General features: G+C 39.4%; 2 protein-coding genes across 3 annotated transcripts; one reads left to right on the top strand and one right to left on the bottom strand.

The window, feature by feature from the left end:
• Nucleotides 1-3,587: 3,587 nt before the first annotated feature.
• Nucleotides 3,588-157,530, bottom strand: DENND1B (DENN domain containing 1B). Of its 2 annotated transcripts, XM_053950416.1 has the most exons (23): nt 156,677-157,530; nt 153,785-153,849; nt 116,279-116,322; nt 100,973-101,022; nt 92,844-92,963; nt 83,658-83,727; nt 81,742-81,822; nt 79,103-79,162; nt 77,247-77,300; nt 74,126-74,236; nt 60,938-61,038; nt 55,393-55,438; nt 53,779-53,880; nt 45,479-45,604; nt 37,457-37,558; nt 33,559-33,649; nt 29,565-29,605; nt 28,695-28,763; nt 26,451-26,507; nt 25,544-25,654; nt 13,406-13,485; nt 12,149-12,362; nt 3,588-10,922 (listed from the first exon to the last, which is right to left on the bottom strand). In XM_053950416.1, the coding sequence occupies exons 1-23, from the start codon at nt 156,691-156,693 to the stop codon at nt 10,371-10,373; spliced, it is 2,364 nt and encodes a 787-aa protein (XP_053806391.1). In that variant the 5' UTR covers nt 156,694-157,530; the 3' UTR covers nt 3,588-10,370. The 2 variants fall into 2 exon arrangements, with proteins under 2 accessions (XP_053806391.1, XP_053806392.1); XM_053950417.1 differs by lacking the exon at nt 79,103-79,162 and having other exon boundaries at nt 156,677-157,528.
• Nucleotides 157,531-208,691: 51,161 nt separating this feature from the next.
• LHX9 (LIM homeobox 9) lies at nt 208,692-220,392 on the top strand. Its single transcript, XM_053951028.1, is given in 8 exon segments — nt 208,692-208,920; nt 209,944-209,978; nt 209,980-210,013; nt 210,109-210,227; nt 211,923-212,125; nt 212,887-213,242; nt 218,779-218,981; nt 220,135-220,392. Coding segments are annotated over 8 exon segments (1,437 nt in total).
• Nucleotides 220,393-243,793: the final 23,401 nt, after the last annotated feature.

The following is a 243,793-nucleotide window of genomic DNA, read 5'->3' as shown; positions in this document are numbered from 1 at the left end:
CTCACCATTTTAACATTTTCGAAATCGTTAAATAAGCATGTCGCCTAGTCTCAGAGCAGACCAAATGTCAGATGTTTATATGTATTATTCAGCTGAACATTTTAAGTACATAATCCTTCTCATTGCTAAACAGGTGGTACTATATTAACAGGTTATTTTATCAAAAGGAACAGTGAACAGAACACTGCTGACTCCATACAGTGGTGTATTATTGAATGTGGAGCCAGTGCAAGGATGGAACTGAGCTGAGGTCTGTAAGCAGGACAGAACTTTCTGTTGCAACTACAATTTGTAAAGCACATTTCAAGGCAGAGTACCACAATTTAGTTATTCACAGGATTACACAGAGCTGGAAAACAAACTTTTGTAGGGAAGTGATTGTATAAGCTGTATATGACAGAGCACATCTCTGCTGTGGCTCATCCAGGAAACTGAGTCGTTTAGGACTTAATTGTTAAGTCCTAACACATAACAGACCTAATAGGAAAAGCTGCCTTGCAACCAAATCTAGTAGATTCGTTGTAGGCCACAATGTATCTTTCTTTTTCAGTGGTGGGGGCTTGTTGCTGCTTTCTTCCCAATCTTTCAGTGACAATTATTTGAGAGAAGAAGTGGACCCAAAAATAAAAAAACAGTGGAGCAGTACACCATCAGAATCCCAGCCCTTGGACTTTCAGAAGGAATGTGAAACAGGCAGTCACAGAAAGGAAGTAATATACAGCCCATAGCATATTCCAAATGTGCTTCCCAAACTTTGCTTTTAGAACTAGTACTTGTTTATGTTTCATACATAATTTCCAACGGGATTGACTGCCTCTGGGCTTTTGAAGTGCAAGAAGCTGTTAGCATTTTTTTCTGACTGGTGAAAATCCGCAGACAGACTCTACTCTGCTTTATCTGAACACCAGCAAACCCACAACAACACTCCGGGCATTGCTTAGGTTTTTGTTGTTGTTGTTGTTGTTACTGCTTGTCACATCAAATAAAAATCTAAATCCCTGAATTTGATAAAGTTATTTTTCGTTTGTGAACATGAGGTTAACATGCAGTGAGTTCTGGAATGAAAATGAAATGCTTTGCCCATCATTCAGGATTGGCTGCAGCTGGACTGTGCGAAAGTAGAATGAGTTGCAAAAACAATTTTCATCCGCTTTTGAAGCACAACAAGACATTACTAATGAATAGCAGAGTTTCTGATTTCTCCTTCTAAATAATTCCCCAGTAAACTGGTGCTTTGAGCTGCATTTTTCCCTCAAATGACACGACTTCTAATACACCAGCCAGCTTTCATACCCAGGGAGGTACCACGTGGCTGGTACCAAACCCCTCTGAGTTGTTCACAGACACTTGGTATTGTATCAACAGGAAGAGTCCTGCTGCACCATCTGTGTAAAATCTGCCAACTTAACTTAGACTGCCTTTTCTTATTACCTACTCTTTTTCAGTCCTTTCTCATTCCTGGGCTTGAAAGAACTTGACTCAAACATCCACAGAAGGCAAGTTGCAACCATATTCTCAAATGCCCTGAGATAAAAACTAAGGAAAGCAGGTGAACTTTACCTGAAAGACTTCATAGCTTCCCGCTCCTTCAGCAAAGATTCCTTTTATAATGTCTTCAATTGACTCATAATCTGGACCTACGACAAAGAGTTCATTTTCATAGCTATCATTTTAACAGGTGAAAAAGTTCGTTTTCACAGCTATCATTTTAACAGGTGAATTTTAACACATCCACTGGTAAATCAAAGGAATGACTACAAGATGTGCTATGCTTAATCTAGCAGTGAGGATCGCTTTGCTACCACACTTCACAGCTGGTATCACTCTGCTGGCTGCAGTAAGCTAGCACAGATCTAACAGCAAGTGTTAAAATCACACCCTCATTGTTTTGTATCAAGATAATTTGTAGTTTTCTCATCAGTTGTGGATTTACTATACAAATATTGAAACCATAGTGTCTATGGTTTGTCTGCATAAGGTATCAAAATGCTTTTAATATAGAAGAGTGAGTAACAGATTACACTGCATAGCCATTCAATGGAAAATTCTAGCTGAATTAGAGTCATACACCTGCAACTACATTAAAAAGCCTCTGTGAGAAGCTTCCCCCATGTCTGATGGAGGCAATGCCAGCTGGCTCCAGGACGGATCCATGGCTGGCCAAGGCTGAGCTGACCAGCCACAGTGGCAGCACTTCTGGGATAACACAAGGGGGGAAATACCCTGTGTCATAGCAGCTGAGGGAGAGGAGAGAGAAAAGAGAAAGCAGCTCTGCAGACACTGAGGTCAGTGAGGAGGGAGGGGCAGGAGCTGCTCCAAAAGGTGCTCCAGGTGCCAGAGTTACTCCAGGAGGTGCTCCAGGAGGTGCTGGAGTAGATACTCCCCTGCAGCCCAGGGAGGTCCCTGGGGAGCAGAGATCCACCCACAGTCCATGGAGGAATTCCTCCATGCTGGAGCAAGAGAAGAGTCAGGAGCCCTCCCCCTGAGAAGGATGGAGCATCAGAGACCAGCCAGGCTCACCTCACCCCTTACACATCCTTTTGTGTACACCTCACCCCTTACACGTCCTTTTGTGTACACCTCACCCCTTACACATCCTTTTGTGTACACCTCACCCCTTACACGTCCTTTTGTGTACACCTCACCCCTTACACGTCCTTTTGTGTACACCTCACCCCTTACACATCCCTTTGTGTACACCTCACCCCTTACACGTCCTTTTGTGTACACCTCACCCCTTACACATCCTTTTGTGTACACCTCACCTCTTACACATCCTTTTGCCCCCATAAGTCACGGATAAAACCTACCTTTGTTTTACTCCCCACCTCCCCCACAAAGCCAAGAGGTGCTTTCTGCAGCAGCAGGGAGGGGGATGAAGGCAGGTCACCAGCTGTGCCCGTGGGTCACAGCCCAGCCAGGCCCAGGGGAGCAGGGCAGGAAGAGCAGGGGCTGTGCAGGTTTGTAAAAAGGGGAGGCCCCAGCGCCTCCCAGCAGCACAGTGTGACCCCTCATCAGATCCCACCACAGCTATGACAGGAGGTTGGGCACCCATCCTCCTCACCAACAGGATCCCCAAGAGCTCTCTGATAATACTTGGCTGAGCAGTACAAAAATACTCGGTGAGATCACAATTATTATTATTTTCTTTAAAATCTAATGTGAAAGGTTCAAACCATAGCATCCATCAATTATTACTGTACCTTCTTCTTGCTTGTTTCTCCTTAATATATTGCTTTCTTAATCTATGAAAAAATATAATATACCTACTTTTTGGCAGTAATTTGAAGATCTAGAGCCTGAGAAAAGCTGTTTAACAAAAAGGAATGACTACCTAAGTTTTTTAAAAGATCCAAATTACCACTGAAATTTCAAAGGACATCAACATTTAACATTTGCACTAATCAATTCATTATTGCATTCAAGGAAACACATTCTGCTTTCTCTATATTTGAGAAAATGAAATGTTCTTTCAATGGAGAAAAACTTCCAAAATAATACAGGGTCATTTCAATCTTTATGCCTGATAAACATGAAAACGCTGCTCAGATCAACCCATCAAACAAGAACCCGCATCACCCAAGAAATTTAGATATTGTTAAATTTTATTTTATAGTACAGTGTTGGGCACTTTATGGTCACGTGGAATTCACCAAAAACTTCTACTGATGTCACAAACTTTGGAAGGAAAAGAAAAAACAAACCACACCACACATCACAGCTCACTTAATACATCTAGACAGTGCACTACTAACAGTAGTCTAAGGTCAGAATTACAGTTCTCAAGATGACTTTGAACAGTAGTCAAGAAGGTGCAAAAGCATGGAGTAAATTTGGCTCTAGTTTTGTTAAAATGTCAGTAACTAAATTTTTAAAACTGTAAGGACAATGCTGGTTGTTTGGTGTGTGAGTTTTTTTAATCTCAAAATTATCAATAAAATCTCAATGTATCCTGTACTTTATGCCTCTCTTTTAAGGATTAAAGGCTCACAATAAGGGACATTATTGGGAATGGTTTTCAAGGGTCACAAAAGAAAAGTTATAAAAAAATAATTTAGAAGCATCAAGATACATGATGTTGCTTTGTTCCACGTCGAGGCATTTCTCATATCTGGCAGAGATGTAAAATTAACAAACACAAACTGACAGTTTGCCAAACATCTAAGCATTTTAAATTTCTCTTCCTCCTCAAAAATCATGAAGTAACAGATGTTATGTGCTTGTGTGCAAGCTGCACCAAGATTAGCTCTTCCACAGTGCTTTATTGCCTCATTCAAGTATATTAATTTAAAGAAGGTCTCAAGGAAAAACCAAAGGTTAGAAGAAAATGTACATCAATATACAAAGAAATTAATTTACAAAAACTTAAAAGGATACTGGCAACATTAGTAGATGCTTTAAGTAATGACTTTTGATAATTATGGATGTCACAAACTAAATTCTTGTGGTCACTGTTATGAACCCTCACCTCACTGCTGGTCCTGAAAAGCAGTATTTACACCTCAGCTTTTTACCCATGATTAACAAATGATCAAAGCATAAACTCAATATCATAAATTCTAACAGCTATCCTTCAATTTAACCAGGTTTTATTTTTAAGAGTTACCTGGAACTACCGGTACATGAACATTGTCTTAGGCCTTTTTATTTCTACAGAATGTGACATCCATAATCACTCCCAGTCACTAGAAATATACATTTGCCTCATTAGAATAGATTTCTTCATGTTTTTATCATACAACCATATTTCAAAGTTACATGTAATTTTACACATTTCTAAAAAATACAATTTCACGGATCCGCTTGAAAGCAGATGTGCTGTACTAAATTACTTTGAAATAAGGGGTAATATTGCACAAAATTCACTGAAGATTTGAAAGTCAACACTTCCCCCCCTTCCAACCAAGTTGCTCCCTTATTTTAAACAGAAAGAATGTTAATTCACACAGAATCATAATAAATGTCAACATACTTGAACTCAACTTATTTTCCAAATACTAATACTGTTACTGGATTCTAAATACAAGTGTTGTTAGTATTGAGCTATGTAATAGTACAATTTAATTGAGTACCCTTCACTACAGTACACCTTGGAGTAGCTTCCAACTGTGTTACCTGCTTCATACCCCAACCCAGCAGAGGATGGCAATGGCAATGGCCAACTACATGGGTTGTGGATGTCCCTCTAGACTGAGGTGGCTGTGGACTCACCAGGAAACTCTACAAGAATAAGTGGAGCAGCTTTCAGAAAGACCTGTCAAGTACTTTCAACTGGCCACTGACTGAAACTGTGGAACAGATATTGCAAAACGGATCAAGGGCGGTTTTGTACAAACCAACCGTATCACCCCTTTCCATTCCTTTATTTTCAACACCCTGAGGAACATGAATTCTAGGCCAGCTGTGGTCCATGCTCCTGGGGTGAAGATGAGGACATGTTCTGGTCAGCTCAGATTCTGCTAACAAGCAAACAACACCCGGCAGAGGCAGACATGCCTAATAGCAGCAAGAAGTTACTGAAGACAAGTCACATCACCATTCATACTGGTTTTGCTGGTGCAATTATTTCTACATTCATTCTTCAAAGATTTACTGCAATACCATGGGAACAGACAGCCTTCACCATCCTGAGCTTTGCAATACAGAAGCTGTTTAAGTTTATTAGCCGCATTTGTTTATTTTTTGTTTATTATTGAAATTTTAGGCTGTTGGGAATACACTGGCTGGAGTCTCACAGCACCTGGACTAGAGGCTGGTGCCAAGGGAGGAGATGCTAACTCCTTGGAAATAAAGCTCCTCTGGAGCTCTCCCTGGAGCCAGGGAGGTCCATGGTTAGGGGTTCTTCCTGCAGGACAGGGTACAGTCAGGATTACACAGGGGGCATCTGCAAAAGGGCCTCATGCTGGCACTTGATTATTGCATGAAATGTTTCTTTGATTACTTACATGCATAGAAAAGGTATTTTAGATGCTCCTAGCAATTCTATTATACAGCTGCACCAACAAAACATTGTTCTGTAGAACTGAGTATCATTGACTGTAGGTGAATAAGGAGAAGCTGTTTTAAACACCTGGGTTAACTGTTCTTTTGCCTAGACTTTACATTGCTTACAAGAACACGAGGTTGTAAACTAGCTCATCCTAAAACCTGAGAAGACATCTAAAACAGAATTTTAAAGTCTAAAACAGTCTTCTAATAGATTGGGTGGGATTTTCAGAAGCACTCAGCACTTGTCTAAAACTCTGCCTGAAGTCTGTGTTACAATGCCTGAGAGGGAACTTCAGCCAGTGTTGAGAGTTTCTGATGATCCCACCCCAACAGCAGCAGCACCACTGAAATGCTAAATGACAAGGAAAGGTTCAGTCAACAACTTCTATGACAACTTCTACAACTACATTTTTTCTTCAGAACAAGTCTATTTTTCAGAACTACATGATGCCCAAAAATGTGAGATGGAAGAGCAAACCACTGCCTATTCTACACAGACTGCCCTCTGCATGCATAGAGGGTGGGTAGGGATCACCTCTGCATCCACAGCCCTTCCCTGGTATCTGCAGTTTTCCTCACTACATCTCTACACACGAATGGGAAGGCTTTGACTGGGACAACGTATTTATTATCCATTCTGCAAATCCCACAGGGAGTTAACTCCACAGGCAATATTACTTTTACCTACATGACTGAGCTGGAACCACTGTAACCGAGCTAGAACTGAAATCTGGATTTCTTCAAAGTTACTATCTCTCCTGTGGACTTCAGGCTCTGCTTCACCACACTGCACTGGAACAACCCAGGAATCCCTTTGTCCTTCCACTGCCCTTACTTTTTCCTCCCAAACCAGATGAGTGATATGGCTCATTTTAGGCAGACATCTATGCAAAATAAACTCAAAATTATTAATTTCAAGTCCTGGTTTGACTTTCTACATTGGAAATTTGTTCCTATGTGTAAGTAACAGACCACAAAGCTTAATCAAATAACCTGGTATCTCCCTTAAACAGGAGAAACGGGGAGATTTTTGAGATCCTGAAGAAAAGAGATGTCTCTGAAGAAGACCACAGGAGCTCTGACTGAGAAGAATTCAGTTCTCACCAGTAGCTGGTGATCAGTGTTGATGATTTTCAAAGACACTAGAAGGATTTCCACAACTAAAAAGCATACAAGTATAAAACTTGCAAAGTACTGGACCTGGAAAATTTATCTTAATATAGAACCCACTGTGGTACTAAAAATACTGCATATGTAGCCAATAAACAGTTTCATATTATCACAAGGACAGAGAACAAGAGTGTTGAACCAGAAATATCAGTTTGGACTCTTATCTATTTGGTAATTGGCAATTCTATTCAAATAAGGCACAAATATTAGCCTTTTTAAAAGATCACTGATAGTAAGTGGAAAAGATTCTGTATATTACAGAGTAAAAAATGTACCTACAGTTAAAATCAACACACATATAAGACCAAGCTATTTCTGAACCCATACAAGGTTCAAAACCAAAAGAGACATACTATTTAATGACTGTAAACAAACTATGAACTTTGTAAATAGTAAGGAAACAATGCAGCATAAGCACAGAAACATTTTGACTGAAATTAAAATTCTAAGTTGAATGTTATGATGTTTTAATTAATCTGTTTACTTCTTTTCAGCCTGCATTTTCACTCCATGAAGCAGTGAGTTACTACTACAATGCCTCAATTTTGAAAGATTCCACTATCAAACTTTCAAATTTATGATTCTTATAAAAATTTATGAATACTAGCAGTCTCACATGGCTTCCATATTTATTCCACAAAGCTGAGAACGGAACAACCTATGTGATTATTTGTTCGGTATCTAACCCTCATGTAAAGCCAGTAAGATTTATGAAAGAAGATTCTGAAAACCATTTTCTGGCAGTATTCCTGGACTTAGGTGTTTGATGGTTTTGAAAGTAATAATGGCCATAATTTCTGGTTTTCTTCTATTTTCCTCCTTAAAACATTGATACTGTTTACTTTCTTTAATAAATGAAGGAAACAAAGCAACTTAGATTGAACCATGGATAGAAACATCACGTGAGATGCAGAGGAAAGGAAAAGTTGAACCTTGAAATTCTCATCACAAAATGCAAGGAGATGAATGAAGGAGTGAGAAGTGCTACAAGAACAAAAACCTGTGTATTGCCTATTGCAGCACTATGCTTGGGCAATGCTTAGTACCAACAAGGGAAAATGCCCTCAAGACATTAATGCCAGCTTTAAACAAGGAACCATCAGGCTGCTCTGGAGCTTTGTCATCTGAACAGCAGATGAGCCACTTGGCCTGACCCACTTGGAAAGCTGAGAGTGAAGATTTAAATTATTTTTATAATACTTTAAATTTCTAATAGTGCAAAATATTTTGCCAAGTAACATTTTTTGTTTTTACAAAAGTTCACAATGTATCATGTTGATGCACAAGAGGAAACCAAAGGATAAACAAGTAGTTTGGAGTACAGAGTTCTGGATGTACAACTGCTAACTCTGGAACACTGAGATTCTCCAGCAATGCAGATGCCCTCCAAAATGTTCATGCTTGATCAGACACAGATATTTCTTCAAGATTTTCACTTTTACTATGTTTTAGCTTTGTTGCACTGATTAAAAAATTAATTCTGGAGGCTCATCCTCAGTGGTAAGTACTGGCCCAGCCCTTCTCATTCTGGAACAAGATGAAATTTTGCACTAACCCCAGGTCTCACTCTACTGAGCCTCTCTGGTGAGGTTCCGAACAGTGCCTCTGCCATGACATGGAGCAATTCCCTTAGGCCAGCTGCCTTGTAAGAAGGCAGCCAAAAAAGCCCTTTCCATTTGTGTCAGCTAGAAGGAAAATGAATTAATAAATCTCAGTGAGGCAACTGATATGAAACTCTGTTACAAACTGCTATTAAGGTACTAAAGCACAATCTGATCCAAACACCCAGCCCAGGAACGTGCTCACTCAGACCTAGGCTGAGATTAACAGGAATCATTCATGACAAAGAGGGAAAGAAAAAAGGTTTCATGACTTAGAAGAGCAGCAGAACATTCTTCTCAGGCAGACTTCCTTTTATACCCATGTGCTATTTCTACCAACTTTACCACAAATACCCCTCAAAGCTGACAATTCCAATCTGCTGAAACTGATTAACTGTCTCTTCTGTCTAAGCTGTTAGGAGACAAGGTATGTAAGGTGAGGTGGAAAAAGAAAAGATGAAGAAAATTTTAAAAATTAAAGAGCTGCTCCACAGAGCATCAAAAATGTTCAGACTTTAAATACCCAAATACTTGTCAGGAACACTGCCAGAAGGAAGGAAAATGCTTGTTCTAAATACATTATACATCAGGACCATTTATTTTCCTTCACTGAATTTATAAAGAAGATTTTGTTTGTTCAACTTGGCAAATGAGAGTTAGATATATGCAGTCTCAAACTGAATCTATAAATTTAGCTTTCTAGTGTTACAAATCAGGCACAAATTAGTTTTCCAACTATTAAAATGCCGAAAATAAAAAAAATAATAGAAGTCTATCAATTCCACTTACCCTTTCCTTTCTGAGAATTTTTTGGTGATTTAGTCTACCTAGGGAAACTGATAATGTGTCTTTAAAGTGTCTTAGTTGTAAACAGAAGTCAATAAATGTCACATTATAATTCAGCACTTCATGTACTTTAATAGAAGAGAGAAAACCACTTGCTACCTTTTTGAAGTCTGGAAGACAGAGCCACAGTTTTAGTTTGGAGTAAGTTCCAAGTTATAGTCATAAGAAATTCCTTAATCTATAGAAAGTCTCCTTTCCTCCCCCTGCCTTTGCTGAAGCAAATTCCTGCCATGGAAAATCATTATTGCTGTTTTGTAGATTTGCATTTATCTTCTAAGACAGTTAAACCCCTTCTCAAAAGATTAAGGCAATTATTATTCATTACAAATATTAACATTTGTACATTTCAGACAAATCAGATTGCTTGGTTCATTTCATGCTAATGGGATTAACATAGTACCTTCAAAACCTGGCTACCTTTAGGTGACACCCTTGCTGCTCAGAGGAAGCAAAAGCTAGGAAGCACCATACACTTGCTGTATTTTTAACACAAAGACTAACTAGTACCTGATTTCAGAGTGCATTCATACATTTAGTTCCAGTTTGTGGACCCAACTACAGCCAACAAATGAACCGAGTAAACGTAGAAGCGAATGTCCAATGGCAGAAAATGCATACTCAACTGAAGAGAATTATTTTTGTAACTGAAGATCTCTTATTCCTTTTCTTTTTTTTTGGTTATCATCCTATATGGAGTTACATGGAGTCCTGAGTAGTCTTCCTTTAACATCTGATGGGAGTCAAGTTTCTCTTTTCATACTTTTCTTACGTTTTATTTCCACTGCTACTGCTGGATAAGCTATCCTTTGAAATATTTAAACCATAGTGAAAAGCAGAATTCAGTTTACATAATGACACCACTTCTTGAAGAAGTCCACCTTCTTCTGGAGTTTCATCTCCTTCCTTCCCACCTTTCTCCCAAGGGACCAGAATGGATGGCTGTTGAGCAAGACCTGCTGGGAGCTGATCTTCTGAGGTATTACTTAGTGTTTCATTAGGCTTTGCATACTGACAGGAAGAAAAGCCTGCTTTGAAACTTTCTAGGGAAGTAAACTGGGCACTTGGTCGTACTGAAGATAGGGATGTCAAACTAGTGGTGTCCATCTTGCCAGTAGTAAAGGTTTTGCCACTCTTTTCTTCTTCCATCCTTGAGAGAGATTCTCTCTGGCCAGCAGAAGAAACTTGCTTCCTTGGCGACGGGGGGAGCTGCTTCCCATGGAGAACACTGTCATCCTGGCCGAGGTTCCACTCTGCCTGGTCATTAGCACTGCTGCAGAGCAGGGTAAGGTTGCTCTCACTAGGTGCATTTGACTTGTTCTGAAAAAAAAAAACCAAAAACACGTGTTCATAGTTAATGTCACAAGAAACATCTCTACACTGGTATTTTTGAAACACAAGTATGGGAAAGGATTTTGTATGTTCCTAAATCATGGATTCCCTTTGGGGCTCAGTGTTACAGAATCCCAGACACAATGCAAGGCCAAGTGTTTTTACATTTCCTCAGAGAACACTGTCTCAGCCTAAGGACTGCCTCTGGTACCACAAAGAGGAAGGATTTCTGTCTCCTCTGTCCATTCAGTCTTGGCACAAGCAGTTTTGACAGTGAACAAAGACACAGTTTTCTCGTTTGTACCCATAATATGAGAGGGAGGGGAACTAAAACTAAAACCAGATGGCATTTCCTCTTTGCTTCAGTAATTAATTATACCAATTTTCAATATTAAAGTTCTTTGGTCAAACAAAACTGGGCATTTTATTAATCTAACCCCTGTGTGACCCTCATAATATAAAATTTTACAAGCTTTATAAATATTTGCATCAGTATGCACTGCACCAGTAACAAATCTTCTACTATAGGATCCCTTTCAGCAAAAAATAAGTGTTGGACAGCTGACATGTGCTGGAATTCAAAAACACTAAGTTTTTTTGGCTAATACCACAGCACTGACTTGGTGAAAGTTTTAAAACGGTAGGCAAGCAGTGTGTTTACACTAAAAGACCAGTGCAACTCTACCTAAAATAGGAACAAGGAGCCCTCTTAGAAAACTCTGGAGTACTATTCTAGCAGTGTTTCAGGTGCAATTACCACCTGGATTCCATGACTTAAATCAAGAAGGAAATATCATCGTATCACTATGACTAGTCTAAGTCTACAAGGTGAAAAATGCCTTTTAAACCGCATTAAAAAATCCTAAACCAGCTCAAGGCATATCAGATTTAACAGAAAAAAAATATTATATAATATAATATTAAACTATTTGATTAAGTAAATTATTATACTGTTCACAGCTCTCTATGTGGTTACTGCTTTAGGGGAAAAATACTGTTCCAAGATGACTTAGTAACCTGACAATTTCTTGGCTGGTAAAAAACCATCATGCAGTGGCCAGCATGAGTGTACTGTTATATAGCCCCAGGAAGACACATCAGCAATTCTAAGGACTGTGCTGCAGTGTCTGAGCTGCATGTTGTTCATTCCACAAGAGCAGGATTCCACTGTAAATGGACTTGGGTTGGTTTTCAAATGAAAGCAGAAGACTAACCGCAGTCTTGTAATCAATGTCATCCATTGATCTGAAGAAATCCAGGCTCTTTGCTCCTGAGAGTTTTCCTTGATCTGAACTGTGTGTGCTCAGCGTGTCCAGAATCTCTCCAAGCAAGTCCATTTCTCCTTGATGCTGAGTTATTCCAGTTTCACCAGAACCATCACTATCATAAAAGTAAGCAGAAGCTTCTTCGCTGTCTTCTGATGATAACCTGAAAACAAAACTTTTCCATCAGATAGGAACAAAAAAGCCATTTTATTATAGCCACTTCTAAAAGGACATAGGGAGAATTCATTTCAAGAGCTTTGAATGGGAACTGGGAACATAAACCTGGAATATCTTTTTACTCGAGAATTTTCCTGAACACAGAGATATGGTGTCGATGGAGATGTAGTTACCACCATTAGCTGCCTCCTGGCCTAGCCTGACATTTTGTTCTAGTGGCAAGACTGCTACTGCAACTCTTCTCCATCACATGGGCAGATTTACTGAAGTACTGGCTATCTGCAAGGACAACTGGTGCTTTTGTCTGTTACTTCCTCTCTTGCTCATTGCAACATCCTTACCTCAGACCCCCATTCTACCATGGTCTTCTTCTACCTCTATCAATATTGCTACAAAGGCTGTTTACCACGGCTCACTGTTTTTGTTACATCCTTTTAACGCTTCACTAGCTTTGTCTTCCCTACTATATCACAGCCTAAGCTGCCTGATTTTGCTGTCAATGTCCTTTCTGGTTTATATCCAGATGTTCATTATCAAAAATCAACTCCTCAATTCAGAAAATGCCTCAATGCAGCTTAAGCCTCAACTGACACTTTTCCTTTAGTTCTCATATAGGAAGACCTCGATATAAAAGCTCCAAGACATTATTTGTCTTTCAGACCCTTCAAAAAATGTCCCATTGTCATGGCCACAACACAAGCCTTAAAGAATAGATTAGCTGAGGTCACTGCCCACCATGTTGATGAATATTTTGCTGTTTCTTTGTGTATGTAGTCTTTTTATCTGGAGGCTGTGAAGACTGAGGATTATGTCAAGCTATTCTAGACACTATAAATAATGAAAAGATATAATAGCCTGTCCCTCTTTTAAAGCAGACTTAAATCCTAAACTACTTGACATCATCTAGATCCAGAATTGAGCTAGCAGCCTGGACAGGAGAAAAATGTGTCACTTGAACTCCACTTTGCTGAATAACACTTGGTACCCTCTCTCCTCTACATACATAACCCAGCCAAACAGGTTTCTTACTTGCTTGTTCTCTCAATTTCATCATCGTCATCTTCATCCACGGCAACATCCTGGTTACTGAGCCGCTGGTTGAAACGAGTCTGGAGGAAGGACAATTACCATTATAATTTTGTTTATTTTTTTTTCTATTTCATCATTACTTATTCGGAGACCAGCTGCCACTTCACTCATTAGGGCTTCTGAGCACTTCATGAGACAAACCCCATATTGATAAAGGCTTGTAAAGGTTGTTCCAAGTCCTCAAGCATCACCAATTAAAGAGAACCATTTCTCTTCATGGCCTATGGAGGGCTTCCTTATTTATGCAAAGCCTGGTGTGCCTTATTATTTATGCAAAGCATTGATTAGCAGAAGCCTGGATATTGGAGGAAAAGCATCACTCAAGTCTACCAGCTACCCTTTCTTGAAAGCACATTACAAAAAGCATCGTGGTTTAGTACTTTTGGTATTTGCCAAGCTTTGGTTCATGTGGTCTATTGAGCATGAAGAAAAATTGACTTTTGAAGGAGAAAATACAAAGGAAGTTGGGAGTCTCTTTATAAAGCTAAGTTTTGGTTATGGTGCTGCACAGGACTACAGAGTAAATAATATGCAGATCATGAACTTTGCACTAAGAATGCTTTTGTGCAGGATAATTTACTGTGGATTACAATTAATTCCAACCCAGGGCACACTCAGAGCACCTCAAGAGGACTATGCATGCAGGAGCTGGTGTGCTGTAAATTCACACATTTCTGTACAGAATACTCACCTATTACATCACTTTATTATTCAGCAAACAAATATAGGCTAAAAAATGCCACAATAATTGGAAAAAATTCTCTATCCTGACCAGAACATTTAAATCAGGAATTTTATTCACTTGTACTTCGCACATGACTGTCTTCAGGTCTGTGCATTTCTCATACTTGTTTTGTATCAAAAACTTTTTGTATAGGAAGCTTAACTATACTGGCAATCAATGCACTGAAGATACTGTGAACCCTGCATAGCCACTAATAATTTAAAGACATATGGATGGAATTTGTACAGAGGGAAAACAGCGTAAGCTAATTTTGAGGAAAATCATACGCAAGTAAGAAGTGCTACTGCCCACATCTCATCATGCAGTTCACCAAATGCCTAAACCTGCAATCAGCCACTGATGGGGAAGAAATATGGCCTTAAGGTCAGACTACAAGAAGCTTGAAAATCTCGTACTGTGAGGATTTCAGTACGTTACCTATTACAGATGTTGTCAGTGTTCTACAAATACCAGGACACTCTCTGTAACTCCCCACCCTCCCCATTATTTACAGGAATGTCTCAGTATTCACTCTTTAGAGACTGAGACATTTTTTCTTGCTCAACAAGAGAGAATTTAATTAAAGCAGCAAGTTTTGATAACACTTTCCACAGTTCTTTGCCCTCAAAGAGGAAACATATGGTTCTTTATGTGTTAAACCAAGTTAATAGTTGACAGAAAATGAGAGAATTATTAGAGTATTACAACCCATCAAACAACCCTAAGATTCATTTTGAGCAAAACATATAGGACGGAATACAGAGAAACAAACTATTTCTAAGTTTTTCATATTTTTGTGAGTTCATTGTGTCATTCTCACCCCTGTTGCAATCAATCATTCTCCTGCTTGTAAGGGAAGTGAATCACTGTTAACTGATACTGGTGACTGGTTATCTTACTGATCCCTGTCACAAGCACAGTCACTGGTTTTGGTTTAAAAGTTGCAGCTTTAAGTATTTACCTTCACTGGGAAAATGAAAATACTTTGTTTTGATAACACTGGAAATTAAGCACTTCCCTGAGAATATTCTGACATGACATTCATTGTAATTCAAGCTCTAACCTGGAACTGGCTCCTGGAGGGCAAAATCTTTTTTGCCTCTCTCATTTTCTTTAAACTTGCACCAAAATTGTGCAAGAAGTTGCCATCACATTTACTCCTACTAACATATATGAGACTTTGCAGGGAAGAAGATTCTTTAAAATGTTGAGAAGTTGCAGAAAATGAAATGGAAAGTGACACTTGTTCATCTGTAGAGGAATTAACTCTGCCAATGGAATAAAATTCTACAAGGTAACACTTGCTGATTTGTTGAAATAATAAATAATATTTCAAAGAGGATAGATATCAAGCTTCAAGAAAAAAAGGGGAAAAAAGGAAGAAAAGTTGTGCCTTTGAGAAACAGGAGCTGAATAAAATTAAGTAGAATCAGCAAACGCCACAGGCATTGCAGTGGCCCCTCAGAACATCTATGAACAGTAATATGCAAGTGTGTTAGTGAAAGCACAAATAATCATACAAAGGAATGTAACAGACAAGTTGGTAAATCTAAACCCCCCCTCCAAAACAAGAACTCCTAGCTCCTGATGGTCAAATTCTTTGGAAAAAAAAAAAAAAACTGTTACCAATTTAAATTATTAGGGGTATATTATAAAATTATACAGGGAGACTTTCAACAACTAAACCAAATAAAATGGGATTTACATACAAAGAAAAAGATATGGGGGAGGGAAGGAAAGGAAAGTATCTGGCTGTACATAACAACCTTCTCCAGCATTTACAGCTCTGTGAGCTAACCACAGAGACAACAAGCAACACATGTTTTTGAATAGGTGACTTTCCTTTAGGAGCTGTAATAAAAATGACTGCAAGGGAGGGGTATGTCCAGACTACTTTGCAAAGAAAGAAAAAGAAAGAAAGAAACCCTTAATAAATTTCAAAAGGAGAGCCATAAAACTTTTTCAATGCTCCACTAGGCAAAGTGACAGAGTATGTGCACCTGCAAAAGCTGTCAGAGTCATTTAAGAAGTTCTTCCATTACTGACGTACCCTGCTGTTTGCAGTTATTTAAGCTTTTAATTTCTGTCTTTTCTGCATTTTGAAGTGTGTAACCTTTTTTATACCCCTTTATGAAAAAAGGACAGACTTCTGCTTCCTTCCTGATTAGCATTCTAATAACAACCAGACCATTTAAATTTATTACCACAAGAAATGATATGGCAACAGTCCTTTCTTGCTACACTAGAACTTTATAAAGTCTTAATAGACTGCTGTCATGTTTATTTCTATAAAATAAAGGAACAAACTTCTTTAAAGTACCTGGTTGTTTTGCTTCTTCCAAACAGTTCTGCTTAGATATTAAATCTATTACTTAACGTATTTACTTTGTATCAAAACAAGAACTGGGATTCAACTTTTGATGTTTCAAATTTCTCTCATCTTCCTGCACATGGCATCTCTCACCTCTCATTTTGCTTGGAATGTAAGAGCTGAGCACACTTAAACACGAGCTCGTGTTCTCCACAAGCTGCTGTGAGGCTATATATCCTTTTTGTATTCACCATACCCATCCTCTCTGGCTGCTGCCCTGCTTCAAAATCTACTTCTACAAGTAGTCTGCAGCCTATACAGTCCTGAAACAATGCCGATAACTGAAATAAGGAAAAGGAGCTGACAGTAAAAAACACAATAGAACCAAATAAAGGCAGAGTGAGTCCTTAAACTGTTCTCTTCTGCTTGCTGGTAGCCTCAAAAAATGTACTACTTTGGAATAAAAATGCCAAACCCCATGAATGCTAAAGGATTTAAATGTAAGATGGTTATATTCTTGATTGGGCATGAAAGTCAATCTTTGAAATGTCAGCTTTTTATATAATGCTAGACCTTTCAGATGTTCAGCTTTTGGTAATGAGTGTGTATTGATTGATACTAAGGCAGGAAGTTTAACAAGGCTGCTGCTATTAATTACACTCAAAGTGGAAAACAAATAATCTTTTGATAAATGGCAGCACGGATGTAATTTCACATTTACTGGCTACTCAATACATCAACACATCTAAATTTTCAAAAAAAAGAAAAATATGTACCATGGTTTAAATCTGTGAAGTAGTGCTTCCTTTTTCTTAAAAATTTAGAGATTATTCATACAGCATGAGAAAAAAAAAAAAAAAGAATACAACCCCACTGTTATTTATGATTCAGTATTTTATTTTACCCATCCTCCTCTACAACCAAATCACAGAAATAATTATGGCTCCATCCAGTAGGGAAGCAAGAGATCTCTCCATCAGACTTTCTAGTAAAGCACAACTTGTCGCCTTCCTTTCCGGTTAAACACTGTGACCTAAAGCCATGACTCACAGGAAGGTACTCATTACACTCCCTGAGAGCTGAGACTGATGAAAGAAGAGGGAAAGCAGAGACAGAAAAGTAGTACAGATTCTAATCAAGAACGCTCTGATATCAAAAAACTGTCCTGGATATACATTAAATAGATACTACCAGAAATATGGGTATGGGCACAGTGCTCTGAAATGCCAAGTACACATTAATGCCACAGAGATCTCCAGTGACTATTGTACAGTTATAGGAAACCCTAATACCTACACTGAGGTAGGATTTATTATAAGTACAGATGATAAATTTCTTGAGATACTTAGTCACGCATAGCACATGTAATTACTTTTGTTCTGAATTACTCTGGTGAAAAATGAACAAGCTTCAACTCCCTACCATTTATACATGCTAGACTCCTGAACACAGGTATCATTTGAGAATTGTGTAATGCTGCTTTTTCTTTTTAACAATTAATCATGCTTCCGCAAATATTTTTTCAAGAATAGTTGTGTTTTGCTCCAGAACAACAAGCAACCTTCCAGTTTCCCTGAGGAATCACAGACCCTTTTTTCCTCAGGAACCCTGAGCCCCCACACTGCCCAGAGTGAGGCACCACCTCCCCAGAGCCAGACCCGCTTTTCTCAATGGCACCGAGGCTGTTCTCAGCAAAGCCTCCCGTTTTCAGCTGATGATGCACCGTGGCACCGTGCCACACACCATTCTAGCTGCAAGGAGTGCACCATCCAAAGGCAGCCTGGCTCCACTTTAATTGGCAACAAGCAGAAGTGTTAGTCTTTTAAAATAGGACGTGGAGAGCTGTGGTGCCATTTGCAACAACTAAAGCCAGCAGCTCATTTTTTGCACATGATTTTAAGAATCAGATTCACCAGGCAGAATTTGCAGTTACAAGAACAGAGAAATATATCACTTATTTTGCCTTTTCTGATGGTGATTAATGTCCTAATGTACACTCAATGATTAGATGGAAGGAAAATGATAGAATGGAAGGCTGAGAGGGTCACAGTGGACAGAAGAGCAGGAAGATAAGGGAGAATGTGTGTCAGAAAAGAAAAACTAATCAGTGTCCAAAGCCACACGGATGTTTACATGAACAAAACTGGAAAAGGGCACATGGATTTGAGGCAACAAATCTGGAAGAGACCTGGAATTAACTCAGGTGCACAACCAGGACAGTTGCAAATCCAGTTTATTTGGCTGAAATGTGCTATTTGATACAATTCCTAAGCAGATAAAAGAGAGACTACTGGTTAAATTGATATTTTGGGTAAAATGTGCATCATATCCTTACATCAGCAGACCTGTCTCATGGTACAATCACTGCTGACCATGTGTGACTTTCTCAGAGGAAAACCTATCAAAAATACCTAAGTTAAAATGTGCAATGTGGATGTGACTGTAAACACAAACACCCTACACCTCCAGACCTCAGCAGCACCAGACCATTTCCATCAGACCAATGGACTGTGGAAGATCCTATTTGAGGGAAGTGCCATAGGAAGCTTGAAAACAGACTAATCATATTTGCAAGGAAAAAAAGACTGTGCCTTGGAAATATTGACTCCATGCACATTTCTATGCTGTCTAGGGATTCCAAACAGAAGAATTACCAAGGAGGAGTCCTTATTCCTGTCTGACACCAGTAGGATTCTTCTGCTCAACAAAAAAGGTCTTTCTCTGCAAGGTGCTGTGGAATTTGGCTGGCACTTGGAGTTGGATGTTACTAATTTCAGGTATTTTAGGGCCCAAATTAGACAATTAGAAGCAAGACAGAGGCATTATCAGGATGCAGTTGAGATTCTAGATGGGCTGAGCTGCCTTTCAGTCATGCCCCTCTCTCCATTTACTGCAGAAAGAGCCTAAGGCAGCACTGCTGCTAACTGCAGCATTTCAGCAGTAGCTAAAATTAGACAGACTGAATCTGGACTCTCACATTCAGAGACGCTGAGATCCCTGCAGGAAAGGATTTGCCTGTTTCTTCTCTTTCTCCCTCCTTTTCCCTCCAGACAAACTTTTTTCATTAATTGAACTTCTTTACTCTTTTTTTTTTTTTTTTTTTTTTTTTTATTCTTAGGTACAGGAATATAGAGATGAAGAAGACATTAGGGAACACAGAGTACTAGAGCTGAAGTTTTAGATGTAAAGTGATGCTCTTGAAACCTTCAAGCCAGAAGGCAAAAGCAACACGGAAGTTGAGATGCAGGCTCCAACCGTTGTCTGACGGCTCTCCCGGCTCCCTGATTTAGTGGAGCAAAACTATGACTCGTGGAAGACAGAAGATACACAGCAAAAGAAAGTAAAAGATACCACTGCTACATTAAGATGTCAATAAATTCTCCTGATGAAAAAATTAATCTGGTTATTTTAATTAAATACTGAAGACAGAAAGGTTCACCCAGTTTGAAGATACTCTGCAAGACAGTGTTTTTCTCTGAGAGCCTTCAGAGAAAGGAAACAGTGCTAGACATACCAGTAAGGTTCATTTGTTTGCAGAAGAAAGACCATCTGAAAGGCTGCATTTCTATTTATTATAAAACTTAAAGAGGGGGGCTACAGTGGCCAGAAAAAGCATCTGCAAACTTTTTGCTTGTGAATTTTTCTTTTGGTAGTATAAATCAGAGGTAGATATGCTGATGACTTTGCCCTGAAAAACCAAGCATTCCACAGGGTAACAAAGAATTCCAGAGCCACTTCCTGACCATTACCCCATCTATTTTTTTTTTAATTAAATTGGAATCGGGGTAATTAGTGAAGAGATTTCCCAAGTGATTTTTATAGCAAAACTCCAAGACAAGCAGCCACAAGGCTGACAGTGGTTTATGGGTGCAGAACAAACAGGACAGCTCTGGTGAGGACAGTCACTGCCACTGTTAGTGAGAAGCAGGCACAAGTTTCAGCAATCTTGTAATTATACCTCTGCTTGGGAGCTTCTATTCCCTATTCCTGAAAATAGTATCATGCATGATGCACAAAAGCATCTAAACGATTAATTTGCATAAAATCCATGAACAATTTCACTTAACATAAATAAAGAAAGTACCCCTTGATTTGTAAGAGGTCTTCATTGCACCAGGCAAGGCTTGCACAGGCAAAGATCCCCGTGTGCTCTGCCACTTTGGAAAGGAACAGGAGCCACGAGAGGGCACTCTCGTAATCTGCAATTTGAATTTTGGCTGCCTAGCTTTTTCGTTTTTAATTATAAGGAAATCTGTTTTGCAGAATGAAGAGATCTTACTTGACACAACAAGACAAAAGATTTTTCTCCAAATTAAAGGAAGCTAATGATATCTACAATATTTTCACATTACATCACATTACCTAAAGAAACAATTTACTGATCAACCGATGCTTACTTCATAACTATATTTTACAGAAGCATAATGTGATTTACATTAAAAACTAGCTCTGTTTATGACATCTTTCAATTTATAATATTTCAGTCAAAGAGGGTAGAAGAAACCTCCAGTGTTATATGCGGTTGAAGTCATAGATGTGATCTCAAGCACATTGTCTGAATACAAATACAGCTAAATGCGCTTAATCAGATTTATGTTTCTGAAATAATTGTAAGGCTGACTGTGGTTATTTTTTCTAAAAGACATTCAGTCATCTTATACAGAATATGTATATTCAGCACTGCATTATCACAATCTCCTCTCCTATTTTCCAGGAAAAAGAAGAAAGTCTTCAGAATAGCCCTCTCTTCAGAATAGCAGCTCTCATCACCTTTTTCAGGTTAGGAGAGTAATCAGTTACTAGAAGTCCTTTGTAGCTAATGATTATGTCGTTTATTTTACTGGCCATTGTAGGGATATTGATAAATGGGGCACTCCTGAAGGTAAGGTTATTCTGAACACATCTTCCTGCCTGACACTTGCTGTGTTTGTTGAACAGATGCCAAGCACACCTACTGCACGCTGAATTATATATTGTATAGTCTCTAGGACATACTTCAATAAAAGTGAGTAAGCTCCATTTGCAATATGCTTAAAAAAAAAAAAAGAAAGAAAGAAAGAAAGAAAGAAAGAAAGAATATTTAAAAACTCTCTTCTGTTTGAGAACACCAAGAAAAAAGTTTAGTCTAACTTGATTTTTATTAAAAGTGTTTAAAAAACCTTCTTAGACACTGCATTTGGATTCTGCAAAGTCATGGTGAGTCGTTCACTTGGTATCTTCAATATAGGAACATTTAAAGCAGTGCTGAGACACAGTGATTGGTAAATCCACCCTTAGAATCCACATGCTTATTTCCATGACACATGGAAAGTAGCAGGTGCCTAAAGGTACAGCTAGAACATACATTTTCTGAGAGACAAGGGGCATTGCTAATTTACTAACTGCAAAGGGAACTGGCAGATCTTATTTGGTATTCTGCTAATCTTCCAGAGTGTTTTATTTGCCATGAAATACATTATGACTGTGGAGATCCTGACATGGCCCATTTTCAGTAAGCTACCCCAACACCTGATATAACAGTAAAATTACAAAGATCATATTAATGAAATCAAAGAGATCTTCCTGGCATTCAAAGCAGGATAATAATAAACATGCTCTCTTTTAAATTATATATTAATTTGGAACAATTTTACAAATCTCCTACTGCATTTAGGTCCCTATGTACCCAGAAATCTGTATTACCTGGGAACATATAATGGCACAGAATTAAAACAGCTTATGCAAAAACTGAATGCTCCATAGTCTAAAACATGCCCTCCTGTACTTTGCTCAACAGTTAAAGGAACTCAGTGGTATCACTCACAAGATACTGCAAACAGAGCCTAAGCAATTGCATGCTTGCATTAACTTTTATTTCACAAATTTTAGCAGGTGATTTCTTGTATCTTCTATATTCCTAATTAACGCAAGAGATGAAACATATCCGAGACACATCATTAGCTCTAGGCATGAAACAGTTAACAGCAGTGCACATGCCAAGGTTTTAATAAGGCTTAACAATAAAAAGCTTCAATCCTCCACTTTCACTAGATTTTGTTGTTGTGGTTTTCCCTTGCTTAGGGCAATCCATCTGTTAATGTTGACTTGCAATATAGCTAAGCTCACACATGTCTGAAGAGCCTAGAACAGCGAACCTGAGCAGGAGCAAGCTCAGATGAATATTGCAGAGAGGGAACGGCGCGTTTGGGCACAGATTAATTGTGCGCACACGCACAAACCAGTGCACTCCCCTTAGCTCCATCTTTTAGGAAACACTTTCAAAATGCAAATTATAGGAAGGCAAGCCGAGCGCTTCAGTTTGCAATAACACATTTAATTATTTATCCTCTGGTTAGGTTTTGACAGCAATTTTAGATGCTATATTTTTTTTTTTAATTTATTGCTGATTTTTCTTAAGCCTATTGCCAATCTGGAAAAGAAAAAATACAATAAAGCCACTATGACAGCAGTGATAAAGCTTAGTAAATATTCATTGTTAAAAATGGCTCTGCACTGTGACCAGTGCTGGTATTCTCCCTGGGCCAAACTGGCTGTATTTTCGATAAAACCAGAGAAGTATCCTTTCCCTTGAGCCCTGTTAGGCTGAGGCTGCAGTTGGAACTGTCATCCTCACACAAAAGCAAAGGGGCTGGGTTTTACAAACGCAAAGCCTAATTGGGAGATCTTCATGGTTGTACCCTTGACATTTATTAAAGCCTCATCAACAAAACAGGAAATAACCGTACTAATTAGCAGACCCATATACAAACTCCTGTTTGTTGGGGTAAAAGCAGATTCACTTCCTATTGTAAAGGAAACATCCTCTCAGACCCCCAAATCCTGTCATGAACGAATTTTTAAAATTGTTTTTCTCAGTAAAGCAAACATTCATATCTTACAGAACTTTTCAAAGTATGTTTTACAGCAGCTCAGGTAACTCTTAGTATTTAACTGTTTCCAAGAAGTGGAGAAGGAAAAGCTCAATGCATACTTCTGATATAATATAAAATATGACACCACATTCTTTGTATTTACAATTTCTAAATATTTCGGTATGGAAGTAATAAAGTGCAGAGGTGCCTCTGTTTTGGAAGCAGGATGACCATTAAAAGCAATTGCTCTCTCTTGTTCATTTTTTATCTAGGTTTGGGGTGAGTATTACAGTACACCAACATAACAACTTAATCAGTATCTGCTCCTTACTTTAAATGTGTATCAAATTGCCCGAACTCCACATTAGCATTAGCCTTATACTGATACAGCCACTACAGAAGATAATTTTAGAGATCTGGGTGAAGAGTTTCACATGCAGGATAAAGACTATCAGAAAAACAATTAAATCTGACAACAGCACCCTGAATTTCACTTCTTTTAAACAGCCGACTCAGTACCCAATCAAATATAGTCTCTCTCATACACATGCATTGTGAGTACAAATATATATTCTTATTTGGATGTAAACTTTAAAATCACCACTTATTAATAAAGATTTTATGTTATTGAAACACCAAGACCAAAAATAAAAACAAGACTAGCAATAGCAGACTTATTTTTCAGAAGTCCTTTGGTTTGTTTGCTTTTGAGGAGAAGGAAAAAGAGAACTGCATAAGTGAGCAGTGGAGTTCTTGGAGGGCAATCCTCATGTGCCCCTTCCTGCCCACTGGGTTCATGCGACATTTGGGACAAGAGCTGGGGAAAAGACACCTTTGGTTTGGAGCAGGGCAAAACTGTGAGGCTCTCAGTTCCCAGCTTTGTTGGTAAACTCACCCCAGACAAACACATGTGCATACACATCCATTCACACACGTGTGTATGGATGCATGGAAACAAAGCCAGGCACACATCTGCACTCCTGCCTTGTTTGCAAAGCTAAAGGAACACTGGTAGAAACAGCAATGATTACAGGATTTAGCACTGTACAGCTGGACAAACACAAAACCACAGAAAAGTTCAATTGTTCTGTCTGAACAAATGCCTTCAAAAGAAATCTTTAATAGTACCAAGGTGAATTATATTCCTTTGTATCCCTAGACTCCTGTACATAACAATAGGCAGCACTACCATATCAGTGAGGCAGAAAGTCTTTGTATTATTTATAACCCTATTAAAAATAATGACTTAATACTAATGTACAATTTCACCATCATTTAGCAATCATCTGCATTAGTTCTATGTTGTATTTCAGAAACTTTGTATTTAGTACTGATAAAAACTAATTCAAAATCAAATTGATTAAATAGACAACCCAGATTTTTATTATTGCGGTACCTAGAGCAAAAATTAAATGTTGCTAGATCAGTTGGATTGAATTTATATACTTAATTCTCATATAAGGAAGATACAGGCATTAAAAATCCACATATTAAAAACATGCAATAACAATATAATGTAAAAATTAATATCTATACATTAAAAATATATACATATGCAGGTAAATATTTGCAGGGAAAAAACAGTGTTAGAAAAACTACTTTGTTTATATTTTTGAAATAAAACTGTCAAAATAAATCTGAAAACATTAAAACACTTGCCAAAGTTGAGACACTACACCTGTTACTTCAAATCTAGATTAGAAAGGATTAGAGAACAAAAGCCAAGACATTGGCACTGCATGAACTAGCTGATTTATTAACAAAATAATAAATCACAACTATCTGAGCAAGGTTAAAGACCATATGACTGCCAAAACAATTTATTAGAAACACACAATTAATATACCTTAAAATAAATGAGATAGCTTAATACAGATCTATGAATAAACCAGACTGTATTTTTGTGAGAAGCCTTTCTCAAAAACAGTATTTAAGAATTAGATCTCAGATCTATACTTACAGATCTCCTGTTCTTTCCCCTCTCAACAGGGATTAAATACAAATAGCTTTTTTTTTTTTTCCTCCACACAAACAGTGTAGCAGTATTCCTATAAACACAGCCTTTTAATCACACTGTCCAAACACAGACAGGAAAATCATCTTGGAAACAGATTCACAGGCACACTACTGTAAGCAGCAAAAATTTTTCCCTATATGTATGTGAATGCAAACAGAAGTTTCAGGTGTCTTACCTGTGCCAGCCTTCGTTTCTCTGAGCTTGTTCTTTTGTCATAATGTGATGTGTAGACAGGAACAGTCTGTACTGCACCAGCACTACACGTTCCATACTCTTCCTCACTCTCCTATGCAACAAAACAGATTTAAATTCCTTTATTTATAATCATTATCTGCAAATATATCCTCCATATTATGCATGCAGAATGCATTCAAAATTATCTTGCCACAATCTATTACTGTCATGAAAATACCATCTGTAGTAAGAAAATAAAATTTAACTTTTCAAAATGCAGGATTACCAACATGGTCATCTAAAAGTTGAATTATTCAACTTTTGATATTTTTCTTAAAATAGCATAATAGGTATCCAAAAAATGATTCCTTCTCTGTACAGAAAAATCTTACATGGAAGCAAAATTTCAAATGGGAAAAGCAGCTGCAAAATGCCTAAACCATCTACTCTGATAGTTTGTGAGGTTGCTTTTGCAAAATGAAACTGTTCATTCATCTTGAAACGCTGCTATTGTTCATATATCTTATGGAACTAAAACTGGACAACTGCACCTCCCGAAATACAGTGTACTGCAAGACTCTCCCTTCTCAAATTCTCAGCTTGAAGCAAAGGCTTTGATTGTGATATCAAAGCAATCAACTTTATGAAAACATACATCCTCTTAATGTATCTTTGAAGACCTCTGTTGTTCTATGATAAAATATGCAAACAATAAAGAGATTATTCAGTGGATGCATAGAATGACAGATAGTTGCCAGAGGGCTCGTTATGAAAAATGTATTGTTGAACAAAGGGCTAAGCATATTTCAAAAGTCATTAAAAACACAAATCTCATGTGATTTGTAAAGTATAAGCTCCAAACTGATACAGGAAGCAGGGTAAGGAAGTAAATAAAGTGTACTACATACCTTGTGTTTTAACTTACTCTTCACTTCTTTTATTCCTTGCCTCGCCTGGTTTTTTGCCTGGAGAAATAAAAGGACTTAAATTGCTCTGCAAGACACTGGCTGTGGTCACAGAACATGTCTTATGATGCCATACTTATTTTGCCTTTTTTTTAGACACCTGGTGATATAGAAACGGGCAATAATATTTATCACAAATTTCAAACACACTGCCACTGTACTTTTTATATTCATGCTTCCCCCAAAAATTTAAGGATTTTTTTTTCAGTACATCCATGCCAGTGCTGTGAAAACATATGTACTCAAAAATTCTCCATTATTACTAGGAACAGACTAAGAATGGTCATATACATAACTCCTTTATTTGAAATGCTCCCTTCAATTTGAAAGGGTATTTTAGCAATAAAGCACAGTTTATAAAAGTTTCAATAAAGTTGAAAAATGTTAAGATTTTTAAGATGACTGCTCTAGTGTTCCAGTTGGGCAACTTGCAGGGCAACATCAACCTTAAGAGAAATGAAGTGATTTCAGATGCAGATGGAGATTTTGCCCAGTGTTGCTGAACAGCACAGTGCTGCTATTTAGGGGAGAATTCTGTATGCATTAAAAGAGGCAGACAAGAATCACTGTTGCATAGAAAACAGCCAAGATTATTCTTCAATACAGAAAGGAATTATCAATATGGAATACCATGTTGTCAGGCTAAAAAAAATGAGAGAGAGAGAGAGAGAGAGAGAGAAGGGGAGAGAAGGAAGCAAAATAAAAGATGGGGGTATAACACCCAAAAACCCTAACAGAAAAAAAGTTCTCTTTCCTACAAAAATATGGAAAAAACAACAAAAGTTTTCAAGGTTGTATTGAAAATGGGAATTTTAAAATACATTGAAGGGCATAAATATATAAAAGCCACCTATTTTTCTGTGGCTTTTTGTACATGGAAATTCCGAAAAAAAAAATTCTTGAATCAAGCGGTCATAAGAGTCCTTTTGATCCTTAAATCATACATCCATAAGCTCAGTAAGAGCACAATGGGGTGCCATGTACCAGATGTAACCTGAAAGCCACTTTAAACTTCCCAGATCCTGCTCACAGCATTTGGATGAATTTTGGAGTGCTTTGTTCTAACTCTGAGGGATGGTACCAATGGCATTACTCAAAGCTCCCAATCAGTTATGTGGTAATTAGGAAATGCATATTTCAGTCCTCTGGCAGAAGGCTCCATAAGGGACAACAATGTAAGAAATTAAATGGGGTAGAAATATGGATACCATATACATAAAGATCCTCAGAAATTTACTGTAGTTTCCTGGCATATACAGAAGTTCACTTTGAAGAACCTTTACTATCCAGGGCATAATTATCAAACCTGAAGGCTGAACCACAGTCTAAGATAGTGCAAATGAAGGAGTATAATTTGCAGATGAACCATTTTTTAAATTATAAATGAGTCCATGAATATGAAGTATATTTAATTTATTTACCTGTTTCTTTCCACGACTGCTGTATTTTTCAAGTGATGTAAAATTAAAAATTCTGTTTGAAAACTTTACTTAAAAATACTCTGGTACACACTGATTTACTGATTTATTCAGGACTATTTATAATGCATCCAGCTAGTGAAACATTTGGAAAAGCAAAAATGAAGTCAAAAATCTTTTCCTATGTATTATAAAAGCAACTTTAAAACACTTCTCAGTTCTTTTTTTTTTATTGCTGTTTTACCATACTGCATAATACAGTATAATCTCACATGTATCATGGGGTAGGCAGTCTTTGAAAAACAAGATCTTTTAAGATGAGAAGCATAAGCATTAAACCCAGTTAAACATGAGTATTCCACTATCATTTTTAAAAAGAAGCAGATGATTTGCTGCACACATTACAGATGCTTTACTACATCTCAATAGTGCAGCACTTACTGCCAAAGTGAAATTAGAGCTGTGTATCAAACACTTAAATGATATTCAAATAAGCTTCTAGTGTGTATGAGGACTGAAAGAAAACCAGCTCACTGATGCTTTGATAAAGTCTATTTTTATGTACAAGCTATCTAGAAGGCTCTGAATCAACTCTAAATCCTAGTGCTAGATGAGAAAACAAATGAAGCTCAACACTTTCTACAGGCTGAAGTACTTTTTTGTGATTTATTTATAAAATGCTTAGGTTTTTCAGCATTCAGGGAGAACGAGAGGTTGTCAGAAATTGCAGTATTTTTATGTATTATTTATTTGAAATAGATGATCTTACAAATTTATATGCTGTTTTCACAGCCGGAGTGGCTTTGGTCATTGCTGTGTTGATCAGCGCACTGCCTTTCTGAAATACACAGAAAATGCATTTTAGTAACATTTTAACACAAAGCAAACCTTAAGACAACAGCAAGGAAAATTAAACAGTGTCCTGTGAAGAAGTAACAACCTTCCTTTGAAATGGGTAAGAGCAAGCACAGCTGTGTTTCCTCCCCAGCCTGCTGTCTGCAGCTACACAAGGGTTACAGTACGTCATTCCACAGCTGACACATTTATCAAGGCACTCCAACAGAATGATGGATTTTCGGTCTTCATTCACTGTTACCATTTCAAAATCAATTCAGAAGTTAGCCTATTTTTCATGTGTTCCTATCATATTTATTATGCAACTAAAAAAACTTTGACCTGACAGGAAGAACTATCTCATTTACTCAAACAAGAATTCTCTTAATCTAAAATAATGTATTTTATTAATGCTGCAGAACAACAAGGTGATACCAAGGGTCTTCGGCTAGTCAAATTGCACAAATCCATATTAACTAAATTGCTATTTACTAGAAGGGATAAGCTTCACATCAAATTGTCACACCTAATTCAGAGTCATGGAATGCAGCATGATACAGAAAGCAATGACTATATAGACATAAAAACCTCATGCATTTTGGCATTTGTTTTGTGTATGGGAATTTTTAAAAATTCTTCAATAAAAAAACCTCAAATTTTTTGCAAATACTAGAGATTTGGTATTTCGTACAGAATGTACTTATTTCTTTCTCACAGATGAACAAACTTTTACCATTACACAGAAGTAAGGAAAAGACCTAAAAAGGACAAGATAGCCAGTATAATTCCTTAACCAAGTTTATACCTTCACTGTGTGCATCCACTGCTGATAAGATCTTGAATTTCCTGAAAGAGAAATGTCAAATTAACACAATCAAACATACATTCAGCATTTTAAATGTTGCAACCCTCTTCATTATCGGAATAAAAAATGTACTTAGAGGATTACTTATTCAATTAATTCTTTCCAGATAGACAAGGAATGTAAAGATAAGGGTATGTGTACACTAAGAAAGAAACCCAGGAATCTCTTATTGCTTGTTTTCTGTTTCCTTTGTAAAAGCTTCTGTTTTCTCCACACAAAGTTTTTTATTTCAATTAAGGTAAAAGAGAAATTAAAACGATGATAAGGTAACATGCTTTTAGAAAGTATAAAAAGAAAAACACTAACTCAAATGAAAGAATAGTGTATTAATGATCCCTCTGGGCAAACTTTCAAACACAACTATTACATGGACTGCAGAAGGTACCATACCAAGGAAAAAGAACAAGAGAAAAGTCTACATGTCACAAGTTATGTCACAACTGTATATTCCTGTGCAGAAAAAATCCTTTTAAATTATTAACTGTATCTACCTTCTTTAAGAAAGAAAAACCTCTAAAGGCAAGTGAGAGTTACTGACTTCTATAGGACCATCGAGGACTAAACTGGCCACAAAGGAGCATGTTAAATTCTACTTGATGAAGAAGTCAATACCATTTCCCAAAGGTGCTTCAGCTGAACAACAAAGAACAGGTCCATGATCCCTGAGAAAGTTTTAAAGTACATCAGTCACTCCAATACTCCAGTACTGTGAGCTGCTACTGACCCCATACATGACATTCACTTTGAGAAGAACCCTCCAGTTTCAAACAGAGTTTGACCACGTTGAAAGGATCACACTGATGTAACCTTACAGACTTTTAACAGCTCACAAAACTCCTCAAGTGTTACAATAATCCACTAACTAAGGCATGGCTAGAATTATTCCAATGGTTAATGAAAGCCAAAACACACTCCTAAAACATTTCTGAGAACTAACTGGATCATTGGAAAAGGTATTCCAGTTTTCAAGGTGAGGTGAAGAAACATGAACTCTTTAGGCTCATATCAGGTACTTTAACCCATTCCACTCAATTTTTACAAGCAATTTTGAGACAGCCAGACTCTCAGGAATGATGGCACAAGTGAAGGAAGTGCTTGCTTAGAGAGGAGACACCCTCATGATCATTTTGATTCCATTAAGAACAGCAAAGAGCAACCTAAAGCAGAAACAACTCATTTTTTGCTTCTTTGATCGGGGTTCCCTAGAACTGTCAGGGAAGGAAGCACATAAATTACATGTATAAGGTGAAATCTAACCACTGCTGGGGTGTTAAGGATATTGCATGAACCATTAAAGCTTTCTTTAACATGGTATTTCACTGCTTCAATTCCTGTCAACAATGTTCATGTATCACCTTTCTTGAGGTGTCCTTAACAGTGACTCTTTCCACAGCTGAGCTTTCTCTGTCACAACCTGATTTAAACAATTAATAGAAACAATAAATGGCATCACAGCAAATGACCAAGTTTAATGTTCATCTAGTTATGCAGTGACACTTCAGGGATGACAATCAGAAAACAGATAAATACTCATCTACAGACAGTCATGCTACCATTGCATGCCCTCAGCTAGAGCTGAATCTCCTGAAACCCTAGCAAAAATCTGATTCCTTAAAACAAATTATCATTACAAGGGAGTTTCAAAAGTTTTTGTTTTTTCAGTTTTCCTTCTATTAGCACCAGTGATATTAGACCAAAAAAAAAAAAAATTTCCAGCTGTAAGTAAAATTAATGTAATTAAAAATTAATTAACATATTCTACAAGAAATCTGAGTGCTAAACCAATCCATCACTATATTCTTGTATTGAAAAGCACTTGAGAACTAATAATATTAATAATAAATAATAATAATAGAAAAAATGCAATAGAAAATAAAATTTCAATTATAAAGTGCAAACTATAATGAAGATGTCTCACAAATTTATTTTCAGATGTAGATACACAAGTTTTGACCTTTTTTTAAAGAAAATATTTTTAAAAAGAGAAATTTAAGTTTTATTCTTCAATTTTCTTTTCTGGTTTAGTTAGACTTGCATATGTGCACAAATGCAAATTTAGAAAGAGTTTCCTTAAAGAAACACTTTCCATTTGAATTTGATTTGGTAGTTTTTAAATTATACTGTCTGCACTAAGAATGTGTTCACCTGTCCTTTAAACAGCTTGGAGCTAACAGTAACTTTCCGTGACTTTTCTGAAATCTGGGTTTCACCTGTTTTTTTTCAAACCCTGGGCTTCCTGCTGAAGCTGACGGGAGTTAAGTCCGCAAAGAGATCATAGTTCTACCCCATTAGCGTCACAAAATGTCACCTTCAATTGCACACATATTGTTAGCCCTGCACTTCATAACAATAATGAGACAGCAGTTATGTAAATACTGAGTATGTGCCCTAAGCAATTTGTCCACAGCCTGGCACTATCAGCTTGTCTGACTTGAAAAGCACACAGGCAGTGCAAGGCAGCCCAGCGCCGCCAGCAGAGCTGAGCGGTCCCTCCTGAGCAGAGCCAGGTGAGACACAGTTCACAGCCTGCCGGAGCACAGCCAAGAAACAAGCTTTATCTAACTTCTACTGCAGTTTTATTGCAGCCTCCTGACCCCTAACTGCAGTCAGCAAACGAGCTCTGAATACTGACATCACCTATCTGAATAATGGATGCTCAAAGTCTCAAATCTGCTTACAGAGCGGTGTAACTTACCCTAAAATGGCAGGGAAGAAGTAAATCTCTGTAAAACTAACCACAATTTGATCAAGAAACAAAACACCAAATTATGTGCTAGATCCTAGCACAAGACACAGAAGGCAGTGAAAATCTTGAACAAAAGAAATTATGCACTTTGAGTATAAAAAAGGGGGTTTCTTATGAGGTGCAGATGGCTCTGCAGCACTTGATAATTTCTCTGCAGGGGCCAAATCCTCTTCTCAATGTGTCCCATTCAAGGACAGTCTTACAAAGGAAGTCCATCCAAAGCTGTCATCTGCACCTCAGTGGAGCTGCTCAAATCACATAACCTCCATCTACTGAGGAAGCTTCTACACAACTTTCAAGATTGACCATAAAGTAGCATTTGTACAGTCATGCATATATTGATCCCACCTTTGATACCATCTCTTGCACCTGGGCTGGTTTTGGCTACAGTAAAGTGAGCAGCTGTGTGGTGCTGGGTTTAAAACGTACCTAAATTAACAATACACCTGTCCTAAATGTTAGGAATAAAAACAGGAAACCACTCCATAATCCTGTACAAATCAGCACTGGATTCAGGATGCACTCTTCCATATGGGTTAGCTGATGTGGAAAGCATTGTAACAATTGTCAGTGAACACAACTGAGGCAAATTACATGAGTAATAACATTTTTGTTTACAAATATGATAAATCTCCATGTCCCTTCTGAGATCATATTTAAAAGTAAAAAAAAACTTTTGCTTTTTTTAGAGTAACACATTTGTTGGAGAAAGCAGATTTCTCTTAACATTCAGGACAGCACCGTGATTTCTACACTGCAGGAATAAGTAGATGTGAAAAGAAAATGAAGCGTTTATGGAAAACATAATTATCTAGAAGTTAAGCAGCACAAATGTCAAAATGATTTTGAAAATACAATTTCCACAGAATGCATAATATCTATAAATAAACACATAAAAATGTAAACACTATAGTGATATCTCATCCTATACTGAAGTGTAAGTATTACTTTACAGGATTAAACACACATATCTAATATCACATATTTGATACACTGATGTAACTAGATACGTAATAGTGTGTATCCCAGCAGTGATTTGTTAAAGGCTAAAACCTTTCCAAGAATGAAGGGAAACAATACAACAGTAAAAAGATCAACGATGTCTAAAACTTACAAAACATCATGAGGACATCATGTCAAACAGTTCCCAAAGAAGTGTCAATAAGTACTCCCAAATTAATTCCATACCTCCACAAAAGCCTCCTGCTGTGATTTCTTCTTCAAAAACATCAGAGAATCCTCTTCCTGCATTTAATTTTGATAGCCGACCATCAATAAACTGGAGGTAAAAAAAAAGGGTCACACATACTTTGTTGTCTCTTCTATTGCTTAACGGTGTTAGCGTTTTAAATGTGTCCATTATAATAGAATCTGTATGTTCAAGACCATATATGTCTCAAGGATAACACACTGCTCTCAGACTTTACAGCTTTACACAAGAGCAGGTGTAACTATAAGCAGCAGGAATATAGAGTATAGATCAAGAAAATGATTTCTATTTTCTGTATTTTTCTAATGGCGAGAAAAGAATTTATTTCCTTACTTAATAGTAACTCTGGATTTGTTATCATAACCATATAAAGGTCACCAAGCCATTCCCTGGTGTCCTGCTGTGAAATCATGGATCTTTTTAAGCACTAACTTTTATTTAGGTGCATCTATGGATGCATACTGCAACAGCTATCCTTATGTAGAGGTTACAGCTGCAAGACCACATGAATTTGCAGCTACAAATAAGTGTACATACATAAATGAAATGATCCAAATGTGTCAGAAAAAGTCAAAAATAGAAAATTAATTATTGAACCACTCAGAAGGGATGAATACATTAATTTCAAGAATTATCAGGCTTCAAGGAAGTGGAACAAGCACATTCCTATAGATTTAAAATTCTTTCAAGAAGCAAGCCCTCCCTTTTTGTTTTGGAAAGGCTAATTCAAATCTGACAGATAAAGTGAGAAAGCAATTTTCCAATTACACACTACATCTTCTAGCAAGAATTATGAGTTATTCACTGGTACTAAACAGTACATAGGAATGAACCAGAATTAATTATTTGGCTGCATCATTTTTTACAACTGATTATCCAAACAGTGTCAATGACAATCTGATGCTTGCCAATGAACAGACTAGTGACATGAAAAAACAACTTTCTCAGAGTACAAAAATTCCAGAAGAAGAATAAGGTAAGCAAGAAGATATTTCTCTCTTCCTTGTCTAAATTCCTTCTTATTTTTTTCATTTTACTTCAAGTTGGCCTTTTTCCAAACAGGCTGGTTCATGGTCAGACCACTGTGGGATCACTGGATTATTTCACAGTAAGAAAAAGAGATAAGAGCACCTTTAGCTACTGCTGTGAAAAAAAACCCCAAAAACAACAACCTCCACTCCATCCCTTCCTTTGAACTGTAACACATTATCTCTTTGGGGAAAATTATGAATTCATTCCATACTATAAACTAGCATAAGATTTATGGACATACTCATCATCTGGTAAAATCCTATCAACAGAAGGCTGAGACACTGACTGAATAAGAGAGGATCACACCAATTGAGTATTTAATGTAAATACTGACAAAGAGAACTGTTAGCAAAAAGATACTGGAGACATTATTTAAAAGAAATGATAAGTGTTAGTAGTGGTGGTAGTAGTAGTTGTTACTTTTGAGTAATTTACTGTTAATGGTTGCACTTAAACTGCTACATGAAAAGAACAGCATGTGGAATTACATATAAAATTTATGGGTTTTCTCTTTCCATTTTTCAAACCCATCCCTTTCAATTCCATAGACTGAAAAATCTGGGCCTGCTCTTCCAAGAAATGTATTCACTTTGAGATCCAAAGAGCCCTTGGGCAACTACCTCTTTCAATGAAAAACTAGCAATTCCAGTGTTACCCTTGGATTTTATGGTGACTGAAGACATTATCCTCAACTGATTTTGAGTTCTAAAACCAAAACAGAGACTACATACACTTCAGAATATCCAAGCAATTTTATCAAATTTTAAAACTAGAAGTTTTTTAGAAGCAAACATCATAAATGTGATTTCCACAAAATAACAGCTCATATCTCACAAGAAGAGACCTCAGCTCATAAAGATGGTAAATGAAATTTGAATTACTAACAATTTTCAAAGGCTTCTGATTCCTGAATTCATTATTTTTCTAAGCAACACTTTCTAAAACGTTAGGGAAAAAATCCCAATAAACGCTGCAGATTACCTTGCTGATACAAGTACACTATTAAAGGAGATAGTCTGGCATTAGGCTAGTTCTAAGAAGGAATTAATATTTTCCCTGGACACTCATGAGAACTATTTGACACATTAGATGCAATTATTAATTACTTATGTTTGCAGCTTGATATAAAGGTTAGTTACTTTCCATGATACCCTAATTAAAGGGACAAAGGAGGGATTTCATAGACCAGCACAAATAAAGTTCTCTTGTCAATTATGGCAAAATGGGTGTATTTAAAGTACCAATTTTCTGCTTGGTCTAGGTTTAAGGCTGCCCCTAAGAAATATGTTCTGTTTAAAAGACTTTCAGAGCAGAATAAAATACAGTTTGGTCTCTTTGAATACAAACCACTTTGAAAACAGCTCATTTGTCAGTGGGAAAAACTGGAGAAGATGCAGCTGGGCTGAGGATTAACTGAATAAGTAGGAGTAACCTTTACAACAAGAACCAGAGGAATAAAAAGAAAAAAAACTACTACTACTATTAAACCACACACATCATCAAAACTGTTACTATTTCCTAATCCTCTATTATTTCCTTCAATTGAAATAAAACTAAAACAAGCTATAAACAAATTGTAAACTGATTCTGTTTAATTGAACACATTAAAGTGTAATGGGTAAGTAGTGAGCCAGCCCATTCATGGCAGCTGAAGGTTTTGTTTCAGTACTGCCAGTGTGACAACATTTTAGAAACATTGCTTGTAAGCAGCTTTTTATTAAGAAAATTTCATGCTACCTTATTGCACAGAGATATGCAAAATGTAAACCACACTTCATTTAGCTACTTCTTCCCATTTCAATCCAATCAACCAAACTTCAAAAGGTTTCAGATTTCTTACAGCTTACTTTATATAACCAGAGTAAAATTGAAGGAGCCCTATTTTGTGATCATATTTTCATAGGACTTCTATAAAATACCATCCTCGCACAAATCTCTACAATAGACAGTAACCTCTGACTAACACCAAATGCTTTTTAAAAATTAGAAGAGTCTACATATAATAGATTTCCCTAATCTATCATGGTTGTATATCTTCAAAGAAGTCCCCCTGGTTATTTAAACATGAACTCTTGTGTATCAATCATTTTGGGCAGTTGCAGGCAAATATGTATTTTCATGAATCTTCTGGTTTCATTCGCGTTTTCCTTGATTTTCATAAAAATCTAATGATAATTTTAACACCCTTTTCATGCAATGGGGTCAAGTGATGAAAAGAGAGAAGAGTTACAGAACAAAATCAAAGGACAAAATCCATTTCAAAGACTGTAATCAAACTATAACTGAGCTGTGCCCAGATATTCAACAATTGGTCCTCTATTAATTCAAATTCTGCATTAAGAATCAGCTAGAATACTGTTCAGGCCACCCCTATAGCTCGGGTCTGTGACATTCTCTGTGTGCATGCTTCAAAAAGCCTAGCAAACAAACCTGCAGTTGTAGGATGAATCCAGTTTTTAAATAAACACCAGTGAATTCCAATTTAAGTTAAGCACTCTGCTGTTTAGGCTCTTTGGGCATGAGCCAAGAGAGCTGAAAATGAAGTTCAACCATCAAGCTGGGAGATCCCTGATTTTTCTTGTTTAGTTGGATTGCTGACTGGCTCTGAAGAGATGCTGCACTGGCTCTGCACCCTGGGGTTATTTTTTTGTTCAGTTTCACCACCACTCCTTTGAACTATAACTGCAATATAAAAATACAACAAATCTGGGATGACTGTACCCAAAGCACTTGTATTTAGATTTCATCCCAGACTTTTGTAGGCTGACAGAAAGGAAAATGTATTTAAACACAGATATGTTTTAACAGAAAATCCTTAAATATGGGCCATTTACACTTTTATACCTGTTTAAACAGTTGCAGATTAACAGCTGTTTCCAGGAACTGCTTAGTTGTACTGGAACGATGCTTCACAAAACTATTCTCACAGAACGTAATAGGCTCTCCCTAAAAAAATGAAACAGGAAAAGTTGGGATGGTGAGCATACATATATACTGTAATTCAGTAATAAAATATGTGTCTGCATCAAATTAATTTTATATTTATTCTAGCAAGACATGAGAAGATTGAGAAATATATTGCTGATTTAACAGGAAATTATTGAAACACACATCTATTTTATTTTTACATAAAGGCTACAAACTGAAACATGGTTATGAAAGAGGTTTGAACATTAACATCTAAACAATAAAACATATTTTATCACATGGGAAAAGTGCAGAACCCTTGGATGATGAAAGAAGATAAACAATATTCATTGCGAAGTCAGAGCTTGTTGCAAAAAACTGTTCCTGAAAACAACACTCATTGAAAAAAAGAGATGTTTATAAGTATCTTTATAAACAATCAAATTCTTTCCTCTGTTATTCCCTAATTTAATTTAAAATTTGCTGTCTTCAGTGTGCACAGACCACTGGATGTTCCTGAGGAGCATTTCTCCAATTTTGTTATTCTTGTCCATACTCTGGGATAAATACTTGAAGCTGTCTGGCATAACTGGACAAGTAATTATGAAGTTTGTATGGCAATGAAGGTACACAATCAGATTTCACTGTAAAGCTGAAAGGCCTCTCACCCAAGTTTACAAACCCAAAATGATTACCAGGTTAGCAACAATTACCAAAGACCTCAAAGATACAAAACTTGGAATGCCACAACATGCCCCACCGAAATCTACCATTTGAAATTTTACCACCCAGAAGCTACATCTCCAGTGCAGTCCCACAACAGAATAAAAGATACCTCAGCGACTCAAAAGAAGAAAGATCAAAGGCAGCTGCTACACTGATCTTCACAACAGCTCCAGCCACTTTAAAGACAAATTTATTAATGGCCATGATCACCCCAGCTTTGTGCTCCTAGCCCTGTTTAACTCCAACGGCACATGGCACTTCAGCATTTGCCCATCATTCCAGCTGACTGCAGGGAGGTGCTTCCAGAGTGTCACCAAGCACTTTCTCCAGGAGACTTACTTGAGTTTGCTGGAGCAGCTGTAAATCATTTTCAACTGTTCCTTACACCTTACACCTTTTTTTTAAATGGTTCAAGTGTGACCTAAGGGAATGTTGCAGTAAAAACACTGTGATGTCATTTTAAAATCTGTTCTTATAGTATCAAAACCTTTCCTCTTTCCAAGTCTTTATTTTCTTTACAACTCAGCAAAGTATTTAAGTACAACAAATCTTGCATCCTTAGTTCTTTATGGAAGCTCTGATTTTAGAAAAGTTCTCTCACTGGAAGAACTAGAGCCTTAGATTTGCACAATCCTTGCCCTATCCCAGGGTAGTTGGAGTGCTCTGGAACACAAACCCAGCTCAGTACAATACACAGCACTGTGTCCATCAAATCTCCAGAAGCACTCAAGTTATTCCCCCCTACCCATCCCACAATAACTGGTGAACATTTCAGGACATGCCTGAAATACAGCCTGAAATATTCATGGCACTTTAAATGGCACTGCCTTCCTGACCCATTTTGCATTAGCTGTTCTTGAGCTCCTAAAGACTCTTGTCTTAAGAAGATGACCCCAAGCTACTTAGCAAATCAAAGTGCATCAAAACAAATGGAACAGTCTCCAGTGAGACATGGTGGTATAAGACATAGTGCTCCTGAGGGCAGACTCTCTTCTCAGTTCTGTTACTCTTCCAAGAAATTTCAAGGCAGCAAATTAAAAGAACTCCCTATATATACACATATACATACACACACATATATATAATATTTATTTAATTATTTGGTTTTGGTTTTACACAAAGAAAGCACTTCTGGAAATACAGATGCTTTGTAGGAGTGCAGCTCTAACTAGATGATGGCTCATGACATACTAGGAAACATTAAATTTAGGAATAAAGAGAGAAAATATTTTCAAAATAAACTATTTAATAAAATAAAACCTAAAACCTAAGCTATGCTTCCCTGTGCCAGTCTCCCAGTTCTCTTGGGATAGATGAAAAAGAAGAGGTTATCTCCCTACAGGAGAGAAAACAGGCATGTTTGCCCTTTCACACCAGCCAGGGAAAAGAGAGCAGCCAGCCAGTTCTCCTGATGGCACTTCTCGTGGTGGAGCCTTCTAAGAGAACACCAGGAAATGATAGTTCAACACTCTTTTTTAGTGCATGGCTGTAATATTTTCCCAAATACTTTCCTTTAATCACTGAATGTTTCAGATACCTAGTAAGAATGCATGCACTAGTGCATCTGTTCCCTTATCAGCACAGTTCAAACACAAAAAAACCAAAGCTATTTCTTTGCTGAAAATTTATTTAATTCTATAAGGAGTTCACATCCAAAGGTCATAGATATTATTTCAACCTGCTGACTGTGAGACTGATTTAAAAATTTGAGTAGGCTTAAAGCTCCTACCTGTTCAGCACATGAAAATGAGAAACACTGTTGAAACCTGCAGAAATTCCACATGGAAGCTTTCTCAGGGTATCTGTAGTAACTTTAATGAAATTGCATTAAATAACACAATTAACTCCTAGTTCTTTTATTTGTTCAAGGTTCTCACCAACAAAATTGTTTTCCAAATCTTTAAGATTATTACTGCAAACACAAAGCCTTTTGAAGTGCTATTTAACAAGTGAATTATCAAATCACTATAAACAAAACTAGCTCTCAGTGTTTTCATACGTAAAGCCTGTAACATTCTTTTTTCAGCAAATACAGCTGACTACCTCTAGAAACTGAGTTTTGGAGGAATGTTGCACTGATATTTAACTGCTCAGCCATCAACTGGCCCCTGTTGTATTGATCCACAATGTACTTTGAAAACAAGTTCGATCTACACCCAGTGGGGACTCTGTACTGAAAAGTAGACAGCTAATACTCACACCAAACAATCTATGCCCAAACATGATATCTGTCCTTCTAACAACAGTTGCTATAGAATTTTCTTCCCCTTTCATAGCTTGCCACACACAGCAGGAATTTCTTAGTCTAAGCTACGTTCACATTTTAAGCAAGTTATTTATACAGACCTCAATGGAACATGAAAACTGAGCTAAACCAGTGTGATCATTGGAAAAGGAATGAAAACCCCTAGATCAGAAGGTGTGTTTGTGCTTTCTAAATCTAGAGATATTTAACTTGAACAAGAGGTAAAAATACTTTTTTATTGCAGAAAACATTGCCTCACTCTAGCATGATTCATACCAACTATTAGTTCTATTGCAACAATTAATATAGTTTCCTTTTGATATTAAAATTCCTCTCAAAAATTTCTGTCATGACATTAAGAGATAAAAGCCAAGGGGTAACTGAGCATGTCCTGTGATTCTTCTCAGGAAGGTACCATTTACAAACAAATTTTTTCCAAAATATGTAAATTTCTTGCAATCAGCAAAAAAACCCAACAAGATTCAGATATACTGATATTTCTTACAGTTAAATTATACCTAAAACCTACTCCTATTAACACAGTATCTACATTCAAAAAAGGAGCAATAACAGTCCTTCACACCAAAAACCAGTATGGTTTTCAGTATGTAAAATAGAATTCTTAGGGAAATCAAATAAATAGTCATAACAGGTATTACAAAGGGTGGTTCTGCCATTTCATTACTGTTTCTGTACGCTGCTGTACTTTTTATACCTAACTCTTGGGGGAAAGGTAAACAAGTCAATGCCTACTTCAAGATATAGCTGTCATTTTGAAACTCAGTTAGAATCATTTACTATCTCCTCATCCTCAAATAATTCAGGTGCATTCTGAATCTCAATTTTTTTCCAATATAAATTTTATTTATTTTTTTATATTATTCTGATTCATTGTACATTGAATACAACATCTGTTGGACAGCTGATGTCACTGCATGTCAGTACTGGCCCAAAGCATCCAGGGTAACAGTTGATTAAAGAGAGGTCTGACAGGTTGTGCCATCTTCACCACGAAGGTTATTCTGCCCCCCGCCCGAACTCCTACTGCTGAGCATTCCAGAGCAAGCCAGCAGCCTTTGCTCTTCATTTCATTTCTGATGAGTGATGTTACAGCCATTACAACTTGAAACAAAGCTGTTCTGAGTTTATTTCTTTTAACATTGAGAACTTCAAGGCCTTTATCCCCAAAAGAGCAGAAATTATTCTCTATCATAGTAAATATTGTTATATTCAGTATTTTTCAACTCCTTCTCCGTTCTCTTATCTACCGCTCCCTCTCCAGACATAGACTGGGACAGACAATAGAATTCTTTTTAAGAATTCATTACGTCACATATTATTTTATTAGCTGACCATACTGCATATGATTTATGAAAAACATGTCTTTGCCCTCATCTGCCCATGTACACGCAGGAAGAAGGTGTAAAGTAAAATTGCTGGGAAAAACAGAGCGTCACACATACGCTGATAACAAAATGACACAAACGCAAACTTCACAACTGCCCTATTTGTGTCTATGCCCCACCTATGCCTTCAATTCTGAAACATGGAACATGCCCTGTTATCCAGGAGAAATCCCCAAAAGCTGGACTTCACAAAAAAAATTAGGAGCACCACAAGGTTCAAGGCCAAGTTGTGAGCATCCAAAGTAAACAATGTCTCAAAATGGACTGCAGTCCTCTATGTGAAGGAGACCATATACAAAACCATTATAATTCACCATTCCACTGATAAGACTTTTTTCTGGATTATTTTTAGGTCATTTATCAAATGACACAGAGGAAATTTTTTCAGTCATCCGCACATATCATTGTGGATTCCTTCTGGATTAAACTAAAGCAGAGTTCCAGCTAGTCATGGGTATCCAGCATTCAACACCAGCCTAGCATCAGAACCCCAGTTCAGAAATGCACACTGTGTGAATGTCAGGTCCTTAGCACTTGCTGGGCTGCTCTGCTCTACATACCCACTCCTATTATACAATATTTGCTAATGTAAAGTGTAGCATATTAAAAAGTACTTTTAACAGTTACATCAATGTGACAGGCTAATTTAGTAATGATTAAATCAGAAAAAACAGCTATTTCTTCTTTTCTTTTACTGGATTGTTTCATTATCATTTAATATGTACAAAAATACTATAAACTTTCTCTATTACATGTCATGTTTCCTTTCTGTATTGGAGTAGTCAGATTTTCCATATGGTCCTTTGGAGGCCCACGAACTCTCTGCAAGACCCCTGAAGATTCCCATTTTGCCTTTCACCAATCATTTTTTCCAATAATTGCTAGACGTTTGTCCAAGACATATTGCTATACCAGGGAGAATCTGTCCTGTGCTGCAAACAAACAGTTGCACAGAATGAGTGTTCAGTGTGATGAACAGCGTTTGGAGTGAAGTGTTGGATGAGTACAGACACTATTAAAGCTGTTCTTTACTCAAAGTGAATATTAATGACAGTTGTTTCATGTTTCAAGATGAAATCATACAGGACGAACTGTTGCAAGGAAAATAGTTCACTTGGACTATTTTTCAACTTTCAACCAATTGATAACTGTCCAAATACATTATTTTATTTTTCACCAGGAGGTTTGTGATCCTCAGAACAGTACCCCAAAACACCTCAGCTCTTGATTTTGAAAATACAAGTTTATTTATAGCAAAAGTATTTCAAATCTATATGGAAAATATTTTCATTTAAGTATTACCCCTACAAACTTTCTACACAAATACTAATTGAGTTCCTGAAAGAATGTAAATTAAGCTGTAGCTGTGCTTGAAATTACGTTATTAGACCTGGCACCACAGACTCCAAAACAGAGGGAAGTATTTTTTTGCGATAGCAGTTATCAAACTTTGAGACTTTTGACAAATATTCCTAATACAGCCAAGTGTGATTTGATTTTTTCAGCTTTCCAATTCACAAAGGAAAAGGCAAATGCAGAGTGAGTTGAATAATCATGTGAAAATCTTCTTAATTTCTACTAATCCAGAGCGAATTAATTTTTTCTTTCACAACAAAAATTCCATGAAATACTGAATTAGTTAAGATTATTAGTTAAGCTGTGAACACAGCTCAAAATAACAGTTACAAGAGGGTTTTATTTATTTTTAAATATGCTTTGTCTTTGGACAACTTGATATCAATCCAAGATATGCTAGTATTTGCCAGCAGACTTCTGCCCGCTAAGATATTCTGAAATAACTTGTCTTTAAAAAAAATAATCAGGCCACAATGGTTTCATAAATATCTTCTTCTATATGCAATCAGTGGAACCAAAACCAGACAAATCTGCAAAAGAAAATAATGCAGAAAGAAAGGCTTCAAAGGTCATTTTGACAAATGTTTGCCAGTTGAAATGATGCACAGTGCACTGTTTCCAATACAGTGCAAATGGAGATCTCAGACATGCCAACAGCTAAACTGAAATTAAATGGGAATCAGTTAAAAGGAGAGCTCATTTCAAAAGAGATGCTAGCCAGGATGCTAAAGAACTTGCACACTCAGTTCCACAGTTACCAAAACAAAGGACTGACAGAAGCTTATTTCTGGTCAGAATAGAGCTAAGGACATCAAGCAGACTGACATCCTTCTGTTTGCACATATCTGAAGTGTCCAAAAGACTCTTTTTGACTTAACAGCTCTTACTGCAAGCTGCCATGAATTGGCATGGACTAGTGTCCTCACCTTTAGACTAAGGAATGAATTACATTCAGGTGATGGCACTATGGAATAAAGGATAACTATCTGATTTGTTTCATTGAAACAAGCAGCGTGTTGAAATCCAGTGATTTCTAAAACAGGTGGCAGCCCTTTCTGTATGGAATGCAAGTGGGATTTCCATATTGTAAGAGAACTGCTAAACACCAGCAGGTGAACTAAAGCTGCACATAACTGCATGTCTGCACGGGTTACCTGCCCTCTCACAACAGTGGCTCTCAGTGGCACTGGCAGCTGCTCTGCAAAATGCCCACGGCACAAAAGACTACATGGAAGAGAACCACTTGGGGAGAAGGAAGACCCAAGGGCCAAACTGTATTTTAAAGTTCCCTCCAGTAAAGCCCTTTTCTGGAATTAATAACTATCCTATCCATTCCCATCAAGGAATACCATAGCTCCTTAGAGAGCTCTTCTCACCCCCCAAACAAACATCCACCCATATTCTACACACCTACCAGTTTTACTAACTTGATGTGAGGATGATTTTCTCCTGTCAAATCTGAATTTATCTGAGTCCATCAGACAAACCAAACATCTGATCCTTGGAAATCAATCGATTCACCCAATGTCATCTCAGTGCATTTGATCAAGCCAACTACTACCAGTAGTTTGCAAGAAAAATAATCTGGATTAATGGATGAAATTAATCTCTAAGTTTTTTCTAATAAATTATTTTATCTCCAATTCAGTATGTGCCACCCTCATTATTTAGACACTATGAAAGCTCATAAAACATTAATCAACATAATATCAGCAAAATATGAAAAATACAAATTCTGAGGTTCTGATGAGATGAAATGGGTTTTCATTTCTCCTGTCTTCCAAGTGTAATCAAAATAAATGTATAATAGGAGAGATGCATGTTTGACTCATATCTGGCTTCTGTGAGGAAAGAAACTTTGCCCTCCAATACAGCAGAACCTCTGGAAAAACTATTAAGTCTGAAAGGCACAGCCCCTTCAGTTCTTCACCACATTAAACCACGTGAGCTGTGTGTGAGCAGCTTAGCTAATAAAATCTGATTTTATTAGAATCAGATAAAAAAGAATAAAACTGATACAAATAAGAAAATAGCTGACTTTGGATGAGTATTTTTCAATTCAATTCACTGTCGAGAGATGGTAGTATCTTCCAATTCCTTAGCACAGAATAAGATTCGAAACAGACTATTCCAGACCAGAATAAAACATTTCACATTTTCCTTGAAAGAATGAGACCATGCTCCTATAAATTCAGGGAAAAAAAAGCAAGAGGGAAGCCATCTTACTGGTTTGTATCTCAGTGCATCTCTGTAGGAACCGAAGAGTGCTGCCTGTGCCCGAAGGAAGGCCTTGGCCACTCCGTCGCCCGTAGCTGTCGACTGCTTTTTCAGTTTATTTTTCAAGGCCGAGACCTGCGTGACAGAGTGGAACAGTTAAATTAACACCTCAGAAATTGGTACAGAGAGGTATGAACCCAATCAGCAGGCAAACCATAGTGTCTATAGGTCAGCCAAAAATTCATCCTCCTCCTTGATAGCTTATCTTTTTAACTGCAAGGAGCACCTGCTGGTCTGTTAATTGAAATGAAGGCAGGGGATGATGGTAGAGTGCTAATGCAGATTGGTTTATGCTCTCTTTTTTTTTCCCAAGGCCTCTTGACATAAATAAGCTTAATTATTTTACAGTAAAATGCATGTGAGTCACTTTATTGCAGATTTTTGTTCCAGCATAAGATGTATTTACTTGCTTGAATGTAGACAGTTGGATCTGTTTTATTTAAGCTATGAAGGTTTATTTTTAAGGACTCTTAATGGTCACTTACTAGTCAGTGCCAAGGAATATCTCTTATTTTAGGTCAAATTCCTATCTGATATCATTTCCCATGCAACATGGGAGTACCTGCTACCACAGTCAAATAGTTGAGAAAAGATTTTTGTAAATTCAGTTTAACACTGCCAAAATTGTCCTTGAAGATAAATGTGAAGGAAAGAAAAAAAAAAAAAAAACAAACAGTAATTAGGAAGTGTCTGCAGTTTAGAAGAAAAAAAAACCCATTCTGATTATAGTGCTTGACTTTTTAAAGGAGGTTTGTCTTTTTACTTGGCAAATAGCTGTTCTGGATAGACAGAATTAGAGAAAAAGAAAAAAAGAAAGTGGCAAAGTTTTAATTTAAGTAACTGTTACTTCAACATACTTTGGAGGAAAATCATAAAATTCTGGAATTATTACAAGATATGTGGAATTAAACCCAGATATAGTCTATACTCTCCTAATTTCCATCATGAGGGACACCTGGAAAATAAGTCAACTCTATTTACATAGAATACGCATTTCTACATCCCTTTGTATTGCAACATACCCAACAGAGCATTATTTAAGTTCCTAAATAAAGTAACATTCTGAGTTACTCTTTAAAAGGAATATTATAAATACAAACTTATCACCAAAATAGCTTTCATTCTTTTGGAAATATATGCAAGAATGAGTATCTTTTTGTTTCTTTATGCAAGCAGCCCTGACTGCTCTTGTAGATGATGATTGTAATTGAAGTGTCAACCTAATTAACAACTAAACTTTGAATAATGCTAATGAGAACTGAACATGGCATCAGAGAAAAGACCAGCTCTACAGGTGATAAACCTTCACAGTAGTGACATTTTCCAGTGTAAAGTCACAGTTACTGTGATCTGATCAAAGAGAGAGACCCCCATTGGGTCCAATTATAACTATAGTTTGGAAAAAAAATTATTGAGTTATGATGTTCATAATCTATGCAGAAAGGCCTTTACAGTATAGGTCTTTTTCCCATAGCTGTGATCTTTTCAATTTATATCCAAGCTCCACAGATCTAGATAAAAGTTTAGAGCCTGATTCGTTTAGCCCATGGAAAGCACACACCAAGGCTCATTTGCGTTCTTGCCTTACACCTCAAAAGGAAAAAAAAAAGTACAAGTCCAACTACAAAAACCAGTTAAGAAGTTCGAGGTTGAAAAAATAAATGCATGGCTTGGTTTTGTGGTTTGATTTTTTTTCTTTTGTTCTGTATTGTATGATTGTTTTACAGTTGTAAAGAATAAGATTTTGTTGTGGGGAAAATAAATGCATGCAAAGAAGACCTGCCCACAGACAGTAGCACAGTCTGACTAAAATAAAAGCAATAACATTAATTCAACAAGAACTGTCACCATTAAAATTTTGTCTCTGTCAAGACAGGCAAAGCATCTTCTAAATGTAAGGGAGGGAAAAGGTAGAAAAGTCTCTACATTCTTTTATAACTACATTCTTCTAAATTATACCTTATGATTTTGGGGAAATTATGGCAGATGGTAAGACAGGTTAAGAGAGGAGAGGGGATAAAGACAATGCAGAGCCAAGGGAACACATGACCAAATGGAGAACATGAATGAAAAAGGTATTTTCTAATTTTCTCAGTTCTGGCAGACCCTAAGCACCCTATTGTAAACTTGATTAACAGGATGCTTTAGGCAAAAAATATGTTTAAAAAACAGTAGAAAACAACCAATCTCCTGCTCTGCTGCCATACTGGTGTGTTATTAGCTCAGCAATATTAAGACCCTCAATGGGTTGGCAGTTTGGAGGCAGGGGCTCTGGACAGACACACATCTTTGCGTGCTGTCCTGGAGGGAGTTTGAGCCTCAGAAAGGCAATGCCAGAGTTCAAAGTAAGCTCCTCCAGCTCCTGCTTCTCTCAGGGGGCAATGCTTAAAGGCAAGAAAAGTTCCATCAGATTATTCTGCAGAAGAACCAGGGGCTGCTCTTAAGAAGAAGCCTGCAGAGATCATGTGAGCCTGTGAGGCACAGCCCTGATGTGCCTGCTGTCCCCAGCAGGACCCTGGCTGCAGCACATCTGAAGAGCCCTTGTGTGACATTCACATTCTCTGGACAGAGAGACATAATTTCATCTCTCAGGAGAAGCACAGAGAGAAGAAGAGATAACTTTATCTCTGCTCCTTTGTTTTCCCCATGTGGAATGTGGTGTGGAGATTGTTTACCTGAAGTGATTGCTTGGTTGGATTCTAGTGAAGGGTGTTTGGGTTCAGTGACCAATGGGATCCAGCTGTGGCTCGGGCTCTCAGCAGAGAGTCATGAGTTAGTTAGTTGATAGGTAAGTAAGAAGTTAAGTATGTGGAATAGTATAGTATCTCTTTAAATAGTATATTAATGTAATATAGTATAGTTTTAATAAAGCTATCCTTCAGCCTTCTGATCTGGAGCCAGACATCAGCATTTCTTCCCATTGGGGGTGCCTTTTTTACTATACCCTTGGGACCTGCTTGGCTTCCTCCAAGCTGAGGCCAGTGAACATGCAAGCAGAGGACAGTGCTTAGTCAGGGCTAAGCCACACTTGGATAGGCTGATATCAAATTCTTCCAGTTCCACATCTGAATCAAAGACAGACTGATAATGCAGTTATTATAGCCAGGACAGCAGACATAGGTAAGAGACAGGGGTCACTGAACTCCTTGTAAGGACCTGGTATGCAGCAGGATTGTGATTGCTTAGGTCTATGCACCTCAAACCAAGGAAATGTGAGACCCCTTTGAGTGACATCATTAATTGCACTCAAAATTATTTTAGAATTACATGATTCTGACACCAAGCAAAAAAAATAGCAAGCAGCATCTGTATAAAAATCTTTTCCTCATATATATTTTATATAACGCATTTTTTATATTTTAATCCATCTACCTAACTATGATTAAGAATGCCAAACTTTTTTTCTGTGTATCTCTCCTGCAGAAATAGCCTTTTACAAAGTTTAAAAATAAAGAACTGCAAGCAACAAACTGCAGGGGTTAGAATGCTGTTAAAATTTATTTCTGAAAGACACCAGTGATCCACTGCAGAAATTGTATTATTAATTTACACTAGAAGCAAACTGTTTTTATCTTCTCCTAGCAACTGGTTCTCATAGGAAGGTGACTTCATTGGACTGCTAAACACTGCCAGTGAAGAGCAATCAGAACTTCAGGAAGGTTTAAAACAATACAATAGTTTTTCAAAGATACAAATGAGACTGATGTGTAATTAAGCATATCTAAAATGCAGAAACATACTGTGTTGGTCATTGAAACAAAAAGTATCATTTATTTCAATGGTTACCCATACATCCTTTCTAGGTCTCCTAATATCTAAATATCTGATAGACAAAAAACATGACTAATATCTCTTCAATATCCCTGTGAATAGAAGAATCACATATAAACACATATAGAAGAATTATGTTTGTTGTCTGAGAAATACAGAACCACACACTCGAGCTCCAAATGACTATTAGATCTCTGAAAAAATAAATCCAGTTATTTCTCTGGTATTAGCAACACTTTTTATGTTTTAAACTACTTTTTGCTGTTCTCTGTCAGATGATACCACTATAAAAGTAAGTAGAAGGTCACTCTCAAAAACAAGAACGTAAGACAAGATCACAGAGAAAAGGAACAAAACAAAAACCTCAAAACAAACCAGAGTCTGATATTTAAATCACTATTTCTAGTAAAGGGCTTCTATAGATTTTATTATTATCTACATGCAGAGGATTAGGCCTCAGGGAGACCTCCAGTATTTAATCAAAATTTTGTCATTTAGACAAAAAACAACTACTTAAATGCAAATGTTTTCAAAACTTGTACTTTTCAATCTCATATTCTAGCTTCTAAAACTAGGTTTTAGAAGGTTCAACAGAATCTCAACTCTAAGTACTTATTCACAATAAACAGTCGCTTCATAATACTGCTGACTGCTCTGAGTTTCTAAAATATATTAGTAATATTTTTGGCTATTTTCTGATGGAAAAAACCATCATAAATTATGCTATTTATATTTTGCAAAAAAAATTTAATTGCACTATTATACATTGACTTTAATTTCTTTATAATACTATTAATCACCATATTTTACAAAATAATTTGCACTCCCAGTAATCACTGCATAAAGTAACCAATTTTCTACATGAATTACAGCCTACTTCTCAAATGCTACTTTTAGAACAGTAATATTCATATGCCAAATTTATGTTGTTAAAATCCTCTGACTTTAGGAATTTCAAAACTAAAGTTCTAAAGTCCAGTTTAGATTCTGTACCGCATCACAGTGTATAGGTACCAGGCAGTACAAACACTACACATCTTTCAACAGTTCTGTAGCTTTTGCAGTTGACAATATTTAACAACCACAGAAGAAGCTAAAAGACTATAAAGTCTGTTGTTTTCCGAAGATCATATTTATAAAGGTTCTGCTCAATCTATGATTTCAAGTCATTAAGACTTGGTTGCTAGAAGTGATGCTGTCAATTCTGCAAGCTGTTTGGGAAAGTGTTCACATCTGAGCAAAGGAGAAGTCTTTATGTCAGAGTTAAGTGCAAGCAGGTATTGCAGGGTCAGGCCCAAAATGTATAAATTTCAATCTATGGTCACAAATGTTCTTCTAATGCCTTATATTATTAAAGTGGTGATCTCAGTATTATTATATTAGGAAATTTACTCCCAGAGAAGTAGCTCCTTACTTTTTTTTTTTTTAATTAAAAAATAATAGACAAATTCACAGTGAAATGATGAAATTTAAAAACAAGCTTTCTTGTCAGAGGAGTGAAAAAAGAGGGGCTTTCCCCCTTCCAAGAAAACAAAGGATTCCTGAAAGTCTTGCCCTGATTTATTCTTCCAATTTTAAATACCTTAGGAGTAGCGGAACTGCTACTGGCATGGTAGTATTTCTAACAGTCAATAAATCTAAAATATTATGTGTGAATATTGGAATGAAGCCATTAAGAAGATTACAGCATGCAACGCAGCAGAGGGTCCTCATGAAAAAAGGACTGGTAATTCAGGACAACTGTGACCACTGACCTTTGAACAGTCAAGACCACTGGTCAGTCTGACAGAATAATAGAGTTCACATGCATGGAAAGTCATCTAGCCTGTACCTATAATTTAAATGCTTAAGTGAATGATTTAAAAATGCCTTTAAATCTCAGTTAATTTATTATACAGTTTATTAGACAACGCCGTAGAATAATGTTTCTTTCAATCTTAAATTTATCCAGAAAAAATCCACGATCAGAGCGTATATACATGGGTAAACCATTAAATACCTATGCTGTGAGGACATCATCAGGCTTATTGATCAAGAAAATAATTACTCTGTTCCCTCTGGACACAAGAAACAATTTTAGAAAACTTGGAAAATACTGCATTTCTTTTGTTAGGCTGTTAACCAACCTGGAATCAATTTTTGAAAGGGACAGTAAGACTACAACTTCTTTGATATTTTCAGTTCTTCATTCTATTTTAATGCCTTTCAGAGGTACTCATTATATTTTTTCATCAGAAGTTTTACTACTTTTGTATGTATGCTTATGAGGTTTTTCTATACAAGTTAAAATGCTTCACACATGTATCTTTGACATTCCCTTTAATGTTTTAAGCCTGACTCACCATTTTGACTCTACACTCCTGTGTCTTATACTTTTCCCCAAGATGTCAGCAGCTGCACTGCCCCTCATGAATGCAAAAGGAGGACAAACATTCTGTAACCTTATGAACCAAACACAGCCCTGTGCCTTTTGTTTCCAGGTTTTCCAACTACTATTGTATATGCATTCCACCAAATGTTTAATTAAAGTGCCTTACAGATTGAAGTAAGAGATAGGATTATTCAAATTAAAAGCTTCAGTATAAAATCCTCAAGTTCTGCAAGTATATTTTGCACAGAACACTGGTTTTTTGGTTTTATATTAAATATGGAAAAATATTGTAAGTCTAGCCTGTAGCCTGTACACTTGGATAACCTACATTAAGATTTGCAGTAATACCATGCATATATTCTGGGAGAAAATACACTTCTAGAAGTAGGAAGATCTGTATCCCTATTTCCTTCATGCTAGCCTGCTTGTTTAGAGATCATTTTGATAAGCACCTGTAAAACACATGACAAGTGCCTCTTATTGCACAGAGATCCATTTTGGCTGTTCAAAGGACCTCCAGCTGTAACTCCAGTATCTCATGGAATATGATGCCTAATTCTCAATTCTACATCCAGCTATTATTTGGCATGCAGGCCTTCATGACATTATAACATTAACCCTATTCACTCACTGGAAGTCCAGTTAACGCTCCTGACACACCAGGAAATGACTCTTTCTTTACTTCTTATACTCTCAAATGACAGAGTACAGTCAAAGTTACTGTATATATCTTTGTGCATGTATCTGTGCATATGTAAATCACAAAACATCACAAAAATATACCAGTTTAAGTATAGATACACGAATGTAAACCACAGAACATCACAATAGTTTTTATAGTCTTTTACATTTCTGAACTACAGTTGATACTGAGTCCAAAGACTGACCAGATGATCTATAAAAATGTTTAGACTTATTTTTAGATCATTAAAATCAAAGGGCAGTGTCACGAATACTATCATCAAGAGTTTGACTTCTATTGTACTAAATATATACAAATTATCAACAGTAACATAAGATACAGTATGCCACCATAGAATATTACTTTGATTACGACAGGGGTATTTTATGATTTACAATTTCAGAAAATGTAACTCTTTGATTTCATTTTTTGATATAAAATTCTTTGTCTTGACAACTATTTGTGACAGCTTGTGCATCTTTAATTGAATAATGAAAACAGTGGTTTCACAATTATATTCTTTTAGAGCTCTACTGGGAAAAACAAGATAAGTGAATTTTGTGACTGTTTAAAATGATATACAGAGTATGTTCTCCTATAGGCAATAAAAAAAGAAAAAAAGGCAAAAAAAAGCGGGGGGGCACCCTCTGCAAGATCAAAGTCCAGAAAGAACTGGCACTTAATTTATCATCCTTTACAGACAAAAGACAGCTTTCGTCATTTCAAAAGGATCAGATGTCTTTTATGACAAACTGGGTTTGCAGTTTAATTTACAAATAGAATTCTAAGTAAGCAGTCTTTGCTCTGCCAAAGCAAATGACAAACAGTATAGGTTTTCATTCACACAGCCCTCAGCAGGATAGAAGAGATTAAAATAAAACTGAAATAATTTAGAGAAAACAAATAAATGTTTCACAAAGTTGAAGAAGATCAAAGCCTGAATTTTCTGACCCCAACTGTACAAGCATTTCTTATTATATTGACCAGTGCCATCAGATCATTAATTAAAAGGAAAGCGCCGGCAGGTGGCAGGGAAGCAGAAGCCGATAATTGGCCCCCTTCTTCTTTTTGCCTTCAAAAACTCTCTCGTTCTTTTGCAAGACATGCCACTAGGCAGACAGAAATGCCTACTTTGTAATATAATGATTAAGATGAGATGAAGAGACTCTTGCGTTTAAAGCAGCTCTGCCTAATGAATGCAGCTAGCTTTATAATTATGATCCTACTTTTACAATAAGGAATATGATGTTCCATTCAACGTCTCCTCAGCTGTCAAAAAGGTAAAAATCTCAAATATAGGGGTCTGCACTAGGTGCTTTTCACCCCCTTATTCCTTTTACAGCAGTTAGCAAAACGAGGGAAAAATAATTATGAGTAATTCAAGCACCTATATAAGACAGAAAGAATGAAATGTCTAAGACTCACCACTTCACCGGGTAGGTTGCTCAGGTCATTAAAAGGGGTTTCTAGAGTGTTTGTGTCAACATTTAGCAAAACCACATCCTCCAGTGATCTATTTTTTACTCTCTGTTAGGAAGAAAAAAAATTGGAAAAACAATTTACTACGGTGTCTTCCTGAAGTACATTTTTCTTATACTGTGCTAAATTACAAATGATGATTTTATACAAAGGACAGTAATGGCAAAAAGCAGCTGGAGCTTGAGATGTAGGATTTGTGAATTAGATACAGCATTCAGAGTAGCTTTTAACAATACTTTGTATTCTTCAAACACTAAAGTTATATTAATAATCTCTGAAAGGAATTCCTGAAAACTGAGATTTATACAGAATGCAGTGATATACTGGATAAATATATATTGGATAAATATATATTGGAACTACACATACCTTGTTCATTCTCTCATATTTGTGACAATCAAATAGCATGTTAATCATATAATCAGATGAAAACCAGAAAAAAGTACAATTATTTGCAGGTTTATGTAAGCACCAAGCATGTGATGCCTTCTATTACCACAGAAGAATGGATAAAATGCTTTTTCATCAGTGTACTTGTCTAGCAGCTAAGAATTAAACAATTTGTTCCTTTCAGGAAAAAGGGATAGAACTCTTTTCTGTATGATCCTACAATAATACATAACAATGCAGTGCAGAAAATAATTCCTGAAGGAACTGACTTCTTTTTTCAGGGCAGATCTTTCAGGTCCATTATTTCCTTACTGAATAAGAAAAAGCATCCTAATCAAGATATTATGACTGATGCATGCAGGTCATAATGATTTGGGAGCACAGAAGGCTGTGCCTGGAGTTGAGAAGCATAGATTATGGAGAAGGCCTTTTTTTGGAAAAACAAAAGTGCTGGTGGCTCAGGGAAGAACCCACCCCATCACCTTAGCAGATGTGAATTGATCCTTGGAAACTGCTTTAGCAGAAGTGCAAATCAAATAATGTTCCCAAATCAATTATCTATTCTGCATGATAATCAGATGGCACATGTAGGCTTCACAGCAAAATCAAATGGTTATGGAAGACTATTTCTTACCCAGCTATTATGTACCAGTCAGGTGAGTTCTACTGTGTTGCTTTATGTTCAAATCTGTAAAAGCTACCTCTTGTTTTTTGGCAAAAATACTAATTTCTAAATTAGTAGTTAGAAATGTTATGGGATGGAGGTTAGATTCAAATTTTCAGAGGGACAAGTGCAGAAATTATCTGGGAAATCACAATAATGACAAAATCTGAGTGACAGTGACTCCAAAATAAATTTTACCTGTTCCTGAAAAACAAATTTTTATTCATTACTGGGAAAACCTGTTGCTAAAGTACTAAAAGGCAGGAAAATAGCTACCACTGAAATTTTAGTAAAACAGAGAAAATCATGATGTAGAGCTACATGTCTTCATAAAACACTTCAAAAGTAAGATTTCAATGAGAGACATTTTTTACTTAGTAAAGCATATGAAGCTTAAATTTTGTAATTCTGCATGCTTTTTTTCTAAAGCAGTTCCATAAAGATTTTTTATGGCACACACACACCTCATGCACCTCCCAGTACACTAAAGAGTACAGTAAACTTACCTCTATCAAGCTTAAGTGGACACCAATTAGATAAGGCATCGGTGCACTGAAGAAAAGGAGTGGAAAACATCAAGTTTTAAGTACAATGCTGATAGAGTATTTTAAATCTTGGCACATAAGACCCTAGTAGACAGTCACTGTTCAATACAGTATTAAATGAACACAGTTGCTGCAGGAATGTTTACTAGACAAGGAAAATTTTGTTTTACTCTGCAGTAAACATGATGACAAAACAAAGAATGGTGCTGTAAACTATGAGGCATGAGCAAGGAGGCACCACAGCTTTTCATCCAGACCTAGTTCCAATAATGACCACACTGAGCTAAGCCAGCAGATGTTCCCCAAGTGGGCTGGTTTTAAAACACCAACTGGAGGACATGGTCCCACTTACCATCACCACAGTGCAATACAAACATCATTACCAACAGTTTTGGTTCTGAAACCCTCCCCTGGCAAGTCTTTAGAAGCTGTATAATATCCTATTTAACTCAAGATAATAAACTCCTTTCCAATTTCCATAAGACAAGGAACTATTCTCTCCAAATAGAACAAATATCCACACAAAGCCGCTGCAGTAAGACCTCCTGCAGTATGCAAGCAAGAAACTGAACTAGGCTGATTTATCATGGTTTCCTACAATCTTCTGTTCTAGCAATATCTGACCAAGAATATACTCAGTGTCCAGCACTGCATGAAAAAACCTCCAACAGTCACCATGAGACTTTTGGGTACTGTGAGATTACTGACAATATTCACTCCGGAGAAGTGAGCAACTGACAGGCTGGTTTAGGCAATTCAATGGGAAATGAATCACTAACAGACCACAGAGGAAAAAAAAACAAAATAAAAATAATCCCTGAAAAATAATGGAGGGCAAGATGACATACAAAGGTACACAACTCACACACAGTAATTTCTCTCATGGCAATAATTTGATCACAGTGGCACTGACTGATTGGTGACTGACTTCCCAAGGATGGGGCAAGGTTTCACTGCATCAGTTCATGTGGTCTCATCCATTTGGTCCCACCTCTGGGACCACAAAAAGCAATTCTCACCTGCCTACAGCTAGAGCCCATTTTAGAAAAATCTGTACACCCTATGGATTAGCCAATTGCTCTCATTAACAATGTCCCACAGGAGAGGATCAATGCAAAAAAATATCCAATCAAAAACCAACAAACAAAACCAAAAACCCAGCCTGAGGCCCAAACAAGACTTCATGGTGTCTATGACATCAAAATATAGGTTTGCTGGAATTGAAAAATGTCATGGCTTAAGGTTCCTAGGCAATGGGGCTTCCAAAAAGGAAAAGAAGCCTCTATTTTTCCACACATCTTTTTCTTAGCCCAATACTGACAAAATTTAGCACTTCCTGATGACTTCATCCAGGCTAATCCTTATATCTTTGTGAACTAAACACAAATTAAATGGAGTTGTAAATGAGTGTCACTCCAGAGCAGACATCCATATATATTCAGAGAGGATTTAAACAGCTTTAAACCACTCTATAGTTTAAAGAATGCTTTGTACTATGTAACATATTTAACTAAGCCAATTAGAATGATTATGGCTGACACGTAACTGAGAATTCTGCTGCAGAATATGCAGCAAAACAGATCCTCAGGCTCCTCATATCAGGATATCTCAGTGTTGCAAATAATGTGAACAGGCAAAACTAGAGTGTAAACAAGTGCTATGTCATGTATGGATTTTATGCACACTTGTTTTCTCATACATCAACACTGTGCCAGTAGCTTCACCACGCCTGTGCTGACTTAAGATAGCTGATGATTTGCTCCATTAATAAATCTGCTATTAAAAAGGGAAGCATGTAGCTCTTTTCTCTACAGAACAAAGCAACAGCTACACCATTTCAATTTTGAAGTTAACAGAATAAAGGTACAAAGCACATCTTGAAAATGGATGAAATAAAAACTGCAGGCATGGAAAGTCAATTTAATTGTTTTCAGCAAAAAGTAATTTTATTACTGCTGGATTCTGAAGTCTTAACAGCAGAGGACTGTAATATGCACATGAAATTGCTTACTATGATACTACTGGGAGCTGCTATAGAGTTTTTCTCTTGCTTATACACGTTATCACCAAAAATATCAATCAGTAGTATCACTGCCCAAAATAATTACTATGTTATGTAAAACATCCAAGTTAATTGGAAAATAATTGCCCCATTCTCATGAAAACAGGCATATGTATATCCTAATTCAGAAGAGACCAAATCTCATAAAGACCTATTGCAAGAGTAACTTGAATTTTCTGATTGCATTACATTCTCAACAGAGCACCAATATAACAGATGCTTTATCATCAACAGACAAAACTGGCATATTCTAATATCGGTGATTTCGTTTGCCAAGATATTAGACCAAAATTTCATGAAATTAGCTTTCTTCTTCACAAAAATTAATTTTATTCAAATATAATTACTGTAGCAATGTTCAAACTTAATTTTTTAAAGAGTTTTCTTGAAAACCAACCACCCACTCCACTGAGTGCAACAGTCTCCTTTTACTTACTTAAATGCAGAAAAGAAATCAATTTTTATAACATAATTTAAAACCCAATTTTTTATTAACTGTGCCACTGATTTTTTGCTGCAGCTACAATGAATATTACTTCCTCAGCCTATATTTTGCTATCTTCTAGAAAAAGAAATTTCTTACATCTCCTTTTTTGGATGGTCACTGTAATTCTCCCACTGGAGCTCCCATAATGGCAGCCAAGGCCGAGTTAAGCTGCATGGGGGTAAAGCAGCCCTGCTGAAATCCATAAACAGACACCCTGTCCTCACCCTGGAGCTCGGCACTCACAGCCTGGCCAGTCCTGAGGGTGGTGCAGTCCACACTGACCCTCTGCTCTGGGCTACTCCAGCATCATCTGTTACATTAGGTCTAAATCCAGCCTGTAAATCAGGCAGCAGGATAAAAATTAACAGATTTTGTTTAATTAAAAAGGCAAGTGGAAGTATTGAAATAATTTTAATATGGCCTTGTTTTGCTCAAAGATACAGTCTTCTTTTTTCTTGCTTACAAAATGTACCAGCTAGGCACTTTATGATCAAATTCTAACCCCAAAGAATTGTATCCTTTATCTTTATGATATTATGAAGATTCTTAGTCCAACTAGCAGAAAAAAAAAAAGTGTATTTCTCTCAAAATATGCTATATGATCATTGTGCAAAAAAAAAGTTACAGAATCGGGCTTATCTTTAAATTGATATATTTAAATGTATTTTATCTTTGTTTAAAAAAGCCTTACTACCACAGAATGAACAAATTACTACTTCATATATTTGAATGCCATTTCAGAACAACACTAAGAAAATGAGAGTTCATAGAAGACATTCCAAGAAGCCCAAGGGAAACAGTGACAATGAAATTTCTAGGTATGAAAATGCATGTTGAGCTAAAATGGCACTTTTATAAAATGAACTCTGCTTATCAAAATGACATAAAAAACAAAAGTATGCAAAAAAAATGTTTGCATTCTTTTATTAATTTTAAATTGGCATGATCCTGTTGGACTGCAAACTAGGTCAGGCCTACTACAAACTTTGGCCTCAAGAATTCATCAAGGCTCTTTAACCTGATATATACCTATGAGGAGAACATTTATTTACTGTTAATAAACCAGAACATGAGGAAAGCTAAGTCATTTATATGTTTTTATTACACTTTTCCAACCTGTCTCACAAAAGAACCATTCAGATGAACAGAAAGAGAAATGTAAATGTACAAAAATCTCAGTCAAAAGGTCTGAATTACAGTTACTGTGATAAATCCATTAGTTGTGCATTTCTTTTCATGAACTTTGCTTCCTTTTGAACATCTCTAAAACAGGAGAACTTTTTTCTCCACTCTATTGTACTACTGTGAAAAAGAATAAAGGATACAAATGAATTTTACAAGTTTAAGAAACTCCATGCTTCTTTTTAATGAGTAAAAAAAATTCTCAGGTCATGCCACAGTGACCTAGAATCCCAACTATTATCATCATCACATGGAGCTGTGTACAGCATCTAACATTGTTATTTCTGGAAACATTATCTGGACTTAGAAGGGGAAATTTTAAAAAATCTTCTCATATTCAAGATGCACTCTACAGGGTACAGCTTGCATAAAGATGTTCATCTGCCTTCTGAGAACAGCATTTTTGGATGATCTGAAAAATTACAAAGGTTCTGGCTGGAAGCTCAAGTAGTACAAAAACTAAAACACACCCAAGTTCTACCCCATTTTGGTGCATTTTATCAAAGGCAGGAGGAGAAACAATTAGGACCGTTTCTTTAAAAGAAAACTATCATTAAAGAAGAAAGACTTAGCTGTACTTATAAGTAAAAGGAGGAGTTGGAGAAGAAAATTTGGGGTCATTTTTAAAACAAAATACACATGAATTGTAAGAATTTCCACAGAAAAAGTATATACCATGGACAAATATTGTGAATTTCAGGAAAAACTACAAAAGACACTTAAGGAAACATAGCGAGAATTTGTTTGAAAACAAAATTTCAGTAGACTGGATGGAGTTCAGTAGAACACCAACACATTCATAGGTTTGAGGGGGGAAAAACCCAAACCAAAACCAACAACAAAAAGCCCAGCAAACATTTAAGCATAATTCATTTCTATGAAGAAAACACAGACTTCGCTCAGTAAGTATCTGGCTGGGTCTCAGTTTTTATATATAATAATAATAATTGACAATCTCTAAAACAGCTTGAAATGGTTCATTTTTCCATAACAGACCCAGAGGGTCTAGGTAAAGTGAAAATCTCCAGGGATGGATATTCTTGCTTAAATGGAAAATGGAAACTCTCATTTGTTATCTCTGCCACTATTCTGAATAAAAGCAAGAAATTGTGAAACAGGCATGTGGAAACACCATCCCCTTGAAGGATCATAAGTGAATCAAAAAGTGATTCTTGTTCAACTTAAAAATATGCCAAAACCACAAAGTCTGTCATGTGAAGAGAAACCCATCAGGAGAAGCAGAATGCTTATTACAAAAATTTTGGAGTCCCAAAAGGAGTTTTTAAGCTGTTTTGGGAAGGCGTTGGCTAGAATCCTGAGCCTGGCTGAGTTAAAGCACAAATAGTAAATCACTGATGAATACTAACATCTGATTCTGGAAACAATGATCAGGGTTTTTTTGAATGCTTCTATAAGTATAACGTGTTTCAACTTAAAAGCTAAATAGAAGAAAACTGTAACATGTTTGCATTTAAATTATTGAATGAATTCTCTAAACAATAAAACAGAAACAGTTCTTAAAACAGGATTCTAAATGCTGCACTAATCGCAATCAGCACTGTAATTCAAGATACTAATTCAAACACCATATCAAGGCATGCTGGAATATCCCTAGCCAAGTCATCATTTAAGCACTGGCCTAAGTGCCTAAGTGCTTTCAGAAACTGGATCCCGAAAGTTTAGTCACACTAAACAATCGGTGTTTTCATCAGTTACTCAGAATTCTAAGACAGGTAAGAATCTCAGAAATGGGGGTAACAGGTTAGCTATCTTACCAGCAGTAGTCCAGAAGATGTGGAGGAAGCACTGGGATGTAAATATGTTGCCAATACATTGGATATAACAATGCAGCTGACGCATGAACACAAGCAGTTAACTAAAAATAAAAATATACACACAGAATTGGCAACAAAAAAAAAACATGAATAAAAAGAAAATACAAAATCTTAAATTAACTTTAGACATGCAAGAATCTTAAACTCCCCAAATCACCTATTATATAATTTTGTAAATTACTCAGAATTGCCAAAACACATCCACAAAGAACTCTAATGTATATGTACAAGCACAACATCTGCAAGAAGTCAGGCTAACAAGTTAGCCCTCCCTGCTCATCTATTCCCTTGGAAAAAAGGAAATAATCATGAATTACTTGATGCAGTCGTGGTCAAACATGAGTACTGCCATGAACACATAGGACTCAAGTGCACCCCAGTTTCACTTGGCTCCACTGAGTGCAAAACACTCAGGGGAGTTTTCTGGTCCCAGTTTCTGCTATTTTTAACTGGAATTGATCTGAAGCTGCATGAAGCCACAGAACAGCATTAAACTCAGAAGCAGGATTAACTCCTGTTTGTGTCACTATCTTGATTTCCAAACTATCTCAAAAAAAAAAAAATCTGAAGTGAATATTCCCTGTAACAGCAAAGGAACTTAATTACAATTTCCCAAAACTCCCTTCCCAAAGCAGAGACTTCCAAGCCTGGCACAAGGATCATGGAAAATGAAGGACCCCTTGACCAAGAAAGGAAGTGCTACAAACTGCTTACCACTCAAAATGGGTATCTCTGGTTTTCTAAAACAAACACAAAACCACCACAACCACCACTTTACCCCCAAAACAAAGAAACAAGTATGGAATTCATTAGAAATGGGGCCAAGTTCATTCCACAAGTGAACAAAATAATCTTGCAATATGTAAAGAATTCAAATTTGACCTATCTTTGCTATAAGGAAGTCTCTCAAATTTCTTTATTTTATTATCCATGCATAGAGCTATACCAGAATGAGAAAAAATCCAGACTGTTCAAAACAAGGTAACCTATATCCATCCTATGTAGCACTACAAACCTCATAGAAAAAGGGAAAATTTTTTTAAGAGAATGCCCCGGAACGTAGAAGTTACCAAGCTGACGGAATAGAAGAGGCTGTCTTGATGTTTTATATCACAACAATATTACTACCCGAGTTTAACTTGATAATAGCAGTGTTCATTAGACATGAACGTTCACAGTAACAAAACAAAGAGCAAAAAATAAAATGTAAATCCTGCCCATACAGCAAGTGCTAAAACATTATGGATTTTACAGGGTAAAAAAACAACCCTTTTTGTGGAACAGATCAGCATTTAAAGTGTTCATGTCCTGGCTGTCTTGGACATTTAGACTTGTAAATAAAAAATTACACTACAATTTTGTACACGTATTTTTTACACTAAAAATGAAAAAGAAAGCCGTTATAAAGACCATTGCAGCAGAAATCACAGACAATTACAATTTGTGCAGCCTAGTTTGCTCAGCCCTCAGATTAATATAACACGATTAAATATGGAAAAGAAGAGGGCCTGAAAGCTCCTGAGGGATATCATTAGGGCAAATTGCCAAAGAATGAAACATGAGCCAGTCAGGAGAGTCTGGAAGCTGCAGTGGTACCAAGGGACTTGAATATTCGACAGTTGGAGCTTCAGTAATGTGTGAACTGCAGGTTAAGGTATCAGGAGACTCTGCTCACTGACACACAGAATGTCACTATTGACCAGCGAGCTGCCCGAGCCTGACAGCTACACAGCAGAAAGCCAAGGATATCATAATTCCCTATTTAAACTCTTCCTTGCAGATTAACATCTCCTTTCTTAGCTTTACACCACACTTCCGCAATTACTCTCAGTTTGGACTTATCATAATGGGTATTTTAATAATTATTAGGTTGCTACTATGAATTGATTTGGGGGAAGAAATAAATGAGTACCTTCTCCCTCTTCTACACAGTGGGATTTATGAGGTTTATTTCCATATTATCTCTCTGTGTAGTTGAACTAACACTACTGACAGCACAGTCCAGCTTAGCATCGTGTTTTTTGCTCTTTCACTCAGAAAGGATATGGCATTGTTAATTATTATGTCCACATACTTTTGTACACAGTATATAAATTTGAAACCACAACAAGCTATAGAAAAATCAGCATTTCATGTATCTCAATCAGAGGCTGAACTAAAGATGAGCATACAGTTATATAGGATATCCCCTGATGTATACAGCCGCCTCCTCCTCCTCTTAATAGGCATCCTTAAATTATGAATTAAGATGACTATACTATTTGCATGAAGAAATTCCCCTATCTTATGCATGTCTGTTATATTTTAATTCTCACTTTAACAAAGGAAGTATGCAATTCCTTAAAAATATCTGAAGTTTTATTAACTCATTTTATAATCTGCATTTTAGTGTGGCACTTCCACTAGCATCTATTTACCATTTATAATTTTTTAATCTACTAAATTTTATTATTTCTAGCATGAAATACAAAGATTTGATTACTTACACATCAAGCTTTTGTTGTACTGTTCCTCACTTTTCTATTTAATAACATCTTACTGTAAGATCTTATTTAAACATTTCCGTATGCCGTGAATATGATTTATAGATTCCTGTTTACAGCCTGTAATACAAGCAGCTATAGGATTCTGCTGCTCTTCAAACTGTGCCATATTTTATTATTCTGCCAACTCTGCCTTTAAGCAAATACTGATAAGATAATTATGGATTTCATACTAAAATTTGCATACTTGGTGTAAAAAAAAAAAAACTCTTTTTTACGTTTTTTGCTGTTTCAATGGTGACTGCATTTCTCAAATGCATTAGTTATTTAAAATAACCTTCCTCTTTAACTGACACATCCACTCCAAGGAACAGAATGGGAACTGCTGTGAAGCCTGAACAATGCTGCACGTCTTAAGGATCCAGGCATTCCGAAAAGCCGGGTACTGGGCAGAACTCGACCACACAAAGGTGACACCGGATTTGGGGGTGTCCAGCAGCATCTGTGCATGGGAGCAGAGCCGGCAGGCACCTGCCAAAGGCTGCAGGGGACATCCTCAAACAGAGCACCCAGCACAAGCCCCCGAGCAAAGAAATGAGAGTCTGTTGCTTGACCACGTGGGAATATTTTCTGCAGAAAACAGTCCTTACACTATTCAGGTACAAAGACATCTCTCTGGAGTCTGTCAATTGACTGCTATCTATTCCAAAAGGAATTATCAAGATCTACCTTGAAAAGATATGTCACAGATCATAAAATAGGTACACATTCTCCTAAATTATCTTGAAGTTGTCTTCAGTAGACATTCTCCCAAGCCATCTTGAAGTTGTCCTCAAGACTGTGTCCAACCCTACCTATTTTTCCACTGACAACTGGATATAAACACCAACTGTGAACTGTGATTCCTTTTAGAGGTAGGTTTTATATGAAAGGCAAAAGCCTCTGTCCAATAAAATCTGCTGTATGTTTATGTATGTGCACAGATGTATCATTGCACAACTCTGCAGTTTGATGAAAAATCTTCAAGTATAGCAGGTGAGTGCTACAGAACCCTAATTTCTGCAAATCTCGTAATTTATTATCTGGTTTGAGGCAAAAAATTACGTCAAGACATCCTCATGTAGTTCATTTCACTACAAAATATCTACTAGAGTTGTGTTTCTATCCATAAAAAAATGGGCAGACAGTTTTTAAGTAAAGTTTTTGTCAGCTGAAACTCATTTCCCAACACTCAACGGAACTTCCAATACTTTTGCTTCCATCAATTTTGATATTTAGACTGTTTTTCTCCATTTTAAAGAATGTCTTTTAATTAAACAACTTTTCTTTTCAAAAATAAATCTAATTATCTTTTTAAAATTTGTTTAAATAATGTGGTTTAATTACATGAACAGCATGAGTCAAAATATTTGAATTAGTTAGAAGCAAAATTTTCATGTTCAACCCTTTAACAAATAAACACATCTAATTTGAAATCTCTAACATTTGCACTGGGCATAAGAAGCTTTATGTCTTATTCCATCAGTAATAGGCCTATTAATAGTATTGAGTCCAACTGAAAGTTTCAGTCTGTTTCTGATCTTTCCTGATAAGATGCTGCAGCCAGAATCAACATGTGAGTTTTCATATACTGCAAGGAAAGTAACTGGTGTTTTCTCCAGAGTACTCCAGTGATTCTGGTAAAATAATTTTTATCTTTGCCCCTGCAAAAAAAAAAAAAAAAATTCTGAAACTACAAGCCCACTGAAAATACAGTCTCTCCAAATAATGGGAGACCACATTACAGAGTTTGTTAACAAAATTCATTATTGGGCAACAGAAAATTGATTACTACCAAATCTCAATAAGACTGAATTAATGCCCAAATTCTAGAGAATGGTGAGTTACTTTCTACCTTGTGGCAATAAGCAGACAGTTGGGACGGCTGTTGTTCAAAATCTATGCAGTAATGAACATGAACAGCCCGGAGAAGTTTTAGTTCAAGACCAAAAGCAGGTTTACCTGCTCCTGGAACACAAAGAGTGCAGCTCCTCCCCTCCCTCATGTGGATGCAGTAATTCTGATGTGTGTATCTGCTCACTTCTACCAATGAATATTTCTGCTCTGTATTTCAAAGGGACTAGCCCCGTTTTTGTTGATCTTTTTTTCTTTTTCCTCATTTCAGATCTTGCTAAAACACTGCGACATATATGGAGCTACACTACTTCAGCTGAAACATTTTCTGCAGACTCACAGATAGTGCTTGTTTGTTACCTATTATTCACATAATTTCAATGAGCAACATAAAAATACCTGTATCCTGCACAAAAAGTACCTGGCAGTTTCCTTCTATCGATACAAATCGCTTTCTTCAAAGCCTTTTCCGTGATCAAAGGTAAAAAGAGAGGAAGAGCATAGGTTGCAAGATTTGCACACATTGCAATGCACAAACAAGAAAGACAGAAACTGATTAGCAGAATCTTGTCAGAATGCCAAAAACAGCAATAGAAGTTAAACAAATGCTAAAGTAAAATTAACCTGTGATTCTATAGAACCTTTCAAAATCTACTGTAAGCAACTAAAGAACTACTGTGATAAAAGCATTTCCTGAAAAATCGTCAAACACTGTCAATCTCTGTCAACACCATGTCCAGAAATGGGTACTGGTGTGCTCTCTCCCTCCTCCCTCACAGTCCCAATGGGCCAAAGAACTGCTTCCCTCCCACTGCCTTGACCACACATATGTTGAAAGATGCCCAAGATTCTGTTTAGTTTCCTTATCTCATCCACTCATTAATACCTATAGCAACCAACTCTAGGGGATGGGTCACTGTTTTACCACAATTACAGCAGTCACCATCAGCCAGGACCAACTCTTGTGGCTCCTTCCCCAGCAGTCCCAGTTCACAAGAATTACTGAGAAACACTGCTTCCTGAAAGGGGAACAGTTGCACAGGTGAAAGGAAGCCTCTCCTCTACATCATTACAACTCATAAATTAAACCAACTTTATCTTAGAGGGGCAAACACATCTAAATCCTGTTTGATTGAGAATGAGATCAGGCCCCAAACTCATAACAGATGCTTAGCATTTGTGGAGACCTTCCTTTCCATCCACTTCTTGAATGGGGGAGCAAGGCAGGGGAATACTGCTGGGGTATAAAAGTGGGAAGAGAGCTCTTACTTTTGCCAGTTTACAAGAGAGCATAAATCTATTCCCAGCTCTAAAGATTAAAGAGTCAGACTAAATTATAAACTTAGCTCATTATGCCAGCACTGGCAAGAAATCAGTGAGGAAAAAAAAAATTAGCAACAAAAGAAAACAGAATATATTGTCCAAGCCATGATATACAAAGCCACTTCCATGCAAGTCTTTAATTTAGCTTCTGGCTAATCACTTTCCATCTGCCATCCCCATAATCTTTAGGAAGAAAAAGAGGGAGGACCTTAAATGAGCCATAATGCATTTTCCTCCTGTTGGCAAGATGAAAACCCATCTCTCCTCTCTCACAGAAGGAAAAGAGAAAGGGAAATATATTTCCAATTCAGAGATGAAAATTTCAACTTTTTCCCTTCTAAAAATTAAAGATATAAAGGAAAACACTTATATAAAAAAATTTATTTTCTCCAGGAATTGCTGTTGGGTTTTTTTTAGGAATATTCACTTCCTTTTATTATTCTTTCTGGGGGAAGGAAAGGGAAGAAATGAGTGTTACTCATGATTTTGACAGCACTTCATATACAATCAATTTCATTCTTTTCTTGCAGTTCTTGATTCACAAAGCAGCATTATGGCATCATTCTTGTGCACTAGCTTGGAAGAGAAAAGAGAAGACTGCAGACACGGCTTGTTCCTTGCCCATGGCTCCAGGAGTGACATGCTGCCCAATAATGGAAGCTGAGCAGAAAATAGAATTGAAGTGGTAGTAGACAGGTGAGTGCTCAACAAGGAATACCACTGACATACTGTGCCTACACCAGGGACCTACAGGCACTTATACAGATAATCAGAGGTATCTATATAACAAAGTAGGTGTGGGTGCAGAGAAAAAAACATGTGACTTCATTCAGTTACTCACTATTTTTATACCACAAAGGTTTTTTGTATTTTTCATAGGTTGAAAATGAAACTCTTGGAAGTTAATCATCAGGTTTTATTCCTAACACACTAGAGACTGGGTTAATAGCATGTCTCTTATGATACTCATTTATCCTATAATAAACTAACTATGCTGCTTTACATCATCTGCTCAAAAATTGCCGTTTCGTCACATTTCTTCATTTCATCTCTTACTTTGTACATCTCTTACATTGTATTTTCTTGATTTGTTTATTCTCATTTTGACATTCATTTATTGCCTAACTTCTTTATCTGTTCCTCACTCACAAAACCACAGAACACCAAAAATATATACATCTTTGTGTCTCTTTTCCTGACCATCTCCTTGATGGCTGCTTTCCTTCTTCCTTTATTTTAAGACCCATCTCCATGGAGGAAGAGCTACCATCCCATAAAATGAGGGGGTTCTGCAAATGTTTCTCACCTCTGAAAGGAGAGCTTCCAGGAAAATCACTTTTACTAACACTTTCTCCTCTAAAGGAACTCCATGGCATGTTCTTCTGCCATACACTAATTAAGAAGCAGCAGGGACAAACTTCCTTGTGAATATCTTACTTAAGACAACTGACTGTAGCAAGAGTAGAGATAACCACCAATGATGCTATAGCTCATCTTATCATTGATGAAATGAGGAAAAAGAGTGATAAAGCAGTAGCAAGTATGAAAAGGGGAAATCTTGCCATACCAGCACACCAGAACAAGGGCTGGTATTACACTTATTCACCCTTCAGCAACTCCTCCTCATTGCTTTTGCTTCACACGACCACCAAATGACTTCAGTGGTACTTTCTGTAGGGGGTGAAACAGTTCTGCTCACTAAAATAAGGACTCTTTCCCTTTCAGTTCCCCTTCAGCCCAGCCACAAAGGACTCAGTTCCTAAAGGCTTCTCTCAGAGTCCCACAGCAGTGCCCACACTGGCTCAACACAGCATTTAGTTCCCTCAGTTTCTACTGAATTGCCAAAAGTCATACCAAAAAGAAACAACTTTGCCCCTGATTGACTCAGTCTTGGAGCTTTCTTTTTTCCTGCAAGTGTTAGTAAGGAAAAAATTAAATTCTGGAGCTAATTTGTAGGTCTGTTTGCCTACATGCCTCTTCTTTTTACAGTGTGGATTTTTGAGGTTTGGGATTTTAATTTTTTTTTTATAACACACAGTAATGGAGTTCTTCATGTTTTACATAGATGGCAGGTAATAGCAATTTCCAACTATTTCCTGGCTTTTTCCCTCCTGCAATAAAAGATTTTTTTTTAACCACATATTTCATTTTCTTTTCACAAATTCTTTAAGCAATTATTTCTCCTAATACTATCCAGTGGCAATGAGAAAGCTATTCTAAACTTCAAGACTGAGACAGCTTTCCAGATCGTCTGTATATTCTAACCCTACTTTATTCCATAATAACATCCTGTAGCCTCATTGCTGGAAATGTGCTCCCTACAGGTGTCCCAATGGGAACTGCACCTACAACAGTTTAACCCCCCACCCAGTTATCTTAGACTGCCTACACATGAACTATAAAAAAAAAAAATTAAATGCAATTTATCATTTACTTCCAGACCAAATGGCCCATCTCAGGTTATATTCCAAATTAATTCTAATTATGCTTCTGGGAGCACAGTGAGTATCAGCAGAATATCCATTCTGCCTTGCAAGTTAATGATAAATTCCCATCCATTTCTTGACTTTTAAGAACTAAATTTAGCCCTTGAACACTTCCAGGTCACATGAATTTGAGATATGAATTAAATTTTAAATCTGCAATACTTTTTCCTGAGCAACTGCGGACAGTGTGACAAGAGCTGAACAAGACTAATGAGAAAAGAGACTAAAGCCAACAGTCCAATTCACTGAGGGCATCTGGGGCAACTGTAGAAAGCTCTCTTCCCATGGAAGCAATAGTAAAAGTGATTCCACAAATGTATGTGTGTAAATTTATATTCAGTGCTCCTTCACCACCAAACAAATAAATCTGTATCACTTGTTGATATTTATGTCTGTTTTTGTAGGGCTACCAAAGAAACCCAGAGCCAGCGCCAAGCAGAACTTGTAAGCACCGTGCTCTGAGACACGTCAGGCTTGTATTTCCCAAAACAAATACTGGTCAAAGCAGAGATAACATTTAGACATTTGCTTTAAAGTGTAGCATCCTTCCACCTGCCAGTGCCGGCCGCAGAAGATCCAATCTAGTTAGCATATTCCTGACAGGCTGATGAGAAAGCTCCTGTCAGACACTGGCCAGCCGGGTGCTGGAGACGGAGCGCACAGCCCCAGCTGACTAGTTAGGGAGAGACTGCAGAGGTACAATTACAGAGGCATATGACAAGCTTTCATGCTTGAGTGACTTGAGAACCGATGACATGGCTTTAAACAGCAATCCTTCCTACCTCCGGTCACAAAACAGCAATAAGTCAACTGATGCACTGTTGTAAAATCATGATTTATTCCTTTGCTTTGAATACATGAGAGTGTGGTATGATGTTCTGGTAGACTACCACAGCAGGTGCACTTGGGGCCAAAACATCTAGGGCCTGCCTCCAGCATGCATAAAATCAATGCTGTAGCTCTGCCTTCCTGGAAAAGCCAATCCCAGCACTTTAATAATTTATAGAAAGACTGAATTAAAAAACTATTTGTACTGAAACTCATACAGCTCCATGTAACTAATAAGAATACATGCAGATGCAGTGACGTGTGAGGAAACAGTGCTGTGAAGGAACATACAGCCTGACATTTAGGAAAGGTCTTCCTTTTGCTGCTGAAGTGAAATAACTAACAGCCACCTCTGTGAGCAGATCAATCCCTTTGTTTCATTCATCCTTTCGCTTAATCCAAAGCCACATAATTTGTTACTCTTTCATAGTTTACTGTTCAAAAGCCAGAAATGGTAATTTTTGCTACAAACAGATCTTACAGAGCATAATCCTCAGGCTAGCTGAATCCATCTCACTCTAACACTAAGCCTGAAGCAAGCTGTGAGGTTGGTGATAATCACATTATTAAAGTGGTTGGAAAGTCTAGCTAATAAAAGAATCAACAGTTAGGGCAAATAATGACCCGGAAGCCACAACAGAATGGAGTGGTGGAAAGTTTCTACTTGTATCTTGGTAGTAATTGGAAGGACTAGCAGACAAATATCTACACCAAAGAAAATTTTAAAGGGGATAAACCCACAGAAAATCAATTTAAAGGGAGATGCAAAGAAAACACAACTGCAGTATTCTGAAGATGTACATAAAACAAAGCCTGCTTGGCTGAAATGAAATATAAGCTGAAACACTCTAAAGATGGTTCTTTTTTTTCTGCTTTTAGGGTTTCTTTTAATTCAAAAACTCTACTCAGCAATTTAAAATAGGCAACCTTATTTTCTTCTGTTTTTTTTCCTCTACAGTAAACCCTTTTAATACAGCATCACAATTTGTCCCCTTTATTTCCATACTAGGACTGATCCTTTACTTGAATACAATGGCAGTATGAAATTAATAGGGTAGACAAAGAATACCTGAACGTAAGTAAGTGCAGTTTTCCATTCCTGGCCCCCACAAGAAGGGTGAGGAGAAAGTGAGCAAGGCCTTGAATTATGCCTTTTGTTATCAGTCACTGCCCCGAGATAGTGAACCGAAACAGAGCTGATAACTTGAAGGTGACATCACAATCCAGTCTCCATGAACTGACATAAACACTTGATATTCAGTTAACCCCAAAGATAAGACACAACTCCCTTAACAAAAAGTTGTGTTTGACTGCACTTTTTTGAACAAATAATTTTTTCTAGTATCAAGCTGTAATTTAGGAATATCAAAACAGGAACTTTGCAACTGAAAGTACCAGTCTGCTGTGTTTTGTATGCAACAGCAAAACAGCACAAAGCTTGCAAAGGCTGATGCCCAAATACACTCCATTTGCTTACTGTACTAGATCAAGCAATCCCCATGTTAAAGAAGAAATAGCTTTTGCCAAAAACACATTTAATCATTCTTGGCATTTCAATTAAATTCTTACAGGCAATACTGGAAAGTGTTTCATTAACTTTTTAAACTATATTGCTCTGTAAAGAAGCAAGCCATGCATCACCCCTGTTCTGCTTATGAAAGAGATGAGCAGGCAGCACTTCTGTGAACTGAAGCTCTTAAGAAGTCAGGTATACTCTTCTGTTTTATCAGAACTCACTAGTGCAAGTGAAAATTAACCAATCCCGTATCAAAAGCAGATCCAACATGATGTGGCAGTAATTCTGTTCAGCTATGAGTTAAATAATGCTGGTAGACTGAAAAAGCAACCAGAAAAAAAGTGAAGCTGATGTGCTGTCTCGTTTTGGATTTGACCTGCAATCTACTATTTGCATTCACAGCTTAGGGACACTCTCCAGGACATCCAAACACCACTACAAATGTCTGGAAAGTTACATAAATTATTTTCAAGTGAAGACACCAACAAGATGGCTTTTAATTCATTAGGAGGTTAGGAATCAACAGCCAAAGGTAAATAAGTGGAAGTTTCTCACCACCAGAATACTCTATCTGCTGTTGTGTAATGACTTCCAAAGAGAAATCTGATCATTTAAATAAGCTGGTCTAGATCAGCACAGTCTAACTCTGGTACTTCCTCTTCTCTTGTCACATCACAGCAATAGAGACCAGCTGAGATGTTCAGCCTAACAAAAACAAGTCCTAAGCAGATCCAAATGTAGACAGAGTACAATTCTAAATCGTGTCAAGCAGATGGACACGTGCTCACCTGCAGAATGAATCTTCCACGGGCTCAGAGCTGCCATCAGGATTCCTATATCCTCTCTACTGGAGCAGTAAAACAGGGCTGACTGGGGCATCATTGGAGCTGAGGTTTTTTAATGGTGTATTTCTTCTTATTTCCCCCTTTTTTTTTTTTTCCCCTTTAAATATAGCAAGCTGTGTTTCAGACTAGCAAAGTGAAAAAAATTCTGATTCCACAGTTTTGCTACATCATATGAGCTTCTGCTAAGGCAGGTTCTTTGAAAGGGCTTTCCCTCCAAAATCCATATGCCCATTCAGGTCTTATTACTATGCTGTGATGCACAATTCTTTCCCTATCCATTTCAGGAAGGGGAGGGGAGCATGGAGAGAAGGAAAAAAACCCTGTAATAAAATATGGAGATTTCCTAAAATATGGAGGTTTCCTAAAAAAAAGTAACATCTTTGGTGGTTAAAAAGTCTATCATAGACTAGTAATGTGAAGATTATCTAAATAAATTTAGTATTTATTTTGCTGGTTTTTAGTTGTTCACGTGGCCTCTGCTTAAACGACCCCATGTTTGCTTCACTCCAGTTCCCAGGACTGACTTAGCTCCACACCCTGCACAGCACTGGGCAAGTGCTGCCTTTGTGCACTGCCCTAACTGCAGTTAGGGACCCAACACCATGCTGTTTAAAAAAATAATAAGGCAATTAAATTATTGCTACTGCACTGAGGACTGTAAAACCTGTCAGCCTTTTACAGCAATTCTGAATCTTCTCTATCTTCAATTCACTTTTGACTCAAAAAAAAAAAAAAAGGAAAGGATTTTTATCCATTTTTATAATCAAAGAATTCTCACTCCTTACAGCACCTGCAAGTCTTTGAAAACAGTATTTTTTAGTACTATATCCAACCTTGTACCCATGTGTTCATTTATTTGGTAGTGCAATTAGCAGTGCTCAGAAATACAGAATTGATTTTCCACCACAGAGAGCATATTAAACAATATGTTCTATGCAGTGTTCTTCAAAAAATTTAGGTAACTGTGCTTAATAGGCTAAAGACTCTGCCTAAAGTATAAGAATTATACTCTGTGATTAAAATTTGGTTATGGAGTTTCTTGTACTGATGAAAAACTGACTTGGGAATATTTTCAAAATACAGGGGATTTTAAGAATCTGTAAGATTCTGTAAAGAGTAAAATAAAATGGCATCTGAGTATTTAGGTATACTTTCCAAACAAAATGCAACATTCTTTTATTAAGCAGCCTAAGCAGGCATAAGGAGGGAAAAGAAACATTTCAATGTGGACAGTAGCTGAAAACCTTTAATTAAAAAACTGCTATTTTGAGTTGTACATTACTGACAGTCTGAAGAGCTGCTCCAAATCAGAGATATTACAGTGTGCACTCCCAAACCACTCTAACAAAGATGAATCTACCTATTACCAGGTTAGGATAGCAGCTATTATTAGGGACCCTTGATTTCTTTCAAGTAGCTCCAATGGAATAAGCCACAAGTGAATAATAAAGATCTTATAATAGCTCTTAAGAATTCTTTTTAGGTTAGAAGGCACAGAAATGAACTCGGGAGAGTTAAAGAACTCTCATCTCCTGATAAGAAAAATAATTAACCTGACTTAATGTATCGGAGTAGGTCTTACATAAATCAGACTTTTGTACTTCAAGAGCCAGACTAAAACCATATATTAGAAGAGTATGTAGATATTGTCTTATAAGTACACATGGAACATATCTAAAACCACAGAGGTCTGCAGGTCATTTTGTGAAATGTTCAATATATCCTACTTAAAAGGAGATGTGTGAAGTACTTACAGTGCTTAGTTTGCTGGAGGTAATAATGATTCGTCTCTCATGCAACATACTGGCATAAAGTTGCAGCATGTTGTTCACATCCACAGCAACAAAATATTCAGTGAGGTTTCTCTGTTTGAATGAAAAAAAAAGTTAACAATATAGCAACAGTAGTAGCTAAGTGGAACATTTGATACGTATTACTTGTGAACATTTTTGTCTAATTAGTAGGTGGGGAAAAAAAACCAACCCAAAACTATTAAAGAAATCCCTTTGCACCAAAATTCGTGCACTTTAAAAATAGTTAATTGGGTTTTAAAGCAAATGAAAAGTTAACTGTGGCGTAAGTTATTAATATTTTGCTCATTTCATTTTCATTATGCTTGTGACTTAGATTTACCCTTTCAAATTTTCAAATTCAAAAGAAAATGAGATTGGGTATTATATCAATATATGCTTTTAAGGTGACCATTACTTCCAACCCAGGAAGAGATCTTCTACCACGGTGATAACTGTTCTGTCCCAGCTACAGTCATAAAACTGCTCATTTTCCAGGGTCTCCTAAAGTCCATTTATTCCATTTCAAGTACAGCAAAACAGCTTGTTGAACAATACCAAGCTTTTGCTTGAGCTGTGTGTGCCAGGACATCAACATTCTGCAGAACTGGTGGAAGGTACTGGGTTCTTCCTGCAGCACCCTTTTCACCCCTGGTAAGAATCCCACTGTGGGGTTTAATCTGAAGCAAAGTCACCAACACTTTCCATTAATAGTTCACACATCAGAAAAGTGGGGGAAAAAGAGAAAAAGTGTGGGGGGATCTCTGTGTTCCAGCTGAATGTAACAATTATTTCTGCAGGGCACAGCACCAGAGACAGACAAGTTCTGAATAAGCTAAAATAGCTACCAGCAATATTGCCTAGGAAACAGCAAACTTCTGTAAACATTGGAGAACATGTATGAAAATATACTAATACAGCCCTCAATATGCAAAATATTGAATTTCACACATTGATTATCATATCTGCAACCAGAACTGCTATTCATCTCTTCTCAGGTCAACACTGTTACTGAATGGTCACGTAGGAAGTCTATCAAGGATAGGCCCTAGCAGAAGGACAGACATCAACAGTGGAATTGTACACTAACATTCTATTCTGGATGTACACACAGCAGGAAGGTCACCCAGCCCTGAAAAAACAGCCAGGGCAAGTAGGAAGAGCTTCAGAGTGGGGTGACTTCCTTTTTGGATATATTGCAACATTAAAGCAAAAATAAAATTGAAAAGACAAACAAAGATCCAGTGGTCAATCTACTTTCATTCAAATTCATAAACCCATTATTAATTTCAAGACATGGAGTATTAGAGTTTTTCTTGGTCCATGCTGCATAGAATTTTGGAATAGATAAAAACCAGAGATTTAGGGCTACAAACACTCAGTTTTAGGAAAAAAACATCTGGTCTTTCAAATGTTACTTTTAAGGGGTTGTCAGAGGCTGATGCACCATGAGAATCTGTCCAATTTACCTCGGACACCCTCTAACACTGAAGTTGATAATGGTGTGCTGATTCTGTGTTGAAAAAGCTGTGTTAAAAAACAGTTCACAATCTTTTATAGACCAATTTCTTTTTGGGAGATAGTCACAGTTATTTCTTTGTTATAGTTTAAAAGCTACTGCCCCTGAAATACATGAACTTTACAACAAAAGGTAAAAAAATTCATTTTATTGCTAATTTACTGTAATTACCTCATCTCTTCACTCCTTGCATTTTCTAACTCTCCATTAGTACCTTACTATTTTGATTCATACTGAAGGATGAGACTTTTATTAGTGGAGTAAAAAATAATTATAGAAAGGCACCTTAAAATTATTTTACCTTTCTCAAACCAGAAAAATAAATCTACATTGGCATTGTTGCAAGATCCTCCATCAGCCACATGCCCAGCTAGATGCTTTCCCATATTTTCTTCAATTTAAGCCCAAAACACACCTTCTAGCCTCCAAAACTATATTAGAACACCAAGTCATAAGTTAAGGGATTCCTTAAAAACAGAGGCATTCAAAAGATAAGGTAAAACAAATGAAGATATACATTTAAAAACTAAGCCCTGTCCTGCCCAATGAGTGCTAGCAACAAGTGTCCTCTCTTTTATCCCTCCATCCAGCAACTTCCCCTGGTTTCTTGAGCTGCAACATGGTCCATGTCACCTCCTTAGGGTCCTTCCCACCAGCACAGATGTACCCTCAGGCCTCCTCTCTGCTACCAACACCCTCCTCTGGTGTTTCCCAGCTCTGGGTCCTTCCCTGGCACATCCCACCCTGCATCCCTCCGTACTGAGGGGGGCCAGGAGCAGCTCCCTGCTGCCCCAACACCATCATCCACCAGAAACCAGCTCTGGGGCACTGCATGATTTTGGGAACCCCCACAGCTTAACTTCCAGAAGGAAGTCACTGGTTGAAAGTGTAAAAACACACACCTATACAGCCATGCACAACTCCAGATTTAGAGGCTGGAGAAGGAAGAAAGGACCCTTCAAAGCTCTTTTATGAGATGCTATCTAGCCAAACATGTCACAGAGAACGTGAGCTGAGATTTCCGATTTGCAATTTACCCACAGCACCATCCAGGATTTAGCATCTACAGAATGCAAGTCTTCATAAAGCAAATAAAAACTACAACCAAAAAGGCCCAAACCCTCTGTTCTTGGTGTTTGGTTAGCATACAAGTGTAGGCAGGTACAGCATGTTTTCAAAAAGCCTGAAACAATGCCTTCTTGCACAAAAAAAATGACTGCATATCTTGATGGGTGAATTTGCAGCTGAGCAATGCAGTGTTTAAAGGGGAAGTATTCAAATAAAACACAAGGTGATGAAGGAGAATATATTTTATTTAAGTAATCCTAGTAAATGCAAAGAAGCCAAGTAACTACAAGAAAAGGGTGGATATAGCAGTGGTCAGAAATGCTCTGTTAATGCTTTAAAATGGGTTAATGAATGCAACAGTAACTACCAACTAAAGGTTGCAATAACAGACATCAATCATTTCTAAAAACAGTCTCAGAACAAAAAAAATCTCCTCTTCACAAAAGCAAAAGTTCAGCCTAGCCCAAAATGAGGTTAAATAAGAAATGGAATACTTACACTTTCAGGGATAGTTGGCAATCCAGTTATATCAGGAGTAATGAAATACGAGTGCTAGCGAATGGGAAAAAATAATTGATAATTTATGCACACAGGAAAAAAAAATCTTTTCGTAAAAACCCATTTAGGATTTCCAACCCCATTTGTGTTTAAGCGAATAGCCATTTTTCTAATAACATTCTTACTGCTGCTAGACAAAGAATTAAGCAGATCACGACACAAAATGACAAGCTCTGGTTCTGCACAGCACAAAACCAAGGGAACAAAATGCTGGGCTGTAGTTTTGAAATAACACTGAAATTAAGCCAGCTTTAAATGTTGTCATGAGCCTGAGAGAAGCATTGATTAAATTAAGCATTGAATTAAAAATTGCAACCAAAAAATGCTAAAAGATAAAATGTAAATTTAGAATGGAAAAGAAAAACCACTCACATGAGAAAAATATTTAGAACAGAAATATTATTACTTTATATAAATTCTCTTTCCAAACATCTTTGAACCAAAAAATGTGGTAACAGAAATGCAAGATCTGAAGCCTGAGATCCTGCAATCATTTATGAAATACATTAACAATTTTATGCATCTTAGTTTGAGGCCATCTAGGATGTAAATATAAAATGGGTTAAACTAAAACCAGATGTAATGTAAATTAACTCTCGTTAATCCAACTCTCCTATTAGTTATCAGACATGGATTTAGCTCAGTAATTTTGAAGGCATTTTTGCATGTTAGTCTAAATTTTGAAGAAGAAAAAAAAATGACTGCATGTTATGTAAATAAGACAATTACTGATTTTTAGCTTTTGGTTTTTTACAGTATTTTGTTGGTTTTTCAGACTTTTTGTTTTTACAGTACATTTTTACAATTGTAATTAGCAACACAAAGACATAGCTTTCATAGTTCTCAAGTCAAACTTGAAAAATATATACCAAAACTAAGACTATAAGACTTAAATGTGTCTTGCATTCAAGAAAAAAAAATTAATACTATTAAGGCTGTGTAGGAGACTTATTAAAACAGCTTGATGCATTTAATAGAAAATTTTCCCCACAAATTAGGTCATTGGCAATAGTTAAAATTTAAGGAAAATATTGGCTTAAAAAAGGCATCCCATAAACATCATACCATTTGCACAATAAATATCACAGGTATTGTTTCCCATCAACACAGGAAAAAAAATATTTTTTTCTCTGCTCAAGAAGAGGAAAATATTCAGATTAAATTCAGATAGAATGCCTGCATTCTTCAGAAGTATATTGAGAAAAGAAAATTATTCCCTATATGTAATAAGGTCACAGAATATTTATCAAAAGATTTCTCAGTAATGAAGTTATTAACTTAGAGAAGTAATTATTTCTAATTAACAAAGTAATAATATTTCACTCATTAAACAGAAAAGGAAGCCAGATCTATGAGAAGCAAAAGCTATTACTGCAGTCATTAAGAGTCATAAAGCAGCAAAAATACTGTGGTATGGAGTCCTTGCACATCTTTGTGAACTCCCTTCGAAGATAAATGACCTTGGAAGAGATACTAAACTAATGGTTGCTGTCCTGTATAAGGTTTTCTTTAAAAAGGACACTGGAAAATGCAAGTTTTGCTCATCAGATCAAGGGTTTGATTTTTGTAGCAGTTTTTACCAAAGGATTATGATGCACACACACATATAGCTCTGAAGCTGGATTTAAACAGAAAAGGTATGTTAATATTAGATGGGTCATTTAGGCCAAAGACAGCAGCAGAATTCCCCAAAGGACAGGTATAAATAAGCCTCAAATCAACAGAGATGTCCTATAGCAAGTGATTATTTCTTTAATTATTATAGGTTTTAGATAGTCAGTGCCTTTTAAACTCACCGATACAAGACAAGGCTGTTTTTTCAAAACTTGCTCACTTGCAAAAATCATCTCTTGGTTCTTATGCAAGATGAGAAAAAGATTGAATAGTTGACTTTTGAGTTTTCCAACAAGAAAGGCCAAAGCTGCCTCTACTGCTTGTAATAATTCATATTTAAAATACTGGCTGAAAGTAAGTTTTATTCCTTTTATTCCTCCCCCATTTGAATTCAGACTTATCCAGCCTTCCCAATAACAACAACATTTTTTAAAAATTAAAACAAACAAAAAAAAAGTGACCTAAATTATTTTTAAGCTTCATAGAAGAAATGACCACGTCATAGATTTCAGCTGCAGAGTATTTGTTACTGGGACCAACAGAGAGTACAACTTGGTCTCTAACTGGGCAAGGGCATTTTGACCAAAGATTGCTGGGAAACACCACATTTCCAGATACTGGATGTAATTTATGCACAGTTATGCACACGCAATCCTAAGGACCACTGTGGTCTGCCACCCAAACCCTGCTGCAGTATCCATGAGCCTTTACCCTGCAGCACATTTGAGTGAATGAAATCTGAACCAGACTGATCCTGGCACAAGGAAAAGCCATCTCAGGATGCCATTTCTACAATTATTTTTAGACTCTAATTTCATTTTAAGTCTATGACTACTGATGGTTCCAGTCTAGCTTTTTTTACCGTATCTGAGGACCAAGAAAGAAACATCAAGACAAAAGACTAGAACTGCAAGTGGCAATAAATATTTCCCTGCTCCCTGCAGCAGTACAAAAACAGAGGTGTCTTTAGATCCAACAAGCATTGGGATTCCAACTGAACCATTCCTCCCTGCTTTGCCCTATCTGAGCCCACAATATTTGCTCTACTGTCCCAGCAGCCAAGCATTTGGCAAGAGGTTTGCATTTCAATAGCCACTGTTCAGCAAGAAAGATTAGAAAACTCTTTGATATAACTGGGAACAAGGCATAATTGAGAAAAAACAATTCCAAAGTCAGACAACATTGAAAGAAAACCAACAAATATCGACTTTATAGCAAGCAATCTGTCGTTTCAGTGTAGCCAGCTGTATTCACCAAGACAGCCATGTCCACATTCCCCACAACATTTATTTTGAGGTGAGCAAGTTATGGACAAGATGAACTTGGTGAGAAATACAAGGAAAAATATATTTAAAACTTTTTTATGTCCCTCTGAACCACAGGAGTTTTGAAGGACATTTTATAAAGCATTTTAGAGTTGCCAAATTTTAACTGGTTTAATACTACAATTAATGATAGCAAAATATTATTTGAGATACAGAAGTATTTTTGGTAAAGGTGCTAGGAACTGAAACATTACACTGCCAACAGAAAAAAAAAAACCCATATCAACAGAAACACTTCCAACTGCAGACTCAAATCCAGTTCATTCTTTTGGTGAAAAACAACACACAAGACTGGAAGGACTTTCAAATAGAGTCAATTAGCACTGTACAAGGTGGGAAAATATTAGGTCTCTATAGCCTAAAGAAAACACAAGGAATCCAAAATATGAAAAATTAAAATAAAATAAAGGTAGCATTATGTTAAACAGCAGGGATCAGTAACTTCTGGAACAGAAGTGGTAGACTCCATTTTTCCTGCCCTCATAATAGGGCCAAATGCTCTTCTAGAATCTGTGCTTACTTCAACTGAAGTACAGGGCTTATTTCTAAGATACATGAGCTAAAAGTCACAAGAAACCACACAAATCAGGTCAAGATAAATAATATAACGATATTTCAGTATGTGTGGAAGCGAAACCTTTATAAAATCATTACTTCCTGTGTCCTGCAACATGCGATGGCTCAACCAAGACCCAGCTATTTGCAGTAACTGTACAGATGCTCTGAACATGCAAATGGCTCGGAGACAGCAGAGGTTCTGTGCTGGCTTTATATTTCACACAAGCTCTACAAATGTATTTAAACATGCACCCACAAGCTAATTCTGGCTAAAACTTCAGGAACCCTAACAATGACATACCCACTTTTTGATGTTTCTGCAGCAACACCATTCTGCCCCACTATCACCATCCTGCCCCACATCACAAAAAGTTGAAGTACAAAAGCAAAGGAGGCCTGGACACGTTATTTCACCGAGATGTGCTTCAAGTTCCACATAACAGAGTGTACTTCTACTGCTCTACCTACAGCATTTTTGTATGATTAAGCAAAACTACGAAAAAAAGGAAGAAAGATAGGAAAGCAGCCAGCTTTCACAGACTTTTGACCAATCCTGAAACTGTACCTACTCAGACATAAGAGGCAATAAAACTGAGTTAGTGTCTCCTGATGCACAGCAGGAGAAACCAAAATTGTCTACATGAAACAGCTGGAAACACAAAAAAGTAGTTCTAGCACTGTCAGATCCAACTGCAGTTTACTTTCTCATCCATAGAGCAAAATTCAAATTTCTTCTTCTCTATGACTATGACTTTTAGAAAACAACATGAGACAGACACAGACTCTACCCTGCACAGAGGGAAAAAAGGAGGTTGTCCAAGCCAATTAATGATGGGAAGCAACACAAATTTACTCTTTCAAAGGGTTGAGGTTTCTTTTTCTTTCAACTTTACCTACTATTTCATAGTCAGTAGGAGCAAAACAGAAAAAATACTTACCACACTTAAACTGACTAAAGCGTTCGCCTTTGGCACAGGATGGCTATACAATGATTTCAACAAATCATTTGAGTCATTCTCCTATAGGGAATACATTTTAAAGTTAATTAATTATCATATAAAAACTAAATACTATTTGCTACACATCAAACTACATATTGACAAAGAGATAAAAATATTTAATAACCAAAAGAATTGTAATACATAGTGAAGTATTTAAATATTAAGTATAAAGTTCAGGGCAGGTTTGTATCTCATAAAATGATTGTATCTGCAAGTTAAGCCCATCTCTTACATGTTTCCCCACTCACTCCTTAAAGGACTTACATCATTTGCAACTGAAAACTGGGATACCATGTCAAGCTGGTCTGTACATCCTGGACATCATCTTCCTCAAACTTTTAGCCATGATAAAGGTTTCTTTAAAATTTTATTCAATATGCCTCATCAAAACACATAAAACAGTCAGTAAGGTTTGCTAAAATGTACTTGCAGCTACCTGGTTTAACTGGTATCTGTCACTTTGGTCTCTAGGAGGGACATTTACTTGGGAAAGAAAAGTGATTGGCGCTTTTCGTGGTTTGAGGTTTTCATTCAGTTTAGGGGTTTTGTTCATGGAGATTAAATTCTTTATGTAAAAGAATTTACTTCTTCAAAGTAAAACGAAAAGTATCAGAGACAAGCCAGGGCCAGCTTTTAAACATATTATTTTGAGTTTACAGGAAGCTTCTGCCTCTCCCTGTTAGAAGAGGTTGCTACTGGATCTCATACCAGTGAGCAAGGCTCTGGGTCTAGCTCTTGATGAACAGTGCCTGGGCCAGGAGGGAGCAGCGTCCTCCCACAGCCTCCTCAGCAACAGGTACGGCTCCAGGCAGTGGAACAAACTGCTTCCATGCACTGCTACAACTCTCTGACCCACCAAAGCAGTTGCCTCAGCACATAAGACAACAAATCCTGCTACCTCAATTGCCCGAAGTAATAACTGCAGTGCCAGCACTGGTGATCAAGACCCCTAGCCCCTTCTCTCAAATACAACCTTAATAACAGTTTTTTCTACTATAGTTAAATAGGGACCAAAACCAAGGTCTAATTAGAGCATTTGTAAGACTTATATACATTCCACTTCATTGAATCACACAGCTAATACCAAACTTTCCTATTTATCTTTTTACATACAATATCATCATTCTCTATAGTCCATTTACTATAATGCATAATTATTGCTTATTCTGTACTTCATATCTTTTTGAAATGTCAGCTTTTCCAGTCTACAGCATATGGCTAAATATTGATGTTTTTTTTTAAATTGAAATCTAATACACTAATATAAAGCAGAAAGGTATAGCTTTAATGTTGTCAGTAAAGACAGATGCCAGTAGGTCCTTTGCTGTGTAGTCTTGGAATACATCTAATTGCTTATGAATATGCAAACTAAACTATCATGATTCTTCACCAAATGCTGCAAGTAATTTTGTCTAGCTACTTGAGATGTCAGAATTACAAGAGGTAGTTTTTAGTTAATCTGAAGGGTGAAACAGTACATCATATTTTATACAGTTCTGAACAAAGTGTTTGCAGCTGATAATCAGATAGTTCCAGAGAGCTGCAGTTTACAATCAGTACGTCACGCAGCTCTCCAGTGATGTGACACTGCTCACACTTCACACAGGACCTGTTTATGCTGAGACTGACACATTATAAAGGTATATTTTCAGCAGCTTTTTTAGAATAATGTGGGATTCGAGTGACTGTGGAAGCTGCATGTTCAAATTCATTGAATTTCAGTAAGAGGAATAAAACTTGCTTCTAAAACCTTAAACTTTTAAACCGTATAGAATCCCTTTACAGTATTTGAAATGGTGACTAATATTCCAAGGAAAATATTTTACACAAAGAACTAGACTATGTAAAATTACCTGTTCTTTAGCCAAATAATCTGCCAGGGTATTTAGGAGCTTGTAGTATACCTCAAACCATGGTAGGTAACTAAAACAGGAAGAAAAAAGTGTTTTAATAAAATACCAATGTATTTTTCCAGTGCTTATAAAATACTATGATGATTGCTCTGACTTGCACATTTTCATAACATCTCTACACACAAATAAAAAGCATATCAAAATTTTCCCCAGAAATTTAATGGCACATCACTGATAGACAGTATAGATAGATAGTTTTTTTATGCTGGAGACTTGCATGAAGTTCCATTAAGCACAGAATAACTCATAATACTTAGACTTCTTAGTATTTTCAAGGCACCAAAAAAACATTTGAAACATTTTCTAATCTCATTCCCACTATCATTAATTTTTTACTGATTTCAGTAGTTACTTGCAATTTTGAAATTCTACATCTTTCTACACCCAATGGGCTGACAGGCCTGCTGCTTGGAGAATGAAAACCAACTTTGTTTGTGCAGACCAAGTACCCCCTGTTTGACAAGCGGTGCAATGCTGTGCAATAGCAGAGATGTCACATTATATGTAAGGACATAGGTCTCCCTATAAAGTCATTTCTATAGATAAAATTAACTTCCAAAAATAAAACTGTTCTCCAATATTGCAAACACAAACACACTAATACATCTATATTTAAAAGACTTTTAAGACAAGTCTGCAGCCCGTGAGCACAATACTGTCACTGAGTTAAACAGAATCCAAGACAAATAAGACATAACTGAAGAGCACAAGAAAAGAAACTCCAGCACAGTGGTATTAGTTCCAATTTGCCTTCTGTTTCCAGAGGTTCTCTTTAACAGTGATATCATCAGTGACCACAACTTACAGAACTTTCAACCATCACTATTTAAGCTATTAAGTCTGATAAACTAAATAATCACAATATAAATTATGCCTTATTTACAAGTTACACATCTTCTCATGTCTTTTAGAATTTTATCACAAACATTACTGAAGAGGTAATAGGTATAGTTAATATTAGTTGTGAGAGATCAGAAGGGGGAGCTGGAAAGGAAATAGTGCCTGAAAGGTTTTCAGAACATTTCATACCCATATATAACACTCCTACAGACTTCATTCTTCAGTGCAGTGTAAATCCACAGACATGCATTTCTTAAAGGCTTTAGTGCACACTGAGGACAGACCTTACATTTCAAATGTATATATTCCAGGAAATATGCTAACTGCAACTGCAAAAACCCGGTATGCAGAACCAAAATGTTTTCCCTGATAGGAAAAGAAAAGCTGTCAGGGGAAACCCTGGCTGGTAGAGAAGCCAAGTACTGCTTTGTGCAGTGAGTCCAGTGCAGGGTTATGTTTTCTTTGTAACACCACTGTTCTCAGTATGCAGCTGGCAAGGCTTTAGAAACAGATCCTGATTCTTAGGAAAAAGCACAGCAAAAATCTAAGCACAGTTACAGTTAATGCATTTTTTAGCAATCTTTGCTGTCTTTAGAAATGCTTAACTACTGACTCCTAAAAAAACCAAAACCTACTCCCCCCCAAAAAACCACAAAAAACACCTCCAAAAAACCACAAAAAAAACCCACAAAAATCCATCATGAATTTGCTCTTGCCAAGCAAAAGAGACAGAGGCAATGATTTAATGATTTCCTTTAAATCCACCATATTAATGTCTTTATCACACTTTACCATACATTGTGCTATTAATCAAAACAACATCAACCTCTTAATGCTCACAGACATTTTTAATGCTTGGTATTGATGACAGTGGTTAAGGTGTGACATTATTACATTTGTTTTTCAATATTTTCTTAATACAATCATAAAAGTTACTTTAGTGCACCTTTGTAAGGCCACTCACTGCTTACAGGTGTGAACATTCCATGCCTTTGTAAAACACCCACCATATCAGCACCTAAAACATCTGATCTTTGAGCATTCTTTCACCTAGGACTCCTGTTCTATTGTCTTCTCAAATCATGCTAACCTGGTTTTACACATCACTGAAACACAGCAGAGAGAAGCAAACAGAATTAATTGTTCGCTGCAGTGTTCAGAGTATCTGTAAATGTCAGAGCTGTGGAACAGCTTCACAACCCAGAATTACAGCAGGGACTGGAATACTGTCCTAGCATTTTGTCAAAGTCAAGGTACAAGGTGGGTATAAATCACAAAGTATTTTTATAACACTGCACACACAAATGGGTAAGACTACCTAAAGGCTTTCCAGTTTCTTGCTATCACCTCTGTGTTAACAGAATACATGACCCCAGCACATTTTGCTGTAGAATACTCTCAAATCTCATCTGATCATCTATTTTTGATAATGAACATTTATGAACAGCATTCTATAAAAATAAATTCTATTTCAATAAAATATTAATCATACTTCTTTTCTATATGCATGATCTCAGCTCCCCTATTACTGAGAAAAGAAAAAGTAAATTCAATTTTTAAGCATTTAAAAAGGTCAAATTAATTATTTGAAATTAATGAACCCTAACAGAAAGCCAAGGGAGATTTTTACTTCATACAGCAAGGCATGCTGACCAGAGTCAGCATAGAACACAGCAACTTGCATAGAAACTTCTTCCCTTAGCAACATCAGGTTGATGATAGACTTCCATGTCTTTGTGCAACAAAACCACTGAGGAAAACATCCTACTTGACCATAGTTCATGAAAGTCAGTTTCCTTTATGAACTGAAAGAATAGTAAAAGAATTGCTTTAAGCCTTATAACCACAGACACAAGGTTAATATCATTTCAATGTGCCTCTGAAACCTAAAAAATTAAGGAAATCAAAACAACTACTCCATGACATTATATGGCATGAAACCAAAGAACCTGCCAGAACCTGTCCTCTGCTTCTTTTCTACATCATCTTCAGTTCTTCAACAGCACGGCCTAATTGCAAAGGCTTTTGTCAATATTTCTAATTATAATGTGCTTCAACAAAATATTACAAAGGTCTACTGGAAAACAACAAACTTCCCTTTCTATTTTTCTTTTATGTATTAGCTAACTGTAATTCACTTCCCATAATAAAGACTCGTTATACCTGTTTTTTCATCAACAGTAAAGAGTGCATTTGCATGTGTGCATATACAATGCATCTCTGCATTCAGAGTAAGCACAGGTGTGTTTGTTCATGATGAAGACACCAGCAGGTGGTTTTTTAGATTCTAGTACAAGCTAGATTTAGATTACAAGATAAATTTAGATTTTAGTACAAGCCCTTGGCAATTTGTTAAATCCTCAAGGCTGTCAAGCAACACTTTTGTCCTCTTCCATCATAGGCTAATTTTGGAAGCATGTTTGTTAATAATCCTACAAATTGATTTGGACCACTCTAGTAAACAGATTGATTTGTAGAGAAACACTGGCTGCTATAGGCTTTACATCTTTATCCAGTATATCATACTGGACAAAGAATTGTAGATGGAATCACAGACTCCTGTTGGTTGGAAAAGACCTGTAAAAGCATTGAGTCCAACCATCAACTCAGCATTGCCAAATCTACCACCAAACCACATCCCAACCACCACATCTACCTGTCTTTTAAATCCCTCCAGGGCTGGTGAATCCACTACCTCCCTGGGAAGCCTGTTCCAGTGCTCAATAGTCCTTTTTGTGAAGAAACTTTTCCTAATATCCAATCTAAACCTCCAGTGGTGCAACTTGAGGCCATTTCCTCTTGTCCCATCACGCATTACCCAGGAGAGACCCCACACCCACCTGCTACCTCCTCTTTTCAGGTGGTTCAAAGAGCAGTAAGGTCACCCCTGAGCCTCCTTTTCTCCAGGATAAACACCCCCAGCTCTCCCAGCTGCTCCTGATCAGGCCTGTGCTCCAGACCCTTCAGCAGCTCTCTTACCCTTCTCTGGACCTTTTCCAGCATCTCAATGCCCTTCCTGAAGTGAGTGGCCCAAACCAAAGACAGAGTTCAAGGAGCTGCCTCAGCAGTGCCGAGTACAGGGGGACAATCCCTTCTCTGGTCCTGCTGGCCACGCTATTCCTGATCCAGGTCAGGATGCCCTTGGCCTCCTTGGCCACCTGTGCCCAGTTGGCTCTTGTTCAGCCACTGTCAACCAGCACTCCCAAGCCCTTTTCCATCATGCAGCTTTCCAGCCACTCTGCTCCAGCCTGGAATGCTGCATGGGGCTGTTGTGATGCATGGACAGTAGCAGGCACTTGTCCTTGTTGGTTTGTTCGCATTTGTTTGTATGGCAGCTAAACTCCAGAAGCATTTCAGGTCAAAGGATCTTCTTACCTTGTCCTGTTAACAAATCCTGCAAAATTATTTAATCTTTCCTAGCACTGTAGAACTAGTCTATGTACTGAAAATTCACCAAGCACACAAATGTGCATCAACATCTACTAGTTGGGTAGCTATTTTTTTCCATACAGCACAGAAATGCACTGTCTGAAACACGTAGTTTTTAACTGGCTGAATTTGACAGAGGAGACCTGTAATATATTATTCCTCCTAATTCAGAACTGGCACACTAATATGTACACTAATATGTACCTTACACACTAATGTGTACCTTAATGTGTTAAGGTACACACTAATATGTACCCTAACAACAGATAAAATCAAAATTAAAGTCCATTACCAGAAAAACCTCACCACTGTACCTGTAATCATAAAATTATTTATGAGCAGTCAGTACATTTCATAATTAATTAGCTGTCTTATAAAAATGTCTAAAGGTTATCAATGAAGTCCCTTTGCAGTATAGAAAGTAGAGGAAAATCAGGGGTTAAATGTTTTATTTTAATGTATTTGGAACTCTAAATTAATTTCAGTCCTTAAACTATGAAACCACTACTGGTTTCTTATTTATTTTTCTTTAATTGCAGCCACTGTCCTTGCATTCCTCAAGTCACAATCAATAACGGTTTGAAAAACAAACATGTAAGACAAACATAGGGAAACATCCAAAAACATACAATTTCTCTTAAATATTTCTTCCATAATCATGAGATACATAAAAACAGAGAAAAAAAAATATATATATATGTATATATATATATATATATTCCCTGATGGAGAATACAGGGGTCTTTATTTAAAAGTACAGCCCCTGTCTGTCAGAAAAGCAAGAGACCAAGATCGTTCATGGTTAATTAAAAACATACTTAGCATTTTCTCTTAATCCAAATGAGCCACAAGGCAGGAGCTCAGACTTTTATTCAAAGTCACGCACAACCCTTGTTGCCGTAAGTACACTTCCACCTCACCGGTGCTTCTGCTACAGCTCTGATAAAACTTTACATTCACAAGTCAAAGGTTAAACAAAGGAGAGGAAATGTTTTCTGTCAAATAGTCAGGTAACCACTAACAGTCCTGAACTATCAGCAGGAATCTAACTTCTAGTAATCAAATAAAACTAAGGAAACTGCCTTTCCGTAGCTAAATGTCTAATGTCTAGGGGCTACTTTTCTGTCTGGAAAATTGACACAAAATGTGTAAAATTGAAACATTCTGCTTCTAAGGGATTTGCCTAAAGGAAGAGTGAAAAAGTTTCAAGCGTGGTCTGAACTGAAGAACTACAAAGCCTTACCACATAAACCTGTCTTCCTTATTAGAGCATTTCATTTGGAAACGTAGGTGACAATTTTACAGTCATAAAATTAATGAAATCTAAGACTGAGCATTTTAATGATGCATTTTGTGTTCCTCTGCATACCTAAGGTCAACCTCAGAGTCCATCAAGAGTTTCAAATTATTTGTACTTTGTACTAAAACCATGCAGGTAATTCAAAATCAATTTCGTGTAAACCCAGAAACCACAGCAAGCAGCAGTGATACTTAGAAACAAAACCCAGAAGAACTAAGTCTACTATTATCGAAAAGCAGGCATTCACATTTCTACTGTGCCACTTCAAACCTCAACTAGCAAAACTATTACCCAAAAATAGGGAAAGTAAAACTAGGAGAAAAGATCCAGTAGAGAATATGAGCTCAGCAAGGTATTTTACAATATGCCTATTGTGTACCCCTTGTCATACAGGGCTGCATTAGCTCAACACTTTGTGGAGAGGGAGGAGGTGACACAGCAGGATTCACACCGAGAGCTTCACGAAGCAGCCATGTAGCTTAATGAAAAGCACTAAATTAAATAAAACCTGCAAAGGAATCACACAGCATTTCTAGAGAATAATCCAAGAGTTATTTTCTCATCTTATTATGGTTTAGCACTGAATTTGGCAACTGGAGTCAAGCTCTGCTCATTCATTCTAGACAATATAATGTCACAATTAAGTTCTTCATACAAAAATGCCTAAGAAAGCTACCTTGGGAAATTTTTATTTCGTTTTATAAATATAGTATTTGAACAATACATTCTGATTTGGAAGAAAATCCTATCTATACAATTCATATAAATGTTTATATAAAACACAAAAAAACTCCATAAAACTTATGGAATAATTTTGTATGTACAGTTTCAAACTATCCAGTTTAAAGCAGGACCATGTGGCTGCAAATTCAGAGATAATTTCCTTTAATTAGTGTTTCAGATGGAGAATGAATTATAGACCAAAGTCCCATAAACCACAAGACTTTAATCTTACATGCAGCTTTGAGTTGCTAGTGCAAAACTTGAGGACAAGCAGCCTTTACTTCAGCATTCAATTAAGAATCCCATTCAGCAGTTGAAATTCTATCTCTTTAGAAGCCCTGGCATAGGTTAGCACATGGCTTGGTACTATGCACAAAGGACACGGACAAGGGAAAAGCTGGGTCCTGTTCCCCACTCATCAGCCTACCCAAATTTCTACACTATCTGCTTCCAACCACTTTGACTGGCTTGTTCCTGATCGTCTTTAGAGATTTTTAGTTACATTTCAGTTATTTATGACAAATTGAACTAAGTTTTCTGTATTTAACTATCTCTAATTGTCTTTGTCAAAGCCTCAGTCAGTAATCTTATTATAGTCCTCTTGTCCAAGGGGATACATCCATGAGCACAGGAGAAGGCAGTTTGACGTGGCATTTCTGTACATCTGCACCCGTGTGTTTATATACAAGTCTGTGGCTGTTGTGCACTCACCTGTGATGAACAAGTGGTGTGAATTGCCCATACATCAGCCATCATGTGTATACATGTGATATACATGTGATATAGGGACAAAAGCGAGGTTGAACATGCATACAGACCCTTTATATGACAGCATTCTTTTTTTATTATTATTTGGGTTAATTTAAGAACAATAAGCACATGCAAATGAGAGACAGATAAAATGCCCAGTGAAATCTACTTGGTCACTTCAATGCATCTTGGGATTCAGAGGAGAAACCAGACTGGCTACTAGAACATGAGATGGAAATAGTGATGCATTCCTTCCATCTGAGCTAAACACAACACAACACACAGACACATTCTGGAGATAAGCAGAGTACCCAGCCACGAATACAGTGCTATGAAGCTAGTGCTGTTATGCATTCAGCTGTGCATTGTAAATTTGAAACTGTCACAATAAAAGCAATAAAGGCAATGCTTTGGATACGGTTCAGTGAAAAATTATAGCTTGCCACTTTTCATTTTCGTACTTATTTCTACCAAGTAACAGACCATTGACTAATCTCTAGCTGATGCACGTCCGTGGGGAAATGCTGAAAGAAATACCCAGTTTACACCAGCTGAGAATTTACATCCTTTCCTTTGCAGCACTCCATACAGTACTTAAATGTACTTGAGTGTGCATAACTGATTAAATGTTGTTACAGCCACACAAACAATGCAAAAAATTTTGTTTCTAGCTTGATGAGGGAAGAAAAGATTAACTCAGAGAAAATAGCTAAAAGCATACACATACATTTTCACTCTGGGTTTTAATGAGTTATATAAAAAAAAGGTATCACAGAGAAAACTGTTAAATATTATATTCCAAAAGTCTAAGACTTAAATCCTTCTGAAGTATTACTAGTAGGCATATTTCAAAGATCCCAGAAAGCAAATTAATTTCCAGAATAAAATATTTCCCTTTTGCTACTTTCATTATATGGTAGTATTTTTTTTTCTGCAATATTTAGACCAAACATTTATTTTTAAATTACTTGCCAAAATCATTCAGTATACTGGCTCTCAATATTAGCTTGGCATCTGTTTAGAAGTTCATTAAAATCTTGATGTGCACTTTCCAATAATTTTAAGCACGACTCTACAAGTCTCTATATTGGCTAGTCCTTTTTCCCCTCAGTGTTCATTTACTGATAATCCTTTTATAAGCTGATGTTGGGCTTTCCTCCCTAACTCACATGGCCTTATGACACCCTCCACAACTACCTGATTTCCATGTTGCCCAAAAACCTGACAACCTGCTTTTATCCATATTCTTCCTACCCTACTCTCCAAAATTCTCTCTTTCCCCTTTGCTGCCAATGCATTTGGCTCCTCCTCTCTTGTGTTTGTCCAGATTTTCACTTTAAAAGCAATTTAAATTCAATTTTGTTCTTCCTATTTGCTGCTGAACTGCATATCCCATTTCCTCTATTGGGCATGCTGGCTGCTAGGTTCTTAATTGAAGTTGCAAATTTTGATGAGATCACTCTGACTTTAATTTAATTAAAATGGTTTTAGGACAGCTAAACAATTGAGGGTTTTTGTTACCAAAACAATTATCTTAAGAGAGAAGAAAGAAAAAGCAGAGGGAGAAACAAAGTATTTCTTTGGAGTCATTCTCCCCAACATCAGTATCTCCTCTGCAACAAAACAGCATGCTCTTGTGAATTCTCTAGATCTATTGTTTCTTATACTAGATATAGTCTGGGCAAAGAACTTGGAAGAGACACCCAAAAATCCCCTTTCCAAGGACAGGAATACAGAATAATGCACTTTACTGTTGAATTGACAGAGTGCTTGTCAAAGATCTGATTAGAAAGTAAAAATATCTACGTAACAGTCCAAGCCTCTAAGGCTGCAATGTATTGTTCTCTGCCTTTAAGCAGAGATTTCATGTTATTTAAATAAAATTATTTAGCTTCACAGAAGAATAACATCATATGGGGTTTGGGGGCACTTTTTATGTGAAAGCGATGGGAACGCTGCCATAGAAAAGCAATACACTGAAAGCAAAGTTAAATACATTAGTAGAGAATTTGTAAAAGATAATTTTTTTCTTGTATTTTCCTGTATATTCACTCATTGACTCAATTTTTATTGTACCACCTTACCTTAGAATACAGAGGCAGACCTTGCCTCCTGACGTCAAACGGCAGAATCCAAACCTTTGCTTACTTTCAATGTCAGTGAGCACAAAGGTGAAATGCTGTCCTACTTGGTTTTGGGACACCCTGAAAAAAACAGATACAGACATTAAATCACATAAAACATGAGCATTTAAGTCATTGGTCTCAAGTATTTTCATGCTCAATCCTCACTATAATCCTCAATACAATTCTATTATCTGCTGGTCTTTTCCAGTTCTTACACAATCTTCTACAGCAGAATACCTAAGAACCTGCTAATAATGGTTAACACCTGCCATTTCTGGTTCAATCTTAGATGACCACACTGAAAATTAACTCCTAGAGAAGCTAAAAATCATCACAGACACCAGTCTACCAGTCAGAGAGCACTTTTTTTTTTTTATTTATCCCTTGTAATATGGGGGCAGGGGGGTTGTTGAGGTTTTACTGGTTGGTTTGGGTTTTTTTAAATCTCCATCAAAATAAAATATAGAAAATCTACCCCCTAGGGAAAAAAGAAAGTAGCAGTTGATTAAAGGGCAAGAGAAGCTGCATAGGACACAGGGATTTTTACTGTTTAACATGTGCATGACAAAGGTTTAAAGATTAGAGGCAGTGTCTCCCACTCTTCTCAGTTTAGTTTAGCCCCTCGTGAGCATAAAGTGACTAGGATGAACCAAAAGTCTGTGCTGAGCATACAACATCAGAAGATACACTTAGTCCAATATAATCACCCATAAATAATGGACTTTTTTCCATTAGGAAATTAATCTCAAATCATTAAAACAAGCACTTTCCTCAGCTGCCTTCAACAGCCTGGAACAATCTAGTGCTCTCTTTAAGCACTGTCAGTACTCAGTTGTGCTCAGTCCCTCCCTGCTCAGGCTCTGGGGAGCTGGGATGCTGCGCTGGCACCACAGAGCCATCAATAACCAGGCCCCACTGCTCCCCTGCCACCCCTGCGGTTTGCTCTGCCACATCTCTGCACTTTGCTCCTTCCTGCAGAGAGCAGACTGCCGTGGAATGTGCCCTGTGGTCTGAGCACGCCTGTGCACCCTGGGGCTCCCACAGAAACCTGCAGCAGCCGCGCAGTCGGAGCACTGGAAACGCTCTGAGCAGTGGCCTCGGCTGCCTCTGCTCCCACCCTCTCTCTGCTCGGCCCTGTCCCACTCTGAGCCTTGGAGCTTCCAGCAGCCAGGCCAGGCTTCTCACACCACAAAACCCCTGCCAGGGCTAGGCTGGATGCTCTGTGCACAACCATACTAACCCAAATTGGTCTTAATGTACTGTGTACACCTATGTCAGGCAAAATGTCTGTACAGAGGGCCACTTATTTTAAAATGAGATTTAAATTCTGATATTTTCTATTAAAAATACCCCAGCCAAGTTATGAGTTCAGTGGGAAGCATTTCTGATGCCATCTCACCATCTCCATAGCACAATCTTCCCTTTGCTTCTTTAAGAGAGACAACTCCACGTTTTGACAGTGTAAGAGTGGCCCAGCTTGAAACTGCTTCCCAAAGAGATGAGAGCAGCAAGTCCCAGATTTTTAATATGAGAAACACTCCAAGGCTAAAAACTGAGTTTCCACAAGAACCCAAAAGTTTGCATTTGGTCCCATTTGCTTCAAAAGAACAGCTAACAGAAGCCAGTGACCGACCATCCATCTGGACTACATTTTCTGTTCAGTTTAAAATACTGAATTAATTCTGGGTTTCTAATTTGAGAGCTACACTTAAGATGTGGGGGCAGCAAGGATGCCTGTTTTTCTACTCCTCTTCAGCAGAATTAAAACTGACTATCTGTAAGCCTTACCATGAAAAACAAATGGTAACTGGGGTTTTCAATCGATAGATGACCACAATGTATAAACCAGATTCATAAAACATTCCACAAGTGCTAGCACTACAGTTTTAACACATATATAGCATGTTCCATCATGCAAACAAACACTGGCCAAGTGACTTGGGGTCTGTGCCTCTCTGTTTCACTGCAGCACATTCAGGCTGTTCAGAAATCAAGTTGCCCCTCCAGAAACAGGCAGCAGCTCCTGGCCCTGCTACCTGGACCACAACATTGATGCCTCTCAAGTTTTTCTTAGCATAAAAACCTGCACAGATAAAATGAAATTATCATATACCAGAATTCCCTCAACAAAATGTTATCCAGACTTTTTATTGGAGCACAAGATAAAGTAGCCTAGCTGCAAAACCCTTCTGCAGAATGCTGGTCTAGTTGGCTGTTTGAAGAGAGCATGATGTGCTCACTTGCAAGGGGAGAGCAGGCACAAATCGTTCCCAACCAGTGCTGACATTCTCCTCACTCATTCCTCTGCCTTGCCTTTGACTTACTTTCAACTCTTGCCCTGCATGCTTACTTTTAATGTTAGTTCAATAATAATAAATCACTAATAATGAAGAATGTGTGTAAATACTTATTAACCCTGCAGACTACAATGGACTCTTTCAACATTATTACAGTTCACTATAGAAATAAAAATAGGTTTTAAATTTTTCTATGTGCCTACACAATGCAGAAAAGGCTCTTTAGTACCCATGGAGTAGGTAAAAAGTCATTTTAAAGATTTTTGTTTACACTACAGCCATTGCTTAGGTCTCATTTTAAGGGAGCCTTGAGAGAGTTAATTAAGGCAGGAATTGAATCTCTCCTTTAAACAAAAAACAGCATATCTAATCATTAAATTTATCCTTTGCTCTCCATAAAAACTGCTCTTTTTCCAAATTATTTTGTTTAGGATAGAGCAGATATTTGAAATTATTTTTTCTTCAAATTTTAGAAAGTTTTGAAGAGTTTAAAAAAATTTAAAACCTTATACATGGGAATAGATACTTCTATTCTTTTAAAATTAAGTCTTAATGTTATTGTTACTTATAAAATATCATGTGCATGTCCTTGACCAATATAACTAATATACACAGTTCTGACTGAAGCTTTCGTGGCTGCTACTTAAATACCTGAAAGTTTCACATTTTTACAACTCCCAAACTGATAGGAAAAACCAAACCCCCTAGTCACCAGTCAGTCACCCTAATTTCCCAAATCAAAGAACAGAATAGAAACTGTTTCAAGCAGGAATTTGAAAACCAGATGTTAAGGTGGTGGTACAAGCTGATGGAGAGATTGGGGAGACAGTAACACTAGTTTGGGCATTCTCCTTCAGCTAATTGCTATACCCTAATCTAAGCTTCAGGGACTATTTTCTTCACTTCCAGGCCCATTCCAGGATCCACAAGTCCACAGCTCAGGTTCCCTGTGTGGAGAGCTCCTCTGTTCCAACCAAGGTATCTGATTAGAGCTCTGCCTCCCAGAAAACCCCAACCCTTTAAAATTCAGAAAAAAAAAAAAAAAAAAAAAAAAAAAAAAACAGGAGAAAAACTGCCAAAGATATGAAAATGGACAATGCCACCACCAAGTAAGAAAATTCCCACAAATAAAAAGCACAGTTAGCTTATTAATGGGGTTATGTTTTCAAAACAACAGAAGCATTAAAAGAAACCACAACTACTGAGTAAAGACTCTCACTGGGAGTATTTAAGTTGCAACAGAAGCCTGTCTAGAAGCTCAGGGCCCTGACCATCACACCTGGCCAAGGGTCTATGGGAGCACACGGCGGCTCCCTCCGCATTCCGGGTTTCCTCTCAGACAGGTGCACTTCTGCACACACACTGAATCAAACAACCCCTGTGTGAAACCAGTAGTTACACTCCTCACAGCACACACTTGTACTTACACTTATCTCTCACACACGCATTCACTATTACACAAACATGGGCCATAATACAGTGAGACACAAGATGCAAAGAATTCAGTTGTGTGTAACTGCTGCTACATTTCTGAGTTTGGAAACTCCCTTGCAAACTGACTGCAGTCCCTGAAGGGTACAGGAAATGCTACAGTTTATTTATTTTCACCCATATTACTTGAAATACTTTCTTGGTTATTTACTTTTCATTCCCAACTATTTACTCTGAAGGCAGAATTTTTGTGTAAGGTATCTTATAACTGCCTTTCACAAGATCTGCAAATCCAATGATTTCAAGGCATGGTTTTGCACTTCGCTTGATCATAGCTGTGTTTCTGCACAGACTTGTACCACAAATATCAACAGAAACAGCATTAGCCAGGAACAGGAGAGTGACAGTGATGTCATTCCTGCTATCAATACTCACTCACCCTAACAGATTAGGAGTTAAATAACCTGCACAGTAATTCCCATACTTGAGTGACATTCTGCTGCTAAGGAGAAATCCTGTACAGCAGCAGCACCATTGCTTATCCTCCAAAATCCAGCGCTTCCCAGTGACTGGGTGAGCACCGTGGGGAAATTAATGCGGTACACATCGTTGTCTCCATGCTGATCCTACAGGCAGCTCCCAAAAGAGTATCTAAAAGAGGCTTGTGTGCTTCACGTTCAGCAGGAGAAATGCATCCTGAAAGGGAAAAGACTGAGGAATGAAAGGAGTAAGGGAAGTACTTATGGTGGAGAGAAATGGCAGCGGCTCAAAGCACAGATAAAAATGAGGGGTCAAGCAGTGACGTAGCACAACTTCAGACTGAACCTTAAATGGCTCCAAAAGGAACAAGAGAAGTTGCATCCTCACTAGTCATCACCCAGCTACGTAACTGATGGATGTGGAGATTGGGGTACGGACTCTGCAAAGTTGCACCTCAGCTCTGGGTTGAGAAGGAAAATACAAAAGACTGCTGGAGAAAGAAAAGTGAAGCAAACCATGCACAGAGGATTCAAGCAACAAGAAAGAACAAAATGGTTTTGTCTGAAGCATTAATATTACTTTAGCAAACATTAAAAGGAAGTTAAAATCTCTGTCCTCAAATGTTAAATCCTCCTAGACCATACAAAAAGAAACAAATGGAGTACCAAAGAAAAAGGTCTTCCTTTGTAAATACATACATGCAAACTGCTAGAATATTATACAATTTTGCCATTATTAAATAGAAAATAATTTATTCACAAAAAGAGACATGGGTACTTGAAGCAAATGCCCAAGAACTTCTATGATGAAATTAATTTCTTAATCCCTTTAAAATAAAATGTAAGCCACAACTACAAGTAATGGAATTATGTGTTTGTTTTCAATTAAAAAATATATATAAAGCTCAAAGTTTAAGTAATGGTCAAAGAATTTTTTTACACCATTGTGCCTCTTTTAGTTTGACTTTCAGTTTCAATTTAATGGGAGTTTCCTCTAGAATTTTAATTACCATTCACAGTATGTACTTTTGATAATTAGCGTGAGTAGTGTACAGTTATTTCTAACATCTGCATAAAGTATGCCCGGTGAGATGATGCAAGCACCATCAAACAGTGAGAACTAAATCTGGATCTCTATGACCATTGCAGGATAGTGGATAAATGAAAATCAAATAGATGATCTCATTTCTTTCTTTTTTCACTTCCTTAAGTAATTAATATGGGTGACTTGAAAGAAAATGGGTGACAGTGATCTTACTACTGGTACTTTAACTTTCCTTTCTGCATAATTTGAAGAACATAGATTTCCTTCTTTATTTAGTCTTATTTAGCTAGATAACAGAATTAACATTCCATTATCTGTAACTCTGCTGTGTAGTAGAAATCCAGAAGCAATCTATAGAATATTCACATCTTTTGTTTTAAGTCTCTTGGTATCTTTTAGGTATCAGAATCAGTGGAAGTTACTACTTTTGTACTAGTAATTTCTAGCTCTTAATAGGCTCAGACATTGCTTGAAGTATTTTATATACATAAATATAAATAAAATACATATATGTCTATAAATATACATGTATTACAGGTTGAGAAGCTATGCTCTCTGCAGCACAATACACTCAATGAATGAAACAGCTATTTTCTATTTCAGTTCAAATGTTTCTGTACAGAAATTGGCATTGAAACTGCCTGTTAAATACTTAGTAGTATTAGATGTAGCATCTATCTTAGGAGTATTAGGTGTACCATCTATCATGATCCTATATACAAGAGGAAACATATATATATGTATATATATTCATCAGACAAGGGAAAGCACGTTTATGGCTAGACAAATACTAAAATGATTGTAATATCTTAAATCTCCAGTGGAAAAAAGGAACTTCAGCAGTGTTTTTCTCAATCCTTTTCTTTATCACTCCAAATGTCAAAAAAAAAATCATTAAACTGAGAAACCAGAAGACAACTAGTTTAGTTTAAAACAATTGGTAAGGTGTGTCCACAATATAGAAAATGCTTGTGCTGAGTAGAAAAAAAACACATCATGCAGCCAGTAAGTTGTCCACACAAACTCCAGTGACAGTCCCCACTTTCCTGAATGAGCTTCCAGCATATCTGTGCTTTGCTCCACAACAGATCTGCCCCCCCAGCCATGCTGCTACACTCCCATGATGCTGCCTTGCCTTTGGTTCCCCCTGCAATCGCTCAGAACTCGGCTCCAGCTCCGCAGGCAGCTGCCAGTGCGGCACCCGTTCCAAAGCCACCACGGCACTGCCTGAGCAGCCTGCAGGCCAGACTGAGCAGCCTCATTCCTCCCCGCAGAACCCCAGCTTCCAGGAACCCCCACTCCTGGCCAGCTGACAGGTTTTATGGAATTTGTAGAAATTTTGCACTTTGAGAACACTGCTTTATAGTCAAGCATGAGGCCAACAGTCAAAAAGTGTCTCTGGGGAGAGGGCACAGAGATGTTAATAAACAAACAACAAACTTTCTTTCACTTCTTCCTTTTTGTCCCTTTTTCTTTGCTTTTTACCCCTACAGATAATCAGCTAAAATACCTACTTAGCTATGCTAGAAATTCAAGTATTCCCACAGTTTATTAAGTTCATTCTCTTCATATAAGCAGCTAAGTGCCTTCTGAATGAAATAGTTAAGACAACTTATTTGAAAATAATTATTCACTGCCACTAAATTATCTTCTTGCCACTGGATGGCAGCAACAGAACCTCACCTTTTTCTGGTATCCTTATATTTTATTTCCATTTTTCATCTTCATTACCAATTTTAAACAGAATTCTGTACATATCTTAAGCACATTAAAGACTTTAATGCTTTAAAGCCAACCACTGACAACCATATTAGTTAAGTCATTAAAACAGCTTAAAGGACAGTGAGCTTAACCAGTTCAAAACCCACATAACTTAATTAAATTCAGCTATAAAAGACTAAATAACCCTAGTTTACTTCAGGGGAGTTGTGTTTATAATGATCTTTATTTTGCCAGTGCATTTTGCTGCAAAGACACTCTCCTCTCTCCACACACCAGCTTTTCCTCCACTGACAGCAGCTTCTTGCATCTGATAGATGCTTCTCATCTCCAACTCACCATCTACAACTGATGCCCATGTTGTTCTGAAATTGGCTCAGCCTGCACATTACCTGGGTGTATCTTTCATTAATTATGCAAATCAAGCTTTTAATTCAATCTTTGCCAATTCAGACAATACGGGTTTCCCAAACTGAGTGAGTTCAATCTATTAAATAAATTGCCGTTAATCAAGTTGACAAGCCCAAATAAATATTTTCATTAATAAAAACATTTTATATGAACAATGTAAATGACTGGCAGCATTATATGGAAGCCAGACTATAACTGATACCAGAAAGGTAAGGACTAATTAATTATAAATAATGGTCTGGATTCTTCTCTGAGAAAAATCAATTGCATATTCAGCTACTTCCATGTAATTAAAGTCTTAATTTCTTTGAACTCAAACAACACATTTTCTGTACTGCTCAGTGAGTTTTTATATCCTGGTGCACTGTAACATTTTTAATGAAGCTCGCTGCTTAAAGGAAACTGTGTTATATCCTTATACTAACACAGATGGTGCTCACAATTACAGTGTACAAAACTGGGAGCTGGAATGTAGCTCTACCTGTACAGAGATATTCTTAAAATTCTGTAAGGATTACATTTTGCTGTGATAGTTTCCTACTAGTGACTTCATACTTACTTGAACAAAGGGTACGTTTTCTCATCTGCAGGTGCAAGTTTAGGGAATACATTACATTTGCCTTTTCTTTAAATCCTTGCTTGTAATTATGCTAAAAATAATTTTCTATTAAATATTTTTAAATAAATGATAACTGTAGCACATACCTTTCAACGTCAAAAGGAAAGCAGAACTTTGGAACGCTGTTCAGCACTTCCTGAAAACACAAGCAAAAGAAATGAAGTTAGGGGTTTTTTGAAAAGGCTTTTGCAAGGTTTGCTTTCAAAAAAATGGCCAAAAATACTCATAACAAATAATAAGTTCAAGGAATATATGATTACAAAAAATACAGCACACGTTCCTGGACTGAAATAATTGATTATTAAAAAGGAATTAGGTTTGTGCTTTGGCAGATTGCAAAGACAATGCCATAGAAGCCCCAGGAGGGAAAGGCCTGGCCTGAAGGGTATTAACACCCTTCACATCCCCGCTGGGATTCCCTTCAACAAGGCCATATGGATTTTACAAGAAGCACCACACCATATGGGTAAGCCACGTCTGCTGCTACTTGTACCACAGACTAGCCACAGGGACTTCTGACAGATCCTGGCTCAAAAATACAAATGTTGTTTCAATTAAAATGCAGGCAGAGAAAAGGGAATGAAGTTGGCAGCAGAATGAATTACAGAGAGGTATAACAACTCTATACATGTTCCATAGTCAAATGCTGAAAGTGATGGAAATCACCTACTGGTCCAAAGCTGAAATTTATATGATTAACCCTTTGGGTCTCACAAGCAAGCTTTGCTATCAATAAAGGAAAGGGCTGGGGGGGAGTAAAATCCACCAGATCTACATTCATACCACAGTATGAAAGGATAATGTCTCTCTTTCGTGCAGAATTTTATTTAAGAAGCTGTTTAGTGGCAAATAAAATGTGTTAATTAAAATATAAAAATGCTCTCAAACTAGTCAACGTTTTTCTTAAAAAAAAAAAAAAAACAAAACAGTGAATTACCAGATGATTTAGCAGCAAATATTAAACAACAACTTTACAAGATCCTAGAAAATAGGTTTTATTTCCTTGCTTCCAACTGGGAAAACAAACCCCCTGTGAAATGCTTCAGCAGGAAGAGACAGTTGACATCCATGCAGTTGGTCAAAGCTGCAGAATTCCTTTTTTGTAGCAGCCAACAGACCTGTATTTCTTTATAAAAAAGCTGGCCTCCAGGGTTTATTTTCAGAAAAGAGCACATTGATTACAAATTTCCAGGGCTGCACATGAGGGTCTAAGAAGCTGATTTAAGGTGTTAGCACTGCAGCCTGAACACCCTGTTTACTGCATGTTGGACAGTCAACTCCCATTAGGGGAAATTGTGTGTTTGAATTCCTACACACTACAATGATTACTTACTTCAAACATTCACCAGACCCAGTGGATAGTGTAAAATATAAAGAGCCCACACATGTTAATCAGCAAGAGAGGAACAGTTCAGGAAAAAGACACCTGTGACCTCAACATGCATACGTTAGCTGCAACATTTTAAGGTATATGATGTGCCTCAGTAAATCTTCATGTGATACTAAATCAGGAAGTCAATGTTTTTAGAATTTCCAAGTTATACAAAAGATTTCAAGAAATCTTTAGAACTTTTACTTGGTTAGCACAGTGTATTAAAGCCACATATGTGTTTTGGGAAAGGTTATTAACTCCATCAAAAAACAACAGCAGTACATAGAATACTGTTCAAAAGGAACTGCTCAACCACCATCCTACCTGCTCTGAGTACCCACTGCCAAAGAGTGAGAAGCAAAATATAAACAGGGCAGGTAAGCATTTGATTTCTGCAGTCAGGAACAAGCACACACAATACCAGTAGTAACAATAATATACTCTAACAAAAGAGAGCAAGCGGAACAGGCTAATCAAAACTTCTAACTCAGAAATTTCCTAAACATTTCCAAATAGTCTCTCACTTCAGGCTCATAAGACTTGTTTTTCCTGCTCCAAATAAATAGTATTTTATTCTTTTTCTAAATCTGTGCCTATTCTCACACTATAGGAAGTAATTTTTCTCCTCACTAACAAGGATTTTAATTGCTGCCTGGTGAGCTTAGCACCGACTCAGAATTGGGTATGGAAATGTATTCATTTATGTTCCCCATTGTATTCTCTCAGAATAAATTATCACGAGAGGCAAAGAAAACAAAAACAAAAAAACCAAAGGTATTAGCTCAATATTTTGACTAAACAACCTGAAAATTACGGGTGTGTTTTGCAGCGCTGCCCGGGCCCAGCGACAGGCCAGGGCTCCCCCGGTGCCGGCCGGCCCTCCCCAGGCAGCCACGCGCGCACAACTTCTGCGGAGCCTCCGCTCGCTTCCCAACTGGCAGGAGCATCCCTCGGGGGACAAGCCTTTAAACCTCTGCACTCTTTAAAATTCAACCAGCCAGCAGGTCTATAGACTGGTGTATAAACAGTATAGACACACACACACACAAAAAAAAAAAAAAAATCCTCTCTCAGTTTATGTCAGTGACAAAGAAGCTCAGCAGTTGACTGCTTCTCCCCTGACAGTGTAAGCCGGGTTTACACAGATCAATAGATGGAAGTCCTACCTAGCTTCCAGGGCTCCATTTTCTCCCTTAATTACAGGTGCTATTCAGATTTTTAAAAGAGAAGAAAACAAGATGCCCCCAAGATGCTTCTAGATGAATTTAAAATGCAAATGATATTAAATAGACATTCACATTTGTGTACATATTTGTGTACAATTACAGCTGGTACTTGCAGCAAACTCTCTATTGGATAAAACCAGAGCTCTGTCTCCTAACGGGTCATCATTTTCAAGGCTCCCTAACCAACTAGGACTTCCTCCTGAGTTGGTATTTACACTCTCAAAAAAAGAATAACATTATTTGTTGTCTTTTATATTCACAGCTTGATAAAATTAGGTATTTATTTCTGAAGGGAAAAGGTTGTACAGGTCTTCAGACAGCAAAATAGTTCAATTCACATGTCCCAAGATTATTTCCTCTTCTGGCTCTTCACAGTATTAGTGCTTTCAGAAATGGTCCTTGTGTCATGAACAAGGTATATACAGCGGGAAGATGATAATGATGTAAAAGAAAAAAAAACCCACACAAGTAAAGGATTATCTATTTGCTTTTAAACACTGACTAAACATCTACAGGTGCATACAAAATTGTGTTTAATTGCTGAATTAAAGGATAACTATCTCATTCCTCATGCAAACTCAAAGAGAAAGAAGAAAATCATATAATATCATGTGAACAGTGACATGCTGCTTCTCTTGAAAAAAGCTTAAACAAAGACAGAAATGGTATTTATAAAGATGTTTCCCTTATACCTACAGCACAGCAGCAGAACCCTGCACTCTCACAGGCTCATGGTGCAATGGTTTACTAATTCACTCTCATTAGTTGCACTATCCAACTCCAGCCTGGCCTGGTCATGCTCACTGGCTCTACAATGGGAGGATATTACAGAAGCCTGAAAGGTAAGAATTATTTAGTGTTCCTTGCTCGTTTTGGTACCCGCTCAGCTAATTCCGTGTATCACCATTTTCTAAAGCAATGTAAACAGTGGTAGAAAATGCTTCTGAATTCATACATGCCAGCTTTGGGGGAAAAAAGGTCCTGATAACTTCATAGTCGGGAAAGAAACACTGTCAGTAATTAACTGACCAGTTAAGGCAGTTTCACCTTCGGATATTTCAGATTTTCCTCTAGGTCTAAAGACAAATTATGAAGAATTCCCTGACACTGTTTTACATAAAAATTAATGCCTATTAGCAATTGCTAATTGACTTGTTAGTCATATCCACGGGGCAGTCCCACAAAAGTCCTGTGGGCCTCTCACCATTTCATTTGCAGTGTGACACCACAGGATGGGTGTAACACAACTGTGTGACGTGGGACTCTCAGTGAGTGTGGGTGGCAAAACACAGAGCTGTAGATGTGCCCTCTAAGCTCCACCTGCTGCAACACTTCTATTCACAGAAGATAGATAAGAAAATTTGTGCAATCACAGCTCCCTAAAAATAGACCTGGTCTTTCCAGCTAACAATTTTCAGACTAACTTGCAGATAGTGCTGTGGTTTTTGACAGCTCTTTCTATGTCAATACAGCTGCCACATAACACTTCAAACATCCCTGACAAACATGCAAAGAGGAAGGAGATTCTGGACGACGTAGCCGAAGTTGTCACTAATGGATTCAAGCAAGATTAAAATTCCACTAAACTGAGCTACGTGTACATTCCTACAACCACAGATTGTTTTGACCCACAGAACAAATTCCATTCCACTGCTGAGAACTGTTTTTGATCCTCATTTAGTTGGCTAACATGTAAAACCACAACTGGAAAGGCCCTACAGCCTAATGACTGACATTCAGAGGAACTGGGTTGCTCATAACACTTAAGGACAGAGCCCTTTAGAATACTTGCTCTCTAAAAGGTGTTTGCACCTCTCAAAATCTTATTCAGAGAAACATTCATTGTCTAAAATGATAAAGGAGCTGAATACCTGCAAAGGAGGATGAGATCACTTACAGAATTTCAGCTAGATATAATTTCTCTTGTTCCTGCTTCCTGTCTCCTCCACCTGGCCACCATTCAGTTACATGCCTCAGGAAAAGAAGCCAGACAGGCAGCTGAAGATTTTTAGTATCTTCATCTGGTGACTTTGTGCTCTACACAGCAACAAGGGTACAGGTAAGGGCACAGACAGATGAGGCAGCAGGACAGGAATACTTTAGACAACAAGGTAATGGGATGAGCTAGAGATCTTAGAGAAGCAAAATCACATCAACAAGTAACTCTCGTAGAGGTGGCAGTGGAGGCCCGAAGGTCAGCTGTACCTGTGACTGAACTTGGAGCTGATTGCTGCAGCATCACTTAGAACCAACAGCATGTTAAATACACACAAAAGGAATGATAAAAGCCTTAAGGATGGGAAGAGTGAAGGACCAGAGTGTGGTGTACTCCAGCTGGAGATATGCTACAGGATGCTCTTGCCCTGTAGAGCAGGCTAAGGCTGCTGTCCCAGGCAGCACACTTTTTACTGCTCTCACAGCAGCTTTCAAAGGCACTTTAGCTAATCCTACATGATTAATCTCATTGTCCTACAAGACTGAGGCATAAGACTTTCTAAACTACCACAGAGCAAGTTTTAAAATTCAGAAATTTTACTAAATGATAAATTCTTGGAGTCTCTATTTGTCTATTTGCTCCTGCATCTCATCACATAAGCAGACAAAAATAGAGAGTTGTGTCCAGCACAGCATAGAGGGAATCAATTAAAATAACAAGCTCAATTCCAAATAGCAGAATAAAACCAACATGAGGCTCAGCACAGGTTAATTTTCCTGCTTAAACAAAAAACCCTTCAAATTTCCTGGAACTCATAATAAAAACATAAAAATTGACAATGGTCTTCTTTCCAAAGAAAGTTCCCCTTAGAATAAGTTTAGATTCAAATGTTACCATCTACCTCTACTACTGGCAAGGCAAACAAAAACAAGAAAAATGTTACTTCACCACACATCTCTAGCATGCATGTAATATTAGTATTCCATGTAGCAAAAAATAGTTTTTCCACAGTTCCCTGGCTCATGTCAGGGAGATCATCATTCCCTAAGCAGTATCAGAGAGTTGGAAAATACTGGAAATATGTCCTTCCATCTCCACTCTTGAGATTACTATGTGAGCAATATTTAACTTTTAAGGTGGTAGATTATTTACTACCTTTAAGAAAATTAATTGCATTTTGTAGGAAAAAAAAAAAAAGGAAAAAAAGGCACCAGTGTATGGCACACAATCTGGGAGCTCAACAGAGAAGTTCTCTTAACTAGAGTTACAGAAGACATCATTCTCTAAATCCAAATATGTAAGTCTCTGAAGGTCAGGTTAAAATCCCCGAGTCATCCACCACAGCTAAGGGGGCAGCAATATTTGTTTCACTCAAGACCTCTTCAGATCCCCCCTTGCTTACAACAGCAGTTAAGATGCAACTCTGGCAGCAGCGCTGAGAACCACCTGCACATCCTGTTCAGATGCTGTTTCACCACTGGTGAAAAAATAATTACTGTCAGAGAAATTGCAAATTGAAAAGTGGTTCATAATTATTTGTCTTACCTGTTATTTTTTTTCTCATTCCACCTTTGAATATTCTGACAACAAGGGACAGAACTGAGCATATTTGCAATAAACCCAACTCTACCTATTCAATATATTGCTTTAAAGTGAATATTGCAGTCTCAGAAATGTCTGCAAAACAGTATCAAAGAATATCACAACTAGTGTGTAGTTGGCACTCTGGTCAAAAGGCTCCTATTTGCAAAATTTCCTCTCAGCCACGAAGAAAGGCTATTTATAAAAAGAAAATGAACTATAAAAGAACACTACAGATAAGGACTGTCTGCATTTGCATGAAAATGAAATATACTGAAAAAATCATAACATTTCAAGCATGACAAACTCTACTCTGGATGCAACTTGATACATTTCAAATTGATTTTAATTCCAAGCATATTTTTTTCCAAATATATTCCAAATGTTTTTTTTTTCCTCACTAAGTACTGTATTAATTACTTAAAAGACAAGTCCAGAAACAGAGTAGGATGCCATTCCTTGTCTACAAAGCTTTTAGTGAACAACTCTCCTGCCCAGCAAATACCCAGTACTGGTGCACACAGAGAGGTCAGCACCAGCTCTGCAGACTACTCCTCCTCAGGCTGGGTATGAAACTCTTGTAAGCACCAGGTGATGCTCTTCCAGAATCACAACTTCCCACTGGTTATTTCATAAAATGACTGCACAGCGTAGGCCATGAAGAAATCCTGATTTCACTGGCAATTCAGAAACTCAGAAGTAGTCAGAAATTTGAACATCACGTAAATTAAGGAACAACTTGAGTGCCACACTGAGAGAAAGCATCTGTAGCAGAGAATGATTTATGCAGATAAACAAGGTGAGGCAGTCCAAAAGCCAAACCCTTGTCTGGGCTCATCCATGCCTAAAGGTCCTGTGAGACAATGCCAGCTCCCATGGCTGCGTCAGCAGCAGGGGAAGTCAGGAAACCACACACCACCTTGGACAGGGTACTGAAACTGATGACATGTGGGGGCTGACTTTCTTGAGCTACAAGAATCTACAGCCAAAAGAAAAGGAACTGAGAAAGGAAATCAGCTTCTAAGGAACCTGCGAGAATTATAATTCTTTAAATAAAATTATTTGTGCTATTGTTGTAAAGGAAACGCTTATTTCTTCTTTTACACTCAGCAGAGCTTACATTCTAAGCTTCATCATAATGCAGGTCAGTAAGAATTGCTTACAGTAATAGTTTTTCAGTACTAAATTGAGATATTATCAAGTGTGTTGAAAAACGGAAGGAAAATGAAACAACTCCAGACCAAAGAGCAAAGAGGGAAAGGGAAGAAGCAAACAAATATAAATTTAAGAAGTTAACCTGCCCCTAGTGTTACTCAATACAGACAGATGACTATCCCAAAAAATAAAGTCCAGTAGACATAAAACTGGGTGTCTTTTTCCCTAGAAGATACACAATGTACATTCACTTTACCTATAGTTGACCTGTCCAGACATTCTGGCTCCCTGCTCAAAGCCTCTGGCAGCTTTGTTGCCAGCAATTACTCTGCAACAATTGCAGGCTGGTGGTGCTGCACATGAGCATCAGTCAGCCACCTCAGCACTCTGTCAATCAGCTTAGCTTCAACCTCTGACACAGCATAAGCCACCTCTGAACAGCTAAGACAAGACGGAGGCAGCTTTCACCAGCAAGCCAGGCACCACAAGCAGCTACAGCCAAGAAGATTTTCAGCTCCCTCACTTTGATCAGAAGAATGAAACTGCCCATGCTCAGGGGAGACACTCATAAATCTAAACTAGCATTCACAACACTTACTGAAAAATTAGCAGAAATCCTGTTCCTACAGTAGGAATTCTCTATCAATTGAAAGAAGTCTTCCCTCTTCCAAAATTTAGTCTAAAATTCAAGAATAGGTGCACTGAGTGTTCATTGGCCCGGTAAATTTTCTCGAATCATTGTCATTAGTGCCTAGTGAAGGATAAAGGGCAGAAATAAGCATGCACTGTAGTTTCAGAGACAGATAATTTCTCACACGTGGATCTTTCATTACCAAGTGTACAGTTATTAATGACTGCACACAGAAACAGACACACAAAAGCCAGAAACTCAACACCTCTGCTTAGGGGAGAAGCATATGGAGTCTACCAGCCAGGTAGTTCACAATGCCTTGAAAACTTAATACAGAAGTAATGAGCACCAGAAATAGTTATATTCTGACAGATTAACATATTTCCCTTCCTGATCACCTGCCTGGAACTGCTTCACCTTCCCTTATTCCTGGTCCAAGATCCCAAACCAAGTAGTCTGGATCCTTCCAGCTGCAGCCCACTAATCACCCTTGCATTCTTCATGCTGCTCCTGTTCCTGATTTTAGTCCCATCAAGTCTTGTTCTTTGCCCGGTTCCTTGATTTCATCACATGTGGATTATGCACTTTGATCCCAAACCATTTCCCTAACGTATGCAATATGTAAAAGAGTATTCTATTTAACAAAATATCAGCAAATTATTTGAAGTGACACTTCAAATACCTGTAGCAGTAACAGTGAACCAATGTACCTCAAATGCTCTCCCAGTTCTGCAGAAAATTATCATCAAGAAAGGCAGAAGAAGAGCCAAGAACCAAACAAAGGGTTCAGGAATATTACATCCAGTACTTAATATAAAAGGATAGGATATTCCTAAAAGTGCAGCAGAGTAAGCCTGAGACACAAAACCAATGCTGAAAGTAAGAGAGGCAACAAATTGAAGACTGAAATGGAATGAGGGTATTAAGGAAGCAGATGAGAAAGTATAAGGTATCCCAGAATAAGCAATTAGGGGATACTCAACTGGAATATTCTGAGGGCAGCTGAGGTCAATCAACAACAACATCACACGTGACAATTTGTCAGTCTTTCTGGAAGATGTTCCAAATGATTGTCATCACTACTTCAGTCATCATTTTATTTTTTCTTCTTTGGTTTGGCACATCACCGTAGGCTGGAATCTGATTTGGCTTTGAAATTAGCCAAATCAGTAACAGTTATTTTCAATAGGCTGATAGAGAATATCTGAAGGACAGTCAAATACTAATTCTGTACTTATTAGAGCAAACAGAGAAAAAACTACTTCTACAAAATGTAGTCCCCCAATATCACAGCTGTATGATTTTAAAAAATGGCTAACATATGCAGACAGTCTATTAAAATGCACATAATTTATTTGACTCAAAATGAAAACATATCTAACAAGTAATTCCATTCATCTGGCCCTTTTTCACCCAGCCTTAAGATATACAAATGTGTGCCTTTTCACCAGAACACAGCAGCTGGGAATGAAAAGAAAAGCATTCAAATGATCATTTTCACATCATATTCCATCGTCTTTTCACCAGCTTCTCCCCAGTCTTTCTTTGAGTTCCATTCTGTTACAAGAGAGCTGCTTTTTAGATCAATTCATATTTCCATAATCCACACTGCTGTTTCTCTCTCTCCTCCCCAGGGTGGACTAACCCCTGCATCCAGAACTATGGCTTACAACTGTCATTAAGACCTGTAACAATAACAAGATAACAAAAGAGCTGGTAGAGATGAGGTTAGCCAGTACCATATGCTGATCAAGTTCAACATTTTTAACTTAAAAGCTCTATAAAACAAAACTCCCACAATTCTGAGAACAAGCATACTTCATGTTGCCACCTGTCCTCAAAATTTCAAGGAAATACTAAGATTTTTGTATTGGCATTTTATAATAAAAAAAAATAAAAAATAAAAGTCTCAAGGATTTATTCTGTCTCTGTTGGGATGAATTAAAAGGTTGAGAAAGCATCTTGGAATATTCACATCTTGAATGATGTAAGGGTCTTGGTGATTCTGGGTGTTCCCAGCACGTCTTCATGGCCAGTTGTTCCACAGAATATTTATCAGGACTGAACAGATCTTTTCTGTTCACACAGGGCAGTTAGCAACTATAAATACACCTCTGAATGTTTTCCTGCTGATCATCCATCAGATGGGATTTGCATAGACAAAAAGCATTGCTGCCTTACACACAGTACTTTTCAATAAAAACAGCATCTTCCAAATGCAAAGTCTCATAAAAATCACTTTATCTTAACCAGATAAAGTTACCTTGCAATGTAGAAAATTGCCACATTGCCATCATCTCAGCAGGGCTAATTGCTTTCCACAAAGATTCAAGTTTGAAAATATCCCTTAACTAAATATAGTGTGCAACATTTAGACAAAAACACTGCTGAAAGTTAGTAATCTCATTAGATTGATTCCTCCTTTCTCATACCAATGCACCCAAATATCAATCATACTTATTAATAAACAGACAACAAAATCACCAAACCCTTTTTAAGATTTCCTGATAAAAACAATCCTACAAAGCAAGCCCCTATCTAGTTAGCATAAACATTTGAAACATGTATTTAATGCCTCATCAGAACACAAGAACAAAGCCATCTCATGCAGAAACCTGGTGAGATGCATCCCCTAACAGCACGCCTGCAGCCTTGGAGGGAGTGTAAACAGCCTCATACCTCCTGGGCTCCTGCTGCTCTCTTAAGAGAGCACAGAGGAACACAACATCTCACTGCTGGCTTCCACACATTCATTTAACCCAGAGAACAGATTTTAGCTTCCTTCTTGAGAATATTGGAAAAAAAAACAAACAAACAAACAAACAAAAAAACAACTTGTGGTATTATTTAAATCTGTAAAAAAAGAATATAATCTCTTTCATGGTGACCTCATTTATGTATTTGCTGCAACTATCCATTCAATCAAATATTCCATCCTGAAAGAAACCGAGCCTTTTGTCTCCAATCAGATGCTCATTTAAGCCAGGCTTAATTTTCAGTACTTGAAACATACATGGAAAGTCAAGTGTGTGATTGGTGCTTTGCTGCGGGAAGACCAACACATTGGTACTTCTGAGGACTTATCCTTTAAACAACTGCATATGCACCTGTACATCTTTATGTATACAAATATTTTCACATGAACCAGGTAGATTTACATATACAGTGTCAGACTTTAGTTTGGGCCACTGCAGGATACAAAGCTCACAATTCAGTGGTGACTTCTGCATCATGTGATACAGTAAAACTAAAACCCAGATGTTATGTAAAATATGAGGTAATAATATAAAGACATTGCCCTAACTTCAGAGAAAACAGCAGAGATTCCTCACATGGGCTGCATTATCCCTTACTCATTACTTATCTGCAGGTTTGGGTGACATGGGAAAGCAGATTTAGACTCCTTGTCTTAGAAAGCAAGAGAAGATAGGATGAAATCTGCAACTCAACCAACAGTCTAATGCAGAGTCTGAATTCCTTCTTAACCCACATCTTCAGTTAACAACCCCTTGTTATATTTATTACAAAAGCGGCTTCTGGTAAGACCATCTCCTGATATTAGCTATTTGTGTCACCTTCCTGGTGAGATGTTTTTCACTAACAGAGAAGTTGCAGGCTGAAATTAGAAAATATTATGCGATTAGAAGGGCAAAGAATGAGAACTATTCAATGGACGCCACATACTACAGGTAGAAATCACTTTGGGTCAATAGGCAGTCAGATTAAAAAGCTACTGCATTCTTACAGAGCTAAAATTAATACCCAACATACCTGCAACGAGTAAATTGATAAGAAATGTTGGACCTCACACGCCCCAAAGGTTAAGGCAACACAGAAAGCAGCGCCGCCTCTTGCAGGCACCACCTGCTGCTGGTGCTATCGGCACCGTACTCTCCTCCTTCCTTGTGCTAACACCACTCTTTTCCCAGGAATGTTTCAACTCAGTGAAGCTGGTGGGAGTGTCAGTGTTTTTATTTGCAGAACAGACATGAACAGGGCCATAGTGGAGACATCTGGACACATGTGTCATCAATAGGGTTTTGCTACTGACTGCACTGCCACAAGCAGACAAGCCAGTGCCAGCAGATCGCAGCTCTGCCGGGTGACATTAACTTCTGCAGAAATGGGTTTCTTCTTCAACACTCAGCAAGTACTTCAGTTTGGAAGCCAAGGTGTTGTTTCATTTGGGCAGCTTTTCGAAAGCCCTTAAAAAAATACTTTCTTCTTAAAAACAAGTGGATTTTTTTTCCAGGTATCATAGCAATAATATTTTTTCTTCAGACTTCCACTTAAAAATGGGTTTGTAAGGCTGAAATGAAACTCTAGTTTAACCAGTCTGAATAAACAAAATAGCAATTTCAAGATTAGAAACATACTGATCTTGTATCATGGGAAATTTTGCATAAAGGGGATATTTGAACAATACAAGACAGTATTTGGACATACCACAAGCCTCTAGGAATATACATTCGAAACACATTTTAAAGAAAACAAATAGCCCATTAAATGGCTACAACTCATTCTTTCTCCAAATTTGAGTGTTGGAGGATAATCACAGAAGACCTCTATGCTCAAATCAGAAATCTTCACATTTTTTCTACAGTGCTGAGATTATTCACAACTTTTTCCACACTGTCAAACTCATTTTTGTATCAGTAATGCCAGTACAACAGTAACTTGTAACTCTAAGATGTCTCAAACAGATTAGTTCTTCTGGCTCTTGAGGCACTTTTTAATAAATACTTTCTTTGAAATGGTAGTGTGGCTCTTTGTACTTTGAATTCTAACCAGCATGAGCTCATTTTTTCATTGATAGTTTTGAGAGTTACTAAAAATGGAACTACTCCCACCTCAAAAAATAAAATAAAATGAAATTTAAAAAAAAAAGGCAAAAACATTTTCTGAAACACTCCTGGCAAAAGAGAAGTATTTTTCATTTCCTGCCTTGAAGCCTTTTTCCTTCCCCACTCTATGTTTTTCTCTTTTCCTTCTCTTTTCTTATTCTGGCATTTGAGGAGTTACCAGAGAGAAAATAAGTGGTTCCCCTGCAGCCTTGGCAGATAAGGAAATCAACAGTGAATCTTGCAAATTCTTTTGTGATACCAAAACCATGCCTTAATATTTCCTTTACTTGACAGACTGCAAGTAAGTAATTATGACATAGCTCTGGTCTTGTCTTCCTCCTGATCAACTCTAGTTTCTACATCCCATCCACAAGAGATCAGATGTTTAGCAAAACATGAATTTGGAAAGGCAACATTTAAGAAAAAATACACCAAAATAATATTGACCAGCATCAAAGAAAATGGTAGGGCAGAAGAAAAACAAGATTAGAGATGAGTAAGCACTGGGAAGTTCAGACATACTTAGAGAAGAAATGTGAGAAAGAGAAAGAAAATGTCAAAATGGCTTAGACAAGTTTTCTTTGCATTATGAAAGCAACAAAAAGGTGACATGATAAACTGTAGAAAAATTCAGGAAGAGAGGAAAATATTTTGCCCACTGTTATCACATCACTGTGCAAACAGACAGCCCTTCAATTTTAGGAAAGATGATTCTTTGGGATACATCCAAAAACTAACTCACACATTTTACATTTAAAATAGAAATGACTGAAAAACAGAGCAGAGAATATTCTTCTTCTTTTCTTTTTTTTTTTTTTTCTTCTTTTCTTTAACATTCTCCCCACAAACTTTCATGGAAATTAGCCCTGATAGTTTTAGTGTGTTTTTGATTTTTAAAGAAATTAAATCTGGTGGATACTCAGGTCTCCAGTCTTAACCTACCCAGTTCAACATGCACACACACGTGCAGAGAAGGCTTCTGCTGATTTCACTTCATGACTTGGCTCAGGGGTTTGCTTCAGAAGCTGCTATATATTCTGTTTAAATCCAGTGGTTCTAATAGGAAAATTGCCCTTGCAAGGAGAAGAATTAAAATACCCTGTTTTCCAGGAACACAAGCAATTTACCTGAAATGCCAGAGACCCCACACAACTGAGACACAATGTGTGTGCAGGCACAGGTTTTTCAGAGCCCAAAGGCAGAGTGCTGCCTGAGGCCTCTGGTGTTTATAGATTAGGTATGTCTATAGCATCTTTGTATGATTCCCCTCCAGTCTTTAGTGGGCTTCATCTTCTAATCATTTTTCTACACCAGCTGTTCTTTGAATAACCTTCGACTTGCTGAATAAGCTCCCATTTTTCTTCATACATAAGTTCTCTTTTTTATTTTTTTCAGATCAAGTCTTTCTTGGGGAAAAAGAACAAAACAAACTAGAAAAAAAGAATTTAAATGACAATGAAGATGATCATCCTGCAGCCAGGATAATTATCAAAACTTGCTGAATGCCTAGCTGAGAACATGTAACAGCACACTTTGCTCATTTGTCACTGTTTTACAGGCTGCACATTTCTGACTTATGCTATTCTTTAACCACACATCCTACTTTCTATGTTTGCATATTTATTTCTTTCATCATGAATCATCTTATAGCTGTCTGTATAGAATCTTGTACTATTGATTAAAAAAATAAAAAAAACCAACAATTTATCAATATCTTCTGTACAGCAACACTTCTAGATCATCCACTGTGGTGATATTACAAATGAAGAATATGTTTGCCTCAATAATAGTATAAAAACAAGAGGCAAAGAAGCCATTGAGAGAGAGATATTTATTCTATTTAGTTGCATTATGTATTTTCTTCTATGAAAATAAAAATATTTCCATGCAAGAAACTCTTGTACAAGTTGCTGAAATAAAAAAATTTAGTAACTTCATTAAATTTTAATATTAATAACTTTAATAAAATAGTCATGGGGCAAAAAAAACCCAACACACTAATTAAAAGCTTGCTGTCATTACAAACAGTGAAATAATCCATCAGTCCTGTATGTATAAACTTTCCTTTGAGGATTAATTATAGATAGAACATAGGATTTTCACGCTTTCAGAATCAGTAACTTTAGATGAGTCTCTTATAAGTGTCTGAGGATTTTTTTTTTCCCCCAAGCAAGTAACTAGGGTATCTCTAAAATATTATTAAATAACTATCTAAAATCTTGCATTGAAAAGGATTAAAGGAATGGAATGCACACGTTCTGACATTAAGAGGACATACATGGGTAGCTCTTCAACTTTTTTGATCTGGTGGGGTTTTTTTTATAACATCCATGTTTTGCAAAGTTTTATTGATAATTTTTTCCACATTTTCATTCCCAAAACAGATAAAAACCCAACATGTCCAACAGGATCACCTGATAAAATACTCTATATCAAAAATAAGGGGATACATTGAACTAGCACAACATTCCATGCTCTACAACTGCTATCGTGTATTCCTGTCACAGAGGCAATCTAATCACCAAGCCACCAGTTGGGTGAAGACTTCCACCCTGCTATCATTAGCATCTGCCTCTCCACAGCTGAATAGAAGAGCTTTTTTATTATTATTCTAACATAAAAAAAAGTTCAATCTCATGTTTCCAACCTGGTCTCCAAAGTCCTCTGGGAACTTCCACAGTACCACTGGATCTGTAAATAATTGACAGACAGCATTAATCAGAGGCAAAGGAACAGAGTATTACAGTCAGAGTACATTAATATTAAAGAGAGGGTCAGCTTAGCGTCACGCTTTGAGGCAAGTGCAAAAATATATCTAAAAACTAAGGAAGATACTGGATTATTAAAAAGACTTATTTCATATTTATGAAACTGTATGTTTATTGTTTTACATATGGCAGCAGGTTATAATGTACCAAACTCTTTTCATATTCAATTCTTTATTCCTGGAATACCTCGTTCTTTAAGCACATTTAATTTTCACTTTTTAAATCAATAAAAAAATAAAGAGATAGAAAACCTCTTCTCATCCAAGGGAAAAAGAACAGAAAATTATAAGGGGAAGAAAAGGCCTTTATGAAAGCACAGAAAAACATCCTTTGTGGTTTTAAAGATAGTACCAATGTAACCAGCATTCTCAAGGAAGAGTTTAGACAAGCTAGCATGTTTCAGTATTTACTGTTCAGAGCCATTTAAAACCAGCATTTCAATACCTCTTGTAAACAGCTAATTATAAAAACAATCAGTTATTTAGGCTACATATTAGTCTCCACTTAATATTGTTTTGAAAACCTCTATCACAACAATTGGAATCATAACCTTTCAACAAAAGCACAAATTATGATCTTCATCCTGCCTCCCCCCAAAGTTTTTAATCTTGTTTGATACAAACCCTTCCGGAGGTGCTACTGTTACACGGCCACAAACACCCACAAAGCCTCACAGGCTTCTAAACAACAGGTCAGCAGCAGTGTTTGTCCACCTGCTAGACATGCAATTATGTACCTTCCTGCAAGGGAGACCCAGGGCAGTGCCGGAGCCCAGACCAGCAGCAGAGCTCTCGAATTCCTGCTCGAGCCCCAGCCGCGGTCAGGCAGATCCTCCGGCCGCTGACCACGCGGCCAGCAGCAGCTTGGGGTGCCCGAGGGCAGGAAAACAAAGGAGAAGTGCAACAGTAAGTGCCAGGACACTGCCTGATGGGAACTGCCACCTCATGTCTGCCTCAGGAGCTGCTGGACCCAGTCTTCCAAGGGAAGAATGTCTGGGAAACTCTTCAGATTTCCACTTCTGACACTAATACCATCACTGCGTGGTAACTCAGAAAAGTCCTTCTCATTGCTAGGTTTGACATCAGAACCACAGGGTTTTTCCACTTTTGGCAAAGTACAGAGGTTTCTACTCTTCTTCGGGTTCTGTATGTTTGCTGGTGCAAATTGGAGATTTAATGAGAAGGGAAGTGCCGCTGCTGGTGGTGTCATTCCCAGCTGCTGATCTCAAATCCTACTGCTCAGCACGGAGGCGTCGCACGTGTACATTTGCCGCTGGCCCAGCCACCAGGCGCTGGAGACAAAAGTCAGCATTCTCCCTTCACCCCAGGCCAGAGCTTAAGCCAACAGTAGAACATACATTTCAAACGTGTTACAAAATTCAACTTGTCAATCAACTCAATGCAACTTAGACCTAATCTCCATCCAAATTCAATCTGAGATTTTCAATAAAAATTGAGGCAATTGTTGGACAAGCTTGATTTTTCTCCTAAGAACACCCAGAAAGGGTTCTGCAGCTATTATTTAATAAAATATGTGTATTTTGCACAAGGAATCTTCCTCCATTGCTATGGGGAGCAAGAACTTTTGAAGGCAGATACAAAACAAGAGATAAGATGCTAATTTTGTAAGAATATAAGAGCAAATAAATACATGTACTTACAACAGAGACCTTTTTTTCCTGATTTATTCCGTACATATTTAAATTGCAAACAACTCTCTATAATGACCAGATACAAGAGCAGTTTGACTATCCCGTAAAGGAACTGTTCTTTTTATTCCAAATTAGTATTATGAAAAAAAAAGCAATTACATATCAACAATGATCCCTGATAAAGCCAAGGAGCAGCAAGCACGGTAACATATCAAATACTTGTTAAATAATCCATAAATTACTTGCTCAAAAGCACTGAAAACTTGCAGAATCCAAAAAATACTTTAACAGAGCTTGTAAATCTAATGTCATATGTCCACAAACATTTCAAGCATAAATTTCTCTTTGAAAGAGCAATCCCTCTGCACTCCCAGTACCAGGTACTTGGTGAAGCTGTAGCACTGTCTGTCTCCTGCTGGTGCAGACTGTGACAGCTACACGGAGCCAGATGAGGGAACTGGCCGAGATCAAACCAAGTGTCTGAAACTTTTCAGGGCAGTGTTAACTAGATCAGTTCCCCAAAACCATTGGGTTTGCAATAGAAAAAAAAGGAAGAAAAACTGGGGAATAGGGAGTTGTGGTGAGAAAAAAGCAGGACTGCTTCATGCGGCAGCACTCCCAGCATCAAGCATTTGCTACAGCTCGCGCAGTACAAGCTGGTTAGCAGCTGCCTCTAGTTCCGTTTCTTATCACCTATTTCTTGTTCACAAATTCCCTAGTTTTGCAGTACCATTTATAGCTGCTTCTAGTGCAAAACCCAAGCACTGTGGCCCGTGAGGAGGTGAGGGGACCGCTCTGCAGTGAGGCCAGGCTGCCGGAGCATCGCCAGCCAGGAGCTTAGCAACATCACCTCTTCCCAGCAGTGAAGCCAGGCAGATGATTCTGGCAGATGTGAAGTACAGTCACATGAGAAACATTTCGTATAGTGAATGCTTTAGCAACACAGTAACAAAATCACTGAGGTTTCTGAAATCAGACAGAAATGTAATTTCTTTTGTTTACTGTTGTTAATGCAAATATAACTGCCAGGCTTCAAAATAGGAAGCGGATCGCAATAGCAAAACCTCCGGGTGTTATTTTAAAAGGTCACAGTCATGAGCAAAATAACTTTGGGTTTGGGGTCAAAACATGGGTAAAATTTACACTTCAATGAGGGGCCAACAGAGCTAACAGCATTTCACAGGGCCACCCTTTATCTACAGGCAACATGATCAACAACTCCAGTAAGTTCTTTTGGTGCCCTGATATCACAACAGACAGTAAAACCCTAAAACTTTAATTTAGTGTCCTGCTCATCTTGCTGTCTTCACTTCATACTAAGGCTCTCTCATACTACTCCAGCCTCACTTGAAATGGTAAAAACAAATCTAAAGTAAATTCCAGTTTGCTCAACTATAGGTATAACAACATTTATTTTCCTATCATGAAAGGATATTTACATCATGAGAGGATAACTAAACTCATGTCATCTAAACAGGAAGAACAACGCTTTTAATACTCCTTCATGAAAACAAAAAACAGCCAACATTAAAAAAAAAATATTCCTAACTCAATCCAAGAAAAACATTCGGTGCTGCACTCAGCAAAAATTACAGGCCTTCAAGACTTGTCCAACTGCTTTGAGCTAGGTTTTGCAGCTGTTTTTACTGGCTTTTAACTGGTTATTTCAGTAGGTACTTGCCATACATTTATTAAGTAAGAAAATCTGATGTGACTTGTGCTTCAAAAAGTCTTTACTCTCTGAAACCAAACCCTAACACCTATAAAAAGCCTCAGGATTTTATTATAATTATCCAAGTCTGGGATTGGAGTTTTTTTCAAAAGATTATGTTGGTTTCTGCTTTTGGAGCTAAGCTCAGGAAGCATCTGACACATCTTTGGGACAACTTCTCAAAAGGGCTGCAGAGGAAGAAACAAAAGATTTCCTTAGATTGATTTAGGTTGATTTAGAAATAAAAAGAGAGAGTATAATCCGATTCTGTAACTGTATGCACTCTATCTTCAGGTTTACAAAGACTGAATTTTCTTTTCCCTGCGGATTACTTTCCAGATATTCTGTCTGATCTGGCCATGTTAGGTCAATTTTATGCTGATTTTATGGGTGAGAGGATGAGAACTGCTCAGAAATAGCTGTTGTTATAGTCAGCTGAGGAGCCACTGAATTTCTCCTTGTTCACTTTTTCTAAGAGACTTTTCAGGACAAATGGTTTGCACCAATTCTAAGTAAATGTAGTAGTAAAAGGAAATAAAATAGTTTGTGTGGTACATGTATAAATACCGTTGCATGTGTAAATAGATATTTTCATGTCCAAACAGCACTTTTTCTATGCCTACCACATCCCAGACATAAATTTCAGCACCTGCCAGTAACACTTGAAAATTCCTTTGCTAAATATCCTACAGCATTGGAAAGGATATCTCCCTTGGTAGGAGCTAGATGAGAGACAATCATGGAAAGGTTTGCTGAGGAACAAAAGAGTGCAGTACAGTTACAAAGAGAAAAGCAAGTCACATGCAATGCTTAAAAAAAATAGTATTCAATGTGTAATCTAGAACTGCTCCAGAAGATAAATGCAGGCAACTGTGACACCCACTAAGACAAGAGGAAAACATATGCAGATCCTCAAGGTAATTTCTCTCCAAAAAATCTATTCCTGTAGAGACAAGGTCATAAAGCATGTCATCTATATTTTCAGGAAAACAACTTCTAACACAGTTTAACTTCTGCAACAAATCAAAGAAAATACAAAGGTACTATTTATTATGACAGAATGGATTTCTCAGTGCTACAGAGAAGCAGTACACTCTAAACTACAAAAAAAAAAAAGAGAAAGCCTTCTAGCTTGTAACTTTCCCAAAAACTGACAAGTTAAATACACTCTAAAAATACTCTTCATAATCCTCAAACTTGCAGATTACAAATGCCACACAAAAATACAATAGGATAAGGTAATTAGCACACATTCAATTTGGTAATGGAACAGAAATTACAAACACATGCTGAGAAACATCATCTTGGGAAATTGTCTTGGATAGAAACAGAAAATATTTCAGACAGGAAAATACAGGTACAGTAAAATGAAACAGATTCATTAACTAGTCCAATATTCTGGAGAGAGGAGGAATCTTCATCCCTGATGGTTGTACTGAGCAGAACAGACAAAAAGACTGCCAAGCAGAGTTGGTCATGCTTGGGACGGAAGAATGGACTAGATAATTGCTCAGTACTCCTCCAGTTATATTTTCTCTGATGCTGTACAGATTTTCATTGGAAAAAAGCTGTCAGTGCAGAAGGGAAAGAAGAGACTGGGGCCAGGAATTAAGGGGGTGGGAAAGAAATATAATGAGGAAAAGGAAGGTAGCAACGCAAAACTTATTGCAGACTGTTCCTCTTTCTTGTCTGGAAAAAACAAGTGCCACATTTTTTGTATAAATCTGAAATTATCTATCATTATCTCAGGGAACAGCTTTATAAACACACATTTAAGCAATAAGCAGAATGAATTTTGTTAGACTAAGTAGTTTTCAGTAATAAGAAATTAGTTCTCTAAGTTTATGATACTGCTATTGTTCAAAAACAAAGGTCTCTTACATACTTAAAATAATTTTCCAGAAACACTCAACAGTAATTCTAGTGATGCTTTCCTATCAACATAGTATTTAATACTCAACCAAATCACTACAACAGTGATTCAGAAACAAAATAAGAGATGAGCCATAACATGCAACCCAAGGATTTTTACAGATGAAATCATCTGATGAAAAAAGCAGCATTCGCATAAAAAAATAACTTCTTGCAAAAAAAGATTTCTGTATATCACATATTAAAATTCGCCTGTTCACAGTTTCATACATGAAGTGCCAAAAACTGAGTAGAATGGGAGGCCCTGCTGCCAGAAGGGGCAGTGGTTTTCAGCTCCCTGGTTTGCGGGATCAAAGTGAAGCACCAGCCAGGAGCAGGAGGAAGAAGAGCAGGATGCCATGGAAAAGGGGAGAAGAAGGGAGTTACAGTATTTTCCAAGCATCAGAAATCAAAAGAAAGAACAAGAGCAAAATCCATTGAAGCAATTTGATTTTAAAAAACTAAAACTAAGGAACAGTCACTAACTTCTTGGGCACCTAAAACCTGTCAGATTAAAGATAATATGGAAATTAAGGTGCCACTACAGAAAATAACTAAAAGTACACTTTTATACAAATCATGTAGCAAAAGAAAATGTATTTACAAAGCTGCATCAAATCTTAACAATCCAGAACCTTCAACTCTTTTACTCACACTACTCACAAGTGAGCCTTCCTTAACTATTTCCACAATTTCAAACAGTTCCAACTTCAGCAAACAGCAAAGGAACAAGACAAAAATGTCAACATCACTGACAACATCAGTTACAGAAAAATATTAACAAGTTCCAGTAATTTTATTTGCCAATTTTTCCTGCTATATATTAATACACTGAGATTCTTCAGGGTCTCTAGGTGAGACTTGCCTTTCAGAATAAGCCACAGCATGACCACAGCACAGCAGCCCAGTGTCTCCTGTCCCTTCTCCCTCACCCACACCAGTGGCCTTTGCCTTGTCTTCAACTGACTGTAAAGCTTATGCCTCATTTTGAAAAATAATTTAGGCATTGAAGGTACCCATCTCACACTGGCATCAAAAGTGATATTTGGAGTGTGTGACTTTTGACATTTTTCCTTCCAACTTTTCTCACAGAAAGTAAATTGTGAACTAAATGACAACAGAGTCAACAAACACATGCTAAATACTGACCTTTGGGAAATGGAAAATGGAAAATAAAAGTTTCTAGCCTCAGTTACAATCACTGTAGCTGTTATCTGTATGTCTTTTTGATTGCACATTGCCAGTCAGAAATGTGATTTTTGTATCAGGCTCAGAAACATAATTACAAAGACCTTAATGGCAAGATGAAAACCTCTTCCTTCCATGAGGAATCTTTTCCTAAGGAACTGTTTTTAACTGTAGTAATAACATCTGCAATTGAAGTAATTTCTGTAGGATGTATGCTTGAAAAATGCTCCCAGTCACAAGTAGCACAAATTACTCATGGACTTACCAATTGGCTCAGAATTTAATTACATCTTCCTATAAACACATAATGCTTAGCAAATGACTTCAAGATCCCAGTGCTCACATCATGTTTGTGGAAATCCAGAATTTTGTTTCTAATACAGATGATAAAAAAGGTACAATCTTCTTCTGTAAGAGTCACCCAGCCCTGAACAAAAACCACACACACCATGTTCTCTACTCCCCACACAAACTACTTGCATTTGAAGTCAGTGGGTCCAGCTCAGCCAGCTCCATCCCATCACTGCAATTCCACAGCTTTTAAGTGCTGGTCATTGCTGCCCCACCGAGGTATCAACAGCTCACCATCCAGACTGAAGTGTGAGAATCTGACACACCAACGTCGCACTGCAAAGCCGCACACAAGATTTGCTGATTGTACAGTTTATCACAGAATTATTTTCAAATATTTCTACTTTTAAACTGATGTGACAAAGGTCCCTCAAGGTTTTCAGAAAGCAAATACTGACCTCCCAAATAATCACATGCAAGGTTCAGCAAAGTACATTGTAGAGAAGCAGGACTGTGTTAGATTTTGGACCTGAAACGTCCTCCAATCTTTCAGATTTCCCTGTCTGTAAGGCACTTGAACTAGGAAATAAGTACTTCTTCCCCTTTTACAGGCAGAGAGATGGTTAAAAGTTCTAGCCACAACGTGACATCTCCTTCAGAGTTGCAGGTCAATCCCTTTTGGCCCAAGAATTTGTCCCACTGAAGGACAGAGTAGTAAGTCATACCAGCTTACTACAGACAGAAAGGAAGGATCCTTTTGGCTGCAATGCTATTAGCCATGCTTCAAGCTAAAACCTTAATCAGGGTGAGAGTTCATTGCACAGATAGTGCTGAGATAAAATGAGTATGTTCAGCCTTTATTTGGTCACTTCACTAAATAAGCAGGGGTTTCTTTTACCTGGTAAATCTTTAGAATGACTTTGTAAAGTATGGAAACAACTGTATACCTTTAGAAGCTGTGTTAGTCTTAATTTTCCTACTTCTAAGTTGTAATCATGAGTGAATCATAAGAACAAGTACCTAAGAACTAAGGCAGCAGAAGAAGAAGCAAGTGGGCACCACGTATGTCTCCAGTCATTCCTAATGTTTACGGAGGGTTTACAAAAAAAAAAAAAAAAAAAAACCAACAACAAAAAAAAACCACTTTTGCTGTCCCTGGGTCTCTTGTTCAAAGAAATTTAAAGGAGACAGGCAGTGCTGTGATCTACTGAAATGACCAATAACTGAATAGAGTAAGACTAAGAGCATTCACCTTCACAAGCACACACAAATCTTACACCCTCCCTGTAAGAATGAAAAAGTAACTTACCACACTCCCTTGCAAACAGACATTATGCAGGGGTTTCTTCATTTTAAATGAAGATATAGGACTTAAAGTTCTTAAAAACTATTGTGGGCTACATGAAATTTTCCTATATTAGGAAATATGCAATATTGATTTTAAGAAAGATCTAGAAAAGTTCAAGTACATTATTACCAAGCAATATGCACCAAGTAAATTAGGAAGAAGCAAAACTCCTGCCCTGCCAAGTACACTAGGGATGGACCATCACTTGTTCTTTCATGTCAGTGATGTCTGATCAGAGAGAACCATTTTATCTCACAGACTGCACTGTTATATTTGCTTTGTGGAGCCCACATACGCTGCATATAGAAAAATAAAAAAGCTATTCACATATGACAAAAGCTACATCTCGCTACATTATGAATAGCTGAGTTACTGCTTCCTGACTTACTCCAAGAAAAACAAATTTGGTATCAGCTTGGACATGAAACCAGGGATATATGTGACCCTGTAAAGCAAACTGATTGATTGCAGAAAATACAGAGTGATATCCAAGCCATTTTTGACAGACATGTTCCAAAAATAATAGAAAATTAGATCTTACATTAAAGTTAACATGCCTTAAAAATAAATTAAAGCAATAAAAAAATTAAACCAAAAGCTTAATCCTTCTGCAAGTTTTTTTCTCTAAGCAGAAGTTAGTCCAGTCTTTAGCTACTTGAAGAAAAAAAATGAGTGTTGCAGGGGAACTCCCTCTTGGCCAAAGATGATACAATGACTATCCATTTACATCACTTCTTGCCTGAACAGTGCAACAACATTCCTTCCACTTTCCACTGGTGAGGACCACATCCTGGGCACAGCCCAGCTGCTGGTACTTGACGGCACAACTTTCCACTAAATTATACCCCGTGCCTTAAATACTGACTAGCACAAGCAGTAAAATGTGATTACTCAATAATTAACAGGTAAGTAACTACCTATTACTCAACAACTTTCAGGGAGAAATTACCTAAAGGCCAAAGCAATAGTGGAAAACATAGTATCTTAAAAGAGCAATCCCACTGCCACTGTCTTTACAACCAAGGACAGCTACACGGAGAAGGGGTTAGAGTCTCTCTTCATTGTTCTATTCTAGATGATTTATGACGTTTTATTTAACTAATAAACTTAAAATAAATTAACTACTGTATCATATATTCACCCCATCTCTATGATTATGCTGTGAGACTAGACTAGGAACTGTGCAATGATATTCTGCTTATGTGTGAGAAAGAATGAACATAATAGTACATTATGAATGTATAGTTTCAAATTCTTTATCCTTTTTTCATTCTCCCATTATAAATAGCATTTTCTACATGAAATTCAAACCTTTCACATTTTGCTTACTGGCTGTGGTAGGAAGGTATGGAAGTAGAACAGCACTGGTAACCAGGACCTGGCCTGGAAGATTCCTACTCCTCTCAACATCTCCAGCACTACAGCTGAAACATATCCACCTTCAAAAGCTGTAATTATATAAACTAACATTTCATAATTTTATATACGCAAATTAAAACAATCACACAAAGCTTAGTTACACAAAGCTCCAAAATCCTAACAACCATGTTGGTTAGCCATAGCATACATACAGTTTGCTATATATGTAAACAGTTCACAGACTTTCATTTTAAAATATGTATTTTCTAGCACATTCTGATTCAGTGTGCATTTTAATCTTTGTTGTTCATGACAGATTAAGCCAGAACAAAGATGAAGGAGCACAGATCAATAAGCACAAATCTTTTTTTGCCTTTCCTTTCCATCTTAACCCCAAATCTATTTTAATATCATCAGGGGGAAAAATAAAACTCATCAGTCACCTGATGGAGTAATTCAAAACTTAACCAAACAGGGCTAATGGGTGAGAATTGAAATGAAAACACCTTGACAAAGAAAGCAATTTCTTTTCTTCGCACTCTTCAGAAGCTGTGGGTGATCGCTGTAATCGAACCATCAACGGTGAGGGGCCATCTGTCCCAAGAGCCCTCCACGTGAGCAAGAATCAGCAACAAAATATTTTAGAGGCTGGCCCACATGCATTGAGCCCTGGTATGTCTATGGCAGGCAGCGTGCAGCTGAAAATCAGTGTTTTGACATTTTTCCCATACCAATCCTTAAAAGTCAACACTAAACTTTTGATAAGAACAAAACACAAAGAGCAGGTTAAGAGAGGTTGCTTACAGAAAGATCAGTGTTACACCAACAGCTGAGATCCTCTCTGTCATGAAGCACTCATGCTTCAGTGCTCAAGAGCCATGCTCAGAAAAAAGGCTACAGAAAACAACCTTTGCACTTGCATTTATGTTATGAGTCCCCTCTAGAACTAGTTTTTGCAGCTAATGAAAATATACCAGTCCCTTACCAAACCACCCTCACAAAATCACCAAACTTTGAGCTTCTTCCGCAGACCATAAACAAAACATTAGGAAAGGGTGTCCCAGACATTTCCAAGGCAGCAACCACACACAATGCATGCTGAGACCCAGGGGCTCAGCCAGGGGCACCGTGGCTTTGGCACCTGACTTCCCAGGGAATATAGATCAGATCACTTCTGATCCCCCCCAAAACATCCCAGAACTCCAGAATAGACCACATGTCACACTCCTCCCAGAGATGTTCCCAAACTGGGCACTTTTCCCTTACTAAGCCTTTTTAAAGGGAACACTGCACATGGCAGAAGGCTAATGCAGTTTATTTCCTTGGCATTTTCTAACTGAAAAACATACTGATCTTTTAGTAAAATAAACTCTAACATAGCTGCAACTCTCTGCACCCTTCTCTCCATCTGTTTCAAAACTCTGAAGAGTCACAAAGTGGATAGAGAGGGCAGAAAATTTTTTGTTGCTGTTGTTACTGAGCTGCATTAACAATATTGGTCTTCTCTGCTTCAGCAGAGGTTGAACACAGACCCAGCCAGCAGTACAGCACACGGGGAATTAGAAGAAGCACACTGCTTTTTCAGTCCTGCCAGTTACCTGTTGCCTGACCTGAAGTCAATCATTTAAGGTTCCCAAACATCATGAGGTCTTGGGAAAAAAATGGTTTTTTAATTCAGAAGAAAGAGCATTTAAAAAGGGACATTTCCATGGCGGCGGGCAAGTTTAGTTATTTTAAAGCACAAGCCACACAAACACATAAAACAAGTAAAGGCAAGTCAAAGGGTTTTCTCACAGGTATTTACAGTTACTAAGGTCAAAATTTCCAATTATGTGTTGGAGAGGGGTCAGCAAAACCAGAGATGTAAACAGCAACCTGAAATACATGAAGATGCTGTACCAGAATGGTCTTGTGTCCTGCAGCCTTTGAGGCATGAGATCTGGGTTCTAAGTTAATAATCCCAAAGCACATGCAACAACTGGGAAACTCTCCAAGATGGTTCTTGGTATCACATAATTTAGTGAATAAACAGAATATTATTTATTCAGAATAGCAAAGCAGCAGGGTGATGTAGATGCATGACTTTAATTTACATCCCATTATAAAGTAAGGTGATGTGGTTTAAGTGCAATGCTGTTTTATCTTACAAAACCTCAATGTCTGATGCCAGCTTTGTCCAGTGAAATCTCAAATAAATCACGCACAACATAGTGAAAATTAATTTAATAGTGTGATAATAGCAGACAATATATTTCACTCTAATAGAAAAAGCTAAAGTTCAAAACAACACGCTGCACTCGCATGGCCCATGAGGGGTCAGAACTCAACACATCCTTTGTAAATTGAGCCTTTCCAGAAGGCAAGGTCAGAAGCTGCCTTCTCCCATTTCAGCAGTCTGCATTCAAACTAGCTGTTTGAAAAGTACAAGAACTTTTTTGTCAGAAGCAGTTCCTTCAACAAAGGCACCCTGCAAGGTAACATGGCTCCACTGGTGGGTGGGAGCCCAGCCCAGGCCAGCTGCTTTGCTGGTTGGAAAGCCAGGACACACCAGTCAAGAAGGGCAGCTCCAGATGGGCCATCACCCCCTCACAGAGGCAAAGCAGCAGCCCAGGGAGTGCTTCCCACCATGCAGAGTAGAAAGGAAAAAGAAAACAGACTGTACACACTTCGGAGAACAGTGAGGTGGTTGAAGATGGAAAGATTAAGAACTACAGGAAGGGAGCATTGCAGAATGATGGGCCATCCATATGTTTGAACTGAACATTTCTGTCTCTTAAGTAATGAAGGTCTTCATTTTACTTTCCTAAAAGCATTACAGCAGAAAGAAGTGAGATGAGGCCAGGGAAAGCATGTATGCACCACACAGCAGTCCAAAAATTAGGAGGGTGAAAAATGATATTATTATTATTGATGTGAAAGAACAAGAAAACACTTACTAATAAATCAACAACAGCATAAATTAAGGTTGTCTCATCTGAAAATATCAATTTCCCAAATAAATCTGGTGCTAATGTTTCTGAATGCACATATAAACCTGCACAACACTAACAGCTGTCTACACACAGAATGGACAAAGAGCTAAGATATACGGCACTACATGTAACATTACGTACTCTATTATGTTAATCTATATGAAAATGTTCATTAAAAGTCCTCCTCTCAACCACTGCCCTTCTCTCGCTGCCCAATTTCTCCATGTTCAGTTGCATGGAAGGACTTGATGCTATTGGAAGGGCTGTAATATTCCGGCTTCCATTCTCTATGTACTTCAGCTTCTTCCTTGACACAGCTGATTAAACAAACCTCAGATTTCCTACAAGCCCCACATCACTAATCACTTCTAGTCATTTCACACCCATGCTCTGTCCTCCTGCACATTCTCCATCTCCACCAGTAAGACAGTGCTGCTGCCATGGCTGCAGGTTCACCACTGGAAGGCTTAAGAGGAGAGCTCAATGGATCTGTACAGTTTGATAACAACTTGGTAATCACACAGAGCTTTTCTCTTTATTCTTTGTTTTGTTTCTGAAAATGAAAGACATTCACCTCTGGGAGCACAGCTGAGCTCTATGAATGTATGTAAGAACCTAGACCAGTACAGTGTACACTTGGAATCAATGCTAAAAGCAAAATCATTTCTGATCTAAGGAAATTAGAGTCATGATTGGATGAGCCTAAGAAAACAGTACCATTGTCTCATTGATCATTTAACAGGATAGCAAAAAAGGCTAAGAACACTAAGAATTAATCACAGGTGTCAACCAATCTTCATTAGAGATGCAAAAGAATTCTTGGAAAAAACATTAAAATGTTTTCAGACAAAATACACAATGCTGCAACAAAAGACAATCACTACCCAAGCACATATAGTTCCCACTAAGAACAATTCAATATGCAGCTAGAGAAATCAGAAGTTACTTTGCTTTAAAACAATTAATTTCATTTTTTATTAATAAAGACTATTCATAATCACTCATGCTGAAAATTTCATAATCACTGGGATAGATTGCACTTGTAAATTATGTCTGCATAAAATAAGGTATCTCCTTAGAGCACCTTTTTAATTCATTGTTTTTAAAATTAGTAAAAAAAGGCCACAGGATACAAAAATATTGCTGCACTTTTCAAGTACAAAGACAGAGATTCTCTCTCAAGCATGCCTCAGATAACTCCTCTCCTATCTTGAGTCTTCCATCACACTGATAAACAAAATTCCTGAACTTTCCAGAGCAGGGAAAATCCACTTATTTCTGAAAATACTAAAAATAGACTTCAAGAATCATGGATGTGCATGCAAATATCACATCTCAATTTTAACCAAGTGACTTATTATTGCTTAAATTCTTCATTCCTATCAAGCCCACAGAGGATTAGGCAAATTCCATAGAATAACATTCTGCCTAAAACTGTAAAGTGTATCTGCTTTCTTCAGGGCAAATACTGTTTAATGTATTTAGCAATGGTTTAGATGAGGGGATCAGGTCCACATTCAGTAAGTTGGAAGATGAAACCTAGTTGGGCTGGAGTCTCGGGCAGGAGTGCTGATCTGCTGGAGGGCAGGAAGTCCCTGCAGAGGGATCTGGGAAGGCTGCACTGATGGGCTGAGGCCAACAGTATGGGGTTCAATTAGAGCAAAGTGCCAGGTGAGGCACTTTGGCCACAATAACCCCATGCAATGCCACAGCCTGGGGCAGAGTGGCTGGAAAGCTGCATGATAGAAAAGGGCATGGGAGTGCTGGTTGACAGTGGCTGAACAAGAGCCAACTGGGCACAGGTGGCCAAGGAGGCCAAGGGCATCCTGGCCTGGATCAGGAATAGCGTGGCCAGCAGGACCAGAGAAGGGATTGTCCCCCTGTACTCGGCACTGCTGAGGCAGCTCCTTGAACTCTGTCTTTGGTTTGGGCCACTCACTTCAGGAAGGGCATTGAGATGCTGGAAAAGGTCCAGAGAAGGGTAAGAGAGCTGCTGAAGGGTCTGGAGCACAGGCCTGATCAGGAGCAGCTGGGAGAGCTGGGGGTGTTTATCCTGGAGAAAAGGAGGCTCAGGGGTGACCTTACTGCTCTTTGCAACCACCTGAAAAGAGGAGGTAGCAGGTGGGTGTGGGGCTCTCTCCTGGGTAATGAGTGATGGGACAAGAGGAAATGGCCTCAAGTTGCACCACTGGAGGTTTAGATTGGATATTAGGAAAAGTTTCTTCACAAAAAGGACTATTGAGCACTGGAACAGGCTTCCCAGGGAGGTAGTGGATTCACCAGCCCTGGAGGGATTTAAAAGACAGGTAGATGTGGTGGTTGGGATGTGGTTTGGTGGTAGATTTGGCAATGCTGAGTTGATGGTTGGACTCAATGCTTTTACTGGTCTTTTCCAACCAACAGGAGTCTGTGATTCCATCTACAATTCTTTGTCCAGTATGATATACTGGATAAAGATGTAAAGCCTATAGCAGCCAGTGTTTCTCTACAAATCAATCTGTTTATTAGAGTGGCCCAAATCAATTTGTAGGATTATTAACAAACGTGCTTCCAAAATTAGCCTATGATGGAAGAGGACAAAAGTGTTGCTTGACAGCCTTGAGGATTTAACAAATTGCCAAGGGCTTGTACTAAAATCTAAATTTATCTTGTAATCTAAATCTAGCTTGTACTAGAATCTAAAAAACCACCTGCTGGTGTCTTCATCATGAACAAACACACCTGTGCTTACTCTGAATGCAGAGATGCATTGTATATGCACACATGCAAATGCACTCTTTACTGTTGATGAAAAAACAGGTATAACGAGTCTTTATTATGGGAAGTGAATTACAGTTAGCTAATACATAAAAGAAAAATAGAAAGGGAAGTTTGTTGCTTTCCAGCAGACCTTTGTAATATTTTGTTGAAGCACATTATAATTAGAAATATTGACAAAAGCCTTTGCAATTAGGCCGTGCTGTTGAAGAACTGAAGATGATGTAGAAAAGAAGCAGAGGACAGGTCCTGGCAGGTTCTTTGGTTTCATGCCATATAATGTCATGGAGTAGTTGTTTTGATTTCCTTAATTTTTTAGGTTTCAGAGGCACATTGAAATGATATTAACCTTGTGTCTGTGGTTATAAGGCACAATTCTTTTACTATTCTTTCAGCTCATAAAGGAAACTGACTTTCATGAACTATGGTCAAGTAGGATGTTTTCCTCAGTGGTTTTGTTGCACAAAGACATGGAAGTCTATCATCAACCTGATGTTGCTAAGGGAAGAAGTTTCTATGCAAGTTGCTATGTTCTATGCTGACTCTGGTCAGCATGCCTTGCTGTATGAAGTAAAAATCTCCCTTGGCTTTCTGTTAGGGTTCATTAATTTCAAATAATTAATTTGAGCTTTTTAAATGCTCAAAAATTGCATTTTGTTTTTCTCTTCTCAGTAATAGGGAACACAAGTCTGATGAGGAGCAGCTGAGGGAATTGGGGGTGTTTAATCTGGAGAAAAGTACACTCAGGGGAGACCTTAGAGATCTCTAGAACTGCCTGAAAGGAGGGTGAAACAGTAAGGGGTCTGTCTCTCCTTCCAGGTGACAAGAGATAGGACAAAGGGAAACGGCCTCAAGTTGTACCAAGCAAGGTTTGGATTGGCTATTAGGAAAAAAATTATTCATAGAAAAAGTTGTCAAGCACTGGAACAGGCTGCCCAGTGAAGTGAGGAGGTCACCATCCCTAAGAGGTATTCAAAGACACGTAGATGTGCTTTGGAACATGGTGTAGTGGTGGAGGAGGCAGTGCTGGGTTAAGGGTTGGACTCAGTGATCATAAAGGGCCATCAAAGAGGAGGTTTAGATTCCTTTTCAAGATTGCAGAAGAAACAATTATGGGGGAAAAAAAAATCTCTATTTCTTATTTTACAAACTTTGATAGAAAGGTGCCTACTCTAAAATACATCAATATTTTAACTTCTGGTGATTCCCCAAGGGCAAAAATGTCAGTCATTTAGCTTGAGAACACCATTTGATTCCATCAAATCTAGAAAACCTGAAAGTTTGCAATTCATAAAGTGACAAAACTAACCTATTAGGAGCAAGGCAAAAAGACTATAAAGGGCTCCTCATTTTACTTTCACTTAATAGCTACAGAAATCACCTGTTCATGTAATTCCAGCAACAGCCACAATCCTAAGACTTTCATTGATTATTTATATGATAAACAACCCTGCATATTTAACAAGATCTCCACTAAAATGCTGTATTTTCAAATCAGTGAACCCAATAGAGTTCCTAGGGAATGCAAGAAAAATGAAGTCTTTTTTCTTTTTTTTCATTTGCAGATGTGTCAGATCATGGAAGTTTACTTAGAACCACCTTTCTAAGGAGTTTACCCCTAAAATATTTAAAAATAAGAAAGATGGATGTCTGTGAAACAAAAGATTAAACTCAGCCAAAGGTCAGAGGATGCACAATGTTTGAGGCTGTGCTATTTCCAAGCACAAATAAAATCAAGCCTGTACCAAAATCTATTTCCCTGGGTGCTGAGAGGCCCTGCCACTGACTTGCTGAGGAACACTGCTGGTTCCTGATCACTTCTCTTAATGCAAGTGGCCTAAAGCTGTCCAGGTCATAAGCAAGTGTTTGAAGATGTGACATGTGAAGAGGGTCAACAACAAAGCCTAGCTTTAATCCCTTTGTGTGAAGCAGGAAGAGGAATTTACCTCATATACACAATACATCTATGTCCAGTGAAGTATAAAACTTCCAGAGGTGCACAAGCAAGGCATTATATCTTCTTTGCTTTTTTGCATGCTGGGAGAGGCCGGGAGGGAGGTGAGCAGTGCTTCTCATGGGCTGGATGTAGTGAAGCACAAGGAATGGTTGTATGCCAAGCAGGGAGCTTTAGTGCAGCAAGTGTATTTAATCACTGTTGGTATCTTCTCCCAGCCTGAGCCAAGAGTAGCACAACCCATTGGTCCAAACGGGTGGACCTGAGAATATGGGAAGCTTAACTACTAGTGAGCATAACTTCCATCATTTCTAATTGGATTGTGACTAAATTCCCAGCACTGATAATACCAAAATGAGATCAGAGGGGAAAGCCTCCATATTCCCTTTGCACAAAGATCGGAAACAGCTCTCCCCTGCTGTTGTACAATAGCACTGACCACCCAAAGATCCATGGCTTTAGCTAAAAGAGACCCATCTCACTGCCTGTTGAACACGTGTGAGCGTGTGATTACTGTGATGCTTCTTTACAAATTTCAAAAAACAGCCCAGAAAGTGCTAAGAGTTAGAAGGCCAAATACTAAATTATGTTAATCTACACAAAAGAAAATTAGAATAAAAAATTGTAATAAAAGGACCTGATATGGGCTGAGGAGGAAGAGAGCAGAGTGTCTGTGCTTTTCAGGACTGCTGAAAGATTGGATTTTGTTTTGGGGAATCTCTTTATCAAGCATTTAAGAGAGAGCTATGTGAGCTCCAAAGTCCATGTTGTAGCAATGCACAACTAAGCCAGAGCACATCTTCAGACTTCCTTGCAGCCCATCAGAACTCCTGTAACCATTCCTGACACTCATTTGCTTGACCCATTTCTGATAAACAAAGAATAGAGTACTTGAAGTATTTTTCCCCCTTGTTCGTCCCATTCTTCGCTGGTCTCTTGTTTTGTAGTCAGAGGTTAAACTGCTGACCTCTCACCTTCAAGGCAAGTTTTTCCCCCCTTCCATAAAAGGTTTTTCACAGTGTGCAGCATTCGGATTAGCCCCTATCCCCCTGAACAAAAGCTATGCCTTTGTACCACTGGTTTGGGCATGGAGTCCGTACATCAGAGGAAGCTGCTCCTACTTACCATTCACAATAACTATATTGTGAGGCCCCTCTAACGCCTCGTCTCTCAGTGTCTAGACTTTCACCCAACCAGCCAGCAAAAAGAAAATCCTGTAAGGCACTCAACTGAAAATTAACTATGGTATCCTGTTGTGAACCTGATGAAGACGTTATTTGAACATACGGTAAAACTTTCCATTGTTTAACATAAAGATAAGAGAAAAACTTTTAAAGCCCTGAGGTTTAAATAGTCATAGGGATCAATTAACTCATGGGTCAGTAAATGCATTTTATAAGCAAGCAGCCATTGCTTATGTGTGTCTTTAAAATAATACACAGATTATTAAATTATACCCAAGCACGCAGCATTCTGGATATTTGCAGAGCCTAATTTTATACTCACTGTGAATACACTAAAGCAGAACTCAAGACATACAAAAAGAATTGTATTTTCCAAAATTAATTGAAAGCATGGAGTCACTACTGCCCACTGACCCAGTTATCTTCTGCAAATAAAATAAAAGAAGTATGGCAACAGAAGTATTTTATGCCCTGCTGTATGAAACAAGACCCGTAATGAAAACTGTGAGCAAGACAGGGTATCTATAAAGTTAGAGCACAAACAAACCATTGGATTTTCCAGGGAAAAAAAAAAAAAGAAAAAAAACCCAAAACAAACAAACAAAAAAACCACATTGCAGTGACCTGTAATTTGTTTCTTTGCAACACCTGCATTGCTGTAGCATGAATAATCCAGTAGCACGACCATTTACTGAAGTAACATTAATAAAAATCTCTTCTTTCATCTTGAGAAAAAAAAAACAAAACAAGTAGGCCAGAGAAAAAGTCTAGATCTGAGCAATATTTTAATGTTTGAATAAACATATGATATATACTCTGAAAAGAATTTATTATTGCAGAAAAACTGATGTTTACATCTTCTTGGAATTCTTATGGCTTCTTTTGAGTGTGTATTTGCAAAGAATTCCCTGGGCTTTGCTAGCAGAATAAGGCACAGCTGAGGAAATGCATCTCTCTCATCAATTTCCCCAATCTGTTTTGAAAAGAGAGCCAGAGTGTCTCAAAATAAGAGGCAAACAAATTGCTGTCTGGCATAGGTTGATTGATTGGGGGAACATGAGGGGGGTGTGCTAGGTTTTTGGGGGGGATTGTTTGTTTTTTTTTTTAAGTGTGTTTTGTGCTGAAACAAGAAAGTGTGAAATCATCCTTGTCATAACAGGAAAAAAAAAAAAAAAAACAACAACGTTTATCCTTTACGAGCACCCCACAGTGCCTGGTCATGGCAGCAGCATGCGGAAATCAATGGGATTTGGGAATCTGGACACAAATGCAACAATCCAGGAAGGGCCTAACAACAACCTCAGCTCTCTCAACAGGCAAACAAGGTTGGATTCGCAAAGGAAGCAGAAATCAGAAGATATGAACCTTCTCTGTCTTCAGGAGTGTCAGACATCAGGCACAAGCCAGCATCTCCCTCTGCCACATAGGTCAGTCATGCTTAGGAATTATTTTAACATTCCTTGTAATGCCCTTTAAAAAAAAAGCCCATACAGGATAGCTGTCAAACCTAGACACTGCTGGGTATTAATCTCTTTAGCTATAAAAGTACTTAAATCAACTACTGCTGTTTTACACTCTATGATCTTTCCCAAGACTGCCTGGCCTGCTTCCCAAGGAGAGATGTATTGCACACTGCCTGCAACACCTGCTGCACTGCCACTGGAGCACAAGCACCCTCAGCCTTGCACTGAACTACCGCTGTTGGAGATACCATGTGTAAATCCCATCCCATTACCACCAATCTCCGGAAGTGATACTGAAAACACAGCAATACAAGCATTTACTGTACTTAAATTGGAAAGGATTGCCTTCTGCGCCACTGAGCAGATACGCTTCTGCTCCAGGTCCACTGCAATCTGCCTTCTCACACACAAGGTCTGCTTGGGGTGAGTCAGCACTCTCCAAAGCTGACCAGTGATACACGGGAACCTAAGTCAGCCCCCAAAAACAGCACAGCTGCCACACAAGAGAAACAATAGAGGATCTAATACTGTAATTCTGTTCATGGTACCAAAGAACTTGCTTATGCAGGTCAGCCATTGACTGAGAATTATTCAACAAGAAGCATGTTTTCACACATATGTAGGCCTGTCAGAGAGCATACACATGAACTGATTTCAGAAAGACAAAATTCCTGGGAAGTAACAAATACAGAGCATTAACTCAAGAACATGATAATTGAAATTGATTGTCTTAGAGTTATTAATTTTAGCTCTATACCAGGTTACTGACAGGATAAAAATATTAACATGGGAGACTTAAAAATCAGAACACTTCAAAATTCTACCTATAGCTTCTGTAGAAATCCACAGCACAACACCACCTTAGACCACCCTCTCCTCAAAACCCAAAAAAGACTGAGAGAAGAATATAAAATAATATAACCTAGGTGTGGAAAAGCATCTACTCATGGGCAGGTTCAATAAATTACACGTTCAGGTGAGAGACACAACTGAGGTGGGGGATAAAACATCACCTGTGGAACAAGTGAAGAAAAGGAAATAAATAATTCCTATTTCTTGGGCCTTCTTGGGATTAAATCCCAAAAAATATAATCCCAGGGAATCAACAGTAGCATATTTAAAAGAAGAAGGAACCTGCTCACAAAATCTGTACCACAGCTACCAACAAGACAGCTCAAGGTTGTTGCCAAGGCCAAGGGTATAAAGAGAGCTCAAGCCCCAGTGTGCTTGCACAAGATGGGCCCACATTTCACTCTGAGAGAAAATGTCTGTTTTCAGCAGCTTCCAAACCCAGGGTGACCATGGGTACCATGCAGGAGCAACGATGGTGACATCCATCAAGGCGGATTTTGGGCAGTGACACACAGCATGCTGTGCCTACACCCAGCACCACCAGCTGCTGCACTCAGGCAGAGGAATGAACTCCTGCAAAACCTCCTTCCCATTTTCCCTCTCTGCCTTGAAGGCCAGAATCTGCGTTCTGACACATTTTCCACTTTTCTTTCAGTTATAAATACAAAATGTAGTCCCACTAGGGACACAAATGGATGGAGCAGGTGATAGGGGCAGCCCTCCAGGCCCTTCCCTAGCCAGACTAATCCCCCTTCAGTCACAATGAGGAAGGACAGAACATTTTCACACATGCAAAAGGGAGACTTGATGCTTTTGGAGATCACTAAAAATGGGTAACGGTTTAGTTTGGGCTACAAGCAGGAAAGAGCTTCACACAGTGCATATTTTAGACCGAGGGGTCAGGTGTTTTGTTCCAAGCAGGCAGACTTATTTCCACAGACCGCACACTGAGCTCCTTGCAGCAACATCAGACCTATTTTAAGCTGTCAGATCTGGAAAGAAGAGTTAAGCATGTCTCAGAAGACATTTCCTGAATATTTCAGTCAGCTTCAGGTTGTGCTGGCCAATACCACCAAGGCACTGAATTGCAACACCTGCTGTGATTAACTTCAGCTGTTTTTATTAACCAGTGTTTTACCAGCTATGTGAAAGGGAACGTGCCTTCACATAGGGATCATGTATGCATTAAACATCAAGAAGTGCACAGATAACTCATCTGCAGTGAATAAAATTCCAGAATCTTTACTTGCCCTGACAATGAGAAGCAACATCTTTCTTTTGCACAAAACTTCTGCAAGTCAAATTTTTAATACAGAAGTCTAATTTAAGAATACATTTCTGTTGTTTTTCAAATTACAGAGCATCTCCTTAACAAACTGCCTCAGTCACAATTCCCCCCACATACACACTTGCACCCAAAATTCAACTCAAAAACAAGAAGACAGAAAAACTGAGAACCGACTGCACTGCGGAAAGGGGCTGCTTCATTAAGCTACTAAGGAAGATACTGAAATCTCATTTCTGATGTGCCACGAAAAATGTCTTTTACAGACAGTTATAAACCAAACACACACAACACATATTAAGAACCACCCTGCACAGATGACTTGGTTTACCTTTGTCTTCATCTATGTGCTCTTGTTTACCATCTTGTCCTTTCTTACACTTAGTGTTTCTCATTCCTCACCTTCAAGGATATAGTAAAATTAACATCTAACAATTATGCAATACGCACTATTCTAAAAGCAGCTAATGAAGAAAAGTAAACTACACACAAATGTACATCTAAACTCACTCTTAACACCAGGAGACACACAAATAATTACTTGTCTACCATCAATTTGGACTCAAGTAATTTTAATCTCAATTATTCCGTTACTAAAACTCCTTCAAAAGATGGGAGTTATAGACCTACTTACAAATGAGTACGATTTTAAGCCATGGTACAGCATATGACTCACTTCAAGCACCACAAAGCCCAGCAGCTAAGTTTAAGACAAAGGTTACTGATTATAATCCTCCAGTTACACTTGTAAATTGCTTAAGAGAATTCTGATTACAAACTGTTCATTTTTCCCCCCAAAAAAGGTTCTAATAAAGGGTAAGTGAATACATCACTTCTTTGTTTTGCTTTTGGAATGAGAATATATAGATTGTTAGTTTGTTTGTAAAAAAAAACCCAAAAACAAACTTCAGTGTTTGTTTTTCCTTTGCTAAATATACAGGAAAGCTTTGGCAACAAAAAGAAACCTCGGAACAGATTCATCTATTCATAAATTTCACAGCAGATTCATTCCTTTTTTATAGTTCCTTAAAATACTAATCTGTTTTCAAATCTGCTTCTACAGAAAGTAATACCAATCTGCTATTAACAGAAACAATTATCAGATGCCCTGAAATGCAAAAAGTTCATTAAAAATGTGACAGAATTTTCAGCCTGAACTGAAGCAGACTCACAGTCCACTTCACTACTCTCTGCATATTGCTTTTATTGAGTAAAAAGAAAGAAGTCAAACGAAGTCTCTTATCTTAAAAGTAACACATCTGTGCGGTACCTTGAACTCCAAGAACAGAGTTCAGCAAGATCCTCCCCTCTAAAAACAAAGACATGAGAAGTGATGCAACACAGAAGCAAAGTCCTAATCTGCTTCCTCCCTGAAATCAGTCCTTGGTCACTGGATTTTGTTTGCATGTCTCCTTGCTGCTCTCCAGGGAGCCCTGCACCCAGTGACAGGCACAGACACCCGCCAGCTCTGCTGGGCCAGCTCTCTCAGGCAGGGCAAGTTTTAGAGAAGCAAAGCAACACTGGGACTGTCCTACTCCAGGCACAAGAAAAGCTAGCACTTTGGAAAATTATGTAATTTCTCTATAATGTAATTATATCCTGAATTCTAGCATATATATGTCCTCTTCTTTGGGGCAGTTTCAGGACTGCTCATCAGCTCACTTTTACTTCAATTCCACCAACACAGCTTCTGGGCAGCAGTAATTGAGAGAGCTTTTACTTTCTCCCTCCTGCCTGTGGAAAAATAGGTTGCAGAACAACCTGACAGCAACCTTTCCAACTACCATCAAAGTACTACCAAGAAATGCACTCTGCTAAGTATTAGTCATTCCCTTAAAGCTTGAAGCACCTACTTCCTGCAAAATGCTATTCAGAGACCTGTGGTTTTTCGCAGAACTTGCCTAATGGACACTTATTAGCAGTAAAGTTCCTTGATGTGGCCCACAGTAAAGCATCACCCAAGCTTTCAGCAACATGATCCAGGCTTTTGACACTTCCCTTCACAGTGACTGGGGCTTCCACTTCCTACTAAAGCAGAGGATGTGTTTTACCTTTGTGGAACCATTTTTTCCCCATTTGGCTGAACAAGGCAAAACCCAACAAGGTTTAAGGATGATGTATGGCCTTTAAAATGTTGGGAGTGTTTTCATCCTTTTCCCTTAGCACTGCTAAGTCCAATAAAAATATAAAACTCACACATGCAAAGGAGGAAGCAAAAACAATAACAGGACACTCCAAAGAAGAAGGAAGAAAATATCAGAGCTCTGAAGCTCTGTAAACGTATTCCAGAGCTGAAAGATTTTGCAACCTATTAATAACCACTGACCTATCTAGCCACTAGTTAGGAAGATATTTCATCTATTGTTTATAAAGTGCTTTTCTTTGTTGACTTAGCACTATTCAAGACCAGACTTGGCTGGTATCCTGTACAACACTGTGTTTTGGACTATCTTATCTTTAGTGTATGTGATCAGTTTTCTAAGCACAGATAGTTCTAGAGGGGAGGACTGCAGTACATTGTACATAAAGCAGATTTTAACTCCACATCTGTGCATTCTATCAATGCCCATAACTCCTAACATAGCTACATAGGAAAGAGAATTCTTTTTTCACTACTCACACATTTTATCTGACAACAACTAAAAATTTTATTAGAATGTTTTAAGAATTTCAGATTAGAGGAGTCAATTAGCAGATCTCAACAAAACACCATTTTCCAATGCTGCTCTGTAGTAAACACTTTCTTAAGAAGAACCTAATGAAGCTGAAAGCATTGATTTCAAATTCATCTCTCTTGGCCATTGGTGTTCAAAGAAGACCTGGACAAAAACTGCCTAACCCTGTATTTTTGCAATATTCCAGTACATCTAATTAATACCCTGTGAAGTTAAATAAAAGCCTCCATAAATGTTGGTGAACATGCATGAACATGACATGGTAATTAAACTTTAGAACAATTGATATATATTTCAAATTTGGTTTCTTTGGTTTTCAAAACATACTATTTTCTTGTAATGGATCAGCATTTCTCTCTGAAAAGAACATTCATTTAAGGTAACATACACTATAATTTCTTTTTTGTTTACAAACATGACAGAACTTCTAACATTCCTATTAAATATATTAATTGAATATATACTGCTATGATTTAAAAAGAAAATAAATAGATTCTGGAACATTGATTAATAGAAAGGCACTTTCTCAGTTTCTGTAACACTTAACTTTCAACATTTACCTCAAATTAAGCAATCTGTATCTGTTTCATGATTTGCATTGTGTTCAATGCATAAGCACAAAGCTGCTATACTAACTGCTCTGCTAAGTAACATATACTGTTCCACATATCCAAAGCAACATTAACTAAATACAGGTCTTAAAACAAAACAAAACAAAGAAAGAAAAGACCAAACTCACTTTGATCTCTCTGCATACAAAGCGCTTCCAAACATCACATTGTTTGCAAATATTGTTTATGCTGTTCTGGCACTTTCTGTCCTAGCAAGACTTTTTGTCTTGCTCCCTGAAAGATGAGTATTTCAAGATGTGCTGACAATTAAAACATACTGGTCATGCTTAGATTAATAATTTCTAGTGCTAAAATACACAGAAGCAGAATTCCAGTAGCAGAAGTCCCCCAGTAGTACATGCCAGTATCAAGTTTTCTTGCTATATTAAGATAGAAGGAGGAATGTACATGCTGAGACACAAAACAAACAATGCTCTTTTATCAGATCATAAAATCCCATTATGTTCCTAAGACATAATGTGAGAAATTCTGATTTGGGTCCATACAGAGCCCAGGTATGTTCTCAGCAGAAATCTGGAACTGCATCTACTGTATTTACACAGATTGGCTCTAAATCCATTCTACAGTTACAGCTGTAATGAAAACCTCTGCAACTGTCCCAAGTTGAATTAATTCCAGGCTCTTTTACTAAAGTCATTAATGATAATGTTAACTGCTGAATGCATAGATCATTCTGCAATCCTAGGCCACCTCTTCCTTACGAAGTGACTGAATACACATTACAATTTTTCTAGTCAGCACTTCTCTCTCCTTTTAGATGGGTTGTTGAATATTTTAGAAATTGGAGAGCATATGAAGTTCAGCCACTGTTCACCAGAAAGCTAGAATTTCTACTGAGTACTCTCCTTTTGCAGAGAGCATCTCATAACAAGATATCCTTATTTTCATACAGATTACCACAAAGAGTATTTTCCAGTTTATGAATGTCCAGCAGCCACAGAAAGCATCTCTTAACCAAAACACCAAGATATGAGAAGCCACACAGATGGGTTCTCTTACAGCAAATGTTGCTACCACAAAGCTTTCTGGGAAATGCAGAGAACATCAGGGTTTCAAAGCTGAGACATGCAAACCCACATCAGGAGGGTCAGGCAAACCTATAGATTGAACTGAAATAATTTCAGGCTGGAAGCAAAGTATTTTTCTCTTTTTAGAGCTCCAAAGCACACTGCAGTTTCAGATCTTTCTCATCTATTTAAACTGCACAAAGCAGATCACATATTAGCAGACCAAGTTCATGCTCCCCAGCAATTACAGAGCAAGTGCTTGGGATCTGCCCATCCTCATGGAGTTACTGGCTTCAAGAGCTCTGCTGACCACAACCAACACAATTCGCTACCTTTTTATTTCCAAAATTCATCCTACCTCCACTGAAAATTCTGGTAGTTAGTTTATTTTTATTATTATTTGATCTGGTTTACCCTGTCCTTCATCACTTTCCCCAATACCAGGAGCTGAGATGGTTTCTGCTTTGTTCACTGCTGAAAGCACAATGCAAATTCCCTCCAAGGACTGCAAGACCTGACAAGTATTCTCAATGACAGTTTGCTGTATCTGTCAGTGTCCAGTAACATCACACAAAATTGTTTATTTAAAAAGAAGAGAAACACCATCACTACCTGCCACACAGTTTAAGACAGACTTTAGTTTATTAATGTTTTTATAGCCAGTGAAAAATGTTTTCACCCAGGCACTTGAGGGGTGGTCATCTCGAGTTTTTTTTTTGGTCAAGCAGTGTCGTAGTATTGATTTCTAACATCACAATCAGAATGCAAAAGAACATATCTTTCAAATCATTCTTTGTATAACACAGCATATTATATCAAGGCAAGAAAAAAAAAGTTTTTTATAAATTCCTTACTTATTAATTACACATTCTAGTTCTGACTATTTTTTTTCTTTCCTGACACTTGTAAAAGCATTTTGAGACTAGAATTAGTAAGGTGCTAGAGGGCTCCAAACCCAAGTTAAAGCAGATGGAAACACATACTTACATTGCATGCAACATGTAAACCCAATAACTAAAATGGGTTTACTCAGATGCATCAATTAAAAATGCCTGATTGAAACTGAAACTGAATGTTCAGAACCTCACCTAACTCAGTTTCGGTATCTGGAAGCTTTACTTGTCCTGGCACAGAACCACTGACATCACAGCCTCCTCTGATGTGACAGCAAAAGTTCATCAGCTGCTAGGAAATTGAAGTTCTTGTTAAGCTGGCAGTATTCTTAGAGGGAAAAGTTACCTAGAGGATGAATACTAGCAAGAGTCTTTCCTGGACACAAAATTTATCAGAATTTCCTCTGCTGTGTCACAATACTGTTAACTATTTTCAGTTCTATGAATTACTGCATCATACCAATTTAGTGCAATTGTAGTCTTTAGACAGAATTTTGTTTACGCAAAATGAAAAGTTAATCTATCTGCAATGCTTCAAAGTGCCCACAGGTGACAGGGATCTAACTTTGAGTATGTGGGTTTTTTCTTAGGAGCCTTCTTTTTTGTTGTGAACAGAAAAACTGGGAAAAATCACCATAGCTGTCAAACCCATTTCTTCAAAAACAGGACAAGAGTTTAACAAAACCCAAACAGATTCCAACACAAAGCCAACAGGAAGATAGTAGGACAGAGTAAGGGCATACCTAGTTGTGTTTAGCTTCCTGAACTGGCAATACATTTACTTGAACAAACCTGAAATACTTGAAATCAACACTAAGAGATCAATCAACAGCCAATGCTACATTGAATGGCATGAAAATCCCATCAGTTCCTCCCTATGTGACCTGCAGAGTGAACTTTTCCTGTCAGCTCCAGAGGCAGCCCCAGCAGCTGGATTGTGAGCATGCCCACAGAGCCAGCCTGCCAGGTGCCACCAGAAGCAGGAAGGATGCTTCCCTCACATGCTTTTAGCAGTGCCACTGTTTGAAGTGAAACACAAACAGCAGACACAGCTTAGGAGCCAAATGACCTCCAGAAGATGGGAACAGCATCCTGCCAGCAAGAGTAAGTTACAGTAACTGTTTCCCTCTTGGTTTCACTCCATTATTTCAAACTCATGATAGACTTCCAGATTTTTAGTTAAGTTTGCCATTACCACACACCCTTGTCCTTTACCTTTATGCTGCTACTTTTTCTTATGTTGCATTTAAGCAGAACACAAACACATTCAATGTAGCACAAACCACTCTTATTGTACTGCATCTTAACCTAAGGACATAAAAAGTATCACTGTTCTGTAATAACTCAGTTTCATTTGTGGAAACAACTGCCTTAAAATGTTAAGCTTTTCTTTGTAACTTCTGAAGGAAATAATGCTGTGCCTATAATCATTATCAGCATGGTTTCTCTGTGTCAAGTGCATCTCAATACAGTTAAATTCATTATTAACATCCAGTATTCAACTACTAATACAGCAGATTTTTTGCATTTAACTAGTCCTTTGACACAGCAAAAGAACTGCCTCCTCCCAAAAGCAAACATTTCACCCCATCCACACAATGGCAATACAACAATATTTATATGCGCTCTAATACAGGTTCAAGTGGCATAACAAATAAAACCCTTGATATTGAACAGCATCTAAAGTCAGATGAACAGGAAGTATTTGTGTCATTCTATGATTCTGAGTTTAAGGAACAATGCAGTGTTAAACCACTTATGGCAAAATACCTTGGTTATGACGATTATGCCTCTATGATGATCAAACTTGCTGTTAACTAAGAAAGTTTTAAAAATATGTCCCAGAGAAGCCCTAACCAATATGCTCTTTTCAGACACAAGTTTTTACTTTTAGCTAGGCTTTAATCTACATCTGAATACCCATTTAAATGCCTAAAGAAACCAGATTCAGGAAACATAATCTAAGGGCGTTGTTCGAACGTTGTTTCTAATTAAGGATTTAACACTTGGACAAAACCTTCCAAACAAGGATTGAGAATTTTGCAAAAGAACACAGTATGACTGTAAACTGCTGCCTTGGCTTTCCCAGTGCAGGAAGTGCAGGTACCACACCCAAAATCTTGTTCAGGCCTTTTTTCTTAACTTCTGCTTTTTCTCTTCTTTTTTCCATATAAAGTTCAATAGTAAGTTTTAAAATTTTCTCCTAAACCAGATTCACCAGATATAAAAAGTCTTTGTTCGCCCAAATTATTCAATTCTAAGCACAAAGCTACAGTCCTCCAAAATACATGGGAAAATATTAAAGGGGGATATCAGAAGTTATGTTTTCAGCATTTTATTAGTTTATCTGTCAGTCACATAGAATCTTCCATCCTAAGTATTTGCCTGTAAATATCATGTTTTTACCAGGATCTTGGAGTTATCACATATCAGCCTGACTTGAAAAAAATAGATTCTTAATATATTAGTTGCAAAGCAATGTTATGCTCAAATTGCTCTTACTATGTTACTTTAAGGAATAAAAATAGCACTTAACTTGGCTTCAGGGGTTTTTAAGCCCTTCACGAACACTTACATAACTCTTCCCTTTGTAGCCCTGATCATGTTTTATTTTATTTATAAACAGAAGTATCTGTTTCAACAGTTAGATGATAAGCATGTGCATCTACATGTATCTGCCATTCTCCAGATAATATCATCAGTGGCAAAGGAAAAAGAATTTTAAAACTATTTTTGTTAAACAGACAGGAAACCCTACACTTCAGCCTCTTCAAATTAGTGGTAGACAGAGAAGTGTCTTACAGCTTTGCAAAAACAGCATTTCAAACCTTAGAAGTTCAACCAGTTTTCAACGTTTTTTCCAGCAGTTTTAAAATCCTTCATACATTTAAAAAAAAAATTAAAAAGTCATTACACTATATATGAAGAGAGCAAGCAGCATAAAATATCCCATTGAAGAAAGATAAATCTCTGTGTACGATGGGCTGGCTGTTCAGTGTGTGGGAGGGCTGAAGCATGCTGACATTAGCTTAGGAAAATATGCAAACTCTTAACACTTCTGAATGCAAGCAATTTAAAAGCCCACAAACTATCCCCCAGGCAGCCATCTCAAATAGTGAAGTACTAAAACGAAACTAAAATTAAATTTGAAAAAAGCACAAGAACGTCAACTTTCATACTGATTTACTACATTACACACATTGCTGTTTTCAACTTATATTTAGTTATTCTAATACTAGTTTGCTCATTCTACATTCTTTTATACCAGCTTAGTATTTGTATTCCTTAACTCATCAAGTTTTTCCCTTTTAATTTTGCTGCCCAAAACCCGATCACACTGCTGAAAGTGGCATATGGCATTACATGAAAAACTGACACAGCCAGGCAAGTGCCTGCAGGGGAATAATTCATCTCTACCAGCACTGATAGCACAGTGCCTGCCCCCACATTACTGCAGCTGGAATCTCTGCAGTAGAGCAGAGTCTGCCACTCCTTCCAGGACTGTCCTCTGGCTGCTGGGGAGCAGGGTCGGCCCTCCCCACTGAGGTCTCTTCACCCTGGTAAAGAATGCAGGCGAGATAGGAGAAAGGGCTTCCTTGACCTATTTCTTCAGCAGCTCTCAGCCCTTCCCCTCCTACACACACATATCTGCACCCACCTCCAAATTACACACACATCCAAGAATCTCTGGAGGTTGATGGAAAAAAAAAGATCTGTAGGAAATGAGACACTGAAAAGTAGCGACATTTTCCTCCACATTTTTGCATCTGCAGAGAAGCTGAAAATTGTAGAGACTACACTGCATTTCTCAGTCTCTGGAGAACAGAAGGGAAAGGTAAAAAGCATCAAAATGCCAATCTTAATATAAAGATGCAAAATCATTCTTGTTTTAATTGGTTTTTTGTTCATAATTTTCCAACACCCACTCTGTGATAGTGACAGTCCAAACACACAGAAGACATTGTTCATACCCTCAGGGGCTTCCCAATTAAATGCCAAAAATTTGAACACAATGAAATTACTCATTTAGCTACAAGTGGAGGGTTTCAAGATTATAATTTATGAAGGATTTACAGCTAAGCTTGGTGTTCGTACACTAGAGAACTTCAGCCAAACTCTGGCTTATATTCCTTGGTTTTGTCTAAAGGACACAAGTGATGCTCTACCTGCTTTTCTTATACTACCCGCTTTTGTCTTCAAAGCACTTACACAACCCTCAATGAAAGACTGATATTTTCTTCTCCTCATCAATCAATCCTATAGAGAAACCAGACTAGATTAAATGTCCTTTTTAGCTTCAAAATTTCAACTGAAAAGCAAGAAACCACTACAGGGAAGTAGCACTAACCTAAATAGCATACGAGTTAATGAGTTGAGGCAGGGGAGCAGATGTTAAGCTCAATAAAACTTCTGAAGAATATAAAAAGAAAGCTGCATCTAAGCTAAGACTATAAGAAGATACCCAATGCTGTCAAATGACATTTTACCAATTGAAAAATTCTAATATGTTAATATGTTAATTTAATTCTAATACTGTTAACAGTATTTGAGACTAAAAATATACACATAAATGAGACACTTTAAGAAAACTTATCTAGTTCATAGCATAATCTCCATAATCACCTGAAGAACAGAGCATGCTTTAAAAAGTAGAGAAACCTAACTTCCTGTGGGCCAGTACTTATTTAGTACCCTTCCAGCTAAAACCAACAGGGAAAAAGCAGTATATAAACACTGCATCAAAAGTTATTACTGCTCTTAAAAAAGAAATCCTGCAGACTTCATGTGTTACCACTGATAGAATTATCTTTTTCATCAGGTTCAAGAGATGCTGTACAAAAAAATGTAGAGCAGAGGAAAGAAGTTATCTTGATCAGCGTGTTACACCCAGTGAGTGGCTCAGAGTATGTGGTTAACAAACAACTCTCTAGAGTGAAGAAAAAACAGAAAAAGAAAAAGTGGTGCTTGCTCTGTCCACAACCCTACAGGCAGCTTTGGAAGACTCTAAATCAAAACCTTACCAAAGCAAGACAGGTGACTCTTGGACAAAACTACCAACTGCATTAAACTTGGTTTTGGAATTGGGACCTTTCTAGATTTAAATATTTTGTTAGAGAGCAATCAAACCTCATAGAAAGAATTTTGCATTTCTAAACTAATTCCTGGACTTAATGCATACAGTTTTTAACTCTACCAACACACAATTAAACTGGATTTGTGGCTTTTTCTTGAAAATTTAATGAATATAAGGCCCTTTAAAGAAGAATAATTTGGAGATCACACATCACTAAGATTTATTATCATTCTGGCAGAAGCAAAATAAACTACAGGAGTTATTAATGCAATTCAACACAACCTATTTAACACCTTCTCTGGAAATTGTATTATCTAGTCCTAGAGCTATATAAGACTTGTTAGCATTTAAAAAAGAAAGAGACAAAGCAACCAAATTTCAAGGGTGTTCCAACGATTATTCTTAGATTGGACAAAAAATGAACTGGTACTTTAAAAGGGTTTTCAAGTAAAACTTCAACAGTCAGGATTGCTTTAGACCCAAACCACAATTCAGTGGTTGACTTTTCTGGAGTTACCTGCAGCCTCCAAGGTGCCTTTCTGTTGTTTTTTTAATGTGCTATAATCAAAGAAAAAGAAGGTGTAGCAAACAGCACCCTCTTAACCACACTGAAACCAATCTGAGTCATCTTCTCGGGAAACTGTGGACAGAAATGCTGAAGACTTTATGTTCACAGAAGCTGTGCACATTGCTCTTCTACTGCTGGCTGCTGTGTCTGCACTCCCTTTTGCATCTGCAACCCAGTTTTAATAGAACCAATGCACAGGATATAGAATTCATAGACTGGGTAAAATTTTCAGCTTCATCTCTGCCCATTTAACTCAAACCCACAGTTCAGACTTAGAGGTGTGTATGCACAACCTGTACATGCTTGTGTACTCATAGATACACAGCTAAATATACACTCCTCACAGAGATTACAATGGCACTATTAATTTGGACATGTCCTGTGGAAAACTTCAGAAACATCAACATTCGAGAAACTCAATTTACTTTTCATGATAGAAGGATGGCAAAAAAAAAACCCTGCAGACAGCCTTGTTCAGTCAATTCCTAGGCTCCAACCCATCTTCCAGTGCCAGCTCCAGTGTAATTTTCAAGTGACAAAAGACTGCCAGGAGAAGAGTAAAGTTGCCGTAGGTGCAGCTGTTGAGCAATACCTTACGTAAGACTGCGCACTTAGGACAACTGAACCACTGCTTTACTCTTGATACCTAGTAAGGGTGACTCAGCCCAAAGTGCAAAAAACTTCTCACCCTAAAGATAAAGAGCAATTCTTATCCTTAAAATAACACAGTAGTTTTGATAATATCTGTTATCAAGCTGCCCTATGGGTCAGTAAGTGAAAATTTAATACAGAAGGCCCGCTGCTGGTATTAAATTGAGCACACATTTTTGCTGTTTCTTGTTCACTGTTCATTAAGGAATAACACAGAAAAGAATTACAAAAATATGCAACTGCCTGGAAGGCAGTGTAAAACTTTTTTTCTGTAAGGTGCTACTCACATTGCAAGCCAAATTCACAATTAACAAATACCAGGCTGTTAGAATAGCTTAGCACTTCTGTCCCAGTCACTTAGCAAACTCTGCTGAACAGAGGCTAATTCATCTCAAAGTCTTGCGAGAAATGGGTTATGAATTTTCCTAAGTAAAAGCTGTCACATCAACTAGTTACTAATTGATGTTTACTACCCTCAGCACTGCAAAGGACTCAAAGTTATGATCTGGGCTACAATCCCATGTTGGTCTTAAGGGTTTTGTCTCCTCTTTGGAGATTTACTCTGAAAATACAGTAAGCATATATCCTAAACTGTTGAAGGAATTATGAGAATATTTAGGAAGAGAGTATCCTTTTTTTCCTCTCCTGTCTGAGGAAAGGGGTGGAAGATCACTGTTCTAGCAATGCTACTATGCATTCCTGTTGTTTAAAACAGAGTAACAAATATTCATGTAAACTACTCTTAAATCACAAAAAACCCAGAAACCATGTATCCAGTGGGAAACAAAATTTTGATCCACCTATAAATAAATACATGCTAGCACAACTGAGCCTGTAACCAATTCAAGAGCTACCTACCAAACATGAAATGATAAATTCATACTAACTTACATGAAATCTCTTTGGTTTCTACTCAATGTAAACACCTATGTTGAAGATAATTAGTGGAATAATTGAAGAACAAACTTCTTAACATAAATAAGAAACTGTATGCTGCTGAATTTCATGTATGTATGATCCTTTACAGCTGGAACAGTCCTAGGACAATGTAATGTCTGAAAAACTGACATTACTTGAGGAGAGCTATGTTGCATTTAAGAAGTTACGAAAAAAAACTTTTCCAAAAGTTTTAAACTATTTTAACAGCAAAATTCTCAATCATGTCAGATTGTTACAGGTATTTAGCATCCTCATAAAAACACCTTAGAAAGAGCTCCATGTGCAGTAAGGCCACCTCCATTTTGATATGTTAGAATAGTTATACATTGGCACAGGAAATTAAAATACAGGAGAACACAGACTACAGCAAAGCTTGAAAAGAAAAAGCTTAGAGATACACAGGTCACATTAAGGTCTTCCTCTCTCCTAAGTCAGCTTCTCCTGCTGCTCACTCATGCAGGGAGATCATAATTTTGCGGCTGTGATATTTCCACGGCAACACTGGTGACAGTGATGTCACAAATTCAGTCCTGACATAGCTTCAGGATCGAGTACAGGGAGCAGATGGGATGCGAGGGAGAAAGCCCCTATTTAAACACAAATCTCTTTCATAAGAAAGAAAGAGGCATGAGCAAAGAACCAGGTGAATGGATCACGTTTTCAAGTATGATATATTCAAAAGATTATCCTAGCATGAAAATCTATTTAAAGGCAAGACCTACAATACAGGGTAACTGTCAAATTTGTTAGGCCTTATAATAAACCAACCTTGAAAGCTCCCTGTTTTGCATGACAAGCCCTGTGCTTCATTTCTAAAGTGGCAGTGAAGACAATACACTTTTGTCCCTTGTGAATTTCCTTTAGATAACTTTAACATTCAGATATATTAATTTGATACATCACTGTGCTCATAATACCATATGTAAATACAATGTCAAGCCCTCACTGGAGTTTGTTATCTGAATTAGATATGATATGAAAGATATTAAAACAAATCCCAGATGGGTCACCAAGTACAACAGGATGGTAACTGGAATATTCAGCCAGCACTTTTAGATTGGCAAAAGGGGACTGTATTTTTGTCTTGATCTGTTGATGCATGCAGGAATCAACACAAGCTCCAGGCCAGCTGAAGACCCCTAAGCTCCTCACCAGTTACACACTGCAGACTCCAAAAAATCACTGGTATCAAACCGCCTTCCTATCTTTGGCCACCCCATGAACCAAGAGCAACTGTGCCCACAGAGTGCAGAAGTGATTGTGACAAAAAGGGGAATAGCAGAGAATGCAATATTTTCACAAACACAGTCCCCACATTAACTCATGTCACAGTGTGAGGAGATACACAGATTTCTTAAAGATGCTCCTCTCCACAGAGGACAAGTGATAAACTGCAAAACTACCAACCAAGAGAGGCAAGGGAAGTGCCTATGACCAAAATTCAGGTGTAGGCAGAGATTCACAGAGCTGCACGCAAGGAGAAGCGGTTTCTTATGGCAGCAGTGGCAGAAAGATGCACAAGAAAAATGAGAAGTCAAACAGAAGATAAAAGGAATTAAAAGGATATAGATCCATGTTTTGATCACAGAAGGAAAAAGCCCACAGTTTTCAAGCTGAAGACCTGGAAGGATTGCCAACAGTCTAGCTCTCAGGGGGCAAAAGGAAAAAAGGGAATAAAATTTGTAGCCTGAAGCTGGGCCTAAGCCAAGATGTGAACAGGCCCCCAGGAAGGGATATTGGGTGGGGGCAGAGACTAAAAGCACAATGCAAGGAGGAACAGATCAAAAATCAAGTAGCTAAGCAGGGTTCCCAGACATCATCTACGAAATCACTAAGGCAAAAACTGCAAAAGGGAGATAAAACCAGGCAGAGTGCCATGTGATACAAGCCACAACAATGATCATAGTGAGGAAAGTCCACCTGATTTGCCAAACTATGACAATACTGACAGCAAATCAAAAAAGCAGGCGATAAACTGGAGGATGCCGGCTGGTAACAAAAATAAATAAAAGACCTGAAGACCTACAATTGTTTAGCTTCAACAAAAATGGGCTTTTTTTCCAAACACATTAGGCACATTCCTACGACTCACACTAACAGAAATGCTGTCTGAAATATATAAAAAAAAAAAGGAATAGTTTGGGGCTATAAACTTCTACAGGCCTCTTACTTGTTAAAGTAGTAAACTCTGGAAATAGTATCCTTTAGCACAGTAGGATAAGAAATATAGTCTATTTTAAGATGTAGTTTATTGTTTTTACAGTTGTGATTAAGACACAGCTGTCACAGACTAACATGACTACAATACAACCCCGACAAGACTCCTCCTCTCCCTTTGCTTTTGTAAGGCCAACAACCTCGGATGAGAACATAAACCAAGTTCCCCCAGTGGACTTTCAAGAGGTCACTTTAATTTCAATACTGGAAAGCCCATCTTCTTTTTACCCAAGAGGAAAAAAAAGCCTCTCTCAGACAACTCTTGCACTACTACATCTCTTTTACCTCATGTTTATAAAGATGTGAAAGTGACGGCTGATACAAGCTCAAGGCAGCTCCCATTGCTGTTTGTATGGTGCAGCAAACCAAGGCAGCTGCCAAACATGAGCTACAAAGAAAGTCTCTTCCTATTGTTTTTCAGAAAATAACTTACTTTCTCTCTATCACACTGATCAAAATTTACATTCCCCTGATAGACAGAAGTCAACTGTTCTTCTAAAATGAAATCTTACCAAAAAAATCAACATTTTAAGAGTAGAAAATACATTTCAAGTCCAAGTTTTGCAAATATATCATGGAGAACAAAAATATTTTTACAACAGCTAAAATCAAAACATAACAAACCCCCACAACAACTACAAAGTAATAGATTTTAGAAAGCAATAAAATAATCATAGGCACATTCTAACACAATCTCAGTCCAAAAGCAATTCAAAGTATAAAATAACACTAGATTGGGATGCCAATTATTTTTTTTCCAGCTCCCATTTCTCTACATAAATATCATAGGCAAAGTGTATTACCTTCATTTTCTGAAGCTTGACATTTTACTTTCAGTACCAAATCAAAGGTACGTTCTGGATTTTCCCTGGAAGGAACAAACACAACCAATTACCACATACATATTTCAGATCTTATTTCTACTGTTATATCCTTTCCATTCTTTTTGCAGAATAATAAATAAAATTAAAATATCATTAAAACAAAATTAGTACTCAGATTGGTTCTAAGGAAGAACCAAAAAGTCACACTTCCCTATATGGCCTTAAGAAAGGAATAAGAAAGATAAAAAAGCTAAACTGTGCGAATTATTTACATTATATTGTCACTGCCTTACATATCAAATAGCTTTTAAGTCACTCCACCATACCTCATCTAACAGTTGAGAAAAAAGAGCTATTAAGCTCCTTATCAATCAATCAATCTGCAACATTACAGGCAGCCTTTTCTACAGCTATGTCTTGTTTCTACTAAGTAGGAATAGCCCATCATTAGACTTCCATTTTAATTCTCTGAGTTTAGCCACTATCCTTTAAAAGCACCTGATTACCACCCCAAGGCCGAGAATCGTTTGGCTTCCTCTTTCACCAGATATTGATCGCCAGCTGGGACTCTAAAGGCTGAACCTCAGGCGTGATTCACTGCGAGAGCCAACACGAGTGCCCTAACTGGGGAGGGACACAAGCCCGAGTCAGCCAGGAAGGCAGAGCCTCCCTATCTGCAGTAGCCATCAAGGGCAGCTGCGTGTGACGGCCGGCGCCTCTTCCACCTGATGATAATAACAAACTGCATGTGCCAACAGCAATTAACACTCAACCTAATCCCAAACTACATATTCATTGGAACAGGTCTAAATGCCATTACCATGCCATCCAACCCTCTCTGCCTACCAAGCACACTGCTATTTATATTAAAACAAGCGGTATAACCGCACCCATATCAATTATCTATTCAACCACATAAAAGGCTCACACTAGAACTCCTATCTTGTGTAACACTCCCACTGAAATCAGCTGGAGATTTAGGCATAGAAAAAAAAAAAAAAGAAAAAAAAAAAAGAAAAAAAAAAAGAAAAAACCACAAGACTTGGTTCCAGGTCTCTAGAATGCTTCGCATAAAGCAAATTAAAGCATTGTTGTTTCTTTAAATTAAGTATTGAATGAAATCCAAAGGCTGAGCCAGGAAAAAAATCAGCTGTCACAAATTAATTGATTCAGTTAAAGCTTTCACTGACCTCAGCACCATCATCCACTGAGATACGCAATTATAGCCTAATTCAGATTGTAAAGACATAACCTGCCCATATCAGACTCTTTCCCTGCATTTTAAAGCATTTTGTTGGGGAAATCCTGTATCTACTCATCCTGTGTATAGAAGATGAAATTCTGGTTTGAGTTATATCAGCATAAATCCAGGACATTGGAGGTTTACTCTGGTGTTAAAAACAGTCCATTTTTCCTCTGGCTGGTAAGCAGGTTCAGAATGAAACTGATAAGGCTTGCTTGATTGAGTCACCTAGAAAACTGAACCACAAAAATACTTCATTTAAAAGAAATGACATCTCCCCATGACATTGCTCTAACTTAGGCCTTGGCTTTATCCTGTCAGGTTGAGTTTTTTTAATGTGAATCAGTTCGCGTTGCAATCACCAAGTGAGTGCTTCTAACTCAACTCCTAGATGAGTTACACTCAAAAAAGGCCTTTGAAGTAATACTGCCTTCTGTCTTTCACTGTAGTACTCAAAAACTGCTTTTGCAGGAAAATGCTTCTAAGTTTACTCTTCACATCCCACTACGCTCAGAAGAAGTGTCAAAAAAGTGTCAAACTAATGTGAGAATTGTGGGCCTGTCTCGTCTCTCGTTTCCCTGCCAGCTCCGCGGTGCCAGCCTGCTCAGTGCGTATAGACACGGAGCTGTTTGTCAATTGCCGAAACCCGTGTGTAACATCTTGTCACTTTCAGTGTCACCAGAGCAGGCGGCCGCTGCCGGAGGGCAGCCTGGACAGCAGTGCTCCCAAAGCACCCAAAGAACCTCTTCTGCACCTGCCATGCCGTAAATGACAGAAGGGTGGTCTGCAACCACCATGGCCATAAGCTGGAACACAAGGAGTTTCACCTGGCCGTGAGGAAGTACTTCTTTACACTGAGGGCGGCAGTGAACAGGCTGCCCAAGGACGGTCGTGCAATCTTCCCCTGAAGACGTTCCAAACCCACCTGGAAGTGTTCCTGTGTCACCTGCTCTACATGACCCTGCCTTGGCAAGGCGAGAGGACGGGATGATCTGCAGAGCTCCCTCCCAACCCTGGCAATTCTGCGATCTCCTAAAGGGATGCCTGTAACAGCCTCGGCCCGCGGCGGGCAGGGGCACTGCGGGCAGCTCTGCTGGGCCCCGCGGCCTCAGGACCGCGCTGCCACCCCCGCACAGGCCCTGTTCACCGGGCACAGCCCGACCGGCGCCGGGGCCTCTGCCCGGCCGGGCCGCGCCGAGCGCGCCCCCCGCGCCGCTGCGGACGGGCGATGCCGGGGCCGCCGCGGGGCCGGGAGGCGGCGGGGGCCGGGGGAGCGGCCGGCGGGGCTGCGGCCGCCTCCTTCTCCTCCTCCCCGCCGCCGCGGGCCGGGTCGGGGGGCGCCGCCGCTCCCCCCGCGCCGCGGGTCCCGCCTCGCCCCGGCTCCGGCCCCGCCGCCTCCCGCCCGCCCTTCCCGCTGTCACTCAGCGGCCGCGGCGGACGCGCCCGGCCCCTCGCACGCTCCCGCCGGGTGGGCTCCCCCTCCTCCCGTCCCCGCCCGCCGCACGCCGGGCCCGCCGGACCGGGGCTGCCACGGGGCCTGCTCGCCGCCTGTCCGCCGCGGGGGTTCGGCTCGGCCCGGCCCGCCGCGCCCCACGGCTCCGCCGCGGCCCCGCGCACACAGCACTCACTTGAACCTGCTGTCCATGGTCACATCGCGGGCCCCGGCGGCGGCCCCGGCGCCCCCAGGGACAAGCGCCCCGCCCGGCAGGGGCGAAGGGGCAGCGCCGGCCGCGGAGCGCTGGGCGGCGGGGGCGGCTCAGCGCCGCGGCGGGCGGCGGCCCATGGCTGCTCCGCTCCGCTCCCCCGGCTCGGGCCGCGACTGCGGCGGAGCGGCGGCACCGCCTCCTCCCCCGTCTCTCAGTTCCTGTTGCAGCCGCTCCGGCACCTTCTGGGAACCAGGAAGCTCCGCGGCGGCCCGGGGAGCCGCCGGGGCTGGTGTCACCTGAGGCCGGCGGGGGAGGGCGGGCAGCCCGTGCCCTCCGCGGCAGGTGCGCTGCGAAGCCTGCCCGAGGCGCGGCACGTGGGCCAGGGCAGCGCGTAGGGACCGTCATGTGTCACCTCACCGGCACCTTCACCCGCTGCTAAAGCCGCTCGGAGATGGGTCCGGCTCGTGTGTGCACTGACACATCGTAGCAGCCCTCTCACGTTCTTTATGCACAGCAGGAAAGGGGAGCTTTTTGTACTAAAGGTCATAAATGTTAATTTAACCTGCTGTAATCTGCTTAGCTTTTTGTTTTATCGAGTGCTAAACAAACACTATCCCAAACTGCTGAAGAGCTGGTGCAGCAGGGACGGCTGGAGCAAACCCACCCCACCGTCCTGTAAACACGCATAAAAAGCTTTCAATCTTCGAGTGCTTCCCTCGAGTTTGGAAAGGAAATAAAAATAACACCGTCCTTGAGAGGCTTCCAAGTCTCATTCATCTAAGAGGCACTGAGCAGCCAAATTCCCACCTACACCAAGTTTCCCTCACCAACATAGTAACACTGCAATGAAAAAGAGCATAAAATAGATTCTGTGGTACTGGGCCAAAGAAAAAACGTCATTCTTTTCACTCTTCCTCCAGAAGCTAATCATCGTATCAACAGTTGAAAAGATGAAAAAAAAATTCAAGCCAATTATATATTAAACACATAAAACAGCATTAGTGCATTACTAGGGCTGAAAAATCAAATATTCAAAAGTCAGGAAATTACAAATATTAACTTCTCCAAACCAATATTGTTTTGGCTTCATTGCACATCCTATACAGCTCACAGTACATAGATTAAATAATAATAAACTGTATAGATGTGCAACAAAAAGAACTGAATGTTGTAGCAGTAACCTCAGCTCGGGGATTTTCTTGGGTTTCAAGTATTTGCTTTCCCAAGCCTCATTCTGTGGTAATTTTTGGCTATGTTTTAGCAGCCAGTATTTGCAACTCCCACTGAAGTAAATGAAATTACTTGGGGCTTTGTATCCTTAGCATATAACAACACACTACATGTAGTTCAGGAAAACTTTTTTTTAGGAAAAAAATAGTTAAATGTGGATTTTTTTTGTGTACCATGAGGGGTCCTCACAGCAGGCAGCGTTAATTCACCCACTGTTAAATTGAACTTCTCTGGTGGGATCAGTTTGGACTAAAGAGCCAGGAGAGAAGGGAGCAATGCCCATGTCTGCTCTAGCAAGGGGATGGGAAGAGCAAGGCTTCCAGCACCCAGGGATGTTACAGAACCAAAAGGAGAAGAAGCACACAGGGAAGGATGTGCGGCACAACCACAGTCATGTCTGTGCCTCTGTCTTTCTGCCTGCCTCCCTTCTACCCTCCATCTCTCCCCCCAGACCTACTGCAAAGCACACAGAATTTGAAAGTCTCTTCTGCAAAAAAAAAAAAAAAAAATGGCCAAAACTTTAACAAGATTGAATTTGGATCAGATAATTATCCAAATATTGAGACATTTTACTTGTGGAAAATTTCCATTTGAGGTGTACAAGAAAGAAGAGAAACAACAAAAAAAAAAACCCAACACCCCACCCCCCCCAAGAAAAACCCCGGGATTTCAGTAAATCTGTATTTTGAATTACAGTAAATATTTTATCAGTCTAGTGTGTGTTTATTTCTCTCTTCTCTTAAGCTGCTGATGCTTGCCACTTTTGCAGACAGAGGAGTAGTCTGGCGGTTTGTCAAGCTGATCTACCATGCAATTCCAGCCGCTCCTGGACTGGGGTCTGTCTTGGCAGATAGGACCATTGGGTCCCTTAGATTTCATTTTATCATAATTGGAGAAAAAATAGGTAGGGTTTCTTTCCCAAAGTAAATACATGCCTTGTCGCTGGAGTAACTGACTGCATGCAGTGACTAAACCTTGCCTGCCTGGAAGAGCAGGAAGAGTAGAGAAAGTTCAAGTTTAAAATAGAAGGCATAGGAGAGAACACCCTGTTGAGATGAGGCTCACATCTCTCAGAGCTATTATTTCAGACTCTGTGAAAGCTTAAGCAGACATCTCTGCCCAGGTTACACTTAGTTCATATTTTCAAGACTGTTTTGCAACCACAGCATCTTCTTATGAAAGATGATATTTTGGGAAAGTTATTGGTGTTCAAAACCACCTCTTGCCACTGCCTTGGTTTCAACTTTTTCTTGGAGGAGAGTCAAGGAAGAAGGAAAAACTGAAAGCAAAACCTCTAGATATGCAGAAAATTGATTAATTTAGTATGTTCTGGAGCTGTTAGTGTAGTTTACTTTACTCTGGTTTTCCATTCTAAATTAGAGCCATGGAGCAACTGATACTTGGACTTTTCAAAATCAGCTGTTCTACATGTAAGCCAAAAGACACAAAGCCTTTCTCTTTATGTTTTGCATAACATGAAAATGGCTGACCTCGACCTAAGTTGTGTCTAAAAGATTAGCATAGGAACTGATAGAAGAGGATTTGCTGGAGGTGGGGTAGATGAACATTTAGGAGCAACTGAAAAACAGGTAACTTAGAGATGAAGAGTCCTACTCAATCTTCCATTGTAGTTTACCAGTGGTGAATATTCATTAGTCATCTTTTTACCAGTCTAATAACGTAAAGGAGCTTTAAAACTGATGCAGATACTTACACAATTCAGCTCCTACGTACTGGCAGTAAAAGGGGTCTCATATAAATTGAATTGGACCTGCAAGCCTTAATTTTCTCCCAGATTTATTAATGCTTTGGAGTAAGAGGTTGAAAAAATATCCAAAAGTCTACTTCGTCTGAATCGGACAAGAGGAGAATGGAAGTGCCATCGGGGCAGCTCCATCTCAAGGATCATGGAATGGCCTACATTGGAAGGAACCTTGAAGATCATATAGATCCAAGTTCCCTGTCTTGGCAGGGACACCTTCCCCTTGACCAGGTTTGCTCAGAGCCCCATCCAACCTCACCTTGAAAACTTCCAGGGATGAGGGCATGCACAACTTCTCTGGGCAACCTGTGCCAGTGTCTCACCACCCTCAGAGCAAACAATTTATTTGTAATACTTAATCTAAACCTACTATCTTTCATTTTGAAGCCATTCCCCCTTGCCCTGTCATTACACGCTCTTGTAAAATGTCCCTGTCCATGTTTTTGTAGGCTCCCTTCAGGTACTGGAAAGCTGCAATTAGGTCACCCCAAAGCCTTCTCTTCTCCAGGCTGGACAAACCCAATTCTCTCAGCCTTTGCTTATAGGACGAATGCTCCATCCCTCTGATCATCTGGGTGGCCCCTTCTGGACTCCAGCAGCACCTTGCACTTGGCCTTACTAAACCTCATGGGATTCCCAAACCTCATGAGATTTGTTATCAGTCAAAAAAACTACAGAGCATAGTTTGTAGTTTACAACCAAGCTCAATATGGACACAACAGGAGATGTAGATGAAAAACACCAAGCAAAATGCCAAAACAAGCATCACATCCTTTCTGTTAGCAATCTGCCATTCTCTGCCAAATCAAAACCATGTGGATTTGGGTCTATAAAAGTGGTGCAAAGCAGGGTTAAGATCTCCAAAAGGGAGATGAGAAACAGACAAAAAATTGCCACACATCTTGTCACTTGGAAATGGTAGAGCAAGGAAGAGAAGTTCCAGAAGAAGCCAATTACTTTTTTTAAGTTGTTACCACTACATTCACACATATAGTGATTTTCTTTTAGTACAGAAGGCATAAAAGGGACAGAGGGAAGGCAAAAGCACAAATCCTCTGAAGACAAAAGTTATTCTGTTCAGTTTTTAGCATGGGGGAATTTGAATCCTCCTAATGCAAACTGCAAGCACCCATGCTTTCTGCAGGGAGATTCACAGGAAGTACCCTGCAGAATTTACCCTACACACAAATGCCACCCTGTGAAATGACAGGGTTTAGGGATCACTGACTGAATCCAACTCTGTACAGATCCAAATCTCCCACCCCAATTAACTCCAGCAAGGCTTTGAGAGGTAGAAAACACTCATCATCACCATAAGCTGGAGCAGACATATTGCGAATTAAGTAATCTTAAATATCACAGAATTCCTCACTTGCCAGGTACAATTCATTCAATAGTAAAGCATACTCCTAATAAAGTGATCTTTCTCTTAAGTGCTTCTGAAACCCATAAAGGGATTTCCTTCAGAACATTGTTAGCAGAGCTTGCTGAAAGACATGTTCTCCTCTGGGAACACCAACGGGTTTGTCAAAAATGGCAAAATCAAAACCTGTAAGTTTCCCACTCTATGGCCATAATAAATATTTTTTAGAATACTTTGCTATAATCTGTAGTTTATACCTTGTACCAAGAATTCTCCACTCACCCCTGAGTGTACTTGGGTCTGTTTTAGTCCTTGTTCCTTCAAATAAGTTACAGTAGGTTTATGTTATCTCAGATGCTATCAGAACATCTCCTAACAACATAATCACCTTGTCACACCTCACAGACTTGAAAAGCATCTCTTACAATGAGAGCTTACGCTCAGCCCCATTTTAATGGGGTTGGAGGTTTGGGGGTTCTATCACTTTGTTTGAATCTTACATACACCCATTCCCAGTTGTAAATGAGTGACTAGATCATTTCCCTTATGCAAAGCTTTCCAAACTACCAAATTCACAAACATCTATTTCCCTGTTAAACTTAGCCATAATACTGTCATGAGACAATACTTAAAGACAAAATAAACACCACATACCTACATCATGTGATTTCATCATTCAGTTTCTTTAAAGATGCTCTCTTTCAAGATTTGAAATAGGTCTCTTTCAAGAAGCCTGTAGAGTTTATTAACTAAATACTATATGTATATTTATATTATTTATATATTAATACTAAATAAATAAACTTTAGTTTATTAACTAAATATATATAGAATATACATGTCTACAAGTATTCCACATTTTCATTGACTCCTTGCATGATCATACAAACATCTTTTTTAACCTTTCAATGTTATTTATCCAAAAATGCACTCAAACCCCAAAAGGGCTCTAAGTTTTCCTGCTTAAGAGCAGATGATGATTTAAGGTGGACATGACCAAAAATGATACCTTGCCATGGCTGGGTAAGGACTTTCATGTGATGCTTGTGCTAGGTTGTCATTAAGGTTCAGGGATGCTGCATTCCAGCAGCTGTCACTGTCATTGCAAGGGCTAACCTGCCCAAACTCACACACCCAGGTAAACACACTCATTAATTAATCAGTGGACTCCCAGGCAGAGATCATTGCTTGGATGGAAATGAGGATTCCCTGGCTTTCTAATCAATGTGTCCTCCCAACAAGACTGAGATAGCACATCTTCATAATCAGGTCAGCTTTAATTACAAGTTTAACAAGGGAGATGGGGGAACGTTTATGAACATAACTTCAAACTACAGAGCTTTGAGAGATAAGACACTCAAAAACGTAAATGTTTATGATACAGCTGTATTAGCTCAGCATTTGGTTTACTGGTAGTATTTGCAGATCTTTGCAGTCTGATCCATAATACCTTTTGTTTGTTCGATAGATTTGCATCATAATCTACAGAAGACTTGAAGTATGCATTTAGTAAATATTTGAAAGCCTTTGTAAAGTTTAACCAGACATTTGCTTTACCTATGCAGTCTGGATGCTTTATCAATTGTTTTGATGCAAATTAATTTAGAAATTAAACATAAGTAGTATTTCTATGCATATTAACTTCAATTCATAGACGATTTAGAAAATTTGGGTGGATTCCTATTTTCTGTTTCTAATTTATTTCTAATTCAGAAGTGACAGCTGGCAGAATCTAACAGTAGAATAAGCCACCTTTCAGGTCTGCTGCCCAAATCTAGCCTTCAGCCAGCAAATATCAAGCACTTTCCAGTGGATGCTGATTATTCATAGGAGTGTTGGAAAACAAGGGGTGGTCTTTGCCCAGTTCCAGTTTAGATGCGAGTCAGACACCTTGCAGCTGGCCTCCCTGTTAGGAACTTCAGAGAAACTAAAGATGGAAAAAAGAAAGAAGCTGTTCTTTCCTTTGCATAGAAAAAAAAAAAAAAAAACCAAAAAAACTCCAAGAAAGTTTCAAGCAACATTTCTGGCAATATTAAGGGAATATACCAAATTCTTTCCCACACTTAGTGATTATTGTGGAGATTTTTTCAGCCCAGCAGACAGTTTGCTTATGGAATAATTTTTTAGTGAAGCAGCAGGGTCAGGCAGCATCTTTCAATATGCATGGATTCAGGAGAAGGAAATCACTCATTCAAGTCATTTGCAAGTAAAAGTTTCTTACCAGATTGAACGCTTTCTTGCTGAATAAATTCAGTTCTTCTCTTTAGGCAAGAATATACTCCTCATGCTTCTCAAATGTATATTTTAAATGCTGCAGGTTGCAGGCTACCTGATTAATATGGTACTCATTAAAACTATGATGGAGCTTTTTTAAAAAGGTCTTTTCAAAGCAGTATGAAACTGATTTTTGTTATCTGACATAAAAATGTCATATTCTTGTAATCTTCTGAATGTGGACTTATTGTGGTAAGGCCAAATGTACACAAAATTAGGAACTGAACTTTATTAAAATGAAGATATGTTAAAAGTCTCTAGGCTGCTTTAGAAACTGTGTGTTGTGTCTACCAAAAAATTTCAAGCAGTAAATCAAGGAATACTAAATATTAAAAGAACAGTTTCCAGCTATTCACTTGCCATGGATTAAGGCCCTATTTATGCACTGGCATACATATAAAAGAGTATATACTGAAAGAAGTTTTATATGAAAATTAGTTATAAAAAAGCCAGTCTCTCAGCTCTACAAACAGTATTTAATTTACAAATAGCCAATAGAGACAGTGTATTTTTATATTTACTTGTATTAAAAGATTAAAAATCACTGTATGGTTTCCTCTATCAAAAGATCCTTCCAGAATATCCCTGACCCTCTTCTAATGTTGTGGCTGACATAATAGGGAGTCCCCAGTGCCAAGTTCCTTGGCCAGTGATTTGTCCTCATGTTTTGTTGAGGGTGCTTTGCTCATAATTAATTCCATAAGGTAATTTAGCAATGTCAACCTTTCTTCTTAGGAATAAGTAAATTCCCTCTAACAATTTTTTTTTTCTGTAAAGGAAAAACTATACCCCTGTGTAGTGTATGAATCCTCATGTAGGTATATGGCAGGTATTTAAGGAAGACTTCCTACACTGCTGTTTGTTTTAACACTTTGTTATGCAACTGGATCACAGGTAAATCACTGAAATATCAAATACATCTTCTGCAGGTTTCTTCTTGCAAATGTGTAAGGACAACAGACCCAGTTCCCATTGTGCTAAATAGCTACAAATACTTCAGGCAGGTGGATTATCCCTGTATGCATTTGCCATTTTTGATTCACCACTGCATCAGATACCAAAGACAAAAAGCGGGATGGGAAGGTTCTCAGCACAACAGATGGGAGTGTAGTCCCAGTAATTAACTAATACCATAAACTTCCATATTTAGCAGTGTGCTTGCTGAAGGAATTCTTGAGTTTAATAGCTAGGTAAAATGAGAGCAGAAGAAGGAAGTGACATCTCCAGAAGAGCAAGGCCAGTGGGCTGTCCGTGGGACAGTACAGCCCCAGTGCATTAACACAGCTGATGGCTTTATTTACTGGAGTTAGTCCTGCTGCCCACCCTAACCACTGGAGCTGTCCAGTTTAAGAGCAGAAGAGTGGTAGGAACACCATACTGTTTGCATTTGAGAGGTTGTGCCTGAGAGAGTTCAGAAAGATGACAGCAGAGAGCCTGTGGAGCCACATCACTGTTTTATTTCAGGGCTTTGCTCCTCAGTGGTGATGAAGGGAACAGGGCTTGTAGCAGTTCTCAAATGTTGCTGTACATCTGCCACAGAATCAGGCCATTTTGTTGTCAGAGTCCCAGGCAAACACAAAAATTAAATCGTATTGATATGACTTATTTTGCACAGAATTTTCCATCTGTTGCTCTTCTCAACAGTTCCATTAGAAAGTTGTATTGCTTCATATTCTATTATTAACAGATGTTGGAGCAGAGTAATGTGTACGTGTGCCTGAGAATTAGAAGTGTTGCTAAGTACAAACCTCTGTCCTCAGACTTGGATTTTAACACCACACCAAAGCACCTTGCTGCCATGTGAAATCCCACTAGTGGGATGGTCCCCTCCCCTCTGGTTCCTGCTCAGAGCAGGCTGCTTGGGGCCTTATGCAGGTTGGCTTGGAGCATCTCCAAGGGTGGGGGACACTGCAGCCCCCCTGGGCATCTTACTCACTCCAGTGTTTGACCACCCTCTCAGCAAAAAAGAAAATTACTGTCCCAAGTCAAAATTTCTCATATTTCAACACATCTTTTCTGCCTCTGTCCACCTCTGGGAAAAGTTGGGCTCCATCTTCTCCTCACCCCCCTCAGTAGCTGCATACACCAGGGGGGTTCTCCCTGGAGCCACTTCTTAGGGCTGAACAAGCACAACTCTCTCAGAAACTCCAGCCACACAATATCCTGGCAGCCTGCCCCTGGCCCTGCATTAGTGTTCCATTTTCTTGTGATGGGGAGCCCGAAATGGGGCAGAGTAAACAAACAGAGGGACTAATGCCTCCCCTTCAGAGGCTGCCTGGCCTTCTGCTCACAGAGCTTGGAGTGCTGTCAGCCTCCTTTTGCTACAAGAGCATGTTGCTGACTCACAGTCAGCTCCTTGTCCACCAGGTCCCCCAGGTTTTATTCTGCAGTACTGATTTCTGCACAGCAAATCCTCAGCCTGTAGTGCATCAGGGCCCTGATTCAACTCCCCCTGCCAGGATTTTATTTGTTCAGGAGTTTATTTGACTGAGTTCAAGGTCAGCCTTTTTGCTGATCTGAGCTATTTGTTGGGAATAAAGCTAGAGGCAACCTCAGCAAAGGCCTGCCTGCCTCTCCATCCCTTGGGAGCTGCTTTCAAGCTGAGGCTCTTGCACTTGGCCTCTGCCTGAGCGACACTGCAGCTGTGCTGCAGCTGTGTCAGTGCCCAGGCTCCTACCTCCCTGATCCTGACCTGCTGGCTTGATTTCCTGGCTTGACCTTGAACCTGCCTCATCACAACAGACTTGCTGTGTGGTCACTGGACCCAGGCTGACTCTGGCCACTCTTTCCAGACATATAAGCACAAGGCCTTTTATACCCTTTACATCATTTGCTAATTTCAACTCAGCTTGAGCACTGGGTTTTGCAGCTCTTTCTCTGCATGCTCAAGAAGTGTCTTTGTATACCTTCTGGGCTGCCACCTCCGCTTCCTCCTTCAGTGTGCTCCCTGTGTGCATCTGAGCTGGGTCAGGAGTCCCCTCTCCACCCATGCTTTTCCACTGTTACTCTTGATTTACTTTCCATGTATTGCAATAGACTGCTCTTATGCCCTAAGGAGGTTGTCCTTGAAGACTGACTCGCTCTCCTGGGCCCTTATTCCTCCAAGTCTGCCTTACATGGGAATTTGCCAAGTCTCATGGTCATTGCAGCCAACCTTCACCCTTTCAACCAGGTCTTCCTTCTTGTGTGTAATGGGTCCAGCAATCAGTTCAGTCATCACCTCCTACAACAAAATGTCCTCAGTAGGCTTCAAAAGCCTCCTGGATTAGTTGTGCATGATCCTGTCACCATTCTAGTGGAGAGGGCATTTGAAATTCTCTATGAATGCCAGGGCCTGTGATAAAGAAGCACTCAAAACAGGATGAAACAAAAATTCATCTTCATGCCCACAACATGTTTAGACTGCAAATATCCCTGCACACACATGTGATACCAAAGAGAAACCTCATCATGCACACTGCAGCATGAGTGGGAAATGCAGCTTAGAGCTGTGGTGAACTGCAGTCAGCCAGACAATGGGGATGGACATGATGGGACTGAGCCTAAGGCCTCAGGACCAAGCAAGAGGGCTTCACCTTAAGTCCTGATTTTGGTGTTGACCCTAAAGAAGGAGAGGATCACTGCATCCTTATCACCTCCACTTCCTGAAGTAGTTAATCTCTGCATGTTTCTATCCAAACAGCATCAGAAGTAGCACATGAGATCTGATGGACTATATTGAAATACGATAGTCTTGAAATCCTCATTTCCAAGGATCAATTTTTTTATTTCTCTTGCAATCTCCAGAGAAAACAAAGCTAAAATTCTTAATTCAAGGGCTTTTTACACATTAAAATGCAATTGCACTCTATAAACTAGTCCAAGGACATGCTCTTTCTGCTCTGTTATCTCCTCGGTTTCTTTGATGCCAATTGTTAAATGTGGTATTTGTATACAGGTATCTATGGCAAGGCATCACTGACATGAAGTTCAAAAAGCATTATGAAAGCTGTTATCTATCATTCATGGTTTGCTCATCACACCTAGTATTGCTTAATTACGCTCAATTTATATATATAAACAGGGCCGGGCCTGTTCTACAGGGTACAAACCAGGCAATCTGAAATATGCCAAGTGAAAGCATTTCAAAGATCATAAAAAATATTCCTGACACCCGCATTTACACTTTCAAGTACATTCATTGCTGTCACAATCAACTGCAATTGTTTGTTCCACTTTTTCTGAAATATTCTGGACATTTTTTTCCCCTCACATGATGTATAGTAAACTTGGCAAGTGGGGAGACACGGGGAATAGTTTTACAGAACAAAATGTCATTTTTCTTTTTCACAGAACATATGTCAGGCACCAGCAGACTCAGGAGATGTAATCCATATGAGAGTTCCTCTAATGTGTTACAAAATACAGTAAGAATCTTGCAAAAGGAGTTTCTTTCTTCAGTGTATACGCCTGGGATGACAATGAGCTATAATCAAGCATTTAGTACACTTAAATTTAAAAAGAAAAAAAAAAAAGAGATAAGAAAAAACTCCTTTCCACACTAAAACTATAGGGTATTTCCAGGCATTAGTTAAGTAAATAAAACTTGTTTTGAACTGAAGAACCTCCTTAAAAGACTTCAAGTTTAGCCTGGAGACATGATATACTGTGGTTCTGATGTTATGCAACTTATTTTCACTTTTGGAATCTACAGACTGAATGAAAATCACATACAGTACGGAGTGTGTTCTCAGTCTTCTCACATCATAGAGGTTGTTTTTGTGATGGATACAGTAGGGGATTCTTGAAATAGTCTAACTGCAGTGCCCATGCACTTACCCAAATGCTTGCAATTGCCATTGCTGTTTTCCTGAGACTGCCTCTCTTAAATGTTATCACTGAAAAATTTAAATTTTTCATCATGCAGTCATCAACTTGTAACAGCAGTAACCCAGAGAAGTAATAACATACTGTGTTTTATTGCAAGATGATTTCTGGCCTGCTGAGGAAGTCAACCAATATTTTCAACAAATCTGGGCATTACCCATGACATAAATCTTCTTTCATCACACATATGGCAGAGAAGCAGTCATCCACTGCCAGCAAAGATGTTTGTCTTACCTGTTTTGGTGTGGACTCATTCAGAAACAAAGAGAGCAACCTCACTGCACTTCGCAAACCAAACACTTGCAGGCTTTCACTCCCTGCAACAGAAGAATCAGCTCAAACCACCTTTAATGCAAGCAACAAACCAGCATCCCTCCAGTCCATCTGCTGTATGCAGCTACACAGGAGATCTGCATCACTCAATTACTGAAGTATGGCAGTTCTGCTTCTATAGCTACTCTTTTGCTAAACTCATCCTGCACCTTAAAACCAAGCACTAACCCCAGGTGCATTAACTAAGGACAGGCAAGGGATCCCTCTTTCCTGGTGACTGTTCACAGTTATGCATCTAAGAGAAAGCATTTCTAGAGCCAGACCATGAAAATGTCTGCCAGCAGAGAATGCTCTTCTTGATAGCATAAAATTGAAATCTACAATTTCTCAGAGCTTTAGAAGAAGCTGTATTGAAAACATCTGTCCTGCAGCTGGACTGCAAGGCAAATAGGATCCTAAACAAGCACTGGTAGACCTGTGACCTGCAAGGCCACTGTGCTGCCTTGCTTCCTTTGCTGTCTTCTCCTTCTAACACAGGGGATTTACCTCTGCAGAACCATAAAGGAGCTAACTAACAGGTGCCTGAGAAAGAGACAAAGGGGCCTAAAGGATGAGTACCAGTGGTGGAAAATTTCTTAAAGGCCTCTGACAAAAGAGGTTGTACATTCTTGTTTCCATATGAAGCAGGATGCTTTTCTGTGACAAGCAGCAGCAATGCCGTTTCCTACTTCTGCTTCAACAGAAGTACTTCTTCAAAAATATCTTCAATGTGTTGTGATTAACTTACCTTAAAATGGTTTTCTCTGTCCTTAGCTCTTTAGATTTTACTGCCTATTCATCTGTGTCTATAAAATAGTTACAATTTGTAATTTTTTTTTGTCTACAATGTTAATAAATTATATTGAGAATGTTAATTAGAATTCTATATTTTCTTAATATTCTCTGCAACCACTTTTGGAGTAAGACATTTATATTACTAAATGGTTTTGAAATTTTCAAATTTTCATGTCCAAAAAAGGAATTGTGATCTGATTGTATTCAGTTCAACCTTGTCTATTCTAGTTTCCCAAATATCATCAAAATAATTTTCTTTGGACTACTTTTTTCTACCACATTATGTTTTCAAGTTTCTTCTTTTTGCAGGGAGTTAATTTTCTTCAATGTCCAGCACTATTTTTGCTATTTCTTAGCAGCTCTGCTGCCACTTGTTTATGAGCTCCATCATCTGTGCTCTTGCCATCAACTCTCTCCATGTTGGACTGAGGCACGCATCATCCCTTGAGCACTGGGATAAAGTCATGTTTTCCCATTAAAAAAAAAAAAAAAATCAAGTTTTCAAAACCTTTCATTCACTAGCTTGTATATAAACTCAAATTTGAGAATAATTGATCTTGAAATGTCTGGCTGAATATACAGCCTGCCTGAAACAAGAGCAGGAGAGCTCCCTCTGTCCACTCCCATAGTTTGTGTGAATCCATGTGGATCCAGCAGGAGACTGATTCAGTGTGTCAGGGGTAGGGGATGGAGGGAGACCTGCACATCCACCCAGACAGAAACACAGGGTCCTCTGCTGTGGCTGAGAGCATTTTCCGGGAAAGAGAGAGAGGAGTGTGACGATGTTAAACCAAACAAGAGAGGAGAACACAAAGATCTCTTTGTCAGGTTTCCAAGACACAGTTGCCTTCATCCTTTCTTGGTGTGCAGAATGCTTCCCCTGGCCTCCTAATGAAGCTGCCAAACACCGCCCTCTTAATATTTCATGCATCATTTCACTGCATAGACCTTTCTGTCCTTGGCATTTGTCCTGTATCAGTTTTTATCCGCTGTATCCTTACAGTCCTGGGGAGTAACTTCACCCATGAGGCTGCTGGTACAGAATGCAGTGCTGCCTCTCCCAGTGAATCCAGGAAGGTTTTACCCAGGGGCTCAGGCTGTAAGAATGAATATGATCTTTTCCATGGGTGCAGCGGCCTGACCAGATTCTCTCAGCAGGGAACTGCAGCCCATAGAGGATCATTACCAGTTTGTTTTCCAAGCGTTAGCATTAAAAAAAAAAAAAAAAAAACCCCAAAAAAAACAGAACCTGAGAATTCAACTGATAAGCTTAGCAACCCCCTAATCAGCTGCTTGTATCAGAATTATAGAGAGCAATCCAAGCCATGAGGTGGTACAGGTGCCAGCGTTTCCGCCCGTCGCGCCTTCCGGCGCAGCCACAGGAAGCGCTCTGGGCTCGCTCAGATGCGCTCTGTCACCAAATGAGTCACTGTGGTCTTTGCCTGTCTGCCAGTGCAAGTTCAGGCCGAGGGGGTTCTCTTCATTTTCACCTTGCAAATGTACGGAAAGCTCAGCGTTATGTTGGAAATAAGCTTTCATTTTTCAGAGCAGCTTCACGTATCTTAAAATCCACTTAAAACCAAAATAACAGACTGTAATTAAAGGCAGGGAGTAGACATGTTGAAGGAGACAGATCAAGCCCCATATCATTCATACCAGCCCATCTTCACAAAAGTCAGGTAATTTATGCCAGCTGATATTTTGGCCTTGCATTTTAAGCTTCCAATAAGAAATTAGGAAAACAATACTGAGAGCAATCGAGAGAGTTATAAAAAAGATTTGAAATTCTTATTTTAAGATTTAATTTCTTGATTTTTTGTATAAAACCCAAATGTTTACTAATCAGGTCAAGGCATGTGTCTATTCAGGAGCCATCTCAGTATTGTTGAGGAATTTGGCAACATTCTCAGATCGACTTTCTTTTGTAGCACTTATTGCCAAAATGCTTTGTCATTTTCCAAGAAATGTATATTTCTTGGATTCGTTGTCCCAGCTGGTTTATTGATTCCATGGTTCTCCTTTCCAAACCACTGTTCCAGCTCATTGATAATTCTATCCAGTGCTGGTTACACAAAATGTTGTTGAAAGTCCTCTGTACTTTGAAAAGCCATGTGTTGACCAGTATTTTTAGTTAACAGATATACTCAGCCAAGATGACAATCTCCAAATTTTCTACTTCAGTGTGTTTTTTCCGCAGAAGGCAATGAGCTGTTTGCTGCCATAAACTCTTCTGTTTTGCCCATAGTTATGGCCACAATCCATGCTCTAAATCACTGTCTACATTATTTTAACATAAATCCTCTTTCAAATACCCTTCTAATTCAATGGCATGCTGTAAATCAAATGCACACTATTATAACTGCCTTGAGACTCTACTGGAGCTCTTCAAATATACTCTTTAAAAGCACTGACTTTATGGCAAGCTTCAGGGTAAATTTACGGCATGATACACAAAGACTTAGTCACAGGATCAAATTCTGCATGCAGAGAAGCTTAATGGCTTTGTCTTCTCAAACACACAGGTGGTTCACTTTAGAAATATATATAGTCCCACTGAAGTTAATAGAATTATGTGTATGCTTAAGGTTAAGTATATGCATAAGTATTTTCAGGAATATTTCCAGTATTCCCAATTATCTAGATAGCTGCATATTTAAAATCTTACCTTTGTAATCTGCCATATATTTTTCTTTCGAAGCATTTCATGTGCTTTGGTGGTGACTGGCAGATTTTGTGGTTAGCAAAACTTGACAAAAAAAGAATCCACTAGCTCAGATCATCGAGAGCTTAGCTACATTGATCACACTTACTCTAAGAAATGGACCTGGGTGACAGCAGTCCCACGTGAACAGTCCCAGGCTCAGTTTAGCACTATCTCAGTTTGCTGTTGCACTTTAGGACACAGAGGTACATTACAGGTTCGCAGCTCTTTCTTAAGCCAAATCAAATACAGGCAAAGGCTATACCCTGCCTTTCTGCCCCTCCCTCCCCATCAAAAAAAAAAAAAAATCAACACACAACCCCCCCCAACCCCACAACAAAATATAAAAAACCCTCAATGTGACCTCCATCCTTCTCTTTTTGTCCCCATTGACAAGAGAAGGCTACTTTTGCCAGGCAGCCTTGGAGTGATGCTTCTTTCTCCGCTTCATATACGTGCCTGAGGCTTTAAACCCTGTCTACCCAGCTGATTAGAAGGGATATCAGGCTGACAGCCACGATGATGAAGACCAGGAACAGCATGAGTAATAGTCCTCATGGTTTGATATAAACTAATATATCAGATTACCTATTTTCCAAGAGATTTCTACTGCTGCACAGCAAATCCACTTTGAAACTGCAGCTGGTCTCTGGGCACACGATCACATGAGCAAGCCAGGACGAGTCCTGAACAACTGTGGTGAGGAACAAACAGTTCACACTTCAAAGCACAACTTTCTGATCATTTTGTCAGGAATAATAGGCTCTGTAATAGACAGGACATACTGAAAAGGCTAAAAAAGTTAAACTGACTAGTATTTCTATAGCAGTTTTGCTGTAGAATAATCCAAGAGAAAATGTCTCAATGTACTTGCTTTCCAAAGGGGTCCCAAAGGAGGAGTCCAGATTGCAATTCATGTCTAGATTGTCTGATTTATGAAGATCCTCATCTGCCAAATTCAGCAGCCTGCAGAAATTAATCCCAACAAGCTAGCATTATGAGAAAGCTAAATGTAATTCTCTATCTCCTGGGCAGAGAACTAAAAACTGGAAGATGAAATAACCTATTGAATAGCACTGAGCAAGACACTTGCAACCTCAGACCACAGCAATGACATTGCTACCTCAGTATCTCAGATCAAACACTGTCTTGGTCTGTTGCTTATTTCTAAAACATATTTTTTTTTCCAGTTTAACAGATCTTAAGGAACAAACCAACCTTCTACAATCTCCTAGCTGTTTACTGGGCTTTTTAAAAAAGGCAGTAAAATAGTCATTGTAAAATAGTTAATTATCACATAAATATTTACTCATTTTAAGGACACCTCAGATGATAGCAGGCTGGAGGACGGATGTAACCACTTCACTTGCAGAGCAAAGCTTCTGCACATGCATAACCACTCTGCACTCAGTGAGTCTATACACACAAGCTTACAAAGTCCTGGACCTGTGGCAATCTGTTTTAACTTCTCAATAGATGTTTAACATCCAAATTTATATTTGTATGAAGCTTCAATGTAGTTGAAAATGGATGCCTGCCCTTACTATCTTGTGTAATACAAGAAATTTGAACAGAAAAATTAAGAGAAACTTGCTAATATTTGACTGAAGACATTATACAGGCATTCAAAACCAAGGGACCCTCACCCTCATCCCAGTACAGGTACCTGTAGCTAGCATTAAAAAACAAAAGGTGTGTAAGAAACCTACTACAGGGAGGTAGAATTATTTCTCAGTGATGTAATAAACTGTCATGAGATAAGCAAGGCCAGGATAGTTAAAGATATAAAGCTTTTCAAAATGTGGAAGAAGCATGAGAAGAGGTTCTGCTAAGAACACTTCAATAACCTACTACTGAAACCCACTCATATTAGGAAGCTGAACACTAACAAGAAATCTATAATGAGCAATTTTAATTTTGCTCACATGAACCAGTGTTTTCTACTAATGATGTGAAAAAGTTATTCCTTACCGTGGCAGCCGGCAGATTTCTTTATGAAATAATTATCAAATTAACAATCAAGGTTACATTAGACTTTTAGAAATCACACTATAAGAGTGCAAAATAAATTTGAATTAAGTTATCGTAACTTGCTCAAGTTTAGTTAAATGGAAAAAGAAACAAATTTTGGTCTCTAACTATGACTTTTATTTCATAAGAGCAAATTTTAAGGAAGGGAAACTAAGTGAAAAAATTTCCTGAATTCATCCAGAATATTAACACTAGAGTCTTGGAATTTTCTTAAACAAAATTTGCTAAAACTATCTGGAATTGATAAGTGAGGAAACTGTAGGAAAAGGACTTCATAAGTAGCCACAGGATAACCAGTTCCAAAGGCATTTTAGGAGTAAGAGCAGAAGCTGATACAAACTGGAAAAGCCAACATGCAATAGAGGAAACAAGAGATTCTCATGCCAGATGAGATTTCCAGTAGAAAGAAGCAAGTGGTTCATCTAGCTTGGGAAAATCAAAGCTGGGAGGGCACCTGATCCAATTTCCCAACTATCCTTGAAGCTGCTGCTACCAAAAGTTTTTAGCTTAAGTTATAATAGCAACAGTTCAAGGAACTGGGCTAAAATAAAGTAGTCTTCATGGAGATTTACAGAGGAAATATGATTTCTTTTCAGAGAAGTGAATTATAAAAGGATAATGACAGTGCAGCTTCTTGGGTCAGGGCAGAAAACAGCAACTGAAAAGGTCACTCCAAACCTACAGCCTGTGCTCCTATCTTTAGCCTAGAGCTTTGCCCTATTCTAAACACCCTAATAAGTAAATGCAATTTATTGTGCTTTATCAAGTTGTACAAGATATCTTCAGGGAAAACAATAACCCAGCTCTGCTGCATGTTTTTCTCAGAGTCAGGGACTGGAGCCATGGCATTTGGATGAAAAAATCTTTATTCTTGCCCAGTTTTCTTCTGTGGAGCCAAAGTGTCTGATTCTGCTGGCATCCAGTTTCAGTTCTGATTTCAGTCCCGTGAACCTGGTAACTCTGGACTGTGATCTTTTACACCACAAAATTTCTCACTGTCTTTGTAGCCAAGTTTATCATCATCATTTCTCACAATAAAGCAATGCTGCTGACTGTTTCAGATCATTTCTCACTGTAGTTTCTGGCCTTTCTATTCTGAAGTTCACAGAACTGACATGTAAACTGGTTTTCTCCTTTACTCCTCTCTTTCCCCAGTTGCAAAATATTACTCTAAAGATCACGTCATCTGTTCAAGTCGTCTTTGCTTTTGGCAAGTAATGCTTCAATATCCATTTCCTGATCCTATTCCTAAACGATCATAAATAGAAAAACGTGAATATAAATATGCCAGTATGAAGTCAATGCCAAATGACTCCTATGTCCCCAGTGTCCTATATAATACCAATATAATCTATATTTCAAATCCTGCAAAAGGTTTTTGCATTTGCATTGTCACCACAGGCTCCATGAAGCTGAAACTGGAGTGCCTTTGGTTCTATAGCCCATCCAATGGAAAGAGTGCACCTTTAGATTTTTAAACAGAAAACCAGAAAGACCACATTTTCTACATGGCCTCAAGCTGCAACATAGGCAAACCTAAACTTCACATGGGTAAGCATGTCTTATCCCATGGTCTAACAGGAAAACAAGGGACAAGCTCTCTTCTGACTTTGGGAAAAGAGTAGTGGTTTGCAAGAACATCAAGGTTTATAATGATTAATTCTGAGATGCAGACTTCTGCATTATGTGATAACTACATGCTCTTAATATTTCTCTTTAAGTCTTGATCTTTCACTTTTAAAGTATGCCTGGCTGAGAGAGCACCTCCTTTTGTTATGGGCCAGGGAAAACAGATTGCAACATTTGCCTTCTCCTAAGTTCAAAGGAGAACTTAGGAGTTCTCCTAAGGGGGAAGCATCTTAGGAAGAACTTAGGAGTTCTTCCTAAGGGGGAAGCATCGACCTAGTGTATGGTGCTTGATATTTTTCTAAGTTACCAGAAAACAAAATAAAAACCTGCACCAGCAAATTGCTCTTAAGTCATAAGGGTTGAAGGTATGAACAGCCTGATGGGTTAACAGCCGTCCCTACTTTTTATGGTAAAAGACCTTAATGGCATTCAGCACATTTTTCCACTGATTTTAATGATGCCAGGATTTCATCTTTCATTCTCAAGGATTTTCATTACACCAATGCATATATTACAGTCCACAATCCCTATGGGCTGCTGATGTAAGGAGTCTCATCTCAGTCTGGAAAAAGGGTGATTTTTGATGAGTCCTTGTATGCTCTCCGTTGCCCATCCAGCTTGTGCTCGCACCCACATCCTGGGCAGACACCACAGAGCCAAGGGACAGGGAAATTACACCTTTCCCAGTAGTAAATGAACATGTTCATCTGGAAGAACCTTTAAAAAGGGAGCTTTTTAAAGAGAAGGTAGTTTTCTGCCAATTCAGTGCTCTGAACAAGCCTCACAGATGGTGAGACAATTTCCAGAGCTGGCAAAAGAGGAAGAGCAGGATCACCTCTGGCCAGTGGCCACTCCAGCAGCTCCACCTCTGAGGTGAGGGAGAGTTTTCCAGAGGAGCTAGAAGGGACCATAACTCAGCTACTGAGAAGTTCAGGCTCAAGAGAAATGGCCCAATAGATGGAGATTTCTTTAGAAAACATATAAATTATAATTTTCTGATGCAACAGCTGAACTTCTGTTTCAGGAGCACCTTATTTTGTGTTCCACTAGACTGTTTATTTAGGGATTAAGAGTCCATTTGGCATGCTTACTTTGAGGAGGTGCTACAGCCTTCATTCTCATTTCAGCGTCTCAGACCTTTGCTTCCTCCACACAGACACTGAATTAGTTTCCCAAGCAGGACATGCAAGCACAGGGAGGGCATCTGCTTGCAAGCAAGCAGGAACACACTAAGGAGAGGGATCAGATACTGGCACAAACATTCCCTTTCAGACCTGTACCAGGTCACTGCAGTCTCCCCCAGGCCACACATGGCTTTCTGGAAGCATCAGCCCCTCGGTCAATGAAAAGGGCCATTTGTTCCCAGTACCAGAGAGCTGCTACAGCACAGCACTGGCGCTCAGGGGAGGCACAGAGCAGATGCTCGGGGTCGCTGCTTGGTGACCTGGGCTCTGGCATTGCTCGCTGCAGCTGTTCTGTTCTGTACACATTCAATACACTTAAAACCTGTGCTCATGTCCCTGCCCGGCTGCCCAGCACACTAAAGCCAGAACAAGAAATGTATTGAAGTGAACAGAGCAGAAGTTAAGTCTGAAAGGAAGGTGGCCCCATTTCCTCCATCACACAAAGCAGCTCCAGATGAGTTTTTCTTACTCACCTGAGCCAGAGGCAGCCCTCACGACCAGAGCCACCACCACTGAGGTTTTGCACTCCCAGTGCCTTCAGAAGCAATATAGCTTCAGCAGTTGCTTCCCTAATGTCTTTTCTTCCCCTCACTAACATGAGTGTTACATGAGGCCATCTTACATCCCAGCACCAGGATCCTATTTCTGCCTCTGAGGTATGTTCACTTGATTTGGCATCCCTTCACCTGTACTAAAACCAAACATGTGCTAATGCTACAGGCTGACCACAGCTTTGCTGTTCTGCACACACACAGTTACCTGTGCTGAGTGTCCACATTAGCCTCCTGAGTCTGGACTAATGCACAAGGAAGAGCCCTAGTCCCAGCTACCAGGGAGGATACTGTGGACCCATGCCAGGTTCAGTTAAATCCCCAGCAGCAGAGCAATCCATACTTTCCAAATGAAGAAGGACAAGTTTAGCAGATGCCAAAGCAAGGCAGAAAATAACTATTTCATGAGAGGTTTTGAAGTTCCCCATTTCTTTTTGTTCCGCTGCAGAAACGTCACAGTGGGTTTCCTGCATCCCAGATGACTGACCAAACAGCTCAGGATCACAGAGCTACCCTGAGGGCAGTTTCTGGATTGTCACCAGGTACCAGAAAACTGTCATGTCAGGCTGTGTGTGACTTTGGATCCCTGGGTCCTGAATGCAAGTGCTGGACTAATCATCCACTTCTGTTTACTGAGGCTATTGACAAAGGACACTCAATGCCATTTAACTTGCATGGTAAACATAAGTGGTTCTGTAAAGTGGGATTTTTAATTTGACTTGTAAAATGAGATTTTTCAGAAAACTCTGTGGCTGAGTTGCTCACTTGAATAAGACTTTCAACATAAATTCTTAATTCAGAGAAGTTTGAGGTTCCCATTCAATTTTCTAATCACGGTCTGAGTGCACCAACAGGCTGTGCAGCCATTTCCCCCAGCTCTGCTGCTCAAAGCTGCTTGTGGTATAGTGTAGCTGTTCCTTCTGGGATTGAGCTTGCATGAAAAAGCGTTGTAAGAAACCCCACTCCTTCACTTGGGGAGTATTATTTTATGGGTTTTTTAGAGTAAAAGTTTTCTGCTAAAAATCTTTGTCATGAGAGTGACTATAAAAATAAAGTTCAGTTTCCAAAATTCTAATAGTCTGTCAAGTATTAAAATTGTGTTTGAAGAGTCCCAGCAACTATTACTTTTTAATGATACAATTTTTTTTTTTTTTTAATGCTTCAAGGTTGTTGCTATGGAGTACCTAGATCACCTGCAGCTATAGGAATAAGCATCCTGTAATGTATAATGAATGCTGAGGCTTTACTTAGTTTTGCCCAGGGCTTGTTTTGCCTTAAAATGTTGGGGGTTGTTTTGGGGTTGATTGTTTCAGTAACATTTGTGGCAGTTTTAAAGGGCTTAAATACAGTCCAAGGAGAATTCTGGTGCTGGTGTTTTACATTTTTCTATAGTGAATACCAAACTCTTTTGCATAGTTGATATTCAACTCATCCCAGAGCAGTTTTAGCAGAAAAAATACCATTTATAACTTTATAGCTAGGACTACTGGTAGGCAGGATAATGTGGAAGTAGACTGATCTGCCCTTCCCCTGAGACACAGGAGAAATTTCAATGTTCCCTGTCCACTCCTAGCTTAGATGAGATGCTAACAAGAAGCAGGGAACCCTATACACTGTCAAGTGCCTATTTCAAAGGGAACAGAACATTTACACTTTTATGAATAGTGCTGAGTGCCAAAGGTATTGGATAAACATACATCATTTCCGTGCAGTTTTATGAATCATTCTGTAGCATGTATTAATCCCAGATGGTATGGGAACATCACCTTTGAAATGAATACTGCTGTCTGAACCTTATTGACTTCTGCTGCCCAGAACCACCACAGCCCTTTAACATTCACAGAGAAGGTACAGCTCCCTGTCCTCTCTCATGTCCTGAGAGACAGCCTTCCTCCACCTGACAACTTAATGCTAGTTTAGACGCTTAAAAAAAAAAAAAAAAAAAACCTTAAGAACCCATTGGCTGCAGGCCTGCTGAACAGATTTTGTCAAGCTTTTAAATATTTGAGAATACCATGTTATTTTCATGGACAGATGGACAATGTAAGTACAGTTAGGCATGAGGCATTTGGTTTCTCAAGACCCTTGCTTGCCTACACAGACAGGTAATTGCTCAGCACTTCTAGAAGGCCCAGAAACAGAGGTGTCAGTGCTTTTGAAAGCACTTTTTTCATTGAGAGAAGATCACCTAAGGCCAAGTTGTTGTTTTGGTTTTTTGGAGCAACAAAAGGTACCTTAGCTTTGATCATACTTGGGCTGAGTGTCCAATTCAACTCCAGCCACAACTCCTGAATTCCACCAACCACAATAGTTCAAATCCTGAAACATTCAATTATTTCAAATAGTTACTACACTCCTTTAAAGTTCAGTGTTTACTGGAGAAAGTAAACTGAGAGGGGCAAAAATGGAGTTCTGCTGCTTGATTCACCTTTCCCAACAGTGGCAATGCTTCTGTGTGAACTTTAGTGGGGGTTCAAGAAACCAAATAACTCCAAGCACAGCACCATTACCTCAGTGTAAAGCAAACCAGAGCCAGTTAATTCTGCAGAACTAACTACTCTGGGAAATCTCAAAGATCAGTGACAGAATGGCTCACAAATTCAATGGGATGAGGACTAAGACAAGCTGTAAATAAGCATTAACTCCCAAAATCCAGGACCCTATTCACTTATACTTTCTTTAGACATACAGGATCTCCTAGACATCCTTAAAAGAAGTTTGCAAGTCAGTAGGTACAAGAGGTTTTTCCAAAGGGAAATCTCATGTAATGACATATCTCATGTAATGGCAAAGTTTAAAGTAGCATTTTTGGAGCATCGCTTCCAAGTTCTCACACCCTGAATTTTGTGAGCTGGTTGCTAAACATGAGGCATCTTTACAGAATGCTGTGTACAAGAACCTGAGTGCTCTCTACAAAAAAGCTGATCATCCTTCACAAAGTTCCAACTCCTGACACACAGATAATTTTCAGGGACAAGTTTTCTTTTTTTTTTTTTTTCTTGCCAAAGGCCATGCAATTCATCAGTAGTCTGGGTTAGGTTTGTAATATATTTGAGTTACCTGCCACAAGACCCTATTGCTGAAATAAAGGGCAAAAAGAGCACAAGAAAACCATCCAAAATAGCCATTCTCTCATCCATGTCTGAAAAACATACAATAAAATTTTTTAATCCGAATAGAATATTTTTACCAAGATAATAAAAAAACCTAACCTTTTCTCTATTAGCTAGCAATATGTTCTAATAAATACATTTTTAAATTCCTGTGCAAATCAGACTAATTATTTCACTATGAAATAAAACAGACATTTTTGACATGTCTTTTGCCATTTAAAATTATTTTATTCTTATGGGATTCAAGCCACTGCCCCTTAAATCATGCCAGGGGCATATGAATGATAATGCAAATGGAAGCAAGGTCTGAAAAGACTTAGATTAAAATATTTACTTTAATTTTAAAATGTCTCAAAGCATAAGCTTAAAACTGTAAATAAGTATATAACTATTGTATATTAAACCAACTGAAATTTTTAAAAAAGCATCAAAACAACCTTCCCAATTTAGTTATTCTTCACTTGTTAGGAAAAATATTTAAAGTGTGCAATAATAAATCATTATCTCACATTTGTTTCATACTGAATGAGATCCACATATGTTTTCAGGGGTTATACATGGTATCTGTAATCCTCAAACTAAGACCCTGTTCAGGGTCCCATCTTGTCTTCTACAGAGAGCTCTTCCAGACTTGTAAAACAAATCACATTCTGTCATCATTTCCCAACACTTCTTAGTCACCCACAAGAAATTGGAGGGAAAAATATTAAAAAACAAAGAAAAGAAACAGCTAAAGAGCAAAAGCAGCCCCATAGCAGAGTGCAAAAAGTAGCAACATAGCAGCAAGCAAGGTAAGAAGAGATATTTACAGAGAAGCTGCACTTAATCACTAGAAAACATTTAATATATACACCAATGTTTTCCAGCTGCCTAAACCCCAGTAATCCCCACAAGGAATATATATAAGCTATTTCTGTGGCACACAACTTTTTTAACATTGTTATAGTTTATACCTGACTTACAAGCTAGTTTCTGGTCAGTGTGTACTACAAAAGATTTTTCCTTTCCTCCGAGTTGCAGGAAGAAGAGGCATGAGCCCTGGATACATTTCAGTTGGGGATGTTTCTTTGACAGTAAGAGACAAGATGAGAGCACAGACAATCCACAGTACTCCACTGAATTAACATCAGATGACTTTGGTGGCTGTGACAAGCAATAATTTGAATCCAAACCATGTAGAAGGCCTAATTCTGTTCAGGCATAAATTGGAGCAACTCCACTGAAGCAAATCCAATTTGCTGCAGAGGTATCACAGGATGCACACACTGCAGCTCTGGGCACTGCAGGGCTCCCGAGGGCTCAGCACTGCACATGGACACACAGGCTCTGTTTGCTGGGGAAACCCTGGGGCTATGGGAAAAGACTCCCCACACCTTTATCACTGGATTGGCACTCATGGTGAGAAACACCAACCCAGCTCACTCTTCCACAGCAGCAACTTCTCTCTGCAAGGACTGCAAGTTACTGCAATAGCCAAAAATTGCCTTAACACCTCTCAGAGCTCCTGTTTTAGGATCACTTCTCCAGCACCATAAAGAAAGCTGCAATCCTTCTCCTTGAGATCTTATGTGACACCTGTGCCAGCTCCCCCTGCTCCATTTCCCACCTCCTTCCCAACCTTCCTCTTCCTGCAGGACTAACAGCAGGTTTTTCATCTTTTTGTGCAATGTTTTCAGCCTCCTGGGACTCAGAGGTGGTGTCAGGGCATATCATCTCCTGCACATGCACAGGGGGGAGGAAGGCCCTGTGCTCCCAGTCTGACCAGCCAAGGCAGGGGCAGTTTGCACATGGAGTGGTCCTTCCCAGTGCTGCCTCTGTCCTGAATGTCTTTGCAATTCTTGTTCATTCCCTCTGGGCATGAGGAGCTGAAAATGTGGGCATTAACTTACCAGTGCAATAGGATACCTCTACATTTGGCAAAAACTCAAAGGCAGTTGTGTTGCCACCTATGTCTGCTATGACTACAAAAAGTAATTGCATTTATAATTTGCATATGCAAGTTATTCCACAGATTTCATTAATCTGTTCCTAAAAATGCTAAGGAAGTGGGAGAACTGTTTAAGGATAGACCAAGAGGATAATTTAGTTGTTATTTAATAGAGCAATGTGTCCATTTTTATTTAACAGTTTCCCCCTAGCCACTGGTGCACCATTATCAAATTAAATAACATCTAATCAGGCTATCAGATTATTGTATTCTTTTATGAACCAGCAAATGCTTAATGGGTTTCATTTTAGAAACAAGAAGATTCATATTGCAGCAGATTAATGCTATGAAAAAAATATCTATATTAATATCTCTGAGCAATAATGGATATGAATTAATGGATAGATGACCTAGTTACAAAAAATGTGATGCTTTTAAAAAAATTCAATATTATGTATCTTTAAACCTCCTAATGTGAATTCTTTGATTATACTTCAATAAAGAAGCGTTCTGTTATGCAAAACTGTTATACATTCTGACACAGAAACACGAGTTTTGTTTTAATTGAAAGAAATCCTGACTCCAGGAAGGAGGGTTCTATGTCCTAATGCAGCTGGCATGCCAAGGCTGGCTGGGCAGTGCCCATTGCTGCCTGCCCGAGTCTCAGCCCAGAGCAGCGCTCTGCTGATGGCCTCAAAGGTGTTCGACCCCCACAGCCACTGCTCCTTCGCTCTGCACGCCACGCTGCTGAGCAGCGGCTGCTGGCACCAAAGGAGGAGCTTAACGGGAGCAAAGGGGGCCGGCACTCCCCACCGCCCCGCAGAGTGCTCTGAGCGCTTCAGCGACAGCCTCTGCAAAGGAAAGGCTGGGGAAAGGACCAGCAGCTGCCTCCAAGCCCTCAGCCAAGCTACAGCTCTGTGTGCAGCATCTCTATTTCTGTATTGCATATCTGAGCTGTTCTATACTCTTTCAAAGCTGAATTGAGCACAGATTTCATCATTAGTTCCTTCTGAGAATAAGAAAAATGCCCAAATTACATGTCCTCTCATTAATAGTATTTTTCTTTGTCTTATACCACAATTTCTTCTGTTTGCTCAACCAATTATTCCTCCCTTCTCTACCCAGCTCCTACTACTCAGCTCCAAAGCAGCCAGTCATTTCCTACATTCCATCACCATGCAATAAAACTGCTTCAGAGCAAGATGTTTCAGACTCGAGGCATTTAAATCAAGGTTAAACCTTGCAATTTTACAGCAGTAATGCCTCCAGAAATGAAGCTAAGGCCATGTCGACTTCATAATTTTTTAATGCTATGTCTTATTCCAGGATGGAGAATTTTTAGAGAAGATTGAAAGACTGAGAAAAGAAAAACTGAATGTTTTTAGTAGCTTCCTGTTGTTTGTCTCATAATGCTGTCACAGTGAATCAGTAGCTCAGAGCTGTAAATACTATCCTGCCTCATCTCTCTGGTTATTACTCAGCCAAGCCTTTTTAAAATATTTAAGTTATCGTTCTCTCTCTGTTAAAACAACAGATGGAATTCCCAACCTTCAATTTTATGTCAGGATTCTGCAGTAATTTATTAACAGCTTGAACTCTGTTCTCTTGAGAGTTTAACCTGATGGTTGAACCCAATTACATTACAGTCCTTTGTTCATCAAGGGACATATGTAATATGATATTAAATATGAAACAACTTGTGCCTGAATAATGTAGTCTTTGTGGTACAAATTGATGGAGTGTGGAAGCCTAAATTCCAAGATCATAAACTATTCTTAGTTCTGATTTTATATCACAAAAATTCAGGACTAATTCCACTGCTGTCAGCTGACTTACTAATGTGAAACTGGCATAAATTAGAGCTGAATCATGGTTTGTCTCTCTCATTACTGTCAAGGCATGCTGAAGTCCTAGTCATGCACTCACAAGCTGGTTTATGACTCCCAGAAATCAGTATACATTTACCTCAGTATATCTCTCCTCCAGATCATCTCAGTCCCACCAACACAAGGTAGAGGAACCCCTCCACACACAGTATCCAGACTGTAATTCCATGCAGCTCAGAGTGTCTTACCACGGCATGGAAACCTCCCACACAGAGTGGGAAATCTGCTTTGCTCTGGCAGTTATATTTGCCATTGTAAAATCACTCCATTTAAGCTGACTTTGGCAGGTTAGTATATTACTTTTTCCATTAGGAGTCTTCCCTTCCTACCCTATTTTTTTCCTTCTTGCATCACGATGCAAGCCTTGAGTGTTCGTTATTGTGCTTCTCCCACAGTTTGCTCCTAGTCCCACACTTTCTGGATGGCATGGCATTCCTGAGCTCTTCCATCTGGCGCATGTGCCCCTGCTTTTTACCTATGTTCAGACACTTCCAATGCATTTTAAAAAAACCTAATTAAGAAGTTAGGCCAATGAACACCTAATAACCAGGGACCCTTATAGGCAGAAAACATCACTGGCTAAAGTTATCTTGCTTATTTTGAGGCCATTTACATGTTCATCCCGAGGCTCAATGTCCAGCTAAAGCATTGCTGTCAAAACAGTTCCCAGTAACACAGGGGACTAAATGCATTTTTTTTTTCATGTTAAGTTATAATTACAGCAGAAAAAAAGTGTATTTTGAAATATCCAGCACACTGAACTCAGCAGGCTGTCAGCATACTTGGCACACAATAGGAAGGACAAGATGGGTGGAATCACGTCTCCCTGAAGTGCAGAACTCAGAAAACCCACACCTAAAGTGGGAGAGAATCTGTCTATCATCCATGGGGGAGAAACAAGCACCTCAAAAGTATAAATAACTTGACTGGAGGACAGATGTTTCAGAGAGATTATTTGTACTTCAGAAGAATAAAGTCACTTGACTACAAAGAGAGGAGCTGGTAAGTCAGGTATGGGCACCGACAGTAGGGAGCAATTCTGCACATGGTACTCAAGGGGAACAGTATGTATATTAAATATAATCAGTTGCCCTGATGCTTTAAAACACTACTTTAAAATACCTGACCATAAGGTCCTGCTCAAAATCTTCTTCATTTAAATAGTCCTTATATACTAAGTCTAGAGATGGCCAGGAAGATCAGACCTTTTGTTTTGCCAGATGTCATTCTGCTAGAAAAACTGTATTTTTACTTCTAACTGAGAAAAAATGTAGTTCAAAGACTGAAATTATGTTTCCATCCCATGAAGCAGTTTTGCTGCCAACTCTAAAAACTTTAAAACCAAGAATGGATTTTGAAATTATTTCATCAGAGAGTAATAACACTTTCTTTATGGTTCAGTTTACCATTTGTAATTGCCAGTGTTAATCTACACTGAAGTATTCTAAATCCCGGTCCTAAAGAAACTCTAACCTCATCTAAGTTTGTTTGCTGGAACTAAGAAAGAGCAAAGCACACAGCTGAGTTTTGAAGGAAGTCTAGGGAGTTTGAAATAATTACCTTTCATATAGGAGGATCCCTGCTTCTTTTAACTTTTTATAAGCTCATTTACTTGTTTGGATCCTTTAGGTTCTCAAAGCTTGTCATATTTTTAATATATCTTTCTAGTATTAATTTAAAATTCAGTCCAAAAGTTTGATGACTCACTCCGTCCCAAAGCTTTGTGAAGGAGGATTTTGGCTGCGTTGTTCCAAGTGCCTCCATCTATCTGACAATTCCCTTTGCCTGGAAAGGGAAGATTGCTCAGGAAGGTTGGCCTCTTCCAGCTGAATCACTGGCATACACAACAAACAAGCAAACCAAACTCAAGTATCTCCTGTCCTTGGTCACACATTTTAATACAACCAATCTTTTTCCCCATCTATAAAGCATGAGTCCAGCACCTCTGAAAAGCAGTCAGTTGGGTTTTTTTTTTCATTGCAGCTCCTCATGCAGTCCAAGTTGAACTGAGATCAAGTTCTATTTTAATTATTCTCTTGTGCTTTTGGTGTTTAAACAATCATATTTCATGGCAGAGACAGCTGCAGTTCAAAAGCACATGAAAATATCTATTTTTTGGGTAAGTATCAATCTGCCATGGGTAACAGTAATAATTTCAGATGTATAAGAGAATTATTGGCAAGCCTGCCCCAAGACTGAGGTGAGTAGTCCTTTGTCTCTCCCTTTGTGAATGCATTGCTATGGGAGATCATGATACCGAAGCAATTGCACCAAGTCTTCAACCAGCCCAGTATGAATATTAGATCTGAAATGAAGGGTTTGCTTTTGGGACAGAGCAAATATTGTAGATCTTAGAACTATGTTCCCATCTTGTTACACCAGATCCTGCCAAACCCCTGCCCTCCCCAGTTCCCAGTAGGCTGGTGACACACTGCTGTGGCCTCTCTCTTCCATCTCTGGGGAAGTCTGATGCTCCTTGCTCTCCCACACAGGCCCCATCCCACCAGACCACAAGGCTGGACTTCCATGCTGGGGGCGACCTGTGCTTTTTAGACAAGAGCAAGTGAACTAAGAGCTTCCAGCTCTCAAAATACTCACACATTTCAAGACTTAAGGGAGCTGATTTTAGAAGTGTTCCATTAAGCCTTTACTTCATTCACTGCCAAAATCTCTTAAGACTTTGAAGTGTGTTTCATCTCTGCCTTACCTGGCTGTGAGGAGTGCTAGAGCCCCCATGGGACACAGGGTCAGTCAGCTCAGGTGCTCAGTCTCCTGCACTGCATGCACATCAGATGTTTTTCTCTACTGGGAATTGTTTTCCCCATCATTCTGAGCAGTGTAATACAGTAACACATTGCATGGTGGAAATGAGAACTTTTTCTTAAAATCAGATATCTTTAGTTAGCAACACACAAACCAGAGGGCACCAGACTTCCCACTTACAAGTCAGTTGCTTAGCACTTAGAAAAGAGACACAAACTCTTGCATAATCCAAGATTTCTATGAGTCCAAATTGTGCATATTTAAGCAATGTGCAGAGTCAGGGTTACTACAAACTCAGCATTGACATGCTATCTATTGGACTATAATCAAACATGAATTAATTTGGGCTATTGCTTTATAAATGCTCGTGGGACATTTTTAAAGCACATTCTCTATGGAGAAAGAGAAATAAGTAACATTGCTTATGCTGTGAGCAACATAACCTTAAACAGTCCTTAGCTACTACACAGTAAACTGGATATGAAAAATCAAGGGGCTCTTCAAAACCTGATTCTTCAGCAACTCTGTCATACAAAGGTAGCACTGTCACACAGCTGAAGAGGCAGAGCCCAGAAAACAGAAGGGATGTTCAAAGTTGACACATGAATCCTTTTAAACCCTCTGTGCCTTGGCACACTGCTGAGCCTGGCCTTGTCCTTCCTCACGCTCACCCCATTAAAGGCAATGAGAATGAGGTCTTGGAGGAGTTGAAACTGGGCCCTATATGGGGAATTTTACAGAAGTCACACTGGTTAATAGATGCTTTTAGTTGGCTAAGAAAACAAATAGAGAGCTGTTATCTTCCTAACCCCGATGGCTTTGGGGTTTTGTTTCGTTTTTTTTCTGCAGATAAGCAATAAAGTAACTTATTTCTATTTAATTGGTTTTTTTTTTCTGTTCTCTAATAATAGAAGAAAAAACAAAGGCTATGAATTAGTTATAAATGCAGTAGTGCTTCTTAATAACAAATCAAAGCTTACCTTAGAGTCTGAGCTCTCTTAAACCAACAGAGACAAGCAATGGGGAAGGTAGGACTTTTGCTTCTCAGGAAAACAATAATATTAATTTTGCAGTCAAAGATTTCTTTCCTATTTTGCTGTTATGCAATACTATTCCTGTACAAAACTAGTTGGTTTGGGTTTCTTCATATACACAGCAAGAGAGCTCGTGATGCACACTACCCTAGAGCATTACCTCAAGCAAAAAAACTCTTCTGTATCAAGCTGGCAGCATGCACATGAAATCCATACTCTACTGGCAAATATTGATCCCTCTGAGCAAGAGCTAAGTGAATTTCACTGATCCAATCAGGCAGGTGGCTTATCATCCTGCGTGCAATGAGGAAAGGGAGCAGAGCTCTCTAGAGACAAGGATCCGGAACAGGTTAGAGAGAAAGGACACCTGACTGTCCAAGCTGAGAGCTTTATCTGTTTCTTTAGCTGCTCTGTAAAGCTCTTGCCACACATGGGTAGAACTCAGGGAAGAGGCATATGCCAGATCCTAGACTCACAAGTTATGTACGGGAGGAACTGGGAAAGTATTAATAGAGCTGCCACAGAAAGAATAAAAGGACTCTGTAGACCATAAATAAAGGTCTTCATCCCAAGAAGGGACTCTTCTAGGTCTCTGAAGAGTAGAGTAAAAAAAAAACCCTTCAAATTTCTCCTTACAGTTTGACTAAACTGAAAAAAATAAGTACAAGAGCAGTACTTTGCTTTATCAGACTATTCCCAGGCACAAGCAATAAAAGTTAATGTTAGTACTGATCAATTTAGATGACATGAAGATGATTGTTTACAGTGCTCTGCTAAGTCATAAACAAGCACTCAAAAGAAGCTGCACTCAACAGCCTGCAGTGCACATACAGTCTTTGGCTGGTGTTTGGCATGGGGCTGGGTGAAGAGAGCTACAGAAAAGGCTCTTGCTGATTTTTCTAGCTCCCAAGGCTTCAAAAGTGACATCCGCACTAAAATGAGCAATGTAAAAACAACATGACTGTGTATAATTTCATCATCACCATGTCATCAGCAAATACCTGATAATTATCTCAAGGCAACCATTCTTAATTACTCATTATTTTAAAGCACAGAGATATTAGGGGAAGAATTACTCAAAAGTAAAAGCAGCCCTAAATGGGGACCAGAAGCTGTGTCCCACTGCTGACAGGAACAGTGTTCCATGCCTCCTAGGTGTGAGGCACAGCTCCCTCAGACCTCAGTTCAAACCCGTGCCAGCCACAGTCAGCAGCACCTCATATATAACAATCAGCCTGGTTCAAACATCATTCAAGATATTTTTCTTCTTTTCAAATGTCAGCAGAGATAAACAGCTTGAATAAGAGCTGGGAAAGGCAGTCTTGCAAGGAAGTTAAACCCAATGAAAAGACAGGTAATTCCCTGCAACCACTGAGGGTACCCACATGTTCAATGCAGAAAGTTGCCTAGAGTGTTGAAGAAAACTTATTCTGTCAAAACCTACCACTGGAGGCAGCAGCAAAGAAGTTTTGGCTTTTTGCTGAGATGAAAGTCCTCCTGCTTGGTATTTTTATCTGGGTTTACCAGTTTCTTTTGCTTAAAGGCAAAAAACATGCAGCCATGGGGCAGTTGTAGGCTGCCATTACACCTGTTGCAGGAGAAGGCAGCTCAGTTCAACTGTTGATTTATGAAAATAGAATAGTATAACAATACTTTACTCCCAAAACCTTCTCTCCTGAAAGAAACCCATCAATGCACATACTCTACTCTTCCAAATACAATTAAAAAGAAGCCCACTAATCACAAACAGCCTTAGTAGCAGAAACCTTGCCATGGCTCCTTTACGATAACACCAGAGTTACACACAGCTAAGACACAGAGGGACCCCTGGGCTGAGCTTAGAGCCCTGGGCACCAGGGGCAGGGAGGGCAGGGAGGGTGCCCAGGTGGGGCTGTTCAGGGCATGAAGGCTTAGTGGTGCCCTCAGGGACCAGGCAATCAGTCCTACTCCTTTCAGCTGCCAAACATACTTTATCCTTTAACATACTTTTTTTTAGCTGCCAAACATACTATATCACCTTCTTTAGGTTCAGGGGGAAGATGCATGTATGTCCCATATATGCACACACAGAATAACTCCCCAGAGCACTTCCTCCAGCTCTGCCTACCATTGGAATTAGCTAATACACCTGCATTCTGTCCTGTAGGAAAGCCTTCACTATCTTGCTCAGTAAGTGACTTCATCCAAATAATTGGAGGTTTCTGCCATATGTGAGGTGGTTTGTACCATTGGTATGGGATAAAAACAACATGGTAGAAATCCCTTGTTTTACTGGAGCTTCCACCAAAACTATCACCCCTTGATAAAAATATATTTCTTGCTGTCCATAGGTGACAGTAGAAGACAGGTAATAAAGCCTTCAGTCTGAAGCTGTGTCAGGATACTCCCACCTTTCCATCCCTGCTTTCAGGGATGGAAAAGGAACCATGGACAAGCGTGTAGGCAATCTCTAGAGGCAGCAGCAGAGTGGCTTCAACCAACAGATTCTAGATCACATGAATTATGTGTCTACTGTCTGCACCTCTAAATGGTCTTTCCAGCTCAGCAGAAATCAGTCCTGACAGAATCCCCTCCTCATTTCACAAAAACAAGTGGGTTGGTTTTTGTCTGCCCATGCATTACATGAATGCTGGTTTATGCTGATTGCTACCTCAAGTCACAGATAAAGAAAACAAAAATTCAGTGCTAGTTTGAAGTAGACTGACATGCTATTTTTAGGGGTTTTTTTTATTCATTTGAATAATTAGCTTAACTCTTTTGTTCTAGGAAAGACAGAAAAACCTGTGAAATGCTGTATCTCTTCCTTATTAGAGATAAAATTATATGATAACTCGAAGTCTTCTACAAGTACCCACAAATATGTCCTCATTTATAATCCTTAAATAACAGTTTTAGAATATTTTTTTCCTGTGAGAGAACATAATCTTCATCCAACTTGCAGAGGAAAGAGGCTCTCTTCTCAAGTGGAACCCTTTACATTCCTATAAGCCTTGTACAAACAAAATTGCCAATTGAAATGCCAGTGCTAGTTCTTGCAACGAACTCCCTCCATATGTGCTAGAGAAAAAGCAATGAATCATAGAGGGAAACAGAGGCTAAAGCAAATCAACCCTTTCCCATTAAATGCTACCATATCCAGCATTTCAATTAGCTAATATTGATACTATAATTTTGTATGTTGGTGATTGCACGTGCAATACATAACAGCAAATTACTGCAATCACCAACTGTTGAACAAGTGCTTCTGACTCACCAGCTACTCTTTGATCTTAAAATTGTAGTTTCCTATTAACAGTTAAGTACCATAAATGTACGTTAATATAAATGAGAAAGGAGGTTAGTTTACAAAACACAAGAAAAAATAAGTCAAGGGAAAAGGCACAGCAGTGAGTAATCACGTATGTAATGGCAGTCTCCCTGCTATGCTCTTTCCTTGCTAGCTCACTGTGAAAATCACAGTGGTTGTTGCTGTTAATGAAAATTCAACACTAATACAATTTAACACTAAAACAAAGCCCTGAGCATTTCAGACTGCTCCCTTCCCCAGTTTGCTTGACCTCAAAGCACTGTGTAGGCACTGGACATTCTTATCTTTCATGAGGAGCTGAGTAGAGGATTTATATTGATATAGTCAGAGAGCCTGAGATGGTATTCAAGACTTAATTCTCATTTTTGCTAAGATTGCCTTACATCATGATAGAGTAAGGCAGCATCAGCAGGCATCAGGCTCTTATAACTGGGTAGGTGCCTGTTTTTTTCTCTGGCTAAGAGTGCAGTTGTGATGAGGGGAACACCAAGAGAGAAACCAGAGTCAGATACTAGCAGAGATAATCTTAAACAAAGCTAAATTGTATATTATCTGCACACTCATTAATTACTTTGTTGTTACTGTGCTCAGATGTCACAATGGCACCACACCATGCAGTAGTATATGCTCCATTTCGTGTTATAATATGATTTTTAATATATCAGCACGTAGAAAATGAAAGGCTGTTTTCCTTTCTGGGTTTAAAAATACCTGTCATTGCTAAGCTCACAACTGACTATATTATCTAGCGTAGACAGCTGAGAATGTGAGAAGGTTCACTAGAAAGCATTTCACAAAAATTTCTAATTTTCTTTTAAGAAAGGTTAGTCCATACAAAAATGCAGAGTCTATTAAAAGATGCTCAATAAGATACATTGCATGTTCTCCAAATGTTTGTCACAGATGGCTTTCTGTCTGTAATTGTGATTTGAAAAAATACTGATTTATGTTCCACAGAACACAGGAAAAAATACAGAAGGAAATTAGAGCCAGCCACTAGAAAGGAACAGACTCTACCAAGTAAATTGCAAAGCTGTAGGAAGAGCTCCTATTACTCAGGGCTGAAACTCTCCTAACATCCAGAGAAGAGGGCTGAACGATGTGCAACATGTCAACATGTCCTTATTTAGGGACTGCTGCCTTGGACAAGCTGCCAAACAAGGGGAAAGCAATTGGACTATGAGAAAAGTAGGTAAAAACATGTAGTGCTTTGGCTCAGAAGTCACATGTATGGAAAGCCCATAAACATGCACTAGTCACAGCAAAACACTGCACACCTCGTGCTTGAGTAACCCCTGCCACGGGCACTGAGAAATCGCAGCATCCCAGGCTTCCGTTCAAAGATTTACTAAACCAGTTCTGGGGACACTCACTGTTCTCACAAATGCCAGCTCTCTGGGCTGTGGATGGAGGTACCAAGAGGCAAAGCAAGATGTGTTCCCATGAATGTGCCCTACCAGAGACTCTGCTGAGGATGCTCTTCTTGACAGGCCACAGTCATTCCCATTGCTCCCAAATGCTGCAAAGGTGGCACATTCTGCTGCATATCTAAGGAAGCTCAGCTTTTTAAAGACTTAATTCCACACAATTTTCTTAAAAATTCCCATCATGTTGGAGGACTCAGTGAACTGCAACAGAAAGTTTACTCTCCTATATTTTTCACAGGATACAGGAGCTATATGACCTTTTGTATGGGCCCCTTTCCTCTGCCCTAAACACTATCTCAGCATGTGCAGCAACACAAACCTAATGGAATCTATAGCCACCTAAGAATAGACTACAGCAGCGCCACTGCACTGAAATTAAGAGTTCAGATACTTATCACAACACTCCTTTCTGAATTTCACCACTGAAACTGATTTAAAATCCTTGTTATCAAAGCACTCTCCTCCATGAGAATTTTACAACGTTGCAGCTAAAGCCTGTGACAGAACATTCTGCCTTTGCATCTTTGGGGCCTGCTGTCTGCAACAACTGAAGTCAGCACCAGTCAGTCAGAGCCTACTCTGTATCTCCAGAACATGGTTAGCAATTATTCTTGAAAATAAGCAATTTGCTCACACCTCCAGACACTTGTGGACAAATAAGGACTACAGGCCTTACCTGCTGATTGTTTTGAACTATTTCATAAAGTAGAGGCTTGATGGTTTGGAACAAATGAAGAAAACTGGCTCCTCATTTTTATAATTTTTTTTCATTGGAAATTGAGAATTTATCAAACTGCTACTGAAGCTGAATCCTACCAAGATTGTGGAACTGGGACCGACATCTGCAAAAGCGGGTTTAGTTTTACTGCATTCAGTTAACTGAAATATATAACTCACACACCTATAAAATAGGCCACTCAGCTGGAAAACCAATGTATCTTCAGCTTGTGATATTTTAGTATGTACAGATTTTCTTAAATCATTATTTGTTGTTATGGTCAGAACTGCTAAACAGCATAATCCACCAACTCAATCTGTAAGGACAAAACAAGCAGTTGTCGTTCAGCACTCCATCAACACTCCCTCTACCAGATGCCTTCTCAATCTTCTCTTCATCATCCAAACTCAGCTGCAATACTTCTCCTGAATAGCATTTTTCCAAATAAATCCCAACAATATAGTGTACAAGGCAGAGATTTTCAGTTAGTTGAGAGCTCTGTGGCTGTTGAGAACTAGATGTGTGCACTGAAGTCAGGTGCAGGAGTTCCAGGGGATTCCTGGGGGGCTGCAGCTTTGGAGAGTTGGGTCACATCTTCCACTGCAGGATTTACATCAGTGAAGTCACTGGGTGCTTAAAGGAAACCTGCACAGTCATTTATAAATTAAGATGTTAATGTCAGGTGAATTAAGATTACACCACTGAGTTAAATGCTGATTTCCTTATTATTTTCCTAGAGCCTAGTTTTAAGGACACAAATTCATGGAATGTGACATCATGTGGAAGGTTCATGATTTATATAAATTGTGAACTAGACTGATGATGCAAACAACAAGCAAGTAAAGACTGTGCTAGGAAAGAAAATAAGCTTCCAGATTGGGCACAATGTTGTACACATTTTTGGATCCTTCATGGCACCACACAGAAGAGTACATGAATTTATAAATAAAATTAAATGCTTGAAACCAATTTGATGCAGCCACTCAATCATAAAGAGAATTATTTAGATCTATTCACTGCTGCTGAATAGTATACTTTCCATGATTTTTTATGTGTAGTCAGTATCTCACTGTCTGTAAAGCTGCGTTGTTTTCAACTCCTTAGAACTGTTATAATTTAAGAAATTAAGCTCCTATTTTCCAGACTCCTCTCTGCTATAGGATAAATGTTTTGCAAAATTTAGCCAAGAAAGATATAGCATATACATATACATATACATATACATATACATATACATATACATAAATTTATATTAGACTGAAAAAAAGAAGTTGTTTGTTATGTTCACGGTAGTAGTTCTAAAGACTTTAAGCACCACTTGTGTCCCCTCCTCTGGAGCAGCAGTGCACTTGGCAGGGAGATACTGTGCTAGGAGCTCTGTGTGTTGGCAATGTGACTTTTGCCAAATATGTGAAAATGTATCCTAATTTAGCCATGCCCTGCAAGTACCCATATGTCCTGCTGTACCTGCTGAATACGTGCAGCTACATTCTCTGGTTATTCCAGTAGAAATGCTCAGATTCAGGGTAAAGCACGATTTTATTTGCAAATTTTCTTCTGGACTTTTCTTAGGTCTTCCTAGGCTGTCTGGGTCTGGAATCAATGAAAGAAGCCTCTTCTCTGGTGCTGTCTGCACTTCCTGCTGGCCTTAGAGCTTGTGGGAGAGAAAAGTGTCTGATTTACACACAGAACCAGAAAGGGTTGAACTTTAGTGGGAGAGAACAGAGGGCAGACTTCAACTGAGGCAACAAACTGACACTCAGCATGGAGGAGAGGAATAAAGGGACATCTGAGAAGCAGCTGTGTTCCCTGAGAACCATCAAGTCTGGGAAGGCAAAGAAACATAAAGGAGTGAGGAGGTAATCACTACATTGGAATGGGCAACAGGAGAGGAACCAGAAAGGGAGATGTGTCACCTTGAGTCCATAACTTCACAAAAAGGTCAAAATCCATGTAGGTAACTAGAAAAGGCTGAACAAAGTTTGGTGACAAAGAGTCCGGCAGCAAGGCTTCAATCCCACCGAGGTGCCTGAGCCACTCCATTCCTGCTTTTGGAGAGGCTTGGCTGTGGTGAAACTCGTGTTGAGACTGAGAAACCTGGGACAAGGAAATGCTTCATCACAGGCATTATGGTTGGGAATGGGATTGAGACAAAAGACCTGAGAAGGAGCTCTGGAAGGTGAGAGTGTATCTCCTGAGAAACACCATGTGCAGTCTGAGATTGTACTGAAAACCGACATTGAACTCACAGAAGAAATAGGTTAAGGAGGCAGGTATGGGAAAAGAGAAACTGTGTAACTGTACAGTTTAAAGTGATACCAAAATATACCAAAGCACAAATTATGTTTGCACTGACACTGATTTCAGGCAGACCCCGACTAGGGAGTCCTTGCTAGCAGTGGCTCGAGATGTGTGGCATTTGGATCCCCGGGGATGTACAGCTACTTTAGACAACCCCATCCCTAAAATGTACCCGACACGCCTAAGCACGGCCACCGGCCCCTCACAGAGGAGCCACAGGTGGGCCTGGGCTGGGGCTCCGTCACTCTAGCTCTGAGGCGCCGCTTCCCTCGGGAGCAGCGACGGGGCGGACGGGAGGTGCGGCTGGGGACAGCGCCGGCGGGACAGACACGGGCTGCCACCGGCCCGCCTGTGCCCAGGCGGAGATATCCACACCGACCTGCGTATGCCAGGCGGAGATACCCACACCGGCACTTCCAGGCCTCCGCGGGAGCCGCCGGCGCGGCTCGAAGAAGGGGCCGACCCTCAATCTCTGCCCGGGGCGCTTCCCCGAGCCCCGGCCGGGGGCAGCCGCTCACCTCCGACACGAACCGCATCATTCGCAATTAGCGGTTTGATGTGATACGGGAGCGCATGGTTTGCATTACGGAAGAAATGACCTGATAATCGCCCGGCAGCAGCTTGCAGATGTGCTAAGTGACTCCGGTCCCGCTCCTCGGTGGCATCTCCCGCTCCCCGGCGCCTTCGCTGCTCCCCTGCGCACAGCAGTGGCTCAGTGGCCCCGGGCTGGTCACCGCAGGGTACCTTAGAGCGCGGAGGTCGGAGAGATAAACATTGCTTTGGATCAAGGAGCTCTGAAAAGCAGTAAAAGGCGTCAAATACTTTCTGGTATGAAAGTATTTCTGCCTGAAATGTTTTACAAGTAAAATTCGAGGAGCTGAAATTTGGAAAAAGAAGGGGAAATTGTGTTAGCGAGGGGACAAGGTCCCAAAGTAAAGGGGTGTGAATGTCCTCTAGTTCCCGGCGAAAGGAGCGTTGCTGTGGCCGCCCCACAGCCCCGCTGCCCCCCGGGCCCACGGGCCGGCCCCGTCCCGCCGCACCGACGGCTCGGGCTCACCGGGGCGCTGCGAGGTGTCCTCAGGGGACGGGGGGGGGAACGGCGAGGCTGTGCCTGCACTCAAACGTTACCTTAGACCCACCGCAATCGCTTCCGTAACCTGTCCCCATCCACTGATTTGCCAAGTCTTTGTGAATACCAGACGGTATCATTTATCTATAAACGCATTTAATCACGAATCACCAAACAAGAGTGTTTCGTTTAAGCAGTTACAAGAGAACAAAATCAAACTCGCTTGCAATATGAAACCTGAAAGAGCTGAAGGCTCCAGAGAGCCGAGGCTGGTTGCTTTTGCTTTCAGGCTGGCCAGCAGAGCGCAGTGGATGCAGTTGCTGGGGCTGTGGTGCTCTCCGAAGTTGCCCGCTTGCAGAGGGGTAACTGCTGCGGCTCTGCGTGCAGACACGTGAGTAAGAAACCTCTCGGCATCAGCTTGTGTGTTGTCTCCGCGACCTAGTAAAATTATTTATGCTGGGGTAGTAAGAGTTGGCAACCCATATTATGTGTTTTACCGTGACTTTAAATGAGTCAAGGACGTTTTAAATCCAGGGAAGATCGTTGACAGATTTTCTTGGTTAAAATATTGCAGCATTTCCCATTAGTGTTATCTCCTGGAAATAACATAAAGAGCACTACACAGTAACTATGTAATTGACTCTCGTTTTAAAGAAGTTCTATTTCCCTTGGCAAGTCCATCACGTTTGGGAAGAGAACCCGTGCCAGAAAGTCTGTTTCCTTCCTGCTTTCATTAAAAAAAAAAAAAAAAACAAAACAAAACAAAAAAACAAAAAAAAAAAAAAAAAAAAAAAAAAAAAAAAAAAAAAAAAAAAAAATCCAAACAACCAAACCAAACCCCACACCACCACACCAAACCAGCAAGATGCAAGGGACCAAGATGCAAGGGACCAAGGTGTATTATGTGTCCAATGTAGTTCAGCTTTTCAGCACTGTGTTTCAAACTTAAGGAATGGTGTTTTGTGATAGAGTAGTTATGGGATAGAAAAGTGGCAGAAGATGCTGGACTTGGTGGAAGAGCGGATTATATTCATGAAACAACAGGATTTGGTACTCCAGCTAATGAGAAATGGCAGTTTGTATTTTGTACATCCGAGAAAGAGGCCTCTTGAGGGAGCAAATGGTGAGAGTTGTGCTGCTTTCAGTGGAGACAAGACCAAGGCCACAATAACCCAGTGGCCAAGCTCTGTTCCTCCTCCAGGGTGTGCCTGAACCTTCACCTGGGTACCACATGAGGTGTGGTATCTATGGCTATACCTCGGTGCATTTAACCTACAGATCACGCTTGGAAACGGTGGAAAGAGTGGGTGAAAGTATGTGACAGGCAGCTCGAATATGCATGGTTTGGTCCTGGATCCGGTTTTGGGTTTGGCTTTTCAAAGTTTGTGTTGCAGACCGAGTGGCGGCAGTGACTCGATTTTTTTGATTAATTCCCCTTTGGTACTTCTCTAAGGAGACTTGTCAGGAGCCAAGGCTTTGGGGAAATATAATTTCAAATGATTGGGACCAATTTACAGGCAACAGCAAGAGACTGGGATCATCTCGTCCTTCCTCCTGCCCCCAGTGCTGGTCTGTACCCTGAAATGAACTATTTTTGGAGCGCCGGTATGCAGAGCATTTTTGCAGTTACACACAAAATAAAGGGATTTAAGAACAAAAGATTGTTCTGGACAGTCAAACTGGAATGAGTTGGAACGATACATTTAGGAAGTGGTTTCTTGGACACTAATTAGGACCATTTGCTTGGGGTTGCCATTATTATCCTTTAAGACTGGAGGGCACGATAGATCAAATGATTTATATATCATTAACAATTCTTGTTAACCATAAACAGGGTTGGGCTTTTCCATACTGATTACCAAGTAATGCAATAAGGACTTGTTTTATTTCTTCTGCAGTGTCCATATGAGCAAGCTAACGTGAAAATGAGTCCAAAAAGAAGCGCTTCAACTCTTTTTTTTTTCTTTTTTTTTCTTCTTTTTTTTTTTTAATAATAAATTAGTATTAACTTTTTTCATTCTGTGAGAGTGGCTGCGAAACTGAAGCCCATCATCTCTTTGTGGCTTCCACTGCTGGAATACTGGCATTTGCTGTACCTGATCCTGGCTCCCAGTGAATGTGTTTTAATTGTCATAAACCACAAACTGAACCGTATGCAAACGTCTATTTTCAACAGTGCATCAGTAAATCCCTGTCACTTTCCTTTGTGCTACAAGTAACAGGCTACAATCCCATAATACAATCATTTTCCCTTTAAAAGAAACTAAGAAAGAGAGCATATGCGATGTGTAAATCCCACAGGTGTATCTAACATTACTTTTGTAAACAACATGATGGCCAAAAAATCGTTGATACACAGGAGCTTGGACTGTTGAGAGGTGAGGGCGGCAGGGACAGACAGCGTTGTGTATTGTGATGTGTGGTGCTGTGCTGGGTGTTGTGTGCTGGGTGTTGTGTGCTGGGTGTTGTGTGCTGGGTGTTGTATGCTGCGTGCTGTGTGCTGTGTGCTGTGGAGTGTGGTGTTGGCTGAGTATTGCTGTGTGTGCGTGCTGTGTGTGTTGTTGTGCTCTGTGTGCTGTGTGTGTTCTGTGTGCTGTGTGTGCTCTGTGTGCTGTGTGTGTTCTGTGTGCTGTGTGTGTTCTGTGTGCTGTGTGTGCTCTGTGTGCTGTGTGTGTTCTGTGTGCTGTGTGTGTTCTGTGTGCTGTGTGTGTGTTTCTGTGCTCTGTGCTGTGTGTGTTTCTGTGCTCTGTGCTGTGTGTGTTTCTGTGCTCTGTGCTGTGTGTTCTGTGTGCTGTGTGTGTTCTGTGTGCTCTGTGTGGGTTTCTGTGCTCTGTGCTGTGTGTTCTGTGTGAGTTTCTGTGTGCTCTGTGCTGTGTCTTCAGTGTGCTGTGTGTGTTCTGTGCGCTGTGTGTGTTCTGTGTGCTGTGTGTGTTTCTGTGCTCTGTGCGCTGTGTGTGTTCTGTGTGCTGTGTGGGTTTCTGTGCTCTGTGCTGTGTGTTCTGTGTGAGTTTCTGTGTGCTCTGTGCTGTGTCTTCAGTGTGCTGTGTGTGTTCTGTGCGCTGTGTGTGTTCTGTGTGCTGTGTGTGTTTCTGTGCTCTGTGCGCTGTGTGTGTTCTGTGTGCTGTGTGGGTTTCTGTGCTCTGTGCTGTGTGTTCTGTGTGAGTTTCTGTGTGCTCTGTGCTGTGTCTTCAGTGTGCTGTGTGTGTTCTGTGTGCTGTGTATATTTCTGTGTGCTGTGTGTGTGTTTCTGTGCTCTGTGCTGTGTGTTTCTGTGCTGTGTGTTCTGTGTGTTGTGTGTGTGTTTCTGTGCTGTGTGTTCTGTGTGTTCTGTGTGTGTTTCTGTGCTCTGTGTGTTCAGTGTACTCTGTGTGTTCTGTGTGCTGTGTATGTTTCTGTGCTGTGTGCTGTGTGTTCAGTGTGCTGTGTGCTGTGTGTTCTGTGTGTTGTCTGTGTGTTTCTGTGCTCTGTGTGTGTGTTCTGTGTGCTGTGAGCACGGCCGGGGCCGGCTGTCGCTCCTCACCGGCACAGGCGGATGCCCGGGGTGGCGGAGCGCTCCCGCCGCGTACCGGGAAAATCCGCCCTTTGGGATAAGCCCATCCCCTTCGACTGCTCCGGAGGATGCTCCGACGCCTCTGCACAGCGAGTTCAGCCATGCCTAGGCACCAGAGCGGGGCCCGGCCCCGGAGCCCTCCCGAGGGGAGGCGGGGAAGCCGCCGCCGGGCCGGGCCGGGCTGCGCGGTTCCGCCGCGGGTCTCCGGGCCCTCCGGCCCCGGGAGATGATCCCGCCGCCTTGGGGCAGGGCCGAAGCGGCTCCCTGACACACTTGCTACCGGATTAAATCCCCAGCACTGAGGTGGGGGATGGGAGAAAGAAAGGCTCCACAGAATCGCTTGGGCTCATTTAAATTCTTTGTATTTGATTGAACATCGGTCTGTTTGGCATCCAAGTTTGTAAAAACCTTAGAAAGACAAAAGAATTCGGTTTGCAAACATTATGCGAAGTGTAAAGCACACCACAGATATTCATGAGCACCCAGGAGGTACTGAGCACTCCTGTACATTCGAGGGCCTTGCCAGGAGTTCCCACATCTTTGTTTCATTAACACGGAGCTCTCCTTTATTTCCTGCTAAAGTCACCGACATCCGGACCGCTGTATTTATTGTCTCGCACGACTTCTCCCACAGATCTTCATTAAGGCCGAATGGCACTCACACAACATGTTCTATCATAGCGTCGATGAATTGCTGCACCTAGAAAACAATAAATGAATCCCCAGCCCAAAAAGTATTCCTGAGATGAAGCTGGCTTGCTGTCCCCGCGGAGCCCTCTGCCAGCGGGGGGACTCGCAGGCCGTGGTGGCCCTCGGGACGTCCCGGTGCCTCACAGCAGCTCCATGATGGACCTTGGCTGGGAGGGTTTGGGGTTACCCGGAGGGACTGTAGTAAATGGAAAGGTTTAGAGGGTTGTTGTTTTTGGTTTTTTTTTTTTTTTTTTTTTTTTTTTTTTGGTGATTTTTTTTTTTTTTGCGGGGGGGTGTTTTTGTTGGTTTTTGTTTGTTTGTTTGTTTGTTTTGTTTTTTGTTTTTTTTTTTTTTCCTTTTTGGTGCTTTCAAAGTTTCATTTAGATGGGAAGCTATTGTCAGTTTCCTGGTGTCCCATTTTGATCCTTCCTCAGCTTGGGTTGAACGAAATGTCTTGAAACCTATTCCAAAGGAAAAAAAAAAGATGCTTGTACAGGCTTCCAGATGCTAAGATTTAGATCATTTGAACGTCAGCGCAGCCTTCTGGTAACAAAAAACATCCAAATGGATTTCATTTGTGTGTTAACATCCGTCAGATGGGAGAGTAGCACAGTTTAGAGCTAAAGTCTGTTTTCATGGTTTTAGCAACTGGGTCCACATGAACATCTCGTCTGGCAAGCCAATAGGTTGAAACTACACTGAACAGACTGAGTCCAAATATCTGAAATGACTCGGAATGGTTGTGCTAACAAATACCGATGTAATGTATGAGGCTATTACTGCTGTTTATATAGCTTCGCGTGGGTATGCAAATAGGTGGAGAGGGGCATCATTGCGGGGAAACACAGCTCTGAACGGACCGAGCGGGCTGCGCGTCCTGCAGCAGCGGGCGGGACCCGGGCCCACGCCGAGGTACCGCCCGTGGGTCCGCGCTCCGTGAGCAGCAACCGAGCATCGGTCTCTGTCGCTAACCCAGCACTGGCCCCGCAGCGTGCCAGGGTCCTGTCCCGGCTGTCTCTGCTGGGTGGGGAATTTGTAACGCACGGGCCGGTGCTGCTGCCGCGGCAGCAGTAATGAAATAAAGCATAACATTAGTTAGGCACGACGCAGCAGGTGGCTTATTATGAGCCTTGCATATTCCTCTGCCTCCTGCTCCCATCAGAGCGCTGGTAATTGGGGGCAAAAAAATATGTTTTAGGCGATTTAGAGAGTAAGAGGAGGAACGGGGCAGAGTCCGCGGCTGGGGCGTCCAGCGGGCCGGAGCCGGAGCCGGGGCTGGGCTTCTCCCTCAAAGTCGAAGCGATAACAAGCATGGTGATTATGATACTAATAATTCTTATTGTTGTACCTTGGCGCAGATGGCAGCTGCTCTCTCAGGGAGGTTAAGAAGACAGCAAGTCCCATGAAGGCCACTCTCTCCCTGCGCGCTCAGCCGCTTCCCGGCACGCACAAACAGACGGCTCCAGCTACCTCTGCCTCGGAGCTGCTCCCGCTTTTTCTCGGGATGCCTTTAAACTACCTGGTCGCCAACGGATTTAACGAAACCTTATTCTAAACGCTCTCGCTATCCGAACCACGGGAGCAAGACGGGTTTGCAATAGCCCCGGAGCTGGCACAGCAAGCCCTGCGTGATGAAAGCTCATGGTCCCTGCCCTAAATCCACTCCTCCTGCAGAAACATACTAGGCTTTTAGGTTTTCCACCAGAAGTACCCACACGAACACACACACACATCCCTGACCCACGTCCCTAGCCGGTTTCTCCAGGTGAGTCTCTGCTGTCGCGTGGGATGTGCCCTTTGCTGCTCGCCCGCGTTCACGAGGACCACGAGCACGACCCTCCGCGGTGCCCCGGGCTGCCCACGCTCCCCAGCCCTGCCCGCGGGAGGGCGGGCGCGGGGCCTCCCCCCGCCGGCCGGGACGGAGCCGGGGCGGGGAGAGATGCTCCCGGTGCCACCGCGCTGCTCCCCGGCTGCTGCCGGGCTGCCGGCCCGCCGGCAGAGTCGGAGCAGACCGGGACCCGCTGCTCTGCCCAGAGGGCACGGCCGGATCCCCACCCGCCAGTGCGCACCCCGGCGGGAAGCTGAGTCCGCCCTGCTTCCTCCTCTCGCCGCCGGGGCTCCGCTGACAAACTCCAAGGAAGATCATTAGCATCCCTTGCCTTTTTTTTTTTTTTTTCCCAGATAGATTACCAAGCTGGCCACGTAGACCTGAGGGTCACATGGCTCAGGGGAGAAGGACAGAAACTGTCGCAGGAGTTAAGAGGAACGGGCAAACAAAGCCAAAGCGAGAAGTCATCTCGTGCGGCTGCTGCAAAAACAGCTCCCCGGCCAGAGGGTCCTCGCAGTGAGCTCCTTCCTGCGAGAGCCGCTCCGCAGGGGCCGGCGGGAGGCGCGGCCGCAGCCCCTCCGCAGCACGGCCGGGAGCCGGCTCCTGCCTCCCCGACGGCTCCCCGCTTCCCCCTGGGAGGAAGTACGAGAAATGACTCCCGACCCTATATTCTTCTATTGTTTTGAGCCGGTGGATCAATTGTCATCAGTACTGTCACCTAAGAAGCAATGATTCCGATTCATCTTGGCATCTGATTTTATTCTAATGGGTTAAATTGGGTTCACTTTTACAATTATCCCAGGTTTGACTGCGTAGTATTGCATGACAACTCACAGTTTCATCGGGTTTGGCAAAGCGAGGTTGCTCCATGAATCCGTATATCATATCACATCAGATCAGGCTGAAGTTTGCTGTTTAGCGACTCCATTTGAGAGGCTTTTTATGAAAGTGGGAAGGGTTGATGCAGTCCATGGTTGGTTCAATGCGATTTGAAAAAAAAAAAAATGCGGAGAGATGGCAACAACCCGGGGTTTGCTGCTCAGCTGTGAATAAGCGCAGAACGAAAAAAACGACGTGATGGGGAACGCTCTGCTCGCTACAATATTTTTAACAGCCTCTCAGTCCTCGCCTTTTTTTAATTTCCTAATATGTTCTTTGCTTTATTAGTTTTATTTACAACCAGCTCCCCATTAACACCTCACCTGATTACTGAGGAGCTGAGACAGCTAATCAAGAAAATCCAGCAAACCAGCCAAAATCGAGAGGTGGGATTTATTTTTTTGCTTTCATTCAGTCTTCTTCCTTATTTATTTATTTTGTATTCGGAAATATTTCGAAGCAAACAGAAAATAAAAGGCAGGTATCAGTGCATATTGGCGAAAGGTCAGAGGTTAGAAATTCACGTCAGTTCTGTATCAGAGGCTATGCAGAGGGCGGGAAGAGAGAGGGAGAGAAGGGAGGAAAAAAAATCTTTCCACCAAGCAGCTTGTTTATTTTAATTAACATAGGGATCCTCTGCTAGGAGCAAGGAACAACCTCCATCTACTGGCTAGATCGTTGCGTCTCTTCTCCATTCAAAACCCATCCCTCATCACTCATTAAGGAGGGTACAATTTTGGAAGAAGCTTCTAAGGTCTCAAGGTAAGCTCCTGCATGAGTCTTTGCTAGCAATGCAGCTATTTGGACCTCACGGATGTAATTTGCAGGGTGTTTCTTTGGCGTCGTGGTGTTGTTTGCTTGGTTGGGATTTTTTTTAACAACACAGAATGGTACTTGTCCCAGATGTATTCGCAGATAACATTTCATGCATCTATGTTTTAACAGAAAAATAGCTCAGCTTGAGAAGCCTGAGCCTTTCAGCTCAATTAAAAAAAAAAAAAAAAAAAAAAGCCCCTTCTTTTGTGCTTCTTTTAATTTTTTCTTTTTTATTGGAATGGCTTCTTTCACCTGTCTGTAATCCAGTCTGTAAGGGATTCCTTTTCAAAAGCAGCAAAATATGATAATTTCCAATGGCTTAATTACAAGCGGAGTGCAAATACGATTACAGCAAATACCAGACAACTATGGAGCTGACAGTGCTGAGGTCCTGGGCGGTGAACAGTTTCATGTTAGACAATAATCTGCCTCTCCTGCTTTCTTCTGGCTGTGTGATCACTTGTTTGTGGTCAGTCACAGCGCTTGGCTACGGAAGATATTTGGGATTTCTATGTAAAGCACCTAGTTGTTTCTTATTTAAGTATCATCTCCCTATGCAGAAGAATATGTGTCTTAATTGACATGTTTTCAGATTACCGGGAGCTACAAGCACATTGGAGGTTTGGGGAGTTTTAATCCGATGCCGGTTACGGTTAAAGACACCCTGCGCTTGTGTCCCTCGCACGGCCAGCCCCGCGCAGCCTGGCAGGGCAGGAGAGGGGCTGGTGCCCGAGTCTGGCTGCGATGCACCGGCTTTAACATGTCCCTAGCACAGCGATCCGAAAGTTGCTTTACGGAACACTCGAGAGGACTCAAGGGAGGAGAAAGATGGTGATGGTAAAATACGTTGTATCTGACTCCGAAGTGGAATTTAAAATAATGTCTTAAAAAATATATATTTTTTAAAATTGAGGTGAAATAAACCGCAACTTATTTGAATACTGAAAACGATATTAGCTACATTTGGTGCCACCACCAAGAGATGTAATTCTATTCAAATTTCCCTTCTTTGTGTCTAGATTGGTTGCAGTGCCCGCGGACTTTACAAACAGATGAGACTGATCATTAATAGCATTGCACTCCACCACAAGCTCGTAGAGCAGAAAATAGCGTTAGGATTTAAAAATAGACCTGGCTTTACCCACCCGACTCGCAGGCAACAGGATCGTAATCCTGTTGCTGTTATTATTACGCGCGTTAAATTTCTGGAAATGATTAAACTGAAAGCGTCTTGAAAAGTTCAGGTGCTGACGGAGAGGGTGTGAAGCTCTGGTGCCCTGCGGGGCGGGAGGCGGCTGGCTCGGGCAGTGCCCTGCGCCTGCAGCCGGACACGCCACGGCCTCAAATGCGGCAGGCGAAATCCAAAACACTTTTCCTCAAAGAACACCTCCTCCTCCCCACCCCCACCCCCCGCCTGGACACCCTCCCCTTTCTCCTAATTATTGTTGGTCAATTATTAATTTGCATATAGACCTTGTCCTAAATCCTCCGAACTAAACACAAGATCGTTCACGCTGTGATAGGCTTTAGCCCGTAGCCCGTGGCCAGGGAGAACGCGGGCTCGGTGGCAGAGCGGATCCCAGGGACCGCACGCTGAAATCTTCCCAGGGCACACGCTAATTGCGAAGGTGGAAGGGGCTCCAGGCAGCGCCCGCGGAGCTGCGGGCAGCCGGGCCAGCGGGATGTCCGCGGGAGCTCTCCAGCCCTGCGTGGGCAGGCAAACGCTGTACCTGTGGAAACCTCCACAGCGATGTATCCCTCATCCTCCCCATCAGCCCCCCATTAGCTTGGGGAGTTCGGGTAGAGCCTTAAAGAAAGGAAAAGACCGAGAGCGCCTGTCACGTTACTAAAATATTCTGAAAATTGCACATCAGATATTCTTTCTCAAATGCTACGGCAAAAGGAGATAAAAGCGCCCTGCGATGAGAAACTGTCGTTCACAGGCAAAGTGCTAATGCCGATGGATTCATGAGGGACAGGCTCGTAGATTTGGATTTTAGGTTCCCTGTCGTGTTCTTTGTGAGCTTTTCTCTCCCCCACCCCCCAAGCAAACCAGCAAAACTGTACGGAATCCCTCGTGCTATAATGGCAACCTCTCGCTACCAGCCTGCCTTAGAGCAGCGGAGCTCCAGTTCACAGCAAGGAATGAGATCTCAGGAACATTGAAATAGATTTACCTTGATCTCCTACAGGCCTTTTGGAAACGGAGAAGTCACGTTTGATGCTAGCAACAAACTTTTAGTGTCCCTTTAGGTAAGAAGTGGTCTGCCAGCATTAGGATGTTAATCAGAAAACGCCTTGGAAACCCCTGGCCTCCTTTACTGGAGCAGCAGTAGCTAGTAGCGTATCCTTAACAGTACCTGATGGAGCAGAAAGAAAGGACCCTCTAATTAATTAAGTGTGTCTAACCGGAGGAGGCTCAGTCATTTCTGAGTTTTGTTATGAGTCTGCCCAATTACTCCTAACGGCGCCGTCGAGCTAAGGTAGAGACGGGAATTTAGCAAGCAATATTTTCCGTGTCTCTGCCTTGGATGCTTTGACGCCGCACCTGCAGAGCGTTTCGGTGAACCCGAGACAGCAAACGCGAGATAAATGGGGGAGAGGGCAGCGGTGCCCGCACCCGAGGCACCAGAGGCGAGGGCACAACCTGCTCGGGGGGCACAGGATCCCCACTTTAGCTTCCGATGGAACTGGGCCTAGCGGCAGCCGGGGGCTTGCCTCAGATCCCTCCCCGGTCCCGACGGGCACGATGAGTTTGACGGTCCTCAGCCCGGCAGGAACACGGTCACGGCGGGACAGAGGCGGCGCTTCCGAGAGGGCTCTGCGGGGCTGGCCCGGGCGGGTGGGGGTCGGCACACGCCGGGGTATCTTTGGCAACTCGAATGCCACGGGAAATGCAGACCATTTCCAGGAGAGCACATGCAACGTGAAACAGGGGCAGGGTGAGTTACCTCGACAACATAACTGGAGGAGAATAAAGAACAATTTCCTTCGGAGGGGAAAACACCCAGAACAAACCCTGAACGTGCTTGTAGAGTGCAAAGACTATATGCAACGATTAGAAACAAACTCGTCTCTAAGGGAGATTTTTTGACCTCTGTCGACAGCCACCGCTGCGTTTCTCCGAGCCAGGCGAGCGCACGCCGGCGGTACCTGCCGGGCGCAGGGCGAGCGGGGCGAACCCTGTCGCACAGGGGTTCGCCCCCGCCCGCAGCGCCGCAGCCCCTCCCTTCCCTTCGCTTCCCTTCCCTCCTCCCGGGCCGCTCGACAAAGCCGCCGGCTCCGCAACAGGGCTGGCCCGGGCCACGCAGCCCCGCGGGGATGCCGGCCGCGCTCCCGTTCCCCGGCGGGGCTGCGGGCGAGAGGGAAGCACCTCCGCCCGTCTCCCCGAGCAGCCGGGGTGTCGCGGAGCGGCGACGGGAAGGAGGAGGTGGAGGAGGACTGGGGATCCCGAGCGAATAGCTCCCGTGTCCCGGATTGAATCACCTTGTTTATTTTTCCTGATGTCTTATTGTGCTAATTGACTTGTTTTCTCCAAGGAAAGCCTATCTTTCCCTCCTCCTTCCCCACACACAGATATTTTTTTTCTTCCAGTCCGGGAGTGCTCTGCAGAAGACTACGGCTTCTGGAGGGATCTGCCCTTTTTAAGGGAGATTCCCTCAGCCCTTTTTGAGACTCGTTGGTTTTATAGCTATTACTCTCTTATTAAAACACACACATATATACAACACATTGATTTCCATCCAAAAGGGCTAATTACATTACTTACAGTAAATAGCAGCCCTGCTGTCCAGGGTCTAGTGTGCCAACAGAGAAAAAAATCCCGGCTTATTTCACTTGATTGACTTCATCTTTGTGTGAAATTGTGTTTTATGAGCTGTATTCTGGCACTCGGAGGAATGTAACAACATTCAATCTGCAAATAACATTAATTTTAGCTACTTAGGGGGAAAGAGAGGGGAGGAAACTTGCTGCCTGAATCTTGGGTTACATGGAAGAGGTGACTCGAGGAGCCCCTGAGGATGTCTCTGGGATGCTTTGGAAAGGAAGTGGGGGCTGGGGTACTTCTTTCACTAGTCGCGCTAGGGTTTGGTGTGGAGTGTTCCCCATGGAGCAGGGAGCGCAGGACTGCCGCCAGGAAGATCCTTCAGTAGGGATCGAGGTGTCAGGAAACAGCCAGCAGCTGTTTCAGGGAAAGGCAAGGAAGAGTGGTGTGAAAAGTAAGTAGGAAAACGGGGAACGGAGGGGAGGGAGAGCAGACAGAGAGATTAGCCTGGGAGGAATGCATCGCCCGGTGCCCTGCACACAATGATCGCTCGCAGTCCGCGGCCGGGGAGCGGGAGAGGGGAGAGAGTCCTGCCAGGGCGTCCCCGGCCGGCCGGGACTGGCGCCGCGGAGTGCCCGCATCCTGCTGCGGGTACGGGCGGGGGCACCGCGGGGCAGCAGGGAGGGCAGCGCCTCGGGAAGCGCTCGAACTACCCGGGCCGCGCCTGCCTCCGCGGCTGCCCCCCGCCTCAGCACCTCTGAGTGCCCGGGGCCCGCCGGGAGCGCTCCGGCCGCTCCGTCCCGCCTCGGCGGCCCGGCACGGGCGCTGCTCTTCCTTCTCCCGTTCCCGCGGCGGAGCCAGGCACGGCGGGGCCAGCCCGAGCGGCCGCCGAACGGAGGTTCCCGCGGCGCGGCCCGGGGGGAGCGGGGCCCCCGGGGGGGAGAGCGGGCCACCCTGCCCCTCGCCAGGCGCCGTCGCCGCCAACTCCCGGGACTCTGTGTTTGGGGGAGGTAATAAATCCCACCCCACCCACAGCCCCGACCGTAATGTTTGTCACTGCTTGCCCATCACTAGGGGTTGAGAGGAGTATGACAGGTCTTTGTTGTCTGAATAAAAATCAGTGGCAGCTCAAGGGAGAGAACTCCTCCTACTAAATTATCAAAAATGGGCTGGCTTTAGTCTCTTAACAAATTGGACAGAGCTCCGGAAAGCAGCAGTCCCAAATCCAACCTACAGGCACTGGGAACTTTAAAGCAACCAGGGACTGCTGAAAATAGCACTTCTTTTTGCTTTCTTTGTATTCAAAACTATATCCTTTCCCGACTGATTTTACTGCCCCAGGTCCAAGTCTCTCCAGTCTGAAGCCCCCAGCTCTCCAGAACAGTAAAAGATCCTTTAGCTAGCTTTTATTATTTTATTTTTTGAACTAATTATTATTACATTTTCTCCCCCTTGTTTGTTTTCTGCACATCTTCAGGAAGCCCTCAGTGCTTGCGCAAAGAGAAGCTTCTATTTGCAACCTCCCTCCCTGCGCTGTGTGCCTCGGTGTAAACATTTTGGATGATCTAAAGACTCTGGGGTCTGTATATGGAAATAGTGGGGTGCAGAGCAGAAGAAAATACTTGTCCTTTCCGTCCCCCAGCCATGCTTTTCCACGGGATCTCCGGAGGCCACATCCAAGGAATCATGGAGGAGATGGAGAGGCGATCCAAGACCGAGTCCCGCCTGGCCAAAGGGGGACAGATGAACGGCCGAGATACGGTAAGAATGGAGCTGGCGCTCTTTGCAAGGGAATCCCTGCAAGCATGGACCCGCATCGGGACAGACCCTGACTTTGGGGAAGAGAAAGACGCTGCTTCCCTCTGTCCCTTCCCTGTCGCCCCTTGTTTGTGGAACCCCTTCCGACGCTCCCTGTAAACCCACCCGTAACGCTGGGTGCTGTGCTGGCCAGGCTCGGTTTTACATTTGTCTAATCCATGTCGCTGCGTGTGCTCTCTGGATTAGCGGGGAAACTGTTCTAAACCGTAGCAGGGACGAGGTTTCAGCCCTTGCGGCGGAGCAGCCTTTTGCCCCCGTTCGGCTGCCTGTGGCCGCTCTGCCCCTGCGAGCAGGGCTGCAGCTGGAGCTCCCGAGGTGTGCTTTATTTTTATTCTGCGCTTCTGGCACCTCCTAAATTAAACCTCAAACCGCGACTACTTACTTTTCGTAACTGTCTTTGGTCTGAAGTGTGTGATTGAAACGGAGGCACCACTCTCTCTGAGTGTTATGCCGGCCGATTACCTTGCTTAGAAAGTAACATCTCCTCTTTACTTACTCAAAAGGACCAAAGTTTTCAGATATGTACTAAGGGATGGCGGAGAGATCGAGTGTCACGCTGGGCTTTGTGCAAACCGAGATCTCTTTTTCTCCAACTTGTAGGGCTTCCGCCGATCGCTCACAAGGCTCTGCACACAAAGTAACGGCCTGGAAAACTGTTTTAAGGTTTTGGGACATGGGGTCCTTTACCCCCTCTCTTAAATAAACTCATGCTTTGTTACATGAGGATTTGCAATGTAAATTTAACTCACCTTTCCATTGCTAAAAAGGAAAGGGGGCGAGGAACACAACTTCAGATTGAAAAATGAATGCGGAGTTGCCACTTTAAAACAGTTGAGACTTTAGAACAAAATGTTGGGGATTTTCCCCCCCTGTTACTTTATCCGCAGAAGCTGCCCCAAGTTTCACGGCCGAGCTTTTGTCTCCGCCGTTCCTCTGTCTCCCTTTGTCCCGAGCGGCACTCCTCGTGGGGAGCAGATCAATGGGAACTCGCAGAAGTTTACTGAGAAAAAGATACTCGTTTGAGCTGAAACTAGCCCTGAAACTGCCACCTTTCTGCCCACATCCCTGGCCGGGCTGGTGAGCGTTCATACTCGCTGCTCTTTACACCATCCACCTGCCTCCTTTCTCTTACTTCTGTTTTAAAAGGCCTATATTTCTTTAGAGACGCGGTTGCGGCTCGTTTAAATACGTGTGAAAATTTACCATACAATGAATGCAAGCCTGAACCCTCTGCCATAAACTTTAGGAACAGCAAACCTGTATTTTTCTACTTTAAAATGCTGTTCCTGTAAAGTGCTTTAAGATCACAACGCTAAAAAAAGGGGGAAGCCTCACACTTTAAGTTCAGAACCTCAGAAAAGAATGGGCTCTGCTTTTCCTACTGCGGCCTAATCCGTTGCTTTCACGTATTGAAATGACATGAGATCGTTAGGAGAGGTTTACTGTGAATCACGGTAAACACTTCACTAGCGGGGATGGTCCCGGCTCCCCCTTAAACTTCCCGCCGGGAGCCAGGAGTTTGGTCCCAGAGAGCCGTGCCTTTGTACGAGCCCCGGGCCCTGCGCAGGACCCGTCCCCAGCCCGGCCTGCCTGCCTTTCTCTCCCTGTCTCATCCCTTGTGGTGTGGTTGTTTTGCAGAACATGCCCCCCATGAGCCCCGAGAAGCCTGCTTTGTGTGCTGGTTGTGGAGGGAAGATCTCAGACAGATATTACCTGCTGGCTGTTGACAAACAATGGCACCTCAGGTGTCTTAAGTGCTGTGAATGTAAACTGGCTTTGGAGTCAGAACTCACCTGCTTTGCCAAGGACGGCAGTATTTACTGCAAGGAGGATTACTACAGGTACAGCAATCAGTCCTCATGCGTTCAAAACACATCCCCTCAAAAGGCACTGTGAACCGAAATGCTCTTTTCTCCACACGGGCTTTCAAAGGTAGCTTTTCGCAGTCAGCGATTCCTTAATCCTTAGTCCCCTCAGAAAAGTCTCGCACGTTTCCAAACTGAGCGGGCCGTCAGGGGACGCGCTGACTGAGCATGTGTGGCGGTGCACACACAGGCGAAGGCTCTCCCGCTGCTCGGCGGTTTTTCCCTCCGTAAAGACCCGACCGAAATTCGCCTCTGGCCGCAGCTTGCCGGTTTTTCCGAGGGCCGGAGCCCGCCGCCCCGCCCAGCCCCGCGGCCGGGCCCGGGGAGCGGGCGCCGCTTGTCCGTGTGTCACATCTGTTCCCTGGCCAGCGCCCCGCGGCTCTTCTCGTCTTGACAGGAACGCCAGGAGAGCGGGGGGCCGATTCCCCCCGCTCCGGCCCGCCTGGCCCCGTGCTCACGGGCGGCGGCAGGGCCTTCGCCGAAGTCCTGGGAGAATAGGTCGGCTCGGCGGGGAGGGCGAGGCGCTCCCCCTGGGACCTCAGGGCCGGTTCTCTGAGGCTGTCCCGATATCAGGCGGGCCAGGGGCCACAGCCGGTGTCACGGGCCGTCCTGGGGCCGGGGGGCGCGACCCTGTCGGGAACAGGCTCCCTCACGTGGCCGGGAGGGAAGGCGGGAGGCACCGGGGCAAGCTCTGCCTTTGCCGTTCTAGTTGATGCCCACTTTTCTGTTTCCTTCAGAAGGTTCTCCGTGCAGAGATGTGCCCGCTGCCACCTTGGGATCTCAGCCTCTGAAATGGTCATGAGAGCCAGGGAATCGGTTTATCACCTGAGCTGCTTCACCTGCACCACCTGCAACAAGACTCTGACCACGGGCGATCACTTTGGCATGAAGGACAACCTGGTTTACTGCAGGGCCCACTTCGAGTCCCTTTTGCAAGGAGAATACCCCCCTCAGCTGAGCTACACCGAGCTGGCTGCCAAGAGCGGAGGGCTGGCCCTGCCTTACTTCAACGGCACCGGCACGGTCCAGAAGGGGAGGCCCAGGAAACGAAAGAGCCCTGCCTTGGGAGTGGACATCGTCAGCTACAACTCAGGTGAGAAACACACGCCGAGTCTGCCTCCCGCTCCTCCGAACAGAGCGTTCTCGGGCTTCCCCTCAGCCAGGCAGTGCGTGAATAACTCAGCCAGGCCAAATCTTGCTTAACCATTGGAAAATCAAACAAACAGCCCTCTGAGGGTTGGAGCATTTGCAGGAAAGCTAACAGCAGCCCTCCTCAAAGGCTGTCTTTGCCTATTAATGTCAAACACCCAAACTTAGCCACTTCCCAGGGTAAAGACCAAAAAAAAAAAAAAAAAAAAAAAAAAAATACACCAACCCAACCCCAAAACCACATAGCTTTCTCTGTTGGAATCTCAGAGATACAGTTATCATTATTAATATTTGATTAGCTAAAAAAATTTCACCACTTAAACCTCAAATTAGGAGTAACCAAATGAATCAGTAAATAATAGAATAAAAGTTATATATATATATATGGTTATACAATGCCAATGTAATATTCATATAACTCGATTTATATATTGACTTTATAGTGATTAATTCTTCAGGCTGAATAATTCTGTTTTACTGACACATAAATGATCAAACTGTACAAGAGGTCAACGAATAAATGTTGTTTCCTGTAACTAAACCCCAACAAATGTAAGTAAGGAGAATGATTTCTGTTCTCTCAACTGTAGGAAAGGGACAAGTGTTGCCCTGTATTAAATATCCTTTATAACTCTAGTCACTTGAGTACCCAAACCATGTATAAACAGTGCTAGTGGACAGAGGTAAAGGAGTTTCAGGTATGACCAAGCAGTTGAGGCAGAGTTTCATTAGATGAAGGACGAAAGCAGAAAGGGTAAATATGAACTGGTAAACTCCCGACTCTAAAATCGTTTTAGGGAAACTTCAGCTTCCCACGGACGGTAACAGAGGGAAGAAAGCCGTGGGAAGCAGGAGTGATGCAAGATGCTCTTCCCCGAGAAGAGTGGAGCCGTCCCGGCTGGGGCAGGGAGCCGGGGCTCCGGGCCCAGGGCTGCGGACCGCTGGCCCCATGGGGAGCCGGGAGAGGGGTCAGGGCCTCCCCTTCCGACAATCGCGGGTCGGTAACAGTGCACAGCTCTCGGCCCGGAGCTCTCTCTTCTGCACCAGGTTCAACCCGCTGCCACTGAGATCCATAAGGAATCTTCCACCGCCCCCCTGCCCTCTCCACCCCTCCCCCGGCACCTCCTCTGGGGCCGCTCGTGAAACAGGCTTTAGCTGGGAACCAGGGAGCTGTGCAAGGCGATTTCATCTCCTCTGATGCGTAGACCTTGGAGCCAGGGTAATCACTGCGCTAATTGTTCCTTGTTAATTGAAGATGACATTGGAATCCCTGGCTACGGAGCGGCTTCCAATCAATCCTGAAAGCTGCTAAAGAAAAGGGAACCTGTAGCGCAGCCAGGATTCATTCAGCCCCAGCTTCCAATGGCGGATTTCCCGTGTGCCGGCTCTCTGCTCTGCTCTCTATCCCTGGTCCACACAGCATCACCCGATTCCCCAGATTCCTAAAGGGAAATAATCCTAGGGACAATTTAGCGTTAAAATTAGAATCAGAAGTTATGGTAAGATGAAGGGTTGTGGATATGATAAAGCTCCCCTTAAACTTCGGATCAGGACTCAAGAGAGACATTATTCGCGAACGCTGACATAATCTTGTGTGCTGGTCTTAAAACTCCCCTTCTTTACAACAACGGGCCATATAAGATGTACCACAGACTCCAAATCAGATTAAAAAGCACCGCCCATTATGAAAACAGCTCACTGAATTGAGAACTCACAGAATCCTCCGGGCAACGGAGAGAAAAGAGAACAAACCAAAACAAATCAACAAACGCTCTGATGCTTTGGACTCAGGCTAGATGGCTGAGAAATCTCTTCTGTTAGGGCCGTGATTTTATTCTTTTTTTATAAGCATAATCTAGCTATGTCCAGGGTTGACACATGGTCTCGAAAAAGTTTGCAGCCAAACCGTGCATGCGGTGCAAACGGCTCCAGCCCGTTGACCCACTGCGCCCCAAATCCAGGGGGAGGAAAGCGAATCTGGAACAGCTACGAAATGAGTTGCAGTAGATGAAACCGCTTCTTGAGAGAAAAAAAGTCTCTAACTAATTGGCAGCCACTTCCCTACACACATTTTTCGTTCTCTGCCCTGTGACTCAGTAACTGCTCTTGCACGTAATCATTTACAAAGGGCAAGCAGTCCGCAGAAATTAAATATCGGATACATGGCTGCCGCCTTCCGAGGGAGCAGCGGGCCCCGCAGCCCCCGGCCGTGGCGGGCGGACGGTGTCCGTGCCGTGTCGCGGTGTGCCGCCCTGTCGCCCCGCGGGGATGGGGACAGCCGCGGGCACGGGCACAGCCCTGCCCCGCACACCGCTCCTGCGCCAGAGCGCACCGAGCCCGACACCACCGCGCTCCGCAGCCGCGCCCGCAGCTCTTCACCCGCGGCGCTCCGGGGCTGGGGGCACCGCGGCTCTGACCTCCGCAGTAAGCCGAGTACCTTCCCCAACAGTCCCAGCCGCGGTGTCCATACCATGTGCCGAGCCACTATGGAAAACGACCCCGAGCTTTAAAAACGAAACTCCGATGGAGCCAACAGTTCCACCCAGCTGAGCATGAACATGTGTGTATTCACAGCCATCCAGCAGGCCCTGGCTTAGATTTGTGTGCACATTATGTTACAGGGGAACTGAGCCCTGATCCAGAATGGAAAATCGGACTCTGCTGCAGAATCTACAACAACTTTTCTATTCTGTATTTTGTTTGCTAGTTTAATTTCTTTTTCACAGCCCCTCGGTTGTAAAGTGGAAACACAACAATAAATAACTCAAAATGTTATGAGGTAGAAATCACTCATACTTGCAATCTGTCTGGAATTAATGTGAAAAATGGAGGAAACTATTCAAAAGTACTTAAAACATTCAAGGCTTTCTCTATATTACATCTTATATCATATAATTAATATGTATTTTAAGGGAAACTGTGTTGACTTACAGCTTCGAGGATATAGAAATGAGATAGTGAAGAAGATTCCCTTAGGAAAATATTTTACACATCTGTTCCTCAAAGAGCTATTTACTTATTTCATTATGTGCGTGTGTGTGTGAAAAACTATGAAGAGTTCACTTGAAGAATTCTTGATAATAAGAAGCAAACTGTTCTAGCTCTTTTGAAAGCAAAAATTAAACAACCCTCCAATCCTGCTGCAAAGATACGAGCAGTGTCTTGCCTGACTTTGTGCTTTCCCTTAGTTCTCCAGAAGATAGTGTAAGACTCTGCTCTATGATGTGGCCAAACCACACACACTGTATAAAACAGAATGAGCTGTAACCATTGTATAAACCAGGATTGTCTGAAGATACTTGGAGCCCTCTTCTCATTTTCTCTTGAAAATAAAACCCAAAATAAAGTACACCACTGACAAAAAGGAAAAGAAAAAGAAGAAAAAAAGAGTAGAGTACAGAAAGAAAGGCAGTAAGCAGGACAGAGGAGACTAAGGAACTTGGTGTTGCTGCTATAAGCCTGAGTGGCCCAAGAAAAACAACACAAACAAGCAGCTTGCAACTCTGAAATAAAACCTGAGGACTGAATTCTGGTACTCTGATTTATGTCAGCTCATAAGTTACAGCCCACGCAGTTTGACTGAAGGCAGTGTGATTGCTTGTGAAAACAAGTAGTAAATACAATCCAAATCTGGTCTGAAATTGTTTTTAAAGCAACTTTCAACTCCTGGTCTTTTCAGAAGTGTCAGCTTACTTTGTTTGAAAGTACAGATATACTTCTTACCAAGACTAGGAGCAAAGCTAGCTATAATTAAATATTCACCTGATTTTCTGTCAAAGTGTTGTCTTACCAGCATCTGTTCATGTTTACTTGTCTTATAATTCAAAAGAGAAAACACCTTCAAGAAGCTTTTTATTTTCTTGTGGTTTCAAGTTGCTTTGCCTCTGTTTTCAGCACTGCTGACATCAGTCTCTCTGTATTGTGTGCCTTCCCTCTTTCTCCTCTCTCAATTAGGAATGGGGACCAGCTAGGCCTTGTAAATAATCTAGTAACTACTGGAAAGCAGTTCAAAAATCAAAATGAGCAACTAATGAAACTGTCTAATTTACAGACATTCTGAAACATTTTTAATTAGCTCTTCTTTAATTAATATTCCCTGTTATGATGACACCATTAATTTTCTCCTGGGTGACTGAACTATCTTTATAAAATGAGATCCTAGAAATTGCTAACCCTTTTGTTTAAGCTGAAAAGAAAAGCACAGATGCATTTCTTACTTTTCTTTTTGCTAATACTGTAATTTCTTTCTCCAATATAAAGTAATGATGCCACCATCCCCAAACAGCTGCAACCCTTGTGTACAATTCAAACCCAGAAACATGTAATCTGAAACAAACTTATCTTTCATAGACACTTTGAAAATACTGAATCAGGGAAAGAAGAGAAACTCTTCAAGTTTTGAGCCCCTAGCTGCTTGCTTATAGAAATGTCCTAAACTAGTACTAACTAAGACCTACTGCTGATTGGGACTGGGGGTCTGGATCAAGTCTTGATGCAACTGCTTCCTGGATATGTTTCACAGATGAAGGGTTTCAAGCAGTTAATATATACTCCCAGGCAGAGTCCAAAAGCATTCATTTTATCAGCAAAAAACTCAGCTTTCTTGATGAACTGTCATAACAAACTTTCCTGCTGTACATCTCTTTTTCTAGGTGCTTGTGATTTGGGGGAAAAGCTCAGGAACATTCAAAATGCTGGTTTGACCTTTACTCTTCTCTCAAGCTAAGAATGTTTCAATGAGTAAGATTTCAAAATATGAATGAGATTTCAAATGACTCTTTGAGCGCCCAAAGCAAAACCATTACCTCAGGGAAAAGACTTGTTTGAAATAAATGCCAAAGGAGAGAGAACTTTTAAAGTCTGCCCTTAGTAGGTACAGGCTTGGGGGACGTAGGATAATGATAGGAAATGATAATATTCTGGATCTCTTTTGGTCTCATCAATTATCACATCTGTACTTTTCCTCGTACCATCTTAGTCCTTCCTTCCCTTCCTTCCCTTCCTTCCCTTCCTTCCCTTCCTTCCCTTCCTTCCCTTCCTTCCCTTCCTTCCCTTCCTTCCCTTCCTTCCCTTCCTTCCCTTCCTTCCCTTCCTTCCCTTCCTTCCCTTCCTTCCCTTCCTTCCCTTCCTTCCTTCCTTCCTTCCTTCCTTCCTTCCTTCCTTCCTTCCTTCCTTCCTTCCTTCCTTCCTTCCTTCCTTCCTTCCTTCCTTCCTTCCTTCCTTCTTCCTTCCTTCCTTCCTTCCTTCCTTCCTTCCTTCCTTCCTTCCTTCCTTCCTTCCTTCCTTCCTTCCTTCCTTCCTTCCTTCCTTCCTTCCTTCCTTCCTTCCTTCCTTCCTTCCTTCCTTCCTTCCTTCCTTCCTTCCTTCCTTCCTTCCTTCCTTCCTTCCTCTCTCCTGTTACTCAAGATTTTTGCCTTGATTAATTTATCCTACATGATGCATGGCCACTAACTCCTTGTTCCACTCTGTTTATTCAACAGGTTGTAATGAGAATGAGGCAGATCACCTGGACAGAGACCAGCAGCCTTATCCCCCATCCCAGAAAACAAAGCGCATGCGTACCTCCTTCAAACACCACCAGCTTCGTACCATGAAGTCCTACTTTGCTATCAACCACAACCCAGATGCCAAGGACCTCAAGCAGCTTGCCCAGAAAACAGGCCTGACCAAGAGAGTTCTGCAGGTAAGAAGCCACATCACAGGCTTGACAGAATTTTCCCCTACTAGCCAATAGCCTTCCCCTTATGTGTAACTATAGCGAAATACATAGAAATACTTTTGCTGGGTGTGTCCCTAGTGGGTGTGCAGAGGGGTACGGTATTACGTAGCAGAAGTGCCAAATGTGTGTGCCTTATTGCCCCGAGGCAGCCAAACACCAAACTGTGCTTTATGATTAGCTGCATCCTCATCATGAAGAGAATGTCTTCAGAGTCCACCCACCTCTTAGATCTCCTGGGGTGGGTGGTTTCTCTGTGATGACTGCACTGAGCATAGAGGTGGCAAATCTACTGATTTTATGGGTGAAGCCTTTGGGCTCCCCTGGTAGAGTTAATGTGGCCCCTCAGTAAGCAGATCCCTGATGTGTTTGAAGCAAGCTTTGACCAATATGATCCTCCAGGACCAGCTGGCTCGCCCTCTCAATGCTTGTTAGACAACTGTTTTCCTTAAGGGCCTGCATAGTCAAAAGGCACTTCCCTGTGAAGGACAGCCTAGAAAATTATGTTAAAAATCCCTATATGGTCTGTGATAGCTCCGTGAAGTTAAAACAAGGTGTGTATTACATGCAGAGTGCCAAAGAAGGGCAGCAAGTGAGGTAGAAGGAGAATCTATTAGCAGCAATTCTTGTCCGTGTTACATGTCACCTCAAACACTGCCAGTGAACCTTACAGAACAGAAAGACTAGATGACCCATATCAACAATCTGTAAGACAGGGATGGTGTAATTACCCCTCCTTCCTCTTCAGCCTTTTCAAATAATCAAGGCAAGCTTTCAGCCTTGGCAAAAATCTGCTCACTCACTCTTTGCCTCAATCTTTATGTGTCTTGACCCCGAAGCTACCCAACCCAAGAACCACTACGTGGCCATCAAGAGAGTTGCTTTCTTTGGGTAAGTGAGCGAGCAGATTTTTCTCGAGGCTGCTCTCTGAGGGCTGTAAGCACTGGGCCTGTACACAGATAGTCAGTACCACCAGTAGCAAGAAAAGCTATAGAATGACTTAGGTGATGTGCCACACAAAATCAAACATCAAAAATGAATTTAAAAAGCAAGAACAAAGACAAAAATAAGCAAAGCAAAACAAGCATCGGTAAAGAAATCCATTGGGATTGGTTTGCAGGTTTGGTTTCAAAACGCAAGAGCCAAATTCAGAAGGAACCTTTTGCGGCAGGAGAATGGGGGTGTCGATAAAGCTGACGGCACCTCGCTCCCGGCACCGCCCTCAGCAGACAGCGGCGCACTCACTCCACCCGGCACTGCGACCACTTTAACAGACCTGACCAATCCCACTATCACTGTAGTGACATCAGTGACCTCTAACTTGGACAGCCACGAATCCGGGAGCCCCTCACAAACTACCTTAACGAACCTTTTCTAACAGTTCATTTTTTTTTTAAATTCTTACTCTTCATTATTATTATTATTATTATTATAATTATTATTATTATTATTTTCAAGCCTTTTTAAAAACAAACAAACCCACAAAATATTTGGGAAAATAAACAGCTTGATGTGTAGCATCTGCAGCCACCTGGCAAATGAGTTTGAAGTAATATGTTGCTATAATATACAAACATTTATTGTTGGTAAATTGTACTCAAATTCTTTAAATTTATCAAATGACTGAAGAGAAGGTGATGAATCATTCTAATAAGTGCCTCTTAAAATTGTATGTTACTTATTTCCAGAACCTTGAAAAAAATTGATTGTTCCTCCCCCCTTAAAAGAAGAAGATTCTATTCTTCCCTGATAACCAGATAAAAACCATTTTAATTATAGCCAAAAGAATGCTGCTTCAGGATTGTATGTTCATTTACAGCATTTAAGAACCCCAAATTTAATTTTATTTTCATAATGCATCCAAAAGTTTTGTACTATTTATTTTTTAAATGTTGAAAAATAAATACAAAATGAATTAAACTAATCACGGAAACAGTCAGGCTGGAAGTACCAGTGCTCTTTCCTAATGCAGTGGTGGCAAGCCTGCTTCTCCCTGAGCACTGGGGAGTCTCACTGGGATAGCTAAATGCTCTTCTGCCAGTTCTGCACCCAGCTGGGACGTCCTTGGCCACCACTGAAGGCCATGCCTGGATGGAGGACTTGGAGAGAGACCCACTGATGAGAGCACGTGTGGGTGAGGATGGCAGGAGCAGGCCGTTGGTCTCCAAATTTGTGCCCCACATTAAGGAGGCAAGATCGGGAAAAAACCCTCCCGAGTCAGCTCACTCCTATAAGGATGCCATTAAAGTAAAAATGCAAGTGGAGAGTCCGACTGATCTGAAATGTTGCCTAGGGAGGGGTTTTAATTTTTGTCTGTCAAGCAGCTCTGAATTTTTGGAATTAAAAAAGATAAAAATTGCAGTTGGCTACGTGGCTTCAATACCGTACCTCCAAAGTAAACAGGAGGTTGCCCAATTACTTTAGGGAGCACAAGAATAATTTTCAAGAAGGTGTATGCATGTGTACTATTCAAATTAACTTCTGACAAATCCTACTTTTTTTTTTTTTTCAGGGAAAATGGAAATAAGCAAAATATAATTTATTAAGATGTTTAAGGAAAAAAAATTTTCACTACAATTTACTCATTACTATTTTGAATTTTCTTTAGATGTTTTCTGAGATTGTATCAGACACTGTGTTTAACACAGGAACTTAAAATCTTTAGTTCATTAATATCTCTAACATATATTTTAACTTTTTAAACTTTGTATAAAAGAAAAAAATGTTCGCAAAAATCATACAAAACCAGGAATTGGCAGTGAATAACTTCAAAGCCGATAAACTCAGAAGCCTTGTGGATGCTGATCTGAATACATTTCTTAGTTTACAATAGTGATCTTTCTTTTTTTAGTTTTATTTAAGCTAAAAGTCTGAATGGTCTGGGCAGTGGTGAATGTTCATTTGTATCCTTTTATTGTAGTTGAACACCAATTAGATTGTGGAGAGTCTCAGAAACAAAAACGAACAAAACCAGTCAAGATCTATGTCTTGCTTTTAGTGGATTGTTAAGAATAACTTTGCACATATACCCCACTTTTTAGACACCATCAAATCTCTTTTTGGTGGTCAAAGTGGCTATTTAATACATTTTAAAGGTGTCCTTTTTGGCTGTATAAATGTGTGGTTACATATTGACAGTTCACTGCCCACATTAAAGTGCATTATTGTAATTTTTGCTCAGGGTTTTTAGAAAATTAGCACAGAAAAGTAGCTTATTTTTAAAAAAGATGATGGAAGAGATGTTAACACTGTAATAGAAGAAAGGTGTGTTTGCCATTATATATTTAGCAAGTATGGTTATCATCTTCTACGGATATTGAATCTTGACTTTTCCTATTTCTATTACCTTATGGGCATTTACCACTAACCAGACCAAAAGACCTTGGTAAGGCTGAGATCTTTATTAATACACTTTTACAGGTAAAAATATTGATACTTATAAATTTTGTTCTTTGACAGAACAATATATGGTACTAGAGATCTACTTTATTAAGTAGACTAATTAAAACTCAGTTCTACTATGTGCCTTATGATATACCTTGGGAGTAAGTTTGTGAAAAATCAGGATATATGTGTTGTTTGTTAAATTAACTGTTTTAAGCCCTTTTGACACCTCACTAGTTTTGTACTGTTTTACCTCTTATTTCTGAAACTCTTTTTATGGTGTATCCTGTTAGAGGGGACAAACATGTCATAGAAAGCAGTTGTGCACTCTTTCAGATATAGTTGATAAATCCAATAATCTTATATATTGAGCTTCGTGTTTATAGTACAGTAAGTGGTCTAGCAAAATTGTCCATGTTTCTTTGTTTATTGATAAATGCATTGTATAGAAACTATTTCCCCTAAATATTTATGGACCAAACAATTGTGATATATCCTATTAAATTTGTGTGAATAAACAATTTTGAATCTAAGGAGTTTTATTTCCCATCAGTTTTTTTGTTTGTTTGTTTGGGGTTTTTTGTTTTGTTTATTTTTTAAAATTTAAGGTCTACATGTACCCGTGTGTCTCTTTGCTTTTACGGTACCTATGAACAATTGGTATTAAACACAGAAACACGGCCTTTTAAATATTTTAAAGTACAGTTCCTTCTTAGGTTTTCAATTTCTTCATATTCAATGTATATGCTGCTGCTGGTGAAATTTAGATTTTAGCCTTTTAACCTCCTTTTTTGAACATGCAAAGTAATGCCCCACTGATTTGATACTGAAACCCTGTCTTAGCCCTCTAAAGGAGCCAGAAAACTAGGAGCTAAAGTAATTGCATGACAAATATAGCCTAAATAGTATGATGAAATGAATCAAGATTTAATGCTAGGTATATTGAGCTCAAAATAGAATTGCAGACCCCAAAAAGCCAGGTTGCTCTGTAGTTTAATAAATTGTCACTATGATTTCTTTCAGGGAGAACAAATCATGGGGCATTACAGCCAAACATCCCGACGTTTGAAAATTCCCTAAAGTATTAAAAGAAGGGGAAAAGTTTGATCGGAAATCCACTGCAGTGAAGACAAAGACAATATTAGGTTATGATAATCATACATTTAAAAATCTATTGAGCCAAAAAATAAAAACAAAAGACTCGATGTCATTTCCTGAATGTTAACAAAACATACGTTATTTTATGGTGTCTAATTAACAGAACTGAAGGCTTCAACAAATTGTGTGGTATCAAAAACAAATTTAGAGAACCTATGTATAAAACCAGAGCAACCTGGCAGCAATCTATCCAGCCCATATTTGAAGAAACCTTTTCTTTAAAAAAAAAAAAAAAATCACATTTGTCAAGCACAAGTACTTGTAAAATAAAATCTGAGTGCATTCATTCCACTTGCTTGCTAATGTGTACTAGTCATATCTGTTAAATGGATTTTTGTAAATTCAAGGAAAACTTTTCACTCATCCGAGATCATAGGAATCAAAACCCAGTAACTTTAGTACTATTGTTTCCAAATTAATTTTTTTTAAAATGAGACAACTCTGCATGCACTTTTCCATCTGTCACATATAGTGTACATTTCTGTATGATGAATTTCTCTTTGATGTTTCTTGTATAATACCTTCCATTAATAAACATTTTATTTGATGCAAACATAGTTAACTTTATGTAAACACATAGCAAATTGTTCCAACTAATTTAAAGTTTTCTTTTGAAAGGAAGCAGTACAGTGCAGTTCCAATATGCTATATATATCTATATATATATATCTAAAATCAAAAAGAATGAGGTAGCAATACTATTGCACAGTGTAAAATTATTTCCTTTGGTGTTCATTTTTTAACTTCTTGTATAAAACTGACTTGTTTTACAAAGAAATTCCCATCAGCATCAACAATAAAACAATCCCCAAATTCTTCATCAATATAAGAAAACACTAGCAGTACAGTGTGTACTTTACACAGTGACTTTAGAGTACAAGGATCTAATTTGTGAGTCCCTGAGCTGTTTACATGGTCACTATGCAATGAGCACGTTTGCTACATAAAGTTGGTCCTAAGATTCCCTTTCCAAATCACAGACGATTTTTACAAGCCAACAAGCAAGGGTAACAAAAACCAGTTCTTAGTAATGAGGTTTTGTAACTGTTAAGCAACTATTTGCAGAAAGATTTTTTAAAATATATTCCTATTTAGCTGTATAGCCAAAGCATATGTTAAACAAATTAACATATAAAAGACTTGCCAGAAAATCTTTCATTAAGATGACATTTTTATTATATACTAATGAACCCTATGTAAACAATGTAACTTTTATGAATGATGGACATTAAATATTTCACTTACGTGTATCTTCAGCATTTTGCATGTTTTCTTAAACCTTTCCAATTTCAGAATTCTAAAAAGAAAACCACACAACTACTTACAACTTAGTACAAAGTTATGTACAGGTTACTGCAGCAATCTCTGGAAACCAGTAACTAAGAGTGTTCTAATGGCAATAAAAAGGTATCATTTATTGGTGGTAATTATGGGAAGGATTGTTTAAACAACAGTTTTATAGTATATTGTAAAGTTCTATTGAAAAAGGTTAGCATGGTGGACTTAATTCAAATCAGCTTGATCAGAAATTTAAGTATATTGTGAAATCCTTAAGCTGAGCCTTATGTGTATTTATTACTGCAGTAAGTAAGTAAATGTAGAAAAGAATTATTCGTGTCACAGCCACAATGTGGTTTCCTCCCTTTGTCCTTAGGAAAATATTACAACCATTAATTATCCCAATCAGTAAAGAACTTGGTGGTGCTTAGGACCAAGAAAAAAAACTATGCATTTTAATTTTTCATTGTAAATCACTGCATTCTTCAATAAGCTGGATTTCTTCTCCCCCTGATTTAATACTTAACAGAGATATTTCTAGTCTTGTCCATGTGCTGCATTTTTCACTTCATTTAAATAAGAAAAATAAATTAATTAAATAATCCTGGTGAAATACTGGCAAAATCTAAAATAAAACCAGAACAATTTTATTCCTCTGTGTCTGATTAGAGACATTAAGGTTTGATTGTTTTAACAACACTTAACTTTGTTTGGAGACAGTCCTGCACACGGTACTCTGACTGACCCAACATATGGCATTAGAAAATCCAAATTTTTTGAAAGACACAGAACTGTCTCCTGCATTAAGAAAGCAAACATGTTGAAAGGGCAGCATTATCTGAGAAAGAAAAAAAGGAAACATTTCAGACAAGGCTTGAGAGAATATAAGACAAAGGTAGGTTTTCAGTATTGTTGTGAGTGAGAAATGTCTTGGGGGTCTTTCTAGTGGATACATATCCATGTCTAGACACAGTATTTCTTTGCTGTCCTGGTCTTGAAAAAGAAGTTCAATTGTTCAGTCCTAGAACATCTCCCTCAGAATTATTCACCAGAGAAATGGCTCACAGGACCAGGTCAAGTGACAGAAGGATGACACCGCAGGCTCCTGCAATTGGTGAAATATTCTCTCTCTGATTCCGTGGGCTTTGAGCCAGGAGCTGAACGAACACGGAGATTAAATTACACTCTTGTCTCTAAAGAAAGCATAACCTTCAGAATGAGACAGAATATATGGGACAGCAATACCGCTCTGTGCTTTGGACTTCATCCTTCAGAGCTGCTAATCCAAGCACCTGGCACATGCATTAAATTGACTTCAAAATATTTCTTCCTCCTTCAGCCAAATGCAGGACACAAATTATACTATTGGAATTTCCAGAAGCTACTACAGTGTCAGAGACTTTATTCAGTTATTCTGCAATGTTGAACAATTCTTTTGCGCTTCTCACTTGACACAGACTTATCTCGACACATACCTATACACATATCCTTGTCTTGCCTTCAGATAACCAGTACTTTCATATTTATTTAAGTCATTCAAACCTACAGGAAGCAACTCTCCGTGATTCCACATTATAGCAAAGGCAGTTGTCATAATTTTTGTTCTGATGCTCCTTTACTGTAAAACATTTTTCTGGACTAGGTTTTATGTTAGAAGTTTGTACATTTGTATGGTCTATTTTTTTTTTTTTTCCTTTTCATAGCTTTGGACAAAAAAAACCCAACTGTAGTGCTTGATGCATCTAAGTGTACAGATTATTTTGTCAGCTTTTCTTGCAATATCTAGAAAAACAAATCTATGGCAATCACTGAATTCCTGGCTTGTATGTTACTGTAAGGTGTTCTCCTCTGCAGATTGATTTTATCACAACAAATGATATAAAATATAGACAATTCTAATTGTAACTAATATGATTAATATTAGAAATGATAGGTTTTTTAAACTCTACTCCTTTCTGGCCCAAGTGTGCCTCTGTTTTTGGAAATGGGATTGCGAAAAAGCATCCTTTGAAATGTCTGGTATTTGCTACTGCTACGAACAGAGGGCTAGACTGAAGGTCAGCTCTGGCTTGACATAAATCAGTGTTATTTTCTAGTTTGCTCTCTTTTCAAATTAAGCTTTAACAGAGAATAAAAATACTGTTAATTATTTTACTGCAAGATAATGAAAGTCTTCCTTTTTGCACCTCAGTTGCACACTTCAGAATGAATTTTTGAGAACAGATATATAGCAGATATATAGCATTTTGCATCTGTGAGAATGCTGCCTATAGCAAGTAAATAATAAGGGAAAGAACAGGCTAAGAAATTGTTATCAAGTTGCAAGTATAAGCAGTCACTGGGAGAGATGCTGTAGTTTTTTTATTTAACACCCTATGAAATCTTATTTCACCATTTTCTTTGAGGAATTTGGACATTCCACAGAGTAAATGATCAAGTAGCTTGCTCTGCCACATGCACCTTGATCCCAAAACTGAGAGGCAACAGAAAAAACATGTAACAAGATTTTTTCAGGAATTATTATCTAGCAAAATAAAAATTGTTGCCCAATGTCCTAAAATCAGTAAAATCAAATGCAACCTACGGAAAGCTGAAAGCAGTGATTACTGCTGTATCTTAGACAGAGAGACATGCAGGCTTGTGATTTCTGTACAGCTCCTAGATGATAATCACCTTTACCAAACAAATACCTATCCCATCACTGTAAGGAGCCATGCATGTAATGCCAGTAGGGACAGCTGAGAGCAGTTTAGAAAGTCACCAAGCTGGCACCTTGGAGGTAAGTATTTTTATGTGCCAAGAAAATTGCACTGTTACTGCTCAGGCTGCAGCCACAAGTGTTAGACAATGCCTCTCTTTTTCTGGCTGTCCAGCAGAATCTTTTTTACTTTATAAGAAACAGTGGGCTACAGAAAAGGAAGTTAAATGGACCCTGAAAAGAACATGGATGGGACTGTGTGTCTTTTATGTCCTTGCCGGCCCATTTGATGTAAAATGCTGCAGCTTTGACACTCTATCAGTCTTACAGACTGATAATATTGCTTTATTTATACTTTATAATTTTGAAGATGTTTTGTTTCTTATATATGAAATTACATAGACAAGCTGTACCTACATAGCTGAATTAATTACCTACCCCAATTTGTCAAAACATTTCTTAATAATCAAACCCTTGGATGGATATGGGTTTTTTTCAATCTGGCTGGGATAAATTAAGAAGTTAGTTCATTATGATTTACTAGAAATAGTTTATCTGTCCAGAATTGTTCTGCACATATGGTAATGTTAGAATTGACTGGATTTAATCCATTTCTGCTCTTTTTAACCTGAACAGAGCACTAACATGACAGCAACTACATAGTAGTCAGTGGTTCAAAACACTAATTGTAACTACTTCTGTTTTTGTGGATGGATCAAAATGGAGAAGCTCTTCAAGCCACAATTTACCTCTAAAATAGTACCATTAAAAGACTATACGATTTGTAGTGTTCAGACCTTTCTAAAATAACATCCAGATTCTGAGATCTTTGTATCCCCTTATATTATAACACCAACAAATTAAAACTTGTGAGCTTAAAAGCATGTTTGTGTTCTTGAACCTATTCAAACTGTCTAAATTAATTGTATTTCCAGCACAGACTGCTGAATTCTGGTGAAATCTGGAGCTTTTGGATTAAATTTTCTTGATTCCTTTATTTGGATCTACTGAAACAAAAACTCAGTTTTATAATAGCCTATTGCTCTTTCTGGTCTTTAGAAAAACTCAAAAATTAAGTAGTGAATAGCATCCGTAAAGAAACAATTTTACAGAAGTAAGAGTTTTAAAATGTGTGGGCTTTTTTTTTCTTTATTTCCTAAGAGAACTAACAGGGATAACCATTTTTTGGGATTGTAACTAATTTCCAATGGCCTCTCTCTTGAACTTCTCTGAAGAATTGGAAGGATTGGAAGGGACTTGAAAGTTCATTCCCTTCCTCTCCCCCAGCCATGGGCAGGGACAGCTCCCACTAGGCCTGTCCAGCCTGGCCTGCATGCACCCATCCCATGCAACTCACCTTAACACTAATGGGCACCAGAGCCCTGACAAGAAAAACTTAATTTATGCTCTTCTTCCTAATTCCAGCTTGCATCCATATGCTATGATCCTGGTAGTAAAAACATTTATGCTTGTCTTTAATTTCCTTGTCCTCTGTGATACCACTGAAATGTATTTAAATGGAATTATTTGCAGTACTGGATTTAACTAGAGGTATGAAATCAGAGCTTAGTGTATAATTTATACCAACTCTGGTTCCATCTTAATGATTTAAAAGAGTTTCAGCTATGTTAGTAGAGTACCAGTGAAATATCCCTACAACTTCTGAATATTGACTTGTTTGTGGTCAGTTTCTTATATTTACTTAGGAATTAGCATTAGAAGGAATGGAAGCAGTTGGATTAATGGTCAAGAATACAAATGGTCAAAGGATGAAAACTATAATTTGAATGTTTTGCAAATATGTCACTGCCATATATGAAATGCATTCTGCACATATGTTATTAGTTTCCTGACTGGCATGGAATGAAAAGGCCTGCTTTTGGTATTTCAGGTTACAACAGATGTTATTTCTTCTGTGCTTCCAAATTATGATACTTAATATTCAGCACAACTTTAAAGTAGCTATATGAGAGGCAGAGATAGCAATAAAGCCTGCCCAGATTTTGGGGTTTACTGCCAGTGTATAAATACAAAGCACTGGGGTTTTTAGTTTGCATTTGAACCATCAGGAGGATAAGCAAGAACCAGCTTTTAGAAAGCTGTAGAAAAAAAAGCTGTTTCAAACTCAAGCCTATGATATTTCTAGGAGTTTTTTTGACCCTCATTTCCTTGCTCACAGGTGAAAGTGGTTTCCCTTTAGGTAAAAAGATTCAGACAACCCAAAGCGTGAGGAGGAAAGGGAAGCAGAGTCCAACAATGCCTTCCCAGCCGCGCTGCTCCATGCCCCGCACGCTGTCCCACGCGGTCCCCTCAGCAGGACGGTGGTTTGCCCGGAGCACTGATCCCGGCTCTGGTGGCTGCCAGCTGCCCGCGGGTGCAGAGGCAGTGCTGGAGCACAGGCCGGTGCCACATCGCTGCTCCCTGCTGCTGCCCCGTGTGTCACAGCCCCGGCTGCCGTCCCCTCCCCCGCTAATAGGCACCGTGTGCTAGGCCGGGGCTTCACCTGGAGTGCTAATGGCAGTCCTGTTCAGAGGAGTGTCTTAGCACACCTCCAGAAAGCTGCTCTTCTCCCTCCTGAGGAGCACTGTGTGGATAACTGACTGGTTACCAATGGCAGAAGGCAAAATGCTGGTGTGGGTGTACACAGTATCCTTTTGTAATGTTCTGCTTGCATTGTGCTGTTGCAAACAGAATTCAGAATGGGTGGTTTGAGTCCTCTACAGACTTACATCTGTCCCGAGTCCAGGGTGAACTTTGATCTCCTATTATTAAAGCTCGATATGGGGAATAGCTGAACAGGTAAATGTATCTGTGTGTTCTACAGAGGGAAGCGCTATATGCTGTGTATTTAAATCCAAACAACAGCATGTGATGAACTGAAAGGTTCATACCTCAGCTCCTTAGATGACAGTATTGTCTAGTGTGTAAATTCTTCAGTGGTGAGTGTCAGCTCACTGTGACCTGGCATGTACCTGGGCCACTCCCGTCTTCAGCTAAGTTAGAATTTACTACACTCGAGCAACTTTCAAGATGACCAGACCTGTGAGCTCCAAACTGCAGCCTCTGGGATGCTCATTCATGAGCCCTGATTTTGCACTGCACCTTGTTTGAGAGGGAAATAGGATCATAGGTGAGAATTTGCCATCACACACATGGAGCATGTGATCAGAATTCATCAATGTCATTTGTAGGTACCCTCAAGTTCAGCAGCCTGTCAAAGGGAGTGCAGCAGGCATTAACCTGGTGTTTGTCAGATGCCCTTAACAGCAAGGAGTGGTGGCTGGGGGATGTGGGCATTGCTGTGCTACTGCGGCAACACATTTATTTACTAGTAAAAGTGAAACCCACTCTAGAGTAATAAGAAAAAGCAAGTCAAAATTCCTTACAAATGCTTAATAGGGTGACAAATGTAACACATGTAAAACATTATTATTACGCTATTATATGTTTTGTTCCTTGTGAATTGATACTGCACTCTTGTTTTCTAAGGGACTTGTTTACATGATCAGAATATGCATTATGTGGACTTTGCAGTAAATAAGGGTGGTAGGCTGGTACACAGCTATGACCTATGCACTCTTGTCTAATAGCATCTTCTTTGCTCAGAGATGTTTTACTGCAGCCCTGAATCTTGAAACACCTTTTCTTATTTTAATTTTGTCTGTAATTGTACCATTTCAGTTAAGTTTTGCTCAAATTCACACTGGAATTGTGAACAGGATCAAAGTCTGTGGTGTAATGAAACCAATCCTGCTCACAAGAATTCAATCTCTTTTCTGAAAGCTACTTCTCATATATACAAAATGAGCTTGCTTGTATGTGCTCACGTCATGTGTTTCCCATTATGCATGCTTAGAGACCTATATATGAGGAAACATTAAGTAAAATATTTTTATTAGACATTTTAAAGTACATAAGAAAAAGGAGAAAGTACTGAGCATGTAAGGCAGTAAGTTAAGCGAGCTTGCTGTACCCAAGGCAGCATTTGCACCCTGTCTCGGATGGTGAGACAGTGGGGCTGCACAATTTCAGATTTTTCCTGCAATGACTGCAGCCAGCTCCATGGTAATAGGTTAAACTTGGATTTTGTAACCAAAGAAGACAGATTCACTCTGGAGCCTGAACGTTGCAGCCTGTGACTGTCAGCTATTCTCTCTGAAGTTTGCTTTCTCTACCAGCCTTTCTGAAGACACTGTTGATCACTGTTTCTACAAAATGAATGTGCAAATGTGAGTCAGTATCCTTGTAAAAATGCTACTTCATGGCTGGTATTAAAATAGTAATGTTGGTATGAGATTGTGCTTGGATTGTTAGACTTGCTTTCATCATAATTCTACAATTTGGGCTTTTTGGATATAGCAAATCTATTGTTGCTTACAACAATTGCTTCTATGCAATTGCTCGATGATGCTGGTGTTTGGAGCAACCATAAGGGCATTTTGTGCTCTTACGGGTGTTTCACAGTCCTATAAATATGGCTATATTTTTCTGTGCTCTATTAGGAGGAGTTCTCATTTTTAATGCCAGTAGGATTTTTGGATGTAGCAAAAATACTGTAGCTTTCTGTACCCCAGTTTTCAGAAATACCTGTCTTGCATTGCCCTGTGAAAAATAAATCAAACTGCCAAAGTTTGGCTGAACTGCAAGAGACCAGAGTGTAAGAAATACCATAGTGGAGAATGCAGGCAGTTAGAATGATGCACCATAATCTGCACTTGTTAATTAAACAATCACAGCTAGAGGTGATACTGGAACTTTACCTGATTATCAGCAACAGCGTATTTAAAGTAACAATTATGTTTTTTAAAAAGCCTTTTAAAAATGGTAAAATTGTTTTAACAAATGTGCTGCTGCACTGGCAGCTAAGCTGCTGCTCCCTGTGGTTTTGTACTTTATACATCCTCCTCTAAAATATGGCCAAAGGCCTTTCCTTACAGCTGAGTTCTCCATTCACTTAGGGGCTATCTCTCAGTAAGTGCTGGCAATGCCTCATATTTTTTTCTCTATTCTATTTTGGTCCAACTGTACAGACCAAATAGCAATAAGAAAACTTGAATGATCCAGATTTGAATTAATTCTGTTTCCAAGGATCTAATCTTGTAAAGTAGCAGATAAATTTCTGCAAAAGCCAGCATTACTCAATACTCTTTTTAGCTCTTTTTATTTTTTGTTTCTTTTTCCCAAACACAGGATAGGAAATCTGCTAATTTGTCAGCTAATATCTGGTCAGCATATTATTCTGTAAAAGCTGTGCATTATGATTTTAAGTCTTTCTGGGGACAAAAATAATCTGATGGCTGTCTTCTGCTTTTAAATGCAAATTTAATAGGGAATTTGAATTTAGAGGAAAATAGAGGTTCTATCTCTGTTAGTCTTCAGGCAGCAGCATTATGTTACTACTAATTGTGGTGGCACAGGAAGGCTTTTATAGCAGTCATTTCACATAACTGAAGGAGTACATCTGAGCATACAACTACCCTTCATTAGCACCTTTTTAATTATTTCAGTGCCTGTAGGTCAGCATATTTTGCATTGCTCCATTAGAGGTGATGGGCACATAATTGTAGACAATGATTTGCGCCTTTATAAACAAATAAAACAATTTCAGTTCTTTATCAGCCTGCTGTAGATAGGCAACACAGCACAGCTGACCAGAAGGAAAAAACTCCATGTCCCATTTCTTCATCCCTGAGAACTAAACCTCTCTGCCACTAGAGGGTGAGACGACTACAAACCAAACACTTAAGCCTTACTCTTTCCTATAGAAAGTACAAATACAGAAAGTTAACATACAGAGGGGACCTTGATAATTTGTATTGAGGAGAGAAGGGAGCATACCATGGGCATAGCACACACTCTTAAATCCAGAGCTGTGAAGAAATATGGGAAGAGTTTGTGATAATTAACAACAGTGGAACAAAACTCAGTATGTAAACAATAGACTTTTGGACCTTGGGGAGGCACAGTTATAAAAACAGGTTCTGATCTTCATATAAGTGCCAAATCAAACTGTTCTGCTTCAACAAAGAACCATTTTGGCTTAAAAGGACTTCCTTTTGGTAAAAAAACTGAAAAAAGGTCTAGCTGCATGCCTGCTTTTGATCTATACTATCTATACAGAAGATTTTATTTGCTTTCTTGTAACTTTTTGGCTTTTCTAATATTTATTTCTTTTTACTACAAGACAGCCTGATGCAGTTGCTCTGGTGTACCTTTCAGAAATGCAGATAAATTGTTTAGTGTAGTTTAGTATGGCTCTGCATCAAGTCCTGGCAAAATGCACTAATCCCTACTAATATGTCCAGTGTTTCTTGACTAAATGTTTTACAACAAGTCATGTTTTGATGCTTGCAGAGTCTCTTAGAAGATTGTTTTTTCTGAAGACTTCTTTAAGTCACGAAGAAAAGATGCCATTTACATTTCAATTTTAAAAAGCTACTTAAATCAGGGATTTAACAAATCAATACACTGTTTCTTTGAGAACAATATTTCCCAATTTAAAACAAAAATCAAGTCCCACAGGGAACTGTAACATCAAGTAATTTTTTTCTTTGATCTCACAAAGCTCTCTGAAGAATTCTGTCATTAAATATGTTTTGACAATGCCTGCTGCCTTGTTACTCTGTTGTTCCTTCAGCAATCTGAAGGTCCAAATTCATCTTTCCTTTTTTCCTGAAGAAAGACTTTGAGTTTGTAAAAATACTAAAGGGCATGTATAAGGTCAGAAGAAACAAAACGATGTGTCACTAAGTGGTGGTAGAAGAGGAGGAAAAAGAGAAGAAAACATTAACTGTCATAAACACTTCTACACTACTGCCTGAGAGACTTTAGTAGTAACTTGTTCAACTTCTGTGAATCACAATTGTGGCAAGCATTAAAGTGAAATTTTGAGATTCTACTCTAGTTAGGAAAGGGCAGTGTTAATCTTTGTTTAGGGAATTACAGTTTTCCGCTACAGAGTGATCAGAATTTTGTTGAAAGCTTTTTATATTTATCAACATCATTTTAATTTTAGGGAAATTAACATTTGAGTTTGACGTTGCATGCAGGATTTTACATTTTCTGGCCTGAAAACTCTTCATGTCCAGGCTTAGCTGCATTCCCAGCTTTTGCTGTCTGCTTACTTAAAGCACGGAACAAGTCCTTATTGAACCTTGTTGAAATAAACAAGGTTGAGGAACACATTGATTTCTATTTAACATTACCTTAATTCTGCTGTTAATGTTGGTTTACTCTTGATTCTTGTATAATATTCACACAACTTCAGGGAAGCTGTGGAATGATTTACCCTTTTTTAAAATAAGGTGTTATTAGAGCAATGAATGCTTGCTTTTTTTTTGTTTGTTTGTATGTTTTGTTTTTTAGGATTTTAACTGAAAGGAAGCAAATTATGAAATGCCCTCATGCTGACATTAAAAATCCTTTGCCCCTTTCTATGGGCTCTTTTCTTTTAGTGTCCTAAATACCATAGGAGTATTAGAGCATTTACAGTTGGAGGCAATGGTTGCTTTCTTCATTTCAGAAGAAGATATTTTGAGCTCTATCAAATAATTTTAACCTTCAAGCCTATCCAAAAGCTTTCCTGGGAGGCATAAAGGAAATGCACAGAACAATCAGTTAGAATATTGTTTTGCTATTCTGAATGGAAAGTATGAAGTGCTGAAAGCAAATTTTTTTTTTTTATTACAACACTAGCATATTTAGCACAGTTCCTTATTTTACATTGTCTTCAGCATCTTTCTGCTTGATGACTTCTATAGGATTTGCAGTTTTCATTAATTCAACACAAACCATCTTTTTCTGGACAACAGAACATAGTTTTTATGGTTGAGAAAACTGGAGATCTGTCCAGCTTTTATCTCCCTCCATTACAGAAACACCACTGGATCTTAGCTACCTACTAGTTTCTAAGGCTTAGAGCCAGACCCAACACCAAATTAAATTACTAAACTCATTTAACCACACTCTCTACCAGTGTCAAAATACCGTTAGCAGAAAGGCTCTTTCAGTTGAGCCATTATTTGATTTTAAGAAAAAAGCTTGAGGTAAAAAGCCTGGTCCCTCTCTTAATTTCTAAGGCATTGCTGCTATCTTTCTCTCAAATCTAAAGGCCAGAGGCTGGAAAAACCACATTTGTATGACACCTGAAAGGGTTTTAGGGGGAGGGTTGGTTCAGTTAAATTTGTCTAATAGATGAACAATGATAAAACTACTAGAAACATCTCGGGCAGGCTATGGTAGAAGGTATGAGCTGCCCAAGCCCAGGCCTGACTCTGAAAACTCACCTTTTCATTGTGGGGTAGTTGGTTGGCACCAGGAACTTCTGCATTTTTTTGCAGTTTCCTTCAGATTAGTACCTCAGTTAAAGCTGGGTTTATGTTTCCTTGTAGCACTTTTGCTGACTAGCTAAGACAGAAAACAACCACTTAAGCACCATTTTTTCTTTCATTCCATGTCCTCTACTGTGCAAAGCAGTTCCTCGGGCTCTCTTGCAACAGCAGTGCTTGTTGCTTTGGTGCCACTTCAGTGCTCTGGGATTTGGGGAACTTTGCCTGCCCTGTCTAAGCTCCTTCTCTTCTCTGCGTGTGGCTTGGCCCCCAGCTTTAGCTGATGTGACGTTCCTTCCCACAGAAACATGAGTGGGGATGGCAGGTAGCAGCACAGTGCTCATCTGCTGCTAATTTCAAATGTGGCTGTCAGTTTTAAGCTGAAAATTCTGTTTTGCAAACAGCACCTCCAGACAGGCTATACAGCACTAAGTAAAGAGCCAGGAAAAACCCTACCATCCACCTTCTGGGACCTTGAAAAGAAGGGTAATTTTATTATACTTGTTTGTTTTAGAGTCTGACAGTATTTTTAGGCCTGAAGAACTCAATGATACACATTCAAATTCATCATTCTAACAGTTTTCAACTTTCACAGTAAATTATTTGTTTTAAAGGTTGAACATGTCACATGGTAATAACATCTAACCAGCAGCTATGAAATGTCTAAGGAATCAGAGGAGAGAGAGAAATCTCAGTAAGCAAATGATAATGACTGGGACAGCAGAACACAAACAGTCCGAACAGACACGATGAGGGGGAACTCCAAAACCTTGGATTTTACTTTATATTTTTGGATCATGTTGTAACATCACAAAGATCATGCCTGTCATATAAACTTAATCTGCAACTTTTAATCGGGCTTTGACTTATGGAAGTGCCAGAAGGAAATAGATGGTAAGACAATGGATCAAATTCTGAACATGTTTGTTTATGATGAATTGGAATTTTAAAATACATTTTTACTCATTTGTTTTTTTTGTGGTATGATGCTAAAGCCCAACAAACAATTTTTTTTTGGTTCTTATTCCATTTTTTTTCTTTTTCCAGCCACATCCAGCTCCAAGCAGAAGAACAACTTAAAAAACATAGTTTAGCAGAAGGAAACCTTCTTGGAGAAAAACCCTCATACTATGAATCTGACACATTTATCTGCTTTTGTGGAGAAGGTATTATTTTAAATTTAAAAAAAACACATTGGGCTATTGACTGAAATTTCTAGAAAAAATACACTTAATGCTGAAAATGCACATCCTTTTTATTGTACACTAAGCCACAGTGTAAATTTCTTCAAACATGCAGATAAATGTAAGAGCATCTTGGAGAACCATCTCTTATGCAAGACAAACTCAAACTTGAAAATGCAACCATTGCAGACTGTCAAGTTTTATTTCCTTATTTTTACTCACTTTAGGTGGGGGCAAAACCCCTAAATTCTTAATTGTGTTGTATGATTTTGTAGTATAGGTTGGAAGAGTATTTCTAACATACGGACTAAAAGAATGAATCATACTAGCTTTGATAAATGATGTATGTTAGTGTATGAGGCCTGTTGCTACAGAATATATGGAATTCTAAGGTATCTGTACTAAGGTCACTGAAGTTCATAATTCTATGCAGCAGGAAAATACTAATATAATTAATTGAAATGAAATGTTAAATATTGCATACCCGATTGTATTATTTGGAACTGAATGGGTTTTTTAAAGTATAACCACGTTCTCTGAGTGTTTTTGAGTTGCTGCTGTAAACAGCCCTTGTTAGGGCACTGTGGTTGAAATGTGGCTGTTCACTAATGCTGTTTGTCGTGCCATGGACAGCAGTGTTCTGTCACCCTTCATTCCTGTTCCATGCAAGCTTCTTGCACAAACCTGACTCAGCTTACAGAACTCCTAATGTGCAGATGAGCTACAGCATGTGCTCTTTGCTGCATAGAGCTTGAGAATTACAAATGAAAACTCATGGCAGATCATGAGGTCTGGGATCAGTATAACCTTCAGCTTCATTTTCATCTATGGTTCATTTGATTTGGTAATACCAAATATGGGTATATCTGAGTTCTGTCTTTTGGGGAAAATGTGAACTGAGACAAATTTGTCATTAAAGTAACACTGGAAGTTTTGAAGCAGTCAACATCTGGCAAATAGAGGTGGAAAAATTAAAGATTTTTTTTTTTTTCAAAATAGCTTCATAGAAATGAAAACAAAATTTCTATTTTGGGGCATGGGGGAGAAGGGACTTTCAGGCCTCTGGTTAGAGAAAGAAAAGTATCATGAAGATGTTGGTAGACTTGTATCAAATCTTCCAAATTAATGAAAAAGCCCAAAATATTTAATTTAGGGTATAAGACGTGAAATACCTCAAAATAATAAGAGTATTGCTGGCAGCTTTCCACTGTGGACTACTGATGTCAAAGTGAATGATTTAGGTATCATGCCAGATTTTAGAAGTGAGTGAAGCATATAACAACAAAACGAGTGACAGATAGGAACGGTTAATTTAGGAAAAAGAAGTAAGAAGGAGCTAGCTGATATGGCATAACAATATATAAAAACAAGAAAAGTAATCTTGAGATAGTTGTAGTGGTTCTGCTATTTAATAACTGTATAGAAAAGGTTTGGTTAGGACTGCTTTTCTGTGTTAGGTGTCCTGGAATCCTTTTTTGGAAGGTGTAGACAGAGGTCATAGAAGTCATAGCTGAATAGAACAAAATGGGAATGAATATTAGTAGAGCAATCACCACTTTTAAGTGCTGCAAAGTGTGCCCTGAATCTGTCAGCAGGATTTCTGTTTTTGTTTTTCAGAAGAAAAAGTATAGCAAAACAGATCAAACCTAACATTTTTTGTCTGAGTCCCCATCACTCACTAATGGAAATGACAAACTCATTTTATGTGAGTTTTATGGCTATCCCTTCCCCCTTTCCCTCCATTCTGTTTTTTGCATTAATTGCAATTCTCAGTTTTTCTCCAGGCTTTTTAAGCTGGATTATCACCTTTTCATTCCAGTATTCTCTCCTAGTTGCCTGTAGTTATCACTACCTTTTTATAATGGTTGATTTCATAACCTTTTGATCTGCTTTAGTACTTAACTACCTGTACTTTATAACACAAAAGTAATTATTTTTCCTTATGAAAAAATTGAATTTTGTTTTCAAACTCCTGAAAATTTAAAATTTAAATGGCATAAACATTCATTAAACTCTATTTATGGCCCAACGCACAAATACTCAGTTAACTGTAGTGCACTGTAGTTAACTGTAGTAGGTATTTTCAAGTTTAAAAAATTACTTCTTTAAACGTACCGGAGGAATTCATACTAGGTTGCAAATAGAAATTTCAAAGACAGGGAATATTTACATGAAGAATCCCAGTTAAAAAAAACCCCAAATAAACTAACTGAGAGGCAATATAATTACGTCAAAGATCCTCAACAACTACAGTAGATATTTATGTTATCTGTTAAGGTAAATATTCACTTTAACTTAAATGATCCAGGCATGTAGTTGTTAATCTTTCACTTTTCTGTTGTGTTTTAGGTCTTAATTATGTTTCTGGTGTAATGCTCCCAACATTTGGCAGTAAGCCTTCTCCTTGGCCTTTCTTTTCCTTTATTTTCACCATGCTGCAGATGACTGTCTTCTGATTTGGCTATTTTCTTTTTTTTTTTTTTTTTTTTTTTTTAGACTGAAAAAACAACAGTTTACAGTGGTGAATAGATTTAATACCTTCAATAAATCTCATGGATGTGATTGCTATACCACCATTGCTTCTACCCTATCCGCATCAGAAACGTCTGTTTCTAAGTTTTTGCTGTGCTTAGTCTTTGGACTAAAGCTTGGTTTAGATGGTTGGTGTTCATGTTTCAATATAATGCTCTTATGGTTAAGCCATATCAAGCTGAGCAATTGGTATTGAACCTGACACAGCACAAGTAAATCCTCACGTCAGCACTTGCCAATCACAGTATACGGTTCCTGAAAAAGACGAGTGTAATCTGTGGAAGACAGAGAAACTTTTCACCAAAGAGAAGCTATACCAGCAACTCCAGGCAATGGCTTTTGAAATATAATTGCACCCAAAAGGAAAGGACACCTTCATTGGTACCTTACACTTTACAAAGCTAAGGGTGTTAACTCTCAAATAACAGGTGAATTACCTGCCATGGCTTATTATTAATTTATTGTCATAGAACCATGGAAGACGCAATTGGAAGGGACCTGAAGTGTTGTCTGGTCCAGACATGTTTTGCCAAAAGCCAAGACAAGATGAGCCAGCCAAAATCTTTGTTGGGGCATCCAGCACTTCCCTGGGGAGATTATTCCGATAGCTGATTGCTCTCATTGTGAAAAATATCCCTCTGGTATCCAATTGGAGTTGACCCAGGAGTAGCTTGTACCTATTAACCCTCCTCTTTCCTATGCGACTCCTTGTAGAAAGGGAGTCTCCAACTTCTTGTAGTCAAGTCTTGTAGTCCTTTAAATACTGGAACATGGTGACACAAGGTCTCTCCTTCTTTCCTCAAGGCTGAATAAACACAGGCATTTCAGCCTTTACTTATGGAAGGCTTCCTAATCCTCAGATCATCTTTGTTGCCCTTCTCAGGACCCTGCCCAGCCTATCCCCAATTTTTTTATAGTGGGGAGCAAAGCTGAACACAGCATCCCAGCTGTGGCCTGGCAAGCACAGAGTAGAGTGGGATCATGCCTTCTTTATCTCTGCTGTTGATGCCCTTGTTGAGGCAACCCAGCATCCTGTTCGCTTTCCTTGCCACAGCAAGGCTTGTTGTCATTCAGGTTGTGAATAAAAATATAGGCAACCTGTTTCCTGGATTTATTTTCTGTAAAAATAACAAAAAAAAAAAGGCAAACAAAAAAGGCAAGGCAAATTGTCCGAAAGAAACCACAACAGAGTTCTTTTCAGAACACTGGTACTAACTGCAAGAATAGAAGAGAAAAATAAGAGTGGTTTCTGAAGTCTTTAAAAAAGAGTTGCCTGGAAGACTTTTGGAAATTAAAGGTTCAGCTACCTGCTAAAACTTGTCAACTCTTAATTTTACATCTGTTGTTGATCGCACTGCAGGACTTGATAATGTTTATGATCATGTCATGGCAGTGGAAGAGGCAAAGTTAAATTGTCATGTCTAGTCAAGTAGGGGTCCTGGTCTTTCATGTATATTTGATGATAAACAGTCCCACTGAAGCCTGGCTGGTGTATTGCTGCAGTACTCTTACAGCAAGGTTTGTGATTCTTTGCTGCCTCAGGCATAAGCATCAATATCTCTCAAATTGTTTTAAACCAAGTAGAATTAAAATTATACAGACTTTTAACAAAAGAGTAGTTTAATCTATTATCCTGGTTTTGTCTTAAGGGTTATCATTTTGCATTTTATTTAGCAACTGAGTAAGAGAAGCCATGCCAATAACTGCCAAAGGTACTGGCAAATAATTACTTGGCATTCAAGTCAAGTAAACATTTTGTACATTATAAAATTATTTAGCAATGAAATTTCAAAGCAGCTTATGATCTGTGGTGTTAACCTCAGCTCCCTTCATTCCTCTTACATGATAAAACTTAGTAAATGTAATTTAAAATATAATTTTATGTTCTGTTGGTAACTATCCCCCTGCCATTAATGTAGGAGAAGCTACCATATTGCAGTAATGAAACCTGACAAAATTCCTCAACTCTAAATACATTAAATGCTAAAGTTCAAGATGAAACGTACTTAAATAAAGGGCTGTAAATATTTAGTTGCTAATTTTTTTGTGAATTCAGTTTTTTATGGAAAGGAAAGAACAAACATATACACCCATTTCAGCTGCATACAATAGGCCATTGTCATTTGCCCTCACTAAGCTATGCATATTCATGCTCCCAGCAGTTCAATATGTAGTCCTATCATTACCTCCCCAGAGATCTGCCTTGATTCTATCTTGAGTTTCACTCCAAGCAGCAGGTTTGGAGCTAGAAAACTTTGTATGTTAAAGATTTCCCTGCTGTATATGTTGCAGTTGTAAATATGCCTTTGAAACAATTTTGGAAGTGAGGAAATACTTATCTCATCTATAGCTGTATTTTTTTTAATGACTTGAAAAAATACTTCTGAGATCTTTTCTATTATTTAATGAAGAAGTTCTTATCCATTTAAAGCCAAGAACCACCTGATTAGGAAAATATGTAGCTGAACTGCTGAGCAGATTAATTAACACAGTTAAGTATTCTATTGGAGAGTCACCAGAAATGCTTCAGAGTCTTCCAAGATCTTGATTCTTAGCTTACTACCTAAATTTCAATCTCAAGAAGGCATGTGAAGTTGTCACTAACTTTTGCTGTGAAAATGTTTTGCAAAGTGAGAGCTGCACAAATAAAGAGTGGTGGTAGCTCTCTCCAAGTGATGGCAAGTCCTGAGCAGAGTTTCAGCTTTACTCAGATATTTGAATGATAAATGTCCTGGATTCACAGTCACAGGAATAGCTTGTAAGTGTAAGTAAGGAAAAGTACACTTTTTCAAACCACCTGGCACTGATAACACAGCTAAGAAGCAAATTCTCCAAGCCTGAGTGTCACCTGCCTAATCCTTGTGGCCATTTTCTCCAGAGGAACTTCCAGGAAAAGGCAGTCAAGTATTAGTGTGGAAGTGCAATAAGATATAGAACTTACCTTTCTGATAGTGCCACTTATGCAGATTTTATCCTGTCTGCAAGTTGTAGCTACCCCAGTGCTCCATGGAAATGTTTCAGCTTTGCTGTCCACTGGTCGCTTGCTGCTGGAAATGGGGTGCTTTGTTCTAGTGGCTCTGTGCTCATCTTGGAGCTCACTGTTGTCTTCCTCCCCTTTTATCTTCCCATCCTTTGCCTTGGATTCTCTGATACCTATACTGATAGCTCTGATTTTCCAGTCTCCTGGGAAAGCCCCTTTCTTTCTCTCCTTCATGGAAAAATGACTCAACAGCTGTATGGGAGAGTGGTGTGGATTTGCTCTGGAAGACCTTGGTTTCCTCTCAGGACATTTCCCATTCACACCCCAAGGTGTAGCAGGCAATTATCCAGCTCTGCTTCTCTGCCCCAGTCCTGACAGCCTGGAGATGCTCTGGCTTTCCACAGACCAGTTTGTGGGGATGGGAAACACCTATTTCATGTGGTGCAGGCCAGGCTGAGCCAATTGCTGGGATCTTGAGAGCATGTGTGTGTTTAAAGTGAGTGTGAATATTTCACAGTAGAATATGAAAGGTCTACTTTGTGGTCTTTTAAAAATATTTCTGGCACAGCAAAACAAGTAAGATGGGAGACAGGCTTTTTGTATGGGATTACTTGGTGCCAGTGCAGAACTTTGTCTTTGCCAAGTTTTTGGTTAAGTTGGAAAGTATATTTCCTTGATTATGATGAGGCGAGACGCTCTTTAAATAGAAAATAAATTTTACCGCCATCTGCAGAGCAATCTGATGAATTAAATGAGGAGTTACAAAACTCCTCTGTTGGCCCCTTTGGAATAAGCCAGTTCATATGGATTTTATAAATCCAGAACAGGATTTTTAAATATGCCTCCTTCAAAATTTATCACAAAAGATCTTGTTACATGGTGGCAATCTCGGTCAGATTATGTCCCTTTTAGATGTTTTCTCCCAGTTTGAGATAAAATTATGCTGCTGTGTTGCTATGAGATTTAAACCCCATGTCTCTGTACTTGTCTTTTATTTTGAAGAGTTTGAGATGCTTCAGGTGTTGGCACTCATATATCATCCATCAAATATAGCAAAAATCCCACTTTATCGCCAGAAACCTTCTGTCATACTCAGGTTTAACAAGCAACCTCACGAATTAAAACAAGAGCTTAGGTACACCAGCAGCTATAAACATCTGTTTAAACATGTTAGGGATTATTAGGCAGTACCACAGCCTTGTTAACTTGAAGTGTGAGCCAGGATTGCAGTCCAAAGC

The sequence above is a fragment of the Vidua chalybeata genome, chromosome 9, assembly GCF_026979565.1.
Source record: "Vidua chalybeata isolate OUT-0048 chromosome 9, bVidCha1 merged haplotype, whole genome shotgun sequence".
NCBI classification, from domain to species: domain Eukaryota; kingdom Metazoa; phylum Chordata; class Aves; order Passeriformes; family Viduidae; genus Vidua; species Vidua chalybeata.
Note: the sequence above shows the minus strand (reverse complement) of the source record. Positions and strands in the feature narration are given on the sequence as shown.

What these genes read in the sequence shown, in the direction of transcription:
- DENND1B (XM_053950416.1), bottom strand. An exon ending in CTTTAGTCAGTTTAAGTGTG is followed by an intron (nt 79,163 to 81,741) that starts GTAAGTATTTTT and finishes ATCTTGCATAAG; the next exon opens with AACCAAGAGATGATTTTTGC. An exon ending in TCCACTTAAGCTTGATAGAG is followed by an intron (nt 53,881 to 55,392) that starts GTAAGTTTACTG and finishes TCTTCCTAACAG; the next exon opens with AGAGTAAAAAATAGATCACT.